We start from the raw sequence: 288,358 nt of genomic DNA on the forward strand, positions 1-288,358 counted from the left end.
AATCCTCAAAAATGACAAACTAGTCAATATCAAAAGATTAGATAATAAAAACTCTTCATATTTCATATTCTATCTACATAGTAGTAAAATTATTGTTTATAGTGGTTGTTAATTCATCAATGTGATCATGCATTAATTTTGGTATAAGGAAAATTCACCACCTACAAAAACTGGTGAATTTGAAGGAAAAAGGTTTTTCTTGGATCTTTCTAAGGTCTACAACTTTTCTTGAAGACTCAAAAAATGTCCCATTCATTTCCTAATCATTCTCAACCATAATTATTGCCTCTATTTTCTACATACCCCACCAATAAGTAACAAAATATATCTCCTAGCTCCTTGTAAACACTATTACAAACACAAAATTGTTAGGAAATAATGCAAATGTAGAGTAAAAAACTGTGTACCACTTTGCAAGTTCACTTACAATTTTGTTTCCACTTTAGTGTCCATTCTCCTAGCATCTGAGTAGGCTCATTTCATCCCTTGCATTAGCCTTTACCATCTCAAGATGCTCAAGGCACCTTTTCAACAGCTATCCTTCAGCTTCTATTTTGTATTAGCAGGTGTGTTTCTCTTGCCACTCGTCATTTTTTAGCGTGATTCATATGGACATCCACACACCACACATTCGTCCTATGACATCTTAATATTCAAATGTTGGTTCTGAGCATTTTGGCACTTGTCACCTACCCAAGTCAGAGAGAAACATCATGCTTTTCAGATGTGTATCACGATCAGTTGGTTCGGGATTTGATGACTTGAATGCTATCATTTGTTCTAGTAAGCCTTTTGGTCACTAGTAAGGGTTTTGCCGGCAAAGATTTGTTGAAGATCTTTTGATGCACATAATAAGTGGTGTTGGTGCAGCTTCTAGATGGATTTCGGGATGTTGTTGGTTATCTTGTTCATGTTCTTGTTGATCGGTGGTGTTGGATTTTTTTATGGCAATCTATTTTGGGTTCGGTATTATCTAGGTTATGGACCGGTTTATGTAACGTGCTGGAGGATGTTCCTGATGCGTTACTGGCGGGATTTAATGATTGGTTTATATTATTTTCGGCCTAAGCTGACTTGTTTGATCATTGGATTGTGGGTTTATGTTATGAATTCATTGTATTATCTTTTAGGTTGCCGACCTAATTGTTTAGGTCCCGGGTTGGTATAAATATGATGTAAGATCTCTTTGTAGATCATGGTTATGGACATATGGGTTTATGGGATATATGACTATTTGTGTGTGAATAATGATGTAATCATATGCAAAATGTTTGGTCGATCATAGGTGATCGAATTGGTTTGGTAAGAGAGGTTTAAGACCTCCAGTACTGAGCTTAACCGGAAATGTTCTCAAGCATAGGAGATGCTATCTTTGCAGTTCACTCTTCTTTTCGGATTGTAGTCTGGATTTATCTTATAGTCAGTGAGGCTCCTTTTGTGATGAGCAGTGTGCTCTAGGTTGTTGCCCTTCCTACATGTGCATGCCCCTCATATTGTAATCACATACTTATTTCATAAGTATTATCTGACTATGGGTAGGCTTCCCATCGTGATTTTTCCCTTTACTGGGTTTTCCACGTACAAATCTTGGTGTCATGTGTTTTGGATGGATGGTAACTATTTTGTGATTTATTTTTATGTTTAATTGCTATATCACTAATTTCAATATTTGGTTTATGCATTCCGGTATTGGGTTTATGTGTTCCGGTAATAAGGTTTTGAATGCTTAAAGTTCTGTAATCTGGTGACAACTGATTCAACCCCCCCGCTCTCAGTTTTTCTCTGGTTATTTGAGTTGTCTAACACATGCTTCCTCAGATAGAGAGTTAGCGGAGGGTATTAGGAAGCCTCTATGATGTGTTTAGTGTTATCTACAGGGTACTTGACAACCTTAGGCTTTGTACTCATCTAGAGTGGAGAGGTAGATTAGTAAGTCCCTGAGAAGTTGGTATTTGCATATCAATGTGGTTTATTCTCCCCCCTCTACACATAATACCTAGCATGCATAATCCATTTCCTACATATACCCATGAGATAAAAGTATGCATACAAGCTTACAAAATTATCATAAGACAAAGATCAAATAGGAAATCCACAATATAACCCAATATATATCTTGGTAAAACCCTCAAGAGGGAAAAAACCAACCTCCAAAAGAATCCATACTTCATTTATTATTCAACAATAAAACATTATAATGCACTTACAAAGTTACCATGAATGCCTTTGAAACATCAAGCCTCTCTAATGAATCCTTCATATGTCTAAGAATGAATCCACACATCCCATGCCTTTCTTCACATATTTACTCCTCAGTAGAAGATAAAAATATGCGCTTGCTTATGTAGACTCAAGCTCACAAATAAAACTAAGTGGTAAGATAAAAACATGTGCCTCAAAACCATTGACCCCTCATTTATATTTTGATTCATATTATTAAATACTTTTCCCCAAATAATAATTAATTATTTTGTCTCATACACTTAAAATAACTAACCCAATATTACATACAACTTTAAAAGTTGCCCCAAATAAAAATTTAGCATAGCTAAACGCATCTCCTAGATGCACCATGACTAAATATTTGATTAATTTGTACAATTAAATTATTTAATAATATGCAAGGTGTACAACACCCATTCCTAACATTCTCCCACTTGTTGTATACATTGCATAAGGTTCAATCAATGAAATACATTATCATAGCCATGAATGAAACCATGTGAATCTCCAACATATTCTAATGCTCCATCAATATAATTGCAATAAAACCAAGATGTCAACCATATTAAGCAAGAACTCCTTCCATCCTACAACATGCCACATATGAAAGAAAAGGAACAAGATGAGATGAATAACACCAATCCAAAGAACACAAGCATCAAATCTAAGTGATTAAAAATGCTCCAAGATATTGTCAAAAGTAAAAATATACATGAATGGACATAACACCCACAACATATGTTAATACATTCAACCATCCATACTTCATTGGTATCAACAACATCAATAAACTTGTACCAATAATACATGCAACCTATAAACCACAATGACAAGCTCCTTGTATAAAACCAATCAATGAAGAACATACATATCCAGGAACTCTCATTGTATGGGTAATATCAAATCTAAAAAATGGATCAAATAATATCAATTCTACCAATAAACACTCAAACCAAGGTGTGGAAAATAGTCAAAACCATGTAGCACCAAGAAAAATCACAATGATCCACACATGTAACACAAATAGTTGCATACTCCCTCACAACATGCCATCATAACTCTCCCAGATTATATGAACATGAACCTCCAAGAAGTATCCATATAAAAAGAGAAAAAATATAAACCATATCATGTCCTCCTTCCAACACTTCAAATTTCTATACAATATCAAGTATAATGTTCTTACAACCTCAAGTGAAAAGCCTTAATAACACCCAATTGTTTAATCTCATAGATCAAACAAAATATATGTACCATATAATATTAACATGGATGTAAGCCTCTCTAACCAAGTTCAGATAAAACTCAAAATAATAATTTCCAAGTCAATAAATTAGTTGAATAAATATCTCCTATGATCCTCATAAATGACATCATAAAATAACTCATATGCACAAGGATATAATCATGCAAAAGTCCTTCAAAATTAATCCTCCAAACCTAACTATCCATAGCTCAAGATCCATATCCATGAGAACAAAAAACATAGAACATAATGGATCTAAAAATAAGAATGGGAAAATATGTTTTCGATGGTAAACCACTGAGTAGACCAAGAGTGGGGAATGAGAATTCTCCTCCAAGATAATTAAATCATCATGACTCTCTCCAAGAACAATATCCTCTAAAGTACAACATGAAATCATGTGCACATCCAAGTGTAAACTCCTTCATCTTCCAACTAAAACCTCCAAAGAGTAACCATCTCAATAAATGCTTCTAATCCCAAGAAAAATCTAGCCTCACCCAAGTCTCCAAGTATCCATGAGCTCCATTAATTTATCAATCCATGCTAATATCCAAATGCAACACAACACCATCACGAATCTCCCAATAAAATTACCAATGGAATCAATAGCAAGGAAACCAATGAGACCACTATCAATATTCCAATCATAGAATCAAGAGCCCAATCATACATCATGATCTAATATCTCCTCCTAGGATATCACATGCACCAATGCATACATCCTATTCTCAAGAAAAAATGTATCATGTCAGACTCTGAAAGAACATCAAGAGTAAACCAAGATACAATACCAAATATTCTCTAAACCAAGGATCAACATCTCTAATCACATGAAGATAATATCCTTATCCTAATGATAAACTTGAAAATATGAAAGAAACCTTATTGTAGCCACAAGATCCAAGAGCTCCTCCCAGACATCAAAAAATTTGAACATGATCATCCATCACAAAACAAAAAAATCTACATCATTGCTAAAACTCTCACTAAAGGATGATATCAAGCTACTCATGACATCATGACAACCATATCCTAAATGAAGATCACTCATAGTCCACACACACTCAACTAGGACCCCAATAGGTCCAAAGACAAATTAGAACCAATATATCCAAGCAAAGAAGATACAACTATCATCAAACCATCAACAGTCAATCCTACACTAACAAACCATCACTATCAAAAGATCACATTGAAATGTGTAACAAAGATATTGTGATGTCATTATTGGCATTAGATTTTCATTGATGTGAACAAGAGAATAGTTGTAGATAGGTGAAGCACATAACGTGGAGGTTATTGCATGTGTTGTGGAGTTGCAGAAGAAATGTGTCGCAGGTTGCAGAGGAACTGGTAGGCACAAATAAGTGATTTCATGTGTTGCAGTAATGTACACAATGTAGTTTCTTGTTCTACAGGTATACCATAGTGTGTTTAATCCATCGCCATTGATGTGTGCAAGTTACAAAATTCAAAAATATCAAAAAACCCTTGGTTCTATAGTTTTCGGCGAGACCATGCTTTTCAGAAAGACTCACTTTATGCTCAAGTGGCTTGTTGAAGTCTTGCCAATGCTGTTTATTTTAGGCATGACTTGGTGTTTTGGTGAAATATTTCTCACCTCTTATCAACCTCTTTGTGTTATACGGATATGGTGGGACCCCTCGGTCAAAAGCTTCTTATTGGCCTATCGCATCCAAATGGAAAATCAGAAGTTGTCTTGTTTTCATGCCGAGTTCCGACCAGCCTTTGACCCCCGACAACGGGCCTACCTTGTCCGAGCTTCAAATGATATCCACTTGGCAGTTGTTGATTGGTCCACCCAGGTCATGATGTGTGGACTATTGATTCACATGTGAATGCAGTAAGAAGAATATTCAAGTATTTGCAGGGAACACTTAATTATAGCCTATGGTATCCAAAGAATGGTGAGTTCTACAAGCCTATATTGATGTTAATTGGGCAAGATGCATTGATGACAAAAAGAACACCAGTGGTGGAGCTTTCTTTCATGGAAATAAGTTGGTTTCATGGCATATCAAGAAATAAGAGTCAATCTCATTATCAATTGTTGAAGTTGAATACATTGCAGCTACCACATGTTGCTCACAAGTATTATGGATGAAGAAGACACTGAAGGACATTCAGGTATAATTTTTAGACCCCATTACCATAATGTGTGACAACTCAAGTGTAATCAACATATCAAAGAATCCATTCACACACTCAAGGAAAAAACACATAGCAATCAAATATCATTTTCTAAGAGAGAAGGTAGTTTATAAGGAGGTCAAGTTGGAATATGTTCCTACAGGTGAACAAGTGGAAGACATTTTCACCAAGCCCCTACCTAAGGATACATATGAATATCTTAGGATAAAATTTGGGGTTGTTCCTCCTTCATGTAGAAGTTAAGAAGTTAATGAGAGTCATTGGTTTAGGGGGAGTCTACTATTCCATCATTTTCATCCTTGAACCACATGCCCATTCTCAGAGGGAGATTTGATTTTCTTTTTAAGCAGCACTAGAACTACTTTTTATATTGTAATAATGGTTCATCTATCTTTTAGGTGGTAATGACAGTCCAATGCATATTTCCAGCAGGATATTAATCTTTTTGTTTCTCAACAAGGGATAAGAATTTTGTCTCAGTCAGGCCCTTTGTCATTGTTGGCAAAGGGGGAGAAGATTGGCATTGTGGTTGCCATCAATGCTAAAGGGGGAGATTGTTGCCATTAGATTGTCATTGATGTCAACAAGAAAACAATTGCAAACAGGTGAAGCACATAACACACAGGTTATCGCATGTGCTGTGGAGTTGCAGAAGAGATGTGTTGTTGGTTGTAGAGGAATTGGTAGGCACAAAGAAGTGATTTCATGTGTTGCAATGGTGTACATGAGGTGGTTTCTTATTCTACAGGTATCCCACAGTATTTTTGATCCATCGTCATTGATGTGTGCAATTTGCAGAATTCAAAAATGTCAAAAATTCCTTGATTATGTAGTTTTTAGTGAGACTATGCTTTTTGGAAAGACTCACTTTATGCTCGGGTGGCCTGTTGAAGTCTTGCTGATGTTGTTTGTTTTTGGCAAGACTTGGTCTTTTGGTGAAATATTTTTCACTTCTTATTAGCCTCTTTGTATTATATCGATATGGTGGGACCCCGCAGTGAAAAGCCTCTTATCGGCCTATCGCATCTAAATAGGAAAGCATAAGGTGTTTTGTTTTCATGCCGAGTTCCAACCGACCTCCGATCCTCGACAGAAGTCCCACCTTGTCCGAGCTTCAGATGATATCCACTTGGTAGTTGCTGATTGGTCCACCTAGGTCATGATGTGTTCATGTGGGGGCTAGCCAAGTCACTTATCAACATATCACATCTAACTAGAAAAGTGGAAGTTGTTCTTGGTGTTGATTCTTGGCCAACCTCCAATCTTCGATAGTCGGGCCCATGATTGTCTGAGCATCTATAGATGTCCTGTTGGCTATTTCTAATTGGTTCACTTGACAGTGATGTGTTGTGTGGGACCTATGGCTATGTGGTTGCTACGGATTTGTTCTCTCAAGTTGACTATCGTGCTATCGGGTCAAATAAGAAGTGGTGCCCATTCTAATTATGTTTTTCTTGCTCTCCTGTTTCCTCTGATAGCTCGATCCTTCGATATGATGTTGTGTTGTATGGTTGGATGGTTCGTATGGTGCCCATATCATCCTTTTGTCTCTTGAAATCTTTTTGTGGCAGTTGAATGGTCCACGTTGGTGGTGTCATATTCTTGGGGGACCCAAGTGCCAAGTAGGAAGGCGGGGTAGCAGATTTTTCCTTAACTAGCTCCTTGTTTTAATCATGCAATCACACGCCTATGCAAGTTGTTGATCTGATTAAAGATGTGGCCCATTTATGTGGGGGCCCATGGTGGTTGACCAAGTTTGACTAGATGATCTGGGCAGAATTCTACAAACAACAAAAATTAACAAATCGATATGTCTTCTTCATCACCAATGGGTGTCAATTGTTGAATGGTCCATGTGGGTTGTTGACCAAGGTTGACCTGATGACATCGAAGGATGTTGAGGACATGGAACACACATGAAAAATGAATTCCACTTGGAAGAAACAGAAATAGAGCTCAAATGCATAAAGGAAGGATACCGGGTCTCTTCGGTCAGTTGGAGATTGTCAAAATTAGAAATTTGTATGCAAAGAATAAATCAGGTGTCAAAGGGAAAAATATAGTGCATACCAATAATGCTAAGATTTTCAGAGAAAAGATGGAAAGAGATATTCAATATGGACGACTACAGATTTGTAACAATGACACAAGATTTATAATTGTTGGAACTAACTGTTTTTGAATTTTCTCTTTTGGAGGGAAAACTCATGGATTCAAAGAATTAAAAAATAAAAAAAGTTTGAAGTGAAGGCAAGTTGTAGGTGATAATAATAATTGTTGTTGGCGAATAATAGAAGCAGTTCTGAAAAATAGAGAGAAGTGAATAGAGGAAAGTGTAGAGGGGTAGAAAAGTTTTTTATGTAGGTGTGCATAACACGACGTCCAAACAGTCAATATTATTGCAGAAAAGATTGTAGGTAGAGTAATCTGAGGGTGGAGAGAGAAAACAAATTTGAGGAAGAAGGTTAGAATTATATATTGTCTAAGTGTTACAAAACACATTTGTAACAAGGTTTTACATTGCATTATAAAAATTGATATCATTATATTTCTCTGAGTGGGTGCTCAGAGCAGGGGTTGGTGCTCAAAATCATTAGGGGTTGGTTCTCCTTGGGTTGGTGCCCTAAACATATTGTAATAAGAGATTTGATTGTGAGGCTAGATTGGAGCAGTAGACTCCAATAACTATACTCATTGAGGTTTTTCCCACATCAGGTTTTCCTCATATATATTGTGTCTTGTGGTTTGCATTTGCATGATTTTTGGTTTAATTTTTTTTTGAATATCATTGATTCACCCCGCTCTTAGTGATCACTTGTGTTCTTCAGTCATGAGAAACAACATGCTATGTCTTGATAACCATGTTTTCAAGCACTCTAATCATCCATACTCTCATCTCAATGTAACATACCAATGCACAAATGACCATAGATAAGGCCAACTAACAAAGGCTACATCAATAGAGTATCAATCTTGTAGATATAGCTATTCTACATTCAAGTCATCACATTGAAAATAATGAGTTGTGTGTACCAAAATATTACAAAACTCATAGATCCCAAACAATGAAACATGAAAAATCATCATCACATTAGTAACTGTTGTCACAAAAGTTTACACCCTTGATGACCGAAGAAACCTTGGTCATCAACCTTGTGAAATATAGAATCAACTTCCCAAGTGTGGGACCTTACAAAATGTGAGGTTGAATCTCCGGAGAAGACTAATTTCCTTTCAATCTGATGCAAAGTGTTGGACCAACCCAACACATAAAAATCTAATCTATGATCTGACAGGGAAAAGGGAGAGAGAGAAAGGTTGCATGAAAGAAGGGAAAAAAGGATTTGTACCAAGACTAAAATGATGATCTCCCCTACCTAGGATCACACAAAACATCAATGAAAACTACCCAAGGATGCACAAAATTATATTCTTCTTAGTCTTCTAAGTGTGAGTGAAGGTTGGGAATCAACATGGTTACTTACACTACAGAAAATCAAAAGAGAATGCATTTAAACAAAGAAGTAAACACTTACACAAATTGCAAGAATTGAATAGAGGCAAGAAAGATAATTTTATTGATAAAAGGGAAAGGCAAATTTATAGATGCAGAGAGACATAAGCCTTCTGCAAAATCATAGAATAGAAGATGATTGAGAAAATTACAAAAAAATGCCTTTATAGTTCAGGCATAACTCTAGATGGTTGCAATTGAGAAACCCTAACCCTACCCAAGTTAGGTTACACAATGTTTAAGAGGGGAGAAGATCAGATCAAAAAATCTAATAACGTATTGAAACAAGCCTCTGAAGGCATCCTCTGCCTCTGGAAAAGCAAATATCCCCACAAATTAGGGAAAACCCTGCATCTAGATGCGTCTCTGTGTACTAGATGGCATTTGCAGGCACAAAAAGTCTTCAAATTGTGTTGAAGAGGCATGGGTTGTATCTGGAATCGGCAGTAGGCATCATGTATGGAGTAATTGTTGGTATTATGGATGACATCATCATGTGTTGCATTGGTTTTGTCATTGATGTCAACACTTATCCTTCTGGAGGTCCACTTTGTGGTCCTGACATGGTTAGTGGCTTGTGCACAGTCACCCCTATATGTTCACCGATAGGTTATATGGTTCACCAACAGTGATTATGACTTGCTATCATCTAGAGATCATCTGGTTATGTCGAAGACATAGATTGGATGTTTGGATTTGGTGTTTTTCTTATTGGTCTAACCGAGTTCACATGGTTGCCTTTACCGACAGATAGGTCTAGGTTATGGACCAGTACTTGATATCTATTCCAGATCAACACAACACGTTTTGGAAATGGTTTATTGATTGGATAATGTGTAAATGTATTGAGCTGACATATTGTATCGCATCAAGACTTATTTGTAATTGATTTAAATGTAATATCTTTAGTGAGCCAACCTTAACATTTGGTCTTAGGTTTTGCATAAATGATTGTAAGATCTTATTGAAGATCAGATATCATGAGTGCGTGCGAATATTGAAGAGCGAAAATAAGCAGATCCTTGTACGAATCACACAGACATTATCTGAAGGTTGAAGAAAGGTTATGAAGGTGTTTGGAACTCATGGTCAAAAGTTAAATCGATACTGAATCCATCATTGCAGATGCTATATTGAAGCAGTACATTGTTATTGGATTTAACCATCCAATTGTAGTCAGTTTGACTCCTATTTTTTGATTGAGCAGTGAGCTCTAGGCGGTTGGCCTTTCTGCATGTGCAAACCCCATTTGTATACACTTACTATTTGTAGTAGTATCATCTAATTGTGGGTAAGGTTTCCCATCGTGGTTTTTCCCCTTACAAGGTTTCCATGTCAAAATCTTTGTGTCATGTGTTGTGGATGTTGTTTGTCTTTCTGTTCTTCCTTTCCACAACTCCATTTTGCTAGGGTGTTCGAGGTGTTGATAGTTGTCTTTTGATTCCATTCTCCTCACAGAATGAATAAGAATTGAATTCCCTAGATGTAAATTCTCCTCCTTGATCAGATCTTAAACATTTGATTTTCTTGCCGGTTTCATTCTCTACCATTGTCTTGTATATCTTGAATCTTCCAAAAGCTTCTGATTTCTCCCTGAGAAAAGTAACCCAACACATTCTAGAATAATCATCAATTATTAGCATAAAGTATCTATCACCCTGAAGACTTCTTGTTCTTGTTGGACCACATAAACCAGTATATCATATACCATAGTTAGTTCCATCAAGTTTCATACTTGACCCGATAACATTCCAGTTTTGCAATTTTGACAATGGTATCTCCTTCATTCAATGTTTCCAGTTTATCCCAAATAGATTTAGTAGTAGATCTATCTAATAATCCTAGGATTTGTTGATTTGATAATGCACTCAGAAGTGCTTCTCTTGCATTGCAGTCATTCTCCAAGTCTTTAGCCAATGTCAGTGGATGAGGTTGATTAGGAGTAAGACCAACAAAGTTATTCTTAGTAACATCCCATATATCTCTTCCAATGCAGTTCAAATGTGTTTCCATTATGATCTTCCATATACCATAGTTAGTTCCATTAGGTTTCAGACTGTCCTTCCTGAAAATATTTGCTGCCATAGGATCTCATCAAGCTATTAGGCTTCTGCAAAAAGAGGACTTGGCTCTGATACCAATTGTTAGGAAATGAGAAGGAAAACTAAGAGGGGGGTGAATCAGTTGTCATAAATTATAACTCAAAACAAATTATTCCAACTTAAAACTTAGTGTCGGTAAAACAAACTTGAATGTGAGTAAAATAGATTAACAGTTATTGTAGTGCCGGTATAACTTAATGCATGGAACATAAAGAGAAAAAACATCCACAACACATGACACCAAGATTTTGATGTGGAAACCCTATAAGGGGAAAAACCATGGTGGGAAACCTTACCCACAATTAGATGATACTACTACAAATAGTAAGTGTATACAAATAGGGTCTGCACATACAAAAAGGTCAACCGCCTAGAGCTCACTGCTTAATCACAAAATAGGAGTCACACTGACTACAATTGGATGGTTAAATCCAATAACAATGTACTATTTCAATATAGCATCTGCAATGCTGCATTTAGTACCGGTTTAAGCTTTGACCATGAGTGCCAAACACCTTCATAACCTTTCTTCAACCTTTAGATAATGATTGCGTGATTCGCACAAGGATCTGTTTATTTTCGCTCTTCGATATTCTCACACACACTCATAATTTCTAATCTTCAATAAGATCTTACAATCATTTATACAAAACCTAAGACCAAATGTTAAGGTCGGCTCACTAAATATATTACATTTAAATCAATTACAAATAAGTCTTGATGCGATACAATGTGTCAGCTCAATACATTTACACATTAGCCAATCAATAAACCATTTCGAAAACATGTCGTGCTGATCTGGAATAGATATCAAGTACAGGTCCATAACCTAGACCTATCTGTCAGCAATGACAAATATGTGAACTTGATTAGACCAATAAGCCAAAAACCAAATCCAAACATCCAATCCATGTCTTCGACATAACCAAATGATCTCCAGATGATAACAAGTCATCATCACTACCGATGAACCATATAACCTGCTGGTGAACATATATTGGTGATTGTGCATAAGACACTAACCATGGCGAGACCACAATGTGGACCTCCAGAAGGATAAGTGTTGACATCAATGACAAAACCAATGTAACACATGACGAAGTCATCCATAATACCAACAATCTTTCCCTTTGGCATTGATGGCAACACTAGATGGAAAAACATCTAAGTGCCAAAAATAGAATACCAAAAACCAACAAACCAACAATCTCCCAAAATAGATCAATACCAGAAATCAAAACCAAAATACATCTCTCCCCAAAGTACAAAGTTTTTCCATAGACATCTCTCCCCATTTGACATCAAATGCCAAAGTAGTTAAGAATCAAAACATAACATACAACTAACTACTCCCCCTAAGCAGTATCTCTCCTTCATCAAAGCCGGGAAAAGATTTTTCTATTAGTCCCTACCGGTTTGATCCCAATATTTATCATTCGAGTCTTTGCCGATGGGGAAATTACCCCAAGTTGCTCTGTGAGATATTCAAATGTTTCCTTTGGCAAAGGCTTTGTAAAAATATCTGCAATTTTCTCTTTAGTATTCACATAAACCAATCTCACTTCATTTGCTTCAACATTCTCTTTCAGAAAATTGTACTTAATAGAAACATTCTTTGTCTTAGAGTGAAATATCGGATTCTTTGATATATCAATTGCTACTGAATTATCACAATAAATAATTATCGGTTCTTTGCATTTTACCTTTATATCCTTCAACATTTGCTTGATCCATAATACCTTAGTGCAATTAGTTGTTGCTGCAACATATTTTGATTCTATTGTAGATAATGATGTACAAGTCTGCTTCTTGCTTATCCATGAAATTAATCTTCTGCCAAGAAAGAATGCACCACCAGTGGTACTCTTTATGTCATCTACATCTCCTGCCCAATTTGCATCTGTATATGCACATAACTCAAAATTTTCATCCTTAGGATACCATAAACCAAGATTTGTTGTGCCTTGTAGGTACCGAAAAATCCTTTTAATTGTTGATTTGTGATTTTCTTTAGGATTGCTTTGAAATCTAGAAACAATACATACTGCATTCACTATATCAGGTCTAGTTTGCGTCAAATACAATAATCCTCCAATCATAGATTTGTACCATGTCGGATTAATAGGAGTTGAATAATCTTTTAATGTCAATTTATCTATTGTAGTCATAGGAGTACTTACTGGTTTGGAGTTTTCCATACCAAATTTCTTCAAAAGTTCCTTCAAGTATTTTGTTTGACATATGAATATACCTTTATCTGTTTGTGAAATATGCAAACCTAGAAATTTTTTTATCTCTCCAATCATAGACATTTCAAATTCTTCCTGCATCGTGTTAGCAAAGTCTTTACATAATCCTTCTTCACCTCCAAAAATGATATCATCCACAAATACTTCAATAAACAAAATATCATCATAGGTGACTTTGTAATACAAATTGTTGTTAGCATTACATTTGTGTATCCAAGCTTTAAAAGATATTTATCCAATCTAGCATACCAAGCTCTGGGAGCTTGCTTCAATCCATATAAATATTTCCTTAACCTGCAAACCATATCCTTTTGGAGGTCCATATTGTGGTCCCCACATGGTTAGTGGCTTATGCACAATCACCAGTATATGTTCACCGACAGGTTATATGGCTCACCGGTAGTGATGATGACTTGTTATCATTTGGAAATCATTTGGTTATGTTGAAGACACGGATTGGATGTTTGGATTTGGTGTTTTGCTTATTGGTCTAATCGAGTTCACATATTTGCCTTTACCGACAGATAGGTCTAGGTTATGGATTGGTACTTGATATCTATTCCATATCAGCATGACACGATTTGGAAATGGTTTATTGATTGGATAATGTGGAAATGTATTGAGCCGACATATTGTCTCGCATCAAGACTTATTTGTAATTGATTTAAATGTAATATCTTTAGTGAGCCAACCTTAACATTTGGTCTTAGGTTTTGTATAAATGATTGTAAGATCTTATTGAAGATCATATATTATAAGTGTGTGCGAATATTGAAGAGCGAAAATAAGCAGATCCTTGTGCGAATCACACAGACATTATCTGAAGGTTGAAGAAAGGTTATGAAGGTGTTTGACACTCATGGTCAAAGCTTAAACTGGTACTGAATCCAGCATTGCAGATTCTATATTGAAGCAATACATTGCTATTGGATTTAACCATCCAATTGTAGTCAGTGTGACTCCTATTTTGTGATTGAGTAGTGAGCTCTAGGCGGTTGGCCTTTCTGCATGTGCAAACCCCATTTGTATACACTTACTATATGCAGTAGTATCATCTAATTGTGGGTAAGGTTTCCCACCATTTTTTCCCCCCTTACAGGGTTTCCACCTTAAAATATTTGTGTCATGTGTTGTGGATGTTGTTTCTCTTTCTATTCCATGCATTAAGTTCTACCGACACTGCTATAGCTATTAATTTGTTTTACAAACATTAAAGTTTGTTTTACCAGCACTAAGTTTTAAGTTGGAATAATTTGTTTTGAGTTATAATTTATTGACAACTGGTTCACAACTGATTCACCCCCTCCCTCTCATTTTTCCTTCCCGATTCCTAACAATTGGTATCAGAGCCAAGTCCTCTTTTTGCAGAAGCCTAACAACTTGAGGAGATCCTATGGCAGCAAATATTTTCAGGAAGGACAGTCCGAAACTTGATGGAACTAACTATGGTATATGGAAGATCATAATGGAAACACATCTGAACTACATTGGAAGAGATATATGGGATGTTACTAAGAATGACTATGTTGGTCTTACTTTGAATCAACCTCATCCCCCGACATTGGCTAAAGACTTGGAGAATGATAACAAAGCAAGAGAAGCACTTCTGAGTGCATTATCAGATCAACAAATCATGGGATTATCAGACAAATCTACTGCTAAATCTATTTGGGATAAAATGGAAACATTGAATGAAGGAGATACCATTGTCAAAATTGCAAAATTGGAATGTTATCGGGTCAGGTATGAAAATTTAAAAATGGAAGAAGATGAAAGAATTTCTGCATTTATGGAAAGAGTTAATGAAATTGTTTTAGGAATACAATGTTGTGGAGGATCTTCAAGTGAAGATGAAATTGTTTCTAAAGTGTTAAGAGCTTTTCCACCAGCTTATAAAATGAAAGTGACTACTATTAATGAGTTGAGAATAATGCCTAATATATCAGTTTCTAGAGATACTTTGGTTGGAAAACTTTTTGCATTTGAGCTTGAAGAGTTTGGTCTTGTTGCTATAGTCAAAACGGATATAGCTTTCAAGGCATCATCATCAGCATCATCAACATCATCATCTGACAAAACTGATTGGAAAGCACTTTATGCAAAAGAACTTGAAGATATGAGAAGAGAAAACGAAGAACTTGAAGAACTTGAAGCACTATTTGCAAGGAAGATGCCTAAAGGTCCAGCAGGAAGTAAGTATGAAGGTTAAGCATGTTTCAAATGTTTTAATTGCAATAAAGTTGGTCAGATGGATTCTAGGTGTCCTGATAGACATGCAAGACTAAGGGAGGAAGCAACAAGAACATATAAGCCTAATCCTGAATATCAGAGATATAGATTTAAGAAAAACATAGATAAGTCACTATGCAGATGAAGGTGTTACAGATGACTTAGATGAAGATCCAACAGATAGTCGATGGGCTTTTGTTGCAATAAAAGAAGATCAACCGACACCTATTGTAAAACTGGTAGAGCAGGCACTGGCAGCAAAACATTGAAGAAAATGAGGAATGGATCATAGATAGTGGATGCTCGCATAATATGATTGTTGATAAAGTAAAATTCTTATCTTTACAGGAAATTCATGGAGGTCTAATAAGATTTGGAGATGACAAAGCTTGTTTAATCAAAGGAAAAAGCACTATATCTTTGGATGGTAAGCATAATACTGACAATGTTTATTATGTAGAAGGTTTGAAGCATAATCTTTTGAGTGTTGGTCAGTTAGTGGAAAAAGGATTTCAATTACAATTCAAGAATGGAAAATGCAAAATCATGAACATAACTAGATTGGAGATTACAACTGGTAATCAAACTAAAAGTAATATCTTTCACTTGAGTACTAGTGATAAGACATGTTTGATTGCACACATTGATGAAATTTGGTTATGACATAAAAGACTTTGTCATGCATCAGTTCAACTAAGGCAGTAAGGGATTTACCTAAGATTGTGAAACCTCATAATCCGGTATGTAAGGAATGTCAAATGGGAAAGCAAGTTAGAACAACATTTAAGAGCATTTATGAGAAATCCAATAATATTCTTGATTTAATTCATACTGATTTATGTGGTCCAGCAAGAACAAGAAGTCTTTAGGGTGATAGATACTTTATGCTAATAATTGATGATTATTCTAGAATGTGTTGGGTTACTTTTCTAAGGGAGAAATCATAAGTTTTTGGAAGATTCAAGATATACAAGGCAATGGTAGAGAATGAAACCGGCAAGAAAATCAAATGTTTAAGATCTGATCAAGGAGGATAATTTACATCTAGGGAATTCAATTCATTCTGTGAGAAGAATGGAATCAAAAGACAACTATCAACACCCCAGACACCCCAGCATAATGGAGTTGTGGAAAGGAAGAACAAAACTATTCTGGATGCAGCAAGAACCTTGATGATGGAAGCAAATCTACCTCATGTGTACTGAAGAGAAGCAGTGAATACAACAGTTTATACTTTCAACAGAGTTCACATCAAAAGTGAAATCGGTAAGACCCCTTATGAACTATGGTTTGGTCATACTCCTACTCTTAAATATTTCAGAATATTTGGAAGCAAATGTTATATTAGAAGAGATGAGTATGTTGGCAAATTTGATCCTAGAAATGATGAAGGAATATTTCTTAGTTATTCAACTAGAAGCAAGGCATATAGATGTTATAATAAAAGATTGTAGAAAATCATTGAGAGTACTAATGTGAAGATAGATGAACATTTTAGAGGAGATTCAAGATCTGTAGAACCGACAGTTGAAATGATTATAAATGAACTGACATAGATTGCACCGAAATAGAGTGAAGAACGAGTCACATCGGCATCATTAGAGAACTCAACTGTGACTGAAGAACAACATCATGTAACTGGAAATCAGAATAAACCCAGGTATGTAAGATTGAATCATTCAGAGAATTAGATAATTGGAAATAAAAAACAAGGTGTTATGACAAGAGGAAGATTGGAAAATGAAGAGGTATGTTTAATTTCTCAAGTTGAACCAACATCTATTATTGAAGCATGTCAAGATGGACATTGGATAAAAGCAATGGAAGATGAATTAGAATAGATTGAAAAGAATAATACTTGGACATTAGCTCCCCGACCTAAAGACAAAAATGTAATTGGAACTAAATGGGTATATAGAAATAAACTTAATGAGGATGGTGAAGTAATCAGAAACAAAGAAAGATTAGTTTGTAAAGGTTATTCACAAAAAGAAGGAATTGATTATAATGAAACCTTTGCACCGGTAGCCGGAATTGAGGCAGTTAGACTATTTCTTGCATTTGCGGCTCATAAGAACTATAAAGTTTATCAGATGGATGTAAAATGTGCATTTTTGAATGGAGATCTTGAAGAGGAAGTTTACATTGAACAACCTGATGGATTTTCATTAACAGATGATAAGGATATGGTTTGCAGGTTAAGGAAAGCTTTATATGGATTAAAGCAAGCTCCCAAAGCTTGGTATGCTAGATTGGATAAATATCTTTTAAAGCTTGGATACACAAAAGGTAATGTTGACAACAATTTGTATTACAAAGTCACCTATGATGATATTTTGGTTATTGAAGTATTTGGTAGGATTAATGATAGTCCCAAAGATACTGAGAGGGGGGGGTGAATCAATATCTAAGTGGTTAGCAGAATATTTAACCTTATGAAGAACTTTGCATTCCAAACAGTGTACAGGTAAATAAGAATTGTAGACGTATAAAAATGACCACATTCCTAAATGAATATTTTATGTTCATTTCTCTATTTAATTAAATCCAATTTAATTAAATTATCCACATTCCTCTATTTTATTAAGTAAATTTCTCGATTTATTTAAATAAAATTCACTATACCCATTTAATGAATAAATCATTTTATTCAATTAAATCCCCCCTATCCACTTTTAATTAAATTCAAATTTAATTAAATAGTTATCCCAAATTGCAACCAAATTAAATTAAATTATTTCAATTAAATCCTATTATCCCTCCATCCACTTGCAAAATCCCAAACCCCTTTCTAATCCCTCCTAGAATCTTCTAATCACTTCTAATTAACCTAACCCCTCCTCTAAACTTTGTCACATCCCTAAGCAAAGGGAAGTCACTTCTCAAAAACCTTAAAGTCTTTGATAACCATTAAAGGTTTTCAACCTTCAACCACTAAATGGCTCAAAGTCTTTGAAAACCATTGAAGGCTTCCAACCTTCAACCACTTAATCCCCAAAGTCTCCAATAACCATTAATGGTTAACTCAAACCCTCCTACATGGTTAAAACATTTGTTTTGACTCAACCTCTATCCAACCCAAGGGTCTCATCAGGCCATTAATGCTTTGACCATGATTATCTCTTAATCATTTGCACAAAGGTTTATCCTTGGATTAACTCTTAATCCAGTGGGTAAGCCTAACTTAGACTTGACCCTTAGCCTTTAGATAACCATGAGGTCTTCTTAGGCCTTTAATGCCTCCAACCTCTTCTCTCAACCCAACCATATGTTGACACTTGTCACCATTTCATTGGTGCCAATTGTGCACATGGATCCCCAACTTTCAAACTCAACCCTTGATTAAACCATTCAATCTTGACCATCCATTGCCCTGTTTATGCTATAAATAGAGCTCTCATCCCTCCATTTTAAACAATCATCTTTCAAATTTGAAGCATTATACTTATGCTCAAATTCTTTCAAGCTTTCATATCATCTTTATGCTCATCATTTAGCCTCTTTTAGATCAGGAATTAGACTAATATGCATGTTTAGAATAATTTCTTTATCATTTTAGCTCAATCATAGATTAAATATAGTATGCTAGGATAGTATTCATACTAATCTTGTCATCTTATCATTTAGTTTATTGCATTTCTAAGATCATACATAGCTTAACACATCTCATTCTAAAAACTATCAGTGCATCTCTCGTTCTCGCATTTGCCATCCCTAAACCATTTTGCTTAGTAATCTGAGAGCAAAAAACATTGGTTTGAGGGACATTGTGAGATAGAGAACCATGGGACCCTCCTTGGGAAGCTGAGTAACACTACGTTACTCCATAGCTTGCATCAAGAAGTCCTGTGTGTGTGTGTGGACTAGTATTTAACTAAATTTTCACATATTAAGTTTTATTCGCCCACTTTTCCCGCATACAAGAATTAATGCAGTAAACAGGAACAATAAAGACAACATAGAAAACACACCATAAAACAAGATGTTTAATGAGGAAACCCGGTGTGGGAAAAACCTTGATGGAATTTGTGACCCGCAATATTCACTCACTAGCCAATAAATAAATATTACTTACAATGAGGGGCCTGCACATGCAGGAAGGCCAACTGCCTAGAGCTCAGTACTCAATAAGAGTCACATTGACTACAAAAGTGGATTATAAAATCGAATACAATGTACTGCTTCAAATCAGCATCAACTATGCCAGGTTCAGTACCGGTTTAAGCTTATTCTATAACCAAAACCTTCATTGTCAACTATATCTCCTTATACAAAATATCATCCATATATTCTCTCCATGCATACTACCTTAATACAAAATGACCTATAAGATCTCATACATATATATGAGTCTTTTACAATATGCCATGTCAGCTTTACAAAAGATAATTACAATTAAATACAATAAACAAAAGTTTATTCCCCGTCGGCTGGGGTGTCGGTATGCATTGTTGCCGCTGCCGGTGAAGTGTCCGTTGGTGTATGTAGATGTCCATGCCAGTGTCAGTGGCTTACCAGATGAATGCCAAAAGGTTGCCAATTGGTTGCCATCAATGACAACCCAACTATTCTCATAAGAGTGTAGAATTCCAACAATCTCCCCCTTTGGCATTGATGGCAACACTCATGAGAAAAATCCAAAACTGTTTCCAAAAAGTGAAGTCCAAAAAGTTACCAAAAATATGTGCTCCCTCTGAGAAGATGATCTCCTATGATTAATCATTTTTCTCTGTCCACTACTCCCCCTTTGACATCAATGACAAAGGTTGTCAAAAATTGTCAAACGAGTGCAAAAATTTCACCTCAAGGTTTGTAACCGGTTGGTTACAATATGAAATATGTCTGCCAAAACCAAATTTAAACTCTGCATGAATCTGTTGTTGTCGTTCAGGGTTGCTTCAGTCTGTTGGATCGTGCTAGTGAGAGATGATGCATGTGCTCTTCTGATGATCTTTCTCCTTGAAGTAATGCCTTAGAGATTTCATTTCTCAGAGAGATTAGATTGTCCAACTTGGGACCAAGTTTATACTTAAGTTCTCTGGTATTAGCCTTAATCCTTGCCTTCTCTTTCTCAAATTTCTCCAATTTCTCCTCAAAACCTATTATTTCCTTCTCAATAATTGATATAGGTTCGGATGAACCAATTATGTTATCAGCTATGTCATCTATTTCTTTCTGTACTCTGCTTATTTTCGTTTCTATGTCCTGTGTTAAAAGATGTGGTTTGCATGTTTCTCTGTACAACTCTTTATATTCCAAAATTGTAGTGTTTAGTGCCAGTAAAAGTGTATCCATGTGTTATGTGCACTTATTTATTGTATCCTCAAATAATTTATCCTTTTCCTTTTCAACTTTCTCTTTGAAGGTATCCTCATTCACCTTATCAACTGTTATTACATTGTCAGTAATGAATTTGGACTGTGTCCAATTTACCTAAAGAATCCTTTACATGATCTATAATACATTTCGGTGCAATCAATTTAAGAATTGGTATGGTGTCATCAATTGCCTTGTAAGCCAATGCATTACAATTAGTTATCTTCTTGATAGAGTCCAGGAGTACCTCTATTACATTAGTAGGTCTGAATTCACTTGATGCAGTACCGAATGTCTGACCAACAACCTTAATTACCTCTGTGCTTCCAATATTTGTAACCATTTTGCTTGTGTTAACCTTCGGTGGATCAGTCTGAGTTTGCATTTCAACTAGTAAAGGTTTGTCTGATTGTTTAGATATCTCAGTGATTACCGGTTTCACTACCTCAATATGTGCCTTTGCCTCTGTAGGTTTCTCTGTGTGCTCAACTGTCGGTATCTCAGTCTCAGTAGGTTTCTCTGTGCTAGCATCTATACTTTCAGTATTCATTCCAGTATCCAATGGTTGCTTTGTTTGTAATGTTTGTTGAGTTTGTAATGTTTTCTCAGTTTGTAATGTTTTCTCTATTGGGATCTCAACCTCAACAGTCTCTATTAGTTTATCAGCAATGTTGCCACTGCTAACATTATCATCCTTAACCTCTGTACCATCCTTATCCACAACAATATTCACTTCCTGAGTATCCACATTCATGGTGAATAGTATTTCAGATTCAGGATTAGTGTTATCATGTGTGACACCTTCACTTTCAGTAATCGGTGTATTATCAGAATGTACCAGTGCAATATCCAAGGGTGGTGGCCAGTTGTCAGTTATTTTGATGTTTGGTATTCCACCAACTTTACCTTTCCCTTTGTCTTTATCCTTCTGATACACTTTGAATGTTTTCTTTGGTCGGTTCAATTCCTCTTATTTTTCCTTTTCTACAAAAAAGAGATCCCATTTATTAGCAGTCTCCTTTGTAATCTCATTTACTCTACCTGCCATCAAACTTACTTGTCGGTGACCACTAGCAAAAATGGATTTGTTAGCCTCACAAATTAGGTCATCAATCTCCTCTTTTGAGTTAACCAGATGTACAGCTAGAATTTTTTCAACTTTTAGTTTCTTGTCCAATTCCATCACTGCAATCCTCTTTGCATCTAATCTTCTATATAGTTCATTAGGCAGGTCATCCACAACTTCAATTAAAACTTTCTTGTATATATCCAAATGTAAAATTATACTATTTTCAATGCTTTCCTTGCCTGAATCATTGAATGTGTTATACAATTTACTCACATTAGCCAAATTTCCATCATCAGTTATTTCATTCAACAAATTATCCAATGGAGGTATAACCGGTTTCTGTTTCTTCTTGGGAGTTAGTTTATTAGTCGATTGCCTTACTGCCTGTTGTTTCTTCCTTAAGGTCCTTGTTCTTTTGGGTGGAGGAGAGGGTACTGGTGAAGGTTTTCTCTTCCTTTCAACTCTTTTGAATTCAGTTGGAATCTCACTGTCAGAAGATGTGCCAACCGGTGAAATGTGTGCCTCTGGTTGCAGTCCTTCCAGCTCACTAGCCGTTATACCAGTAATGTTCATAACATTTTATTTGATTTCCTTTACTTGCTTTGATGCATCTCTTATATATTTCTCTCTTTTCTTCCTTTGCTTCATTGTTTTCACATCACTTTCAATTGTTTCTGCACTACCAAAAACTTCTTTTGTTGGTTCTCTTGGTGCATCTAACAAAGCTTTTGCACATGTCTCAATAATGTTGAGATCTACCTCATAGCCCATTTCAGTTACCCATACAGTTCTAGGAAGTACAACTTCCATCCATGTCTCATCCTTCTTGATGACAAAAAATATTTCTTTGTCATATTTATCCACTACACTCTGTGGTAGTCTTTCTCTAGTTTTCATTTTAGCTTGAAAAACTTTAACATATTCAGTTATGTTGTTTTCCTTTGCAGTTCCCATGCCATTAAAAGCATCCTGTAATTGTTGTCCTACCGGTATGTCATATCCAAAGTCTTTATGTCCTATACTGGGGATTTCCTTTGTGAAATACAACATTAAGCATACTTAAAGATTACCAAAACGAAATGTCCCTTTCTTGTCTCTTTTAATCTTTTTCAAATTATCTATGAGTTCATCTTTCAACCATTCACACACATCTATTTTTGCATTGTTGTTGACCATTTAATAAGCACTATTAATGCAAAGACTAGAGACTAAATTAAGTCTGTTTGCATGTGTAGTCTTGTAACCAAGTATCATACTTATGAATCTCACATTGATGTCCTTGATGTCATTCACTCTTAGTGATCTACTGTCTAATGTTTCTCCAATTAGGGTCATTACTTTGTTGTTAGTAAATTTCTTTGCTTTGTCTAGTCTTCTTCCGGTTGAGGGTAAACCTGTTACTGCCCTAATTGCTTGCCGGGTGAATTTGTAGATAGAGTCCAACCATAGAAATTCTCCATGTGCCCTACTCAGGACAATTCTCACCACTTCTTCCAGAAATTTAGGGATATTCAATATTTCAACAAAACTTAAAGTCTCCACAATCTTATGTTCAGGTTTGACAGTGCCAATTTCATCATAAATTATGGTCCTAAACATTTTTAACAATTCCTCAGAACCTAATTCTTCAATGTTGCAATGAATATATATCCTAGGGTCTTCAACATAAGCTACACCTTTAGGAATCTTCGAAAATGCTCCTATGGAATCATCTTGCTTAGCTACTTCGGGAATAATTTTAAACATGGGCCTAGGGCATTTTACGTTTTCCACAATAGTAGGGTTCACAATAAATTCGGGAGCAAAATATGAAGCCATTTGAAAAATACCTTTAGCTGCCTGTTAATGTCTGAATGCTTGAAAGAAATCACTTCACGCCTTCACCTTGAATGCCTTTGCTTAGATTTCACGCTCTCTGCTAATTTGAATGCTCGGTGAATCAAAAATAAGGGAAAACCGATGATTTATAATGACTTTTCTCTCAACAACTGCATTAAATGCTCATCGGTTAAGTGAAAACTTAACATATCTGCCGGTAAAGAAGAAATCTATCTTCCCACCATCAATTGAGGGTAATCTGCATGATATTCAGTTTGTTGCAATACCCCTAAAGGGTTACTTCTCAATTGGATGAAGAATCTCCTGCCGGTGGAGTAATACTTTGTTCTACCAGTGAAGAAATAGTCTCATCAACATTCTGATTTGTCTTCCTAATCCATTGTTTTGAAAATTCTTGCTTTACCTCATCTACCTTTTATTTTCCTTTCAAACTAGATCCTTTATTATTTGTCCGTGAAGTCTTGCTTCTACAAAATTTTGCAATATGTCCAATTTTGTTACAAGCATAACAAGTTACATTATTCTTCTGAATAGCTTTTCCATATCCTATGCTAGTTTGTGTTCTGCATTGACTAGATAAATGCCCAAATCTTCCACAAACATAACATTTCACATTCATTATGTAGTTTTCTGAATTACGATCAATTTTGTTGCATTTGGAACATTGTCCGGTTGGTGCATTAATGTTCTGATTGTTTCTAGATCTACACTAATTTTCTCTATGACCATACTTATTACAGTTAAAGCATTTCCCATTAAATTTGTAAGCATTAGGTTGTCTTACTGGTTTACTGTGATCATGATTGTTTGCAGTACCAAAACTTTCTCCAACTTCAAATCCAAGTCCATTTGTATCCCCATTAGGTTTCTGAATTTTCAGCATATCATCAAGTTCCTCTTAACTTTTCTTGAATTTCTCTTTGTGTTGATTTGTAGTAGCCAACTCATTTTCCAGAATTCTCTTTTTTCTCATAATCTCAGTTTTATCATGTTGCATGTGAATCAGATCCGTCTTCAACATATCATTTTCATGACTGAGTCTTAGATTTTCATTTCCAACATTATTGAGTCTCCTAGTCAATTCATCTTGAATCTTCTTCTTGTCTTCAATGTCTTTACAAAACCTCATAGTCATATCTTGCATTTCATTCTTCATATTATTGTTTTCTTGTCTCAACTTGTTCACAAGTTCATTAAGAGTTTCCTTTTCATCATTATCATTCTGCATCTTCTCATGAAGTTCTTTTATTTTATTTCGAGCTATAGTAAGATTCTCCTGAAGTCCTTGAATGAATTTCTGTGCAGTCCTCAGATCATCTTCAAGTTTGATATTCTTCAACTTCTCTGCATCATAGTCTACAAGAGATCCTTCCAATTTTTTTCTTAAGTTCTCCATCTGTACCGGTGTCAGAATCTTCCTCAAGTTGTTAGGATTTTGAAAATAGAGGACTAGGCTCTGATACCAATTGTTAGGATTAATGATAGTCCCAAAGATACTGAGAGAGGGGGGGGGGTGAATCAGTATCTAACCGGTTAGCAGAATATTTAACCTTATTAAGAAATTTGCATTCCAAAACAGTGTACATGTAAATAAGAATTAATGTAGTAAATATGAACAATAAAGACAACATAGAAAACACACCATAACACAAGATGTTTAACAAGGAAACCCGGTGTGGGAAAAACCTCTGTGGGATTTGTGACCCACAATATTCACTCACTGGCCAATGAATAAATATTACTTACAATGAGGGGCCTACACATGCAGGAAGGCCAACTGCCTAGAGCTCACTACTCAATAAGAGTCACATTGACTACAAAAGTGGATTATGAAATCCAATACAATGTCCTGCTTCAAATCAACATCAACTATGCCAAGTTCAGTACCAGTTTAAGCTCATTCTATAACCAAAACCTTCGCTATCAACTATATCTCCTGATACAAAATATCATCCATATATTCTCTCCATACATAGTACCTTAATACAAAATGACCTATAAGATCTCATACATATATATGAGTCTTTTAAAATATGCCATGTTAGCATTACAAAAGATAATTACAATTAAATACAATAAACAAAATTTTATTCCTTGTCGGCTGGGGTGTTGGTATACATTGTTGCCGCTGCCGGTGTATCTATGCCAGTGCCAGTTCCTACTGGTGGCTTACCAGATGAATGCTAGAAGGTTGCCAGATGGTTGCCATCAATGACAACACCAACTATTCTCATAAGAGTGTAGAATGCCAACAGTATTTGTGGATGATATCATTTTTGGAGGTGAAGAAGGATTATGTAAAGACTTTGCTAACAAGATGCAGGAAGAATTTGAAATATCTATGATTGGAGAGATAAAAAAATTTCTAGGTTTGCAGATTTCACAAGCAGATAAAGGTATATTCACATGTCAAACAAAATACTTGAAGGAACTTTTGAAGAAATTTGGTATGAAAAACTCCAAACTGGTAAGTACTCCTATGACTACAACATATAAATTGACATTAAAAGATGATTCAGCTGCCATTAATCTGACAAGGTACAAATCTATGATTGGAGGATTACTGTATTTGACACAAACTAGAACTGATATAATGAATGCAGTATGTATTGTTTCTAGATTTCAAAGAAATCCTAAAGAAAATCATGAAACAACAGTTAAAAGGATTTTTTCCGTACCTACAAGGCACAACAAATCTTGGTTTATGGTATCCTCAGGATGAAAATTTTGAGTTATGTAAATATACAGATGCAAATTGGGTAGGAGATGTAGATGACAAAAAGAGTACCACTAGCGGTGCATTATTTCTTGGTAGAAGATTAATTTCATGGATAATCAAGAAGCAAAATTGTACATCATTATCTACAATAGAATTAGAATATGTTGCAACAACAACTAATTGCACTCGGGTATTATGGATCAAGCAAATGTTGAAGGATATAAAGGTAAAATGCAAAGAACTGATAATTATTTATTGTGATAATTCAACAACAATTGATATATCAAAGAATCTGGTATTTCACTCTAAGACAAAACATGTTTCTATTAAGTACAATTTTCTGAAAGAGAATGTTGAAGCAAATGAAGTGAGATTGGTTTATGTGAATACTAAAGAGCAAATTGTAGATATTTTTACAAAGCCTTTTCCTAAGGAAACATTTGAATATCTCAGAGAGCAACTTGGGGTAATTTCTCCACTAGTAGAGACTTGAATGATGAAGATTGGCATCAAACCGACAGGGACTAACAGAAAAATCTTTTTCTGGCTTTGATGAAGGAGAGCTACTGCTCAAGTGTTGTAGTTAGTTGTATGTTATGTTTTGATTCTTAACTACTTTGGAATTTGATGTCAAAGGGGGAGAGATATCTATGGAAAAACTTTATACTTTGGGGAGAGATGAACATTCTACTTGGAGAGATGTATTTTGGTTTTGATTTCTGGTATTGATCTATTTTGGGAGATTGTTGATTTGTTGGTTTTTGGCATTCTATTTTTGGCAATTAGATGTTTTTCCATCTAGTGCTGCCATCAATGCCAAAGTGGGAGATTGATGTTATTATGGATGACTTCATCATGTGTTGCATTGGTTTTGTCATTGATGTCAACACTTATCCTTCTGGAGGTCCACATTGTGGTCCCAACATGGTTAGTGGCTTATGCACAGTCACCGGTATATGTTCACCGAGAGGTTATATGGTTCACCGGTAGTGATGATGACTTGTTATCATCTAGAGATCATTTGGTTATGTCAAAGACATGGATTGGATGTTTGGATTTGGTGTTTTTCTTATTGGTCTAATCAAGTTCACATATTTGCCTTTACCGATAGATAGGTCTAGGTTATGGACCGGTACTTGATATCTATTTCAGATCAGCATGACACGTTTTGGAAATGGTTTATTGATTGGATAATGTGTAAATGTATTGAGGCGACATATTGTATCACATCAAGACTTATTTGTAATTGATTTAAATGTAATATCTTTAGTGAGTCGACCTTAACATTTGGTCTTAGGTTTTGTATAAATGGTTGTAAGATCTTATTGAAGATCAGATATTATGAGTGTGTGTGAATATTGAAGAGCAAAAATAAGCAGATCCTTGTGCAAATCATGCAGACATTATCTAAAGGTTGAAGAAAGGTTATGAAGGTGTTTGGAACTCATGGTCCGAACTTAAACCGGTACTGAATCCAGCATTGCATATGCTATATTGAAGTAGTACATTGTTATTGGATTTAACCATCCAATTGTAGTCAGTGTGACTCCTATTTTTTGATTGAGCAGTGAGCTCTAGGTTGTTGGCCTTTCTGCATGTGTAGACCCCATTTGTATACACTTACTATCTACAATAGTATCATCTGATTGTGGGTAAGGTTTCCCACCATGATTTTTCTCCTTATAGGGTTTCCACATCAAAAAATTTGTGTCATGTGTTGTGGATGTTGTTTATCTTTTTGTTCCATGCATTAAGTTATACCAACATTGCTATAACTGTTAATTTATTTTACCGACATTAAAGTTTGTTTTACCAGCACTAAGTTTTAAGTTGGAATAATTTATTTTGAGTTATAATTTATGAAAACTGATTCACCCCCCTCTAAGTTGTCCTTCCCGATTCCTAACCGTAATGGTGGAAAGATCCGATGGCTGGCATGAGATCAGGACCAAAATCGGTCGTCGACTGAGTAAAGAATGACCTCAACCATCAGGTCGACAACCACCCTATACAAAGCATTCAAAAATTAACGCTTGCCACAAATTCAAATATCCATCATTGATCTGAGATATTCATGAGAAGATGGACGCGTGGGATCTCTACCTGTGTGCACCCACCAGGGCCAATAAGAGATTAAAACATGGTTGTCAGATTGGGCCCTTATGAAGATCCAATAGCCACAATCGGCTGACGTGGCACCCTGGGTCCACGCTTTCTTCACTGTGTTTGATCGCTAAACAACCATGTATACCACGTAGGATAAGGGGGAACAACTATCCCCTTTCCATTTCCTTTGTCTTCTTATCCCGCGGGTCCCTTTGTTGTCTCTATTTACCTCACGGGATAAGCCTTTTCTTTGTTTTCTCATGTTTTCTTATCCCACGACATCTTCCTTCATGTGACTTCACCTCGTGGGATAAGCGTTCTCTTTGTTTCTTCTTTTTTTCTTATCTTGTAGGTCATGCGGGATAAGGAAGTCATCTATTCCCTTGTATCCTTTGTCCTCTTATCCCACGACCTCATCTATATGTTGTTCCAACCTTGTGGGATAAGGAGAAAGCCCCATTCACCTTTGAGTTTCCTTATCCCATGGCCCTCTTTGAGTCTTTGATTTACCTTGCGGGATAAGAGCATTTTGTCTTTGCTTGTTTCTCTTACCCCACACAACCTTATCCCACAAGACCTTTTGTCTCCATGTTTTTCTTTGATGCCGATTGGGGCTCGCCTCGGTGCCAAATAACACGTTGCAAACTGAGGCGTTCAATAACATGACCCAGTCAATAACACATGTTATTGACATGATCTGTTGATATAACATATGAGGCACGAAGGTCATGTGACTCTACAAAACTAAGAAGAAGAAGCTAACTCTGCTGAGATCGATAACACGTAATGTTACTAGTATTGAATAACAAGAAATGTTAGCCACACTAAAATCCTGAATCTGAACTCTGCTAAGGTTGGCACAAAAATTTCCTTCATTTCTGGTGACTCAAAGGGGGTGACAAGCCTACTTGGCATATTTATTAGTAGCCATATGAAGTCCATTGGACACAGAGTCAAGGCCTGAAACAAAATTACATACTTTTACCCTACAACAGATTATAAAATATCTGCCATACTGAAAAAATAGAGTGTGCATGTGCACTTCTTGGAAAGCTAAAAAAAATAGGAAGAACCTAAACTAAATATGTACACTACCTCAAAATGAGAGGGATAAACAAAGCCATTTACTGGCTTGTCAAACTAGCTACCTTTCCTGACCAATGTCTGATACTCTTCATGCTTGTGAAAAAACAGCCAGGAAAAGAAAATTGAAAAGAATCCAACAGACTATTGGAATGCCTCCCAAAACCTGAGAGCAAAGAAACTCACCCATGTCTAAATTTTATCCTTCTGAGGTGGATGTGTGAAAAGAACTTGCTCCTCGTCATGGTTCTCAACTTCATGCTCATGAGTAAGCATGACAAGGGGTGAAGTGCAGGTCTCAGCCAAATGTCTGATAGGGCATCCCCTTGATGGAGATAGACTCAAGACATCACTGCTGACCTGTCCTTTTCTCTACTAATTTGGCATCAAAAATGACATCTCTAAGATATGGCTCTTCTCTTCAAAATTTATTGCCTTTGCTGGCAATGTAAGATCTTCCTCTTGCTCCTCTTGATTCAACTAACTAGAAGTTGTTAGCTCGGTGTCAAAACTTGAGCAAAAGCCCTCTAGATCATCCAAAAAAGAGTCATCCTCTGACTCCTCAACCCCTAGCTCGGTCTCATGATACTATTCAGATCTAGGCACATCCTTCTCCTCAAAGAAGGAAGGGATCTCATCTTGAAATGAGAAAACAAACTCCTCCTCACTGCTATCCTTTGCCTGCTGCTTGTTTGTAAAAACAAAATCTCTATGCCACTAAGGCTCGAGATGCATCCTCATTTCTGCAAGTGACCAGATTAACATGATTGGACTACACATGAACAAATACTCCTAAGGTGATTGCAATTGCAGGATTTAGGCTATCCAAAGGCCTAGGACCTATACAATGGTCTTGCCCTCCAAAACTGGATCTCTGTTGCGGATAGACTTCACTTTGTTGTTGATAAGGCCTGTTGCCTTGGGATTTTTGAATCTCTGTAGATGAGGGAGGAGCAGTAGGTGTGAGCAATTGGCCTATAGATATCACTGGTATAGGTGCCAAATTAGGTTTTTGAGCAGGAACCTCTAGAAACAAGGGTATTGAAAGCCTTGGGGCTACCTTTCCAGACTGTATTAAGCACCTTTCTACCTTGATGGCAATGTCATAGGCTTCTAGAAGGTTATCCCCTCCCAATAACTATATCATCGCATCTATGTCGCAATTTAAAGCCCTAAGGAAGTATAAGAAGGCACAATTGGCAGATGGCTTGACCAAAGCAGGGATCCTATCCCAAGTCTTTAGGAACCTATAGTTGAAGTATGCCATAAATTCATAAGGGGCTCTCTTGATGGTTGTTAGATGTTCAATCAATGACATTGGATCACTCTTTTCCTCAAAACTCTTGCATAATCTTTCCCCTAATTCATCCCGGCTATGGATTGAACTAGAGGGCAAACCCCTAAACTATTGTAGGGCTTAACCCTTGAAAGAAGAGGCAAGAAGCCTCACTTCTAGATTATCCTTTGTGATGTCAAAGACAGAGAAGATACCTGCTACATCTTGAATGTGCTCAGATAGGGTGACAAAGGTCTCCCCATTAAAAAATGGTACAACCTTAAAGGTTGCAACTGGGATGTTGCTCTTTTGGGTTATAGCTAAGGGGCTACCACCATTAAAGGTGACAAAAGTATGCATTTTAGGGATAGCCATAATTTTTTGCTACTCCCTCTACTTCTAGAATCTGAAAGTTCATACTATTAAAGAAGAATACCTCTAGAAGGTGCTCATGTTTGGCTACCTGATGTGAAATGGTTGTTGGTCCTAAGCAAGAGCCTAGATTTGATCCCAGGTACTAAATGTGACCGCCTCTAAAGGAGAGATACTAAAGAGCACACCAAGTCTTCGTTTGATTAGAGCACTAGATTTCTCTACCAGTAGATGTGCTTCTTGTAGAGTCACCAAATGCTTTGATTGATTGCCTCTAAAGGCTGGATTGCTAAGGAAAGAACTGAAATCTTATTGTAGACACCTAAAATTGTCATGTCTAATTAAATAAATATTTTATTTATTTAATTACTTTAGCTTAATTCTTCTATTAATTAAATAAATCTTTATTTATTTAATTAATTCATTTATCCTCTTCTAGCCTTATTTCTCATTTAAATAAATATATTTATTTATTTAAATTATCCTTTTCCTAAATTAAATAAATATCTTATTTATTTAATTATCCCACTTCTTCTATTAATTAAATAAATCTTTATTTATTTAATTAATTCATTAGCCTTTTCTACCCATGACACATGTCATTCATCTCTTAATTCATACACTACCTACCCCTTTCATTATTTTATTATTTCTTTTACCTACCCTCTAATCATAGCCGACCTCCTTTTACACCTCTCAATCTTATCCTTCCATTTCATATAGTGTCTTCTATATAAGAGGATGCTTCCTTCATTATCAACCCTAATCAATTATCCTAATCAATCATTCTAATCAATCATCCTAATCAATCATTCTAACTACTTGATCAATTGACTACTTGGCATATGCGATCCTACTTGCAACCACATTTCCGTTCTTTGTTGAGCTCTTGTGCACATAAAATCTGAGAGCAAATATATCAAGCAAGATCAATGGAGATAGGAAGAATGGAGATCCAAACCCTATTGGACATGTGATGGTATAATCTTTGTGATTTCATTTGATTTGCATTGTCTTAGGTAATCTTCATATGTTATGGTGGATCTTTGTTGTTGTTAGGCTAGGGTTTTGTGGTTTAATCTATTTAGCCTTTCAATATCGTTATTATTGTTATTCAGTAAAAATTTCAGATTTTTTGGATCATTTTGTCAATTTATATGAATTTTTTATGATTTTTCATAAAAAATTAATTTTGAGAGCAAATTAGCGAATTTTTTGGATTTTCTTACATTTTTGGAAATCTCTCAGAATTATACATAGGATCTGTTCTTTGTGATTTTAAATTTGATGCAAAATCATTCCTCAAAAATCAGATCTTTGAAAATTAGGGTTTTGCATTATTTTACTCATATCTCACAAACTACTTGGATTTGTTGCAAAAATTTTTTTGTGCAGGTTTGGATGACCACCAGGACTCTCCAGTTAAAATTTCAGATTTTTTGGATCGATTTTGCATTTTATATGAATTTTTTATGATTTTTCATAAAAAATTAATTTTTGGAGACAATTAGCAAATTTTTTGGATTTTCTTACATTTATGGAAATCTCTTGAAATTTTATAGGTGGTCTTTTTTTATGATGAATCAGATCTTTGAATTGGTCAACAAAACACATTGTTGAAGGCCCCTATTTCACAAAGTCTTTTGGATCTAAAATTTACCTAACTTGTGTGCTTGCAGGAAGGGGTGATCATTTGAAACAATCCAAACTACTAGTAAATCTTTGTTGCAGGTCCTTGGCAAGGGTTTTTGGATTTTTATTGTGTGCCTTGTTTTCATAGACTAGCAAACACTTCAATTGGTGCACTAAAATTAAATCATTGTCTTTTGTGTCTTGAGCAATAGGCTCTTTTTTGTTTAATCTTTAGAGGGCCTGTCTTCCTGTGTGGTCATTAGGACTAATAGTGAGAAGAGAACAACCCAAGTGGTAGCGAGGAAAACCCACCTCTTCCGAACCACTATAAACAACTGTATTCATGGTGAAAACTATGGATAACGTGTGCTGATTAGTTCATACCGACACTATGTCTCCCCATAAACCCGTTTGATCAATTTTATTTGATCATTTGTAGGGTGTAACCCCTACCGGCTGGGAGCCTTCTATATTTACAGAGCTGAAAGTGCCGAATGTATGGCCACACAAGTGGATGCCCTTACTAGCACCTTTTTGTTTTAGAAGCCAAAATCCTTCTAGTTGTTGAGGCAGGAGGTCGGACCTCTGGTAGCGGCCCACACACATACGGTTCTTAGTAGAGATACAAAGTTCGCCACGGGGAGTTTTCGTGGGGACTGATGCTTGGCTGACCCGAGAAGTGAGTAACAAGGGTGGAGCCAGTGAGGTCAAGCATCTAAGTATCCACTCTGAATAGCGTAGCCTCGAGGGTAAAACCTCATGTGGGATCAACAACTATTGTCTTGGCCAGCCATAAGAATTGTGCTTGACTTATTTTAAACATTCAAAACATTCAAGACCAAACAACAAAACATTGTGTCTTTTGTGTCTTCAAGTGTATGCAAAACATTTTTACATCAAACAACACACTTTTTTTAGAGTCATTTTGAGTCTAAACACTTGCAAACATTGAGTCCTCATCAACATTGTGTCCTCTTGTCACGAAAAACAGTCAAACATTCAAATTTGGTCACCACCAACAACTTCACAAATTGGAAAAATTTTACAGTCCAACAAACAAGAGCAATCAGTTTCAGAATTCTTGAGCTTCCTAGGTTGTTTCTCCAGGTTTTCATTTAGCATTCAACCTGTCTTTGGGTCACACAAAGTCCATCATTGCTTCACATCTCACATTACATTCACATTTGTCTATACTTGAGTCAAAAGGTCACTTGCTTGTCCTCGTCATACTTTGTCAACACACTACATACAACAACACTTTGCTAAGTGGTCCCTCATCAAGGTTTCTTACCTTTGGGTCTCATTTGGTCTTACTTAGAGTCAAGGTCAACTTACCTCAGCAAGAGAAACTATCCTCTCTTTGGAAGTCACACCTACTCTACTACATACATACTTGGTCTTACACTTTGGACATTGCAAATACACCCCAGATTCATTTACATTCCATCCAACTCTTAGTCTTCCATACTCTTTCCATTTTCATCTAGTCTCACACATCTCGATCAATACCTAGTTCATGGTTGACACCCGTCTTCAAAAATCTAGGAGAGAAACTAAAGAGGCTCAAGAGTCCGCAAACATGAGTTCTTAAGAGTATGAGAATGATATCTTTTTCAATTCTGATCATACCACATTACCTGACATGGATGCCTATTGAAACATTCCAAGTGTTGAGAACATGGACACTACAAACAACAATGCTACGCACAATGACAATATGGACAACTTTTCCGTACATTTAGCAGATGTGGAAGAATCCATAATGGATCCTCGCTTCAATCGATTGATTGAGGAAATAATGAGGAGGGATAGACAATACTTCTTACAAATGATGGCACAAAGTGGAGCCAAGATACCTCATGATTTTGACATGTCTCAAATAATGGAAAATAGACCTTTGCAACAAACTCACTCCAACATGGATTAAAGGAGACCTAATAGTGGAGGCAATAGAAGACCACATCTTGTGCCTGAATCACCATCATCTTTGTTTCAAAAACCAGAGGTCCCACATACACATGGTCAAACATATGATACTCACCTTCACAGACCATTATGGAAGTGTTATTCAGAAAGATATGCTCAATCACATACCAATGCTAAGGATCAACCACCAAAGCAATTGGATATTCAAAGGCATGCTCAAAATTTGGACACAAGGAAACCCCGTGTCAAATTCGGGGGCAACACATTAGAACATGACATGCCTGGAGAGTATGGTATACATGCACAAAATAGATATTTTGTTCCTCAACATGAATCTATACCAGGTGGTCCATATATGCAGCATCACTATAGACCTCCTCCATATGAACATGTGTATGATCAATATCATCCATATATGCAACATGCTCCTCCTCCAATTGGTGCCTCAAGCATGGGGTATGGTCCAAGAAGTCGGTCTCCACCTAAGAACAATTTGGAGCAACAAATCAGGGACTTACAAAAGAAAATGGAGGACATAAATACACCGAAGCCAACATACACAATGAGAGACATATGTCCTTATCCATTTGACAAGAGCATTCCAATGCCTCCTTTTCCTACACACTTTGTGACGCCTAAATTTGATAAGTAAAGACGAAAAGGGGATCCTAAGGCACACATAAGACAATTTTTCACAGCTTGCATTGAGGTAGCAACAGAAGAGACATATTTGATGAGATTATTCCCACAAAGCCTAAGTGATCAAGCTATGGAATGGTTCTCCCAACTTCCACTTGGTATTAAGTCATGGGGTGACTTAGCAGAGGCATTTATTCAACATTTCTCCTACAACATAGAGACAGACATATCAATCACTACTTTGTGCAACACCAAGCAAAAAGAGGGAGAGTCTTTTGCATCATTTTTACAAAGATGGAGGAATCTAGCTAGCAGATGCTCTTGTGAAATTCCACAAAAACAAATGGTAGAAATGTTCACCCAGAATGTTAACAAAGACATTGGCTATGACCTAAGGAAAGCTTGTTTGTCCACCTTCAAGGACGTCATTGAAAAAGGCTTAGCAATAGAGAAGGTCCTAATCAAACAAGGAGTCATCAAGATATTCAAGGAAAACAAAGATGACTTTAAAGGAAAAGACAAGCCAAGATTTTGGAATAAAAACAAGAACATAGTCAATGATGGTGTTGTTGATGCCAACACAGTGCGACCCAAATTCATCTTTTCAGGATCAAGTTCTACAAAAAATCAAGTGAATACTCAAACAACTTCCAGATCACGAAGGAAGTTCACCCCATTGGGAGAACCACTTGAGTTAGTCTTCAAGAAGATAGTGGCAAACAAGGTAATTACAGTTCCAGATTTTCCTCCATATGAAGCAAATTGGTGGAACGATGATGAGTATTGTGAATTTCATAAGAGCAAGGGTCATAAGACAGGAAATTATCATCGACTGAAGAACATCATACAAGATCTCATTGATAGAGGTGACATTGAGATTGAGGGACATTCCTCCAATCAAGAACATGAGATGTTTAAGGAACCATTCCCAAAGCATGACAAGGGGAAAGCTAAAGCCACAGAGGATCAAACCAACTATACCAGAGCATCTTACAACTATGATTCAACTATCAATCACATCTCGATGGACAATTATGTCTCTACCATTATCATCAAGGACAAAAACCCTGAGAATTCTATCCAGAGACCCAAGATTGTCTTAAAAGGTGTTGGATCTTCTTCTGAACCTACCTCTGAATGTCATGTTACAACCCATCGAGGTAAAATCACTTTGCAAGGTGCTCCAGCCAAGAACACCGCTTCCTCATCAACCAAATCTGAGTATGACCTTGTAGAACAATTAGGGAAGACACCCGCACTCATCTCCATTCTTGAGCTCCTACGCATATCCCCTGCACATAAATCCATTCTTGACAAAATCTTGAGAGAAACTGTCGTTCCTACTGATTTGAACGTGGACCAGTTTCAAGCCATGGTGGGATACCTTTCCGTTCCACATTCCCTTACATTCACAGAAGCTGACAACGCCTCCGTGAGCTAGCCACATAATGCACCTTTACACATTGAAGCCTTCATACACAAACATCGAATCAAATGAGTCCTCATAGATGGAGGAGCAGGTCTAAACATTTGTACATTGAGCACTATTAAACAATTGGGATATTCCGATAAAGTTGTGAATTCTACAAACAAAATTACCATCAAGGCATATGATGATGAAGAGCGTTAATCCAAAGGCAAAGTCACCTTACCTCTCAGAGTTGGGCCAGTTACAAAGGATGTGGTTTGTCAAGTACTTGATCTTGATCTCACATACAACATATTGCTAGGATGTCCTTGGATTCATGAAATGAGCACAGTCCCATCTACATATCATCGATGCATTACATTTCCTCACAATGGAGTTGAAGTGATCATCAAAGCTGACCCAAATCCATTCATATATTGCAACAATCTGTGACCTAGATCAGAAATAACAATTCCAGCTAATCGAGAAGCTGTTCCATCTTCAGCATATGTGGATCCAGAATCATTGAAAGTTTCTACATCAAAACAAGCAGAGATCAAAGAAAATTTCAAGTTTAAAGACATGGGATGTGGTGAGTATATCTTTCATGTTGATCAACTCCCACTATCTTCTAAGGTATTCAGTCGACAAGAACAACCTACAAAAAAATTGCAATGCCAAGGAATTGGGTGTGAACCACCTAGTGTTGTGGCTACTTAGTATAAATGCAAATATCCTCTAGTGGTGCAAGCATCTCTTGATATCAATAGTCCTACGAGTGGTTCCAGAGAAGAATCTATTGAGCGTATTGCCAGCCCTCTTGAGAAATCACATAGCTTTACCATTTCATCCACTCATTCCATTTCCACTCCACTTCTAGACTTGGATCAACAAGAATTACAAAAGCCCTTACTCATTGGGGATCAAAAATCAAGCTTTGAAAAGAAAAATCTACAAGTCAAAAATAAAGAAAAGTCCTTTATTCCAAATCAAAATCAAAAGCTATTGGACTCTGAAAAAATCAAAGTCAAGGATAAAACTCCTATAAAAGAAAAAGAACAAGAGTTGATCTCCCCTAATATCAAAATAACTGGGGGCAAAAGTTCTAAAATTTCAAGCCAAAAAGCACACTTGTTGATCCTAAGTCTCCATCATGCTATCCTACTTTCACTTCTTTTCACAATCATAAGCCTTCATAACTCATCTACTTGTTCCACACATCCATTCCCTTCTAGTGATACATCATGGACCTTTAATGGAGCTTCCTCGAAGGACTTTTCTATTAGTGATGCCCAAACTTCTTCAGGTGACACGCATATGGGCCTACGTAGTCCACACACTAGTAATTCTATCTCAGTTCCTTTATCAAGGAAGACAGACACTCAAGCTACACATCATTCAGTCAAGGAAAAATGTAGTTACAATCACAAAGTCAAGCCTCGCACATTTGAGGTAGGTGATTTGGTTCTCAGAGAAAACCCCAAAAATCAACAAGACAGAGAGAAGAAGGGCAAGTTTGAACCAAATTGGCTTGGTCCTTACATCATTACAATAGCATATGGATCTGGGGCATATTAGCTCTCAACTACAGAAGGTGAACCTTTGGAGGATCCTATCAACAACATGCACCTTCACAGGTTTTACACATAGCTCTTTAGAGTATCCTAATTCAAAAAATACAAAAAAATCAAAAATTTCAAAAATACAAAAAAAATTATAAAACAAAAAAAATCGTTACTTGGTGAAAACTTGGCAAACAGGCGCCTTGTGACACAAAAAACATTGAAAAATCAAAAAAAGTAAAGAGAAATAATTTCGTCCAATGGTGAAAACCACTTCGGTGGCGCCCTGGGCAAGTACCATGGTGAAAACTGGGTCACCAACGCCATGCGTAGAGACATTGCTCCTCCCTCCTTCAGGATTCACTTTCATCCTTTCACTTTGCACACACTCACAACCTATTCGTTCATAATAAACTTACCCATTCCCATCATGGCTTGTTATTGATCTACCCAAGATTGGTTAGCCATTCATAATAAATCTCCCTTTTCACCTCCCTTTCCATCCATAATAAATCAGATCCTATCTATGGCTAAGGCAAATCCTACGTCTAGTGATGGGTGTGGAACTGAGAACATCACATGTTTCAAGTAGTATAGTTTCTTCCAGCTTCCTTCAGTCTATCCACGCACAATCTGCAATAAAGCAACATCTGCATCACCAATCCGCAATAAAGTTTCATCTTCTCCATAATAAAGTATCAATTTCATGGATTCAATCAGTTTCAGATGAGACACAGCAGCAATAATGGGCTTCAACAAATCAAATCTTTCAATAGACTCAGACAACATTATGGTTCAGTGCTATCTATCCTTTCTGTGAAAGTAAACATTGTGACCACAATCAAATAAGACTTATACAATTGACAAGAGACACTAAACTTGAGGGCTACAGTGGATGTTGGTGTCGAGTCTTGGTTTTCTTTTGATTTTATCTTTTGGTGACATGTCTTTTAGCTTTTCCGGGATGTCTCTGACTAGAGATTCTATCTCTAGGATGTCTTTGACTAGAAAGGCGAGGATGGGGTATTGTCACCTATTTTCTTTTGCTATCTGTGGATTGTCTCTTAGTAATGCTATGACTTGTCCAAGGATATGAGGACACTATGAGTCTAGTGTGAACTGGGGCATTCCTTGTTTGTGACTGTCTTATCTCCATGCAAACAGGTACAATGACTTTCTAGGTCGAACATATGCCTTGATTGTCATAACCTACTTGCCATAATAAAGCTCAATGATGATAACGCACAAGAAGCTCTTTCACTTTCATATCTTCTATCTTCCATCCCCCTTTCTTGATTAACTTCCATAATCCTTCTTGAGTTCGCGTAGCCCGCTATCACATGACTGAGTATAATGACACACCAAAAACATTTGCATTTCATGTAGTTGCACCTGCATTACCACATATAAGCATTTTATACATACATATAGATATCACAATTGCATCACATCCTGCACACAACGCATGTTAGCACAATTTACATTTGCATTATCATATTCATCTGCATTACATACATTCACATTTGCATCATGCATACACATATAAAACATAAAAGAACAAAAATATTGCATTGCATCATATACATATTTGCATCCATATCATAAGCATACATCATGAAACTTCTCATCACATAGGTACACATGCATATAGCTGCCGCAAAGATGAATCATCTCATATATATATATAAAGTGTCATGATACAATGATGTCAAAATTATATGGCTACAATCACCCGAAGGTGTCTACATCATCATACAAAATGGTACAAAATTGATACATAGGGAGCCCTCTACGGCTACAATGAACTCCCTCCCTCGGAGCCAGCTGGCATCAACGGAGTCTGAGCCCTAGAAGGACCCACCCCAAGATCATCTCTCTTGGCCCCTGTGTCCTCTGCAGCCACCCCTCGTGTCGCCCTATCCGGACAAAGGAACCCACTGATAACTCCTGCCAACACTGTTGGTAGTGCTAATCCTGTCCATGTCATGGTATCCCATGCCACATGTCCCACCCTCATCTCCAGTCCCGGATCCTAGAACACTCGTCTAAGGGCATCCCTGTCTCTGTCTTGGTCGTACGAAATTAGCTTCCCATCGATCGGTATCCGCAGAATCCTATATACATCCTCCAGGGTGACTGTCATCTCCCCCATCGGCAAATGAAAAGTGCAAGTCTTAGAGTGCCACCTCTCCGCCAGTGCAGTCAGCAATCCCATGTTCACCCGAAACTTAGGCACATACAGAATATGTCTCAATCCCATAGCCTCAATCGTAGCTCGCTCCTCGGCTGCCAACTCAGGTCACAATCTCTGAGTCGATGGGAATCTCTCCCGTGACTCCAGCATAGGCAAATACTCCTGCAGTCACACAAATCAATCATCTCAGTCCTAGTGACACTCATTGTTCATCACAAAGTGTTGCTTCTATCCTAGTGGTACTCCCTGTTCATCACAAAGTACTACATGTTTGGCACTCCCTGTTCATCACAAAGTGTTGCTCACATTTGCACTCACTGTTCATCAAAAAGTGCTGCTCATATTTTAGTACTCCCTGTTCATCAAAAAGTACTATATCTTGGTACTCACTTTTCATCACAAAGTGCCTTGATTTATCCTAGTCTTCCCTAGAGGACCTACTTGAGTGTATCCTCTCAGCAGCTTATCCAATCGACATCGTGTGTTCATCACAGAATTGCCAATTTGACCTAGAAGACACAAATTCACATTTTTGGACACAAACATGTTTTCCTGACATAAACGTGCATTTATTACATTACCTAGCATGCATTAATGACAATAATAAATGCATCAAAGTACAAGGAGGTTTTGCGGTACTTACCGGCTCTCCTGCCTCTGCTGGCCTCTAGAATCGGCGAACGCGGTCGAATCTATGAACAAAGGTCATCGCTGTTGACTGCTGCTGCTCTTTTCTCTCTCTGCACTCTGCTCTCGTGGATGTGTAGATGACAATGAGGATGTATTTCCCCCATGGTCTATCTTATAGACTACCCTAGCCCTAGCCCTCATCTCCCGAGTCAGTCTTCTTTATCCTGTGACTTTGTCACTTTATCCGGTCAGTCCATTCTAGCCTTTCTTTCTTATCGAGAGATTGTCTGCAATCTTTTCAGACATTTTCATCCAATCTCTCGAGGGGGCATATCATTCCCATCTTGGGGCAACTTTGTATCAGTTCATCTTATCTTCTTTGAAACAACGCGACAAGCTGCATTTTCTCAAAGAGGGGCAAAATGTAGACACCTAAAATTGTCATGTCTAATTAAATAAATATTTTATTTATTTAATTACTTTAGCTTAATTCTTCTATTAATTAAATAAATCTTTATTTATTTAATTAATTCATTTATCCTCTTCTAGCCTTATTTCTCATTTAAATAAATATATTTATTTATTTAAATTATCCTTTTCCTAAATTAAATAAATATCTTATTTATTTAATTATCCCACTTCTTCTATTAATTAAATAAATCTTTATTTATTTAATTAATTCATTAGCCTTTTCTACCCATGACACATGTCATTCATCTCTTAATTCATACACTACCTACCCCTTTCATTATTTTATTATTTCTTGTACCTACCCTCTAATCATAGCCGACCTCCTTTTACACCTCTCAATCTTATCCTTCCATTTCATATAGTGTCTTCTATATAAGAGGATGCTTCCTTCATTATCAACCCTAATCAATCATCCTAATCAATCATTCTAATCAATCATCCTAATCAATCATTCTAACTACTTGATCAATTGACTACTTGGCATATGCGATCCTACTTGCAACCACATTTCCGTTCTTTGTTGAGCTCTTGTGCACATAAAATCTGAGAGCAAATATATCAAGCAAGATCAATGGAGATAGGAAGAATGGAGATCCAAACCCTATTGGACATGTGATGGTATAATCTTTGTGATTTCATTTGATTTGCATTGTCTTAGGTAATCTTCATATGTTATGGTGGATCTTTGTTGTTGTTAGGCTAGGGTTTTGTGGTTGAATCTATTTAGCCTTTCAATATTGTTATTATTGTTATCCATTTTCACCATATACACTTATAAAAAATGAATATGACCAGTGACTAAGAGTTTTTACCCTCGATGGCCATCTATGAACTAAAATTCCAACAGTCCCACCGAGCAATGCCAAAAAATTTTGTCACAAAATTTGCACCGTTGATGACCCAAGAAACCTTGGTCATCAACCTTGTGAAACATGGAATCAACTTCCCAAGTGTGGGACCTTACAAAATGTGAGGTTGAATCTCCAGAGAAGACTAATTTCCTTTCAATCTGATGCAAAGTGTTGGACCAACCCAACACATGAAAATCTAATCTATGATCTGACAAGGAAAAGGGAGAGAGAGAAAGGTTGCATGAAAAAAGGGACAAAAGGGTTTGTATAGAGACTAAAATGATGATCTCCCCTGTCTAGGATTGCACAAAACATCAATGAAAACTACCCAAGGATGCACAAAATTATATTCTTCTTAGTCTTCTAAGTGTGAGTGAAGGTTGGGAATCAACACAGTTACTTACACTGTAGAAAACCAAAAGAGAATGCATTCAAATAAAGAGGTAAACACTTACACAAATTGCAAGAATTGAATAGAGGCAAGAAAGATAATTTTATTGATGAAAGGACAAGGAAAATTTACAGATGTAGAGAGACATAAGCCTTCTGCAGAAGAAAAGAAGAGAAGATGATTGAGAAAATTATAAAAATTGCCTTAATAGTTTAGGTATAACATTGGATGGTTGCAATTGAGAAACCCTAACCCTACCCGGGTTAGGTTACAAAATGTTTGAGAGGGGAGAAGATTAGATTGACAGATCTGATAACATGTTGAAACTAGCCTCTGAAGGCATCCTCTGCCTCTGGAAGAGAAAATATCCCCGCAAATCAGGGAAAACCCTGCATTTGGATGCATCTCTATATACTGTATGGCATCTGCAAGCGCAAAAAGTCTTCAAATTGCATTGAAGAGGCATGGGTTGCATTTGGAATCGATAGTAGGTGTCATGGCTGGAGTAATGGTGGAAAGATCTGGTGGCCATGTGAGATCAGGGCCAAAATCGGGCTTCGATTGAGTAAAGAAGGACCTTGACCATCGGGTCGACAACCACCCTACACAGAGCATTCAAAACTCAACAGTCGTTGCAAATTCAAATGTCCATCATCGATATGAGAAATTCGCACGAAGATGGATGCACAAGATCTCTCCCTATGTGCACCCATTGGGCCCAATAAGATATTAAAACATGGTCATCAGATTGGGCCCTTATGAAGATCCGACAGCTGCAATCGGCTGACATTGCATCCCAGGTCCATGTTTTCTTCACTATATTTGACCGCTACACGGACATGTATACCATGCAGGATAAGAGGGAACAACTATCCCCTTTGCATTTCCTTTGTATTCTTATCCTGCGGGTCCCTTTGTTGTCTCTGTTTACCTCGCAAGATATGCCTTTTCTTTGTTTTCTCATATTTTCCTATCCCGAGACATCTTCCTTCATGCAACTTTGCCTTGTGGGATAAGCAATCTCTTTGTTTCTGCTTTGTTTCTTATCTCGTGGGTCGTGCGAGATAAGGAAGTCATATGTTCCCTTATATCCTTTGTCCTCTTATCCCGCGACCTCATCTATCTGTTGTTCCAACCCCGTGGAATAAGGGGAAAGCCCTATTCACCTTTGTCTTTCCTTATCCCGTGACCCTCTTTGATTCTTCACTTTACCTTGCGAGATAAGAGCTCTTTGTCTTTTCTTGTTTCTCTTACCCCGCATAGCCTTATCCTGTGAGATCTTTTGTCTCCTTGTTGTTCTTTGATGCCAACTAGGACCCGCCTCGGTGCCAAATAACACGCTGCAAACTGAGGTGGTCAATAACACAACCCAGTCAATAACACGACATGTTATTGACATGATCTGTTGATATAGCATATGATGCACAGGGGTCAATAACACTCATGTTATTGACACATCATATAACCCTCATGTTATATGACTACAAAACTAAGAAGAAGCAGCTAACTCTGTTGAGACCAATAACATGTGTTATCAGTATTGACTAACATGAAATGTTAGCAACACTGAAATCCTGGATCTGACCTCTGCTAAGGTTGGCACAAAAATTGCCAACAGTAACCTATAAACTAAGATATATAATAAGATAATCTTGTAGGCCTCAAGAATCAAATAATTAATCAACCATAGATATTATTTGCAAACCACATCGACAAATGAGTAACCATATTGAAGGAAACAAACAATCATCTAGGAGATAAGAATAACCTCCTAACATTGAACCACAACACCACCAACCAACCATATACATTATCATGGTATTCTAATGCTCAAATGTACCTTCATATCCATGAAACCATAATATCACCATTGCTATACTTGCACTATAATCTCACCAAAAAGAGACTCCAAGTCTCTGTTGGCAATTTTTTTTGCCAACCTTAGTAGAGCGTGGGATAAGGATTTTTAGTCGGCTAAGGGTTGCTCCCTTATCCCACAACACATTGGAAGCAGTAGCGAAGGGGTTCCTTTTTTCCCTTGCATCCTTTTCGGGCTCCAATTCTATTTTTGAGTTGACCAGGTCGGTCGGTCAACTCACTTAAGTTTTACCGGTCGTAGGGCTCCTAATCGTTAGTGGGTCGGTTTCCCCCTTTTCCTCTTACCGGGTGATGGTGGTTTTCTCTCATCTACGAAGGGCCCCGCTACCCCGCTAAGGAAAATAATAAGAAAAGTCCCGTGGGATAAGAAAAACAAGGAAGAGGGTCAACCTCTCTTATCCCGCGAAGTGAAACAAAGGTTCAAATGGTCTCACGAGATAAGGTCACACGGGATAAGCATGCAAGCGAAAACAGAGAAAGCTTATCCCACAGAGTAAAACAGATGATATAAGGACTGTACGGGATAAGTAATAATGATGAGCATTAAGCTTATCTTGTAGGGGTAGAAAGACATCAGCAACATCTCATGGGATACGAGTTTGTGTCGAGGAATGTGTTTCCTTGTTATCCTGCGAGGTAAAATGGAGACTCCAAAGGGGTCGTGGGATAAGAATTAACAAAGGTTGATGTGTGTTTCCTCTTATCTTGCAAGGTGAAAAGGTCAACAAGAAGATGTCACAGGAAAAGGAGGATATGAAGAATATTCTCATCCTGTGAGGATAGTTGATAGTACAAGAAGTAATGTGGGATAAGAGAACAAAGAGAAAATGAAGGACTTTCTTATCCCATGTGTTACCGCAGTATAAGAAGATAAAGGCATCAAAGGTCCTGCAGGATAAGAAGATAAGGGTAAATCAAAGAGATGCTTATCCTACAAGATAGAACAAAGACAAGAGAGATGTCATGGCATAAGCAAGAAAAGCAGGCCGAAACAAAGAATGCTTATCCTGCGAGGATAAAAGGGAATAAAGGCTTATCCCGCGAGGTCAAGCATGGTTGAAGAGTAGGTTGCGGGATAAAGAAAAAAAAAGGTGATAAAGGAAAGGCTTATCTCGTGAGGTGAAGCAGAGAGTGAAAAAGGCTCACGGGATAAGAAACAAAGCAGAAACAAATAAAAGCTTATCCTACGAGGCAAACAGGAAATGCAAAGCGACCCGCAGGATAAGAAACAAAGCAGAAACAAAGAAACCTTTATCCCGTGGAGGAAAACAGAGAGTGAAAAAGGGTCAGGGGATAAGGAACAAGGAAGCCAAGGTTCTTATCTCATGTGGTATGTAGGGCCATTTAGCAGTCAAACACAGTGAGTGAAATGTGGACCCAGGGTGCCAAGTCAGCCAATTACGGTCATCAGATCTTCATAAAGGCCCAATCCGACAACCATGTTTTAATCTTCTATTGGGCCTATTGGATGCCTACATGGAGAGATCTCGCACATCCATCTTCACACAAACCTCTTAGATCGACAGTGGACATTTGAATTCTCTATGAAGGGTGGTTGTCAACCCGATGGTCGAGGTCATTCTTTGCTCAGTCGACGCTCGATTTTGGACCCGATCTCATTCCAACCATCAAATTTGCTCACCTTTACTCCAGATTGGACCCTGCAAGATGATTTTAGACACCATCCATGCCTTCTTCAATGTAGTTCAGAGATTTTTTGGCTCTACAGGCACTCCCAGATACATTTAGATGCAGGGTTTTCTCTGATTTAAGGGATTTTCACTATTCCAAAGGCAGAGGACACCTTCAATGGCCAGATTCAACATGCCATCAAATCTGTCGATCTGATCTCTTTCTCCTCTAATATTTTGTAACCTAACCTAGGTGGGGTTAGGGTTTTCTCAAATGTAATCATCTGAGTTATGTCTGAACTATAAAGGTAATTCTATAACCAATTCTCAGGATCTTCTCTTCTTTTTCTTCTACAGAAGGCTTATGTCTCTCTGCACTTGTAAAATTTCTTGGCCTTCTCATTAATGAAATTTACTTATTTTGTTTGATTTCAATTCTTATAATGTGTGTATTTCTTTTACCTCATTATCTGAATACATTCTTCTTTGTTTTTCCTTCGTTGTAATTGTTTGTGTTGATCCCCTCTGTGAATGTTGACTGTGAACTAAGCATAGTTCCTCTCTTCATTTCATATATATCAATCTTTACTTATGTTGGCATTATGTTGTCTTTGATGTCAACCGGTATACGATGACAACTGGTATGAGAGATTGATGAGCAGTGTTATTATTGATGCATACCAAAAATGGTATCATTGATGTCAACCACCATAGCAGGTCACCGGTAAGGAAGAGAATGACATCTAGCATAATGATCATTGGAGTCACCGGTACACAAGTTAGTGTTGGCTCATGTTGAAGACATAAGGACTGGAGACCGATATTGGATAACAATCGGTAAGTGATATGTTGGCAGTGCATTGTTGCCAACCGGTAAGTGAGTAAGCATGGTGAGCTAATGCAGAAGTGCCAACCGGTGTATTGTTTGATGTTTGGATGTGAAACAACAGGACTCCCACTAGATAAAGATGCAGTCACCAAATGATGAGAAGACTCACAGTGAGTATGCCCAACCGGATCATATGTGCCTATTTGAAGATATGCCTGCTCAAATAGGTAAGCCATATTGGTGCAATGTTGGATGCAGATGACAAGGATCCACTCCTACTAGTAAGTAGAGCTTATCTCCTATTATGCATGAAATGCATTACATATCTCTAGGATAGGTTGCCAAGAGTTAAAGGAAGGTGATTGAAGGCTCACACTGGATGAACCAGTGACACACAAAGATGCCTCAGGTGCATAAAATCAGAGATATGCATCAGATCAACTAGAGTTGGCTTCTTGTGCCACCAAGACAGAGAAGGAAGTCTAAAGAAGGGATGGGTTTATCACTTTGACAAACTGACTAAGATGATGTTCAGGCTGATGAAGTTGAAGGTGAGGTTGAGTAGCTATAGACAAAGAGAGCAATTGGATTGTAGATGCAGATAGATGGAGACTGTTGAAGGCTGATGGCATGGGTGGTTACCAGTAAGCATGTCCATCGGTGAGCGAGCAAAAGTGGAGAAGTGAAAGGCTCCCATCTGATGAAGATGTGCATGAGGTGGCTTGACAAGTGTGATGACCAGTAAAGGTGTTCCACCAACAGAACAACAAAGTGTAAGTTTGAAGGTAGAATAGTTAGGGTATAACCGATAGGGTTAGAGAATCGGTAGATGAATTCAGTTGAGTGGTTGGTCAATGATCTTGTCTGGACCGATAAAAAAGACTTAGCAGAGGTGGATGCCGATAAAGATGATACATAAGAGACAAGTTCATGCATGTTGTGGTCGGTGAAGTGTTGTCGGTGAGGTAGGTGATGACTGGTCGATATTAATGTCGATTGCGTGAATCATGGGTCAAGAGAAGAAGGGTGTGGCTCGAGACTGATAAGATGATAGAGATCTAATTTGGTGGATTCTTGATCGAGGCAGAGTGTCAAAGGACTGATCTGGGTAGGTGAAGCTAACCACATGATTGCTTCATGGTGATTGACAAGTGCAGATTGACAAAGGTGTCGTGTTTTCCAAATATGACAAACAAGTTCTGGACGTAGTGAGATTGGCAGAGTTTGTTTGATCCATTGCAGGTGGTTGATCTCTAGAAAGAGATCTGATTGGATTTAGTTTTCCTTGAGGTAGATGAAGGAACCCTAGTGCGCTAGAAGTTTAAATGTCATTTTGGTAGGAAGGCTTGATATAAATATGCAGATCAAAGTCCATATTTGGTGTTGTTGCACGAGAGAGTGAAGCCAGTGAAGGGAGTGAAACCAGAAAGTTAATCAATCAAGTGCCCATCAAAAATCATAAAGGATACTGAGTGTGTGAGAGAGAACCGGTTAGAAGAGTTCAACCGGAAAGGGTAAGGTAACCGATAGACTGTCATTGAGTCTATTAGTGGTGTGAACCGGTGGTGGTTGAACCGACAGAGAAGAGGTAGAGAAGAGCAAAGAAGAGTGAGAATCGGTAGTGATCAGAGAGCAGAGAATTGGTAGAGTGAAGAGGACCAGTGGTGGTTAGTAGCAGTGTGCTAGAGCAAGCAGAGAAGAGGCAAAGAGTAGAGTATTGGCAGAGGAAATGTAGAGGGTGAACCGGTAAGGTTGTAGCAGAGAGAAGGTGAGTAGAGAACCGATAGAGATCTGTATAGAGGTGAATCGGTGGAGAGACATGTGTGAGAGTTACAAAGTTCATTTGTAACAAGGATATTACTTTTGTTTTAATATATGATATTGTAATCACTAAGTTGGAGCTCGGTACAGGGGTTGGTGCTCCTTGGGTTGGTGCCCTAAATGTTGTAACCGGTGTGTTTTTTGTGAGGCTAGATTGGAGCAGTAGTCTCCAACAATATTTCTCATCGAGGTTTTTCCTATGTCGGGTTTTCCCTGTACATCTGTTGTCATGTGATGTGCATTTGTGTGTGCTTGCATTGAGATATATTTCCTTATCTTATCGGTAGGTTAAATTGGCATTAGGATTGATAACCAATAATCACTCTTAGTATTAAGAGGTTAAGAAATTGGAAACCACTGATTCACTCCCCCCCTCTCAATGACATTTTGTGTTCAACAACTTATACTTAGGTGGCCAATTAGGGTAGAAATCTATGCATGTCTTGGGTGGTTTCATTTGTGTTTTGTGCAGTTATAGGTAGGGAGATCATCATTTCAGTCTGAGTGCAAACCCCTTTCCCCTCTTTCAGTATCCCTTTCTTCTTTCTCCCTTTTCCTTGTTAGATCAGTAGTTTAGACTTTCATGTGTTGGGTTAGTCCAACACTTTGCATCAAATTGAAAGGAAGTCGGCCTTCTCTAGAGATTCAACTTCACATTTAGCAAGGTCCCACACTTGAGAGGTTGATTTGATGTTTCACATGGTTGATGACCAAGGATTCTTGGGTCATCAAGGGTGCAAACTTTTGTGACAACAATTTTTGGCACACCCGGTGGGACTGTTGAACTTTTAGTTCATAGATGACCATCTAGGGTACAAACTCTTAGTCAGTGGTCATATCTTTGTTGATAGTTGGTGTGTCTATCAGCAACTCAGCCTTTGGAGGCAGCAAATCATATACTTGGCGACTCTCTACAACAAATCTACCGGTTAAGAAGTCTAGTGCTCAAAATAGCTGAAGATTCGGTGTGCTCTTCAATATCCATCCTTTGTAGGTAGTCATATTTACAACTTGGCGACTCTAAGGATCAAATCTAGGCTCTTGTTCAAGACCAGCTGTCATTTGGTATCAAGTTTCAACATGAGCACCTTCTAAAGGATATGTTTTCTTTGATATTATGAGCTTTCAGATTCTAGAAGAAGAGGGAGTAGCAAAAAATTATGGCTATCCCTAGAATGCATGCTTTTGTCACCTTTAATGGTGGTAGCCCCTTAGCTCTAGCCCAAAAGAGCATCATCCCAGTTGCAACCTTTAAGGTTGTACCCTTTTTTACTAGGGAAACCTCTGTCACCCCAACTGAGCACATTCAAGATGTAGTAGGCATCTGCTCTATTTTTTACATCACACGAGATAACGTAGTAGTGAGGCTTTTTTCCTCTTCATTCAAGGGAAAAGCCCTACAGTGGTTTAGGGGTCTACCCTCTGGTTCAATTCATAACTGGAATGAATTAGGGGAAATATTGTGCAAGAGTTTTGAGGATAGGAGTGACCTCTTGTCACTGATTGAACAACTAATAACCATCAAGAGAGCTCCATATGAGTTTATGACATATTTCAACTACAAGTTCCTAAAGACTTGGGATATGATCCCTACTTTGGTCAAACCATCTACCAATTGTGCCTTCTTATACTTCCTTAGGGATCTAGATAGTGGCATAGCTACGATGATACAATCATTTGGAAGGGATAAAATTCCTGAAGCTTATGACATTGCCATCAAGGAAGAAAGGTACTTAATACCGGCTGGAAAGTTAGCTTCAAGACTTTCAATGCCCTTGTTCCTAGAGGTTCTTGCACAACAACCTACTTTGGCGCCTATACCACTGATATCTATAGGCCAATTACTCACACCTTCTTCTCCTCCATCATCCACAAAGATTCAGAAATCTCAGGGCAATAGGCCTTATAAACAACAAAGTCAAGGCTATCAAAAACAAAGATCCAATTTTACAAGGCAAAACCAATGGATAGGCCCTAAGCATTTGGATAGCCTAAATCCTGCAATTACAAAAACATCAGGAGCATTTGTTCATGTGCGGTCCAATCATGTTGATCTGGTCACTTGGAAAAATGAGGATGCCTCTCAAGCCTTATTGGCGTAGAGAGATTTTGTTTTTTCAAACTGGCAGGAGGTAGATTTTCAAGGTGTTGGCCAATCAGACAGCGTCCCTGTGGCTAACAATAAGGATAACAGTGATGAGGAGTCTTTTTTCTCATTTTAGGATGAACTCCCTTCCTTCCTTGAGGAGAAGGATGTGCCTACACCTGAAAAACAACATGAGACCGAGCTAGGGGTTGAGGAGTCAGAGGATGATTCTTTTTGGGATGACCTAGAGGGATTTTGCTCAGGTTTTGACACCAAGATGATAGATTCTAGTTAGTTGAATTAGGAGCAGCAAGAGGAAGATCTTACATTGCCAACAAAGGAAATAAATTTTGAAGAGTAGAAGCATATCTCAGAGGTGCCTGCTTTGTCACCAAACCAACAAAGTAGAGGGTAGGTCAGTAGTGATGGCCTAAGTCTATCTCCTTCAAGGGGATGCCCTATCAAAAATTTGGGTCAGACTTGCAATTCACCCCTTATCATGCTTACTTCTAAGCATGAAGTTGAGCATCATGAAGAGGAGCAAGTTATTTTCACCCATCCACCCCAGAAGGATAAAATTCAAACATGGGTGAGTTTCTTTGCTCTCAGGTTTTGTGAGGCATTCTAGCAGTCCATTGGATGCTTTTCAATTTTCTTTTCCTAGTTGGTTTTCCACGGGAATGAAGAGTCTCAGACATTGGTAAGGAAAGGTAGCTACTTTGACAAGCCAGTCAATGGATTTGTTTAGCCTTTTCATTGTGAGGCAGTGTACATATTAGTTTAGGTTCTTTTTAGTTTTTTCAGCTTTCCAAGAAGTACGCGTGCACAGGCTATTCTCTAGAATGGAAAGGTTTTGACATTTTGCAGGGGAAGAGATTATCTTTTTGCTTCAGGTTTTGACTCTATGCCAAATGGACTTCATAAGGCTACTGATCAATGTGCCAAGAAGGCTTTCCATCCTCGTCGAGTTGCAAGAAATGTTGGCAGTATTTGTGCCAACCTTAGCAGAGCTCGAGATAAGCATTTTCAATCAGCTAAGGGTTGCTCCCTTATCTCGCATCTCATTGGAAGCATCAACAAAGGGGCTTTTTTTTTCCCTTGCATACTTTTTGGGCTCCAATTCTATTTCTGAGTTGATCGGGTCGGCCAGTCAACTCACTTAATTTTTACCAGCTGGAGGGTTCTTGGTCATTAGTAGGCCGATTTCCCCCTTTTCCTCTTACCAGCTGATGGTGGTTTTCTCTCAGCTATGAAGGGCCCCACTACCCCGCTAAGGAAAAAAACAAGAAAAGTCCCATGGGATAAGAAAAAAAATGAAGAGGGTCATCCTCTCTTATCCCGTGGAGTGAAACAAAGGTTCAAATGGTCTTGCGGAATAAGCAAGCAAGCGAAAACAGAGAAAGCTTATCCCACAGAGTAAAATAGATGCAATAAGAACCACACATGATAAGAAATAAAGATAATAATTAAGCTTATCCTGCGGGGGTAGAAAGACATTGATAGACTTATAAAGCACTGAGGGGGGGGGTGAATCAGTGATAGCAAAAACAATAACACTTTAAACCCAGACCGGTAAAAACAATCAACTAGTTTACTTAAGACTTTGTATGCAATCCAAAGTGTTATAAAAGCATTCACAACAAGTAAAAAATTCACCATAACACAAATAGTTATACATGGAAAACCCAACTGGAAAAAACCACGGTGAGATGGGACTCAGAAGTTAACTATCTATAGAAATAGGTAACTGACCGGTTAAGGTCTACAAAGTGCTCTGTTAGTAGTGAATCTTGTTAAAGATCCCAAAGCCTTGTTAGGAGCTATACCTAGTTAAAGGTAACCTAAGGGAAGGATTTAGATCGAAGTTAATGAATCACCTTGTTAGAGGATTTCTACAATGAATCTTGTTAGAGCTTACCCGGTTAGGGGATTTAACTACTGTAGTGATTAGAAAACAACATGTGGTATGATCTAGGAATAGCACATTCTGCTTGTATAGATCCTTTTCTTCTCACTCAATATTGCATCACTGACATACTCTGCAACTCCTTCAATAAATCATATCAACTCTAACTCATAACATCAGTTGTATCTTGCATATCAAAATAACTCATCATAATGTCTTTTTATAGACATTAGATTTCATGTCGGCTCAAGAACCTCAACACAATTTCCTAGGTTCAGTGAATCTAGGCGATCTTTTATAACACATCACAAATCACCGCCAAAAATATCGATTAGAGGTAACACATCACGACCGGTGATAACTCATCACACAATCTATGAAACCGGTCGGAACACTGATACTAGTTTAGTGTTAAATGCTTCCAACTCACATATCGATTGTTTCCATTCGCCTCCTTGCCTCTCTTTGTTGCATCTCGAAACTGGTAATAGTGGAATTGTCCAACACCAATTGTCTGTACTACATATACCAGTTGTCAACATATAGTAGTTTAGACACCTTCATACTGGTTAGACTTCTCTATACATATAATACCGGTTTAAAATATAAAGACTTAATAGTAGTACTGGTTTGACCTAACTAAGACAATAAAATCATATATGTGCCATCAATGACAACACATAAAGTCATCCAATACAAAATTCATCATCAAGCCAATAGACATTAGTGACATCTCGTAGGATAAGAGTTTATGACGAGGAATGTGTTTCCTCGTTATCCTGTAGGGTAAAATGGAGAGTCGAAAGGGGCCACAGGATAAGAATTAACAAAGGTGGATGTGTGTTTCCCCTTATCCCATAGGGTAAAAAGGTCAACAAGAAGATATCGTGGGATAAGGAGGATATGAAGAATATGCTTATCCCGCGAGGATAGCTGATAGTGTAAGAAGTAACACGGGATAAGAGATCAAAGAGGAAAAGAAGGACTTTCTTATCCCCCGTGTTCCTGCAGGATAAGAAGATAAAGGCATCAAAGGCCCCGCAGGATAAGAAGATAAGGTTAAATCAAAGAGACCCTTATCCTATGAGATAGAACAAAGACAAGAGAGATGTCATGGGATAAGAAAACAAAGTAGTTTGAAAGAAAGAACGCTTATCCCGCGAGGATAAAAGGGGATAAAGGCTTATCCCATGAGGTCAAGCATGGTTGAAGAGTATGTCACGTGATAAGGAAAGACAAAGACGATAAAGGAAAGGCTTATCCCACGAGGTGAATCAGAGAGAGAAAAAGGCCCATCGGATAAGAAACAAAGTAGAAACAAAGAAAAGCTTATCCTGCGAGGCAAACAGGAAGTGCAAAGCAATCCACGAGAGAAGAAACAAAGCATAAAAAAAGAAACTCTTATCCCATGGAGGACAACAAAGAGTGTGAAAGGCTCCTGGGATAAGGAACAATGAAGCTAGGTTTCTTATCCCGCGTGGTATGCAGGGTCTTTTAACAGTCAAACACAGTGAGTGAAATGTGGACCCGAGGTGCCACGTCAGCCAATTGTGATTGCCGGATCTTCATAAAGGCCCGATCCGATGACCATATTTTAATCTTCTATTGGGCCTATTGGATGCCTACTTGGAGAGATCTTGCACATCCATCTTCGCACTAATCTCTCAGATTGACGGTGGACATTAGGATTTGCGATTGTCGTTGAGTTTTGAATGCTCTGTGCAAGGTGGTTGTCAACCCAATGGTCAAGGTCGTTCTTTGTATAGTCAATGCTTGATTTTGGACCCGATCTCACTCCAACCACCGGATTTTCTCGCCTTTACTCTAGATTGGACCCTGTAGGTCGATTTCAGACGCCACCCATGCCTTCTTAAGTGCAATTCAGAGACTTTTTGGCTCTGTAGGTACTTCCAAACGCATTCAGATGTAGGGTTTTCCCTGATTTGTAGGGATTTTCACTCTTCCAGAGATAGAGGATGCCTTCAGCGACTAGATTTAGCACACCATCAAATTTTTCAATCTAATCCTTCTGTCCTCTGATATTTTGGAACCTAACCCAGGTGATGTTAGGGTTTTCTCAAATGTAATCATCTGAGTTATGCCTGAACTATGAAGGCAACTTTGTAACCTATTCTCATGATCTTCTCTTCTTTTTCTTCTGTAGAAGGCTTATGTCTCTCTGCACTTATAAAATTGCTTTTCCTTCTCATTAATGAAATTTACTTGTTTTGCTTGATTTCAATTCTTATAATGTGTGTATTTCTTTTACCTCATTGCCGGAATACATTAATGTTTGTTTTTCCTTCGCTGTAAGTGTTTATGTTGATCCCCTCTATGAATGTTGACTATGAACTAAGCCTAGTTCCTCTCTTCATTTCATGGATATCAACCTTCACTTGCGCTTAGGCACCCAATTAGGGTAGAAATATATGCATGTCTTGGGTGGTTTCATTTGTGTTTTGTGCAGTTATAGGCAGGGCGATCATCATTTCAGTCTGGGTGCAAACACCTTTCCCCTCTTTCAATATCCCTTTCCTCTTTCTCTATTTTCCTTGTCAGATCAGTAGTTTAGACTTTCATGTGTTGGGTTGGTCCAACACTTTGCATCAAATTGAAAGGAAGATGGCCTTCTTCGGAGATTCAACCTCGCATTTAGCAAGGTCCCACACTTGAGAGGTTGATTCAATGTTTCACAAGGTTGATGACCAAGGTTTCTTGGGTCATCAAGGATGCAAACTTTTGTGACAACAGTCTCCATGCATGTCAACTCATGCCCTTAAACCACAAAACAACCTATGTACCTGACCGATCTTCTCAATGGTTCAACAACTAGACTTTGAAGTCATACCTTATGGATTGGACATCCAACTAAGTAGTTATCTTTCATCATGAAGGTTCATTTAGTTATCAACCTGAGGCGTGTACTTGAAATGGATCTGCAAAGTATATGCAGTAGAAAGACTAAAACATTCACCTTTCCTATTGTTGGAAGTTAAATGTTACTGAAGGAAAATGCTAAAAGCAAGTAACTGAAATTATTGAAAAGGAAACTAACTAAATTCTAAGAAACAACTAGGAAAGATGAGACTTTATCCATGATCAACAAATGAGGTTCTACTCAGTTTGCAGTGGTTGTAGGAACAGTCACGAAAAATATTCCAGTGGTTGTAGGAACAGTCTGTGATCAAGATAATGCTAAGTACAGAATGAAAAGTAACTGACAAAAGAAATAAAGGGAATACTCACTAACTGGGGCCCCTTAGGAAGCATCCAAACAACTGAATCAAATTCCTAGAACTTAAAGTATCATCTTTATTAATCCAAAAGTACTTGATAACATAACAACATATTGTTGGAAGTTTGTCTCTTCAACTAAACAGAACTATATTACAAACTTTGAAACTATTCTTTTTCTCAACCACCGTACAAGAGAAGGTGGGAGATTATTTAAAGCATGAAATTCCTAACTAACTAGCATACCACTCCCAAATTTCAAGGAGTATGCTTTTATTGAACAAGGAGAAAAATTAAGGTAAATTTACAAGCACTGAGAATCAGTCAAAGTTTATTGGAATAGCAGAGAGAATCTAGCGTAACCCTTGACCTAAATTTACTCCTATAGAAAAGGAAATCATTTAAGTCTTCAGATAAGTCATAATGAACGACCTTCAACTACTAGTTGACTCTTTCAATGACAATCCTTGTTGTCTCTTTTACCAACCAACAACTCCATGATCTTTATTGCTGAAAATCTTGGACTGGTTCAACATTCTTCTTTAGTCTTGCATGAAATTGTTAATGTGCACAAATATAGGCCTAATTATCCCTATTAGAGTAACATTCAAAATCTAAATGCAACATTACCATGGATACTCTGCATAGCATAATTACCTATTATATTGCATAAAAAAGGAACATATATCAAACGAGTTCATGTCATATGACCACACTATCAAAACATATAAAGTCTTGTCACTTAGCAAAGGTTCTGAACTAAAAAGACATATCTAGAATCTTGTAATCAATTACTTGAGTGTGTCCTAAGCCCCCTGTAGCAAGGCTCCAATAAAATCCCTTATTCTTCTCAAGTCTGTCTCATCTAGAGTTTATTTTTTGTTTCATCAAACGAATTGACATATCTGTTGCAATCTGGTATTGGCCATAGAAGCATAGATGGCTGAAAGAGTAACGAAAGCCAATTATTCATTCTTGTTCGCTCCAACTGAAGGTACCACAAAGTTCTCTTCAAGGCTGCATAATAATTCTGCTAAGAGTGTGGTTCTGCCCTCGTTAATTCCTTTGTAAGACTATTCCACTTTCTTGCTACGTGACCCAGAGTTGAATGTGCCTTAGAGGGCCTCATTTCTTCAAATTTCTTGTATGCTTCTTCCTTCAAGGCCACTATTTTGGGTTTAAATTCAGGATGATACAATACTCTGCCAATCATAATAAAGTTTCCTGGAATTATTACTCTCTGCTCTTATTGGCAAAGGAATTCTGAGTTCTTCCTCTTGATAGGTCTTAGCTTCTTCACCTCTTGCATGTTCATTCTGAATCCAGGACATTAGTGCTCTTAGATGTATGTTACCAATATGATAGAGGATTCCATTCTCTATCATGAGTCATTGCATAGTTATCCAAATAAAAATCACAAAATAAGTTTCTAATTATAGCAGGAGAATTGTGATAAACCTAATAAAATTCTTGTGCAGTTTCTGAGGAGTGATCTCGACCTGAAAGAATCCTAGACATTTTGAATGTGAGAAAGCCTTCCTTTAAATACATTGCATAGACCCTAGGTGGTGATCTATAGTCAACGATGTTGGGCACCATGGTCACCATAGTGTCTATTTACCCCTTAAGAGTGAAAATATCTTCATCCCTCTTCTTGATTTCTTTCTGTAATTGACACTTCTTGTTTTCCCATTCTGCTTCCTTGTCTGATATCTCTCGATATATATTGAATGCAACTAACATCCAAGAAAAAGGAGTAGGCATATGCCTAACTACCTAAAGTTTCCCTTTTCCTTCCCTTTTTCTTTGTTCCTCAATTAACTGTCCTTGTTCTTCCACTTGTGCATTCACTGGTTCTTGTGCAGGAGTTTCTTTTGTCCAATTTCATCTCCCTGCTCTCCTGCAAAAGTTGCTTCTTGTTTTGTTCCAAGAGTCTATTGTATTTCTTGCCATTGTGATTCCTGTTTAGCGGCAAGAGCTTGTTGTTCTTCTACAGGAACTCTCTCTCATTCCATCATGGAAGCAGTTGTTGCAGGACCTGTACCCTATTCATGTTCAATTAGTTTCTCTACTGCTTTTGTCAAATGATCTAACCCACCGAGTCTTACTTCATCATAATATTGTCCTTCTTGAACTTCTTGTTGTTCTTCAGTTTTCTGCTCCTCCTCAGAAGTCTATTCCTAATCAGAGCTTCCACTTATCTCCTCCTCCTGCTCAACTTCCTCCTCTTTTCCCCCAGACTCAAGGGTTTTAGAAGCTGAGTTTGAGGAATCAATCTGGATAAGTCCTCCAGATTTCACATTTGAATTTTTCTTGGGGTTTCCTCTAAGCCTATGGCTTCTTCTTTGAGGGATAGTTGGAGCACTCCAATGGGTTTGGTAGGTTTATATTTCTTTGTAGTTTCTTTGAACCGAAAAGTTGTTGCAAGAGATTTTGTGATTACAGCCTCCTTTTTGTTTTTAGGAGATTTTGCAACTTCCTGGTTTCTTATTCCAAAGGTTGAAGCTTCTTTGTCTAATTCATCCTCAAGTTTCCTTTTTACACCCATAACACTTAAGGACCCCTTTTCTTTTTCTAAACTCTGCTTAAACTTATCCTTCTACTTTATTCTCTCAGGGCTTTTTATACTAGGGTTTTCCTCAACAGTCTTAGTTGACCTTTTCCTCTTTGCTTGTTTTGATAGTTCTGATACTTAATATAAGTACAGATCCAATAGCCAACAAGATCAGAGGGAGGGGGTGAATCATACAAACTTAATCATCCATAAAAAACATCAGATTCAACCTCGGTAACATATATATAAGTCATATAACCAAAACTGTCAAACATGCAAACTCAAAAGCATATGAACAATATAAACCTCATAACACCAGATTTAACGTGGAAACCCAAATAGGGAAAATCCTGTTAAAGATTACAAACACATTGCTAGATGTGACCCGGTTAAGGGATTTCCCTCAGATCTGTTAGGATCTTCACTTTGTTAGAAGTGACCTTGTCAAAGGATTTCAAACACTCAATCAGAATGTCACCTTGCTAGAGGATTTACATATAAGACTATTAAGTCCACTCGGTTAAGAGATTTTCTTTCACTTTCACAAAATAACAGTAATAAAAATTTATCTGCAACTTCACATCTAAAATGCTAAAGCAGATTCTTATTTGTTTAATACAATCTAGACACAGAACTAATCTTGTCTATTTGTTGGGCTTCTATACTCTGTTATTCTAACAGGTCTTCAAGCTTTTGTGCTCGGTAATCACTATGTAGCATCCATGTGCATACACTTGCCCGCATACATTGCTTATCAATAGTTTCCTATTTATAAACAATTAGGTAACCACTTTAAACTCCTTGATGATATTTCCCATGATCAATCATAGCCATCAGATCTTCAATCTTGTCCAGGTTCAATGCATCTTTCAATCTGAAAATGTTTTACCTCGCCTTGGAACTTGCATAATAGTCTTGGAACTTGTGCCAGGGTATTGCGGTTGAATCTGAGCTGTAGATCTTCATGCCGACTTTCCATTGCCTTATATTCATTAACAAACTTCTTCCATGGCTTACCAATCATTGATTCGCTCCAGCTCATCAGCTTCTTTCATTAAATACCGCATGCAAACATTTAATGCATTCTGTTATAGCTCGGTAACAACTTGGTAACAACTCAGTGAATACTAAACTTCACTCGATAGACATTCAGCCTTCATTAACCGATAGCGATAACCTTAGGGTTTACCGACTAGGTTCCTTGCCTGATAACATAGTATAGTATTAACCTTTACATTTTACAACATATGTATGATTTTAAAACAATCTAAAACATCATGATCTCATCACTATCTGACTTGGTAGTAGTTGCCCATTGAATACCTTATTCATTCCTTTATTCATCATATTCTTTCCTGTGTCTTTTACCAACTTCTTTATAATCTTCATATCATACTTCTCAAGATATGGCAACATCATACTGAATTAGAAAACCAATTTCTTGACATCAATGACAAAATAATAATATCATGATAGTAAAACATCTTTAATCAGTTATATCCATAATCATCAACAACCTTCTCAATATCCTTAAGAAATGCCAACATCTTTCATTGTTTGTTATAATGCAATATTGCCAACAATCTCCCCCTTTGGCATTGATGGCAAAACCAATTGATTTGACCTTAATAAATTCAGATTGTTGTGATTCTGAAATGCTGAAATGCTCTCCCCCATACATTAGTCTTCTCCTATTTTCTCAGTCTTCTTTCCAATCTGTAGTCTGCTCTTCTCCCCTTTCATTGGTATTCTCCCCCTTTGACAATAATGCCAAAAAGAAAAGAACTAAAACATAATTTGTTTCTGTAAGACGTGATTTCCTGTTGTTGTGTATCAACTGAGTCTCAGTTAGAGCATTTGTCTTCAATTCCTGTTCCCTGTAATATTCAATGTATTATTTCCAGTATTAATTCTAGTAGACTTTTAGAAAACATCCTAAAGTGTATAACTCTAGCATCAACTCCCAAAAGATATTCAATAGAGTCATCGGATTGATGCTTTCAACGAACTCAGTCAGTGAGTAGAAGATAGGGGTAGGACCCCTAACTTACTTCTGAGATATTCAAAAGTGTCCTTTGGTAGTGGCTTGGTGAAGATATCTGCTATTTGCTCCTTTGTGCTAACATATTCCAACACCACTTTCTTCTCTTGAGCTTCTTCTCTAAGATAATGATATTTGATAGATATGTGCTTTGTCTTAGAGTGCATAACAGAATTTTTTGAAATATTAATGGCACTAGTATTGTCACAGAATATAGTTACTGGCTCGGTAACTTTCTCATTTATACCTTCCAACAGTTGTTTGATCCATGCAATGTTGGTACAATTCAATGTTGCAGCAACGTATTCAACTTCTGTTGTTGACTGTGAAATGCATCCTTGTTTCTTGCTAAGCCAACTCACTAGTCTTTCTCCTAAAAAGAAAGCTCCACCACTTGTGCTTTTTCTGTCATCAATGTTGCCTGCCCAATCAGCATTAGTATAAAATTGTAAATCAAAATCATTTCCTTTCTGATATACTAAGCCATAATCCTCTGTGCCTTTCAAGTATCTAAAAATTATTTTGACTGCTGTCGTGTGTTTCCTTAGGATCTACAGAGAATCTTGCAACTATACCTACTACATGTGCTATGTCTAGTCTGCTGTGAACAACATATTGTAGTTTTCCAATCATGGATCGGCAGAGTGTCTCATCAACAGATGCAGATTCATCATTCTTTGATAATTTACAGTTGGTAGTCATAGGAGTACTTACTGGTTTTGAGTCATCCATTCCAAATTTCTTCAAGATTTCCTTTATGTATTTGGATTGAGTAATGAAAATCTCATTTTTCATTTGCAATATCTGTAAACCTATAAAATACTTTATCTCACCGATTAATGACATCTCAAATTCTATGCTCATTTCATCTCCAAAGTTCTTGCATAAAGAGTCATTTCCACAAAATATAATATCATCAACAAATATGGCTGAGATCAGTATTCCATTTTCATCATTCTTCATGTACATGTTGTTGTTCTCATTTGTCCTTAAAAAACCAATCTTAATCAAATAAGAGTGCAATCTTTCATACCATTCTCTTGGTGCTTGTTTCAAACCATATAAAGCTTTGTTCAACTTACATACCTGATCTTTATTATTGTCTTCAACAAATCCTTCAGGTTGTTCAATGAAAACTTCTTCTTCTAATATTCCATTCAGAAATGCAGATTTGACATCCATTTGATATACCTTGAAGTTCTTGAAAGCAACATAGGTCAACAATGTTCTTACTCCTTCAAGTCTAGCAACAGGTGCAAAAGTTTCACCATAATCAATTCCTTCTTTTTGTGCATAACCTTTGCAAACTAATCTTGCTTTGTTTCGAATGACCTCCCCTTTTTCATTTAGCTTGTTTCTAAAAATCCACTTTGTACCAATTACATTTTTGTCCAACTCCATAGGAAATCCAATCAGCCTTGGCCAATGAATAGGGATGGTCAAAGACCAAATCCCTCTGCACTTCAGGCTCCACTGAACCTAGGCGGGTACACCTTCCTCTCAAGCACAAAAGAGATTATTTATAGTGGAAGATAACTTAGCAAACTGGCAAGAGAATGTTATGCAAATTTGCATTATTGTGTGCTTTAGAATACTTGATTACTGAATATTTTTAAGAAAGAAAAGATTGTGATTTTAATTTTGAAAATAAACGTCTTCAGAACTTAAAAGTAATATGTACAAATTAGATCATATAAGACTCAGAAGAATGTTTCTCTGTGAGGACCTTATGCATACAAATCAAAATCTCAGAAATAAATGACAGACCAGTGCCTCTATCCAGGAATATACACGATACTTTGTGGACAAATAATTCGATTAAACTCTTGAGACAGTTTCCAGACAACTTGTAACACAAGACTATCAATACAGAGGTTCCATTAAGTGCTATAAGAACATGAAGAAGCAAATCCTATATTCAATTATAAAAACTTGTGGTGGCACACTATATTAAACCCTTTATCAGATTTATCAAGAGGACAAAATGAAATTGATCAACACAAGAGTATACACGAATTCTGGAATTGAAACAGTGAATCTTGTATATTAATTTCTAGAGAGTGAATGCTTACAATAGCTACACGTACAGATACTCCATTACACAGTGATTGCTCAAAATGAATGCTTCCTTTTCTTACAGACCTTTCTAGTACATATTGCCTTTAGCCCTAGCTGGTAGCATGACCCTTTGTGAATTGTTCTCTTTTTTTTTAATTGAAAAAGACTCCCTATAAATACCTGATCCAAAAGACATATGTACACACCCTTTCGCATACAAGAGGGAGTTACAGATAGTTGTTTTTCCAAAGGACACACCCTTTGGTTTACAAGATAATTACATTTGAATCCCTAAAATGTACACTAAATAAAGTTTTAATGATATTCTTTATAATCTTTCACTTTGATAAAACTCCACTTCCGCTCTTGCTTAAGCTCCTCATTTGCAAACTTTTATAAAAGTCCCTGCATATAAATTAAACCAATCAAGTTCCTTAGATAAAAAATAGATCATGACTTACCTTTGATTCCGCATAAAATCAACCCTAATATATACATGTATCATTTATTCACTTAGGGTGAAAATATTTACAAGCAAATAATAATAACGTAATGTTAAAATATATTAGGTAATTTTCCTTATGATAAAATATATCCCTTTATAATTTCTCAAAAAAGGATAATATCAAAAGACTATCATGTCAAATGTTATAAATAAGTCTTTATTTACCAAAGTGCTTTTGCAAATGATGAATTGCAATATTAAAATATTAAATTAAAAATTTAAGTAAAGGATGCTTCCTGTGTCCATGTAAGCTAAAGAATAAAATATCCTCAAGCTCATCCGGATAACTTGCACTATCGGGGAGGCATATTTTTAGTTACCCGATTATATTTTTATGTTACCCCGATGCCCGATGGGATTAGGGTTGGGACAGTTTGAGTATAACAACATTGGCTGTGTGTACTGAAGAAACAAAAGCCAACAACATACCTCTCACTGCATGGTCATTTTTCATAAATGCCTTCTCCCATCTAAGTTTGGTATCTACTAATAAACACCATGGATCCACTCTAATGGTATAATTTTTATCAAAAATATTAGCTATCCAAGTTTCCACCATTTAGTTTTTTGCCAATGCACATAAACTTCCAATGACCACTCAACCACTTCAAATATTTTCTGCTGGCCGTTTTTGAAAAGTTTTGGACGTTTTTGGGCTTGCCGGCATCTCAAAAACATGTAAATCTATAGCAAATTTATCTTTTAACCATGGGACAAGGTCTGGAAGCCTTTTTACCACCACAAACAATCATTTAGAGCCCCAAAACAGCTTCAAAACTCTGCTGTACAATTAAAAACGTGATTGTCTTTTGAACAGCAACAAAATTTACTTACTTCCCTTTCTAATTACTTCACCATCATTTCGGTTACACTTTGTTTATTTAAATTATCGCCATGAAATAAAACCGATATATCAAACTGTAAGAATAGAGGAGGGACAAAGTTGTTCGAAATCCAATGGTGGATAACACCAAACTAATGGTAACTGGTCAGCAAGAAAATCTTCCTTCGTTGGAACTTACCCATCCAAAAGCTTATGCCAATGTCTGATGTCTTTTACTCATTGGGCTCCAATGCATCTCAATCACTTTTTAAAAAAAAGATTTAATATTTCACCTTGTAAGATAAAAACTTTTTACCTCTCTTATAATACTTTAAATCTTTTGTTTAAAAGATTTGAATGTATACTCCAAAAGATGCTTTTATACTATATATTTAAATCATTTACTAAAATGATTCAAAAGTATATATTCTACCAATCAAATATTGGTACTTTAATCATTTGAAACAAACTCATTGATCCTTTTCAAAACTTTTTAAATCTTTTATTTCTTTTTGTAATAACCCTGCACATTATACAAGCTTAAAAATTGTGTTATTTTTAAAAGCATCATATAATTTCATGTAACACAAATAATTTAAATACTATAATATTAATTAGAGGAAAAATATAATATTCAAAATTAAAAACTTCCTAATTAACATTCAGCGTGATACTCCTGCAAAAGGAAATTTATTAGTATTCTACTATAATCATTTTGACAAAATTTTGAAATTGTATATTGCAAATTTGAAGAAATTGTATTTAGATTAGCCTTTTAAAACATATCAAACCATATAGTATGAATTTGAAATTTGAAACATAGGTCCTCATATATACATAAAATACAGAAGAATAATTAATATGAGAAGAAGTTATGGTTCAAAAAGGCGTACCTGGCTTGATTTTGTATTTGCAACCATATACATACCTGGAAAATTAAGTTGCAGGGAACTCGGAGTGGAATAGATACTTGATCTAAATAATTGCAAAGAGAGATTTGCTTCTTGGTATGAATCTGGAACCTTAAAAAATTTAATTTTTAAGGGTCCAACAGTATTAACCTTTACATTTTACAACATATGTATGATGTTAAAACAATCTAAAACATCATGATCTCGTCATTGTCTGACTCGGTAGTAGTTGCCCATTGAATACCTTATTCATCCCTTTATTCATCATATTCTTTCCTGTGTCTTTTACCAACTTTATAATCTCCATATCATACTTCTCAAGATATGGCAACATCATACTGAATTAGAAAATGAATTTCTTGACATCAATGACAAAATAATAATATCAAGATAGTAAAACATTTTTAATCAGTTATATCCATAATTATCAACAACCTTCTAAATATCCTTAAAAAATGCCAACATCTTTCATTGTCTGTTATAATGCAATATTGCCAACATGTTTAGGGTTCGAAGTTCCTTCTTCTTTCTCAACCTCAGTTGACTCAACCGCCTTACCATTTTCCCTACGAGTAGAAGCCCTAGTTTTTCAGGAAATTTCCATCAGAGCATTTCCATCGATGGTTGTAGGAGTCAGCTCAACATTACTAGGGGTTACCTCCACTGCAGGAAATTCTGTAGCAAGAACATCCTTAGAGCTTGAGGCTCCAGGAGTGATTATTCTCTTCTTTTTATAAACCCTAGTCTCTCTTTCAGAAGCCCTTTGGTGACCCCTATAATCTTCTGCCCTAAATTATTGAAGTGAAACAAATTCCTCCCAAGAAAACTGAGAAACATCCCTTAATGACCGTTCAACCAACAATTTAATTAAATAATGGCGAGAGACTGAATTTGACCTACCTTTTTGAGTTTCAACAACCATGATCATCAGAAGGTAATACAACCAATTCAGGACATTCATCCTAATTCCACGCATGAGATGGCTGACCAACTTAAAATGAATTGAGTGCAAACAATACTGCCTCCCTTCACAGGTCAAATATCTAATTATGTGAACAGCTGCCGCCATCCATTTTTCTAGTAAAGAGATTCTTTTGGCCCCTTGCTTGTCAACAATCAATGCACGATCTCTAGGTCTCGTAAATTCTGCTCTGGCACTCCTGGCATCCTTAGATTCTGGGTACTTCTCTCCTTCAATTGGAAAACTTGTCAATTCTGCAATCCTTTCTTTAGTGGCTATAACTCTCAGACCTCTAACATTTGCTTCACCATTAGAGAATGCCATGTAAAACTTGGTGGCTATATCTTCATTAAAATCATCCAGTTTCAAGAAATAATTCAACCATCCACTTTGAACAAATTCTTGACCACATACTTGGTCTTGCAAAACAGAGGTATGAACTGTAGGTTCATGTCTTATCAAAGAGCCCCTAATTATACTCTTTCATCTCAAGTTCTGCAATACTTTGTAACCCTCTATTTCAACTTCTTACCAACGTCTCTTGTAGCTCACAATCTCTATCTTTAAAAAAAAAAACTTTCTAGATGAAAATGACTAAAAAATGAATGGCAACTAAAAAGGTGACAAGATAGGGAAATTATGGCTCATAAAGGTAGAAGGACAACCTAGAAAGGCAACTCATGCAAAGCTTCAAAAATTAAAAAACATGTATGTTTCTTTATTTCTCATGAAATAAAAACTCACAATCACTTTATTCACTTAACCCAAATTTGATTTTTATTAAAAGCGACACAAGTTATTGATGACATGGGACGTGGGAAATTCAAATCATATGTGGGAATATCAAATCACAGTACACTCCCCCCAACCAAAAGTGTGCCAAGTGTCCTCACATGACAGAAGAGAAATTATAGGAAGGTTATGAGGAATATACATTGGAATGATGATGCAACTAATGAATGATTCTAACAAGAAATAATTTAAGCATTAATTTGTGATGTACCTAGAGTGATACGACATCATGCAAATCGTAGTCCTCTTGATCTCACCAGTAGTTAACTTAATGATAGAGTTGGAAAAGCAGATGCATTTGAAGTGAGGTGGAGTGAAACAGAAGATATAAAGGTGAAATGGAGTGGAGTACAAAAATTATTATGGAGAAATGACTTCAAAAAGTACGAAAGTGTTTATTATGAATTGTCATGGTTGACTAGTCAGAAAAAAGGGCTGAGAGCCCACCTGCATCGGCTTCAGGAAACCTGAAGGTTAAAGTTGCAGGAAAATCAGAGGTTGAAGCAAACTGATGCAGGAACTCTTCTTTGGATGAGGTCTTATGATACAACTTCAACCTATGACCGTTGAATAGCAATTTGAATCTTACAAGATCAATTGTTGTGAGCTGAACAACTCCATTCTCAAATACTTGTGATACCTCATATGGACCTAACCATTCTTGTATGAAGTTTTCCCAGATTATCTTTGTACCAGGAATCATATAGGAGAGCCCAATATCCTGATTGAAATTTCTTGTCCTTTGTTGGTAAACAGATTTGTCTCTTTCTTGAAATGCTTAGAATTATCTTCTTTAAACAAAATATGACTCTATTTTACCCGTTAGAAAGAAACAAATAAACCAACAGTTGGAAGAATTAATGAAAATTCAACCTCTGCATTAGAGGGCAGCTCCTCGTATGATTTACAATGAATTTATTATGTAATTGATAGGCGAACACTTTTAACCAGAAAGCATTGAAAGGCTTCAACATTTATCCATCAACACAAATAAATGCCTTCAAAACAAATTAGAAAACATAGGAAATGTTTGAAAAGAATATTCAAAGGAGAGTTCACATACTCCGATTCATAACATTCTTGTTGTATAAATTCAAAGCAAAATAAGGACTCAACAAAGACTAATGGCTCAATTGATACTCTCTCATGCCTCATAGGGCAAGGGGAATCAAGTTGACTAACATCGTGTGAGTCATCCAACATTCTATAATAAATATGAACCAAAAGGAAATGTAGAGATAACTGATTATCTGATTAAATTATGCCCACATAGCAACCTAAGAAGAATTATCAATCTCAGAATGCACAGATTCAAAGACGTATCAACATTCCATTAATAATCAGTCATTACTTCATTTCACACAATATGTATAAAAAACTCTTCTATTTGTTTCCAAAAATCATCATTTTTAGAACCCTTCCAAAAGCAAGCTCTTAAGCTTAAATAGCCACTAGGCCATAGTTTTTACATAATTAACAAATAAAATTTACTTTCACTTCAGTGAAAGAAACCGTTCAGATAATGCAAAAGAAAGCTAAACTAATAGCCGCTGAAATGCCCACATTTCATTGTTACATAACTAAGCATCCACCGCAACTAAGGAAGTTACGGGTTTGTCTTGTTTTGTCGGAGATCCTCGCCATTCTAGGTGTGCGGTCAAAAAATTTAGGATAACTTGGAAATAGGGCAGGCCAATGTGTATGATCCTCTGCTTCCATACTTCCTTACCCATATTCACCTGCATGACCTTCACTTTATGAACCTCCAAGTGATCCGAACAAACAACGAGCATTGGTTCAATCCTTGCTACCTTCGAAAATTCATCGGTAGTCAAATATTTTATGGTCTGAATGGAATGAACTCTATCTTGAAAGACTTTAATCATGTTTGCAACTTCCTCAATCACCTTAGCTCCCTCCTTCATGAGTTGGATGTCAATACATTTAAGATCCTTCTGTATAGTGTCAATAAAATCGGTCAGTCCCCTAAGTAGCTTAGTGGATTCTTCATGGCCTTGCCCAATGATTGAGTTGCGTCATTCCACGTTTTTCTTTGACACATATAGCACATTATCATCTAGGTTCTCTACTGGTTTCTCAGCTAAGAACTTCATCAATCCATACTTCTGAACATCATTCATTTGTGCGAGAACCGCTACCCACTTAACCCTTTCCTTTTCCCAGGCGACTGTTTCCAACTCAAGCTCTTTACTCACAGTTTCTGCATCTTTGTAAACCTTGACTAGATTAGTAATATATTCTGGTCCTTGTTGAATTATTAGATCCAGCCATTTGTTGAACATCTCCGTCACAACCCTATTCCTTTGAACTTGATCAAGCATCTTCTGGTTTGCTGGAGACTTAGGATCAAATGACACTGGTATCTGTGACAATGGTTGAGGATTTGGATTATGAATAGCATTGATGTACTCTACCATATGTGTGACCATTTATTTCATCTCTCTCTTGTCTTTCTCATCTTTCCAAGTCCTGGAGATTATCCTCTTTGTAGAAGACTCAAAATGTTTTACATCCATGGCCCTTGATGCGATGCCCAAATCTATTTTCTCCACAGTAAAATCTTCTTCCGTGGCCTTATCTGCATCTCTCCCAGGAATAGGCTTGGCCACTTCTGCTATCCAATGTCCTGTTGTGTCATCAACATCAAGCATTGCTTGTGTTTTGAGCTTTTTTGGCTTTGATGCTTTTCCTAGGCATTTACTAACCATGTCCTCTAATGGAATGGTGACTGACACCACACTCCTTTTCTTACCAATGGTGGCTTCCAGCCATCTTGGAGCATTGGTAGATCCTTTAGGTGGTGCAGTGACCTGTGTTTCTGGAGAGGTAACAATTACCAGAGCATTCATGGGATCCTATTGAGTTCCTACCCCTTCATTTGTATCCTCTTCTTGTATCTCAGGTTCACTTTGATCCTGTGCGTCCATTATTTATTTAGGCTCTTCATTGGGGTCTAAATCCACCATGACCCGTTGCAGAACAGGCTTGCTCCTCTTCTTGTTGCTTCTTGACCGGGTTACTCAGGTGGCTGTAGGACTGGATGATGACCTTCCTGACCTTCTTGGCGGTAATTTCTCTACGACGGGATTTGAGACACTTGCAATATCAGTAATTTTATTAGTGGCAAAAACAAGAGATTGAACCAAGATGTGTGAATCACTTCTTGATTTATGTGGGGACATGAAAGGACACTCCTTGAATTTCAGTTTCCTCAACCATCTCTTTGTTCTCCTGACAACATTGAAGGTCCTTGTTTAAATGCTATCATCTCCTTTCATGTTCCAGTCAATTTCTGGAACTGGTTTCCCTTCAATCTCAGTACCGAACTTAGGGTCCAGGACATCTTCCTCAATATCTTCCAATACACCTGATGTATTAATTGGGAGCCTCGAGACAGATATATGCCACAAAGTGAATCTTGACCACAACCTCTTTCTCACTTCATGCTCATCCTTGCAATTTTCCCAATAATCATCCATCTGGGGTTCATGGTGGAAAGGACTGTCTATGTTAAGGTTCTCCCTTGCATAACCTTTGCTATCAAATCTTTGCCTAGCTACATATGGCTGCAGATTCATTCTTTTGAACTTCAGTTCCATATTCAAAGCAGATGACACTGAGTACAAAGAGAACAAATGACCCGATGGAAACAAAAGATAAAAAAAGATGACCCTCAAATTGGAATATTTTATAAAATAAAAACTTACTGGTGGACTAACATCGGCTCTGACTGGGGACTAGAACTGAGAAGGAACTAGAAATGAACTTCAGAATCTCTGGTTTTGCACGCTAAACTTTATTCAAAGATACAAACTAACTAAACCTAAAGAAACACACAAATACAAAAATAACCAAACTCTATGTACAAAACTATGAGGGACTCTTGTTTACAGTTGATACAATTTCAAATCTTGACCATTGTAGGTCAAAGGAAGAACAGTACCATCCAAATATGCAAGTTTAAAAGAAATCAGTCCTTTTACCTCACGAATCAAGAATGGTCCCTTCCAAAGCGACTCGAACTTAGCATGTGCTCCCTTAGGTTCTCTTCTTCTATCCCAAAGCAGTACCTGATCACCTTGCATGAACTTTCAAGGCCTTGCTCGCTTATCAAATATTCTTTTTACTCTCATTTGATGTTCTGTTATCCGGTCCACTAGTCTATCCCTCTCTTCATCAATCTTTGTCAGGTACATGATTCACTTTTCCAAAGAGCTCTGGAAGTAAGTGTCTTCAATCACTGTTTGTAGCTTGGTGGCTGCCAGATCTAGAGGAAGTGCTACCTGAGCGCCAACACCATAGACCAGTTTGAAGGGAGACATCCCAATCGCCCTCTTTGGTGATGTATGGTCAGCCCAGAGAGCTTCATATAGTTTCTTATGCCAATCCTTAAAATTCTCACTCGCTAATTTTTTCATAATATTAATGAGGTTTTTGTTACTAGATTTAGCCTGGCCATTTCCCTGGGGATAATAATTAGATGAGTGAGCAAGAGAGATTCCATGATAATAGCAAAACAAAGAGATTTCGGCGGAGGAGAAATTGGTAGCGTTATCTGCCACAATTTTTATGGGAACTCCAAAACGAACTAGAATGTTCTCCTTCAAAAAGTTACAAACAATCTCTGAGGTTGTCTTTCGTACCAGAATGGCCTCGAACCATTTAGTAAAATAATCTGTGGCTGTCAAAATATGGGTATGACCGGCACTTGAGGTTGGTGTCAAGGGACCAATAAAATCCAGACCCCGCTGCTTGAAAGGTTCATCCACAATCATGGGTCTGAGTGGTAATGCTGCAAGTTGAGGCTTACCAGCGAACAACTTACATTTTTCACACCTGGGCACCCATGTATACGCGTCCCTGAACATTCCTGGCCAATAGTAACAGTTCCTCAGGATCTTATAAGCAGTTATTGTTGAATAAAAGTGACCTCCACAGGCTTCATCATGGAATGTTCTCAAAAGAGACTCCTGGAGTGATTTATCAACACATCTTAGAAAGGTCCCATCTAGTCCCCTTTTATATAGTACATCGTTAAATATGACGTACTTAGCAGCTTTCAGTCTCAGGTTCCTTTTTTCCTTCGCAGAAAGGTGTTTCAGACAATCTCCATATGTCAAGAAATACGCTACATCTCCAAACCAAGAATCTTGTAGAGAAACAAATAAAACTAAAGGCAATTCCTTTGTCACCTCTTGCTTACTTTCAATGATCAATTTGCACAAAGCTTTCCCCCTCACCAACTTTGTGGGTCGAATGTCTAAATCGAACTCCTGAATTTTTTATACTCAAGAAGCTCTTTCATTCATTCCTAAGTCCTGCTGCATTAGAATGCTCTTGACAGTTGAATGAGGGACAAACACCACGACGTGAGAATGAAGAATATAATACCTAAACTGTTTCATTTCCTTTATGACCGCATATGCTTGTTTTTCAAATATTGAGTATTTAAGTTCATGATTTTTCAAAGGTACGCTCATGAATTCTATAGGGACCTCATCATTATTATCATTCTTTTGTAGCAAAACCGTGGACATAGTGTGCTTTGATGTGTAGCAGTAGATGATAAGATCTTTTTTGAAGTCGGGATTAACCAAGATAGGTGCCTGACCAATTGCATCTTTTATCGAGGAAAATGCCTTTTTCCCCTCCTCGCTCCATTTGAAAGATTGTTTCTCACTCATCAAGTTCACAATATATCTGGTAGTCTCAGCAAAGTCCGGAATAAACCTCTGAAGAAAATTCACCTGCCCGAAAAAGGATCTGACAACATTCCTGTTTGATGGCAAAGTTAATTGTTGAATTGCTCTTACCCTTTCAGGATCTATTTTCACCCCTTCTTTAGAGACAATATGATCGAGCAACTTACCCTATGTGACTCCAAACATTGATTTCTTGGGGTTCAAGGATACCCCATATGCTCGCGACATCTTTGCAACACTCGTGTCAAGTCTCGAATGTGATGTTTCCTTCTTTTCGAGAACACTGTCAAATCATCTAGATATACAACAATGATCTTATCCTTTAAGTGGCCGAATGACAAATCCATAGCTCGCTAAAACATTGCTCTTGCGTTGATTAATCCAAAATGCATCCGGTTATATGCAAATGTACCCCAAGGAGTAATAAAGGCAGTTTTGTGTTGATCATTTTCCTGAACACTGATCTGATTATATCCGGAAAACCCATCTAACATGGACATCATCTCTGACCCTAAGACAGTTTGCAAAATTTGATCCATGGTCGGCAAGGGATAATTGTCTTTTAGGCTGGCTTGGTTTAGATTTCTAAAGTCGACACAAATCCTTATTTCCCTGTTTTTCTTTCTAAATGGTACAATATTTGCTATCCACGTCGAATGATGGATGGGATATATTATTTTGGATTTTAGCATCTTATCTACTTCTTAGAATATAGCTTGTGCCACTTTTGGATTAAAGCTTCGAAGCTTTTGCCTGAATGGACTTGCTCCAAGCTTCAAAGGAATCTGATGCTGAAATTTTCCCTCTTTGAAGTTCTTAAGGTCATCATAACACCAAGCAAACACATCCTTAAACTCTACCAGGAGATTAATGAACCTCTCTTTTTCTATTGGTGTGCAACACTTTCCCAGATTGATACATTTAGGTTCATTCTCAGTACCGATGTTGACCTTCTCATAGCCTCCACTATCCTAAGCCTCTCGAGACTTGTCACCCTTATTATTTGTGTAGGCATCATTACGGTCAAATAAATATTCCAAAGAAACCAGTCCTCTAGGAATCTTATTTCCTTTCAATTGCATGATCCCATCAGGTAATTCCTTGGCTCGTTCAAGTGAAAATTCTTTGCATTCTGCATCAGAGCCTTCAAAATACATGACAGAAAACATATCCAAACCTTGCATAAAATTATTGATTTGTTTATCATTCTCAAATACCTGCCACGAGTCAGAATTATCTAGAACACTGGGCCGATATATCAACTCTATTCTGTAAGTTTCTTCAGCAAATTCAGGGTGTGGGACAAGCAATGAAGTTGAGACTGTCAATGAATATGCTTTTGAGTTCAATTCCCTGGGTATTGCCTCAATGGAAAATGCATCAAAACCTTCAATTTCGTCCCAAACTCTATTTCGATAGTGCTTCAACCTTTCATTCTTAACGCTAAACAATCCCCTAACCTGCTTAACAATGAGTTCAGCATCTCCTTTAACCCGCAAGATCTTAACCCCCAACCTTTTAGCTTCAACTAAGCCTAACAATAAGGCCTCATACTCTGATATATTGTTGGTGTTTTTGAACTCTAGTTTAAAAGAAAAAGGAATAGGATTGCCGAAAGGTGGTATCAACACAACTCCTGCGCCAGATCCTGATGCTGCACAACTGCCATCGAACTCCGTTAGCCACAGGCCTTCTTTTTCTCCATTTTGGGATGAATACCCGTCCACTTCACTATCAGACAGAATCAAGTAGTTCCCAAATTGGCAATCATGGTACAAAATCTGGGCCTTAGGGTCATCGGATGGGAAAATAGTGAATTTGGACTTTGGTTCAGGTTGTAGGATGACTCATTGTTTTTCGATAGGGATTGTGGCTTGGGACAAATCCATTTTGATTTCTCCACCTAAGTCTCTACATAAAGTACGACTTAAAAGCATGTCGTAGCTGGCTGGGATATCAGCTATTAGAATTGTCAACTTGATCCTTTTATCCGGGTGAGAAGCAAGAACTACTTGAGAATCTTTAATTTGTCCTAGTAGAGGAATTTGTTTTGAGTCCATGGAGTAGCATCTACCAAAGGTTTTGGTCAAGAATAACCCCAATGCTTTGGCTACAGTAGAGGGCATTATGTTATTAGATGCACCTGAGTCTATTATACAATTATTCAACCTATGACCATTAATGAATAATGATATATAAAAGGGCTCTGGTTTCACCTCGAGAAGGGGAACATAATCATCTGTTTGAAGAGCAGTAATTTCAGGCATTTTTTCACAAACCGGGGAATGAACTGACTCATTGCTATGTGAGGGCAAAAAGGCATTTATTCACTGTTGCATATCATTAATTTGTTGTGTATTATTTCCTTTCATGAATTGTACCAGTCTATCTAATTCTTTAGGATTTAATTTTAGATACTTAGCAGGTGTGATTTGAATTTGTGAGGACTTGCAAAATTCTACTATATCAAAGGAACTTTCTTTTTTAATAGTATTTAAAAATAAAGGTTTCTTGATCATTTTGATGCAACTTTTAATCCATTCTTTTGCCTTTGAAGTCCATAGCAGATGAAGAAGAAGACATCTGGGGTTTCACATTTTGCTGATTTCTTGTGAACACCGCACATGAAGGATCTTCCAAAGTAACCAAAATGCCACTGCCTCTTTCTGAATAAAACTCGTACTCAAGAAAAATAATTTTAGAGTCACCAGGTTGCTTTGGAGATCCCTCTTCACCCCATTCATTTGAAGTATCTTTAAAATTCATCAATTGTGCATACCATGCCATCTCAGGGCAGGAACTGCCATCATGTTCATCAGTTAGGTGAAAAACACACATATTTCCTTTAGTAGGAGGTGCTTCAATTGCTAGTCTTTATTGAGCGGGAGGTAACTGCATTGTCTTATTCCCATAGCCTGGAAACTGGTTCACATTCCTTCTCGGTATATCTTGGTAAGGAGATGAGTATGAGGTACTAGCTTTGGGCATTTTTCTTTTAAGGGTGATCACATCATTCATTAACCTCTGGATAACAAGATCAGAAGAGGAAGAAGAAGAAGTTGAAGAATGAGCATTGGGTGTCTGTACTTCCCTTTTCCATTTATCTGTTGTGATTAGATCATCTTCCAATTCAACTAAAAGGGTTTTGGCAGCATTTAGATCTGCAACTCTTTGCCTATAGATCAAGAAACCTATTTCAGAAGGCATAGAATTAATATAAAAAACACTTGAGATTATCATTTGAGGGTTTTTGGTTAACTGGAATCTTGTGCAAGATCTTGTCAAACTTTGCCACAAAATCCCTCATTGATTCAGGAATTTCCTTCTTTAGCTGGGCTAATTGGGCTAAGAGGGAATGTTCATCCTCTGCTACCTTAAACCTTGCTTCAAATTGCGTTTTTAGATCCTGCCAGGTCGTTATCACACTATTTGGTAAGTGATAAAACTAGTCTAATGTTGCCCTAGTTAGTGTCTGAATGAACAATCTCACTGCAACATCCTCATGTTCAACTGCTATTACTCCATAGGCTACATTAAAGGCATTCAGATCTTCATCAACAGTAATCTTTCCATCACCATTAAATTTTGGCAAATGATCCCTAGCGCCCTTTGGTAAGGGATTGAGATTCAGACCCAGGTTCAACGGGCCTACAACCGCCCCCCAAGGATTATTCTCTGCCATTGGAAATATGATATTGAGGGGAGTAGGGTTTATTATATTAGGTAGAATTACACCGTGCAACGTGAGAGCTTGACAAACTAAGGACACAGGTGGTGATGACGATGAGGAAGGAGGCCTACTTCTTGCCCTTCTCTAAGGTGAAAAGGTAGGTTGAGAATCTAGGTTTTGTAACTCCTGAAAGACAGAATCAAAAACCCTTCCCTTCTTTGGGACGTAGTATATCTCCTTGACTCCAGACTTGCAACTAGGCAATTGATTTGATAATTCGATATCCCCAGCAGAGTCGCCAAAAATCTGTTGGTAAACAGATTTGTCTCTTTCTTGAAATGCTTACAATTATCTTCTTTAAACAAAATATGACTCTGTTTTACCCATTAGAAAGAAACAAATAAACCAACAGTTGGAAGAATTAATGAAAATTCAACCTCTGCATTAGAGGGTAGCTCCTCAAATGATTTACAATGAATTTATTTAATAATTGATAGGCTAACACTTTTAACTAGACAGCATTGAAAGGCTTCAACATTTATCCATCAACACAAATAAATGCCTTCAAAACAAATTAGAAAACATAGGAAATGTCTGAAAAGAATATTCAAAGGAGAGTTCACAGACTCTATTTCATAACATTCTTGTTGTATAAATTCAAAGCAAAATAAGGACTCATCAAAGACTAATGGCTCGATCGATACTCTCTCGTGCCTCACAGGGCAAGGGGAATCAAGTTGACTAACATCATGCAAGTCATCCAACATTCTATAATAAATATGAACCAAAAGGAAATGTAGAGATAACTGATTATCTAATTAAATTATGCCCACATTACAACCTAAGAAGAATTATCAATCTCAGAATGCACAGATTCAAAGACGTATCAACATTCCATTAATAATCAGTCATTACTTCATTTCACACAATATGTATCAAAAACTCTTCTATTTGTTTCCAAAGATCACTGTTTTTAGAACCCTTCCAAAAGCAAGCTCTTCGGCTTAAATAGCCACCAGGCCATAGTTTTTACATAATTAACAAATAACATTTACTTTCACTTCAGGGAAAGAAACCGTTCAGATAACGCAAAAGAAAGTTGAACTAATAGCTTCTGAAATGCTGACATTTCATTGTTACATAACTAAGCATCCACCACAACTGAGGAAGTTACGGGTTTGTCTTGTTTTGTCGGAGATCCTCACCATTCTAGGTGTGCGATCGAAAAAATTTAGGATAACTTGGAAATAGGGCAGGCCAATGTGTATGATCCTCTGCTTCCACACTTCCTTATCCATATTCACCTGCGTGACCTTCGCTTTATGAACCTCCAAGTGATCCGAACAGACAATGAGCATTGATTCAATCCTTGCTACCTTTGAAAATTCATCGGTAGTCAAATATTTTATGGTCTGAATGGAATGAACTCTATCTTGAAAGACTTTAATCATGTTTGCAACTTCCTCAATCACCTTAGCTCCCTCCTTCATTAGTTGGATGTCAATACATTTAAGATCCTTCTGTATAGTGTCAATCAAATCGGTCAGTCCCCTAAGTAGCTTAGTGGATTCTTCATGGCCTTGCCCAATGATTGAGTTGTGCCATTGCATGTTTTTCTTTGACACATATAGTACATTATCATCAAGGTTCTCTACTGGTTTCTTAGCTAAGAACTTCATCAATCCATACTTCTGAACATCATTCCTTTGTGCGAGAACCGCTACCCACTTAACTCTTTCCTTTTCCCAAGCGACTGTTTCCAACTCAAGCTCTTTATTCACAGTTTTTGCATCTTTGTAAACCTTGACCAAATTAGTAATATATTTCGATCCTTGTTGAATTGTTAGATCCAGCCATTTGTTGAACATCTCCGTCACTACCCTGTTCCTTTGAACTTGATCAAGCATCTTCTGGTTTGCTGGAGACTTAGGATCAAATGACACTGGTATCTGTGACAATGGTTGAGGATTTGGATTATGAATAGCATTGATGTACTCTGCCATCTGTGCGACCATTTGTTTCATCTCTCTCTTGTCTTTCTCATCTTTCCAAGTCCTGGATATCCTCTTTGTAGAAGACTCCAAATGTTTTACATCCACGACCCTTGATGGGACTCCCAAATCTATTTTCTCCATAGTAAAATCTTCTTTCGTGGCCTTATTTGCATCTCTCCCAGGATTAGGCTTGGCCACTTCTGTTGTCCAGTGTCCTGTTGTGTCATCCACATCAAGCATTGCTTATGTTTTGAGCTTTTTTTGGCTTTGATGCTTTTCCTAGGCATTTACTAACCTTGTCCTCTAATGGAATGGTGACCGGAACCACACTCCTTTTCTTACCAATGGCGGCTTCCAGCCATCTTGGAGCATTGGTAGATCCTTTAGGTGGCAGAGTGACCTATGTGTCTGGAGAGGTAACAATTACCAGAGTATTCATGGGATCCTGTTGAGTTCCTACCCCTTTATTTGTATCCTCTTCTTGTATCTCAGGTTCACTTTGATCCTGTGGGTCCATTATTTGTTTAGGCTCTTCACTGGGGTCTAAATCCACCACGACCCATTGCAGAACATGCTTTCTACTCTTCTTCTTGCTTCTTGACCGGGTTACTCAGGTGGCTGTAGGACTAGATGATGACCTTCCTGACCTTCTTGGCATTATTTTCTCTACGACGGGCTTTGAGACACCTACAATATCAGTATTTTTATTAGTGGCAAAAACAGGAGATTGAACCAAGATGTGTGAATCACTTCTTGATTCGTGTGGGGACATGAAAGGACACTCCTTGAATTTTAGTTTCCTCAACCATCTCTCTGTTCTCCTCACAACATTGAAGGTCCTTGGTTGAATGCTATTATCTCCTTTTATGTTCCCATCAATTTCTGGAATTGGTTTCCCTTCAATCTTAGTACTGAACTCAGGGTCTAGGACATCTTCCTCAGTATCTTCCAATACACTTGATGTATTAATTGGGAGCCTCAAGATAGATATCTGCCACAAAGTGAATCTTGACCACAACCTCTTTCTCACTTCATGCTCATCCTTGGAATTTTCCCAATAATCCTCCATTTGGGGTTCATGGTAGAAATGACTGTCTATGTTAAGGTTCTCCCTTGCATAACCTTTGCTATCAAATCTTTGCCTAGCTACATATGGCTACAGATTCATTCTTTTGAACTCCAGTTCTAGATTCAAAGCATCTGACACCGATTTGCCGCTGTAATACCCAAGCTCAACAAGAAAAACCACCCTGGATTCTCCCTTTGCCCCTAGTCTTTTATCTATATGGGCTAGCTGCCTGCTCACCTCTGTAAGTACGAAGCTATCAAAGGTGTATCTGGGCAATTTGAATGGTTGGCCTTCAAAACCACCTACCCGTATGTAAGTAAACCATGGAAATTGGATAAAGAAGCTTCCATAAATACTCACTAACTCCATAGCCTCTGCGGACATCCTTTTTTTGGCATCCCCCTAGAGTTCAAAGGCTAGTCTTCCCAATAGAAGGAATGTGAATTCCCTTTTACTCTGTTTAAAAGCACAACAATTTCCTGCACCTCAGTGATGAGGTGTTCGCTGGTTAAGGGTTTGGGTAGTCGTGATCCTCCTTTTTGAGCCCTCAAGAACCAATTTCTAGCAATTACACTTTTGTACTCCCTCTTCTTCTCTGAGAAATAGGCATATGAATTTCCAATGGTCCAATCCTCATACTCCTCCTTATGTGGTATTCCCATTGTCGCCATCATCGTTTCCCTATTAATATGGACTAACACTCCACCATCACTAGTTTTGATACATCTGTTCTCGGAATCATATCTGTTCATACAAGCCAACACTAAATCTAGACACGGCGCGGCTAACGAAAATGCAGCAACTTCCACAAGACCACTCTTAACTATCTTCTCCATTAGCGACCCAGCCTGAGGATTCTTAGCCCTTTCAAGGAAATTCCTCAAATCCGTATGAACTAAGGAGGTGTCTTCCATTTCCGGCAGGATACTCACTAAACATGAGGTTCGGTCAAGCTTTGGCAGCACGGACCTCATTTTTAACTATTTATTCCCTTAACCAAGAAATTCTAACAACAGTACAATATGCTACCCCAACAATTTCAGATCTTCCCCTTTTCTATACTGGTAAAACTTCAGTGCACAAAGAAACACAATCATAGGAGAAGACAACTGAACTTACCCAATAACACAATGAAAACTAGGAATTCTTTCGGAGAACAGAACTGGATTTACCTTCGGTGCCTCCGATTAATTGAAGTCAGGCAACTATGATCTTCCTAAATATGGAAATAAACTCATACATCTTCCTTTAACCAGATGGACAAATATCAATAGGGTTGCACACGCTTCATCATGATTTACTCAAACATGCGAAGTAACAGTGAAATGACAAACCTGACACCTTCTTAATTATCCATCACTTCCGCATAGGAAATTTGACATTTTCATGATTACTTTCCACATTTAGAATTTCAAAAATCCGAATAAGGGAATATTCCTTCTTGTCACACCGCTTTTATTTCCACCACAAAGCTTTTCCGGATTAGTTTTAAAAGAACTTATGAACCTTGAACCACTTGAACATGAGGTTCAATGGTTCAAGTTCATTTAGGTAGTAAAACAATAACGGTCGGCACATAAACAACACCGGGAATGAGCAAGAAAGAAAAAGGAATAATTAAAAACAAATGAACCTTGAACCTTTTGAACCGCTTGAAATTTTGGTTCAAGGTTCAAGACTGCATACCAACTTAACATAAAAGAAAGACTCGCACTCGTCATAAAACAATACATTGCCGCGACCCACTAAAAAGGCATTTTTGAACCTTGAACCCTTGAACCACTTGAACACGAGGTTCAGTGGGTTCAAACCTTCAATGACTGAAGACCAAGTGAACGCGTTTCAAAATTGGAGATCAGAACGACTGATTTTTTTAATTTTTTTTTTCTCTTTTAGAATATACTTTGAACCTTGAACTTTTGAAACCTTTTTTTAAAATAAGTTCAATGGTTCAAGTACAAAGAGAACAAATGACCCAATGGAAACAAAAGACAAAAAAAGATAACCCACAAATTGGAATATTTTATAAAAGAAAAACTTACGGGTGGACTAACATCCTTAATGTACATTTATCATGCCATCTAGTTCGTTGGTTTTGCAGAATTTTTGTGTTTTGTAGGGTTGTCTTGATTCATCTAACTCATTCAACTACATGATCCTTGCTTGTTGTGCAACAGTGATATTCATACCCAATTCAACTGTTGTTCTGATATTTTTATGCTCAAATTCAATGGGCATCATTTCTTTCTTCCCATATAGCATCTCAAAAGGAGTGAACCCTTTTGTTGTCTTCCAAGATATTCTATATGCCCAGACTGCTTCCAGAAATCTAGTTGCCCAATATTTCCTATGCAAATCTACAGTTTTGGTCAGGATGATTTCAATTTCCCTATTGGTTATCTCTGGTTGACCATTAGCTTGAGGATGGTATGGTGTAGATTTATGATGCCTGATATTGTATTCATTGACCAATACTGTAACAAGTGTACATGTGAACTGTGCTCCTTGGTCTATGATAATTTCTCTAGGGACTCCATATCTTATGAAGATTTCTTCATACAGAAACTTGGCAACCTTTTTATCTCTTGCATGTGTCATTGCCTTAGCTTCTACCCATTTAGTGAAAGAAAATAAATTGTTTGAGGGCTGATAATGGTGATGAATTTTTCTCTAATGATTTTGATAAATTTTGTAAAGATAGTGGCAATGATAGGTAGAAGAAAACATTGTAATATCCACAATAGAATGGAGTTATAGAAAGAATGAATAAGACACTAATGGAAAAGTCTAGGAGTATGTTGATTGGTCATTGGAGCCTAAATTTTCAAGAGTTTAAAGTTGAGAGGTGCATGCTAGATCAAGCACATACTTGATCCTTTAGATCATTTCGGGCCAAATCTGAGTGTTCCATAATATTTATAAGGGCCAAGAATATATACATAAATTTCTAAATCATGAAATCTGAATAATTTTACTTGAAGTCATTAATAAAATAATTGTCTTCATTGATCATATGAGTCATATTATTAAAAAAAAAATTGTTTTCTCAAGATTGCACCTACATATCACCCATAGGGTAATGTAATTACTACAGTGACCATTCAACCACCTCCACTAATATTTTGTGCTACAATACCCATCCCAACATTGGTGGCTCCACCCCCATGGGTGCAAAATTCCTCTTCCCTCAAAAGCAGTTTCCCATCATTCATAAGATAGTTTAATTTAAAAAATATATTTTCTACTATTAAAAGTGGTTTTATAAAAGTTAAATCATGGTTTTGGATGCCCATTTAGATTCTAAGTATATTTTAGGATAAAACATATATTCCTTTGTTGAAATTAGCATGAGGTTAGACATTTTTTCCACAATCCTACCCCTACTCCAATTGTATTTCGGTCTTGACACTTGATCTTTGCAATCTCCATTCTAAATTGTAACAACTCTATTTTTTTTTATTTTTTTTATTTTATATTCTTTGAGAGCTTTGTACTGGTATAGATGTTTTTTAATTGTATTTTCTATATATTCTATAAATTATGTAATCCCATAGGTGATTACGAGTAGTTTTCATTTTGGGATATTCCAAGGTTTCATTTGTTCTTATGCAACAATCTTTGGGTAAATTTTTTTGAAAGTGCATAATATTTTTTTCTTATACTGTGATTAGTATCATTCACTCATAAAATTATAATTTTTAATCTATAACCCAATTTGGGTCCTATTCACATGTTAAGTTTTCTTAGGTCCTAGGAATCTTTCTAGAAAGTATTAGTTGTCAATTAGACCTTATCCTTTTGGCATTTAATTATTTTCCTAGGTCATTTAATAATTATCTTGTTAATTATCTTATTGTACATAATTAAGACACATGTCACAATATTGTCCAATCCTATCTCTCAACCTTGCATATATAAGGCATCATATGTACACATTGTGATGTACTATATCCAATATCAATCTAATCCATTGTTCCCATAATCAGGAATTATTTTGCTCTTGCAAGTATCTTTTGTGGAAGGTATCCTTTTGGTTTTGTAGGTAATCATTCCATTTTCTTATCTCTTCTACTTGTTGAGTTTCACTTAAGGGGGGTTATTGGCACGAATAGAATGTTTTACCTGACTAGATCACTAGTATGTCCTATTCAAATATTAAGCTTACTTAAACCCTAGGAATATGTCTAGAAGGTCTTAGTTGTCATTACATCTTATCTTATCTTTTGGCATTTACTTCTCGAGTGCTGGGTCATTTAATAACTATCAATTTAGTTATCTCAAGACATAGGGTTAAGACATATGTTATGATATTGTCTAATCTTATATGTCAACTTTTCTTATATAAGCAAGGCATCGTACATACACTTTGTGATGTAGTATATCCAATATCAATATTTTCCATTGTGCCCATAATCAAGAAAGATTTTTATCTTGTTGCTCTCTTGTGGAAGACATCTTTTTGGTTTTAATGGTGATCATAGAGGATTGACTACATTTGTGACACTAACACATCCCACCTCATAGAGAAGACTAGGTAGGGAGGAAATACCTCATAAGGTTCCTCACTCAAGGTATTGCAAGTGACAATGCTACACCCTATCTAGGTACTCTTCGTCTTTGCAAGGTATATGAAATGGGTTATGTATTATCCACCTTTATTTATTTTCTTCCCCTTTTCATATTGTGGCATGTTTTACTATCACATCATATTTATGATTCCATAGAGTGTACATAATACACTACCTCAAGTATACTGGCGAAAAGTGGCCATGACATTTGGTGTCAAAGATAGATTTACAACTCTAAGGGTGATGGAAATTGTTTTTGTTTCTTTGCACATATTTATCTTTTGTTTGTTGTATTGTAACACTCTTGTTTATTGTTTGTAAACAAGTAATTGATTCATTATGTAATTACTTATCAAAATTATATTTTTATTATATTACATAACCACCATAAGTAGATTTAATGAGTGGAATTATTTTCATAAATGTTAAATTTATTTTTTAATGTATCAATATATGGTTGCTAGTTTGCTTGTCTTGCTTCATTTTAATAAACCTAGAAGAATGGTAGGATGAAAATTGTTATAATAAAGGAAATATGACCAATACATGTTTTATGCAATTTAATTGAATTTGTATGTGTAAACATTTTTATAATCAATAAATTGTTTTTCTTGACATAAATTAAATGTTGAGTTCGTAGGGATGTAAATTCCAAAGAAGAATGTATATATGATTGTGTTTAAATATAAAATTAAAATTATTGGGACTTTTTAGCATTTACAAGCATGCAATTGATATATATACATGGCTTTATTGTGAAGAACTAAATTTTATTGAATATGATTGACCAATCATTTATGTGTTTAAACTTTGTACACCATCTTGAGAATGTGATCTCCATTATATTTTTTCTTGTGACCTTCCAAAGGTATGTTCCACTTACTTGACCCTATTAGTGTTGTAACTGAATTTTCTTGGATAGTGAACTTGTACTAATTCTTAATTTATTTTAAAAAAGAATCATATGAGACCTAAATTAAATGAATTGGACATTATTTTGATTATGCAAATATATAATCAATTAAACTTGTAATGAATGAGTAGATGTCATGATTATAGATTATGAAAGATCATAATAAATCTAGAAAAAAAACTTGAATTATGAATTATGTTTAGATCACACATGATTACACAAATCATTTAAACAAATCCATGCTCAAACTTAACTCAAATATAATTACTTACACATACACAACTATTACAAGAAAGTGCACAAACATGGATTGCATGCAACATCCATAATACCTTTCCTAAGATGGATACTTTGTATCAAATATATTTGGGTTTAGTTTGAGTATGGATTTGTTTTGATTTGTGTAATTATGTCCTTAAATTATTTAGTGTTTTCTCTAGTATCAACCCTCTCACTTAATTAAGAGTACACTAGTATAACTAAGGGTGGAGAGAGATTGGACCTCTATTAGAAGGTTATACTTCTCCATGGATGTTATGTTCCCTAATTGAATCTCCCATTATTAGAATCTTATAAGTCTTTTTTGGAGTGCATTTACTTAATCCTTTTTATAACCTTATCCTTTTTTATAACATAATCCTTTTTATGATTAAAGGGTCAACAAAAAGTAGCCTTATTACACTTGTTGAAATATTATTGGATTATGGAGTTCCAAGCATGCGTGTGTTAGAGATATCATCAAATAGAAAAACAATATCCTCTAGGAAGTGATGGTAATAGTTAGTGTGGGATTCAATAAAACAATGACTAATGTAACATGTATAGGAATTCTAGAGAGATAAAGAAGTTCTAATAACATACACGTGGGAGCTCTCATAAAATTAAAAATTAATGTCCTCTAAGTAATTTGTACAATAATTTGTATGCTATTTGGTAAAGAGACAAGAAATGCTACAAACATATTATTACCAAAGATGTGGCTCTTGTTGACTAGATTTCCCTCAATAGTAGACTACAACCTTCTAGCCAAACATTAAAGCCACATGCATTGGTTTGTGAACACAAACAACCCCAAAGAGTTGTTTCACCCAAAGCACACTTGGATTTAAAGACATAATACTTGATTAATACTATAGACATTTGTTATACAAACATCCAAACTTATGGATTAAAGCATGTGCACAAATAACATACATGTGGGAGTTCTTATAAAATAAGTTCCAATAACATAAACACGGGAGTTCTCATAAAATAAAATAAAATAAAATAAATGTCCTCTAACTAAGTTGCACAATCATTAGTATGTCATTTGATAAAGAGACGAGAAATGTTAGAAAAATATTATTATCAAAGGGTGTATCTTGTTGACTAGATTTTCCTCAATAGTGGACTACAACCTTCTATCCAAACATTGAAGCTACATGCATTGGTTTGTGAACACAAACAACCCCAAAGATTTGTTTTACCCAAAGTGTACTTGGATTTAAAGACATAATACTTGATTAATACTATGGATATTTACTATACAAACATCCAAACTTATAGATTAAAGAATATGCACAAATAACAAGTAAAAATCATGATTGACACAATACTAAATATTTCGTTAACATAAAAAATAGCCGTTTACGTGTACGTGGGACAATCAAAACTCACTCATTTCCTTCCCTTTGTTCACCTAAACCTCTATAGAATATGGACATAACTCTCTTTGAATAATAATATCTTATGCATAAAAGGCTTTTTTTCAGACACAAGTATCCCTATTATTATAATAGTAGCTAATCTATAATTAAAAAAAAATACATTGCTTCATGTGTATGTTTCTATTAAACATACTTTATTATATTACATGACCTCTTGCACATACATATGATAAATATAAGATTTGACAATAATACAATTAAATAATATCTGTCTAATAATATATGTGTCTAGTGGAATGGTCTATGTTTGGTGGCAACATCTTCCTAACATGACAAAGTACTTAATTTTTTAGAATACTAGAAGAATAACCCATGAATATTATTATGTGATGTATACCAACATTCTCATACTCTACTACCTCCATTACATGATCTTCATAAAACAAGTGCACCTCGCATTCTTATGTTCACTATGTTCTCTCATGCTAGTGCATCCTTTATTCAAATGTAAATAAAAAAAATATTGTAGATTGGAATATCATCAAAGAAAGTTAAAACTAATATATAATTGTGAAAATCATCATGTGCCTTAAGATTTCTACATGAACCAAGGGAAAACAAATGTGAGGGCTTATGGTTAATTACAAATCAAATAGACATAAAACATTCAATCATACATGAAAGAAAACCATTTATAATTTCACAATGATCTTCTCTTGCTCCTCAGCTTGAGCTTGATGAAGTAGAGGCACCCTTGTTGCTCCACTTGCTTTTCTCTTTGGATGAGGGATTGGTGTGGATTTCTCTCCACTACATAACAAGAGATTGGATTGAGTGATTGAGTAAGATGAAATGGATTGGATAAGTGAAGCAAGATTTGGGCATTATGATGGTGCTATGGATGATCTGGAGACTAAAATGGATAGCATGACAATGCACGAGAAGTGGATGATTTGTGAGAAGAGGAGACTCCAATTTATAGATTGGAGGAAGCCAAAATGGAGGGTCGAGATTGATCTCAAAATGAAGGGTTGAGATTTATTTAAAATGGAGGAGAGGAATGAGAGGACAAGGTGTGGGATTCAAGAGATATGCCATAAAGGCATTTCTTGTCTCCACACCTCTCAAGGTACATAGGGAAGAACTCCTCAAGTACATTGGGAAGAGAAAAAGGAATTAAAGATTCCTTGGAGAAAGGGGAGAGGAATTAAAAATTCTAAAATAAGATGATGTGTGGGAAGACTTAATGGATAAAGGAATTAAAAATTCCTTGGGAAGAGGCGGCATGGGGAGATTCAAAGAATTTGAATTTCCTTGAAAGGATCAAGGTGATTAGGGATGTGAAAATGATTTAGGAAACTGATTAGGTTGATTAATGAGTGATTAGAGTACAAGTGGGACAGTTAGGAGGATGTGACATGAGGAGAGAGAATGAGTGGAGGAATTTAAAATTGAGGAATAATGATAATCATGCTTCTAGAAGAATCAATTAGGCTAAGTGAGGATTAGAAAGGGTAATTTGTAGAAATCACATGATTAGCTTAGTTAATTGAAATTAATTAACTAAAAGAGATATAGAAGAAATAATGATTGAGGTGACTTTAGAAGAATAGGGAAATAATTAATTTTGATAAATTAATTATGAAAGGTTATAGTGATTGAATACACCTAAAATGGTCTGAAGATAATTAATTAAATAAGCAATTTTTTAATTAATCCCCCTTCCTAATTTAATTGAATTCATTAACAATTTGATTAAATCTCTTTCATCTACTTATTAATAAATCTAAGGATTTATTTAATAGGTTCATTTCAATAGTCCCCTTTGATTAATTAATCCTCTCCCCATTTAAGTCATTCCTTCTAATCCCCTAATTAATTAAAACAAATCAATTTATGAGTTGTTGAAAATTAATTAGCCTTTTCCTATTATTTGAATTTTCAAATTCAAATTACCCACATGCCACCTAACCTAACCAATTCCACCTAACCCTAGGTTTAACTAACCCTATCCTATCTTTCACATCCTAACCTCCTTATCCTAACCTCCTATGGTGTGGATATTCTCCCCTTGAGACACATGGCACTTAGGCCACATGTCTCCTCCCTTGGACACTTGCCCTCTTATGAGCAAGACTCCTTAACACTTGTCACCACAGAGATGACAAGTGCACCTCCCTCCAACCTCTTCTCCAACCTCCTCCAATTTCACCCTTGATATCTTCAGACTCAATCTTGACCGTTGATTCCTGTCACCTCACCCCTAGCCTTGGAAATCCTATAAATATCCCCCATTTTGGAGCACAAAGGATCCCATCTCATGTCATTTTAGGCATTGTTACTATAGGCATATCCCTTCTAGCATATCATTTAAGCATTGTTATTATAGGCAATTGCATCTTAGATCTAGTTTAATTTGATCATTTTCTAGCATAATTGTTGAATCATGTATCTTAATCAATCTCTTTTCTAGCTTAATTGCATCATCATCATAGCTTAATCATGCATATCATTAGCTTAATTAGACTCTTAGATCAATCTATCATAATCAATCTCATCTAGCTTGCATATCATATCATTTCAAATCCTTCATCTAGGTGTAGTCAAGTCATTGGGATTGCTAATCCAGATTTGAGAGAAAATCCATACTCGCATCTCTTAGGAGGCGATAGGTCGCTTTGTCATGGTTTATCTTTCATTTGATTTCAATTTTATAACCATGCTTGTAATGATCTATTGAGTGTTTGTCTTGTAGCTGCAGGTACCCTACTTCACACACACGACATTTTGGCACCCACAGTGGGGCAGGAAATCTAATTTCTTGGCCTCTCTCATCATCAAATCTTCAATCTCACTGGTTTCTAGTCGGGCCTGTTTCAGAATCTCGTACGAGTACCTTTACAGTTTCGTACAAGTTTCTTTGTGCACTCGTATGGGTATGTGAGAATACTTGCATGAGCAAGTGAGAATACTCGTACGCATTTCTACTTCTGGGTTTTCAAAACAAATTGCATTTTAGGGTTTTTATGCTTCAATTTGGCTATTACTAATGCTAACCCTAGTCTGTTTGTGAGTTTTCTAGCAGTCTAATTGGTTTTTGCAGGATGATTGTCGAATATTACGCTTGCCAAACCTTCATTTCATCAAAACAACATAGGAAAATCAACAAGACTTTGTGTATTCTTAAGTTTTATAGGCACACTTATTTTGCTAATGGTAAATGAACATGTTGTTTTCTATGCTTGAGAAGTTGTCTAAAAGGTAGGAGAGTATGCTCTTGTCCATTTGGACAATCAGAAATCCTGACCCTTGAAGCGCTTCTATGTTTGAGATTTGATTACCTTTAGTGGGCCTATCACAGTGGGAAAAAGTAATCACCCTGTGAGAATGACCCAAGTGAGTACAACTAGACCTAAGCTTTTCGACTCACTCTAAAAAATAGGCCTCTCGAGATTAAAGTCTCGGAGGATGGGATTATTTGAGTTTTCTCTTTTGAGATCTCTCATATCGTACATTTAGTAGGGCCTCGCGGTAATCACACTTGCATGACTACTTATTATTTCGGTACCTTGTTGGGCTATAGGCCTCAATCGTGCTTGCACGACTGCAAGGGGTAATTTCAAACGGAAACCCTTACTACAAACCCTAAGATAGAAGCTACCAGATTCACCTCCGAAAGGGGGATAATCTTTGTACAAGAGAGATAGTCACTCTCCCAAGACACTTTCCATATCATGCCCCCATTAGCATTTGGATTCGGATAATACGACGTTGAGAATCCATTGTGTGAGACTCGACGGCTTTATTCTGATTAGCTATTGGATGTGTACCTAAGTTTGCAAGAAAATGTTTTCTCTCTCAGCCAACTTCCTTAGGATTTAGCATGTTGTACTTGAGGTCACTTATCATATCGCGTGTTTGTTGTGTTTTCATCCGTGAAATAGAAAATCAGACATCTAAAACTGGAAAACAACATCAAAACATCAAACTTCATTGATAAAAAATCTATCTAAATAAAAAAAATCTCTATTCTGTCCTCAATCGTACGAGCTTTCTAGTTTGTCGTATGGGAAATCTAGTTTATCATCTGGTTCGGTGGGAATCATCGTACGATTCAGTTTAGCAGAAACTTTTTTTTAATCTTTTGTCATCTGATTCTGTGGTAAGTGTCGTATGATTTTAGGGCTTTGTCGTGCGAGATTTCTAGTTTATTGTATGGATTTGTCTAAATTGTCATCTGGGACTGTCTAAACTGTCGTACGAATTTTTGTCTTTGTGAGTTCAAAGTTGTCTTCTTACATGTCTTTTTCAGACCTGTCGTGTTTGCTTGGTTAATTTACAGTGAGCATAAACACCTGATATATTTTATTATGTGCTTAGATTGTTTTCTTGGTTCTCTTGCTCAAGTAATCTTCTATCAAATCAGATTCTATAACTAGACACCTCAAAGATTTTCAAGCATTCACCTTCAACAAGTTCAAGATCTAAACATCTCAAAGTGCATTATCACCCTCTTTGATAAACTGATCACTCAAAACATAGTTTCTCATCAGGATCTATCATCCTCTATCACGAAACTACAATGTTTGATTAGGATAACCTTGTCCCACATCGCAGGATATATCGTTCCTATTGGACTTGGTTTTATCAAAATCATCATCATTGCACTCCAAAAATTGAAGAAGATCAAAAAACTTGCAAACTTTCAAACACTTGAATTATATTTTGCATCATATCACTCTATCATATCTACGTTGACAGTTGGTCATTTATCGAAACACCTTCTAGACAATCGAACCCTTGCGCAATATTCAACACACGTGTATACCCATTTTAACTAGACCACAGAGATGAAAGATCGCAGAAACAGAAACAAAAGTATTTGAAATGATTGAAGATTGTAGGAACATGGAATACCAAAATGAAATACAAGAAGCAGAAGAAATAACAAAACAACATCTCAGAGAAATCAAACAAGATCCTAAATTCGATAAATTTATGGAGAAAATATTGGAGGGAGAAAAATAAAAATACTTCCTAATGTTAGCAAAATCTAGTGCTAGACTCCCCCAAGATTTTGATGTGAGCAAATTAGGACAAAAGTGAAGTGACCCTTTCCAGGATAACGAATGACATGAGGATATTTTCGATCACAAAAAGGACGATGCATCAATTCCTGATAACACAAGAACTAATGAGGAAACTTCCATTCCCAAAAGGGATGACATAGAAATTATCAACAAAGCTAAATCTAATGAGGACACAAGAAAGGGTCGAGATGATACAAGAAGAGATCAAGATCATACTAGAATGCAAACTCATGGTTATACAAGAATAAATCATGTTCATAATCCTATCACAGCTCTTACACAACAAATACTAACGTTGCAAACATTGATTCAAGATATGCAGAGAGGAACTGTTAGAGGATACTCGCTTCGAGAAATCTGTCCTTACCAATTCGACAAAAATCTAAACATGATACCATTTCCTATAGGTTATGAAACTCCTTGATATGATAGATATAATGGAAGCACTAATCCTCTAGATCATATACGAGAATTTTACACAATGAGTATGGAGTTTGCACATGAGGATACATACCTGATGAGATTATTTCCAAAGAGCTTAACTGGACTAGCTATGGAATGGTTCTCCAAACTTCCACCTGGAATTAGATCATTCGCAGAATTGGTGGATAAGTTTGTTTCATAATACTTTGACAACATTCAACATGAGGTCACAATGCTAGACCTATGTAATACTAAACAAAAGAGTGGAGAACCTTTCATGACATTTCTACAGAGATGGAGACGGTTAGCTTCACGATATCCTCGAACGGTGTCAGAATACAAGAAAATAGACATATTCATTGACAACCTAAATGGACAAATGAGCTATCATCTAAAAATGCAATGCCATCAAAATTTTGAAAATATGATTGATAATGGAATCAGAATGGAAGAAGCTATGGTAAAGAAGGGTGAGTTGAAGCTATACAATGAAGGAATTAATCCTCCTAAGAACAATGTTAGCAACAATAACAATGATAAGCCTAAATTTTGGAATAAAAATTGAAATGTCATCAATGATGGGATAGTGGATAACAACAATATTAAACCAAAGCAAACAGTTTTCAATTTATCCAATCACTCAGCAGCAGCTCAACAAAACAATAATCACCAAAAATCAACTTTCAACAATTTCTTTTGAAGGAAAATAACAAACATTGGTGAACCACTTGGGTCGGCACTAAAGACGCTTCTCACAAACAAATTGATTACTTTTCCAAAAGGAAGAAACTATGAACCTCAAGTGAAACCCTCTTGGTGGAATGATAACCATTATTGCGATTTCCATCAAAACAAGGGACACCACACAGATAATTGTTAGAGGTTGAAACATGTCATCCAAGATTTGATTGATAATGGAGTGATAATTATGGATGGACATACGACAAACGAATCTCATACAGCTTTCAAAACTCTGCTTCCAAACTATGAGAAGGGTGAATCATCGACAACACATAATGGTAAGGGTAAAGCAAAGGTGAATTATGCTCATACATTTGATAATATGGTAAATGTGATTGTAATAAAAGAAAAACAACATCAATAACTTGTTCATGCTATTACAAGAAGAAAATCTAAAGTTGTTTTGCCGGGTCCTACCACTAACATGTCATCCACTGCATAATAATACAATCTAGTGGGTCAATTATAGAAAACACCCGCACAAATATGCATCTTAGAACTTTTAAAGCTTTCACCTGCACACAAAGAAATTCTTGAAAGAGCATTAGTAGATACAATGGTGTCTAAATATCTTGATATAGATCAATTCCAAACCATGGTGGGACATCTCACAACCCCTCACTGCTTATCATTCACCAAAGAAGATGACATGTCCTTACAACATCCCCATAATGCTCCCTTGCATATAGAAGTCCTCATTCATAAGACGTGATTTAAATGTGTCCTAATAGATGGGGGATTTGGCTTAAACATTTTCTCATTGAGTCTTGTTCGTGCTCTAGGTTATTCTGAGAGGCAATTGATCCCCAGAAAAAGATCACCATCAAAGCATATGATGAAGAAGAGCGTTCGTCTATAGGGATTATGATATTTCCCATCAGGGTGGGACCTTTGCAGAAAGACACGGCATGCCAAGTTCTAGACTTGCACTTATAATAAAGCATACTCTTGGGAAGACCCTGGATACATGACATACAAGTTGTTCCATCAACATATCATCAGTGCCTAAAATTTCCTACAATGGGCAGGAAATCATGATCTCGGTAGATGCAAATCCATTCCAGTATTGTAGTAATCTAAAACCAACTCAAGAGGTCATTGTTCCTCATAATAGGGAGGCATCGTCTTCAAACACACAATCTAAAGAAAAATCATTTGCCTCAATTTTTTCAAGTATGGAAAAACAAATGCATCTCAGAGATCAAGGGAACGAAGAATTTTCGCTATCATAATAACCACTTTCTCCTAAATCCTATGGAAAACCATCAAACTCTAAACAACAACCAATTGTGAAATATCTTCCAATATTTGATGGAGCATTTGTTAGTGCTGGGACATTATCAGAGGAAACCAAAGACAAAGATGTGCTACAGTGGCTATACAAGGATGAAGAAGTCCAACAAAAGATCAACAATGTCAAAATACCCACTGAAAAATATGGAAAATGATTTAACATTCTTCAAAAAATGGGATACACTGGAACGAGTCCTATAGAAAAAAGAAATAAGGTATCTCGGAACCTATACAACCTCATACTCAGCAGGCTACAAACAAATCAGGCTTAGGGTATGGACAAGTTACTCTACCAGAAGACACATCTTCTAGCCAACAACAAGAGGAATATGAAAACAGACAAGAACAACTCGCAATTGAAAGGGAAGAAATAGCTTCCAAGCACCGAGAACAAACAAACATGAAATGGCAAAAGAAGTAAGCTTTTGATGAACAAGAAAAATGAGCTAAAGGCACCTCCCAAGCAACATTAACTCTCAATCAAAACAAGAAAGAACCTGGTACAAATCAAGGAGAGCTGATAGCAAGGTTGAAAAAACTCAATCTCAATCCAGAACAAGCTGAATATGAGAGAAGAAATGATATAGAAAGAAAAACAGAAGAAACAAATCAAATGTTATATGAACAAATCTGCAGATTGCAAGCTGCAAGTGAGATAGATTCTAATGAATGGGAATGGGATTCCTATCATTCTGAAGAATTAGCTGAAGAAAATTGCTCTGAAGAAAATGTAGGAGTCGATGTAGTTCATATGTATGCAGGGAAAACGTTAGGAACTAGCCCACTTGAATTAGAATCACATTCGACTGACTTGGGCTTAATCGAGGACAATTAGGAGCTACTTGCAAGAGGTCTTTCTAATGAGTATCATTCTAGACATTGAAGAACATATCAAAAACGTTGACATCTCTATCATGACCCTTGATACCCTCAAAACATCTCAACTTGAGGACCCCTTACCTCTAATCCACCCTGAACTTATTGATTGGGAAAATGAAAGACATACTGCCATTGATACCTTTCCTACTGACCATGCCATATCCTTGTATCTTAATGCAATCAAACCTCCAACAACTTTCACCAGGAATTTCAACAATGCATCTTCCAGTCAAGTAGGTGCCAAATCTCCCAGTCGCAAAAGGAAAATAAAGAAAACAATATTAGGTCTAATGCTAAAAAACCATTTATTGGCAACATTAGACCAGGAAAAAATGAAAAGAAAGGATGCATCTAATGGTGAAAACCTCCTCGAGATGCCGAAAGATGGGAGATTTGACACTTTACCTAAGCACTATCAAGAAAGGTCATCCATTTTGATCGAACCAACAGAGGCAGTTAACATTGGTATAACAAAGAAACCAAAGATTCTATATCCAGCAACTTCATTATCAAAGCAAGAAATGCAACAATATATGGAATTCTTCAAACGACGCCAAATCAATTTTGCCTGGTCATATGCAGACATGCCAGGGTTGGATCCAGAGCTTATTATGTATCACTTAAATGTTAGTCCAGGAGCTAAACCAGTTAAACAGAAATTAAGGAAAATACATCCTCATATTGCTCTTCTGGTCAAAGCAGAACTAAAGAAATTACTGGATGTAGGATTCATCAGACCTGTAGCATATCCTCAATGGATATCAAACATCGTTCATGTTTCCAAACCAGATAAAAGTATCAGAATATGCACAGACTTTAGAGATCTTAATAATGCATATCCAAAGGATGATTTTCCTTTGCCTAACATTGACATCATTGTGGATTTAACTTCTGTAAACTCCATGTTTTCTCTAATGGATGGTTTCTCCGGATACAATCAGATTAAAATAGCACCCGAAGATCAAGAAAAGACAACTTTCACATGTCCATGGGGTACTTTCTACTGGAATGTCATGCCTTTTGGATTAAAGAACGCAAGTGCTACATATCAGAGAGCTATGACAACGATATTCCATGACATGATGCATACATTCATGGAAGATTATATGGATGACATATTGGCCAAATCATACAAGAAAGAAGACCATATAGGAATACTGGAAAAGATCTTTAACCGGTTAGAATAGTATAAGCTATGACTCAATCCCAAGCAATGTGCCTTTGGTGTTACTTCCGACAAGCTATTGGGATACATTGTTTTAGCTAGGGGTATCGAAGTAGATCCCACCAAGGTCAAATAAATCATGGAAATGGCATCTCCCTAGAATATCAGTCAACTAAGATCACTCCAAAGAAGACTACAGTCAATCAGAAGATTTGTTGCTCAGCTAGAAGATAAATGCCAACCATTTACTCATCTATTGCACAAAAATGTTAATTTCAGGTGAGACCATCAATGTGAGGATGCATTCAACAAAATCAAGACCTACCTCATGCAACCACCCGTCCTAATGTCACCAATTCTAGGAAATTCGTTGTTACTTTATGTATCAACCACATAAGTATCATTAGGAATTCTGCTTGCACAACAAGATAATGAAGGAAAAGAACCTGCCATCTACTACATCAGCCAAACATTAGTGGGATACGAGATTAACTATTCACCAACACAAAAAACATGCTTGGCGGTAGTTTTGGCCTCTCAAAAATTAAGACACTATCTACTATCTCACTCCATTAAGTTGATTGCTAAAATCGATCCATTGAATTATTTGCTCAGCAAGTCGACATTAAAAGGAAGATTAGCAAAATGGATCATGATCCTGAGCGAGTTTGATATTGAGTATGTGGGCAAAAAATATATCAAGGGGCAAGTCATTGCCGACCAACTAGCAGAGGCACCTCTTCAAGATGATCTTCCTTTACACATTGAATTTTCAGATGTTGATATCCTAACAGTCACCAGAAAAACATGGCAATTATACTTTGATGGTTCATATACACAGCATGGATCAGGAGCAGGTATTCTATTCATCACGCCACAAGGTCATACATTCCAAAAGCATACAAATTAAGCTTTCCATGAACCAACAATACAACAGAATATGAAACTTTGGTTACAGGTATCAAAATGGCTATAAAATGGAACATTACACAACTTCAAGTCTTTGGAGACTCTCAGCTCATCATCAATCATATTAATCATGATTACCAAACAAAGGATGACAAACTCATGCCTTATAAAAAGATGGCAGATGATTTCAAGAGGCATTTTGTAGAAATAACTTTTGAGCAGATTCTGAGGAATGACAACAATAGTGGCAGATGCCATGGAAACACTTGCTTCTCTACTTTAGACATAGGAAAATCAAGAGCGTTATGAATTCCTAGTGGAAGAGTTGTTTTACCTTGCACATAATTGTCCTGATTCCCAAACTATCTGTCACATTGTTGGGCATGATTCCTCCCGCTATGACCAAACTTACACATACCTGAAAGATAATATCCTCCCTCCTGACTTGTCAGAGAACCAAAAGAGAAACTTTATTCGTCCATCATCCCATTATATTCTTTGTTGGCATTTTTGTTGTTTATGTTGTGATTGTCATTGATGGACACACACTTGTATTGAGATCCCCTTTATGTGTATGAGCTTGTACTCAACTGGTATTTGTTCCAACCGGTATGTTGTATTATAGTCTTTAGACTAGTGGTGATTTTGCAGAATGTGTTTCCCAGTCTGAAGCGGCATGTCGACCCCAAGCGGTTCATAGATCCCAAGCGACACGAGGGAGCAAAGCGGCACAACACATTCATGACCCGGTAATACTCTGTGATGAGTTACCAACCGGCATTTTGTGATGAGTTACCAATCCATCGATTGTTTGACGGTGCCGACACATTGACGGTGCTTTTTGTGTCGTGTTACTGAGTACGTCTAGATGCATTGAACCTAGGAAATTGTAATGTAATCCTATTGGACCGACATGAAATCAGATTCTTTTAAAAGGACATCATGTCTAGGGTTTTAAGTTGTTGCTGAAAGGGTTAATGTCGAGCTAGGGTTTAAGGTGGAAATTGAGAACGATCTTATCTGAGAAGATCAAGTTGTAACTGTGAGAGAGATAGAGAAGACTGAAGTAATGCTGGAATGCATTAACTGTGAGCAACACTGGATCTAACCAAGTAGTTTGTGCTATCTGATAGATCAAACACTTGTTGATTACTCACATCTTTGACAAGTCTGTAGCCCTTAACTGGGTAGGCCTCAAAGCCTTTGTAAAATCCTCTAACAAGGTGGTTCACACATGTGAATCTAAAATCCTCTAACAAGGTAGTCTTTAATCGGACTTATCTCCTAACAGAGATCGAGATTCCTAACAGGATCTGTTCTGGTGAAGAACATTGTAAGACCTTAACTGGTCTGGTTTCTATTCTGCAAATAGTGACTTGTGAGTTCCATCTCACCGTGGTTTTTCCTAGTTGGGTTTCCACATCAAATATCTTGTGTTATGGTTGTATTGGTTTTGTGGGTGAATGCTTTATTCGCATTTTGGTTTGCATGTGTGGTAATTGGTTTAACTGTTAGACTGCTTTACCAGTTTATCTTTAGACTATGTAAGTGTTTTAGTGCAGAGATTTTTGGCATACTAATTCACCCCCCCCCCCTCTTAGTATTCATCAATTGGTATCAGAGCCTACCTTTCTATAAGTTTAACCATTTGGAAAGAGATATGGGGGAATACACCATGAGTGAACTTACTCAATGACTCACTAAGTCTGAGCAAGCCTATGATGATCTTATGGTCAAATACAAGGCATCTCAAGAAAAAGGAGAGAACATGCAGAAAAGCTGATGGAACTATCTGAAAGTAGTTCTGAAGATGAAGCTAACATGGAAGCCATGATTGCTGAAGTAAATAAACTGAATGATTCAAACTCCAATCTGAGAAAGGAGTTGGAAGGACTGACTATTAGGTTTAGTCAAGAACTTGAGAATCGGAGAAAAGCTAAAGATCGGATAAAGGATAGAGATCATGAGATCTCCAAGTTGAAACAAGAGATTAGTGCACTGACTGCTCGCCTTCATGAGAGCAAAATGGAAAAAGAAGACATGCAAGGAGAACTGAACATTGCCATCTCTGAAAATGCAAGTCTAATGGAGACAAACACTGCTATTTCCAAAGAACTCTTTGAGTCCAAGGAAATACTTGCTAAGTTTGGCAAAAGTATTGTCAAGCTAGAGCAAAAGCTTGAGTCATCTAGACCGCCAAAGAATACCAATGGTCTTGGTTTCTCTGGACATGAGGAAGGAGAATCCTTAGGAACAAATGCTGAAGCATCAAAGAAGCAACTGACACTCAAAGGAAAAGGTAAGAAAAAATTCAAACCTGTTTGCTTTAACTGTCTTAAAGAAGGACACACTACCAATGTATGTAGGAGCAAAGCCTACAATAATTTTCCTTATTTTAGCAACAATGGACCTAGATCTAATAAGTTCAATGGTCATTGTTATGCATGCAACAAGTTTGGTCATAGAGCATTTGAATGCAGGTCTGTGATGGATAACACTAGAAGATATCCTCAGAGGACCCAAGGAACTAGTCCAGAACCTTTTGTGAACCGGAATCACAACCGGTTTAATATCTTCAATCATTAGTCAAGAAGCGGTGGTCATCAAGTGGAAACCGGATGGAGAAAAGGTTGTATGATCTGTCATGGTCATGGTCACACTGCTACAACATGCAGAAGGAAGAATGGAAACATGTACTATGGACCTTGGAGAGCACCTGGACTTGTTTGCTATCACTGCAACAAACCGGGTCACATTTCAAGATTCTGTAGAAGCAGAAAAAGTATATCTGATGATATACTGGTCACTCAGGAAGGAGAAATCGATGTTGAAAAAGTTCAAGGGGACATGAAGAAAACATGGAGGAAGAAACCAACAATGTTGGAAGAGGAACCGGTTTCTGCACCTAGTGTGGAAATATCGGAACCGGCAAACTAAGCCTTAAAGGCTTAGGGGGAGCAAACGCCGAAATGCTTTCGAACCCCCAGTTGACACCGACAAAAGACCTTAACCGGTATGCGATACCTGTCGCTTGGCAGAAGACCAAAAATGGTAAAAAGGCAAATTAGGGTTTATGCCCTAATAGAGGAGCATTAATGAGGGTAGGTGAGAGACATGTATAAATGCATTTTTCAAATCATTTCTCACTATCTGTTTTCGAGCGAAGAAAAGTTTTCAAGTGCAGAGCGAAGAAAAGGTGATTTGAGCTTAGATTTCAAGAAATTGAATAACCTTGAAAGAGATTCAAATCCAGTTTGCAAGCGGTAGTGGAGAACACAAAGCGGTGATTTGGCATCCGACGGAGAGTGGAGTGAAGCAGAATCAGGAAGCCCTAAATTTGCGTTTGAAAGGTATTTTTTGTGTTCTTGAAATACTCTACAATGGCTTCCACATCTCATACCAGTTCGAGTACATCAATTGAGTCAGAAAGTTTTATTCAGAGGAAGTCTAAATATAATGCTTTGTCACAAGTTCCGGCTGGAGTCATAGTTGAAGAAGGAATTTTTGATTATATTGATTGCAAAATAGAAGACCTAGGGTCTTTGGCCATTCACACTCAGTTAGGTCTATTTTGCGGCAAGGGCAAAAGGATCAAACCAGAATTTAGTATCTTAGAGAAGAAGAAATTCCATAACACAATATATTTTCTCGAAGATTTCACGGAGGATCACATCAGAATTATTTTGAGCAGAGCCCATGGTGACAAGATGTACATGGAGAGGACACATGACATTACGCCTCAGGCAATTCATGCAGTCGCCGGCTTTTATAACATAGGGGAAGTGTCAGCCCTGAGAAAAGTGAGCAAAACCGAAATAGCCAAGCTCGCCGGTTCAACCAGTGATTCACGGGATATGACAGTCAATCCTATCAAGGATGATCTAGTGAAATACACCTGCATGGTGATAGGATACAGAACATTTTCAGCCAGCAGGATTAATTCTATATCTGTTGCAGTGGTAAATGCCACTTACCGGATGATAAAAAAGGATGCATCTTTCGACTTATGCACCGGCATGCAGAGGCAACTCCTGTTGAATCTTAAGGCAATCAAACAGGATAATTCACTGAGGTTTAAGTTTGGACAACTACTGGTAGGGTTGTTCTTTTATTTCCAAGGCTACTTTCCTGGTGTAGGAGATGTCCAGTGGTCCCCTGACCAACCGGTAACCAAGCAGATAAAGGAAAGCGTACAAGCCATTGGAACCGGCTACCCTGAAGTACTGAACAAATATTTTGATGAGTTCAGAAGAAAGATGAGTCAGAGGGTAAGAATCTCAGGTGACATAGTGAAGAAATACGAAGATGACATCTGTTTCACTATTCAGGTGGACAAATGTTTAATGGAGGCTGTTGAGCCTAGAATGGAGGAAGTAGAACCAATGGGCTATGAAGTTATGTTTGACATGTTGGAAGGGTATGCCTCAACCCTTATTGCCTCACCTCTTGATCCAAAGGCTAAGAGGACCAGAACCTACTTGGAGAGGATTGCACCGGTTGAAGAACCATCGGTGAAGAAAGGAAAAGAGTCAGCAGCTAAGAAGGCCAAGGCAATGCCTGCAGCATCGGCACTGGCTACCACTGCAGCTCCAAGAGTGACTAAGCGGTCACCGGCAAAGAAGAAACCGAAGGTAACACCGGCAAAAGTCTTCGAAAGAAAAAGGAAGATGAAGACAAATGAGCCTAACTCTGAAGAGACCAAGTCGGATAAAAAGCCAAAGAAGGCCAGGTAGACAAAGAAGATGAAGAAGAATGAACTGGCAACGTCTGCACCGGTAAATATTGATATCTCCTCATACAAACCTTTGACACATTGTCAAAGAACAATAAAAAATATTAGGAGAAAATTACTTCATGATTTAGTAGATTATTATGATGATTTTAATAGTGAGGAGAAAGATGAAGTACTACAGGAAATCATTCTTTATTTGTGTAAAAATGACCGGTCACCATCAGAGATTAAATCTCAGACACCGGATTCATTATTTAATGCATTAGATAATAAATGGCGCATTGCCATTGAAAAGGAACAGGAGATTAGGGAGAAAGTCTTTGCACAATACTTCCCCGAACTCTCAAATTCAGAATTATTTGATGCCTTGGATCAAAATAAAGGTCTCTTCTTCACAAGGAGAAGAAGACTCTGGTTGTTGGAGGGGAGAATTGATGATGTTGAAAAAGATACTCATCAGCATATGGCTCATGCTATCAGCTCTCACAAAGCACGAATGGCCAACCTCCAAGCGGAAAAGGAACCGATTATTTCCAAACCGGATGAGGTCTTTGATGAGGAAGGAAACCTGGTGGAAGAACCAATCGACACTATCGATGTCGATGCCCTGGATGTAGAAGATGTCACTCAGGACATACCTTCTGAGGGAACTGAACAGGGGCAACAAGCCGATCAGGGTGGTGAACAAGCTGAGGACACATAGCAAGCGGCAAAGGAATAGGAAGAGAAGAAGAAGAGGGATGAAGATGAGAAAAGAAGAAAGAGGAAGAGAAGAGAAAAGAGGAAGAGGAGAAATGAAAAGATGAAGAAAAGAAGAAGCAAGAAGATGATAGGAAATAGAAAGAAGAAGAGGATAAGGAAGAAAAGATAAAGAAGGAAGAAGAAGAAAAGAAGAAGAAGGAAGAAGAAGAGAAGAAGAAGAAGGAAGCGAAAGAGAAGAAGAAGAAGAAGGAAGAGGAAGAACAAAAGAAGAAGGAAGAGGAAGCACATAAGAAGAAGGAAGAGGAAGCAAAGAAGAAGGCAGAAGCAGAGCAGAATCAGAAAGAAGAGGAAGACAAGAAAAAGATGGAAGAGGAAGAAAAGAAAAAGAGAGAAGAGAAAGAGAAAGAAGAGGAGAGGAAAAAGAAGGAAGAAGCAGACAAGACAATTGAAGCAATGAAAAGCACACAGATGGAGACTCCTAAGGCAACCGAAAGCCAAGCCAAACCAGCTGTTGTCTCGAGTCCTATTGATCTCCAATCTGCAAGTGAGTCTGAGCTTATGCAAAGCATCAAGGTTGCCCAAGAGTGCCTTGAAGTCATTCGCAGGAAAAAGGAACAGGATATTATTCAGGCGGTTGTAGACACACTTATCGGTTTAATCCCCGGTACTAATCTTCCTGACACTGAATCATCACTAGCACAGCTCAAACTTCTATGTACTGTAGTGGATGATCAAGTGCAGAGTCTGGAAGAAGCAGCAGAGGCCAATGTAAAGAAAGAGCACCAAAAGGCTCTTAATGTTGCTCTAGTGAAAAAGATGAATGAGCTTAGGACTGAACTGCTGAAAGATCAAAAGGACATAAGGAATGCCTTGGATGAGGGAAACTTGCTACTCAGCAAAATCTGTCAACCTCATCTGTTCTGTGATGATGTGCTAGCCAAGAAGCAAAAGCTTCAAATGGACTTACAGTCCTAATTGGGCACATTTAAGACACCTTATGATTCCTTTGCAGCATATGGGCAAACCGTTCACCGGTTCCAGATCCAGTCAGCCAAGATGGAGCAAGAGATCAGCACACAGTCTAGGGATTTGCAGGAGCTTCAACTGGTATTACTTCCATGACTACAAATTCTTCAGAAGTGTTATCTGAACCTGGATGCCCTGACAGTCACACAGGAACTGAGCACAATGGATGCCATGGAGGAACAGGTATCCCAGATGCAAACAGAGAAGGAAGTGGCAACCTCCAAACTTGAGTCCTAGTCTCTATCCATAAAACAATTTTTGCAGGACTATAAATCGGTTTTTGACAAGTATTATTCATTATTGTCATAAACTTTATCTATATATGGAAACAGGGTTTTTTAGCGGTACTTTGTCATTGTTGGCAAAGGGGGAGAAGTATATCTGGTTTTTGGTTTTAAAATTTTGATCTTCTGACACAGGGGGAGAAGTATCTGGTTTTGAAATTTTGATATATGTTGTGATATATGCTATATGTTCTGATGATTATGCTCTGTATGCAAAATTGCTATACACTATGTTGATTACAGGATAGTGTATATGCTTAGGGGGAGCAATTTTGTTAATGGCAAGTTTTTGTTGTAAAACACTTAGATGTCAAAATTATTATTTTCCTAAGTGTTGCCATCAATGCCAAAGGGGGATATTGTTGGCATTTTTGTTGTTTATGTTGTGATTGTCATTGATGGACACACACTTGTATTGAGATCCCCTTTATGTGTATGAGCTTGTGCTCAACCGGTATTTGTTCCAACTGGTATGTTGTATTCTACTCTTTAAACTTGTGGTGATTATGCAGAATGTGTTTCCCGGTCTGAAGCGGCATGTCGACCCCAAGCGGTTCGTAGATCCCAAGTGGCATGAGGGAGCAAAGCGGCACAACACATTCATGAACCGGTAATACTCTATGATGAGTTACCAATCGGCATTTTGTGATGAGTTACCAATCCACCGATTGTTTGACAATGTCGACACATTGATGGTCCTTTTTGTGTCGTGTTACTAAGTATGTCTAGATGCATTGAACCTAGGAAATTGTAATGTAATCATATTGGACTGACATGAAATCAGATTCCTTTAAAAGGACATCATGTCTAGGGTTTTAAGTTGTTGCTGAAAGGGTTAATGTCAAGATAGGGTTTAAGGTGGAAATTGAGAACGATCTTATCTGAGAAGATCAAGTTGTAACTGTGAGAGAGATAGAGAAGACTGAAGTAATGCTGGAATGCATTAACTGTGAGCAATACTGGATCTAACCAAGCAGTTTGTGCTATCCGATAGATCAAACACTTGTTGATTACTCACATCTTTGACAAGTCTGTAGCCCTTAACCGGGTAGGCCTCAAAGCCTTTGTAAAATCCTCTAACAAGGTGGTTCACACATCTGAATCTAAAATCCTCTAACAAGGTAGTCTTTAATCGGACTTATCTCCTAACAGAGATCGAGATTCCAAACAGGATCTGTTCTAGTGAAGAACATTGTAAGACCTTAACCAGTCTGGTTTCTATTCTGCAAATAGTGACTTGTGAGTTCCATCTCACCATGGTTTTTCCCAGTTGGGTTTCCACGTCAAATATCTTGTGTTATGGTTGTATTGGTTTTGTGGGTGAATGCTTTATTCGCATTTTGGTTTGCATGTGTGGTAACCGGTTTGACTGTTAGACTGCTTTACCGGTTTATCTTTAGACTGTGTAAGTGTTTTAGTGCAGAGATTTTTGGCATACTAATTCACCCCCCCCCCCTCTTAGTATTCATCATTCTTGTCACGGATACCCTTTACAAATGAGGTTTGGACGGTACTCTCTTAAGATTTCTCGAGCAAGAAGAATTTGAGAAGGTCTTAAATGAAGTCCATAACAACATTTGTGAAACTCATTCAAGTGGTCTTACCCTTTCGAAAAAACTCAATATGCTTGGGCTATTATTGGCCAACTATGGAATGAGATTCTTTTCAGATAGCTAAAACATGCAAACAATGTCAGATCCATGAAAATTTAATTCATGCACTAGCACAAGAACTTCATGCTTTAGCAACATCTTGGCCTTTCTGCCAATGGAGTCTTGATTTAGTAGGAAAGATAAATCTTTCTTCATCCAATGGTCACAAATTCATCCTTGTAGCTACAAAATATTTCACAAAATGGATTGAGGAAGTACCTCTCATCAATATCATAGGAAAAAAAATTGTTGCATTTATCTTGAACTACATCATATGTCGCTATGGCATACCCATGACCATTATCACTGATAATGGGCGATCGTTCAAGAACCAAGATGTACAAGAGCTATGTGAGAAATTCAAGATCCAACACAGATTCTCCACACCCTACTATCCACAGGGAAATGGACAAGCCGAAGCATCAAACAAAACTATTCTGAAAATCCTCAAAAAGATAGTGAATGATGCTGGTAGAGATTGGCATATTCAATTGAACCTTTCTCTATGGGCCTACCGTACCGATATCTGCACACCAACAGGTGCCACACCTTTCTCTCTTGTCTATGGATCAGAAGCAATACTGCCAATAGAAGTAGATATAGCTTCTCTACGAGTATCATTAAAAGGTCTTATCTCGGATGAAGACTAATGAGTATTAGCAAAGAATATGTCTCAGTTACAATCACAAGGTCAAACCGAGAGCATTTCAAGTTAGAGAACTAGTACTAAAGGAAAATCCACGCAACCAGGTAGATCGAGAAAAGAAAGGGAAGTTTGAACCAAACTGGTTAGGTCTGTTTGTGGTCACATCAGTATTTGGGTCAGGAGCATATCAACTATCAACACATGACGAGGATTAGCTCAAAGAACCCATCAATAGCATGCATCTGAAGAAGTTTTATGTTTGAAAAAGCGGAGAAATCAAAAACAGTGAAAAAGCAGAAAAATCCAAAAATAGTGAAAAGGCAAAAAATACAAAAATAGTGACAAAAAAAAAACATATATGAGAAAAAGTGCAATAAAAACAGATGGTGAAAACCTGGCAAACAGAGCTAGCTCTTCCATCTATTAGTTCATGCATCCTTCTGCTTGCATTCATCTTCCATCAGTGTTGTTCATATCCATAATAAGTCTTTGTACATACGCAGACATCGCAGTTGATTTCTCGCCATGGTTTGGATCATTGGGTATATCATAATGACTTTGTTTCTAGGCTTGGGGCAAAATCCTGCACCTAGCAAGGGCCAAAATTTTTGATCATTTTGAGCTTAATCAAACAGGTAGAACAATAGTTAGGCAGCTTTTGTCAAACAAAAACTGAGACACATCCAATGTTGAACATGAGATCAAATTGTCATCCATCAACCTATCACATGTCAGTCTGATCACGACACACACTTTTCAATGGATGATATCTTTTGCCTAATGATGTTCGCACTTTAATCAATGATTGTTCAACTTTTATCTTGATTTTCACTATCATGATTTCTGAGTGACTCCAGGATGTCTCTGACTAGAGGAACAAGGAAGGAACATGATATTTTTCTTGTCTGTTATCTGTAAATTAATCATTAATATGTAAAAATTTGTCTCAAGACATGATCCTCAGAGCATCATCGAAGACATTTCTGATTTGCATATAGAAATGGCTAATACTGCATGTTTTACGCAAGCAACACTTAGGTCATCTTGTTTCAATTATACCTCGATGCATGTGCTAATTACTTGCAATATCAAAATCCAAGAAAGTAGTGCTCAGGTCACCATGGTTTAATTATACCATCGATGTTTGCACTCACTTCCCACATTTTAAAAATCTTGATGATGATAAAACACAATAATCCAATGACTGGTTTGATCATAGCTTTGCATTTGCATTTAGCTTGCATTTCATTTTTGCATAGGATCCCACAAGCTCATCTTATCCAAGGCCAAATCTATCACAGGAATCATCAATATATCATCATAAGTGTATACACAATCAAAACGATGACTCATCTCTCTCCAGATATTGTCAACCCAATGCGACTCTTATGCTACTCCCTCAAATATGCAAACATCAGCATATTTGAATCTTCCTGCAACTTGATATCAACAAAATGTCAGTTCTTTATCCAATCAACCTTATCAATTCTATCAATAGATCACATTTGATCTATTTTATCATCTTATACAGGAAGTATCTTTCCTCGAACCAGATGTTTTGATCAAGTCTTATATAGGATGTATCTTTCCTTGAACCAAACGTTCTGATCAAGTCTTATACAGGATATATTCCTGAAACCAGATGCTTTGATCATCTTTGTCTTATACCAGAGGTGTCAATCCTGAAACTAGACTAGATCTCGATCTTCTCAGTTTAATCAATCATATCCAATCAATCAAGCTCTATCAATCATCACACCAAGAGCCACACCATCGTGATCAAATAACTCACACTTTCATCAATCAACGTTGCGGAAATCAAATCAATTCTAATCGGGAAATCAATTTCGCAATGATCTAAACCCTCCAAAGGTCAATTATCTCAATTGATCTCCCGAGGGGGCATCCTCGTACCGCAATTTATCAATCAATGTCTGGTGCATCCTATCGAACCAATATCATCATCAAAATGAGATTATTCTTTGAATCAACGCGTCATCACATCTCACTTCAAAGAGGGGCAAAATGTATACACCTAAAAATGGTCTGAAGATAATTAATTAAATAAGAAATTATTTAATTAATCCCCCTTTCTAATTTAATTGAATTTATTAGCAATTTGATTAAATCCCTTTCATCTACTTATAAATAAATCTAAGGATTTATTTAATAGGTTCATTTCAATAGTCCCCTTTGATTAATTAATCGAAATTAATTAATCCTCCCCCCATTTAACTCATTCCTTCTAATCCCCTAATTAATTAAAACAAATCAATTTAGGAGTTGTTGAAAGTTAATTAGCCTTTTCCTATTATTTGAATTTTTAAATTCAAATTACCCACATGCCACCTGACCTAACCACCACCTAACCTAACCCATTCCACCTAACCTTGGGTTTAACTAACCCTATCCTATCTTGCATATCCTAACCTCCTATGGTGTGATATTCTCCCCTTGAGACACATGGCACTTAGGCCACATGTCTCCTCCCTTGGACACTTGCCCTCTTATGAGCAAGGCTCCTTGACACATGTCACCACAGAGATGACAAGTTTCCCTCCCTCCAGCCTCTTCTCCAACCTCCTCCAATTTCACCCTTGATATCTTCATACTCAATCTTGATCATTGATTCTTGTCACCTCACCCTTGGCCTTGGAAATCCTATAAATATCCCCCATTTTGGAGCACAAAGGATCCCATCTCATATCATTTTAGGCATTGTTACTATAGGCATATCCCTTCTAGCATATCATTTAAGCATTGTTATTATAGGCAATTGCATCTTAGATCTAGTTTAATTTGATCATTTTCTAGCATAATTGTTGAATCATGTAGCTTAATCATTCTCTTTTCTAGCTTAATTGCATCATCATCATAGCTTAATCATGCATATCATTAGCTTAATTAGACTCTTGGATCAATCTATCATAATCAATCTCATCTAGCTTGCATATCATATCATTTCAAATCCTCCATCTAGGTATAGTCAAGTAACTGGGATTGCTTATCCAGATCTGAGAGCAAATCCATACTCGCATCTCTTAGGAGGCGATAGGTCGCGTTGTCATGGCTTATCTTTCGTTTGATTTCAATTTGCTAACCATGCTTGTAATGATCTATTGAGTGTTTGTGTTGCAGCTGCAGGTACCCTACTTCACACACACAACAGTGATAAAATTAATTAAATTTGATTTAATTAATTTTAAGAAGAAAGGCACTAACACAATTAAATTAATTAATTATGTGGAGAGGCTTAAATTAATTAAATATTAATTTAATTAATTTTAGGTGTCTACACTACAAACTAGAAAAACCCTATAAAGTTCACCATCTATAACTATCAATTTTATAAATCAATGAACCCAAAAATATTATCAAATAAGATATGATTGTCCATATAGTATCTACACCATTTTACAAACAAAAATTGGTAATTGAATGCTATAATTACCAAGTATATAGTCACAAATACAAAATATGTAGACAAACAATCCTTTATAGACTCAACTTCCAAAACTATGTTAGGTTTTCTATATTGCAACACCTATGTGTGAACCATTTCTTGCATATCCCATGTTTGCTAATCTACTCTTTTGTGTAGAGATATATATCAACGTGCATGCATATTTCTATCTACACAAACTCCTAATTATGTACTATGAAAGTAAGTCTAAACAAAGGGAAACAAGCCAACCTTCAATTTTTTTGAATCGCTCTCACCATCTAATAAATGTGTACATGTGCATGCATACTATATACTCTTGCACCCACATCCCTATCCTCTAATATGCACATAATTTTAAAATCAACTGCCATAATGTGTCTAAGAAGATAATCTTTTCATAATATACTCTTAGGTGCTTGCCTAAATAAAAATAATATTACAAATAATATACTTGTTGAAATGTGATGTGAGCAAGTGAGTGATCAAGTTGCTTAGAATACATCCACAAATATGTGAAAATTCTACCCATAATCAAATTTACACATATTCGTACTTAATTATGAAAACTCAACAAATGTTATTACACATCCACAATGTCATGAACACACACAAACAAACATAAAAAAAAAACTCGCAAATGTTGCATAAAAATGCTCACACCTATACTTATTTTGGAGTACTAAGACCATACATTTACAAAATATATATTAAAAAATAAGAGAAATCATTCAAAGTTCCAAATCTTTTAGTCCCTAATAGGCATTAGTGGGGTAAATAATCGATAGATTAAATTTTCTAATATTCTCAACAATCTTATATTATTTATTCACAACCCATTATACTTTGAGTTTTTGGTCAAGAATTGATATTTTGCCTAAATTTGACTATTAAACTTTTCATAAACACTAGATATACAATAAAATCATTCATATAACATAATTGATATACTGTCTATTTTCCATCTCTATTCCACCTTATAAAATATTTTAAATATTATTATCTATTTAATCTTAATCAATACTTCAATTCTTTATACCTTTAAAATTACTTATTTTATTATAATTTTTATTTTATAAAACAATTTGAGATGCATGACAAAACTTATACTAAAGAAATAGTAGAGATGAGCTCTAGTATCTCATATGCTTTTATCATAAAATCCATGCTATAATTATCCATAAGGATTCTATAAATATTTAAATAAAGTGCATTATATTATTAGTGAAACTCTTTGTATTATATTAATTATAGCCATGAAGCCTCCAATAAAGATGGGCGTTGATATATTAAAATGAGGGGCCCACACCACAAAGTGGCTACTAAAGGCTACCCTATTTTGAATTATAATATTCTGTAGATTCTATTTTATAACTCCTTTTGTAGAAAGAGTTTGCGTCATAAACACAATTACCTAGATTCTATTTTTAACTAAATAAATAACGATTACGTCCAATACACATTATCTTACTCGCCGCATTGTTGGAGAGTGTCCTCATTTGACCTCTTTATTATTATATCATTTTATCTTTAAAACGTGTGAATTTGTTTCATTGGCCCATTTTATTTAAAACTTATACTTCTTAATATTTCTCTAATATTGGAGTTGGGTGTGCAAGGAGTAAACAGCCATGTACGGGAGGATCTGTTGAATTCACCTAGGGGTCAAACTTGTCCCAAACGTGCCTTTGAGGGTTTGAACCTTGGTGGATGGTCTCTATATCCCGTACCATCATCCTCGCTAGTCGTACTCAACCAATTGAGCTACAACCCTTTGGCACTTTTGCTCAATATTTTGTACTTTGTTTCATCTTTTTATTAGAATCTAGGGACTAACACTATTAATAAATACTTTGTTATCTTGTAATATGATTAAGCCACGAGGGTGTTGCACCTTGATCAACCCCTTGAAGTTCAACAATATTAAAAACACCAAGTAAATGCCTAAGATGCATATTCTCTACCATTTTCATCACACAAAATCAAAGTGTCACTACTATTTACTCAAATGCTCTAGAATGATGTACTTTTGAATATGTCTAAAAGATTATTGCAATGAATGTATGGAATATCTTTTAATATTGCAACATAACATCAAATTGTACCAAAAATGTGTTTAGCTAGTTCAAAATAAAAGATAAAGAGAGCTAGTTGAACAAATTTGGATCTTCAAAATTTAAACTAGAAAGTAAACTTTTTTAGTTTTAATGTATTTTCATTTACCTTCCATGCTTCACAAATTTATCTTCCACTTGTGACATTATATATGTGTCTTTACAAAGGTAGATTCTTCTCTCCATTTGATCTAGTTGTGGGCATGAAACTAAAAAATATTCACTAGTTACCAACTTATGAACTTGAATTGTGGAGCAAGGATTGATTTCAATTAAGTAACAATGTAACAAGAATTGAAAACAAAATAGATAGAATACAACCTCATAAAGACTAACACAATTGATTACCTTGAAGAACTCCACTTCAAGTGAAAACCTCACCAAAGTGTGAGCATATCTCATTTAGAAATCACACCAATGACACTTACAACTAGGTCTAAGATTCTTGAAAAATATTAGTGGCATCCACAAACTAATATATATTATTTCATATACCCTAACAATATCCTAATATGTAAGTTCTTGTTCACTGATTGGAACAGTGTCATAGACCGCATTGGGGTGTGCAAGGCGACTCTATAGATGTTGTGTTTTCTCCGTTTTTTGTTGTTTTTATTTCAAAAGACTGGTTTTAGTTTGTTGATAATGTTGTTATAGTGTTGTCGTTGCATTGTGGTTCCTTTGATAGTTTTGCTATGTAAAGGGTCAGTGCCCTGGTTTTCATTGCTTTTTTAAATAAAAAACATCCTAATATATACTATCTCATATATCTTAACAACATCTTAAGAACCCTACAACCAATAGGAACTTAGACATCCCTAAAATGCTATTTTAAAATTCTTTATTTCTCTTCTTGATGCTTAATTCAAGCTTATATTACATATTTATAGAATTAGAAAGATTGGAGAAATCTTAAGAAATTGAAAAGATTGAGAAACATAAGAGAAAATAAAAAAGGTAGAACATCTTGAGATGTTTTACTTTAGCTTGCATGAAATGACCACTTTTAATAAAGAGGTGATATCAAAATCAGCCATGACTTTTATGTAAAAACTTGAAATAAGGTACCCTTTTTTGAAATTATATTACTTTCAAAAAGAATATAAATATGTCATGAAACTAAACCTACCATGCAAGTCCCCACTTTGCCATGTAAACTCTTGTTAACAGATTTTCCTCTCCCACTTTTTAAAAACCATGACTTTTATGTAAATTCTTGAAATAAGGCACCCTTTTTTTTTTAATTATAATACTTTTCAAAAAGGATATGAAAATGTAATGAAACTAAACGTACAATGCAAGTCCCCACTTTGCCATGTAAACTCTAGATAAAAATTCCAATTAGAACAAATTTTAAACCTTAGATAAAGTTCTTCAATAGCTTATATCATGACAAACCCAAGATGAGTTTTACTGACCATGTGAAATTCGGAATTGTCTATATCGAGATCAAATTTTACGTGACAAGACAATTATCTTACATTTATTCATAAAATTGAAAATCAAAATACAATTCTATTAATTAAATTGAAAATCAAAAAATACAATTATATCTTGATTTTCAATTTAATTAATAAATATAAGATAATTGTCTTATCAGATACAATTTGATCTCGCAGTAGATATTGCGTAAAATCTTTGTAACTGAATTCTCCCAATGGTCATATGTATTAAGTGGCCGTCAATTTCCAAGCCAAAACTCGCACGTTGTAGGGAATCCATGTACTTTATCTACTGGGTCTCTTCTAGAAACAAATATCGATGCATTTGTCGTAATGTAACAAAAAGTTGTAGTACTCCCAAAATAAAGTGCTTCCAAACGGGGGATAACTATTCTTCAAACTATTACAATTCGTGGATTTTTAATCATTATCTTTAGGAAGTGATTATCACCACACACTTAAAAGTTGCATGAACAATAACATTATTGTTGGAATCCTATGAGAGATACCTTAATACACAATATGAAAGCAAACCTAAATCCATTCAATACAAAAGTGGATCTAAAGGAGGGTGACGATAGCATGCCCCACATAATCTCTAATACGGTCATATGACCAACCATTTCCCAAAATGTCCAAATACGGTCATATGGACATCAAATTTAGGCCCTACTCTTGTCCAAACCCACACTAAAGTAGTCCAAGGTGGAAAGCTTAAAGGGTGTTAGTGAGTTGGCAAGAGCATTAAAAAATGTAGAAAATCACTATTAGTAAGATATAAATAGGGTTGGCGTGCCTTTATTTTGTCCCAAATGGATATATGATAAATAAGAAGCTCAATATTTGGTTGACAATTGAGGATTGATGAGTGTATTGGAATCAAAGCATGTAGGGCAAGGGAGAGGTACCTAGTAAGCATGGGGACCCTCTAAACCGACTTTTAGGGCTAAAAAGTTGATGATGCCATGTACTTCCAAAACTCCCATCACCTCACTGGATTGGAGCATGCATTTGGGGCTCATATCCTAATGAGATTATTGGTCAATAATGGTTTCTTTGGTACCTCTTTTGAATAGGATTGTATGACTCAAAAACAAATTTGCATAATTGGGTAGGCCGACTTTAGTGGATAGGACATTTTGTTTGGCAAGATTGTAAGGCCAAAATAGTTGTTTTGCATCATAACTCTTTTTAAAAACTTTAATTATGCATGATTATGTCATTTTTTAAAGGGAAACAAATGGAGGAGATTGAGATACTACCTTTTAATGGAGAATGAATTGCTCAAAATAGGTCAAATAATTGATGTATTAGAGGATGTATATTCATTTGAAACAAAGGGGAAGTTATGTACTTTGAGATATAAAGGTACCACTTTTTTTTTTAGTCAAAAAGAGTTTCATTTTTTGTATGGCCAAATTTTGATATATGGATTTTGTCTTTTGGACTTTAAAATTTTGTTTAAAAATAATATTTTTTTAATGATATATTAAGTTATTTTATTAAAATTTAATTGTATCGTTTATGAATTGTTTATAGATTGTGTTTCATGAGTGTGAATGGTCTATTTAGTACTCATTACATACACGTGATGTTTATAAAAGTGATCTATTAGAATTTTACAAGTAACCCACTCCAACACTATCTTAATTTAACGGTGCATAATCATAGAGCTCTACAAAAGATCAAGTCTATTTTGTTTGTTGCCCCATCTACAAAATCCAATTAAGCATCATATAAGAAACACATATGAATTTATTATATTATTTAGATTTATATCAAGAATATTTGTCACCCACTCCAATACTATTCTAATTTAAGTGTGCATAATCATACAATTCTACAAAAGATCAAGTCCATATTCTTGGCACCCCATCTACAAAATCCAATTAAACGTCATATAAGAAACACATATGAAATTATTAATATTATTTAGATTTATATAAAGAAATATGTGTCACCCACTCTAATACTATTTTAATTTAAGTGCACATAATCATAAAATTCTACAAAAGATCAAGTCCACCTTGTTTGTTGCCCCATCTACAAAACCCAATTAAACATGTCATAAAAGAAACAGATATGAATTTATTATTATTATTTAGATTTGTATAAAGACATATGTCACCCACTCCAATACTATTCTAATTGAAGTGTGCTTAATCATAGAGTTCTACAAAAGATCAACTCTATTTTGTTTGTTGCCCCATCTACAAAACCCAATTAAACATCATGTAAGAAACACATATGATTTTTTATTATTATTTAGATTTATGCAAAGAAATATGTGTCACTCACTCCAATACTATTCTAATTTAAGTGTGCATAACCATAAAATTCTTACAAAAGATCAAATCCATCTTCTTTGCTACCCCATCTACAAAACCCAATTAAATCATAGAAGAAACACATAAATTTATTATTATTATATAGATTTATTTAAATAAATATGCGTCACCCACTCCAATACTATTCTAATTTAAGTGCACATAATCATAAAATTCTACAAAAGATCAATGGTTTCGTTGAACTTTCATTCATCTTGATGATGGATCATGGAGTGTGATCTGAAACGTTGATGTTTAAAAGCTTGCTCTCAATCAAATCCAATAATTGTTTACTTCATTGTCATGGATCGTGGAAATCTATAGAATTGAAATATATTATTATTATTATTATTATTATTATTATTATTTAGATTTAAATAAAGAAATGTGTGTCACTCACTCCAAATACTATTCTAATTTAAATGCACATAATCATAGTTATACAAAAAATCAAGTCCACCTTGCTTGCTACCTTATCTAAAACCCAATTGAACATCATATAAGAAACACATCAATTTATTATTATTTATATTATATAAAAAATAAATATGTATTTATTATTATCATTTAAATTAAAGAACATTCAATTTTACTAAATTGACATAATATTATAACAAAATATTTATTTAAAAAATTATAATAACATTAACAGTTTAATAATGGTTTTTGAGTTTTGTTATAATTTACTTAGATCAAATTGTGTAGTTAATGAGTTAATTTTTATCGTTCTATATTTCATAAGTAGTAATTCACACAAACCCATCTCTCATATCCCACTTACCACTTACTGGATCTAGGTAAATCTTTGCAACTTCCTAGGTCACACATTCCATTACTACTCTATCACAAATGTGCTTAACCATAGATTTTTTCAAAGGTCAAGTCCACTTATCTTACTGCACCATTCACAAAACTCAATAAAACATCATAAGAAAAATAAACATAAATTTATTATTATTATTTAAAATCTAGAAGTAAAATTCATAATAACATTACTACACCATTGGGGAGTGCACTCCCTCTCCATCAAGCCTTGGACAACCTCTTTCAACCCTCTCACTGAACCACTTAATGTGCGTCCAATTTGGGTTCGGCTCATCAATCTCCCTCTTCATTTCTGGGAGCACTCTTGCTATGAGGCGATTGGTAACTCTATTGGTCGTTTCCTGAAGGTCGATGATGCTACATCCTTAATGGAACACACTACCTTTGCCTGCATTCTTGTTGATATCGACATCTTTGTTCCTCTCCCGGGTGATGTGGTTCTTATGGTGGAGGATAGGCCTTGGTCACAACTGCTGGATTTTGAAGGCCTTCCCTTTCGCTACAGAAGATGCTTCTCTACTAGCCATCTTGCTTCGGGTTGCTCTTCTCCACAACACAAAGGGGTTTCTACCTAGTGGAAGAATGTTATTGCTGACCACTTAATAGTTATTGCTACGGATTATGTGTCTGTTGGCTCCTCCCATGAGGATGATGTCGTGCCCCCCACGGCTCCTGTTGCTCCTACTGATGTTTTTGTGGCCTCGTCTTCGAAGGCCCCCACTTCCGCTTCTCCTGTTGTTGGATCTACTTCTGCTATTGCTATTCTGTCACAACCTATTGTTGTTGTTGTTATGTAGCCCCCTTTGGCCCTCTTCCAACCCTTTGTTGTCATTGGTGTTGTTGACCCTGTAGGGGCCCTTCCAGTGGATCTTAGCATTGCCTGGTCTATAGTTGCTTGCAGGTTTAAGGGGAAATTTTCTCCCCTGCCCCATACCCCCCCTCGTGGGGGTTTGGGTGACCTATCCCCCCCTTGAGTGGGGTTTGTTCCCTGGCTAGTTAGGTTCCTGTGTTTTTTCCTTTCCACCTTTGGGCTATGGTTCTCTTCCAACATCATCTCACTTGATGTTGCTTTTTGTTAAGGGTTAGCACCCTAATTAACGTTGTTTTTTTAATCAAAAACATTAATAAGTTGATAAGGGTTTTCTAATTTCATGATATTTTATTAGGATTCACTTGCATAGTTATTAATTCATTTTTTATTGATATATATTTTATTAGTAATTTACACAAACCCTGTTGAAATTTAGGTGTCATCAACCTTGCAAATCCATGTAATTAATTATTCATAATATTATTTGCAATTCACCCATAACAGATGAAGGGCTTCATCAATAGTGGTAAATAATATTTTATTGATATTGTAGTCACATAAATCTGTCCACTTAATTAAATGAATATTTAATATTTATTTGATTATTTAACAATCAATTAATAATTAATTAAATTAATATTTAATTAATTCATCTTAACCCTATTCTCCTATTAATTAAATAAATTATTCAATTTATTTGATTTAATTCACTTAACCAAATTCAGACCATTAATTAAATAAATAAATCATATTTATTTAATTAAATCTTCTCTCACATTTAAATAAATTAATATTTATTTAAATCCCCCAAAATCCCACCTCTCACATTTAAATAAATTAACATTTATTTAAAATCACCTTTATCCTCCACCCACTTGTATTTTCCTACAAAAGCAAGTTGCACAACTATTTTAAATAAATTATTTATTTAAAATCCTATTTATCCTCACCCACTTGAAACCTTTAATGGTTTCCCTTAAAGTATTCAAACTTGATGGCTTTAAAAAGTCTTCAAACTTGATGGCTTCCCTTAAAGTCTTCTTAAGACTTTAATGGTTTTCCTTAAAGTCTTCAAGCCTTTAATGGTTTCCCTCAAAGTCTTCAAGCATTTTAATGCTTTATCTTCTTTTTCTCATTTAAATAAATTAATATTTATTTAAATATTTATCCAAATGCAACTTACACCATTTAATTGAAATAAATGATTTTATTTTAATTGAAAATACCAAAATTTCTCCCACTTGCATTTTCCTACAAAATCCACTTGTATGCCTAAACCCCTTCTAGATTCTTCTAAACCCTTCCTAATTAGCCTAAATTCATCCCTTAAATATTGTCACATTCCTAAGCAAATTGGAGTCACTTCTCAAAGACTCCAAAGTCTTTGAAAAGCAATTAATGCTTTGTGTGTTCAACAAATTAACCCTCAAAGTCTTGGATAACCTTTGAAAGCTTTCAACCTTCAACCACTAAATGGCTCAAAGTCTTTGAAAACCATTGAAGGCTTCCAACCTTCAACCACTTAATCCCCAAAGTCTCCAATAACCATTAATGGTTAATTCAACCCTCCCACATGGTTAAAACATTTGTTTTGACTCAACCTCTACCCAACCCAAAGGTCTCATCAGGCCATTAATGCTTTGACCATGATTATCTCTTAAACATTTGCACAAAGGTTTATCCTTGGATTAACTCTTAATCCAATGGGTAATCTTAATTTAGACTTGACCCTTACCTTCTAGATAACCATGAGGTCTTTTCAGGCCTTTAATGCCTCCAACCTCTTCTCTCAACCCAATCCTATGTTGAAACTTGTCACCATTTTATTGGTGCCAATTGTGCACATGGATCCCCAACTTTCAATCCTAACCCTTGTTAAGATTGCTCAATCTTAACCCTTCATTTCCCTATTTCTTCTATAAATAGAACCCTTCTCCTCAAGCAAAGAGAAGCATTTTAGAGTATTGTTGTTATACTGGCATTAGCATAGAGCTTTTTCATAGCATCACTATCTACTCTTGCATAGTATTTGCTTATCATATTCAACCATCTTGAATCTCCATATGGCATCCATGGCTAGTGCTAAAAGCTGAGAGCTACACTCATTTGGGACTTGGAGAGGAGAGGAACAAGGGAGGAGCAACTATGAGCATCTTGATTAGCTATTTCATTCTATGTTTATATGCTTTCTATTTCATGCTTAATATCTCTCTTGATATGCCTGTTTAGGATAATCTTTTGTTGCTAACACTAACGTTTGTTTCTTGTGCTCTTGTGTGTGTTTCCATCAAACAGGTTTTCTAATCCTTTTTGCAGAGCATCAGATATAGTAAATATGTTTTGCATAGCCTTAGTAATTATCTATTTGTTGGCAAGGAGTTACTGAGTTACTTTCACTAGACAGACTTCATGGTAATGATAAAATGGTAAAGTTGACCTTTCTAGGTGTTCACCTTGAGAATCTACTAGTTTGGAATGTTATAACATTCGTCATGGGTTGTAAGAGAATCTATGATAGATATGACACATGTCACAAGATTCTATGATGAATATGACAACATATATGACTCTTTCCTATCTTAGTCCCTAGGCACCAATGCATGAAAGATGCCTTATGACAATTGTAAGAGCATATGTAAGAGGTCATTATGAGATGTAAATTGATGATTCCAAGGTGGTTGGCTTGGGGTTTTTATTTTTGGATGCCATTCTTTGTGGTTGTAATGTTTTCCTATAAAATAGGATGCTTGGAGTGAAGTTTCATTAAGTTTTGTTCAAGTTTTGGTTTACAAGGGTTACACTACTAGATTGAAGTTTGGAGAGGAGTTTAGAGTGTTATATTGTAATAACTTATTATTGATAATACAAGACATTCATCTCTTCTTGATAGTTGTTATGCAAAAAATTATAGAGCTTTGTTGTACAATTTTGCTCAATATTTTTTTTTATGGAAACATGTCAACATACATAAATGTTGGCATCTATGCCTTTATATAGCGGATTACAATGATTTGAGTAATAATATATCTAAACCACAATTCACATTCGACTAAGCAACCACATCTAGGGGGATCCAGTCTGTCATATTCACCCAAGGGTCGAACCTAGGCCGAACGTGCCTCTAAGGCCTTGGTGGATGGCCTCTATATCACATACCATCATCGTCACCAATTGTGCTCAACCAATTGAGCTAAAACCCTTTAGAATTTTTTCTCAATATTTTGTACTTTGCTTCATCTTTTTATTAGAATCTAGGGACTAACACTATTAATAATATACTTTGTTAGCTTATTGTATGATTAAGCCATGAGGTTGTTGCATCTTGATCAACCCCTCAAAGTTGAGCAATATTGAAAACAATAGGCAAATATCTAAGATGCATATAGAGTTGTCCTACATCATAGCTATTAAAAAAAAATTAATTAGGCATGATTATATCTTTTTTAAAGGGAAACAAATGGATGAGATTGAGATACTATCTTATAAAGCTTTAATGGAGTATGAATTGTTCAAAATATGTCTCATAGATTGAGATACTACCTTATAAAACTTTAGTGGAGAATGAATTGCTCAAAATAGGTTAAATAATTGACGTATTAGAGGGTTTATATTCATTTGAAACAAAGGGGAAGTTATGTACTTTGAGATATAAATGTATCACTTTTTTTAGTCAAAAAGAGTTTTGTTTTTTGTATGTTGAAATTTTGACATATAGATCTTATCTTTTGGACTTTAAAATCTTGTTGACAAAAAAAAACATATTTTAAACATAAATGTGGCTTTTTTAGTAATGTATTATGATGTTTTATTAGAATTTAATTGTATCATTTTTAGTCAAATTTTATTAATTTATCTGTAATGTTTATGAGTTGTTTCCAAGATTATGTCTCTCATGAGTATGAATGATCTATTCAGTACTCATTACATATACATGTCATTTATAAAGGTGAAACATTAGAATTTGTAGTTCACCTACTCCAATACTACCCTACTTTAAGTGCACATAATCATAGATTTCTACAAAGATCAAGTCCACCTTGTTTGTTGCCCCATGTACAAGACCCAATTAAACATCATATAACAAACAAATATGAATTTTTAATTATTATTATTTATATAAATAAATGTGTCACCCACTCCAATACTATTCTAATTTTAAGTGCGCATAATCATAGAGATCTACAAAATATCAAGTCTGCCTTGTTTGTTGCCCCATCTAAACCCAATTAAACATAATATAATAAGCAAATGTGAATTTATTATTATTATTTAAATTTATATAAGGAAATATGTGTCACCCACTCCAATACTATCCTAATTTAAGTGCACATAATCATAGAGTCTACAAATGATCAAGTCGATTTTGTTGTTTGCCCCATCTACAAAACCCAATTAAACATCATATAAGACACATGTGAATTTATTACATTATTTAGATCTATAAAGAAATATGTGTGACACACTCCAATACTATTCTAATTTTAATGCGCATAATCATAAAATTATACAAAAGATCAAGTACACCTTGTTTGCTACTCCATCTACTAAACCCAATTAAATATCATATAAGAAACACATATGATTTTTTTATTATTATTTAGATTTATATAAAGAAATATGTGTCACCCACTCCAATAGTATTATAATTTAAGTGTGCATAATCACCAAGTTGTACAAAAGATCAACTCCACCTTTCTTGCTACCCCATCTACAAAACTCAATTAAACATCATATACAAAACACATATAAATTATAATTATTGATATTTATATAAAGAAATAAATATGTATTTATTATTATCATTTAAATTAAAGAACCTTCGATCAATTAAATTCGCATAATATTATAACATTATATTTATTTAAAAAATTATATTAGCATTAACAATCTAATTAGGGTTTTTTAGTTTTATGATATATTTTTTTAAGATTAAATTTTGTAGTTAATGACTTAATTTTTATTGTTCTATATTTCATATGTAGTAATTCACACAAACCCATCTCTCATAGCCCACTTAGCACTTACTCGATCTAGGTGAAGCATTGTAACTTCCTAGGAGACAACACATTCCATTACCACTCTAACACAAATGTGATTAACCATAGAATTTTTCAAAAGTCAAGTCCACCTATCTTACTACACCATTTGCAAAACTCAATAAAACATTACAAGAAAAATAGATATGAATTTATTATTATTAAAATTTTATAAAGAAAAAAAAATGCATTTGTACTTGTTTAGATTGAAGAACCACAAATTTATTAAATTAACATAATATTATAAACATATTTATTTAATATTTAGAACAACATTAATAAATTAATTAGGGTTTTCTAATTTTATGATATTTCATTAGAATTCACTTGTATAGTTATTAATTCAATTTTTATTGATTTATATTTTCTTAGTAGTTCACACAAACGCTATTGGGTTTTAGGTGCCATCAACCTTGCAAACCCATGTAATTAATTATTCATAACGTTGTTTGTAATTCACACACAAGGGATGGATGGCTTCAATAGTGGTGATTAATATTCTACTCATACAGCAACTATGTTTTTACTAGCCTCAATAATTGTCTATTTACTAGCAGGGAATTATTCAGTTACTTTCACTAGACAGGCTTCATGGTAATGGTGAAATGGGTAAAGTTGAACTTTCTAGGTGTCCACCTTGGGAATCTACTAATTTGGGATGTTATTACATCTGTCAGAATTTGTAAGAGCATATATCATACCCATGAAACATTTCATAAGATTTTGTGATGAATAAGACAACATATATGACATAATATTTGCTATCTTGGTTCCTAAGCACCCATCCATGAAAGATGCCTTATGGAAGTTGTAAGAGCATCTATGAGAGGTCATTATGAGATGAAAATTGATGATTATGTGGTGGCATGGGGTTGTTATTTTTGGATGACATTATTTGTGGTTGCATTGTTTTCCTATAAAATAGGAGGCTTGGAGTAAAGTTTCATCAAGTTTTGTTCAAGTTTTTTCTTTGTGGGGGTTATGTAGCCAGATTGAAGACTGAAGAGGAGTTTAGAGTGTTGTATTGTAATTATTTATTGTTGATAATATAAGACATTCATCTCTTCCTAATAGTTGTTATGATAAAATTTGTAAAGTCGTGGCATTTCACATTTTATTTTGTGCTCATTTTGAGGAAATGTCTTGATCTAGATGTAAACAATAATATATAGTACAATATTGTACACAATTGGGTTTGTTTAGATAGCCTTTTATCCACTTTTATAGTCCTTAGACCTATCATTTCCTATATTGCATACCCTTATATAATCACCCCTTACCACACTTATATGATCACACATCCATGTAAATCCCTCCTATCTTGCTAATTAGCCTACTCCATATGTCCACTTATGACCAATTAATTGTTATGCACTTCAATATAGCCCTTATTTATCCTAATAAAAATCCACAATCACAAAGACATCCTTATGAGCGTGAGCTTGTCCTACCTTAACCAAATTTAAAATTCAAACTTTTTCCAATGTGGTCTCTTTTCCTTTCCTTCTCAAAATACATCAAACACAAGTTTGCATGATATGATATCATGTGAACTAGTCTTCAAATATATTCAAGTATAATCATTTTATACATCTCTTAACTACATTTATTCTCTCATCCTAAAGAACTACAAAAGCAATCACCCCTATGTACTACCCCGTATAACACTCCTATGATCACAAATCCATGTAAATCCATCCTATCTCACTAATTAGCACACTCCATGTGTGTACTTATGACAAATTAATAGTTATGCTCTTCAATCTAGCTCTTATCTATCGTAAGAAAAATCCATAATCACAAAGACATCCTTATGAGTGTGAACTTGTCCTACAATACACCAAATTTAAAATTCAAATTTTTGCCAGTGTGGTCTTGTTGACCACAGTGTTAGCACAACCAACAATAGGAGGTCTAGAGGTAGATATCCTCTCTTGAAAAGTGTTCTATTCACTCCAAGGTTCCTTTAGACTAGGTCTTAGCCATGCAAGTTAACTTAGTTGATTCATGTGGTTTGCTATTATGAAGGGGCATTTGCTAGTTATCTCCTAAAGTTTGGCTAAAAGTATAGTATCTAATTCCCAAAGATAGTGATTTGCAAAGGACAATGATGTGACTTTTAATATAGTAACATCAAGCCCCCAAATGGAACCATCAATGTAGATCCCAACATTCAAGTCAACGTTGCGCAAGCAATAATAATCTTACCTAAGAAAACTAAAGCAAAGGAACTATTTTGATTAGAGAAGTGGGTTAAAGGGAAGCCCTTAGACTAAATGGTTGATGGCAATAGCATGAAGACTCTAATCTCTTTAGAAACCATTGAGAGATTGATATGAGCAACCTATTGGCAGTTGTTGTTGTTGTCATTGATAATATGTCTAGAATGATGATTGTCGATATATAGGGAGATTGTTGTTAGATGGATGTTGGTTGCAGATGTCATGTTGTGGATGTCCACCTTCTTGGTGTTTGATGTCTACACTTAGTATGATGAGTTGATACTAATAATGTGTTGGTGTTGATAATGTACTTGACGCCAAAGATGGTATAATGATGATCGTATCATATTAAGATGAGGATTAGATGCCTTGAAACAAGGAATTTTAAGATGAGGATTAGATATGCATTAAGATGAATATTAAGATGAGGATTAGAAGTAGGGCAATAGAGTGGATGTGATTGAGATGATCTTTTGTATGCTATAGGATGATGGTTTACGATGTTTTTGGGACATTTTGGTCTTTGGAAGGTTGATGGAATAAGTAGTTGCAGGAATGTATCCTAAAGACAATTTGGAAGAATGCTCTGCATTCCTCTACATTCGATGATATGGTCTTGTGGATTTGAACACAATTTGTATGCTTTGTGGACATTGCACTCCTATATTTTCGGGTCTTTGGTGTTGCAGCTGAAGTGGTTGGTAATTGCAGTTTGTTGGCAAATTGGTTGTCTATCACGGTTGGTCTAGAAAATGCTATGCATTTCTCTACATTGATGTTTTTGTTGTTGCGATTTGGAGGACATGCTTGTAATATTTATGTTGTGCCTGATATCAAGTTTCACATGTTGAAATGTTCTGCAAGAGTTGATAATTATGTTCTGGTCATGGCTAAGATTTCTAGCCTTGCGAAATGAAGTGTTTTGTTTCAAGATGTGTTGCGCTAGCATGTTTTGATGTGAGAATGAGAAAGAAGTATTTGGGAATATTGTTGGATGTTCAAGGAACATCCTTATGTGCTTTGGATAATGTTATATGATCTATTTGGTGTTGCATTGTGTCTTATGTTAGTGTTTCAAGGTAATTGTTGTGGTTTGGCCTACAAAGCTAGTTCTCTTTTTTGTGGTGTTTCCTTGGGTGTCTCTGCTTGCATTGGAGGTTGTGTTATGTTGTATTTGGGTCCTACTTGGGTATGTGGGGATTTGCATTGGGTTAATTAATTTGAAAGATGTGTTTTTGGGTCAATTGGTTATGTGCTCCATGGTTTATCTACATGTTACCTTGTTGTCTACTTTGGAGGATGTGTTCTAGCATGTGTTATGTTTGGGGCCACTTAGAAAGATGTGATATGATGTTTTAGGTCCTTTCTATCTCCTGAATTAGATCTCCTTCACCACAATTGTGTTTGGTGGCTGAATTGATAGGACTTATGCTTGTCCTCTATTTTGGCTGACCTAATTGATGTTTTGTGATGAAGAGGGTAATATATATAGAAGATCAAATCAATGTGAATGTGTGGCATGAGTGTGTGGATGAATGCACTTAAAAGATCATATCAATTATAAAATATTTGATGTGAAGTTGAGGAAAAAAAAGTGTGGTGAATTTTTTTAGATTTGGTCGATTGAGATAGAGATTCAAGGGCAACTTCATACTTGGATATTGCTAGAGGCATTATGTTGAAGGCTTATTCATCTCGATTCATATATTTATGTACCTTTCTTGGAGATAGTGAGTCTCCCAAGCAAGTTCTTTGTATCTTGTCCTAAGGTAGTTAGTCTCAACTTGCAAATCCCTTGTATCTTGCCCTAGGGTAGTGCAGCTCAATCTACAAGTCCTTTCGGGAGCAGTGAGCTTCCTTGGCAATAAGCCTAAAACAATTATTATAATTTTGTTCATCTATTGTGAGTTAACTCTCACTGTGATTTTTCCCTCTTGGGTTTTCCACATAAATTTGGTGTTCTCTTGTGCATAGTGTTCATTGTTTTATCTTTCATTGCTATTGATAAGATTAAGGATAAGTTATATTGATTTGTGGTATAAAGTTTAAGTGATTGATTAAGATCGATTCACCTGTCCCTCACCCTCTCAATCTTGGGGCATGTTTAACACAACTACGCCACACTCTAGCCCTACAAGCTAGAGTGGCTCAAGTCCTATAACATCCAACATATAAAAGTCACTCTCCATTATTTTTTTTCACTTCTATTCATCATCTTCATGAATAAATATTCTTTGATGTAGTACCAGTTGAGGTTTGTAAAATACTCCTTAGGCATCCATACATGCATAGTCATGTGTATGTACAATACAAATCCTTGCAACATAGTTGTGATAATGGGTAGTAAGAGATACCAAATTCCTTAAGTGAATTACCGATCTAAGAGGACTCACCAAACAGGGTACCGATTGTAGACACCTAAAATTGTCCTAGCCTAATTAAACAATTATTTTATCCTAGGTCTTCTATTAATTAAATAGATTTTTATTTATTTAATTAATTCACTAAACCTTTTCTAGCCTTTCCCTATTTAAATAAATATTTTTATTTATTTAAATTATCCTTTCCCTAGATAAAATAATTTTTTATTTATTTAATTAGTCTCACATCTTCTATTAATTAGATAAATCTTTATTTATTTAATTAATTTTCATTAGTTTTTTCCCTCCATGACATTGTCATTCATCTCTTAATTCACCATTAATCACCTCTCTAATATTTTCCTATGTTCTATACCTACCCTCTAATCTAAGTCGACCATTTATCCCTTCACCTCTTAATCTTATCCCTCCAATTCTAAGGTTCTCTCTATAAAAGATGATCCTTTCATCCTTATCAACCCTAATCCTAATGCCAGTATGAATCCTAATGACAACGATCAATCACTCAAGCGACTACACAACCATAATCCATTCTTTATTGAGCTCTTGTGCACAATACAAAATCTAAGAGCAACCAACATATCAAAGAAAAATCAATGGAGATAGGAAACAATGAAGATCAAACACTAATGAGCATATAATAGTATAATCTTTCATATTTGTTTATTTGCATGTTTTTAGGTTCTTCATTGGTGTATGGTGGATTTCATTGTAGAACTAGGGTTTTATGTGGTTGGATCTTATTTAGTTTTACAACATTTAGAATTCTCATTTCCATCACACACCTCCAATAACACCCAAGCCATTCTCACGGCTTTCAACAACTATGGAGCTACTTATCAAGTCTTCGGTACACCAAAGAAAGGCCCAAGTGTTTGCAACAACACAAAAACCAATCCTCCATCTCCAATAAGAGACACATTCTCTCACAGTGGTGTAGAGCACTTGGCATAGTGATAAACATACATATATTAATCATACTTCATTCAAATATCATGCAGCTTCAACCATGGCTTCATCAAGGTCTAGTACACCTCTATATAAAATTTCAAATTTAAGTTCACAAAGATACTTACTACACATCATCTAGAGTTTCACTCTATGGTCTTTAGATAGAACATCTAACTCAGCAACCAAGGTGGCACCCATGATGCTTACAATATGCCAAATCATTTACTTGCTCATCAAAGACATGCCCAAAAATAGTTACATAGTTACACTCCACAATTGCTAGGAAATGAGAAGTCAATCAAAGAAACAATTCCATATTCCACTTCTATAGGAAATGGTTCAACTTCCCAACTACTAAGAATCTTTGTAATCTATATATACATCTCTCTAACATAGTTTAGGTAGAATTAATAGTCAATAGGATATTGAAGATAAAACAGCCATACACCTTTCTCGAGGATATGCCATGTATAGAATGAATAGCCAAATAAAATGCATTCACGGTTTTAGTCTTGTATCTCTCAGTCTTTGTTCTATATAATTGCTTATAAGCTTTTTCATACACTATAACTCGTCTAAATACTCATTTGACAAGGGAGAGTAGGAATTAAATTATGCAAAAAATTTAAAATAAAAATTAACTAACATTGCTATTTTTCTGAAGTTTGCTCTGCATATTGGATCAATTACATCAACATAGAAGATTCAACAAACAAACTGATTGTAAAGAATGGACAGCATTCATTCATTCACAGTGTATTGTTGGTTGATAATAGAATTCCAATTGGCCGTTAACAACGTTCAAGTATTGTTCCATATTACATTCTTCAGTGAATTCAATGTGTATATATTGCAGAATCAAACTATCTATGCATGATAATACAAGATGATATAACAGTTTGATGTTTCCAGTTTCTTTGACAACTTATTTAGTTCAGATGAAATTCTATTCAAACTGGAATCGTGAAATCACAAATATGTTGTGTGCTCAAACCCCAGTAGAGGTTACCTGATATTGTTATGTGGATGACGTAAACTCTGTTCCAGTCACACGATAAGAGTTGATACACACGATAGAGAAGCTCTCGATCTGAAAAACCTGTTGATATTCTACCATAGGCACTCCTTCCGCAGAGAATATTCAAAAGTCTCCCAATAATCTCCCACGCATCAGGACATGAAGCCCAACACCATAAATTAAGGAGCAATAATATGAACATCAATCAAATATTGATGAAGATGAGATAAAAATCCACTCTGATACTTCATGAAATGCATTGCTCGATCACGATAACATTGACTCCGTAGCAAAGTTGTTCGTAGTGAATTAAAGAATGACTAAAAGCCGTTAGTCTGCTACCTCATACACTTTCGCTACAATAGTATTTCCGTTGGAATTACTAATCCGTAAGGCTTGCTTTATCGGGACTCAGTAAATTAGCATTTACGATCCAACTTGGGCATTGAACGGAGAGCTATGTGTCTTATATATTGCTAGATATGAAAATGCCTTGTTCCCGTCACTTCTCACTATGCCAAAGTAGAGGAGAATATTACTCTTCTGTTATCGCACAATATATACAGGACAATATAATTAATCTTTAGGGTTTGTTATTCAGAAAGAACCACTCCAAGACTGGAGGTCTCACCCAACCATTGCCTCTACCCTATATTTCATTGCCTTTGTCAATGCGATTCAACATTTAACATTCCCAAACATATTGATGTCAACAACAAAGTATACGAATATTGCTGAAGACAACTTCAAAGTTCAAACATTAGCAACCAATAAATATATCTCTGTTTGATAAAATTTATGTTTCAACAGTTCTATCTCTGTTTGATAAAATTTATGTTTCAACAGTTCTATCTCTATTTGATAAAATTTATGTTTCAGCAGTTCTATGAGAATCTCTTTAGAGAGGATGATCATTGGCAAGATGCTCAATCTATATTGGAAGACATCTTCAAGGATCACATTCCCATGAAGAATGATTCTGAATATAGCCGATTCTTAGACCAAATGCTTTCTATGGAAGATCTTGAACATGTTGTGTTCTCCATGGCTCTATATAGAAGTCCTAGATTTGATTGAGAGATGGTCTCCCAACCGAGAGTTTTATCAAACCATGTGGGCTCATATCAAGGACAATTTTCACTTGCTCTATTTGGAGTTTGTGGAACAAGGATCTCTCTTGGACCTGCTATTAATAAAGGTCTGATTAAACTGCTTCTTGAAGAGAAAAATGAAGAATTTATCTATGGATGGAGACCTGTAACTCTTCTAAATACTGCATATAAAATTATTGCTAAACCTCTTGCTACAAGGATTAAACCAATTTGTTAAGGAGATTTTTAGACCAGAACAAACAGACTTTATTAGTGGCAAATTTACCCTTGATAATTTAATGTTAGCTTGGGAAACCAGTGAATGGGCTCAACAAACAAGATAAGATGCATTGTTAGTAAAGCTTGATTTTGACAAAGTACACGATAGAATGCATTGGAGCTTCATTCTTAAGATGCTTCATTGGTTGGAATTCAGACCTAAGATTTGTTCACATGTTAAGATGTTTTTGAATGAGGCCAATGCTCAATTGGTTATTAATAATTCCTTATCAGGGTCATTTTCTTTGCAACATTCTATTAGCACCTTTCCTATAAGTTCTTACCACTGATGCACTTGGTTACCTTAAAGATAAATACAATCAAATGAACTTGATTAAAGGAATTTCCATTCCAAACAATGTTGTTGTGCTTAACTCCCACTTTGCAAATGACAGTTTGTTATTCTTGCAAAACTCGAAACAGGAAACTAATAATGTTCTGGAAGTTTTAAATTTATACTACTCAGTCTCAGGTTCAAAATTATCTCATCATAAGACTGATTTTTTTATGATTAAGTCCAATCCAGTGCCACAATAGATTCCCAAATATTGGATTCACATCAAACATGGACAAATTACTCGACACTTAGGAATCCCATTTGGTTTGGGAATTTCTCTTTCTAACATGTGGAACTGATTCATCTCTAAGTTGAAAAATAGATTGTGGACTTGGGGTAATGAATTCTTATCTCTTGCTAGTAAAATTCAAGTTGTAAATTAGATCTTCTTGGCCTCTCATGTCTACTATTCATCCTGCAGGATGCCTTCTAAAAAGGGGTATGAAGGCAAAGTTGGCTATAAATCTGCCTCCTGGTCGTACTATATTCAACCAAAAACTAAAGGTGGTTTGGGTCTCTTGGATCCCAAGACGCAAGGAATAGAACTATCTGCTAAATGGATTGTTAGAATCATGTCTAGTGATGAACCATGGAAAAAACTTATTCGTCACCACATTATCCTTGCTACTACCAATAAGAAATGGCAAAATGTTGGGTATATTGATAAAATTTTACTTGCTCCTTTCTTCTATATAAAGGCTTCATTTCCTCTTCAATCTATATGGAAGGCTTGGCAGCTTACTAGTAAGTTTTTATGCTGGAAAGATGCCTCCTGGTAACATGGGTTCAGTTTTGAAAACTCTTCTATATGGTGGAATTGGTTGGTACAATACCACGGTTTACCCCTTGCTATTGCCTTTCCTAGATATGCTTTGTATTGTTTAAAGAAAGGAGTACATCAGTTTGGTGACATTTGGGATTTTAATTCCTTTGAATGGACTTCTCGGCACAAGTTGAAACACAAATTTAATTTAAATACCTTGTCTGAGAGATTTCTATTTTTTGTGAAATCATTGGTACCAACTGAGCTTGCAATGAAACTATGTACCCCCTTCCCGTGTAATTTCATTAGAGACTGGCTATGGCTGTCTAAATATTCTTTTGCTTGCTATCCTCTTAAAAAAATCTACTTAAAACTACTTCTGGGCCATCACTCAATCCTAGATTGAACATAAATTGGAGGTGCAAGTTCAGTGAAAGAAAGTGGAAGACTTTGAGTGGGCAAATCTGGAAGTCTAAAGCAGAAGCTAATGCTCAAATTTTATCTTGGAAAGTTCTTCATTACAAATTACCAGTTGGGGATAAATTGAAATTTGTGATCCAATCAGTTAAATGTTCCTTTTGTCAGCATAATGAGAACTTAAAACACATATTTTGGGACTGCCCCATAGCAAGTGCAAAATGGAATATTATTTTCAAGCATTTTCCTGTCATTTTTAATCTCTCATTGAGTTGGGAAAAGGCATTGTTGGGTGTTGGTCTTTGTAATAATGTGGTAGCTGACAGTTTGTTCTTCTTGATATATGGAAATGCAGGTGTATGTCAATGTTTTCAAAGCAGCCAGTTCACCAAGGAACCCAGATTTTAATGTTTTACTCTAATATATTGTTTCAAATTGCCTCTCTTTGTTGTCAACTACAGGGGATCTCCAAGAACAACAGCACACTTGGTTACTTCTTGGACTACATCAAGCTCCAAATTCTTTAGCATCAAAAAGGAGATCTCACTTGCTCCAGGCAACTTCAAAGTTTTTTTAAATTTAATGTATAGCTGCAAATTTATGTTACTGAATGGCTTGTAGTTCTGTTGGCCTAAGTATGGCTATCTTTTGTTTGTACAGCAGTGGTATGGTTGGAAACATTGACAGTTCTATGTTACACAACAGTTATTTCAGTTCTTGTATGGTTGAAAACTTTGTTCTATGTATGGCTGTTATAGTTGATCTTCTTCTTTTAACTTGGCAGTCTTTGTACTACTCATCTTCTTTGTAATCTTTCTTTTCTGCATTAATTCAATAAATAAAAAAATCTCCACATTGTATCAAATGTGGGGCCGATATTCTATACCTCTATAATATTTTGCCAAATTAATAGTATTCATGATCCAACATTAATAAATCAGGTCTTCTCAATAATTTTTCACCAAGTCAAAATATAAGCCACACATAGTTTACCAATATTACCATTTTCCCGTTTCGTGTACTATTCCCTATAGAAAATATTAAAACCTCAAAAGTCTGAACCAAATCGATCTTTGGGAATAGAAGGGCTAGTTTTATCACAAATTCCTCCGATAAATAATATATTAAATATCAACCTTTGAATATTTCATTTGTACAGTTGTACGATAAAATAATATTCCTAAACAATACTAAATTCTCTGCAAACCAATAAAACAGCCAAATGAAATCTGATTCTGAAATATAACAAATACCTCTGAAAAGTGTCTTCACAAATCTTTCCTTCGTTTATGCCCAACTGAGAAATCTGGTAGAAATCTTTCATTGCCGAAAATGGTGATTCCCAGGTTGGACATTGACAAAATTCTCAAAAAAGGAAGAGAAATTATTAATCCAATCATATCGAGTCTCCATCCTCAAAGCCATTAAATAATATTATATCCAGTTTCTTTTCACAGTTGCTGGTTAGTGACTTTAATTAAAGCCACTTTATCATTATTATTATTTTTAATTGAGCTTTGAGTCTCAAATTAAATAATTTAATTCCCCTTTTCAAACATTTTAGCTTATAAAAATTTTAAAAAAAATTTAATTTTCCAAACCTGTCAAGATGGGAACATTACAATACAAGCCTATTTTCAGTACTTTTTGTCAGAAAAACTGAGTTCACAATGTTTGATAGATCATAAAAATGTGTTACAATCAAGCCCTCTCATGATACAATGTTGTTTGTCTTTACTAGGCATCTGCTTTGCCTATTTAACCAACAAGAAAGAAAATGGGACACATGTTCTCGGAATAAATGAAGATGTTTTCTTTAAGTTGCTTGGTCAAAACCTCAAACTTGAGCACTTGGGAAACTGATTTCTGTTGGTTCCTTGAAAATCTCCAACTGGGCATTGAAGGAATACTTGAATTCTTCAACTTCTTCACCTTTGCATGCTGCTAGAAAGAACCCAAGATGCTAACTCCACTCTCCTAAATGTTTGCAAAGTGTTGACACTATTTCTATAGGTGTCTTTGACTGATATCTACCCCATAACTACTCTTTAGTCTTTATTGCCTTGAAACTACCACTTGCATACACCTAAGACATGTTTTGAATGAGCTTGAAAAGCATTAGGACTCTTTGAGGCGCTAGATAAGGCCTTTGAAGGCTTTCTTTAATGCTATCTCTGCCTCGAAGATTTATCAAACAGTCTTTAGTTCGCCGTTATACTATCACTCCTTGTCTCTTGTCTCTGAGTATGGGTTGAAAACTCTCTTGAGTCTCAAACTCGAACTCTCAAGTCCTAAGCTTGGACTCTTGACTTGCAGAAAAACACACCTACACAAAGTTTTAAGTCAACAAACATCATCTATTTTTTCATTTTTTGATAGTTTGATAGTTTGAGGATCATATGATATGTAATATTTAAATTATGACAAATTCATTGTCAAATTAGGCTTTTATGTTGTCTAAATGCATTAATTTGATTTTTCTTGGTGTACTTATGAGGTTTTCTTTTTCAAGTCTGTGCCAAGTTTTTTGCCAAGTCCATGTCAATTCCCAAGTCCAGTCAAAATTTTGGGCTGCCAAGTCAAGTCCGAGTCCAAGTCCTGTCAAAATTTTGGGTGACTTCAAAAGTTTCAAAACTTACTTTATATAGCTTGTATTTTACCCATGAAACATTTACCAGATTTCAAAGCTATACAACAACAGTAACACACATTCACATATAGATTCCCAAATATAAATATTCTTAGGGCGGGTCACAACTTCACCAAAAACAGTTACAGCTTGAACTGCTTTCAACTACACTACAACTCTAAATAAAATTTAAGAGTCTAATTAAAAAACTTGTCTTTCTACCATAATTGCCTTACGTACTTGAAAGCCTGGATTCTCCTAATTGGCATTAATAATTGGTTGTCTTTTCAGCCTCTGCTCCTTGGGTTCTAAATCTTGTTGGGTTTCCTAAACAACCTCAATAATAACTTCTGATAATACTCATATCCTCCTCTTTTGGCTGATACAATAAGTATTGTACAGCTTCACTGGCTTTCTGTTCAACTTATACCTTCTCCTTCTTGAACATCACAATAACAACCAAATTCAGATTATCAAAGTCTTTCCGAGAAAATCATTTATCGTTAGAACCCTTCATTTAAGAGAACAATAGATCTGCAAATAAGCTAGTTAGCTTGGTCACATATCCTTGCAGTGTCTTCAACCATCTCCTTCAAGAGTGATTCAAATACTTCAATTTCAATTTTAATGTCCCTTGTTACCTATCTGATTTCTTCTACTTCAATATCTGGGGATGGGAGTGCATTCAAATTCATAGATATCATTCAATTTATTGATCAAATTTCCCATGTTATTGAACTGAATTGAATCTTAGAGGGATAACTGATCAGTATGGATCATGAAAATTATAATTAAAATATATATATACTAAGGAATATTTTTATGAACAATAAATAAAATGAATTCATCAGACCACCATGAAACAGGTCAAGAAAAACTGAACATCTAGGACACTACCACAGTAGTGACTCTTGATGTACAACCAACAAAATTTGGAATGTGAACCAAATAGGTTTCATTTACCTTCTTGTGCATATGAGGAGACTTCTAGAGTCCAAGAGATCCTTCCTCTTCACATGTATCTATACAAGGAGATGGTAACTTTTCTAATCTCACATTGACTAACTTATCCAATGTAATCACTTAAGTCCTACAATTAACGCTCTTGAGGGTCGTGGTTTTACTGGCCCCTTGTCTTATTCACCTATGTGTGCTCATGTTAATTGTTTGTTTTCTCAAAGCTTCATGGTCACAGGCATTTTATTAACTTGTGTAGCACTCTTACTGGTAAAACATGTTATCTATCTCCACACTGGCATCCAATGTAAGGGTAAAACCAAGAATTTGGTGCCCAATGAGACATTTTCATAGCCATAATTGTGTACGCATCCTTTCAAGTACTACAACAGCTGCCAAGTCTTCCATTATGGCTTGATTTGAATTGCGCCATTTCAAGTCTATACTTCTCAACCGGATGAGGAGATCTAAGAAATTATTTCAAACTTGCTCTTTATTGCTTTGTTGAACTATGGCACCTGCAGCCATCAATGCAGTTGGTTAATTTGAATTGCAGGAGCTGTTGCAGATTTATATGGGCTTTTTGAGTGGCCATTTTCCCATTTTCTATATGTAGAGGTTCCTATCTCATTTAGGGTGTTGGTCATTGTCATTTCCAATGGATTTCTATGAGTGTTAGGCATTATTTTAGGGTTCCAACTATTGAATGTCAAGTTTTCAAAAATATAGTGGATTTTGAGGCATCTGAAGGTCAACGAATGTTGTGGGATGTCTAGGATAGAATGTCTCCAAAGTTGTATGTATGTCTTTAGAGGAATATGTAATAATTTATATAGTTTCTCTCTTTTCACATTTTCCAACATAAATGTAAAGAATATTTGACAAATGTCACAACATTTTTTAAACACTGTAATCCTTGTAGTGATAATTGTTGTGTATGGATTTGTAATAATAACTCTGGAAGATTAAGTATTTTCTATATCTAATGGCTTGTCTACTCTCTGATGCATTTATGTTTAGATCATCCTTTTATGTTTCCATTCAATGTTTCTCCGCTCTTGTAAAATATGACTTTGTTACCCATTTGAATAGATGCCAATCCTAGGAAACAAATGATTCAATCATGCTTCCAAATAAACAAAATTATTACCTCATAGTTTGAAGTTAATTTTCATATCTCTGCAATTTATGAGTCAAATATTAAAAAACAAGATATCATCTAATGAGCATTACTAGCAAAAGTACTTTGTGAATCATGTTCTTGCATCATTTTTCATATCCTGCAATGATGTTATTATCAACTCTATAAGAGGTATATGTGTTGTTGGCTAGTCTTTAACCCATTGATAGCTTTTAGGGTTGAACTTGCCTTGGATACAACTATAGAGCTATTTTATTGATTTACCTTTTAAACACCTTCAATCCCATTTAAGATCATCTCTACGAATACCCCCCTAGGTTTAAGTTGAGCCTAAAGTGCAAGAGAGCTTATCCACTCTCGTTCATTAGCCTTAACCCTCCATAATTTATGGATGAACCTTGATTTTATTTTCATGATGACAAATATTCTATGATTTTGGAGCAATTGTTTTAGGACCCAACACACCCTTCAATAGGTAAACTTTAAAGACATAATAAACTTATCAATTGTTACTTTGATCACATACACAAGTATAAATCAATCAAATGAGTACAAAAGCATATTTGAGTTGAAGAAAACATAATTTTTAAATATATAAATATTTTCAAGTGTTTTAGGTGTACAAAACTCATTGCTTATGATGGAAGCTTTGGCTCTAGAAATATCCAACCAAGATCAAAAAGCTTCAACAAAAGCACAAAGAGACCTAAAATGAGAGAATAATTTTGTCCTATCAAAGGGCACAAATATATAATGATTCTATATTAGATTGTTCATATGTGAGCTACAAGTGAGATACACCAAGATATGTGAATGTACAATCAATGTGGGATAACAGGAAATTTAGTAACATGATGCAAATGCAGCCTATCTAAGTTGATACCTACCTAGGCAAGATTATTCTATCCTAGGTGCACAATATGTAATGAAGTAATTAACCAAATACAAAAAAAAATGACGCACCAAAATATAATATCCATAGCACCGAAAACAAAAAGTACCATATGGAGTCATGAGCTTTGGTAGAGAGGAGCTTGTATTCACTCAGCCCAACATCACTAGCTCTATGTGGAGTCCTACACTTGTATATCACACATCTACAAATGCAGCTACAACCATAGCAGCATTAATTAGAATAGCAACTGACCCAATATACCAAAAGTATAAATATAATTCAATTATCTGGAATTTGATTTTGAAAAGGTCAAAAGAATAAAAAACATTGCTTTTCCATCTACATTGGCCCAAAATGATTTTATATTTTTCTTTCTAAAAATTAAGTGAGAATCTGGGGCAGTAGCCCCCAATAGGGTCGATGGGTAGCCCTTTTCACAATTTTATCACTTTAACCGAGCTCCAAGCGTCCTCAAAAACCTTCCAAAAGTGTGAGTGTAGAAGCAATAGAGTAATAATTAGGCCCTAACTATATTTTCTACCATAGAGTATTAGGTTTCAATGTTTTCAATTTTTTATTCTTATTTTATTTTCACACTTCACTTGTCCTAAGTCTCGGTGACAAGACTTGCCAGGTTCAATGAGTTTGATGGGCTTGGCAAGTGTGACCAAACTCACAAAGTGTTTGAGCCCTAAGTCTCTAGGCTTCAATTCACTCCACTTGCTTTGGGACTCCCCATGTCTAGGTGAGTCCTAGCAAATCTTGAACTTTGATGCACATCTGACACATTGAAACATTTAAGTGACATGATATAGCATCATATATGTTTTACACTTGGCATCATCCCATTCACATGTGCCACAACTTCAAACACATTGGACATTTATCAGTTGTAATGTCCCCTTCTTGAGCTTGATCAGTAGGGGTGACTGTTAGCCTATTCCCGGGTTCTCGTAGGCTAATTGGTAATGGTAAGGGGACTCCATGGCTCTTGGAGTGCACCAAATCAGTCTTTCTTGGTTTTTGTTTATGGATTCAAACCTAGTTGGTGTTATGGATTATAGTTACGCTTTTTGAAGCTTTTCGAACTTCTGAGGTCTTTCCAAACGTCTCGTAGGTCACGCCTATTTTTAGTAAGTCTCCAAGTTGGCACTAGTCTTGCATCTCACTACCTCAGTTTCATCTTGGCATGCTCAAATTGGATTTTCAATGCCTTGGTAGTGCTTTCTACAACTTGGATTGGAGTATTTAAATTATACACTAAAGTTCTAATGTTAATATTATATTATTTTATTTTAGTTTTATAATTTTATAAAGTTATGTTAGGTCCCCCTAAAGTGGATGCCTTGGGGAAGGGTGACTAACGCATGAGACATTTTAATATTTCAAAAAGTGTTTTTAGTGGGAAATGTGTTATTTAAAATTCAAATTGGATTATTTTCCCTCTAAAACTATAAAAGGAGGTCTTGGGCTCTCATTTCCATTTGTTGAAGAGTACACATAACGAGATGTTGTTGGATTGAGCATACGAGTTTTTCCAAAGATCAATTGAGGATGAAAACCCTCATTTGATTACTAGTTTTGGATCAAGAAGACAATCCCTGGTTGGTTGGAGTGGTTCTACTTAGGAATCACCATTGTTATTCACAAATTTCCAAATTCGAGGTTTCAGAAAAAAAAAAAAGAATTTTCAAGGATTTTTGAGTTGCATATTTTGGGGTACTTGTTATCACAAAAGCTTGCACCCTTGCTGAGCTATCAACTCAGCAACCTTGTGAAACATGGAAACAACCCCGAAGTGTGGGACCTTGGGCAAGGGGGTTGAATCTCTGGAGAAGGCTGTTGACGTGTTTTTTACGCACATGCGAACACAGAATAAAATACCTAAAGGTACCTTATCCTCTCTTGAGTAAAGTTTCCGAATGCTGAAGATATCGCGAAAAGGATCAATCGGAGAAACTTCAAGGTTCTTGTATGTAGGGTCTCTACGTGTGGATAAGCTCTTTGTGGTATAATGTGATTTGCTGGAATCACAAGGGGACTTACACTTGATGACTGAACGTCTGATTTGCTTTGAATATTGCTGGAACACAAGATTTTACTAACTAACTGGAAGACAAACAAATGGCAAAAGATGCAAGGTTCAGGAAATCTACTCTACTACCTGGAATGCGAGAAGATGGATGAATGACTAGGTGGATTCCTACTGGGCTGGGTCTCACCTTCAGGCTTGAACAATTCGACACCAACTCAATGCGATCTTCTAAGGGGTGCTTCCAATATGTTTAAGTCGTACACCATCTGACAATGATCACCATTCAAGAAAATGCATGAAACAATAGACGTGTAATGACTTATGATTAAGCTCATTTGTTCCAGTTGACCACGCAAGGCGCACTTACCATCAGCAAGAGGCTAGTGGTATGGATTAAATGGATTCCACACAGGTGCATTCAACAATTTCCTTCATTCGATCTAATCATCTACCATCTAGAATTGAAGATTCAACAAGAAACCATGCATATTGCAAGAAACGACACACTTCACCATTACTTCAATGAAAATGGAGTTTATTTACAATCAATAGCAACAATTTCTTGCCTTGTCCTCCTATTCTACTCTAATTGCTATTCTATCAACTGACTATTCACCTTCTAACTACTCTATTCACTAACTCCCCTCTAACTGCTTCCAACTGCCCTTACAAAATGAAGAGTCGGGGCTTATATAGTGCCCACAATACAATTCGATGGCTCAGATGAATTTGAGATCAATGGCCAAGATTCAACAATGAAAACCCTAATTAGGGTTTGTTACAACCATTACATAACATTTAATGCTTGACCAATGATAAAATTACATTTTAAGGACACATGTCTTCTCTAGAAAATTCGACCAATGGATAGCTAGGGTAGGTACATCGAAGTTTGTGCCACCTCCCATGAGTTAGGTACATTGAATCTGGACACGCTGAGGTGGACCAATCTAATTGGAGGAGTGATGACTAGGATGCCACCTCATTTGACATTCGTTGATGCCAGTAGATATCCAATTTGGTGATGATGAGAAGCTAGCTTTAATTAACTCTTTTGGAACTATCTGCTTCTTCAACGAACCCTTGCTCTGACTTCTCTTGTCTTTGATGTGCAGGATGATTGATGTACCTCGCCTTGGAATGCTGGATTGGAAGAAGTCATTCCTGATGATGTTAGTCCGAAGAAGGCCGTCTTTGTCAATGCTAGACTGGAGGAGGTCGCTCTTATCCTTGCTTGATCGTCCTTGATGAGAACCTACCGACTTGTAGATCCTCCGGGCTTTGGAATCGCCATCTTGATACCTACACAACATTTCACAATTAGTCATATATCTTGAAGTGTAGAAATTAAACTTAAAAGGAAGATTTAAGATTTTAATTAGGAAACTTCATGATAAATCTTGAGTTATCATTTCCTAATTAACCATGCAATACTTAGATTTTCCAAAACAAATGTCCAAAAATCAAACCTTAAACAAGGGTGTCAAGATGATTTTGCCATAGCTCCTCTTGAGTATTAAGCTCTAAGAAATGATGCAAAAAATGGATTTTGCTAGGCAAAATTTAAATCAAAATTCTCCCTTGGATGAATTGCGCCTCCTCTAACTTCAAAAGAATAGACTCCACCCTCTTTGATCTTCAACACTAGAGTAGAAATTCACTCCACTCTAGCTAGATTTCACTCCTCGAATTCGCACTTCAACTTTGCACTTGAAAAAGGATGAATGAATGATTTGAAATATGAAACAAACCCCTCCAATATATAGAGCGCTCACCTCTCTTCTCTCCAAGGCCGACTTGCCAAAAGGGAAATGAAAATGAAATAAAATCCCCCTCAAAAGAAGGCCGACTTGCTTGTAAAAGCAAATAAATGTATTTGAGCGCTCACCTTCATTTAAAATTTGAAAATTAATTTTAATGCCTCCAAAGTGGATTTTTGATTATTTCAAGGCCTAAAAACTAATTTATTAAATTAAAATGCCTTTAATTTAATGCGAATTTGATTTAATCTTTCCAAAGGCTTCGAAGTGAGCAATTTTGAGGATTTTAAGGAATATCAACGCTCAATAATGTAAAAATGAAGGATATCACCAATTTCGCCCTGGACCTTCGGTGAAGGTCAGGAGCGATTTTTCAATCTTGCTCTTAATCCTTCATCTTTTGGATTCCAAATTGCTTCCAAGACATAAAATATCATCTCTTCTTCCTATCCACACAAGATTTGGTCTCAATTCCTCAAACGAAGGAGAGGATCCTGAAAAATCACTCTGGGCCCTCTTTGAGGGTCCGGAGCGATTTTTTGATTTTAGGCTTGATTCTTCATCATTTTTCATTGAAACTTCATTCATCATTAAGCAACATCCTTCCTTTATCCATCTCATCCAAACTCGCTTTGTTGTTGCAAGGTAAAATGAGGATTTTCAATAATTTCGCTTTGGACCCTCTCTGAGGGTCAGGAGCGATTTTTCGCTGTGGGCCCTCTCTAAGGGTCAGGAGCGATTTTTCATTTTCTGACCAAAATCATCAAGTTTCAAAGGCAAAACAATATTCATCATGTTTTTGGAGGTCTCTTCTCCTTATCCTAACCTTGCCTTAGCACCATTTTGAAGAAAACATGCATTTTTTGAAAATCTCGCTGTGGGCCTTCAGTGAGGGTCCGGAGCGATTTTTTGGTTCTAGGCAAATTCCTTTATCTTTTAATCTTCAAATCACCTCCAAGGCATAACACATCACGTTCTCCTCTTGTCCAAGCAAGATTTTGTCTCAATTCTTCAAACAAAGGAGAGAAAACTGGAAAATTGCTATGGGCCCTCTCGGAGGGTCCGTAGCGATTTTTGTAATTGCCTTCAAAATTTTGATTCTTAACGATTTCATTTCACTTCAAGGCTTTTCAAACATCGTTTCAAACCCATGCCTAACCTTAGCCTTCCTCAAACTTGGATGAAAAATTCCCATTTTAGGTTTCTCGCTGTGGGCCCTCTTTGAGGGTCTAAAGCGATTTTTCGCTGTGGGCCTTCAGTGAGGGTCAGGAGCGATTTTTCTATTTTCAACAAGGTCCTTCATCATTTCAAGCCAAAACTTCTTCAGGTGGGTGGAGAAAGTCATTCATTTCCCTTTCATGCTCAAAACTTAGTCCTTTTCCATTGCAAAATGAAGTAAATCAAAATCTCGCCCTAGGCCCTCTCTGAGGGTCAGGAGCGATTTTTCGCTGTGGGCCTTCTCTGAGGGTCAGGAGCGAAATTTGACCTTTTGAACTCTCTGTCAGGATAATTTTATGGAATATAAAATTTAAGTATAAGTGACTTATACTTTAAGTTATATTCCATATATACTTTCAGGATGTTTGAGAGTGGTTTCAGGCCTCCAGGAGTTATATTGCAAAATCTAGTTTTTGGAGGATTTTCAATTTCTAGACTTAATCAAATTTCAAGATCAGGACTTTTAGACTTAAGCCAAATTTCAGGATCAGGACTTTCAGACTTAGCCAAATTTCAGGACATTCCAAACTTAGCCAAATTTCAGGATCAGGACATTCCAGACTTAGCCAAATTTCAGGATCAGGACATTCCAGACTTAGCCAAATTTCAGGACATTCCAGACTTCATCACTCAAGCAGGACCTGCTATCCAGGTGATCCCCTTGGCGACACTCAAAATGCAAAGGCTAACTGACAAAACCCTAAAAAAACTAAAAAACAAACCCTAGAAAGCAAAAAAGCAGGGGTCCCCATTTGCAATGGGGCGATGTGTGAAATGGTCACAACAAAAGCCAACTTCCTTCTCTATCTAGGTGCAAGTGTTGAACCAACTCAACACTTCAAAGCTAATTCCTAAGCCTACCCTAACAACTTGCAGAGGAAAAGAGAGGAGAGAAATTGCTTGAAACAAGGGAGGTGATGCACCAAGAAGAGATAGTTCCTCTCCCTACCTAAATGACACAAGTAATTAACTGAAACACCCTGAAGATGCACAACTTTCTGTTATATGAGTAACCCCAATGCATAGATGAAGGTTAGAATCCACTGAATGCCAAGAGGGGAGAAGGATTCCCACAAGTCACACTCAGAAAACCAGTTAACACAGCATATATGAAGAGAAAGAGCCACAACATGCACTTATGATGAAGGTAAGAAAGCATACACAACATACATAGGTTGAAAGAAGGCAAGAATAATGTTCTTCAATTAATCATAAGGCCAAACGCCAATCTTACAGTTGCAGAAATGCAAAGATTACAAGTCTTCAAGAGAAGAGGAGAGCATAAGAAAACTCTAGGCAACAGGGAGAGAACCCTTTACAATGAGGCTTAACAGCCTTATATAGAAAAATGGGTTACAATGGTGATCATGACTCCTGCATGTCAGTCTGGAAGTGCAGGGAAGTGCATGCACTTGACCTATACATGCAAGCAACCTAGCCATACCTCCAAAGGCAATTCTGAGGAAGATAGATTGATTGACCTTCTAAATTCAGACATGACACAAGTCACCCAGCATGGCCTCGTACCTCCCTTGATGGAAATCCTGCCAAAAACATTAAATGCACCCCTGTGGCTCCACAAAAAAAGTGCATAAGTTACCAAAATTGTCGGAGCATTTAAAGCCTTGAGTGTCGATCACGCCATCCAGAAGCGTTGCAAGTCGAAAGTAGGCTTGGAAGACTTCGGAGACCAGACTCTCGAAGTGAGGAAGACAAGGGAAGGAGCAAGGAACTTCGCAACCTCGGGGTTCTGGGATAGAGAGGGAAACGGTCAAAGAGAGAAGGGGAACTTCGGGGACCGGGGTCACCGTAGTTGGGGAACTTCGGGGATCGGAGTCACCGTAGTTGGGGAACTTCGGGGACAGGGGTCACCGTAGTTGGGGAACTTTGGGGATCGGAGTCACCGTAGTTGGGGAACTTCAGGGACAGGGGTCACCATAGTTGGGGAACTTCGGGGACCAAAGTCACCATAGTTGGGAAACTTCGGGGACTGGGGTCACCGTAGTTGGACTAGGAACTTCGGAACCTAGGGGTTTCGGAGTTTCAGGGTTGAGGACAAGGAACTTCGGAACCTGGGGGTTCCGGAGTTCTGGGGTAGAGGACTAGGGAACTTCGGAACCTGGGGGTTCCGGAGTTCCGGGGTTGAAGACTAGGGAACTTCAGAACCTGGGGGTTCCGGAGTTCCGAGGTAGAGGACAAGGAACTTCGGAACCTGGGGGTTCCAAAGTTCTGGGGGAGAGGACTAGGGAACTTTGGAACCTGGGGGTTCCGGAGTTCTGAGGTTGAAGGACTAGGGAACTTGGGAACCTGGGGGTTCTGGAGTTCCGAGGGAGGAGAACAGAAGAAAAGGTAAAGGAAGGAAGGGAACTTCGGAAACTTGGAGTTCCGGAGCAGGAAAGAAAGACGCTAAGGCAAAGAAACTCGAAACCTCGGGGTTCCGGAGTTCCGGAGAAGAGAAAGAGAGGGCCAAGGAACTTCCAACAAGGCAACACTTCAAACCATGATTTCACTACTTTTCTTCTTGATCAACTGGGCAGCGCTGGTCCATGGAACATATCTCTGATCGGTTCTCACTGATGGACCAAGGGTGTCATAAAATGACAACATTTTTGGCGATTTTTGCGGGATGCTTGCCTCCTAAGCATGAAGTCCAGAAGCCTTAAGCATCCATTGGGCACTGAGTCATGGAAGACCCAAACATGTGTGTGCCATCACTTGGAGGAAAACTGAAAACTAGAGCCCATGCTCTCTTGAGGAGAATGCGGCATGTGCACAAGCACTTATGAAAGCAAAACAACTTCTAGTCTAATATTTACATAGCTTTATATGAAAAGGAAAATCAAACAAAGTCATTGACAGGCTTATCAAAATAGCTGCCTTTCCTAACCAGCTTCTGATGCTCTTCATGTTTGTGGACAACCAGCCAGAAAAAGAAAAAAGATAGGCACCCATCAAGCTGTTGGAATGCCTCCCAAAGCTTGAGAGCAATGAAGTTTAGCCATGTTTGAATGTTGTCCTCCTCAGGTGGATGGGTGAAAAGAACTTGCTCTCCTTGATGCTCAACTTCATGTTTAGAGGTAAGCATGACATGGGACGACCTACAGAACTCAATTCGTGCGAGATGCCTGATTGGACACCCTCTTGATAATTCTAGGATCGAGCAAAAAACATTGATCTCGCTATCTCGCTCAACTGCCTTGATATCTTGCTGGCTGGCAAGGGAGGGTATTGATGACTCAGCTAATGAAGCGTGAATCCCCTGCTGTTGTTCACAACACTCCTCCAGTTGAGGAGATGATGATTGGATGTAGATGGATGAGCAAAAAATTTCCAACTCATCCCAAAATTGATCTTCATCAATCTCCTCCATGCTTCGCTCCGTGCTAGGAAGTGCCCCCATATCACAACAATCATGATGACTATTGGGAGAAGTATGAAACTCCTCCCTTTGGAACCTAGGTTCTATTGTGATGTTATGCATAGGTTGAGAGACACCCCTAGGCATGTCAACCGCCTCATCCTCGAGGGAAAAAATGTGTTCATGTTTTGCCACTTCCAGTTCAGTCTCATGCTCATGTTGCAGCTTCCCCTCATCCTTGACTTCCATCTGCTAATGATTTGAGACCTTATCAACCGTGGGCATGTCCTCCTCCTCATTCTTAAGGAGGAAAGGAAGCTCATCAAATAAGAGGAATGAATCCTCTTCCTTTTTGTCATTGTTTGCTTGGATAGAGGTTTCCTGAGAGTGATTACCTTCAATCACCTCGTGCAACAAGCCTGACAATGCACCCTCATGAGCGTGTGAAAGCTCACAAATGGTAGGTTGCAACTCTCCCTTCCCTTGCTCACTAGCACAATCAGTTCTCCATATGACAGGTCCGCCCTTGAAGAGTTAAATAGTATGAGGACAAGAGGGCTAAGTGGGTGAAAAATTTTGCAAGAGAAGCTGAGGCATTTGAATTTCTCCCATAGGAGAAGACCCCTGAGGCGGGTGCCTCTATGAGATAGTGGATTGGGATCCTCCAAATTTTGGGATGTTGAATCTTGGAGGTTCAATCAAAGGCTTGGAGGGTGCCCCTTGTCTGAAACTTGGAATTTCAAATTTGGGCACCTTAGGAGCAGACCCCTCCTTCATGAGCCGCATCTCTATGGCTGCTAGTTGCTTAATTTCCTCCTTCCTAGCAAAGGCAAGTTGCCTTGGAAGGAACTCCTCATGTTGTCTTTGGGCTCTCAATTGTTGTTGCTGAAGCTAAGCCTGATAAGCAAGCTGATCTTGTTGCAAATCCCACTCCTGTTGCCTCTTCAACTCCTCCAGCTACTTGGTGAAATCAAGCAACACACTTTTGATTTTTGTAATTTGCATTTTTTCATCATCTTGGGGCTGGTTGGGCTGCCAAGAAGTCTGAGCAGGGATGGGTGGGTGGCAAGCATTAGGAAAGTACCCACCTGTTGTTGAAGTGAAGTTGATTGAGTTGAAACTAGGAGCAGTCCTAGTTCGGTCCTGCTAGTAAGGAGGGGAAAAATGGTTGGGATTCTCATAATATGGGGGTGAATAGAAGTTACACCCATGATATGAACTCATTTTAAAGCATTTGAAGGAGATGGAGCTTGTTTAACAAAATGCTTAAAATAGCATACGGACCCTCTCAACCAGAGATTGATAACATACCACAGATCCACCCAATGTTTGCAGAGTCGCCAGGTGCTTGAAAGATGTTGCCTCCAAAGGCTTGATGAACTGAAGAACACACCGAACCTTCAGTTGGCTTTGGCTTAGGACTGCATGACTTCGGAACCTGGGGGTTACGGACCTCCGAAGTAGTGGACCTAGGAACTGCAGAACCTGGGGGTTCCAAGGTAAGCAGAGTTACGATGACTTGGGAACCTGAGGGTTCCGGGGTCCCAGAGTTATGAACCTTGCATGAGCACGAACTGGTCCTTGAGCAGATTCGCAAGGTGCATGAGAGATGACTGCCTAAAAAAGCCAAGACACTAAGAATAGCACTAAATCCTTAGCATGTGAATTGAATAAATCCCACCGAGCGTGCCAAAAACTGTTATCACAAAAGCTTGCACCCTTGCTGAGCTATCAACTCAGCAACCTTGTGAAACATGGAAACAAACCCGAAGTGTGGGACCTTGGGCAAGGGGGTTGAATCTTCGGAGAAGGTCGGCTTCCTTCTCTATCTAGGTGCAGGTGTTGAACCAACTCAACACTTCAAAGCTAATTCCTAAGCCTACCCTAACAACTTGCAGAGCAAAAGAGAAAAGAGAAATCGCTTGAAACAAGGGAGGTGATGCACCAAGAAGAGATAGTTCCTCTCCCTACCTAAATGACACAAGTAATTAATTGAAACACCCTGAAGATGCACAACTTTCAGTTATATGAGTAACCCCAATGCATAGATGAAGGTTAGAATCCACTGAATGCCAAGAGGGGAGAAGGATTCCCACAAGTCACACTCAGAAAACCAGTTAACACAGCATATATGAAGAGAAAGGGCCACAACATGCACCTATGATGAAGGTAAGAAAGCATACACAACGTACATAGGTTGAAAGAAGGCAAGAATAATGTTCTTCAATTAATCATAAGGCCAAACGCCAATCTTACAGTTGCAGAAATGCAAAGATTACAAGTCTTCAAGAGAAGAGGAGAGCATAAGAAAACTCCAGGCAGCAGGGAGAGAACCCTTTACAATGAGGCTTAACAGCCTTATATAGAAAAATGGGTTACAATGGTGATCATGACCCCTGCATGTCAGTCTGGAAGTGCAAGGAAGTGCATGCACTTGACCTGTACATGTAAGCAACCTAGCCATACCTCCAAAAGCAATTCTGAGGAAGATAGATTGATGACCTTCCAAAGTCAGACATGACACAAGTCACCCAGCATGGCCCCGTACCTCCCTTGATGGAAATCCTGCCACAAACATTAAATGCACCCCTGTGGCTCCACAAAAAAAGTTAATAAGTCACCAAAACTGTCGGAGCATTTAAAGCCTTGAGTGTCGATCACGCCATCCAGAAGCATTGCAAGTCGGAAGTAGGCTTGGAAGACTTCGGAGACCGAACTCTCGAAGTGAGGAAGACAAGGGAAGAAGCAAGGAACTTCGGAACCTCGGAACCTCGAGGTTCCGAAGTTTCGGGATAGGAGAAAGGAGGGCTAGGAGAAGGAACTTCGGAACCTCGGGGTTCCGGCGTTCCGGAGGAACTAGGGGGAGAAGGCAAAAGGAGAAGGAACTTCGGAACCTCGGGGTTGTTGGTGTCTGTTTTATCATCTACCAAACATTAGGATAGGATACCCGAAGGTATTCTATCCTCTCCTGAAAAATCACTACTGATTCCAAGGTCTATATGTGCGAACAAGCGACTTTAGTGGAATAGCTTCTTGGGTACTGTATGCTGAAATTTTCAAGGGGGTCTTACGTTTGACAAGTATTTTGAACTGCTGGACTTAGATGGATTTAGCAATTTAGGCTCTTCTTTTTGGAGGGGATTTTCTGAGATTTAGACCTTCAAAAGAAAGGAAAAAGAGATAGGGTTCAGGAAGGCTAATCTAATCCTACGAATTCGGGAGACAGTATCAACTGGGTGCTCTCGAAGAACCAAACCTTGCTTCGCCACACTAGGGACAACTACACAAGGCCGGTGCAATCTTCAATGGGTTGTGCTTATGATCGAGATGTTGGGATGCACAGGGGGTGGGCTCAGACTAACTTTGCACGATGAGACGGAAATAATCCATACACCAAAAGTATGAGCGGAGATACACCATCAATTGACACTTATCAAATCCTTCATTCAAATTAACAAAAATGAAAGCAAATCTAAGTTAATTCTAACTAAATGTTGAGGAAATTGAAACCATGCAAATCATTCAAATAATAGAGATTACAAAGCAGCGCACATGCAATATATTATCTGGAAATGACCTTAAGCAACAATACATCAAAAACCTCACGCTTTTCAAATGAGAGGAGGCAACCTTATATAGTTTCTCAAAAATAAATGAATGGCCGAGATCAAACAGCGATCAAGGGCCAAGATTGAAAGTCCTAAACCCTAATTAGGGTTTCCCGAAATACTATTAGTTCAAGCAAATGAAAGAGTGACAAGTGGCGCAGCTGCTAATTCTACTGAGGTGAGTGGCCACTTTCCTCTTTCAGAGATTCAACGTATCTGGACACCACGAGCTTGACCTCCTCCATGGTGACACTTGGCAAACCGCCAATTTGGAAGTCGATGAGATCCACATCGTCGGCGCATGTGGCAAGGATGCCTTCCCACTCCACTGGTTGGGTGAGGAAGTTGTCATTGATGGAGAGGAAGTTTGCAATCTTCGAAAGATCGCCTTTGTTAATCATCCCTGAATCTCGAAAGAAGCTTGCCTGAATCTTGGCTCTCAGGTTCTCTACTTGTAAATGCTTCTCCCTTAGGCTTTCCTTCTTCCAGATCTCTGACGCCACATGGAATACCTTGCCCAGGATCTCTCTAACCCTTGCCTCTGTCTCAAAAGACTTGGTCTCGGATTTCTTCAGAACCTCAATCCGAGTGACCAAAGCATAGTACCACGTGCCGAAGTTGTACCTGTCTCCTGTCTGTATGATGCTTGCATCCACTAAGCTCTGCTTTGACATGCCTCGGATAACCTTCAAGTGAGGGAGTATTTCACTCTGAATTTCATCCACTTCTTCCCAATTGGATGCTAGATCATGGATACGATCAATCAACAAAGAAGTTGCCTCATGTGCTGATACTAAGTTTTCTACCAGGGTGTCAGCACGTATCACAACGCCTGAAATCCACTCCTTTTCTTGAGTGTATGATCCCTTCATATCATCATAGTCCTTCATTGATCCCTGCTGAAGAGGCTGTGGTGGAGTAGCCAGGACTTCATGATTGAGCGGGCTGGTAAGATGGAGAACATACTTCTTCCACTGCTGGTTCTCTTCTTCCACTTTCTTCCTCTTTTCTTTTTCATGAGCCAGCCTCGTCTTTAGACCGTTGCAGGAGTCATCAAAATATTGGACCTCTTGGTCCTAGGTAGGCTTACCCATCTCTAAGGTGGTAATCTTGTAATCATCTGCGGTGACATTGTCCCTAGTCTTCCCTTCTTTGGGCACTGCTATCTGGACTGTCCTGAATCCGGCACTGTCTCTTTGAATCAGGGAAAACTTCCTGGCTGGTTTGGGCGGTTTAGCTATAGCGGGTTCATTCACCTTCTCCAGGAATGCTGCGGTAACCTCCTTGGTTGAGTGGGCATCCTTGGGAACCTTGGCCTTTATCCGTGCTCTCAGCCAATCAGGAATGGTTGATTGTTCTACAGTGTTCCGATCAAACTCATCATCTGCTTCTCCTGGGTTCGCTAGTATGCCATCCAAGAAGATTGTAGGGGCTTCATTATGCCCCCTGTCTGGAGTTCGGAAGACCTTCTCCACCACTTCCTCAACTAGCTGGGAAAGCACTCTTACTTCATCATGAATCACATAGATGTTCATCTCTTGCTCCCCAATTGTACTCTGATCAGGCGCAATGGAAGCAGCACTTAGGATGGAGCGACTTTCGCTGGATTCTCTTCTCTCACCTACAACCCTCTTCCCTGTGACTTTTGTGGAGCTTCCACCCAACTCCTTTCTCTTTCGAGATCCAACACTTTCTGGATTCCGAGCATCACCGGTGGAGGTACAAGGATGGACGGACAAAGTATCATCTACTCCCATTAATTCATAAGTTAAAACCACACCTTTGGCCTTCAACTGTTTTGTCTTTTCAGACGCCCACCACCTTGAGTACTCAACCACCGACCTCATGAGGTCTACTAGATCTGATTTTTCTCCCTCTGTCCAATCTATCAAGACTAAGGGTTCATTCTTCATCTTCTCAAAACCGAGCTGCTGAAGTTCTAGGATTTCTTCTACCTGATCGGCAACTTTGAATACTTTCGTTGCTCTCACCATACTCAAAGGAATTCTTGACCAGAACCTCTTCCGAATCTCGAAACTATCAACTGCATTAGCCCAGTAGTCTTCTAGATCCAGTCTGTGCTCAAACGTTGTCCCTTCGATCTTCTTTATCCTATGGAATGGATCGAAATCTTTTCTTTCCTTGTAATGGTAGAAGGGATACCAGGCCAGTTCTTTCTCAGCGGTAGCTGCAGCCTGTGATGATGGGCATGTTTACAGCCCATTACCAATTGTAAGTGAGGATGTCCCTGCCTTCTTCTGCTTGTCCCTTTGAATCACTATATACTCTCCAATTGTCTCACAACCTCAAGCAACACCACTCGGTTGGTAGGGTAAGCTGGAAGCTTGTATGGGGGCCCAGAGAATCCTTGAATTTGGAGGTAAGTGAACTTTGGATACTGGATGTACCAACACCCGAACCGACCGATGAAGTCCATAGACTCTTGAGAGAGCCTCTGGTGCAGCCCACCTTGAAGGGTCCGGGTAATGTGCATCAGGAAGGTATCATTCAGCCTTTTGAAATGGAACTTCTCCTCCATATGGAGCTGGGGATAGCAATCATATACCGGAAATTGGTTCTCCTTGTTCCCAACTTCTCCTCTACAAGTGAGACCTCTGTACCTGTAGGTCCTAGCTAAAGAATAGAACAAGTAAGAACTCATGAAGAAAGTCCTATTCGCCTCCAGATTCCTTAGCTGGCTGTCTAGGTTGTCGCTGATCATATGGGCCCAGTCTATCATTTTTACTCCATTGATTATTTCATTAATGAAATAATACATCTAGGGTTCGAATGGAGCTCCCTGAGGATTTCCTATTATTCTATTCCTATTATTCTATTGAGTAAGACAATCATGTCCCCAATGTCCTCCTTGAAGTATGCTCGCACTAGGCTTTTTCTCTGGAGTTTAGAGGCGCCCTTCCTCGGCTTGTCTAGCCAGGAATGATTAACTATGGCATCATATTCTTCTAGGTGATCATGGTACATACTATCAGCTTCATCCTTGGTCATATATACTGTGTTGTGGTACTGTTGTGACGTTTTCACACATCGCCCCATTTAAAATGGGGACCCCCTCTTTTCGCTTTTGTTTTGCCTGTTCTTCTCTCTGCTTTTAGGGTTTTGAATGAGTGAGTTGTCTGTCTGGGCTAAGGCTAAACCTTAAGGATTTCTTTTAGATATTTTTCAAGCTGAGTCCAGTCAAATTTTGAAAGTTATTAAGCGTCCTTCCGAGGGTTGATTATTGAAGTAAGATAACTCTGTCAGGAAGTCAGATATGTCTCGGGTTAGGTCTAGTCAGGTTTTTTTGGGGGTAAAATTCAAATTTTGTCTAAGTGTTAGCATTTTGAAGATGAAATTGTATATTCTTGCCTAGGTAAATTTTGATCAAATTTCGGAGGCAAGATGATGCTTGAAACAACAAAAGTGCTCCTGTCCCTCTCCAAGGGACCAGGGCGAATTTCATTCTAAGTGCAATTTCTTATTTTGCGAGGGCTTGCTAACTGATTCCTGACCTTGATGATGACCTAACTCTGCCTTGTGAAATGATTGGAGACCTAAATTTTGAATATTTTAGCCAGAAAGGACAAAAGTGCTCCCGTCCCTCTCCAAGGGACTAGAGCACAAATGTTATTTTATGCATATTTGTCAATGACTTTTCTATTTTGTTTTGTGCAGGGTCTTCTAGAATGATAATTGGACGTGACTCGATACTTTTGAAGATTTTGAAGGCATGAAAATGGTGAATTTTGAAGGTTGTAGGAAAAAGTGGTCTCGTCCCTCTCCAAGGGACCAAGGCAAAGTGTTCCCGTCCCTCAATGAAGGACAAAGGCGAAATGACTTATTGGAGCCATTCCTGACCTTGTTTGGTCAAGTTGAAACATCAAAGGCATGGTGAAGGACGAAATGAACATGATAAAGCATCCAGACTTGATTGAAAACAATGAAATGATGAAGTTTTTGCCTAGAAGGTAAAAAGTGCTCCCGTCCCTCACTGAAGGACCAGAGCACCTTTCTTTATATGCACAATTTTAGACCTCTTTTGGACATTAACTTCTATTCATAGCATGAAGTAAGATGAAATCTTTCCTAACAAAAGAATTTCGAGATGAAAAGTGAGACAATTTGGCTTAGAGAGCAAAAAGTGCTCCCGTCCCTCACTGAAGGACCGGAGCACTGAATTTCAAATTCGGACTATCTTTGCAAGGTTAATGTGATTGTATGATTTGAAGAGGTTAAGGGAGGCATGTTTTGTCCATTGAATATAATTTAAGCGGTTCACAAAGGAGTAAATCAACCCAAATGACAAAAAGTGCTCCTGTCCCTCACTGAAGGACCATGCCACTTTTTCAAGTTTCTCCTCTTTGTTTGATATTTTATGGCAAGACTTGACTTGGATGGGAAGGACGAATGATGTTTTATGTCTTAGACACAATTGAGAGGTTTAAAGAACAAAGAAGTACGCCAAAATGTAAAAAGTGCTCCCGTCCCTCTCCAAGGGACTAGAGCGATTTTCCAAAAAGTGTGAATTTCCTGCAAGGCCAAGGCAAGTTTGTGATTGAAATGAATGAAAGAGGACATGATTAGCCCATTGAAGATAATTTGGGAAGCTAGCAAAGGACGAATAAGCTTGAAGTTGAAAAAGTGCTCCTGTCCCTCACTGAAGGACCAGAGCACTTAACATGTTATCTAGCCTTTTTCACCAATTTTGGACAAATTGAGGCCAAGGCACAAGTTTGAAAAAGTGTTTAAAATGCCTTGAAGTGGAATTGAGATGCGAGAGTTGCAAATTTTGATGACAACTGGCAAAAGTGCTCCCGTCCCTCACCAAGGGACCAGGGCGCAATTTCCAAATATGACCATTTACCTTGCATTTTGAAAGGATATTTTTATTATCAAGGTTCAAGATGGAGCGAAATGTGATATTCTACGCCTTGAGGGTAATTTGAAGTTGATATGATCAAGAATTCATGCAATGGACTCAAAAGTGCTCCCGTCCCTCACTGAAGGACCACAACGCTTTTTATGAAAACAACAAAATCCCTCCGTGATTATGCTAAGACAAAGTTGTGTGAAATAGGAAGGAACTTCTAAAGCATGATGAACAAAGGTTAAACTTCAAAAAATTGAGAATCCTAGCCCAAAAGTGAAAAAGTGCTCCTGTCCCTCACCCAGGGTCCAGGGCGAAAATGTCCTAAAGGCACCGTCCTCCTAAAAATCAAGTGAATTAAACTCAAGACTCCAATTAAAATGCCATTTTAAAATGCCTAGATGAAGTTTTGAATGTGAAAATGAGGAATGCAAGGCCTAGATTGAGAAAAGTGCTCCTATCCCTCTCCAAGGGACCAGAGCGAAGTCATTGGCATTCATTATTTTTTTGCCATATCCCAACATTACTATCCTCCAAATCGCATGAAATGCCAAAATCACCAACTTCGAAATATTTGAAAAAATTAATTAAATTGGCATTTAATAAATTAATTTTGAGCCTCAAAAAATCGAATTTCTATTATAAAGGCATTTAAAATTAATTTTTGTGAAATTAAAATTAAAAGTTGAGCGCACAAGGCATTATTTTGCCTTTATTTGACAAGTCGGCCTACTCCTTTTGAGGTTTTATTTATTATTTCACCTTTTATTTGCAAGGTTGGCCTCATGGGTAAGTGGAAGGTGAGCACTCTATATATTGGAGGTGTTGTTTCACAATTCAAATCATTCAATCATCCTTTCAAGTGCAAAATTGGAGAGCAATTTGAGGAGCAAAATCCAGAGGAGTGGAGCGAATTTCTACTAAGTGTGGAGGAGCAAATTGGAGAGGTGAATTTCTTGCTAGATTGGAGGTGAATTTCCAGATTTTGGAGAAGCTAGAGGTGATGGAGTTGATGCTTGTGAAAACTAAAGGAGGCGCATTTTGCTAAAGGGAGAGCTTTGATCTACATTTTGCCTAGCAAATTCTCCTATTTTTGCATCATTTCTTAGAGTTAATTCTCAAGAGGAGGTATGGCGAAATCATCTTGACACCCTTATTCAAGGTTTGATTTTTTAGACATTTTTTGGAAAAATCTAAGTATTACATGGTTAATTAGGATATGATAACTCAAGATTTATCATGAAGTTTCCTAATTAAAATCTTAAATCTTCCTTTTGAATCCTAATTTCTACACTTCAAGATATATTATTAATTGTGAAATGTTGTGTAGGTATCAAGATGGCGACTCCCAAGCTCGAAAGATCTACAAGTCGGAAGACTCTCCTCCAAGAAGATGAAGCAAGGACAAGGGCGACCTCCTCCAGCCTAGCATTGACAAGGACGACCTTCTTCAATCCAGCATCATCAGGATAAGGGCGACCTCTTCCAATCCAGCATTCCAAGGCGAGGTACATCAATCATCCTGCCAATCAAAGACAAAAGGAGTCAGAGCAAAGGGTTCGTTGAAGAAGCAAATAGTTTCAGAAGAATTAATTAAAGATAGCTTCTCAACAACATCAAGTTGAATATCTACCAAGTTACAAGTGTCAGACAAGGTGGCATCCTAGTCATCACTTCTCCAGTCAGTGTGGTCCACCTCAACAATGTCCAGATTCAATGTACCCAACTCATGGGAGGTGGCACAAACTTCTATGTACCTACCCCGGCTATCCATTGGTCGATTTTTCCAGAGATGACATGTGTCCAAGCAATACAATTATTTCATTGGTCGAGCATTAAATGTTATGTAATGGTTGTAACAAACCCTAATTAGGGTTTTTATTGTAAAATCTTGGCCATTGATCTCGAATTGATCTTAGCCATCGAATTGTATTCAGGGCACTATATAAGCCCTGGCATTTCATTTGTAAAGGCATATAGAAGCAGTTAATAGAAGATAGATAGAGAGTAGTTGGAAGGTGATTAGCTAGTTGATAGAATAGCAATTAGAGTAGAGTAGAGAGAGAAGGCAAAGATCGTTGCCAAGATGTTGTTGTAAGAGACTTGTAACTTCATTGAAGAAATGGTGAAATTTATGGGTCGATTCGACAATTTGCATGGTCTTTATACTTCTTATATTTGATTTCATGTTATTAGATGAATGGAAGAAATGTGCTTGATTGATGGTGGAATTCGTATATCCATACTACTAGCAGTTTGTTGATTGCAGACTTGCCTTGTGTAGTCAACTGGAATCATTCAGCTTAAGCTTAACTTCAGTTGTCGCTTCTTCATTGATATGCATCAACTTGATGGTGTCTATGCCTGCAGTGATGATTTGAACATCATAAAGCTTTCCTTCGAAGATCGCACTAACCTTGTGGAGATGGTCTAGCGATGTCAAAACAAGACTTAGTTAGAATTTCATCAAAGATCATTCATTGCTCTTACATTCTTAGTGTTAGGATTAGATCCTTTCCTCGCCCTCATCTTTTTTCCTTTTTTTTTTTTCCAAATCAAAGCTAGTAAGAGCCTGTGTTCCAGCAATATTCAAAGCAAATCAGAAGTTCAGTCATCAAGTGTAAGTCCCCTTGTGATTCTAGCAAAATCACATCATACCACAAAGAGCTTATCCACACGTAGAGACCCTACATACAAGAACCTTGAAGTCATCCCGATTGATCCTTTTCGCGACATCTTCAACATTCAGAGGCTTTATTCAAGAGAGGATAAGGTACCTTTAGGTATTTTATTCTGTGTTTGATAGTGTACAAAATACACGTCAACAGGTACTCAGGGATCCTGAAGGCCTCTCTGATGGCCTCATCGCTGACATTCGCCAACACTCTTCCATCAGGTGCAACAATATCCTTACTGATGGGGTTGTAGTGTTTGGCACATTCAACTACTAGTTCATTGCACTACATGGTAGGGAGGAAGCCGGCAGCGTGCACGATACCACTCTTCATCATTTTCCGTGCAATGGTGGTAGGTATGAGGTTGTCCAGACCAAACATTTGCTTCTTAAGCTCCCTTAGATTGATGTGTCCGAGGTTGGTGTCGCTGATGTTCTTCCACTTGGAAGTCATCCTTGACTCTGGAGGAGCATCTTTATCTACCTGGAATTTCATGGTGCTCAAGACCTACAGATGAATGATAAAAACTTTAAGTTAGAAAAAATTCTATAGAATTTCAAAAAAAATAACGGGGCCGCGAAATGGCTAAGTGTTGGAAAATTTTCCATTTTTTCACTCTCATTACTTAGCCACAAAAGTTGAATTTTCACCTCCAGACCCTCAGCCTTGAAGCTGGTTTAAGTCACCATCAAGGGTTAAAACTTTCGAAAATTTTCAAACTTAGCCAAAAAAATTGAATTTTCACCTCCAAACCCTCTGCCTTGAAGCTGGTTGAAGTCACCATCAAGTGTTTTAAAACTTTCGAAATTTTTCATACTTAGCCAAAAAAAAATGAATTTTCACCTCCAGACCCTTAGCCTTGAAGCTGGTTGAAGTCACCATCAAGTGTGTTTAAAACTTTCGAAAATTTTCATACTTAGCCAAAAAAAATTGAATTTTCTTTCTCCAAAATCATTTATTAAATTTTGGAAAATATTTAGAAAATTCACAATTTTAATTTTACCTCTGACTTGGATAGGAATAAGGCTAGACTTTTCTCCAAAATATTGAGAAAATTTAGAAAAGATGCCTTTCTCCATAAATCTATAAGCCTTTTGCCAAAATATTATCCCACTTCCAGCAATATCTAGAATTTCCTCCAGATGATCTTCAAACTGACATACTTTACTAAGCTCTCCTTAGTAATTTTGAACTTCTTGGTGTGATAATGAATTTGATAATGAAGTATTTGTAGACAAGTTTTAAGAAAAACCCCTAAAATCATCCAACTCATACTTCTAATTCTAAAAAAAACTTTCCATTTTGATTTAAGTTTGAAGATATTCATTAATCCTCCAATATTCCCTTTCAAAAAAAACTTTCCATTTTGAATTAATATTTCAATAAATTTTTAATATTCCCTCAATATTCTCAAAAAAAACATTCCATTTTGGATTTATTTTGAGGATTTTTTTTTTATTTAGATATTTCTTCATTTTGGATTTAATTTTGAAATCTCTGTGGATTTTGTGACATCATGTTGACTTTGTTTGACCTTCCATGTGTAGGTTGATTTTTCGAATTTTAACTCCATCTTTTTCAAATTTTGGCGAATTTTGCCAACCTCTCCAAGGTATGGCGGACTTTGCCTAGAACTCCTTCGTGGCCTCTATTAATGTGAGAAATTGACTAAGGCATTGGGGCGGACTTTGATGTTGACTCCTCCATGGCCTCCTTTACCTTGGCGGACTTTGGTGGTCTCTTCATGGCCCCTTCAACCTTTGGCGGACTTTACCTTGGCCTCTTCATGGCCCCTTCAACCTTTGGCGGACTTTACCTTGGCCTCTTCATGGCCCCTTCAACCTTGGGCGGACTTTACCTTAGCCCCCACATAGCCTCTTCAGCCTTGGGCGGACTTTACCTTAGCCCCCACATAGCCTCCATCAAGGTGGGGCGGACTTTGTTGTTAGAGCCTTCATGGTCTCCATCAAGGTGGGGCGGACTTTGTTGTTAGCGCCCTCATGGTCTCCATCAAGGTGGGGTGGACTTTGTTGTTAGCTCCTTCATAGCCCCTCTTCTTGCTTGGGCGGACTTCTAGTGCTTCTCCTCCTTGGGCGGACTTTGATCACTGCTCCTCCTTAGGCGGACTTTGATCACTCCTCCTCCTTAGCCTCCCAACCTTGGGCGGACTTTGGAGAGTGCTCCTTCGTGGCCCCTTCAACCTTGGGCGGACTTTACCTTAGCCCCCACATAGCCTCTTCAACCTTAGGCGGACTTCAACCTTAGCCCCCACATAGCCTCTTCAGCCTTGGGCGGACTTTTAGCTTGGCCTCTTCATGGCTGGGCGGACTTTGGAGTTGCCTCCTTCATGGCCCCTCTTATGCCTTGGGCGGACTTCAAGCCTTGCACCCACATGATCTCCTAAGGTGGGGCGGACTTTGACCCTTGCTCCTCCATGGTCTCTTTAGGTGGGGCGGACTTTGGAGTGGGCACCCATGTGACCTCCAAACTCATGGCGGACTTTAGGCAAGGCGCCCACATGACCTCCATTAGCATGGCGGACTTTAACCTCAGCACCCACATGACCTCTTCATCTTTCGTGATGGGGTTTGAACCTACAGAAACACTTCAAAACCCTTGTTAGCTAGACTTAGAAGAATTTTCAAAGAAATTTCAAAATTTCACAGTTTAATCTAATTTAACCGGATTAACTTGAAATTTGAAATCCGTGCTTAGGTGGATCATCTGAAAAAGCAAAAAGCCTAAAATCTAGGGATTTTAGCTTTTTAGGTCAAAACTTGGAATTTTCGAGATCTGGTCGGAGCTGGTCGATGGTGCAAGTGTAAACCCTAGGTTTGCATCCCAAAAAAAGCAAAAAGCCTAAAATCTAGGGATTCAACCTTTTTAGGTCAAAACTTGGAATTTTCGAATTCCGGTCGAAGCTGGTCAATGGTGCAAGTGTAAACCCTAGGTTTGCATCCCGAAAAAGCAAAAAGCCTAAAATCTAGGGATTCAACTTTTTTAGGACAAAACTTGGAATTTTCGAATTCCGGTTGAAGCTGGTCAGTGGTGCAAGTGTAAACCCTAGGTTTGCATCCTGAAAAAGCAAAAAGCAAACATCCCTAAAAAATAGGAAAAACTTTCTAAAAATAGCCATACCGGGGATCGGGCTAAAAATGCCAAAAACGAAAGTTCCTAAAAAATAGGAAAAAGCAAAAAAGCAAACTTTCTAAAAATAGAAAGTTGTCCAAATTTGTCCAAATCAATTGCAATCTTTGTCCATTGGCCTCTCTAAGCACTCTGGTGGCGTTCACACTTCGGAATCACATAACTTGCAAAAAATTAACTTTCAATCATTAGGGCCTAAAATGCTCTGAACTGGACAAGGCTTGGTGAAACTGCAGCAAAAGGTCACAGGATACTAACAAAATCCTAGAAAGCAGGAAAAGAGAGGGTCCCCATTTGCAATGGGGCGATGTGTGAAAAAGGTCACAACACCTTCCTCGGCTTGTCTAGCCAAGAATGATTAACTATGGCATCATATTCTTCTAGGGGGTCGTGGTACAGACTGTCAGCTTCGTCCTTGGTCATATATACTGCGTTGTGGTACTCAGGGATCCTGAAGGCCTCTCTGATGGCCTCATTGCTGACATTCGCCAACACTCTTCCATCAGGTGCAACAATATCCTTACTGATGGGGTTGTAGTGTTTGGCACATTCAACTACTAGTTCATTGCACTGCATGGTGGGGAGGAAGCCGTCAGCGTGCACGATACCACTCTTCATCATTTTTCGCGCAATGGTGGTAGGCACAAGGTTGTCCAGACCAAACATTTGCTTCTTAAACTCCCTCATATTGATGTGTCCGAGGTTGGTGTCGCTGATGTTCTTCCACTTGGAAGTCATCCTCGACTCTGGAGGATCATCTTTGTCTACCTGGAATTTCATAATGTCTAGGGCCTGCAGGCAAACGATGGAAATTTTAAAGTTAGAAAATGATTTGCAAAGTTTTGAAAATAACGGGGCTGCGAAATGGTTAAGTGTTGGAAAATTTTCCCCTTTTTTATTCTCATACTTAGCCATAAAAATCGAATTTTCACCTTAAAACCTTTAGTCTTAAGGTTGGTTGTGGTTACCACCAAGTGTCAAAACTTTCAAAAAATTCATACTTAGCCAAAAAAAAAAAAAAATGATTTTCTTCCTCCAAAATTTGTTTTGTTTTTTTTTTTGAAAAAAAATCATTTATTAAATTCTGGAAAATATTCAAAAAATTCACAATTTTAATTTCACCTCTGACTTGGATAGAAGTAAGGCTAGAATTTTCTCCGAAATATTCAGAAAATTCAGAAAAGTTTGGATGATTCTTCCTCGTACTAGTTGCCTTTCTCCAGAAATCTGTAAACCTTTTGCCAAAAAATATTATCTAACTTCCAGCAATATCTAGAATTCTCTCTAGATGATCTTCAAACTGACATACTTTACTAAGCTCTCCTTAGTAAATTTGAACTTCGTGGTGTAATAATGAAGTTGATAATGAAGTATTTGTAGACAAGGTTAAATCTTCAAGTAGAAACCCTTAAAATCATCCAACTCATACTTCTAATTCTAAAAAAAACTTTCCATTTTGATTTAAGTTTGAAGATATTCATCAATCCTCCCATATTCCCTTTCAAAAAAAACTTTCCATTTTGAATTAATATCTCAATAATTTTTCAATATTCTCAAAAAAAACTTTCCATTTTGGATTTATTTTGAGGATTTTTAGATATTTCTTAGATATTTTCTTCATTTTGGATTTAATTTTGAAATCTCTGTGGATTTTGTGACATCATGTTGACTTTTCAATGCGTTGGTGGATTTTTTCGAATTTTATCTCCATCTTCTTCAAATTTTGGCAGACTTTGGATACCTCTCCAAGGTATGGCGGACTTCAGACTTGGCTCTTCTATGGCTTTCTTACTCTAGGCGGACTTTGGTGGCCTCTCCCCTTGTGACGATCTTGGGCGGACTTTGAACACATCTCCAGTATGGCCTAGGGCGGAGTTTAGACATTCATCCCACATGACTTCTCTAGCCCATGGTGGACTTTAGACTTCTCTCCCACCTTGGGCGGACTTTGGTGACCTCTCCTCAGAACCCTCCTAGCCTATGGCGGACTTTGGAGGTTGCTCCCAACACTTGGCAAGCTTGGGTGGACTTTGTTGTTAGCTCCCACATGACTATGGCGGACTTTGGTATCTTCTCCATCTTGGGCGGACTTCTAGCGCTTCTCCTCATTGGGCAGACTTTGGAGAGTGCTCCCACATGCTTGGGCGGACTTTGGTCACTCCTCCTCCTTAGCCTCCAACCTTGGCGGACTTTAAACTTGGCACCTCCTACCTTGCTCTCTTACTTTGGCGGACTTGGGAGAGGGCTCCATCATGACCTCCATTGTTGATGTTATTTGGCTAAGGCATGGGGCGGACTTTGAAGGTCCCTCTTCATGACTCTCCTAAGGCATGGCGGACTTTGGCCTTAGCTCCCACATGACCATGGCGGACTTTAGGCATCCCTCCTCTTGCTTGGGCGGACTTTGGTGGTGCTGGCCATCATGGCCTCTTCAACACATGGCGGACTTCTGGCTTGGCACCCATGTGACCCCCAAAGGCATGGCGGACTTTGAGGTGAGCACCCATGTGACCTCCCAAAACATGGCGGACTTCAAGGTGAGCACCCACACAGCCTTCTAAGGCATGGCGGACTTCAGGCAAGGCTCCTTCATGTCCTCTCTTGCATCGTGGTGGGGTTTGAACCTGCAAAAATACTTCAAAACCCTTGTTAGCCAGACTTAGAATAATTTTCAGAGAAATTTCAAAATTTCACAATTTAGTCTAATTTAATTGGATTAATTTGAAATTTGAAATCCATGCCTAGGTGGATCATCTGAAGCAGCAAAAAAAGCCTAAAATCTAGGGATTTAGCTTTTTAGGTCGAAACTTGGATTTTTCGAGTTCCGGTCGAAGCTGGTCAGTGGTACAAGTGTAAACCCTAGGTTTACATCCCGAAAAAGCAAAAAGCCTAAAATCTAGGGATTCAGCTTTTTTAGGTCAAAACTTGGAATTTTCAAGCTCCGATCGAAGCTGGTCAGTGGTACAAGTGTAAACCCTAGGTTTGCATCCCGAAAAAGCAAAAAGCCTAAAATCTAGGGATTCAGCTTTTTAGGTCAAAACTTGGAATTTTCGAGTTCCGGTCGAAGCTGGTCAGTGGTACATGTGTAAACCCTAGGTTTGCATCCAAAAAAAGCGAAAAGCCTAAAATCTAGGGATTTAGCTTTTTTAGGTCAAAACTGGGAATTTTCGAGTTCCGGTCAAAGCAGGTCAGTGGTACAAGTGTAAACCCTAGGTTTGCATCCCGAAAAAGCAAAAAGCCTAAAATCTAGGGATTCAGCTTTTTTGGTCAAAACTTGGAATTTTCGAGTTCCGGTCGAAGCTGGTTAGTGGTACAAGTGTAAACCCTAGGTTTGCATCCCGAAAAAGCGAAAAGCCTAAAATCTAGGGATTTAGCTTTTTTAGGTCAAAACTTGGAATTTTCGAGTTCTAATCGAAGCAGGTTAGTGGCACAAGTGTAAACCCTAGGTTTGCATCCCGAACAAGCAAAAAGCAGACATCCCTAACAAATAGGAAAAACTTTCTAAAAATAGCCATACCGGGGATCAGGCTAAAAATGTCGAAAACAAAACTTCCTAAAAAATAGGAAAAAAGCAAAAAAGCAAACTTTCTAAAAATAGAAAGTTGTCCAAATTCGTCCAACTCAATTGCGATCTTCGTCCTTTGGCCTCTCTAAGCACTCTGGTGGTGTTCACACTTCGGAATCACATAACTTGCAAAAACTAACTTTCAATAGTCAGGCCTGAAATGCTCTGAACTGGATAAGACTTGGTGAAACTGCAGCAAAAGGTCACAGGACGCTAACAAAACCCTAGAAACCAGGAAAATCAGAGGGTCCCCAGTAGCAATGGGGCGATGTGTGAAAAAGGTCACAACATCTGGGGACTCCACAAGAGGAATGTTCCTGAATATTCCTAGGATAAAATCCAGTCTGAACATTTAGAATCAAAAATTAATTATAACTAACTTACCTACCGGCTTGGAAGGGCATTCAAAAAGGAAAGAGGAATCCTTAGTTGCATCAAGATCTTTCATCCTTCAATTATAAGTGTGTGCAAAATGCATTCATTCCCGTCTCTTAAGATCATTATGACTCTTTGGTTCCATCATGGCAAGTTGCATAATTTCAAGTGCTTTACCTTACTCCAAAAGCATCCCTGGATAGAGCCTCGCTGCCAGGGAGCGTCCATAGCCCCGGCGAGGTTATCTCCATAATCTCACGGAGATTGCTCTACTTTCGGCAATTTATACTTTGATTTGAAGGATACACCTATAGAGATTTCCGCACACCCCAAACACCAAGTGTTTTGACTTTCTTTTCTTTTCTTTTATTCTTTCTTGATATTCTTTTTTTTTTTTTCCTTTTCACATATTTCCACACTTTGGCGTGTAAGCAATGAAGCGTACCATGGGCTTGAGTATTATAGTGGCGCTGAAGTAAGACTTTTGACGAATTTCCTTATGTTTTCTTGCCATAACTTCACTGTGGGAGGTCAAAATGACTCGGAGGATTCTTAAAGTGTACAAGATATAATGATTAAAAGACTCGGTGTCGAGATACAACTGATGATTCCTTTTCTAGTCAAATGCTCGTCCTAGCTTCGAGATACTTTAGAGACAATTAATCTAAAATTTTAAAAGCTCTTCATAAATATTCATCAAAGGAATACACCAAACATAGCTTAGCGGGGTCAAACCAATGTGTGCATGTTTAAGCAACATCACCTTCTCACCAAAGGGAATCCTCCTTTATTACTAAACTAAAGCACGCGGAAGCAAGCGAAAGCAACTAAGCTGACAAAGCAAACTAAACTAAGGAAATAAAAACAACTAAACTAGACACACAACCAAAGCAAAACTACCCTAGCTATGTACAAACGAATTCCACCACGGAACTCAAGGCATGAAATAATGTTTTAGGAATTACCCATTAACGGGCAAAGGAATGTCATCACCTGTCAAAGTCTTTAACCTAAAAGCATTCTCTCCCGGTATCTTGGCAATTTGGTATGGTCCCTTCCATAAGCAATCGAACTTGTCATGATCCCCTTTTCATTCATGGGGTTTATCCCAATACAGGACCAGATCCGAGATCCTGAATGCTTTCGTAGTGGCTCATCTGTCAAACCATCTTTTGACTGTCCCTTGGTACTTGGCAAACTTCTCCAGGGCTTGATCTCTTTGTTCTTCTAGAAAAAGCAGTTGGGAGAGACAAATTTGGACTCGCTCTTCTGGATCCAAAAATTCTTGCATGAACTTTAGAGTCTGGATCCTTAGCTGAATAGGGAAAATCGGGTCCTGTCCGTAGACCAGGTGGTATGGGGAAGTGCCTAGAGATTTCTTAGCTCTCGTTCTGTCTGCCCATAGAGAAAACCTTAATTGTGTATGCCAATCTCTCGAGTTCTTATCAAGCAACTTCTTGATCACATTGAGCAAATTTTTGTTGGTTGACTCTGCCAGTCCATTACCTTGGGGGTAATAATTCGATGAGAATTTCAAAGTGATGCCATAATCGAATGCCTAGTTGGAAAACTTTAGAGAAGCGAAGGTGGAGCCATTATCGCACACTAGAGCATGAGGGCATCCAAATCTGGTGATAATGTTCTCTTCAAGGAACTTGATTACTGTGTCCGTCGTACAGTTCTTCAATGCCTGGGCTTCAGACCACCGGGTGCAGTAATCGGTTGCTGTCAGGATGTACTTGTGTTGCGCGGATGACGGCGGGTTTATTGCTCCAATAAAATCTAACCCCCATATAGCGAATGGTCTTACCTCTGTGATTGGTTGCAATGGCATTGCGGGGTTCTTTTCTCTAATAGCGGCAACCTGACAAATGTGGCATGTCTTTACGTGTTCATAGGCATCCTTAAAAATAGTAGGCCAATAATATCCTGCCCTTAAGATTTGAAAGGCAGTGGCTTGACTCCCTCTGTGGTCCGTTCCAAACTTGGAATGGAAATGTTCTATTATTCTCTTGGCTTCGTCGTACCCAACACATCGAAAGTATATACCCTCATGATTCTTTCTGTAGAGCACTGATCCCTGGAGCATATATCGGTGGCACTTGAGTCTGAAGGCTCGTTTCTGTGCAGAATTCATGGGAGCGAGGTATTTGTGGTCTGTTAAATATGACACGATATCATAGTACCATTCTTTCTGAGAGACATCAGTCAAGACATATGTCTGTTGTATTAGTCCAGGTCCTTCGACTGCCATAGTCTGCGTTAGAGCCTACCCTCGAACTAATTTCATTGGTTGTAACTCTACATCATATTCTTGGATGGTGGTGACCCACTTTCCTCGCCTTTCCCCTAGTTCGTTCTGCATCAGGAGTGTTTTAACTGTAGCATCAGGTACAATGGCGAAGATCACGAAGATCTTACTCCTTAATATATAATGCCTAAATTTCTTGACAGCCTTCACCAAGGCATAAGCCTGCTTTTCAACACTCGGGTATCTCAACTCTGCATCCTTGAGAGGCGAGCTCATAAAGGCTATAGGCTGCTCTTCCTTTTCCTCTGTTCGCTGCGTGAGTATTGCGGCGCACGAATGTTCAGATGCAAAGGAGTACAAGTAGAAGGGCTTAGTGTAGTCTGGACTGACCAAAACTGGTGCGTTGGCTATAGCCAATTTGATTTCTTCAAATGCTTTCTTTGATGATAGTGTCCATTCCATCTTTGCACCCTTTTTCAACATCTCATTTAAAGGTTTTACTATCTCAGCGAAACCGGTGATAAATTTTCTAACAAAATTAATCTTTCCAAAGAAAGACCTCAGCTCCTTTTGGCTGGATGGCAAATTGATCCTTGAAATAGCATCAATACGCTCAGGGTCAATCAATATGCCTTTCTCTGTGATCAGGTGTCCTAACAGTTTGCCTTTGGTGACCCCAAACATGCATTTCTTTGGGTTTAAGGAAATCCCATACCTTCAACATCTTTGGAATATCCTCCTTAGGTCTTTAACGTGACTCTCTCTTTCCTTTGAGAATACAGTAAGATCGTCCATGTAGATGATTATACTCCTCCCAATTAGCTCTCTGAAGGCGATATCCATAGCTCTCTGGAACATAGCTCCAGCGTTGATCAGCCCAAAGGGCATTCTTTTGTAAGCAAATGTTCCCCATTTTGTAGTGAACGCGGTTTTCAACCTATCTTCATATTCCACAAGTACTTGATTATAACCTGAGTATCTGTCTAGAAAGGACATCATCTGTGAACCATTCACAATTTGCAATACTTCGTTGAGGGACGGCAGGGGGTAATTGTCTTTTTCAAAGGCTTTGTTCAAATTTCGGAAATCGACGCACAATCTAATTTCTCCACTCTTCTTCCTGACTAGGACCAAGTTGGCGACCCACGTCGAATGGCATACTGGAAATATGATCCCTGCTGTTAGCAACTTTTTGACTTCTTGGCGTATAAGAGGTTCCAGTAATGGGTTGACTGGTCTCTGGCATTGCCGGAAAGGTTTACTGTCTCGTTTGAGAGGAATCGTGTGGGTAATGATAGAAGTATCATAGGTCCTTAGGTCCTTGTAACTCCATGCTATGATATCGGAGTATTCTTTTAAGGCTTGAATTATTCCAACCCTTTCTTCTAGTGTACAAATTTTGCCTACGTACACATTTTTGGCATTGTCCTCAATCCCCATTGGTCACCATTAGTCTTCTGACCTTTCATCTCATTAATTTGGTCTTGATCATACATTCTTTCCAACTATATCATTCCTTTAGAGATGAAATTTGTTTTCAAGTTCAAAACTCCGTCATCATCCAATGTTGCTTCTTCTTCTGTTTCCTCATCATCAATCATTTGGGCTGCAAATATGTCTGAGCTTGTTAAAAATTCTTGGATTTGACCATCATCTTCGAATACTTGAAAATTCGTGATGTTATCTGGGATTGAGGGATTTAGTGACAACTCTATGGACAGATGATCTATGTTTCCTATGGTAAGAGGTTCCAGTGAACTGGCTGCTTGAGCTAACGTGTTCGCAATTTGGTTTCTGCTCGTCCGACTGACCAGATGTTGAAGGCGTCAAAGCTTTCCAGAAGATCCCAGACTTTGTTACGGTAATGGGACAATCTCTTATCATGGCAAACATATTGCTTTCTCACTTGCTTGACCACTATCTCTGAATCATCGTAAGCTTGTACCATTTTAGCTCCCTTGCTTATGGCGAACAATAATCCATGAACTAGCGACTCATACTCAGCTACATTGTTAGTGCAGGGGAATTGGAGTCAACGAGCTATGAGAAACATCTCCCTGTCAGGATTGGTTAACTTAAAACCAATTCCTGCCCCCTTTTTGGAATAGGATCCATCAAACCTCAGGATCCACGCTGCCTCTTCATATTGAGACCATACTGAAGCTGGTTCTTCCATTTCCTCCTGTGGGGGTGGTGGAGTTTGGGTTTCCATGGTATTTTTGTTGAATTTTTCTAATATCTGACTGATCTCACCTTCAACCTCTTGTTCGACTGTACGATAGGATGGTGGAGCTTGTATTTCAAAGGTGCGTCTCCGACGATCTTGTAGTTGATCTTCTTCCATATTTATCTCTATATTTTGCTGAGGCTCGGAGAATCCCCGATGGACTTGTCTACTCTCGGTGTCACTTCCGGGATCTGCAAATTGTTGTAGCATCCGACGAACCTCCGTGATTGCTTTGTGACATTCTTTACAAGTGAATTCTGAATGAGATGCGTTGTGAACCCAACACCAATTGGTCAGCAATAGCTCATGAATCTTACTCCTCATCTCAGCTCTCCAACACACGTTCGTCCATATGAATTCTTTGAAACTCTCGAACAATCTTTTCTCTTTATCTGGATCGTCCATCACTGTGAAGTCGGAAAGGTTTACATTGGTTTCCCCTATGGAGGAGGTTTGTAGTGTCAGAATTTCATTCGCCCTAGGTGTATAGGACCCTAGGTCTGTTTCAAGGAACAATATCTCGTTATTTTCTCCATATTCTGTAATCATTAGTCTGAGTCTTGAGGTACTATCAATTTTGATTTGATTGGGACCCCCTTTCCATGGCAACCACATGTGAGAGAAGTCAGTGGAAATGTATCCATTCAGTCTTCTAGACCAATCCCTACTTAACAACATGCCATATCCATCTGGGATGTCTACGACAGAGATATCGATGCAACTTTGCACTCTCGGGTCTGCTGCCAATTGCATGTGAATATTGTTGAGCTCTCCCATCACCGATACCTCAATCTTATCTAGTTGTGTCACTTTCTTATTAGTCCTTGTCGGAGCAAGTCCTAATTTTTAACAAACGGCCAGTGGCATTACATTGCTGGAGGCCCCGGAGTCTACCAGGCAATTATGCAACATTTTACCAAGTTCATCTTTCCCTTGGTAGAAAACTACTTGGTTCTTTCCTGGTTCCTCTTCTTGCTCTTTGAAGGGAGAATCCCCACTGTGTGAGCTTTGTGATAATTCTTTTGCTAGAATTTCTTCCTGGAATATGTTTGTGTCCATGAGGACTTCTTTTGGTGTGATGCTTTCCTGGTTTTCAACTGAAGTCTGCATCATGCCTACAAAATTTGGAGATTGTTGTGGGGCATCGGATGACACAATATTGGTATTAGCGGGAACATTGACCGTTCCTCTGTGTACGGCATTTGGTTGAGGGATTCTTGGTGCCCCAGCTTCAGTAATACTACCAAAGATTGTTTCTCTTATTTCGTGGATTTTCATCAATTCAATCAAAGGCAGACTGACTTTTATCCCTTTGAATTCTTCTAACACAAATGAATTTAGCCTCTTTAATTCCTCCTTGGGGCTATCTTTGGTCTGGGTGTGAACGGGCCCTAGCTGGGGATCTGTTAGTCGCCTTTGGTCAACTTGATGGGAACTGACAGGTTTTGAACTACTGGTTGGACATTCTGCTGGTGATATTCAGGAGAATCCCTAGGAGGTGTTGGTGCATTAGTAGCATTGGGATTTGGTGGGGTTTGAAAGTTGTTGGGAGGAATAGATGTGGTTAAAGGCTCATTGTATCGAGCATTCCTTTGGTATACACGAGGTTGATTTCCGGACGTTTGTTGGAATGCTTGTACTTCCCTAGTGCCTTCAACTAGAACACTATCATATAATGGGGGGAAGATATTGCCATTGATGGTGGTTGGCTGGTCCGATACTAATTGGACTTCAGGCTTAACTTGACCTTGTGGCGGTTCCACGGGGCTATTAGCAGACGCAGGTGGGAATCTTTGGCTAGGCTGGCATGATAAACCATTCTGGAATGGGGACCTGACATTTTCTATGACCAAAGCTTGATCATATCTAGTTATAGGAACAATCTCATACCCAGTCAGCGGAGCTTCTTCTGCTCCTGAATTCCTTCTCTCGCTTTGGAAAATGTCTACTGCTACCTGGAATTCATGGCATTGTAACTCGGAATGCTGATCAGTACTGTGCAACCTACACCATCCTGATAGTGCAGCTTCTGCTAGGAATACTTTGCCTGCGGGACGACTATCTGCAGCAGGTTGGCTATCCAAAGGGGATGGTACAGTACCGTTGTTGGGCCCAATATTCCATGTTCTCTTCTGGGGAACCTGATTATTGTTTCGGAAATTTTGATTATTCCCTTGGTAGTTCTGATTGTCTCTTTGGAAATTTTGACCGTCTCTTGTATATCCGGAAGAACCTTGTCCTAGATGATTTCCTTGATAATTTCTCTGCATTTGGTTGTTCTGTCCTTTCAAATAGGTTACCTCCGCCGACAATTTCTTTACTTGATTGATTAATTCCCTCATTTCTTCTTTCTCCTCTGAGGTCCTACTAGAAGTTGTCGCGTTTTGGAGGTATACTGGCTACGGCGGTGGTACTTGTGAGACAGGATTTCCAGGGTGAAGAACCAACTGATTACTGGCTATAGGAATTGGGTTCATCACCGGAGTATTCTGAGACAATGCTCTATTGATATTTTGGACTTGTCCTTGTGCAGCGAGATTTCCTAGATAGTTCAAGGGTCATGTAGCGGCACCTACTTCCAGATCATTGCTGACTGAAATAGCTGAAGCATAAGCTTCTTTCAAATTGGTTGGGGGGGTCCCTTTTGTTTTTACAAACATGGAAGTGAGGCGGTCCAATGCTGCATAGTAAACAGGCAGTGCAGCAGCATTATTCAGGTTGTAGGGATCTCTTAGTCTTGTATATGCTTTGTGAAACCTATTATTGAAAGTGCTAATAGGTTCATGTTCTTGTCTTCTTATTTCCACAAACTGTCGATATAATTCAGATGGAGAGATTGGCGATCTGAATTTTTCTAAGAAGATATCTTTCATCTCTTGCCAATTATGAATGGAGTCAGCTGGCAAGTGGATATACCAGTGAGAGGCTTCTTCATCAAAGGTGTAAGGAAACAACCTACAAGCCACGTCTTCATGCTGGATATCTCTATTATGCAAGAGATCTTCAAAAATCTTGATATGTTCATCAGCTGAGCGACTTAGGTCACAACTATGAAACCTAGAACAGAAGTGTTCAGGGCTCTTTGGCATTGCATTATAGGTTGTGAAGACCATAGGGGATGCATTGGCCGGACGCCACGCCATTGGGATGTTTGCTGGGGAAATCACTGGCTGAACTTGTTGGGCAATTGGTGTAAAGGAGACTAAAGGCTAAGTGCTTGGGACTTGAGGGGAGGGGGTTTGGAATAAATTGGAAATGTCTTCCACCTCTGGTCTATCTTCTTCTGCTTGATTCTCTCCTTTCTCTGGCGTAACTTCTCTTTTTTGTCTAGATCTGGTGGGTCGTTCCAATTCTACGAACTCTTTGGATGAACCTTGTGCTGATCTGAGGATCCTCTGAAATTTATCTAGGGAGAAAGAACTTATGCGATCTAGCGTAGCATTTATTCTTGCTGAGGCAGTGTAGGAGCAGGTTCAGGGGCTGGATTAACTTCCTCTTGTTCTCTCTGATTTTGTGCGTTGATGCGGTTAGCAATCTCTTCTTCTTCTTCTAGGATGAAGCACATTCGACACCAGTCAAGATAATTTCTTTTCACAGACCAGGCTAAGCTATATAACTCAATGATGATGTCTTCTTGTTCGTCGTTGAAGCTCAAATCTGGTTGTATTACTGGTTCGGGGTCTCTTCCTAGTTCAGGAGGATTGATGGGTAGACCCATCTCTTACCATGTTACTGGACTGGGAAGAAAATTGTAGGATTTCTTTCAGAACTTGTTTGTGAAGGGTAGAAATCCTTTGTCTCTCTAGATTTTCTTTGATCACAGTCTCTACTTGTCTTCCTTTTTCTTATTCCGTGGCAATAAAGTGACTTACTTGTCTGAACTGAGAGTAATTCACTTTTGATTTCCAAGCAAGGGCTCGCAATTGATCTGTAATGTAGGAATCATTTAGTCCTTGTTCAGGTTGTTCAAGAGGCAGATTGAATGGGAACTCATACGGCAATACCATGCTGCCTCATATCTACTATCCAGAATAGGTTACTTTAGCTGGTCAAAACTTGACGATGATCAAGCCCTCCTTCTAGCGCCATTTTATGTTGGTGTCTGTTTTATCATCTACCAAACATTAGGATAGGATACCCATCCTATCCTCTCCTGAAAAATCACTACTGATTCCAAGGTCTATATGTGCGAACAAGCGACTTTAGTGGAATAGCTTCTTGGGTAATGTATGCTGAAATTTTCAAGGGGGACTTACGTTTGACAAGTATTTTGAACTGCTGGACTTAGATGGATTTAGCAATTTAGGCTCTCCTTTTTTGAGGGGATTTTCTGGGATTTAGACCTTCAAAAGAAAGGAAAAACAAATAGTGTTTAGGAAGGCTAATATAATCCTACGAATTCGGGAGACAGTATCAACTGGGTGCTCTCGAGAAACCAAACCTTGCTTCACCACACTAGGGATAACTACACAAGGCCGGTGCAATCTTCAATGGGTTGTGCTTATGATCGAGATGTTGGGATGCACAGGGGGTGGGCTCAGACTAACATTGCACGGTGAGACGGAAATCATCCATACACCAAAAGTATGAGCAGAGATACACCATCAATTGACACTTATCAAATCCTTCATTCAAATTAACAACAATGAAAGAAAATCTAAGTTAATTCTAACTCATTGTTGAGGCAATTGAAACCATGCAAATCATTCAAATAATAGAGATTACAAAGCAGCGCACATGCAATATATTATCTAGAAATGACCTTAAGCAACAATACATCAAAAACCTCACACTTTTCAAATGAGAGGAGGCAACCTTAAATAGTTTCTCAAAAATAAATGAATGGCCAAGATCAAACAGCGATCAAGGGCCAAGATTGAAAGTCCTAAACCCTAATTAGGGTTTCCCGAAATACTATCAGTTCAAGCAAATGAAAGAGTGACAAGTGGCGCAGCTGCTAATTCTACTGAGGTGAGTGGCCACTTTCCTCTTTCAGAGATTCAACGTATCTGGACACCACGAGCTTGACCTCCTCCATGGGGACACTTGGCAAACCGCCAATCTGGAAGTCAATGAGATCCACATCGTCGATGCATGTGGCAAGGATGCCTTCCCACTCCACTGCTTGGGTGAGGAAGTTGTCATCGATGGAGAGGAAGTTTGCAATCTTCGAAAGATCGCCTTTGTTAATCATCCCTGAATCTCGGAAGAAGCTTGCCTAAATCCTGGCTCTCAGGTTCTCTACTTCTAAATGCTTCTCCCTTAGGCTTTCCTTCTTCCTGATCTCTGACACCACACAGAATACCTTGCCCAGGATCTCTCTAACCCTTGCCTCTGTCTCAAAACACTTGGTCTCGGATTTCTTCAGAACCTCAATCCGAGTGACTAGAGCATAGTACCACGTGCCGAAGTCATACCTGTCTCCTGTCTGTATGATGCCTGCATCCACTAAGCTCTGCTTTGACATGCCTCGGATAACCTTCAAGTGAGGAAGTATTTCACTCTGAATTTCATCCACTTCTTCCCAATTGGATGCTAGATCCTGGATACGATCAATCAACAAAGAAGTTAAATCATGTGCTGATACTAAGTTTTCTACCAGGGTGTCAGCACGTATCACAATGCCTGAAATCCACTCCTTTTCTTGAGTGGTTTGGGCGGTTTAGCTATAGCGGGTTCATTCACCTTCTCCAGGAATGCTGCGGTAACCTCCTTGGTTGAGTGGGCATCCTTGGGAACCTTGGCCTTTATCCGTGCTCTCAGCCAATCAGGAATGGTTGATTGTTCTACAGTGTTCCGATCAAACTCATCATCTGCTTCTCCTGGGTTCGCTAGTATGCCATCCAAGAAGATTGTAGGGGCTTCATTATGCCCCCTGTCTGGAGTTCGGAAGACCTTCTCCACCACTTCCTCAACTAGCTGGGAAAGCACTCTTACTTCATCATGAATCACATAGATGTTCATCTCTTGCTCCCCAATTGTACTTTGATCAGGCGCAATGGAAGCAGCACTTAGGATGAAGTGACTTTCGCTGGATTCTCTTCTCTCACCTACAACCCTCTTCCCTGTGACTTTTGTGGAGCTTCCACCCAACTCCTTTCTCTTTCGAGATCCAACACTTTCTGGATTCCGAGCATCACCGGTGGAGGTACAAGGATGGACGGACAGAGTATCATCTACTCCCATTAATTCATAAGTTAAAACCACACCTTTGGCCTTCAACTGTTTTGTCTTTTCAGATGCCCACCACCTTGAGTACTCAACCACCGACCTCATGAGGTCTACTAGATCTGATTTTTCTCCCTCTGTCCAATCTATCAAGACTAAGGGTTCATTCTTCATCTTCTCAAAACTGAGCTGCTGAAGTTCTAGGATTTCTTCTACCTGATCGGCAACTTTGAATACTTTCGTTGCTCTCACCATACTCAAAGGAATTCTTGACCAGAACCTCTTCCGAATCTCGAAACTATCAGCTGCATTAGCCCAGTAGTCTTCTAGATCCAGTCTGTGCTCAAACGTTGTCCCTTCGATCTTCTTTATCCTATGGAATGGATCGAAATCTTTTCTTGCCTTGTAATGGTAGAAGGGATACCAGGCCAGTTCTTTCTCAGCGGTAGCTGCAGCCTGTGATGATGGGCATGTTTACAGCCCATTACCAATTGTAAGTGAGGATGTCCCTGCCTTCTTCTGCTTGTCCCTTTGAATCACTATATACTCCTCCAATTGTCTCACAACCTCAAGCAACACCACTCGGTTGGTAGGGTAAGCTGGAAGCTTGTATGGGGGCCCAGAGAATCCTTGAATTTGGAGGTAAGTGAACTTTGGATACTGGATGTACCAACACCCGAACCGACCGATGAAGTCCATAGACTCTTGAGAGAGCCTCTGGTGCAGCCCACCTTGAAGGGTCCGGGTAATGTGCATCAGGAAGGTATCATTCAGCCTTTTGAAATGGAACTTCTCCTCCATATGGAGCTGGGGATAGCAATCATATACCGGAAATTGGTTCTCCTTGTTCCCAACTTCTCCTCTACAAGTGAGACCTCTGTACCTGTAGGTCCTGGCTAAAGAATAGAACAAGTAAGAACTCATGAAGAAAGTCCTATTCGCCTCCAAATTCCTTAGCTGGCTGTCTAGGTTGTCGCTGATCATACGGGGCCAGTCTATCATTTTTACTCAATTGATTATTTCATTAATGAAATAATACATCCTGGGTTCGGATGGAGCTCCCTGAGGATTTCCTATTATTCTATTCAGCAAGACAATCATGTCCCCAATGTCCTCCTTGAAGTATGCTCGCACTAGGCTTTTTCTCTGGAGTTTGGAGGCGCCCTTCCTCAGCTTGTCTAGCCAGGAATGATTAACTATGGCATCATATTCTTCCAGGTGGTCCTGGTACAGACTGTCAACTTCATCCTTGGTCATATATATTGCGTTGTGGTACTCAGGGATCCTGAAGGCCTCTCTGATGGCCTCATCGCTGACATTCGCCAACACTCTTCCATCAGGTGCAACAACATCCTTACTGATGGGGTTGTAGTGTTTGGCACATTCAACTACTAGTTCATTGCACTGCATGGTGGGGAGGAAGCCGGCAGCGTGCACGATACCACTCTTCATCATTTTTCGCGCAATGGTGGTAGGCACAAGGTTGTCCAGACCAAACATTTGCTTCTTAAACTCCCTCATATTGATGTGTCCGAGGTTGGTGTCGCTGATGTTCTTCCACTTGGAATTCATCCTCGACTCTGGAGGAGCATCTTTGTCTACCTAGAATTTCATAATGTCTAGGGCTTGTAGGCAAACGATGGAAATTTTAAAGTTAGAAAATGATTTGCAAAGTTTTGAAAATAACGGGGCTGCGAAATGGTTAAGTGTTGGAAAATTTTCCCCTTTTTTATTCTCATACTTAGCCATAAAAATCAAATTTTCACCTTAAAACCTTTAGTCTTAAGGTTGGTTGTGGTTACCACCAAGTGTCAAAACTTTCAAAAAATTCATACTTAGCCAAAAAAAAAAAAAAAAAATGATTTTATTCCTCCAAAATTTGTTTTGTTTTTTTTTTGAAAAAAAATCATTTATTAAATTCTGGAAAATATTCAAAAAATTCACAATTTTAATTTCACCTCTGAACTTGGATAGAAGTAAGGCTAGAATTTTCTCTGAAATATTCAGAAAATTCAGAAAAGTTTGGATGATTCTTCCTCGTACTAGTTGCCTTTCTCCAGAAATCTGTAAACCTTTTGCCAAAAAATATTATCTAACTTCCAGCAATATCTAGAATTCGCTCCAGATGATCTTCAAACTGACATACTTTACTAAGCTCTCCTTAGTAACTTTGAACTTCGGGGTGTAATAATGAAGTTGATAATGAAGTATTTGTAGACAAGGTTAAATCTTCAAGTAGAAACCCTTTAAATCATCCAACTCATACTTCTAATTCTGAAAAAAACTTTCCATTTTGATTTAAGTTTGAAGATATTCACCAATCCTCCAATATTCCCTTTCAAAAAAAACTTTCCATTTTGAATTAATATCTCAATAATTTTTCAATATTCTCTCAATATTCTCAAAAAAAACTTTCCATTTTGGATTTATTTTGAGGATTTTTAGATATTTCTTAGATATTTTCTTCATTTTGGATTTAATTTTGAAATCTCTGTGGATTTTGTGACATCATGTTGACTTTTCAATGCGTAGGTGGATTTTTTCGAATTTTATCTCCATCTTCTTCAAATTTTGGCGGACTTTGGATACCTCTCCAAGGTATGGCGGACTTCAGACTTGGCTCTTCTATGGCTTTCTTACTCTAGGCGGACTTTGGTGTCCTCTCCCCTTGTGAAGATCTTGGGCGGACTTTGAACACATCTCCAGTATGGCCTAGGGCGGAGTTTAGACATTCATCCCACATGACTTCTCTAGCCCATGGCGGACTTTAGACTTTTCTCCCACCTTGGGCGGACTTTGGTGACCTCTATCCCACCTTGGGCGGACTTTGTTGTTAGCTCCCACATGACTATGGCGGACTTTGGTATCTTCTCCATCTTGGGCGGACTTCTAGCGCTTCTCCTCATTGGGCGGACTTTGGAGAGTGCTCCCACATGCTTGGGCGGACTTTGGTCACTCCTCCTCCTTAGCCTCCAACCTTGGCGGACTTTAAACTTGGCACCTCCTACCTTGCTCTCTTACTTTGGCGGACTTGGGAGAGGGCTCCATCATGACCTCCATTGTTGATGTTATTTGGCTAAGGCATGGGGCGGACTTTGAAGGTCCCTCTTCATGACTCTCCTAAGGCATGGGGGACTTTGGCCTTAGCTCCCACATGACCATGGCGGACTTTAGGCATCCCTCCTCTTGCTTGGGCGGACTTTGGTGGTGCTGGCCATCATGGCCTCTTCAACACATGGCGGGCTTCTGGCTTGGCACCCATGTGACCCCCAAAGGCATGGCGGACTTTGAGGTGAGCACCCATGTGACCTCCCAAAACATGGCAGACTTCAAGGTGAGCACCCCCACAGCCTTCTAAGGCATGGCGGACTTCAGGCAAGGCTCCTTCATGTCCTCTCTTGCATCGTGGTGGGGTTTGAACCTGCAAAAATACTTCAAAACCCTTGTTAGCCAGACTTAGAATAATTTTCAGAGAAATTTCAAAATTTCACAATTTAGTCTAATTTAATTGGATTAATTTGAAATTTGAAATCCATGCCTAGGTGGATCATCTGAAGCAGCAAAAAAAGCCTAAAATCTAGGGATTTAGCTTTTTAGGTCGAAACTTGGATTTTTCGAGTTCCGGTCGAAGCTGGTCAGTGGTACAAGTGTAAACCCTAGGTTTGCATCCCGAAAAAGCGAAAAGCCTAAAATCTAGGGATTTAGCTTTTTGAGGTCAAAACTTGGAATTTTCGTGTTCCGGTCGAAGCAGGTCAGTGGCACAAGTGTAAACCCTAGGTTTGCATCCTGAAAAAGCAAAAAGCAGACATCCCTAACAAATAGGAAAAAATTTCTAAAAATAGCCATACCGGGGATCGGGCTAAGAATGCCAAAAACGAAACTATCTAAAAAATAGGAAAAAAGCAAAAAAGCAAACTTTTTAAAAATAGAAAGTTGTCCAAATTCGTCCAACTCAATTGCGATCTTCGTCCTTTGGCCTCTCTAAGCACTCTGGTGGTGTTCACACTTCGGAATCACATAACTTGCAAAAACTAACTTTCAATAGTCAGGCCTGAAATGCTCTGAACTGGATAAGACTTGGTGAAACTGCAGCAAAAGGTCACAGGACGCTAACAAAACCCTAGAAAGCAAGAAAATCAGAGGGTCCCCAGTAGCAATGGGGCGATGTGTGAAAAAGGTCACAACAGGGGTTCCGGAGTTCCGAGATAGAGAGGGAAAGGGTCAAATAGAGAAGGGGAACTTCGGGGACCGGGGTCACCGTAGTTAGGGAACTTCGGGGACCGGAGTCACCGTAGTTGGACTAGGAACTTCGAAACCTGGGGGTTCTGGAGTTCCGGGGTTGAGGACAAGGAACTTCGGAACCTTGGGGTTTCGGAGTTTCATGGTAGAGGACTAGGGAACTTTGGAACCTGAGGGTTCCGGAGTTCCGAGGTTGAAGACTAGGGAACTTCGGAACCTGGGGGTTCCGGAGTTTCGGGGTTGAGGACAAGGAACTTCGGAACCTGGGGGTTCCGGAGTTCCGAGGGAGAGGACTAGGGAACTTCGGAACCTGGGGGTTCTGGAGTTCTGGGGTTGAAGGACTAGGGAACTTGGGAACCTGGGGGTTCTGGAGTTCCAGGGGAGGAGAACAGAAGAAAAGCTAAAGGAAGGAAGGGAACTTCGGAAACTTGGAGTTCCGGAGTTCCGGAGCAAGAAAGAAAGACGCTAAGGCAAAGAAACTCGAAACCTCGGGGTTTTGGAGTCCCGGAGAAGAGAAAGAGAGGGCCAAGGAACTTTCGACAAGGCAACACTTCAAACCATGATTTCACTGCTTTTCTCCTTGATCAACTGGGCAGCGCTGGTCCATGGAACATATCTCTAATCGGTTCTCACTGATGGACCAAGGGTGTCATAAAATGACAACAGTACTTATTGCTAATATTCTCAAAGGTTCATGGTGTTGTTTTAAGTTTTTTTAGAGGAGTTTTTGCTTCGCCATACAGCCTACCAGGAGCAAGCTTTACTATCTATCATTGCTGGTTAAAATTGTGCTGGGATTCGAACTCATCATGGGCTATGTTTAGTGCTCTCCTCACACCTAGGCTACTTTGTTGAGATTAATTTTGAAGGATATTGCAGACTGATTTAATTTTTTGGAAGGGTTGTACCATTGTCTTAGCTGGGCATGTGAACTAACTATCCTAAGCGATGCTCATTTATGACCTTTCATTTGCTTAACGGTGATGCCTTGTCCATTGCAAACAAGTGGCACTTGCTAGTTGGAACTTTTGGAGATTGGAGGTCAAATAAGAGGTCGTACAGCTACAAAAACCTGCTATAACAGAATTTCTAGACCTAGTGTGTGGAATAGGGAAGACGATGCTTTCCTTTGGTGTCTCATACATGCTAGGAGGTTGGCATTTAGATGTATGATTGCCGGTTTGACACTTTGGGAGGCAGGTACCTTCATATAGAGTGTTCATTGGGCAGTTACCAGGTTAGCTGATGTATTTCCAGCGTTGCAAAACCCACCAGACCTGATCAAAAAATTAATTACTAGCAAAACAATAACTTTCAAGCCCATTCCAATGCTTGGATCTTCACTCTAGCGGGGTATTTAGCAGTACTTCAGTGTTTGGTGTATTTTCATGCTTGTAGGGCTGATTTTGATATTGTATGAATCTCTGTTATTATCAAGATGTTATGTCAGTAATGTGACATGTATGGTATGGAAAGAAAATCTTGGGTAGGAGCACTGGTTTGGCTATGTGTGTGTGTGTGTGTGTGTTCAAAATTATAAATTATAAAATTTTAAAAAAGTGATACTCATAATTGCAATAATTAGAATATTTAAATACCTCATATTCATAATTTGCAAAACTGAAAATACTCTTAAATTTATAATTCAATCGTTTCTCAAATCAAAATGTCATTACACAATGAAAATTCAAAATTACAATCAATATTTAATAGTCTTCATATTGTTTTCCATCAAAAGCATCAAAGTCAACATTTGGTTCAACTTCATTTGAACCACAATCAATTGGAGTGCCACTCCCACTAGCTATGTCACATGCAGAAGATGCATCATGTATAGAGACTTCTGCAAATTATGCAACTGTAGCATCTTAGCACACTCGGGACTTAGATCTTAATTCTTTGTCACACTCTCATTATATTTAGGTGTATTATGTGACAAAAGACGAAGGTTAGAATGTACAAGACCAAATCCTCTACTTTTTTTGCACTCAAATGATCGTGCCTAACCAAGTGGATGAAAGATTATGTACTCAAATTCCACTCAGCTGAAGAAGAGCTCACAATGTAATGTCCCCTATTTGTGAATGCTCTAATTTTGCCCTAAATCACAATTACCAAGTGAAACACAAATAGGGTTAGATATGTCACTCACCTAATTGAGACCTTGAAAATAGGTTAGAAGCCATATATAACAATAACCCATAAATACATCTTCTTAATTAGGAGTCATTGAAAACATATATTAGAAATATAAATTTAATCATAAGATATCTTTACTCTATTTGGGAAACTCAACCATAGGGAAGCTAGGATAAGGTGACTTGATAGGGTTCCCTAGAGATCCTCTACCCTAGGCCCAAGAGTGGATATACTATCCCTCTTGGCCTCATGTGGCATGTGCCATCCATTTGAGGTGGTGTACCTAGTGAGCTGTCCTATAACTATTCCCCTTCATCATGCCATCCATCTCCCACTTTCTATAATTTGGCTCCTTAGTTTATTGATCCACCATGATAAAGGGTCAAGGATTATTCACAAATAGGGTGCCCTGGAAGTCCATTCCTTCTAAGCCCAAATCTAGTACCCCTTGTACGCCCTTGGCCTCATGGGACTTCCCGGTCCACTACCATGAGGTGGTGTACCTAGAAGAGGACCCCAATGCCATTTTTATTGATGTGTTTTTAGACACAATCTAACACAGAATAAAATACCCAAAAGTATATTATCCTCTCTTGAACAAAGTTACTCAAATGTTGAAGATTAGCTTAAGGATCACTTGAGAGAACTTCGAGGTTCATAAATGTCGGATCACGATGTGTGGATAAGCACAGTTGGTCGTTGTGATTGTTGTTCCTTCAAGGGGCCTTACATAACTTCTTAGAATATGAATGCTCAATCTTCAAGGAATGGTTTCTTCGAATGATATTCAATGAAGCTCTTTCCTACTACTACTAGATGTTTATCAAAAAATTGCAAAAGATGAGAGTTGAGAGATGCTAAGCTATTCCTAAGAATGGATGGATGAAAGACTATTCAAGTGAAACTCTACTAGTCTTAGTGTTGCCATGCAAGAACAACTCCAAAACTAGTGCAATCTTCCAAGGACATTCAAAGATTTTCAAATCGCTACTAAGCATAGACACCATCAATTGAATGCATATCCATGATTAAGCAACAATTGAACTTAAGCACTTTCAATAATTTCAGTTGACCACGCAAGGCGCACTTACAATCAGCAAGAGGCTAGTGGTATGGATTATGAGTTCCACAATAAATCATATGCAACATTCCATCATTCAATCTAAACACTTAAATTAATATCAAAGATTGATTTGAGATGATGTAAAACCATGCAAGAAGCTTCAAGGATTGAATAGAAACACCATAACTTCAATGTTTTATTAACCCAACAGCAAAGTAGCAACAATTCTTCAACTCCTCCTCTTATCTCTCTTGAACTCTAATATCTATCTCTTGTAGCTAAAATCTATTATTATTATTCTTTTCAAATGAAATGAGTGGGAGTTTATATAGCACTACCAAATACAATGAAGGGCCGAGATCAAATGAAGATCAAGGGCCAAGATTTTGCCACCTAAACACTAATTAGGGTTTGATACAAATAAAACCCTATCAAGATAAACATTATCATGATATCAACCAATGAGAAAGTGACATGAGTTGGCAAAAAAATAGAGGAAGCCTCCTCCATTAGGAAAATGAGCTGCCACATAGGATCATAACAAACTATCATCTAGAACTTTGTTCCCTCTCTCCTCTTTCCTGGCATATTCAATGAATCTGGTCGTCATGCCTTCTATCTCAGTTATTGGAATTTCTGGTAGATTCTTCAATTGTTCTTCCAAGTGAATGACTTCCTCAAAGGATGTGACAATGGAAGCTTCCCATTCAGGCTCAAGATCTTTTATCTTGCTAGCAAGTACCATGAATTTATGCATATCCTCTAATTGCTTTTCAGTGATCATTCCATCAGTCCCATGGAAGACGACTTTTATTCTTTCCTCTAACTCCTTGGCGTCTATAATCGTGCCAGGATCAATCTTCCTCTCCAAGACGATTTGTGCTACTTCCACTATTTTATCATGAATGAGGTGCATAGCATCTTGAACTTGACTGCATCCATTGCTAATGTCTTCAAATACAACCTTCTTCGTACGAAGTAGGCTACTCCAATGTATAAAGCTCGGTGTAGGTCCATCTTTCATTATCTTCTCTTTCACCAAAACTTCTCTAGATGTCTTCCTCATTTCTTGTAGGACGAGGATAGTGATGTCTCTAGTGTAGACAAATGCATCAAAGGCCTCTATGAGAGCATGAGTTCCTTCAAGAACTTTTATAACTCTGCCAAGAGTCTTCATCATATCTCTTACAAACTTATTCACCTTTGTGAAAGATTTTTCTATCCAGGTATCCATCAACTGTGTGGAATTCCTTATCTTTTCCATATGATCCATTGATTTGGCGGGAAGCAAAGGCGATGGTGTAACTCCTGGATCGTGTTGCCTCAACGGTTCCTTGAACAGTTGGAAGTAGTTTCTCCATGCACTTATCTCTTTTTCTAACTTCTTATTCTTCTCCGCTTCCATTCTAAGCATATCATTGAGTGTCTTCACTGAATCATTCACATCACCTATGGCTTGCTCCAGATTAATTGGACCTAGATCAATAGTCTCCATATCATACTCTTCCGCAGTGATTTCATCTTCATATTTGTCAACCATCAGAGTAGCTATTTGTATCTTCTGGGAGCCTAAATCATCTCTTATCACCTTAGACATCTTCATGGCTTTCTTCTTTTCGATAATTTCTTTAGTGCGACTTAGAAGGCTATCCAAGTCACATATTGATTCTTCATCAATTGCTATCACCTCTCTAGCAAGCCGCTCCTTAAGCCATGTAGGGATAGATGATCTTCCTTCTCCCACTTGTGTCTTTTCGTTCAGCAGTTCATCTCTAGGAGGGGAAGTTGCCTCATCATCCCTTTCTCCTTCATCTTCATCATTCACTTGAATGTGAGGAGCGAGATCCCTTTGATCTTGTGATATCTTTTCCTTGCCTTTGTCATTCTGAACTGTAGACTCTATTGATTCGTCCACTGCATGACTCAATTCCTTATTGATTCTTTTCTCTTCATGTCTTTCATTATGATTTATATCTTCTTCACGCCTAGAGGAAGTGCTGGAAGGATGACCGGAATTTGACTTTGGTTTCTTTCTTGATGCTTCTTTCTCTTTATGATCATCCTTTCTCTTTGAACCCTTGGAATGAGTTGATTGAGAAGCACTTCCACTTGCACTTGCATCTTCTTCATCATCTACTCTTGTCTCTAGGTTGAATGTCATAGTCATATTTTGCTCTTTCAACTTTTGGTGTTGGATGTCTATCGATCTGCAAGTGTAATCCAATACTTGTTTCATCAACTCCTTCAAATCTACGACTTCCATTTCAACCCAATTAATCTTGATCTTTGTTGTTGTCTGTTTTATCATCTACCAAACATTAGAATAGGATACCCGAAGGTATTCTATCCTCTCCTGAAAAATCACTACTGATTCCAAGGTCTATATGTGCGAACAAGCGACTTCAGTGGAATAGCTTCTTGGGTAGTGTATGCTGAAATTTCAAGGGGGACTTACGTTTAACAAGTATCTTGAACTGCTGGACTTAGATGGATTTAGCAATTTTAGGCTCTTCTTTTTTGGGTGGGAATTTTCTGGGATTTAGAATTTCAAAAGAAAGGGAAAAAGGGATAGGGTTTGAGAAGACTAATCTAATCCTACGAATTCTGGAGACGGTATCAATTGGGTGCTCTCGAGAAACCAAACCTTGCTTCGCCACACTAGGGACAACTACACAAGGCCGGTGCAATCTCCAATGGGTTGTGCTTATGATCAAGATGTTGGGATGCACAGAGGATGGGCTCAGACTAACTTTGCACGGTAGAGTGGAAATCATCCATTTACCAAAAGTATGAGCGGAGATACACCATCAATTGACACTTATAAAATCCTTCATTCAAATTAACAACAATGAAAGCAAATCTAAATTAATTCTAACTAAGTGTTGAGGAAATTGAAACCATGCAAATCATTCAAACAATAGCGATTACAAAGCAGCGCACATGCAATATATTATCTGGAAATGACCTTAAGCAACAATACATCAAAAACCTCACACCCTCCAAATGAGAGGAGGTAGCCTTATATAGTTTCTCAAAAATAAATGAACGATCGAGATCAAACAGTGATGAAGGGCCCATATTGAAAGCTACAAACCCTAATTAGGGTTTCCCAAAACTAACTACCCTCGACCAATGAGAAAATTACATTTGGGACACTTGTCCTTCTTGCTAAAAATGAACCATCAATGAAAATAGAAGGTTGTTGCATTGTGAAGTGTGCCCTTCTAGAAGCTTTTGGATAAGCAGGTTCATCGAACCTGGACATGCTGACTTGGAGCGATCTAATTGGTTGGAAGATGACGAGGCGCCACCTCAACATGTTGAATGTCTTCCTTGAATTTTCCAATTTGTGTCAAGAAATTGTCTGAGTATGGAAATTTGATTCCTTCTTGTCACCATTTGATTCTGCTTGGGAGCTTGTCTTTTTTTAATTTCTTCAGGAGATGAAATCCTTCAAGAAGTTGGAAATTTATTTAACTTTTCCATATTTTCACTACGTCTGAGAACTTTTCTTTCTTAATACCTTGAGATTCTTTCAAGTGCCTCGAATTTGGAGAAGCAATCTCTTCGCGAAGTATTTCTCATACTTAGCCAAATTTTGGCCCTCTCTATGCTCGGACGAACCTTGCTCGTGCTCTCGTCTTCAATTCTGAATTTGGCTTGAAACTCCATTTGTGTTTTCTGTGACGATCTTGCCTTCAACTGCCAATTTATGTTGCGTGGGAGGAGGGTAAAAAGCTCTAGATAACCTCTTGCAAATATAAAATGATGGGATCAATTTGTTCAGACATTCCCTGTGATCATGCCCTCCTTCTTGATACCCTGAAGTTTGGAGAAGAATTTCTCCATGCCTTCATCATAACTGGGGAAACTGGAATTTTCTTTGTGAAACATTTCCCATACTTAGCCAAATTTTGGCTATCTTCACGCTCGGATGAACCTTGCCCGTGAACTTGTCCTCAATCTTTCGTTTGGCTTGAAACTCCAGTTGCGATCTCTATGATGACCCCGCTTCTATTTCCTCCTACGACTTGTAAAACCAAAGGAAAATAAGTTAGAAATCTATCTTGGATTAAGGAAAATCGAGGCTACAAATGGCTAAGTGTCAGAAAATTTCATCTTATACTTAGCCATAAAAAACTTGAAATTTCTTTTGAAAAACCTTTCAATCTCAAGGATGGTCGTGATCATAAATCAACACTGAGTGTCATAGCTTTGAAAAACTTTCTTACTTAGCCAAAAAAAATGATTTTCTTTCTCCAAAATTTTCGAAAAATCATTTATTAAATTCTGGAAAATATTCAGAAAAAATCCATAAATTTGTATCATGAATTTAGTTTGACCTTCGAATGGATAGAAGTAGGGCTAGAATTTTCTCAAGAACACTTAGAAAATTCAGAAAAGGTTCAATAATTCTTCTTCGTACTAGTTGTCTTTCTCCAAAAATCTGTGGAACTTTTATCAAAAAAGTTATTCAACTTCCAGCAATATCCGAAACTTTCTCCAGATGATCTTCAAACTGAAATACTTTACTAAGCTCTCCTTAGTAACTTCGAACTTGTTGGTGTAGAAATGAAGTTTGCAATGAAGTATTTGTAAATAAAATTAAATCCTCGATTAGATGGTTAAGTCAAGGTGAAGTTTGAGGGCATCTTCCCAAGACATGGCGGACTTTTGCTGGTCTTCAACATAGCGGACTTCTAGAAGCTCTCTATCATCTCCTTTTGGATAGGGCATAGTTTTGATGCTACCTCCACCAAGGCGGACTTTGGTGTTACCTTTTCAACATTTGAAGGCCTAGGGCGGAGTTTTCACAAGGCTCTTCATCATCATACTTAGTATCTTGGGCGGACTTTGAAGACTTCTCCAACATGGGCGGACTTTTGGAGACTCTCCCTTGGGCTGACTTTGGTGACTCTTCATCAAGAGCGGACTTCTAACTTAACCTCTATATGGCGGACTTTATGGACGTCACCATCATCTTGCTAGGATAGGGCGGACTTTTGAGTGTTGGCCAAGGCGACTTGCACACCATCATGGGCGGACTTTTCACTACCTCCTCAAGGCGGACTTTAGGCATCTCTCAACATAGGGCGGAGTTTAGAGCTCTCTCTTCAAGGCGGACTTTTTGAAGGCTCTCAAGAGGGAGGACTCTATATGAAATATAACATTTAAGTATATGTCTTTTCTCTTTCTTATACTTTAAGTTATATTTCATATATATTGTCAGGGTGTTTGAGAGTGGTTTCAGATCTCTAGGACTAATAATGCAAAATCTAGTTTTTGGAGGATTCTCCAATTTTCCAGACTTAGTCAAATTTCAGGATCAGGATGACATTCTAGACTTAGCCAAATTTCAAGACATTTGAGGATCAGTTTGATTTTTCGAGCTGATTATCCTTTGAATGTGCCATGACCCCCTAAATTATAGGAACTTAGCTTTTTGGGTCAAAACTTGAAAATTTTCGATCACGATCGGAGCAGGTCAGTGGTATCAGTGCAAACCCTAGGTTCCCATCCCGAAAAAGCAAAAAGCCTAAAATCTAGGGATTTAGCTTTTTAGGTCAAAACTTGGAATTTTTGAGTCCCGATCGAAGCTGGTCAGTGGTGTAAGTGTAAACCCTAGGTTCGCATCCCGAAAAAGCAAAAAGCAGGGATCCCTAAAATCTAGGGATTTAGCTTTTTAGGTCAAAACTTGGAATTTTTGAGTTTCGGTTGAAGCTGGTCAGTGGTGTAAGTGCAAACCCCAGATTCGCATCCTAAAAATGCAAAAAGCAGTATGATCCCTAAAATCTAGAGATTTGGTTTTTTAGGTCAAAACTTGGAATTTTTGAGTTCCAATCGAAGCTGATCAGTGGTGCAAGTGTGAACCCTAGGTTCACATCCCAAAAAAGCAAAAAACAGGCATCCCTAAAAAATAGGAAAAACTTTCTAAAAATAGCCATACCGGGGATCGGGCTGAAAATGCCAAAAACAAAACTTCCTAAAAATAGGAAAAAGCAAAAAAAGCAAACTTTCTAAAAATAGAAAGTTGTCCAAATTCGTCCAAATCAATTGCAATCTTCGTCCTTTGGCCTTTCTAGGCACTTTGACGGCATCCGGACTCTGGTATCACTTGGCTTGCAAAAACTAGCTTTCAATCTCTAGGACTTGAACCGTTCAAAACTGAGCAAGGCTTGGCAAAATTGAAGCGGAAGGCCACGAGACACTAACAAAAACCCTAGAAAGCAGGAAAAGAGAGGGTCCCCATTTGCAATGGGGCGATGTGTGAAAAAGGTCACAACAATCTCCTTGCTTTCTTTCCCATAGGCAGGTTGGAGATATTTGCTGCTATCATGTGCTTGATCGGCAACACTAAATATCTTGCACTTCTAGATGAAATCAAGAGGTAGCTTGGAATGCATCTTTTTCTTCACTTCTAAGTCATCTTGAACATTCATCCAATAGTCTTCTAACTGTCATTTGTGCTTATACTTCTTCTCTGCTATTCCCCTCACATTGTCATAGGGATGGAAGTTATCTCTAGGGGTGAATGGGGCGAGTGAGTAGAGAGATAACTCCTCTTCGGCGTTTTCGGCTGCTTGTAGGGAAGGACAAACTTCAATTGAATCACCAAGTGAAATAGGATAAGAAATATTGGATCCATGTTTGTGCCAATATGCCTTAACATATGTTGCTAACTGTCTCACCACCTCAAGTAGCACTATCATGTCTGTCGAATAGCATGGGAACATGTATGGAAGAGAAGGACATCCTTGAATCCTGATGTATGTGAACTTCGGAAATTAAACGAACCATGCACCATATTGTTGAATCAATGCTTGCGCTACTGGAGATAGCCTTTGATGGGTTCCATCTTGAAGGGTCCTCGCGATATGAATAGGGAAGGCATCATTGACCCTCCTATAGTGATGCTTTGTTGGATGGTGTAGCTGTGGATATGCTTCACATGCTCTTATCTCTCCGGGTCCTCTTCCAACTACACCCCTATACATCAGTCCAGCATATTCATAATTCCTCGCAAGAAAGTATATGACATAGGAGCTCATGTTGAATGTCGTAGTGCGGTTTAGTCTTTTCAGTTGAACATCCAAGTTTTGTTGATGAGTCTCGCCCAATTGATTGTATCTTTACCATTGGTGACTGTTTCTATGAAGAACATCCAATTCTCAAAGTAGAATGCTTGTGGTGCACCTACAAGTCGATTGAGTAGAGTTATGAAATCTCTGAATTCCTCCTTGAAATCAACTCTATGTGGCCTACTAGGCATCTTGCTTTTGTCGAGTCTAGTCTTCAATAGCCAATATTTGTTGATAATCTTCAAACATGCTTCAGGATCATCATCATAGACTGATTTAGCTCCTTCTATGCTCTTGTAGATCATGTCTCTCGGCTCAGGCAAGTGGAAGGTTTCACTAATGGCAGTTTCTGAAAGGTATGCAAGCACTCTTCCATCTTTCACTATTGTCCTCGTGTGAGAATCGTAATGTCTAGCACATTCAACCATCAACTCGTAGCATTGAATTGCGGGAGGGGAGCCAGTTGCTTTCACTATTCCACTATCTATCATCTTCCTTGTTGTCAAAGTAGGTTTGCTTGTGTACAACGAGCTCCTGTACTTCTTGAGATCAAATTTCCCAAGGTTTGTGTCTCCTACATTGCTCCAATGAGATGTGATCTTGGTCTCCAATGCATCGCTCTTCGAATCTTCCTTGATGAGTGCTTGATGAGTTCCAGCTCCACTAGGCTTAGGTGCCGCCATTCTTCACCTATAAGAGTTGTGTATTATGGTGAAGAGTGTGCAAAATGTTAATTTTAAGCCTATTAGACCTTAGGAATGATAGTGAATAGCTTATGATATTGATTCAAATCTATCTTAAGCTCAACCAAATTTAAAAGTGCACATTTGATATGATTGATTCCCTTATTTCAGTATATCTATCTGCACATTAGCCTTCAAAATTCATGATGCTGACAGGTCTAATTTCAACAAAAAAGATCAAGAATTAGTATAAATCAGACCTGCACCTATTGCACATACCTCTGAATTTTTTGATGATTTCACCTTATATTGATGCACTTGATCAAAGGATGTGACAGAGAATACTCAGCAAGCCTACTGATGTCGAAGGTGAGTAGATGAATTCGCTTCACACCTAATCAAGTTCACTCTCCTTTTGATAAATTTCACTGTTGTATGATGAAGTTCGCTTCTCTTGCAGTCAATATTCACTTCTTTTGTTGAGCAAATATGAATGAATTGTATGCTCTTCGGTCAGATTTGCTGTTGATGCTGATTGAATTTGCTGTCAAATTTGCTGATGATACTGATTGGAATCGCCGATCTGCTCTTGAAACTTGCAGTTGGAGAAGGAATTTGTTTTGAATTGGTGATTAAATGATTGTTTTGATCCTCCTTATATAGGCGCTTCAAGAGGGAGATGTGTCTTTTGGGTGAAGGCCGACTTAGTTTTAAGTAAATAAAATTTAAATTGTCTCCCTTTAAATAGCCGACTCACCACTTTTAAAAATTTTCCCTTTTTGAATTTTAAATTATAGTTTTGACACCAAAAATATGTTTGAATAGTGCTTGTGACAGCCAAAAGAGGAAATTCACTCCCAAAGGTGGAGCAAAGGTACATGATTTCGCTCCAACTCCAATGCAAAGGAAATTCGCTCTAAATCACCAGCAATAGAAGGCAATTTCGCTTCAAAATTTAGGCAATGGAAGTTCATTGATTTCAATCATCAAGCTGAATTCTCACCTTTCATGCCTCAAAATCATCATCTTTCTTACGTGGTGTGCTTCAAATAATCATCAAAATGCTTTGAAAAGGTTTTCGCTCTCATTGTGAGGCAAAGTAATTTTCACTCCACCTAAGGAGCAATGGAAATTATGCCATACTTAGCCAAAATTTTGCTCCAAGGAGAAGGCAATGGAAATAACTTGAAATTCGCTCCTCATCACTTCATATTTTGAGTAATTTGCTATCTACGCACGTGGAGAAGTCAATTCAACCTTGGAGAAGGCTTGATAAGCAATTTCGCTCCTAGACTCAGGCAAAGGAAGACAATTTCGCTCCTAATAAGGAGCAAAGGAAGTGTTTTTCGCTCCAATCAAGGAACAAAGGAAGTAAATTTCACTCCTGTTAGGGAGCAAAGGAAATTCTCTCACTTAATCAAATTTTGCTCTTCATCACTTCAAGTGCATCAAACCAGCCTTAAGAAAGGGTTTGAGATCAATTTCTCTCCTAACCTTGGGCAAAGGAACACAAATTTGCTCCAAACAAGGGGCAATGGAAGGGATTTTCACTCCTATCAAGGGGCAAAGGAAGTAGACCTCAAACTCACCTCATCAGCTGGGTTTTATCAGTTCTTTGCTTTTGCATCATCTTAGACTTTGTGATTTTACCTTCCTAGTGTGTAAATGTGTCAAATTAGCCTTAAGGAAGGTCTTGGAGAGAATTTTGCTCCTAGAGAGGAGCAAAGGAAGTAAAATTCGCTCCTACTAAGGAGCAAAGGAAATAGCTTTCAAGTTGAAGTTTAACTCACTTTTCTTCACTTACCTTCATTCTCTCAACTTAAATACATCAAACCATGTTCATATGGGGCTGTAGAGGCAAATTCGCTTTCAACCAAGGGCAAAGGAAGTGAATTTCACTCCCAAAGGGGAGCAAAGGAAGTGATTTTCGCCCTCAATCTTGAGCAATGGAAATAGCTCTCAAACTCACCTCTAGGTTGGTCTTTCTAACTTGCACCCTATGACTTAGCTTTCACGCATCAAAAGACCCCATCACTTGTCATGAATGTGATTTCGCTCTCAAATAATGGCAATGGAAGGATTTTTCGCTCTCAAAGGAGAGCAATGGCAATGTTTTTCACTCCTAGAGAGGAGCAAAGGAAGTGACCTCAATCTACCTTCTTCCTTCCATTACTTAACCAAAATGATGATGCTCTTGGCTCTTTTGTGATCAATATGATGCTATAGGCTTCAAAACTCACTTATCTCCATCATATTTGCTCAAGAAGTGCTCATTGCTCCCAAGTAAGGGGAATGGAAGAAGATTTCGCTCCAATTAGGGAGCAAAGGAAGTTGCATCTTCAACTATCTCCATTCGATATCACTGATCATTCATTGCATTTCTTGCCCAAATAGAGACATCTCATGATGATTAGAGGTGATTCTAGTGACTTTAAAGGCTTGAAGAGGGATTTCTCTCTTGGAAGAGAGCAAAGGAAGTAAAATTCGCTCCATCTAGGGAGCAAAGGAAATTTTTAGGTACTTGGTCAAAATTTCACTCCCTTATCCCACTTTTCACTAGAATACACTTAAGTTGCATAAAGGAGACAGCTGTATTGTTGATTAAGCTTGATTAAGGGTTTCTCCATCAACCTATTTCTCCTTTTGCTAAATTTGACCTCTCCTCTTCTTCATGTTGCCACTGCAGACCTTGAGCAATCGAGCTGACAACCTTCCTTACCCACTCACTCAAACATACACGGGAGACACTAAACTAAGAGAGACTAGGACTTGAAGAAAAGAGGGGGTCCCCATTTTGATGGGGTGATGTTGTGAAATGGTCACAACAGTTTCCCCTCCCTGTAATCCCTCATTGCTCCTATCATGGCTGATTATAATAATTAAGCAAAACATATAAAGGATCCTGTCATAACCCCTCTTTGGACATTGGATTAAATAAATACGATAATTAAAACATTTATTAAATTAACATTTAATAATATTGAAAAATCGTCTCATTTATGAGACTTCACGATTTTCCTCTAATATATAATTATTAATGTTTATTATTATTTGTTATGATTATTATTTATTATTATTGTTATATATGATTATTATTTATTATTATTTAAATAGCAACTATCAAACAAGTATAATGCAATAAGCGTTGGAATAGATTGAGAATCAGCAAAATCGAAAATATCTCTTGAAGACGACCTTTAATGTTTACCATGATGAGAACCGGTAAACACGGGAATCATTATACATACCAATAAATCAATTATCGGAAGTGTTTGACTATTAATTCATATTGTATAACCCATATGCATCGGACCTAATAGAACTCTTTTTCCTTCGTACCCGTGGAAGAATGGAGAGTCACGAATGCGGAAGATCTGTACTTAGACCGTTAAAGAGTCTCCTATATTGGAGATCATGACTCATATTCCTTGCGGGCATTCACTCGATTGCGGGCCATGAGATGATGGCGGTGATGAAACAAAGACTATCTTATTGCATCACATTTGGTTATGAACGGTTTTACATAACCAATTCCATCTATTAGTGTATTGGTTAATATCGTTTATGGTTGTTTGTTATTAATTATACATAACCGATTATATCTGTATCGGTTTGGTTATTATTCCGATTACATTTATGAATCGGTTCGTCTTCAAAAGCCATCGATCTCTTGGTAAGTCTTATGACTCGGAAATAATGCGGGCAATATGTATCGAACTACGACCAGTAAGAGTGGGAAGCTCAATAAATAATACTATCACTTGATTATTGAAAGGCTCGACAATCATACGAATGTGGAGATTTACAATACCAATATAGAAGGCAAGACTATCGAAGGAGAATAGGCAATTAGAAAAAATGCCAACGGTGGTTAAGAGAAGGCACGATAACAATGAGTTATTAGCATAGTAAAACACCGATTAGTTTGTTTAAAACATAAGCCACTAACAATGATACATCAATGAGAGAAGAGTCGACAACAACTCCTCATCACCGCCCTTTTCATCAATAATTCTATGGACAAACAGATCTATATAAGTCTCTCAATATTCTGTGCGGTAATTCCTGGTGAGGCAACATTCCATGGTCTGCGATAATATAGAGGTCAACATCCATAGTATAAGGAACATCACTAATGATCGATATTGACAATGATGAGATTACGATCTTTGTCAAGGAGTGAAGATCGTATCAACTAAGATATGGACCAATATGAGAAAGGGATATCGTCGTATATTAAGGTATGAAAGATCGGATACAATCATAAGGATATTGATTAAAGACATGAATTAATTTAAGAGATCGATGCAGGACAACAGCGACATATGCAAGTATTGACCAATATAATCTCAGCATCATTAAGCTTATTTAATCGATGAATGAGATTAATCGATAACCATAAATGCCATGAAATGGTGCGACCAAGGATAGGCATGAGTCAAGTCTTTTGCAATGTGACTTATCATTCCAAACACAAGATATAAGGAGGCATTCAAAATCATTCAACAGGGAGGAGGACATCAACAAGTCAATAATATACTGTATACGTGAATATATACATATAGATCGTGGGAAGTTTGTCTCTTATTAGTGATCCATTTTGGATCGCTCCTTGTGAGCAATTACCTTGGGCATACTATCAATTGCATAAGGAACAAAGTCAGCAGTCCGGGAGAACACCATATCTTATTATAAAGGAAGAAATACCACGTGGGAGGCCTCTGATCTGACAGAGAAATCAGAATTTAAGGAAAAAGACTTCAACAGAAATTTAAGTTAATTAATATTAGAGGGAGCTTGCCAAAGTGCTTTGTGGGCCCACCCAATAATTATTCAGAATATTATAATAAAAGAATCTTCCAATAGTATTTGTAGAAAAGGTTGAGGATTTCACAACTTTTGTTGTGTGTTTTAGCAGCAGCTCCACTATAGGGAATGGGGCCCACTTGTAATATTTGGAGATATTGTTTGTGTTTTCAATTTCAACACCACTTAAGCTTTTACAAGGAATCTGGGAATTTTGGTTTGTGATTTGAGCCAAAGGGTTAACAAATGTTTAAGAGGAGTCAACAACATGCTGAAGAATTTTGCTTGGGAGAGTGCCAAGATAAGTACTACTCTTTTAAATTCAATATTTTAATGAAATGTGTTTTTTTTAATAATTTTATGTTTATTAATATATTATCCTTCTCACTTTAATTTGAAATTGATGTCTCAGTATTAAATTACGGTAAGTCTTAAATGGGGACATTACAGATCCTATATTATGGCATGTATTCTATACATATATATATTAAACAATCATAAACAACCACATATTAATAATCAGCAATGAGCAAGGAACTCATACCAAAACCACAATATATGTTTGAACTGTTGTATACTTAATTGATTATTAATATCCAATCTGATCTGATCTGATCTGATCGATTGAATGGATTACTTTGATTGTATGACTTGGAAGTATTGGTGAGTGATGATTAAGTGATGGTTAATTAGGTGATTGAAGAGTGATGATGCAATGAATGCTGGTTTCATATATTGGCAGAAATAATGATTGAAATACTGACTTGATAGTGTCAGTTGCTGATTGATTGTTTGCTTGATTTGATGATTGATAATTGCTTTTGTGGATCCATGAGTGATGAGTGAGTCTATGATCCTTGAAAGATTGGAATGATCTATCCTTTATACTTTATTGGTGGAAGAGTCACCACCTTTCAAAGGAATTGAGGCACCACCTTTCATAACAATTGAGTCACCGCTTTTCATTGCTGCCTTTGAGAATAATATATTATTCTCCAAATTCATCTCCCTTCCATCTCTTCCTCAAATGAACCTTCTTCCCTTTATATCTTCCCATGTGAGGGAGAGGTCACATCTCTCCATCATGCCTGCCCTTTGGCAAGAGACACAACCTTTCACAATTTCCACCCTTTGAAATAGTACAACCCTTCATTATTTTTGCCCTTTGGAAGAGTCACTTCCTTATCTACTTTCCATCCCTTTCTTATTTGATTAATCCATCCTTGATCTGCATGCTTCCTTCCTTTCTTCCCCCCTCCTTCCTTTTCAAATGATCTCTTCTCCCTCTTATATCTCATGTTTGAGGGCGTCACAACTTTCCATTTCATGCCCTTTGACCATTTATTAAACTTAACTAAATTTTAATTATTTTATATTTTATTTTTAATTTTATTTTTATTCTTTTATATTTTAATTTTATTATTAGTATTTATTATTAAATCCTATTTCAAAATGGGGACATTACTGCACAACCTATTGAATCTGCATACAACATTTAGTATTTAATTTTATAAATATAGAACATAAATTATTAAATTATATTATTATAACTATAATATATAGCATAAGGAAAACAAGAAAAATAAAAAATAAAAAGATACATACTTCGAGATATTTTTTATCGCAAAAGGCTGCAAGTAAATAGGGCCTTGCCCATGTATGTACCACAAAACATGAACATCTTTCCTATATTTGTCTCAAAGAGCAGCAACATCATGATTCCTTGAAGATATGAAGTGGCCAAACTCACTCAAGACAACACTTTGGATATCTTCATCTAGAAATATCCTTCTAAATGTAGCATTGTAGCTAGTAGCAAACTCCCCATTCCTATATGGTGGCACCCTCCTTGGCAAGGAAGATATATCTTTTGCTATAATACTTTGGTGACAAAACAAATGCTAAGAGATGTAAGGGGGTGATCATCTTGTTCCAACAGTCGGCAATGATCAATTGCACACTTTTGAAAATGTTTATACTGGGTCATGTTTCATGGCTTCTATTATATTTCTTATTTTCTCAACCATGGAGTCCATTCCATCATAAATTTTACCCAAACATGGGCGATTTGTATCAGCACACCTAATCATGCTAATGATAGGCTTTGCGAAACTCAAAACATATTCCACACATGCTCACCACTCATCATTTGGGATCAATGCTTTTACTTTTTGGGATCTTTTTGTGCTTGACTACCTCCATACACTCCATAGGCTATTAATGACCATAGAACTCGATGCCTTTCGCACCTTCATAAATCATCTTAAGATGATTGTGTGAGATGCAAATTTAGTTTCAACAACCTAACATGGTGTAAAAAAATGTCACATAGTAACAATTAAAAATAAAATTAAAATTAAAATATATTAAAAGTTAAAAGTTAAATTAGTAAAAATACATTCAACAAATCCAACTTGGAGACGGCCTTGAAGATGCCTTATGACATAGGATCTCCTCACCCTTTGTGTAGATTTGTTTGACCCACTCAATTTGTGTGTTGATCTTTTGCAATATCAAATTGAGTGACTAAACTACACATGGTGTCCAAAAAATATGACCATATGTACCCTCTGCTATTGACACAACTGCCCTACAAATTTTAGTGTTGTCCATGTATTAACCCTTTTCTTTTTTCTCAATAAATTCTTCTTGCAAATTCTTATCTTAATTCATTTACATTTTGTCAAACTCTTTGTAATCAAATTCTCAAGAGTAAATTTCCATTTGATAGTAGTCACTTGGAGTAACACAAATATATAATAAACTCAAACTGGAAATCATAGAGCTGATTATGGAAATTTTGTTAAACATATGGCAAATATCCAGCTAGAAACAATATAATATGAATATTGCAGATTGCTAATTCTATAGCAAAATAAGGAGTTAAGAATGTATTGTTTTTCGGTTTCCTATCTTCCAAAATAACTCGTGATTAATAAATTGATTCATTAGACAAATCGTCTCAATAACCAGCAAGGAAAATCCCCTAGTTTGGAGAGCTTAAGGTCCTCAACCTGCCCACGTCCTCCTCTAGCTCCACTTGTAGTCTTCCAAACTGCTGCGCCAAAGTGCCAAGTAGCTTTGAGGGGCCCCACGTCCCACATAAAACCTGTAACTATCTCCTGATACTCCCACACAACCTCAAGGAATGCTGGCAGCAAGTTTCATGATTTCCTTGTTGGACATTGTATTGTTATTGATGTCAAAGGTGTGTGGCAAAGGAACTGTTAGTGTTGCCATTGATGTCGAAGTATCTGGGAGTTTGGTGAAGTTTTAATTACTTCTGTCATGACATGCAAAGTATTTGAAGGACAGATTCAATTATGTTTGATAGCTCTCTTAATGTTATCGTTATATTCTGATATCAGTTGTTCCTCAATATCTAGCATATTTGTGGAGGTCTAAAAGTGTCTACGGCAGGTACTGAGGTTCATTGCTCAGAGATAGTATGTGCACCTAGTTGCACTCGCATGATGTTTGGTACTGCATTCTATCGCAGAGATGTATTATGTCTTGTGGTTTGGAACCAACACAGAGTGGCACATGAATTTGTTATTCTAGAGTTTTAGAGGTGGAGCTCAAGAAGGAAAGTTATAGTTGACAAAGTGGTCATAGTACTAGTTCACTAACTGTGGTGATGTTCCTGAGGGATGCACCAGAGGATGGTAACCTGCGCCAACTAGAGGAAGCATGTGAAGGTTGGTCATGACCAGTTGAACTTGTGTTGGGTAACGCACAGTGTGATCCTGCTCTCGGTGTAATGTGTTAGCTTTAGGACTGAGCCGACTACACGTTTGGTATAAGGAGTATTCTTATGGCCAACTTGAGGATGTAATTAATATTGGAATGCATATATAATGCCAATCAGATTCATTTCTCTGTGTGGGTGTTGTGCCTAGCAGAAGGAAGGCAAAATTTGGGCAAGCTATCTACTCAATTTGTGTTAAAGTGTGCAAACTGAAATGTAGATATCATACACACTGTGAGAGTGTTCTAAAGCAAATTAGATCAGAGAAATGTTGAAGGCTAAGCTTTCAAGGTCCACATGACACATCTTTTATATATCTTGTTTTAATTGAGATTGGTGTCTCATAATCTGAGTTGGTGCCCAATCCTTTGGATTAGGGGATTGGTGTCTCCTGTAGGATGGTGCCTACAAATCTAATTGGGGAATGGTGTCTCAGTCTAAGGTTGTAATTCCTATGGGTTGGTGCCTACAAAATATTGCAAGTTATTTATTATCTTTGTGAGGATGGATTTGAGTAGTAGATCCAAGTAGCTATTCTCACTGTGGTTTTTCCCTTCTAAGTTTCCATGTATATCTAGTGTTCTCATGTGTTGATGTGTGTTTGTGTTTATCATTTGCATAGCTTCTTTAATGTTTATGTAAGATCTGGTAATAATCTTAATTTTACACTGGATTTGAAGTTAAAATTGGTAAATACTAATTCACCCCCCTCTCAATATATGTGTTCTTAACATTCACATGGGGAGAATTTACTCCACAACTCCCTTTTTTTTGGTTGGATGTCACCATTCAATATCCCACCAATCCTCCTTCAAGGGCAGTGAAGACTCCTATAATCCTCCCAATTTGATACATATTGAAAGGCAATAGCTGACGACCCCTCTTTCAAACTAATATTAACTAGTCAGAATTATCACATTACCACAGTGACTCCCATGATTTGTATTTCTACACCAGATATCAAGACCTACAACTTTGTCTTATTTGTTGAATACTTTAAGATCCACCCAACATATTAAAATATGATACAAAAATCTAATTCAACCTAGAAAAGGAGTCTTCCAATGGCCTTGAATCAATTCGACCCCCACCAAGTGGGCACAATCCAAGGTAATTGCTTTTGGTTCTAGAATATTTAATTCTTTCCCGAATAAAAGTTAAAAATTGCCATTTTTACAATAGACGCCAATGATCTCTAGGCACTAGAATAGGGAATATCAACCTCACCAAATCTTTGATCCAACTCCTTAATGCTATGCCTAGACTTCTCATGAGTAATATTAATTTTCTCATGAAATCTTTAATTGCCTTGCAAATCCCAAAGATCTCCTTCTTCTTGGAGCTGCAACAGAGATATCGCTGAGAAAATATATTTTAATGCACTCACAAACTTCACTTGTTTGTGAATTTTGTACAAATCCACCTCTACAATCAATCGTCTCGGGAAGATAGATCTTTCAATTTTGAGACCAATCTTCACTATAGGGTTTTCGTCCTAAGGCTATTGTTGAACAATTCTACTCAACCTCCACAATGCGGTTTCAAAAAAAATCAAAATCCAAGAATATGATGTCCAAATGAATCTCTTCAACCTCTTTTATGAACCCCTGTAGAACTTTCTAGAAAATATATTTTAAAATCAGTTTTTTAAATAATTCTTTTTACTCCATAGAAGTGACTTTATAATGTTTTATTTTATTTTTGGCCCCAAGCAAAGTCACTTTATTAAAATAAAAGATTCAACTTATAAACACAATTAATTAAATACAAGTTGCTTGGAAAACATTAATTTAGACAACTTAATTAATTAAATTATTTCTTCTCCATGACCTTGGGCTGAAAATGGGGATGCTACAGCTGTTATGACCTAGACAACATTTTCAGGGCCCAATATTTCAATGGATTCTATGAGGATATTGGCAATGAAAAGTTGCATCTTTCACTAACCCCTCACAATCCACTACCTTTGAAAACATCACCTCTTTAGGGAACTCTACTATAACATTGATCAATGATCTACTTTTGCAATTTTTCCATCCATTAGAAATGATGGACACACCTGTTTCAAGCCATGTATCCTTGATTTCTCTCAATTATGCCTCTACTAAACCTTTCTCCTTTGCCAATAAGGTGATTCACACCCTTTCGTACCCAAGACTAACATAATCAGAAGGTGCATTAGAAAGGGCCATCAACGTATCTTACCAATATGGTGATCTAACGAGGTTGAAAGGAAACCCATTGCAATAAATACAACAAGCAATGCTATGAGATCTATAATCTCTCTTGCTTCATTCTTGAAGGCCTTCTCAAATGGGCCTCTTTTACATGATGCCAAAATATTCTCATCTCCAAAAGATAGTTGCATTGGCATGAAAGGATATGGGCCAATCCGTTGTGATAAGCCACTAGGAGATTTTTGCAATCTTTTCTTACAAGAGGATTTGCAATAGTCTTTGATTTATTACTTGCTATATCGGGATCCTCTTATTCTTTAATTTAAGCCAATATTCCTCTTGCAAGAGTCTTTGATTTATTACTTGCTATATCGGGATCCTCTTGTTCTTTAATATAAGCCAATATTTGACGCCTTGACAACCATTTTTTGTTTGGCCCAAGACAAACTCTTATTCCTTGTAAAGGAAGTGAGATTTCAATTGAGAGAACAAGCTATTATACTCTTTTGTACAATGGCTACAATAAAGATAACCCACACCACCAAGGAGTTGTTCAATCTTTGTCATATCTTGCTAAAGAGGTAATAACAAATCAAATTTAAATGAATGCTGCATTTGAAGCAACTGAACTAAAACAACCAAACATTTTGTATGAACCTAAAACAAAGAGACATTACAAATTAACAACCCTACAAAAAAAATTAAAAATCGGCATTATAACCCCTTCTCATACATAAAAAGTTCAAAAAATATTAAAAACTTACCAAAAAGAAATTTAAAAAAACTTGAAAAATATTCAAAACTTGGAAAAAGTGAAAGATTCCTTACCTTTGATGGTCAAATCTTCTTTGGGCGACTATTTCTCCCCTCTCGGTGTAGGTTTAACTCTCCTAAAACCCTCACCTTCAGAAAAGAAGAACCAACCTTCAAAACTAAACAATGGCAGCTTAGAGGAAACAAATGCAATTTTAGCCTTTTATGTTTCTCAAATGAGGTGAAAAGTTTGTTATGCCTTCACTTTAGGGCAGCTAATGGCTTTTGGGAGTTTTTTTAATGTTTTTTTAAGTTTTTTAGACCTCGAGTGCCACAAGTATGCCTAGGTTCACTTGGGTACGTCCCAAGTGTGCCTAGGGTTCCACCCGGGCGCCCAAGTGAAGGGCCCACAAGGAACTCAAGGTGCCCAAGTGGTACCCTGGGCGTTCCTAGGCCTAACCAAGGCCCATTTTAGACCCATACAGGGATGACAAGGTAAATACAAGGACCCAATAACATAGCATGAAACCATTAGTCTTTTTTATAACTATACAAGCGGGAGATCTCCCACTAGGATATTCTCCTTTACATGCAAACTTTACCATTTCATTTATATAAATAAGTACAATGGATATTGAATTTCAACACATTAACATTCCAAAATTCTAATCAATATTAATACTCATAGATATAGACGATTCTTGTCATACAAATAGAATCCCTCCTTAATTCTAGCTCTTCAAGATATATAGAATGTTAATCCATTAGTAGCTTCTGCAAGATAAGACTCTCCTAACTCATTAATCTCCTCTATTATGTTATTAGTTTACTCATTCATGCTTTATGTTTATCAGACTATAACATTGGTCATAATTATGATATTGATATTGGATAATGATGGATTAGATTGACGACCTGCTTAACTATGTTAAGCGTCAATCTAAATGCTATCGGGTATTAACCCGATAGCATATAATGCTAACAGCTATTGTTATTGTTTACGTTATATTGATCCATTATCATATGCTTTGATACCGATTCATTATCGGGTATGTTTTAGATCTGTTACAATTAACAAATGATACCAATTCATTATTGGGTATGTTTATAAGCACTGTTACCATTAAACAATGATACTGATTCATTATCAGGTATGTTTATAGGCACTGTTACCATTAACAATGATACCGATTCATTATTGGGTATGTTTATAGCATCAGTTAGTTATGAATCGGTTGATGATTGTAAGAGTCACGACCAAGTGACATCTTGGTCGGACATGTCTAAAAAGACATGTCCGATCAAGGTGCCACTTGATCGTGGCCATCTTACTACTTATACTTCATTCAAATTAAAGGAGATGACATTGAAATAGATACATGTTCATCCTCCTTACCTGCAGTAAAAGACAGATAACAATATTAGTGTCATAGTCATAATATAAAATAAAAAGACACCATCCTGCATATAACTTGTCCATTAAATTGGAAATTACAATACTTTTACATGGTATCAGAGCCAAGTTGATCGAACTTGAGGCTATTTAATTTCGTGAAACAAATTTAAGAACAAGTTTATAATACATCACATTTCTTCAAATGGCCAGTGCTATCAGATTCGAAGACAGACTCGGAGGTGGCGATGATTTTTCAGCCTGGAAATTCAGAATTCAAATGATCCTAAAGGAGAACAAAGTGGATTCGTTCATTCAAACTAAAAATGATCAACCCGTAAATGAACCTGACAAAATAGCATGGACTGAGGGAAATGAAAAGGCAATAAAATAATAGTTGATGGGGTGAGAAACAACATAATGCCCATCATAAGAAAACATCAGACAGCCTATAAAATGTTCAAAGCACTTGAAAGCACATTTGAGATATCAAATGCAAGTCGAACTCTAGCATTAAAACGAGAAATAAATCATATCACCATGAACAATGGGGAGACAATCAACACCTACTTTATGCGGATATCAGATCTAAAAGATGAACTTGCAACTCTGGACTACGAGATCCAAAGCAAAGAGTTAACACTCATTGCTTTAGATGGGTTGCCTAGTGGATGGAGCACATTCGTCCAAGGCATCAGTGCAAGGTCCAAATATTCCAAGTTTGAAAGATTAAGGGATGATTGTCTCCAAGAAGAATCAAGATTGAACAAGATGGGAATGAAACACAAGAATATAGATGAAGACCTACAAGTTCTAAACACCAATTCCACCAAGCAAAACAAGAAAAGGTAGTTTAGAAAGAGAAAAGGTCGTCAAGGCAAGAATACTTCAAAGAAGGACTTATCTCACATTCAATGTTACAAGTGTGATCAGTTCGGACACTTTGTTGCAAAATGCTCGGAAAGAACCAAGAAACATACCACATTTGTCAAAGCGGGAAAGACTAAAGGGGAAGATGACTCCGAGAAATACATATTCTACTCAGCACTCACAAGTCAAGCTTCTAACAAAATCAACTCATGGGTGATTGATAGTGGTTCATCCAGGCACATCACTGGGTTTAGAGAAGTACTGGATTCCATGACAGAGGAGAGTGAAAGGACGTAACCATCGGAGATGACTCCACACATCCAGTCAGAGGAGTAGGAACCTGCACCATCAAATTGAAGACAGGCATAACCTTGCGGCTTGAAGGAGTACTATATGTCCCCGGCATCAAAAGAAATCTAGTCTCTATATCGGCACTGGAAGATAACGGATACAGAGTAACATTCATGGACAACAAAGTATTGGCTTGGCCAAGGAACTCCTCCATCAAGAAGGCAAAGACCATTGGACAGAGACGGGGCTATCTGTATGAGCTGTGCACGGAACCCAATCTAGCCCTAATCCATGAAGCCACTAATGCAAATGAAGTTTGGCATAGAAGATTAGGCCATCTGAATTTTAGGGCTTTATCTTCAATGGGAAACCTTGTCACAGGTTTACCCAAGTTAAAGCAAGATCATTCAGGAGCATGCAAAGGATGTGCCCTAGGTAAAAATACCAAAGGTGCATTCCAAAATAGTACTAGGAAAACTAGTAAAATTCTAGAATTAGTTCATTCTGATGTATGCGGACCTATGTTCGTATCCTCACTAGGGGGATTCTTGTATTATGTAATATTTGTTGATGACTACTCTAGGAAGACTTGGATCTACTTTCTGAAAAGTAAAGAATCAGAAGAGATCCTTTCTAGGTTTAAAGAATTTAAATCACTAACTGAAAACCACTCAGGAAACAAAGTTAAAACCCTAAGAACCGACAATGGGGGAGAATACACATCAGATTCATTTAAAGAATTTTGTAGAGATAATGGGATTAAGAGGGAGCTCACTATACCTTATAACCCCCAACAAAATGGGGTAGCAAAAAGGAAAAATAGGACTATAGTTGAAGCTGCCAAGGCCATGATCCTAGATCAAAACCTTAACACAAATCTCTGGGCTGAAGCATCCAGCACCGCTGTATATATACAGAACAGATGCTCTCACTCCCATCTTGAGGACAAAACTCCTGAGGAAGTATTCGCTAAGACTAAGCCTGATATTAGCCACCTTAGGATATTTGAATGTCCTATCTATATCCATATACCTAAAGAAAAGAGATTAAAACTAGAACCTTCTGGAAAAAGAGGATTGCTTGTAGGATATAGTGAAACCTCCAAAGCCTACAGAATCTATGTACCTGGTCAAAGAAATATTGAACTAAGTAGGGATATAATCTTTGAAGAGGACCTGGCTTTCAAAAGAGCTCAGAACTTCATAGAACCTGAAATCTATGCACCTACCTTTAGCTTAGATGAAAATCCTGCCCTTGACTTTTAGATGGAGAATCTAGATGAAACTGAAAATGAAAATTGTGATGTCCCCTTCTAGCTAGTGACATCATGCTAGCCAATGATTAGCCTATAATTGGACCCTCGTAGGCTAATGTGGATGGTTAGAGGGTTTTCTGAGGATTGATTCTTCTCCAACATTCAGGGAATTGGCCTTTGTTCGATATCATTTGGACTCCATTTGCCATACTTACTATGTATAGTAAGTCAGGGGTAATAGAGATGGACCCTTTCTATTTTTAGAAAGTGTGTTTGGTCACATGGGGAATTATGAGGAGAGATTCCTATTTCAGACGGCATAGCAATCTGACAAGTATTTCAAGAGATATTAAAGTTTAAGTGACTTAAGTGATTTATTTAAATATTTTAATGTTATTATAAAGTTATAAAGTAACTTATAATAATAAAGTCACTTTAATATTATAAGGTGCAAATATAAGAAAATCTTTTATCCCACATTGGGAAGAAAAGTAAGTGAGCTCCTACAAGGAAAGAATAAATTAACATGAGAGGTTCTTTCTTATCATCGGATTATTGTCAATTGCATTTGATATGAAATTGGGAGAAGAAGCCAAGGGTTTCTGATTTCAGTTAGCCATTGGAGAACGTCAATTCTTCAGTGTTGCAACCATTTGAGGTGGTGAAATATCCACTAAATTTGGCATTTCAGGAGAGCTTCACTCTGGAGTTCTATTTGTGCTTAAAGTAAAGGAATAACAGAAAGGGTTTGAAGAATATTGAGGACTATCGAGTGCAGACCTGAAGATTCATTGGCAGCCATTAGTAATCATTCTTTTTAAAGTTTGTTCTTGCTGCTACAGTATGCATGAACAGTACCCGTGAACAGTGCGCATGAACAGTGCATGTGAACAGTGCTGCGCTACAGTATTTGTGCTTGATTCCGATTGCAACTTTCATCTCCATCATTGAGCATCACTATTATCAGGTTCCTCTTGCAACTATTAGTAGTTAGTATTGAAATCTTAGGCATATAATTTTGCTGTTGCAAGTGATAACTTAGAATCAGATTTGGCATTGCTGTAGTCTTTTTGTAAGCCAATTAGTCTTGGCAAATCCATAGCAGCATTGTACTTAGGAATGAATTCAATAAAGAAGATATATGTTGCATACCATTTGTTTGACGAAATGTCCTTTTAATAGCATATATGATCAGCATAATAGTTGCATGCCAGTTGTTTGTTGAAATGTCAGTTGGCTGTAGGTATGCATTCCATATCTAGTTTTCATGTATATGCATTGAAAATACCAAAAAGAACTGCACTCGCATACTAGTTCATTGTAAGAGGTATTGTCAACATCATTTGTGAACTTCCTAAATTTCTTGGCAACTTTCAAAGTGTATCAAACAATCTGAAATACAAAAATCAGAATAGAGAAAGACAGCATACAAAGTGTTTGACAATATTCCTTGAGCCAAAATCAGTCAGTTTGGGCAAGGGATACTATAGTGGTATCAGAGCTAATTTCCTGTCATCTTGAGGGTTAGGAAATTTACATGCAGCAGAAAGAAGTTGGTTCTCACAGGTATTACACACGCAAAAGGGCACTATTGGAAGGAGAACGGGTAGACAGGCTACCAGACGCCATGGGTGAGAGGCAATCAAATAGCCCACCCAGAGGCCATAGGAATAATGATGATCAAGAGACTAGAGAATTTTTCAGAGTTATGACTACTGGGCAGCAGCAAATGGCTCAGACGTTACAGGCACTCACAGCCATGATGGAGCACATGGCTCCACCAGCGAGGCAGAATAGAGAACAAGAGGATAATCAGAGTGAGAACGGTCCCCCACAGGCTCGGAGGACACGATCCAGGACGGCAGACAGACCTACACGCCCTACTTTTGTCAAAGATGAATCGATAGAGGAACAGGTAGAAGAGGCGGGTGAAGAGATGTTTGCAGATAACCTTATGGCAGCAAATGATGAATGGGAACTCTTGACGCCACAGGTTCGAGAGCGGATTCCTTTTGACAGGTTTGTCAATCAGAGGAGAGAGCATTACCCCTCCATGAGACAGGACAGGATACCCCACCAGTATAGTGAGTTGAAGCATGCTGCAGGCAAGCTTACACTACCCACTTTTGACGGCAGCAGGAGATCGACAGCACAAGCTTGGATTCACAAGCTGGACACTTTCTTAGCCTTGAGACCTATGACAGAAATGGAGGCAATTAAATATGCCACATTACATCTGGAGTGGGTAGCACATGATTGGTGGTACCATGGATTGATCACGCTTCAGCACAATCAGGTGACTTCATACCAGGAGTTTGTTGACAGGTTGGTAGAGAGGTTTGACAGAAAGGACCCTGAGCTTTACTTCAAAGAGCTAGCTCAGCTGAAACAAACAGGAAGTTTGGACCAATTTATTAATGAATTTCAGTGCTTGGCAGTGTTGGTACCAGATATCTCTGAAAAGAGACTGATAGTTCTATTTTGTGAGGGATTAACCGAACCACTGAGGGGTTGGGTTAAAGCGTTCAATTCTCTCACACTGCAGGAGGCTATGGGTAAGGCCAGAGACATGGAACCTGCAGCATCCGCAAACAAGTTTCATGCAAAAGGGGCATCTTCCAGCAAAGACAACAAACTGTTCTTCAAAAGACCTGAACAGGCAGGGTCCAAAACTGACAATAAGGATAAGTCTTTTGCACCCCTTGATAGAGACACTCTTAATGATTTGCAGAAGAGGAAATTATGTTTCTATTGCAAAGGACCGTACGACAGGGATCATGATTGTCCTTTGCGTCCTAAAGGGAAAGCAAACAAGGTTATGTGGGCCTATTACGAGGACTCAGATTCTGAAAATTCAGACCAGCAAGCAGATAAAGAAGAATCTAATGAAGAACAAGGAGGCACAGAAGATGAGCACTTGAACAAAATGACCAACGGTGAGGATAAGTCTAAAGGAAGACTTAAGGAGGCGCGTCTCACTAGTGTACAGCAGGAGGGCTCATTTAGAATGAGAGGAGTGTTGGCTGGATAGTGGGTTATCACTTTGCTTGATACAAGTGCCACACATAATTTCATTGATGCCAGATTAGTTGAGAGGCGTGGGATACAGACTGAGCAGTTTGAGGGCTTAAGAGTGAGGGTGGCCGATGGCTATGTCCTCAAGTGTGATAGGAAGATCACAGACTTACCCTTGAAGATAAATAATTTTGACTTCAAGGCTGATTCCTATGTGGTGAATATGGGCGACACAGATTTGGTACTTGGGATGACTTGGCTACATGACATAGGAGTATTCACTCTTGATCTGAAACAGATGGAGATGAAGTTTCAGGCGGATGGAAAAACACACATACTGAAGGCCATCTGAGACACTGAATTCAGGATGATGTCTTGCAGGCGTATGCAAAGCTTACTTAAGCATGATCGGGCTGAATGGGCAGTACGTTGCACTTTCATGCCAGCACAGGGGCAGCACAAATCAGAATATCATCCGGACATAGAGGAGCTGAGGATTAAGCATTATAAGGTCTTCAGTGAGATTCCCCCAAGTAGACCTCCTGACAGAGGTATTGAGCATGTCATTGAGTTGGAAGAGGGAGCAAAGCCCATCAAGATCACACCATACAGGCATCCGAAGAGACTGAAGGATGAGATAGAAAAGACCATCAAGGAATTACTCGCCATGGGTCACATCAAACCAAGTAAATCTCCTTTTGCTTCTTCAGTGGTGTTAGTGAAGAAGAAAGATGGTACACTCCGGATGTGTATTGATTATAGGGTCCTGAATAAAAAGACAATTAAAAACAGGTACCCCATCCCACGGATTGATGAGTTGTTAGATGAGCTGCATGGAGCATGTTTCTTCTCCAAGATAGATTTAAGATCAGGCTATCATCAAATCCGAGTTCGAGAGCAGGATATAGAAAAGACAGCATTCAGGTGTCACTGTGGACATTTTGAGTTCGTAGTTATGCCATTTGGGCTAACTAATGCTCCGGCTACTTTCCAGTCCACGATGAATAGGGTTTTTCAGCATCAGTTGAGAAAATTTGTATTAGTCTTCTTTGATGACATCCTGGTTTACAGTAAATCATGGGATGAGCACTTGCAGCATTTGGATACAGTGTTGAGCATATTGAGCAGAGAGTCCTTGTATGCCAAGGAATCAAAATGTGATATGGGCCTATCAGAGTTGTTATATCTAGGTCACATTATCAGTGCACAGGGCGTACGCATGGATCCTGAGAAGATTCGTGCTATTGTTAAGTGGCCTAGCCCAGTCAAACTTACACAGTTGAGAGGATTTTTGGGGTTGTGTGGATTCTACAGGAGGTTTGTCAGTGGTTACTCCAGGCATGCAGCACCCTTGACCGATTTGATGAAGAAGGGGGCTTTCCTATGGACTCCTGAGGCATAGGAGTGTTTTGATAAGTTCAAGGAGCTGATGACTTCATGTCCAGTTCTAGCATTACCAAACTTCAGCAAGCCTTTTGAGCTACATTGTGATGCATCTGGTGAGGGTGTGGGAGTAGTGCTTATGCAGGACAAGCACCCGATTGTAGATGAGAGTAGGAAGCTCAAGGGACCTGAGCGGAGCTTCAGCATTTATGACAAGGAAATGTTGGCCATAATGCATGCTTTTGCCAAATTCAGGCAGTACTTGGTGGGCAGCAAATTCTGCATAAAAACGGACCACAACAGTCTGAAACATTTCTTGGGGCAGCGAGAGCTTAATGACAGGCAACAGAAATGGGTGAGTAAATTGCAGGCATATGATTTTGATATCACCTATTTCAAGGGGACACAGAATGTAGTAGCAGACGCCTTGTCACGCAGACCCCATTTGAGCTTGATGACAGATATATCAGAGGATTGGAGGCATTTGATCCTTGCAGAGTATGCCAAGGATACGTGGGCATTAGGATTCATAGATGGATCGGTTCAGGATAGTGATTTCACCCTTGTGAATGAGCTCATCATTTACAAAGGGCGTATCTATTTGGTGCCAGGCTCAGAGGTGAGGAGGATGGTGTTGAGAGTTTATCATGACTCACCCATGGCAGGACATCCAGGTTTTTATAAAACCTACTGGCAGATTCGTGAGCGCTTTTCTTGGAAAGGGCTCAAAGTTGAGGTGTTGCAGTATGTTAGAGAGTGTCCTACTTGTCAGCAGAATAAACAGGAACACTTTTACCCAGCCGGATTATTACAGCCACTTCCGATTCCTGATAGGAAGTGGGAGTGTTTGTCGATGGATTTCATCACAGGACTGCCGAGAGCTCAAGGTAGAGACTGTATATATGTTGTTGTGGACCGGCTTACAAAGTTTGCCCACTTCTTTCCGATCACGACTACATACACTGCTACGCAGGTGGCAGAGTTATTCTTCCGTGAGGTGTTCAGATCACATGGCCTACCTCGGAGCATAGTCAGTGACAGGGACAGCAAGTTTATGAGTCACTTCTGGTAGGAGCTGTTCAGGTTATGCGGGACAGAGCTCACTCTGAGTACTAGCTACAACCCTCAGACAGATGGACAGACTGAGATAGTCAACAAATGGGTGGAGGGATACCTCAGGAACTACATAGCAGGGCAGCAGAAGGCTTGGGTTAAGTGGATTTATCTATGCGAGTATTGCTACAATTCCACTTATCACATGTCTATACAGATGTCACCTTTCATGGCATTATATGGGTATGAGGCGCCCAACTTCATGGACCTTTTGCTGAGTGACAGTAGAGTGCCTAGTGCTGGGGATTTGTTGCAGGTGAGCCAAGACATTGTGAAGGCTCTTAAGGAGAATATTGCTAAGGCACAAAATCAGCAGAAACAGTATGCGGATCTGTTGTGACCATTTCACACATCGCCCCATTAAAATGGGGACCCCCTCTTTTTGCTCGGTTTTGCCTGTTTCTCTCTCTACTTTTAGGGTTTTGAGTAGGTGAGTCAGTCGTCTGGACCTGGGTTAAGCCTTAGGGTTTCCATTTTGATGTTTTTAAGCCAGAGTCCAGTCCAATTTTGAGAGATTGTTGAGCTTCCTCCCGTAGGATGCAATTTTGAAGTAAGGTGAATTTGTCAGGGGGTCAAAAGAGTTTGTCTAGGTTCAGTCAGTTTTTTGGATGCAAGTCCAAATTTTGCCCAAGTGTTGATGATGGAATTGTGAATTTTGTCCGAGTGATTTTGACCAAATTTTGGAAATTTTGATAATTGATCCCAGGCATTGGAAATGGCCTAATTTTGCCTTGTGAAGTGACTGAAGTCTTAAAATCTTGGTATTTTGGCCTATGGAAGCAAGTTCACTCCTGTCCCTCAGCCAGGAACCAGGGCGAAAGTGATATTTTATACATCTTGGTTATTAATTTATTTCATTTGTCTTGTGCAGGGTCGCCAGGGGATGCAGTTGAACACGAATTGGAGGTTTTGAAAGATTTTTGAGACTCAAAATGGCAAATTTTTAAAGTTTGAGGCCAAATCGCTCCTGTCCTTCAGTCAAGGACCAGGGCGAAATGACTCACTTAGACCATTTTGACCTCATTTTGATCAAATTGAAGCGTCAAGGACGTAATGGAAGGTGAAATCAACATGATAGAGCGCCAGGATTGAGTCGTTTGCAATAAGAAGTTGAACTTTTGCCCTCAAGGACAAAAATCGCTCCTGTCCCTCACTGAAGGACCGAAGCTTGTTTCTCAAAATTTCACTGTCCTTGCAGGACCAAGACGATTTTTGGATTGGAAGAGATAAAGGAGGACGTCTTTTGTCCATTGAATATAATTTGAAGAAATTTGCAAATAAGGAAACATGCTATGAAGACAAATCGCTCCTGTCCCTCACTGAAGGACCGGAGCTTGAAATCCAAAATTGCCTTGTCCTTGAAAGATTTGAATGATTTCGCGATTTGAGAAGAACAAAGGAAGTACATCTTATCAGTTGAATATAACTTGAAAGTACCATAATGAGGAAAATTGGCCCTAGAAGCAAAATCGCTCCTGTCCCTCTGCCAGGAACCAGGGCGAATTTTAGTGATAGCTCCCGTCCCTCTCCCAGGGACTAGAGCGATTTTCCTTATAAAACAAGTTTTGGGCAAAGATCAAGTGAGTGTTAAGTTTGAGGCAAGCAAAGGAGGCGTAACGAACCCATTGAAGATAATTTGAAGATTGTAAAACGCCAAGTGAAGCCCATATTGTCCTAGGCGCTCCTGTCCCTCTCCAAGGGACCAGAGCGATTTCTTCCTTAGACAAATTTCTTGCCAAGTTGAAACGAATGCCATGTCAAAGGTGAACGAAGGGGAGCATAGCGGATCCGTTGAAGATAGTTTTAAACGTTGGCAAAGCACGAATGAGCTTACAAGTGAAAGTTCGCTCCTGTCCTTCAATCAAGGACCAGGGCGAAATCAAGGCTATTTAATATTCTCCTCCAAGTTTAAACCACTCCAAGCCAAGGTACAAGGTGGCAATAATGTTTGGAACGCCTCGAAGAAGAACAAAGTTGCAAGGACCATGGAAATTGATGAAATTACCCAAGTTCGCTCCTGTCCCTCACTAAGGGACCAGAGCGAAATAATCAAATGTGCTTAAATGTTGAATGTCACTCCCATTTCATACGTTCAAGAAGGAATAAAGGACATCATTTTACGCCTTGAAGACAATTTGATATCAATATGATGGAGGATTTGCACCATAGACTAAAGTTCGCTCCTGTCCTTCAGTCAAGGACCAGGGCGATATTCACTAGACTGGTCATTTCTTTCAAAAAACCATGTCAAGGCGAGGTCGCACAAGGTCGAAAATGTTTTTGAGAAGATGATAAGCAAGGAACCAAACATCAAAAAGGTGACCAACTTGAGCAAAGAGGCAAGTTCACTCCTGTCCTTCAGTCAAGGACCAGGGCGATATTCATAAAATCAATCATTTTCTTCCAAAGATCACATCAAAGCAAAGTTACACAAGGTTGAAAATGTCATTTGAAAGGTGATGAACAAGGAGTTAAGGTTAAAAGATGACAAATTTGAGCTAGAATGTCAAGTTCGCTCCTGTCCCTCACCAAGGGACCAAGGCGATATTCACTCAAATATCAAATTTGCTTTGTAAAGGACGAGTAAGTATGCGTGGAATGAAAGAATAAAGTTGTTACTTGCCTTGTGATATAAATTAGTGATTAAGGAGGCAAAGACCAAGGAGTAAATGCAAGATCGCTTCTGTCCCTCAGTTAGGGACCAGGGCGATAATGATCTTAAGAGGCATTCATCTACAAAATTGAATAGATCAAGCTCGAGATTCCCAATGTAGATGCCAGTTTCAACATGGAGGAAGTGATTTTGAACGTAAAAGGCGAGAAATTCAAGAGCAAAATGCTAGATCGCTCCTGTCCCTCTCCCAGGGACCAGAGCGATGTGGTTTGTACCCCTTACATCTCCCATGTTTTGGCGCTAACATCATTTTCAAATTATTTCAAATGCTAAATTTCGATAAAATGGGCATTTAATAAGTGCGCACAAGACATTTAATTAATTAATTTTGTCTTTTAAATCGAAACTATTAAATACGAAGGCATTAAATTAATTAATTATTATTTTAAATAAATAAATTGGGGCGCTTGGGTTTTATTTTCCATATTTTAAAAAGGTTGGCCTTGATTTTTATTTAAAATTTGTTTTTATTTTGCCTTATTTCCAAAAGTCGGCCTAGAGGTAATTAAGGAGGTAAGCGCTTATATAAAGGGGGTGTGATATGGCATTTTAAAACATCATTCAATCATCCTTTGCATGCGATTTGGAGAAGACAATTACAAGGTGCGAATTTCATCAAGGAGAGGTGCGAAATTTCCATTCAAAGGGGAGTGCGAACTTGGTTTGTGTTCAAGTGGAGCGAATTTGCCATCAAGACGTTGAAGACCCCACAAGTCGGCGAAGTTAACAAGGAAGGCGCCTTTGCTAGAGGAGGATCGCATTGATACTTCAAATTTCGATTTTTTTTGCCTAGGCGATTTCCTTATTTTGCATTTTTGGAGTTAGCTCTCAAGTGAGGTATGGCGAAGTCTTCCCTTGTCTTGAATTTTGAATATTGATCTAAATTTTGAATTTTGAAATTTTGAATTTCCAGTAGCTCAATCGTATTTAGGAAATGATAACTCAAGGACTTATCATGAAGTTTCCTAAATTCAATCTTTAATCTAATTTATGTTTATACATTGCAAAATCTATTTCTTATTATGAAATGTTGTGTAGGTGTTACAATGGCGACCCCAAAGGCGGGAGCATCCACCAGTCGTCCAGCTCCAGATCAAGGAAGTTCTCTTCGAAGACATCAGTACTAGATGCAATCATGTTGAGGAGGTTATCCACCCGATCCAGGACAGAGTGTTTGAGGTACTACGTACTATTCTTGGCAGGAGGATCGAAGTTGAGACAGATGTGGATTTGCAGGAATTGGAAGATAGAGTCAAGGTCATCTTTTGCAAAGATGAGAATGTTATTACAAATGAGCAACGGGATCAGATGTTTGCCACCATGCTCCTGATTGAGAAGATCAAAGAACTTGAACCTGGATGGGACACTGCTCTTCTCAAGGCTTTCGATCAAGTCATCCACTTGGAGGAACAAATGAAGAATCTTCTCGAGATTCCAATTGCTGAGATCGAAGGAATCGTGTCTAGATTCATTGCAAATGCTAAAAAGGAGCATTGGAAAGGGAATAAGATTCTAGATGAGAGGTTGTTATAGATGATGTGGCACCTTAATTATCATTGGTCTATGTCTCCTAGATTTTCGTGCCAAATTTAATATTTGGCTATGCATTTAATATTGTTCAGTAAAAAGGGGGCTATTTGTAATAAACCCTAATTAGGGTTTAGGTGTTATAATCTTGGCCATTGATCTTCTTTTTGATCTGGACCATTCATTGTAATTGAGGATGCTATATATACCCTCATTTCTTTTCCTTTTGAAACTAACTAGAAACTAGAGATTAGATATCAGCATTAGTGATTAGGGATTAGCAATTTGATAGAAGCAAGTATTTTGTAGCAAGATTGAGCTTTGAAGAAGGAATTTCAAACAATTGTTGTTCATGATGGCTTTGAGATCAATAAAATATTGAAGTTATGGTGTTTTATTGCAATTCTTGTGGTTATCTTCATGGTTGTTCGTTTTCTTGAATCATTCTCAATCAAAATAGTGTTTTAATTTGAAGGACAAAGTGTTGGACTTGATCGCCGGTGAGGTTCACTTTCCAAACCACTAGCTTCTTGCTGATTGTAGGAACGCCTTGCGTGGTCAACTGGATCAACTTGAATCACTTAAACTTTCAATCATTGTTGTATCTTGGACATGTGCCTTTGTGGTAGTGTTTATGATCTTTGATGAATTGAAAAATCATTTGTTACCTTAGAAGATCGCATCAATTTCAATTGAGTTGTTACTTTATGGCAATATTGAAGTTGGTAGAATCTTGCCAAGTCTCGTCCACATTGAGTCATTCTTAGGATTAGATTAGACTTTATCTCTTGCAAGCCCTACTCTTTTGATCTTTTTTTTTGAGAGCTTGTTAGTATTAGGAAACCCTGTTCCTGCAGTTCGGATTTGGCGTAAGACCCCTTGATGAAACAGCAATCACAACGACCACTGGTGCTTATCCACAAGTAGAGACCCTACTTAAAAGAACATTGAAGTCACCCTAACTGATCCTTCTTGCGATATCTTCAGCAGTTAGAGATTTTATTCAAGAGAGGATAAGGTACCCTTGGGTATTTTATTCTGTGTATGATTGTGTACAAAATACACATCAACAGGATCAAAAGAGGACTGAGCGGACATTTGAGGTAGGAGATATGGTATACCTGATGCTACAACCTTACCACCAGTCCACTCTAAAAAGGAGTGGTGCCGAGAAATTGAAGCCACGGTATTTTGGGCCTTTCAAGGTGATCAGAAGAGTAGGAGAGGTGGCCTATGAGTTGGACTTGCCAGCTGAGAGCAAAGTCCATAATGTCTTCCACGTGTCACGCCTCAAGAAGGCATTAGGACACCACATTGTTCCTTCTACAATCCTCCCACCCTTAGATGATGAGGGTAAATTGGTTCTAGTGCCAGAGGCTATTTTGGAATTCAGGGAAAGGAATTTAAGGAGGTGCACTCTCCGGGAGTACTTGGTGAAATGGAAGGATATGCCAGTTGAGGATGCTACTTGGGAGAGCGAGGAGATTTTATAGCATCCAGAGTTGAGATTGCTTGAGGACAAGCAATTTCATGAAGGGCGGACTGTGATGTCCCCTTCTAGCTAGTGACATCATGCTAGCCAATGATTAGCCTATAATTGGACCCTCGTAGGCTAATGTGGATGGTTAGAGGGTCTTCTGAGGATTGATTCTTCTCCAACATTCAGGGAATTGGCCTTTGTTCGATATCATTTGGACTCCATTTGCCATACTTACTATGTATAGTAAGTCAGGGGTAATAGAGATGGACCCTTTCTATTTTTAGAAAGTGTGTTTGGTCACATGGGGAATTATGAGGAGAGATTCCTATTTCAGACGGCATAGCAATCTGACAAGTATTTCAAGAGATATTAAAGTTTAAGTGACTTAAGTGATTTATTTAAATATTTTGATGTTATTAAAAAGTTATAAAGTAACTTATAATAATAAAGTCACTTTAATATTATAAGGTGCAAATATAAGAAAATCTTTTATCCCACATTGGGAAGAAAAGTAAGTGAGCTCCTACAAGGAAAGAATAAATTAACATGAGAGGTTCTTTCTTATCATCGGATTATTGTCAATTGCATTTGATATGAAATTGGGAGAAGAAGCCAAGGGTTTCTGATTTTAGTTAGCCATTGGAGAACATCAATTCTTCAGTGTTGCAACCATTTGAGGTGGTGAAATATCCACTGAATTTGGCATTTCAAGAGAGCTTCACTCTGGAGTTCTATTTGTGCTTAAAGTAAAGGAATAACAGAAAGGGTTTGAAGAATATTGAGGACTATCGAGTGCAGACCTGAAGATTCATTGGCAGCCATTAGTAGTCGTTCTTTTTAAAGTTTGTTCTTGCTGCTACAGTATGCATGAACAGTACCCGTGAACAGTGCGCATGAACAGTGCCGCGCTACAGTATTTGTGCTTGATTCTGATTGCAACTTTCATCTCCATCATCGAGCATCACTATTATCAGGTTCCTCTTGCAACTATTAGTAGTTAGTATTGAAATCTTAGGCATATAATTTTGCTGTTGTAAGTGATAACTTAGAATCAGATTTGGCATTGCTGTAGTCTTTTTGTAAGCCAATTAGTCTTGGCAAATCCATAGCAGCATTGTACTTAGGAATGAATTCAATAAAGAAGATATATGTTGCATACCATTTGTTTGACGAAATGTCCTTTTAATAGCATATATGATCAGCATAATAGTTGCATGTCAGTTGTTTGTTGAAATGTCAGTTGGCTATAGGTATGCATTCCATATCTAGTTTTCATGTATATGCATTGAAAATACCAAAAAGAACTGCACTCACATACTAGTTCATTGTAAGAGGTATTGTCAACATCATTTGTGAACTTCCTAAATTTCTTGGCAACTTTCAAAGTGTATCAAACAATCTGAAATACAAAAATCAGAATAGAGAAAGACAGCATACAAAGTGTTTGACAATATTCCTTGAGCCAAAATCAGTCAGTTTGGGCAAGGGATACTACAAAAATGAACATAGAAATCTCAAGAAAAGACCACTATGGGCCACCAAAACAGTAGAAGAAGCTCAGAGGTTTGCTGCTCCTTCTGGAACCTTCAGAGAAAGGAAAAGACCTAATAAATTTACTAGCTATGTTGCTCTTATGAATGATCTATCTAAAAACGAACCTGACGATGTAACAAATGCCCTTAAACATCAAGTATGGAAGGATGCTATGTCTGAAGAATATCAATCCATAATGAAAAATGATGTATGGGAAATCGTTCCTAGGCCAGCTAAGAAATATGTTGTTTCTTCTAAATGGCTTTTCAAGATCAAACATGCAGCAGATGGCAGCATTGAAAAGTATAAGGCAAGATTTGTGGCCAGAGGATTTTCTCAAAAGGAAGGAATAGACTATGAAGAAACATTTGCTCCTGTAGCCAGATATACCTCAGTAAGGACTGTACTAGCCATTGCAGCAGCAAAGGGATGGAAGGTACATCAAATGGATGTAAAGACAGCTTTTCTTAATGGAGAGATATCTGAAGAACACCTAGAGCAACCTAAAGGGTTTGAGATCCATCATGCAGAATCTCTTGTGTGCAAACTTAAGAAAGCTCTATATGGGCTCAAACAGGCTTCCAGGGCCTGGTATGAAAGAATTGACACATATCTATCAAAACTAGGCTTCTCTAAAAATGATGCAGATCCTAATCTCTACTACAAACAAAATAAAGGTGATATGCTAATAATGATTTTATATGTTGATGACTTATTAATCACAGGAGAAGATCACCTTATAGATCAATGCAAGAAAGAGCTATCCAAAGAATTTGATATGAAGGACTTGGGATTCCTTCATTATTTCCTAGGGTTGGAAGTATGGCAGAATTTTGATAACATTGTTCTAAACCAAGGCAAGTATACATTAGACATCCTAAAGAGATTTGGAATGCTAAACTGCGGACCTATGACCGCTCCAATGGAAACCAATCTTCATAAACTTAAAGAAGCAGCAGCTGAATCACCTTCTACTGACCCCACTCTATACAGGCAAATGATTGGGTCTCTTACGTATCTGGTAAATACAAGACCAGATATCTGCTATGCAGTAAATGCCTTGAGTCAGTTTATGTGTGAGCCAAAGGAGATACACCTGGTAGCAGTAAAACACATTATGAGATATTTACAAGGCACCTTAAATCTTGGTCTCAAGTATGAGAAAATTGATCTTAATCTACACAGATTCACAGATTCAGATTGGGCTGGAAGTGTGACTGACCGAAAAAGAACCTCTGGGTGTTGCTTCAGTTTAGGATCAGCCATGATATCCTGGATCAGCAGAAAGCAGTCTTCTGTAGCGCAAAGTTCCACCGAGGCCGAATACATTGCAGCCTCCATGGCTGCCCGAGAAGCAGTATGGCTTAGAAAGTTGCTTGTGGGATTGTTTGGTAATGCGATGAAACCTACTATCATCCATTGTGACAATCAAAGTTGCATAAAGCTTTCAGTGAATCCAGTGTTCCATGATAGATCCAAACATATTGAGATCCCATACCATTATGTACGAGACATGGTAGACAAAAATGTGATCAAATTAGAATATGTTAGTACGAGAGATCACACTGCAGATATTCTGACCAAACCACTTTCCAGAGTGAAGGTTGATCACTTCAAAAAGGGTTTAGGTATGATAGAAAGGTAATCTGCTTTGTAAATAAGATGTTGAAAATGTAAACTTCTTTTGTCATGTTGAGACATTCTGGGTTTTTACCCCCTGTGTTCATATCTAAAAAGTGACGATCTCTCAAATTATGAACTCTTGTATGCAGACATCATAAGGTGACGATCTTATGATTCTCAAACCAATTATCATGTTGGATCTCTAGTATGTCATGGATGTGCCATGATGGTGTTGTGATAAAACATTTGAATAAAATGTTTGTGCACATATCACAACCTGGATAAGATGAGAATTTAACCATCCTCATATGTTTATCCTCAGTATTGCGTGTTTAGGCAATACTGATATCACGTGTTTAGGTGATATCTTGTCATAATAAAATGATGAATCTTTTATATCACATGGTTGGGTGATACTCTATGTCACATACTTAGAGTAATGTTTTATATTTGTATCCTATGTTCTGATGGTACTTCATATCATATGTATAGATAATATATATTCTTGGAGACTGACATTTTTGGAAAAGAAATGTGATGCAGGTTACTTTATCTTCCAAAAGCTAAGAGGGAGTGTTAATGAATTAGTAGCTTCTGGAAGATAAGACTCTCCTAACTCATTAATCTCCTCTATTCTGTTATTAGTTTACTCATTCATGCTTTATGCTTATCAGACTATAACATTGGTCATAATTATCATATTGATATTGGATAATGATGGATTAGATTGACGACTTGCTTAACTATGTTAAGCGTCAATCTAAATGCTATCGGGTATTAACCCGATAGCATATAATGCTAACAGCTATTGCTATTGTTTACGTTATATTGATCCATTATCATATGCTTTGATACCGATTCATTATCGGGTATGTTTTAGATCTGTTACAATTAACAAATGATACCGATTCATTATCGGGTATGTTTATAAGCACTGTTACCATTAAACAATGATACCGATTCATTATCGGGTATGTTTATAAGCACTGTTACCATTAACAATGATACCGATTCATTATCGGGTATGTTTATAGCATCAGTTAGTTATGAATCGGTCGATGATTGTAAGAGTCACGACCAAGTGACATCTTGGTCGGACATGTCTAAAAAGACATGTCCGATCAAGGTGCCACTTGATCGTGGCCATCTTACTACTTATACTTCATTCAAATTAAAGGAGATGACATTGAAATCGATACATGTTCATCCTCCTTACCTGTAGTAAAAGACAGATACTAATATTAGTGTCATAGTCATAATATAAAATAAAAAGACACCATCCTGCATATAACTTGTCCATTAAATTGGAAATTACAATACTTTTACATAAAAAGTGTCTACTGTAGGGCACACTATATAAGTCCTCAACCTTGCATAAATATCATGCTACCAAGCTTTCTTCCAATAATACATGACAACCAAAAGGGCAAAATGTAGCATGCCCTCGTAAAACAAGATTTGTTAATTCAAAGACAAAAACTTGCAACAAAATGCCTAAAAATATTCAATAAAAGGTTAAGTGACTGTCAGAAGAATTGCATTAAGCTGCCTGTCCTCAATAGCAATATTCTTCCACCACCTGGATTTAAAGCATTACAATTAATTCCTTAGGCTAGTTGGCTAGTATTAGAGCCAATGAATATTTTGCTTCCACTAGCATTAAGACAAAAATTCTAAAAGTAACACATATGAGCTTTCACTAAACTTCCTTTGCTGGAATACACTAGGCCTTCCTAGGATACTTGTTAATCATGATCCTATATAAGCATATCTAGATGTATGTAACAAATCCCATTGTTCATATCACTAGATCCTAATATCACTTCTTATACTACAACATGAGAGTCGTGGCTTAGCAATATAGTGCTATAAATGCTACACCAGTAAGTAACAGTGTAAAAGTAACATAAAACTGCATTTACAAGCAACTATTCACTATGCACGGTATTTCTTTTATTGATTCCTTAATATTCCCTTCAAAGCTGACTCAGTTTTCCCAATGATCAAGCCTTTCTAGCAGACCAGCTCTTAAACTGTGAAATATCATTCTACTGTAGTAATTCACAGTTTCTGGAAGTGACCTTAATCCAAACTCAACCTAGAGCCTACACACATTGACAAGTCCTCAACCGAACCCTGGGTAGATATATACATTCTACTGCAGCCTGATCTAGCTTTATAGCTTAAGAAAACAAAATGCCATATAACATAGGATGTTTCCGTTTCATAGCTTACTACAATGGTTGATAACTTACAGTTGTGCTTTACTTATTATCCAGAATCTTTAATAACAAGATTGGTTCCCAAATAGAGGAGTATGCATATCAGCTATCGTTTTCTCTCAGGTTGAGTTTTATTAACAATGCTCATAATTGGACTTACTCAACACATACAACCACCTGCTGAACTGACTCCCTTAGACCTATTCCTCGAGCACCACTCAATGCAGCCTGCCTATGTATCCCAGCTTCAGTGAATCAGAAGAAGTCACAATTCACTTGCATTTAACAACTACCTCCTCTCTACTGAAAAGTAAGTAATAATTTCTTATAGGAACAATAATAATTTCTATATTTGAGTAGCAAAGCAAGCTATTGCTACTCAAATATGACATTTCCAGGGATCAAGTCTTGCTGAGTGCAAGGCCCCACCGGCATAAGGGATGAGACTGGGATCATGCCCCGGGTGACTTTGGCAGAATGAATACCCCTCCGTCCTTGGCTCTCAGCTGAAGAGGTTTCAGCCTAAGGCATGTGCTCCCATATCAGGTAGCTATGTGATTCTGCAGGATTAATATAAAACCCTCCAACAACAAAATAATATGAAATTTCCCTGTCATAAAAATTCAAATTCAAGGTACTGGAATATCAGAATATCTAGATGTATAGGACTCTTGAGTATTACTCAGTACATGTCTCGAATAATATCTTTTGTACTTTTAAGTAGATCTCAAGTGAGAAATTACTGGTTATCAAAGTCAGGATTTGAAAGACTGCTACGCATTAGTACAATTTAAGTGTCTTTATTACCTAACTTGGTCCCCAATGGAATCAACAGAATTACCATTGGTTTGAACTGTTCTAATACAGCTAAAGATTCAGGGTGATCTTAATGATAAGGAATAAGGCAACTTCTTGGTTCTTGCTGAAAGCCTTTTAAAACTTCATGAATAGTTCTCAAATTTATGAGTTGTAGTCAACTGAATGCTCGTGAAGAGGAGTCTTATGTAATCAATATCTTAACTCAGAAAATTTCATCACATTCCATACTTATGACAGAGATCACGTTGTACATGATAGGGCTGATCTTCACACTCTAGTATCATATCTACCATGATTGTCAGCATATGCAATCACAGTCATTATTAAAATGCTCGCATGACTTGTCACACATGCATTCACAATCACAGTTACAAAGTTATCTCACTCAAGAAGCAATCTTTAGTGCAGCAGTGAGTGGTTACAAAAGGGCATTTAAAACATCACCACAACAGTAAATAGGTAATTACTTTTACCAATGGTTACCTGAATTAAGGAGGACGGTTAATTTATGCAAACCAATTCCCTCCACTCACCATGTATGGCTGGCGACAGCATCTTTTGAATACTATCCTTTTTCAAGGAATAGTAGACATTCGCTGCACATTGGCTGCAGTTTACAGGGAGATCCCCCACTTGGTATTTTGAGTTGGGATGTATAAAACTATGCTGTCATATTATAAATCATATCTTCTGTAACTGTTTTGTTTTCCAATGAATATTTATTAAGAGTTGTATATTCTTTCTGCCTTAGTTCTTTTAAGTCTGCTGCATTTGTTTTTATCTGAAATTAGTTTAACAAGCTGAAGTTTAGAGATAAGAATCTGCATCAATCATTCTATGTTCTCTCTGTGGTACACTTACTTCAGTTATTATTTCAATTGTTGTTCTCTGGTAGTGTAGAGTTTATAGCAGGCACTTCACTACTTTATGGGGATTACGATCCCTGAATCTTTACATAGCATCTCCCTGACTCAGCCTCGCTATTCTTTGATTCTCCTCCATAAATTTGGGATGCAAGATTGCAATCTGGTCCTCTCCCCTCTTTCAACAAGGACTCAACTTCAAGAAAATTCATATCCTGAAGCTTTACTGGTCGATTCCATACTTTGCAGATCTCTTGTTGGGGTCTCCTCTATGTCACTGATATATTACAAAACATCTCCTTTACAAGGAATCTGGTTACTGGATTCGTGCAAAAACCTTGTCCCACTCTTAGGCAGTCAAGAACATTCTTTGCTACATCAAGGGGACTATATAGTTGGGTATACATTATACAACAGGGGCTGCACTAGTGTTGACAGTTTACCGTGATGCAGATTTAGTTGGTGATAGGGGCAGCCAAAAAAGCACATCTGGCTCTACATTCTTACTTGGTTCAGGGCCCATTCTATAATCCAATAAGTACATTAGAATAGACCAAAAAGAAGAACTGATCAATCTAAAGAGTTTTGACTGCTTAAAAAGGCCAAAGTTGATGAAACAAGTCAAAGAATACAAAATAGCCCCTTACACTAACAACTTAGCTTTCAGCAGTACATACTCTTCTACCTACTCCTTATATCATGCTTTGCCTGTATGTAGAAGTTAAAATACAAGTAATAATTAAACAATCAATACGAGACTTGAGGCATACCTTCTGAAGGTTGGCGAAAGCTCATAATGGTTTGTTTATAGTGAAAAAGGTCTCCAAAGTCACAAGATTCCATAATAAACATGCCTATCATCTAAACAACAACCAATATACCAATCGCTGTTCAAAATCTGGTACATGAGATTTTAATGCAATTTTCTCTTCTCGAGCAATTGGAAATTAGCCACTCACAACCGATGTGCCAAACATCATTAATACAAAAGTTTCTCATAGGTACTTTAATGAGTTTAAATAACTTCACTAACAGATTCATTGACCTGTGCCATGGCTCTTGTGACTCTAATCACAAATCTCTAATCTCATTGGCCTTATATAGAGTATACGATAAATAAACACTTTAACTACTGTTGTATGTGAAATTTGCCACTGGCTAAACTTTCCTGAGTGAGAATTTAGCTGCAAGAGTTCATAATCTCAAATCTAACCATAATACATTGGAAGCATGCTTGAGTTGGAGTAGTAATAGGATGTGTGACCTCCTGGGAAGACCCAATGCTTCACCTCTGTGAGCATCACCTAGATGCAATGACTACTAAGTGTTCCATTCATTCTCATGAGAGATGGGTTCTTGTGAACCACTACTCATGAATCGTGGGTCAATGAGTTTGACTCAAAAACTACACAGTTGAATCCTGATAGCAATATCACAATTTCACTTGATGTGGAAAATATCTCCTATTTATCAATTGATGAGCTAAAGGAGCTCTATAATGAATGGTTCATAAGGCACGATACTTGCTGAAGGTTTTACAAATGGGGTTGCAAGCAAAGTGGGATTAACCTTGGAGGAAACTCCATGGTTAAGCGCACTTGAGCTGGAGTAGTACTAGGTTGGGTGACCTCCTGGGAAGGCCCAATGCTTCACCTTTGTGAGCATCACCTAGATGCAATGACTGCTAAGTGTTCCATTCATTCTCATGAGAAATGGGTTCATGTGAACAACTATTCATGAATCATGGGTCAATGAGTTTGACTCAAAAACTACACAGTTGAATCCTGATAGCAATATCACAATTTCACTTGCTGTATAAAATATCTCCTACTTATCACTTGATGAGCTAGAGGGACTCTATAATGAATGGTTCATAAGGCACAATACATGCTTAAGGTTTTGCAAATAGGGTTGCAAGGGAAGTGGGATTAACCTTGGAGGAAACTCCATGGTTAAGCGCACTTGAATTGGAGTAGTACTGGGATGGGTGACCTCCCGAGAAGGCCCAATGCTTCACCTAGATGCAATGACTGCTAAGTGTTCCATTCATTCTCATGAGAGATGGGTTCTTGTGAACCACTACTCATGAATCATGGTTCAATGAGTTTGACTCAAAAACTACACAGTTGAATCCTGATAGCAATATCACAATTTCACTTGTTGTGGAAAATATCTCCTACTTATCAATTGATGAGCTAGAGGAGCTCTATAATGAATGGTTCATAAGGCACAATACTTGTTGAAGGTTTTGCAAATTAGGTTGCAAGGGAAGTGGATTAACCTTGGAGGAAACTCCATGGTTAAGTGCACTTGGATTGGAGTAGTACAAGGATGGGTGACCTCCCAGGAAGGCCCAATGCTTCACCTCTGTGAGCATCACCTAGATGCAATGAGTGCTAAGTGTTCCATTCATTCTCATGAGAGATGCGTTCTTGTGAATCACTACTCATGAATCATGGGTCAATGAGTCTGACTCAAAAACTACATAGTTGAATCCTGATAGCAATGTCACAATTTCACTTGCTGTGGAAAATATCTCCTACTTATCAATAATATGGTTTCTAAATAATTTCAGATTGATATTTTTGAGAAGGTTCATTTATTCTGTTCAAAAAGTAAATTCTGAACTGTAAAAGAAACTCGTTTATGTGCATATAGATGAACAAATCGAGCTGGCATTCACCTGCTGCTGGAAGTGGTCCTTATAAAGTTTAATAGAGTTGAATTAAACCATGTACATGCCATTAAATTATCAATGATTTATGTCAAAGGGATCTTTTGAATTACATAAATAAGAAAAATAAAAGAGGACAAACAGAATACCTTTCTTGCAGGAGTAAGCGTGCCTTCAACATCAAACAAAGCAATCATACCTTGCTTTCTTTGTGCCATTTTACTCAAGCAGTAAAATGTAACTGCAAAGGTCATAATGTAAGCCATTAACTTGAAGTGCAAAGGTTAAAAACCATTAACCAGGATTCATCATTAAAAGCCAGGTGACTTTCTTGTAAAGTTTATACACAATTTTCGGAAAACTTATGCGTCAAATACAAATTGCGGATTCAGAAAAAAAATTCTGCTAAACTGCTATAAGATATCTGGTTTGATCTGAATGTCACAGACTGAAATTTAATCCAGAGATTGCAACTTCAAATAGACGGTACATGGAGCCCATTAGAAGTTTTTTCTGTGACCGTAGAGAGGGAACAAGGGTTTTGAAAACCTTTGAAGTATGGCTTACAATATAAGCTGTAGAAGATTAAAAAGCTGGACTAGGTATGCAGAAGGGGATACCGATTTAGCAATTTCTCATTTTCTCAGATATGCTTGAAACTCTACGTCATGCACAAATTTGACATATATGTAAATCCTCTCTATCTCTTTCTCAGGACCTATTGTATGCCAATGAAATCCTTTATAAGTTTACAATCTTGAATCTTCCCAAAACAATTCAACCATGACAATTTTCAGAAGTCTTAAATTTATCCCCAAAAACTAATTTTACGTTCATAATAAAGCAAAAACTACTTTAACAGTTAGAATTGCCATTATCTAGTTAAAATTCCAGAAGTCATTCCGATAGAACTGGACTGCACACAGACCATATATTTCTTCCAGATGGTATTATCATGTTACCTAGTTAGCTGGGTCGGCCAGCAACTAAAAAATAGAGTGTTTTTTTAAACACCCTTAAATTTAAACAAACTAAAAACTAAAGTAGAATTTTTTTTAAAATGTAAATATAAAATATAAAATAAATTTAAAATTAAATTAAATTCATTTTTGAATTTGGGCGTCACTTTTGGGTTTTAATGTAATATCTGTTTTCCGTGAGTGGAAAGGAGACAACTTAATTAATTAAATAGAGTTCTTTTAAATTGATATTTTTTATTTAAGGATAACTAGCAATCGTACTTTGGTGTGCAATGGATACTTTGGAAGATCAATTATGAAAAAAATTGGTTTATTTTTGCATACAATTGTGTAGTACATGAGGTCAATTGATAGGCAAATTAGCAAATGATATTGTATGTGCAACAAAGGTCTAGAACCAAGATCCAAACATGACAAAAACAATACCATTGAATTAAGAAGATGACCAAGCTCCATAAGCAACATGATCACGTTATGTCTACAATAAAAAGAGAGGGAGAGAGAGGGATAGATAGAGAAGGAGGAGAGGGATATGAAGAGTAGAAAGTGAGAGATAAAGAGAGATGAGAGAGAGGAATAGATAAAGATGGAAGAGATAAATATATAAAGAGAGGGGGATAAAAGGATAAAGATAGAGAGGTAAAGAAGGAGATATATAGTGATAGAGAAAGATGGAGAGGTAATGAGATAAAAATAGAGGGAGAGATGGGAGAAGTATATAGAGATAAAGATAGAGAAGGGGGGAGAGGGCAATTATAGAGGGAGAAATATAAATAGGGAGATGTAGAGATATATGGGAAGAGAAAGAGAGAAAGGTGGAGATAAGGAGATAGAGGAGGGAGAAGAAGGGGGAGAGAGGGAGAAATAGTTCAATACATATAGGTTGAGGGGGAGAGGGGGAGATGTAGATCTAGATGGTGATATAGAGAGATAGAGAGGGATAGGGAAAGAGATAGAGAAAAGGAGAGAGCTAGAGAAAGATGCATATAGAAAGAGGTATTGAGAGGAGTGAGAGGGAGGGAAAAAGAGAAAAATAGAGAGATAGAGATAGAGTAGAGAGATGGAGGGAGAGATGGAATAATAGAGAGAGATCTAGAGAGAGGGATTTAGAGATAATGAGATTAGATAGAGAGGGAGAGGAAATGTAACACAGATAAGTTACAGAGAGAGGGAGACAGGTAAAGAGATAGAGATAGATATGGGGAGGGAGAGGAATGTGTGTGTATATGAGTGAGAGAGAGATGGAGAGGGATATAGAGAGAGAGATGGAAGAAAGAGAAATAGAGAGAGCAGAGAGAAGTGGAGAAATATAGAAAGGATTGTTAGAGAAAAAGGGAGAGAGGGAGAGATAGAGATGGAAAGGAGAGATAGATATAACTTTGGAAAGATAAAGAAGGTGAAAAATAGATAGGAGAGAGGAAGGAGCTCAGGAGAAATATAGATAGAAAGAAAATGAAAATGAGAGAGGGGGAGATGAAGAGATAGAAAGATAAAGATGCGGTAAGTGATATATAGAGAGTATAGAGAGGGTTAAATAGATAGAGTAGGAGAGATAGAGAGAGTGGGGAGAGGTAGAGTCGGAGATAGGGAGGGAGAAACATGGTGTGCGTGTGTGTGTGAGTGTGTGTGAGAGAGAGAGAGAGAGAGATAAAGATAGAGATAGGGCGAGAGAAATAGGGAGCGTGTATGTGTGTATAGATAGAGAGGGGATAATTAGAGAGATGTAGAAAGATGCAGTGATAGGGGAGAGAAGCGGGATGAGGTAAGGAGATAGAGAGAGGGGAGCGATGGAGAGGAATGTAGAGATAGATATAGATGGAGAGGGAGAGATAAATAGAGAGAGGAGAAAAAGATAGAGATATTTATTTGATTAACTCATGTTTCTCATATCATATGACTCCTTAGAAGGAGCAACTATCTTCCTACCATTCTTATGATGGAGGAGAAATGTATCTAGGTGACAATAGTTTGCATCAAATTATTGGTTGTATGAAGATGAAATTGTATTTTAATCTTGGTGGGTGAGAATTTCTCATGGAGCATGATTATTAATCACACTAACACATTGAACAATGACAGCTAAATGAACATTGTAGATAAAGATGGTTAAGATAGCTTCAATTGTCTTGCATGACTAAAAATGCCTATCAATTGTAGATCTAGAATTCCTTAGATATAACTAATAAATTAAAAATAATCATATAAATTTATTTATAAACATATATCCATTAAACTAATAATGCAAAAAAATAAAATTAATTGCATGATTGATCCTTCTTTCCTACAAACTATTAGGTTAAATTCAAGGTTAAAATATGATAACATTTGTTCTTCTCAATATGTCTTTGTTTGTTCTTTAAAATGTAGGTACAATAATATATCGATAATAAATGTTTAAATTTATATTAAAAACCATACACAAAGGCTAAAGTCTTGGAAACCAAAATCACCTATACTTGCTAAAGACTTTATTTTTATTTGACCATTTCACACCCCTATTTGCGATAAATAGAACATTCTCAAACTATTGAAGTTTTGATTAATTATTCTAAAAAAAGCTTTGGAAGGTATAATTTATTAAGCTTTCTCTTTCTCAAATGGTATAATTTAAATCATGTTTGACCAACATTTGAGAGCCACTATTGTGCTTCAACATGTGTTGAGTATGTATGGTCATGCCACGTGCAAAAAGTATGCTACAAGATATCAAACTCATAGCCCGTGATTATTGCATTTGGGGAAGGTGATATTATATACTGTATATTGGATGTGTATTGTACCAATTGTTAGACATGATTTACTATGAAACCTCATTTACTTTGTTTGGTGTGCTTCTTGACACGACCTTCTCATGTCTTTCATTGATTTTGTGTTCTACATGGTGTATTTGTGGATTGTGGTAGAATTTGTATTCCTATTCGATCATTGAAGACCTTCCAACTATTAGGAATAACTCTTTATTAAATATACATGCATGATTTGAATTGATTAGAAATTATTGATATCAAAGAAAATCTTAAGAAAGAAATGCTCATTAAAGTAGATCTAACTTGTTCTTTTGAAGAGGTTTCATGGTTGTCCATTTAGTGTGGGAGAAGAATTCATCAATGTTCAAATCATATATTCATTATATAGAATATAGTTATGTGTGTTTTTTCTTAATAAAATTAAATTATCTTAGTAATGTTAGGGATTGTAATATCAAAAACTACACCTTGTACAATTCATCGCGATAAATGGTGCCTTCCACCAAATATACTAGCAACAAGATTTTGTAACCAAAGATGGAGCGCGGACAGTTCCAGAATTCAAATTTGGATCGGCGTCGGGATAGCATGAGGCAGATGACTCAAAGATTCCTGCAGATGGAGGGGGTTCAGATACTAAGGATCTCGATGATCCCTTGGATTTGGGGGACCCAAGGGGAGGACCAACACCACATGAAGAGCGGCTAGTAGATGAGAGCAGGAAAGGGCAGGTTCAAACTTCAAAAATAGAAGACGGCAACTCGGAAGGAGTCCAAGGATAGCAAGGGACTAGTGGTTCAGAGAACACAATGGAAGGAAAAGATCATTCGAAAAAGGCTCTTTCGTCAATGGATCTTAAGGGGGGACCCAATTTGAATGGACAGACACGTAAGTGGACCTCTCTATTCGGGGTTAAACCTAAAGGTAAGTCCTCATCGCTTCCTGTTAAAAACACCTCGAATGTGTCTCAGGGCAAGTTTGCTATCGTTGTTCCAGATCAAATCATAGACCAAAACATTGCTAGAATGGAAAATACATTGATCGGTAATTTTTTTGGGTCTAGACCTAATATAGAAATAGTTTGTGGATTTGTCAAAAGAAAGTGGCACTTGAAAGGTCAGGTTGAGGTGGTAGCAATGAACAAAGGTTGTCTATCCTTTTCTTTTTCTTACGATGAGGATAGAAGAAACATTCTACGTAGTGGGTCTTGGGCAATAGGCAAATACATCATCTAAATCCAGAAGTGGCACCCTAATGTGGAAAAAGGGAATAATTTTTTGGTCCAAGTCCCGGTGTGAGTCAAGCTCCCTGGGCTTCCAATGGAATTCTGGGAGGAAGATGTTTTTGCAGGAATAGCCAATACCTTCAGGGAGCTTGTCGCTATTGACCAGATCACAACATCCAGAAGAAGGTTGATTTATGCTAGGATTTGTGTTGGAGTTGGACCTAACATGAATATGCCAGAAGAAATAGAGATAGAATCTAAACTAGGGAAGTGGAAGCAGAATATTATTTTTGAAACTATCCCCTTTGCTTGTTTTCATGGTAAAAAAGTTGGACATTGGGCCAAAAAATGTCCAAGTATCGAGGGTAAACCCTACCTCCAAACTAAGGTTTGGAAAAAAGTGGATAAGCCTCTAAAAGCCTTGGAATCCAATGACCCAGATCAGGAGAAACAATCTTAGATTGGATGGGTGGAGGAAGAACTCACCAGTGAAGTGGGGAATGAACTAAAGATTCAGATGTTGGAACCAAGTGATAAGGACTCAGAGCATAAAGAAAGAGACAACATTCAGCAAGAGGATCTGGAAGAGGATAAGACATAGTTAGTCTTAGATAAAAGTGAGAGTAAAGTAGATCAAAATCCCTCGGATAACAAAGAGGAAGGAGATAATTTTAACCCTATTACAAAATCTCATGATCCAAATAAAGAATTAGACTGGCTCCAGGAGGCTCAACCTTATAACATCTTGGGCCAAGGGCTATCAGAAATCTCATTAGCTACCCCAGCAAAAGTAAAGTTGGCCTTTTCGGAGGAACAAGATCCAAAATGGGGAGATGAGGAAGACATCAAAAAGGCACTGGGGAAGAATGAAACAAAGCAGGAGGATGAAGAAGCAGCAGAGGACAAAAGAAAGAATAAGCAAAAAAAAAAAAAGAATAACAATAACCTAATCAATAGTATGCTGACTAGAAACACCAGGAGCAGGCTTGGGGATGTGGGAGCACAACACACTTCTCCAGGAAGACATTCAAATGCCAAGAAAAGATCAATGGAAACAAGCAGGAATATAGCAGATGGTACCCAAAGAACCATATTTGAGGTAGGTATTTCCAAAAACCCATGAAAATCATCTCCTGGAATATTCGAGGACTGAACAGCTCTCACAAATATGATTTAGTTAAAAGTATGATTAGAGATAAAAATCCTGATATTTTTTTGATTCAAGAAACTAAGATGGCAAAAGATAAAGTTGAAAGTCTGAATATGCTCAAAATGGAGGAGTCAGCGGAGGTAGTTCATAAGGTGCATCGGGAGGAATTGTTACCTTTTGGAACAAAAACAATGTAGAAGGTGAGGTGTTGATTCAGGACAACAACCTGGCTTGCATAAGATTTAAGCACCTCAAGAATTGCACTACTTGGGTCCTAACTAATTTATATGTGCCTAACACTAAGACTGGTAGAAGTGAGATGTGGAGAAATCTTACTTGGTTGAGAAGTAGGTTTGTTGAGGATAGCTAGTTAATCATAGGATATTTCAATACACCCTTGAAGGAAAACGAGAAAAAGGGAGGGAGTCAAGCTAATCTGGACAGTAGATTAGACTTGATGGATTTCATAAACAATAATGCCATTCATGATCTGGAGCTGCAAGGAGTCAAATACACTTGGACTAATAGAAGAAGTGGTGAGAATTTGATTCAAGTTAGACTTGATAGAGCTCTACTTTCCTTAGATTGGTTTAACCTTCATGACTGCTCTTTATCTTCTCATATAAGGATGGGATCAGATCATTACCCTATAACCTTCACGGCTGAAGTAAAGAATAGAAGGAGACATTTCCCTTATAGATTTGAAAAAATGTGGACTAGACACCTGGATCTAGAAAGTAAGATTAAGGACTGGTGGCAGGTCAGTATTGAAGGAAATGCCATGTACAAAGTGGTCAAAAAGTTGAAGATTGTTAAAGATAATGTTAAGAAGTGGAATAAGGAATGCTTTGGGAATATCTTCACCTCAAAAGATACAATCCTCTTAGAGCTCAAGGAAATCTAGGATGAGATACAAAACAATGGTTATACTAATACGTCTAGAGACACTGAAGATGCTATTCTTATGAGATATCATGATATTATAGCTAAAGAGGAAACCTACTGGAAACAAAGATCAAGAAGTGTCTGGTTGAAGGAGGGGGATAGGAATACTAAATACTTCCATATGTCCACCTTGAGACATAAGGCCATTAATAGAATTGATCAGATTAAAGTGAATGGCAAATGTGTAGTAGATGATGATTCCATGAGCAAGGCTGCTATGGATTTTTTCTCCAATTTACTTGCTAAGGAGTAGAATTTGGATATACAAGCCCAAAGGGACCTCCTGGACAGTATACCTACCATTTTAGGGGATGATCAGAATGCTCACCTGATTGCCATCCCTTCCCATGATGAAATTCAGACCGCTGTAAACTCCTTTGAGGGTAACAAGGCCCCAAGTCCGGATGGCTTTCCCATGTTCTTCTTCCAAATGTACTGGCATATTATTGGAGATGATGTTACCAGAGCTGTGAAAGTATTTTTTGGTGCTAGAAAAATGTTGAAAGAAGTTAATGGTACTTTTATTGCTCTTATACCCAAAAAGATGGGGGCTGACTCAATGGATCTTTTTAGACCTATTAGTCTATGCAACTCTCTCTATAAGATTATCTCCAAGGTTTTAACCTCTAGAATTCTTAAGTTGCTCCCCTCCATGATTTCGCCTCAGCAAAGCGGCTTTGTCCCGGGTAGACAAATTTTGGATTCAATCATCGTTGTCCATGAAAATATCCACTCTTTGTCTTTCTCTAAAAAGAAGGTTTTTCTCTGAAGCTTGATCTCTCTAAAGCTTATGATAGAGTGGATTGGGATTTTATGATGGATGTTCTCTCTACTTTTGGCTTTAGCTCCAGAAGTGTTAGCCTTATCAGGCAACTTGTCTCTTCGGCTTCTTTCTCTGTTTTAATGAATGGATCTCCCTCTCCTTTCTTTAAAGCTTCTAGAGGTCTCAGACAGGGGGACCCTCTATCCCCAGTTATCTTTATCATTATGGAAGAATGTCAGGGGAGATGTATTGGAAAGCTAGTTGAGAAAAGGGAGTTTTGTGGTTTGAATCCTTCTTCGACGGATCAAATATGTTCCCATCGGTAGTTTGTTGATGATTCTATAATAATGGGGAAAGCTACAATGAAGGATTCTAGAAGATTAAAAAAGGCTTTGGATAACTATGGAAATGCCACTGGTCAACTTATAAACTAGTCTAAAAGCTTTGTTTATTTTATCAATACCTCGGAGATAAGGAGGATTAAAATTAGAAATATTCTAGGTGGTCAAATTGGTAGCCTGCCTACTTCTTACTTGGGGATCCCCTTTTGCCATGATCCTCCGGATACCTTTTGGGGAGCCTTGGTGGATAAATTCCACAAAAAGTTGTCTGGCTAGAAGGGTGCTCTTCTTAGTCAAGCAGGTAAGGTTCAATTGCTGAGATCCACTCTTCAAAGTATTCCTCTATATGGTATTAGTCTATTTAGGATTCCTGCTAAGTATGTTGAGGCCATTGAAAAGATTCAGAGATCCTTTTTATGGACAAGGGTTGAGGAGAAGAAGAGAATGAACTTGATTGCATGGGAGAAGGTCTGCAAGCCTATAAAGAAAGGAGGTCTGGGCCTTAGAAGAATAAGAGACATAAATAATTACCTTATGGCCAAGCAGATTTGGAGAGGTTATAGAAATCAAGGAGAGTGGAAAATGATATGGGATAACAAATATAAAAGTCAATGTCTGAACCTTCAAAGCTTCCTCAAAGCGGAGATTATCCCAATTGGATCCAATATATGGAAAAATGTATCTAGGACAAGAGACTTAATTGCCAAAGGTGCAAAATGGAAATTGGGAAAAGGGAATCTTATCCAATTCTAGGAAGACCCTTGGCTTCTGGAGACCCCTTTGAATGAAAATTCTGAGTGGAACAGATTTTAGAATCAATGCAAGGAAAGATTTGGAACCAAGGTGGAGGATTACTGGAAAGATGGACAGTGGAAGGACTTATCTCAGGTGGACCAGTCTTTGGGTAGTTTGAATAAAGTCATGAACTCTATGGTGAGGATTGAAGAAGAAGACCATTTAATTTGGAAACTCACAGCTAGTGGTACTTTTACAGCTACCTCTTTGTATCATCAATAGTTCTACAACATGGAAATTCCATGCTGGGCTAAAGCATGGGTGAAAGGCCTCACCCCTAAGATAAACATTTTCTTCTAGATAGCCCTTCAAGATAAAATTCTTACTACTGAGAATATCAGAAAAAGAGGTATTAGCATGCCTAGTTTCTGTATTCTTTGTAAGCAGAATGAGGAGACTATAAACCATATGCTCTTTCATTGCCCTTTCTCTACTGATGTTTGGGGAAGTTATCTCGATCACTTCAAAGTCAGTTGGGGCTTCCCCAACTCAATTTAGGAGATTTTCAATTCATGGCATCATCCTTCAAAAAATAAAACCACTACCTTATTATGGAAAATTGCTTTACCTCACATGTGCTGGGGCATATGGAAAGAGAGAAATAATAGAGTTTTCAAAGAAAAGACTACTAAGGCTAAAATTGTGTTTGAAAAAATAAGAAGAAGTATAGTGGAAAATATGAATATCATAGGTGGTATGGATAATCCTCACGATAAGGATGATCAATTTATCAACAAGAAGTGGAGATTAAAGGTTCAAGAGTGCTTTTAGAGCAACCCTAGAGAGGGAGTGATATGGATCAGCCTGCCCAGGGGATGGATGAAAATCAATTTTGATGGGGCCTCAAAGGGTGACCTGGGTGTTGTAGGATGTGGCATGGTCCTAAGGGATGAATGGGGAATATGCAAAATCATAAAATGTATTCCCATAGGAAATCAGACTAATCATGTTGCCGAAGCTGTGGCGGCTTACCATGGGATGATCCTTGCCAAGGAAGCCAAATGCACTAAATTTTGGTGTGAAGGAGACTCCTTAAACATAATCAATTGTTTAAATATGAAATTACCGCCTTCTTGGTCAATTAGTAATGCTATTAAAGCAACTAGGAAAATCAACGAAGAATTTGAAATGTGTGTTTTTACACATGTGTATAGGGAGGCCAACTCCTGCGCTAACTGGGCAGCCATCCTGGCTTGCCAATCGAGAGACATCATTACTAGTTATGGTGAAATGGAGATTGCAAGTGAAATAAAATCCTTGATCAACCAGGATCGGAGCCAGACAAGGCAATGTGGTACTTTTAATCATTATTTCTAATGACCTTTTCGCCTTTTTCGATGCCGGGTTTTCTTGAAGATAATGAGCATTTATATAGGTGTCTTATCATTATTATTTGGCATGGATTTTGGGCGTTATTATAGAATAACCACAGAAACCAGAGGAGAGGCTATCAAATTGAGAGAAGGAATTGCAAGGAAGGTGTCAGAAAAATGGGAGGTAACAAGAAAAGATTTGAACCTACTTCTTGCTCTGACTAGAGAAAGAACAAAGAAGTCTGGGATATCCTTCAGCAGGGGGTCAGAATGTTTTCATGGAACGGCTAAGTGGGAAAGATCCCACAATCACTAGCTATTTCATCAAGAACTGGAAAAATGGCAAAATTCTTATCGAATCCCAGATGATGACTGTTGACGAAGAGGTCATCACCGAGGCCACGGGGATGACGACCGAGGGAATAAAATTTTACAGGGACAGAGGCATGTCAGATAAAGCAGCAGACAAGTTTCCTATTATGGATGAAGAGAGGAGAAAGATGATTAAAATCGACAACTCCTACCATGCCCCGAAGAGAATTTGTAGGCCATGGAGGTTTGTCTTATTAGCTTCTATTGAATACATTACCTTAGATGGTAGGTTTACTAGAGCCTACGGGTATCACTTCATTTTACTCAACCATTTATGTCACGGGGAAAAGGTTAGCTTTCCCTATTACCTTGCATGCTCAATGGATCATACTATAAAGGACATCCAGAAGGACCCTAAGGGTGATCATGCCCTCCATAGGGGCTCATGGTCCTGGTTTATAAAATGCTCAAGGGGAAGTGCATTGAAAAGCCTATGAAGGGCAAAAATGCAAAAGATGTGACAACGGAGAGTGAAGCTAGTGGTTTTAACTTTGAATCGGAGACTGAGGAAGAATCGGAAGAAACTAGCAAAAAAGGGAGGAATAGGGCCAAGAAGAGAAGGATTATTGTGGAATCAGGTATGTCGGATTCTAAAACCAACTCCTTTGAGAAAAAAATTGTTAAAAAAAAGAAAGGGAAAGCTATTGGAAAACAGGCTCAGAGAAAGAATACTAAAAGGGGTAATAATTCTGATATCAACCATATTCTGGTTGATTCTGAGGAAGAGGCTGAAGAAAACAAGAAGGTTGAGAGTCAGTATAAAGAAGGGGAGGGCAACCCGGTTATGGACAATATTGAGGCAATGAATACCACAAGTCTGCATAAGGAGGATAAAGGGGATAAAAGTGGCAGTGGTGACAATGATACTGTTAAGGCCTTCTGTGAGACCATCGTGACCATGGTGAAGGATATCGATAGTTTGAAAATAGATACGCAGGCTATTGCTAGAGTTACGGTTGGTGATAAGCCCTTCGTTGAACATGTTAAAGAATTGGTTGTTGTTCTGCATAATGCGGAAGCTATTGAATGTATGGTTGGAAAAATCATAGCTACGGAAAAAAAAAAAAGGTCAATGAGATGGGAGATGGAAAGGAAATGGAAATCAAAATGAATGATTTCGGCAGCAGAATTGATAGGTTGGAACACAACGTCAAGAAGATTGCTGACCAAAATTTCCAAATCCTCAAATAGTCGGTGGACAACATGAACATCCTTATCAACAGGTTCGAGAACAATGCCGAGAAGGATGGTGATAAAGAGCAGCTGGACAAGAAGGGTCATGAAAGGAGGACTAGAGCCAACACAAAGATTAAGGGTGACATCAAAGGTCGTGAGCTGGAGGAACTGAAGACCTCAACGAACAACATGAAACAAATGGTTGTTCACACTGAGGAAATTATGAATAGTATTTATATTTCAGTTGGTGTCCTAGGTTCTGTCTTTTTGCTATCTACGTGCTTTCCTTTCATTGTATGTTCCGGGTTTTTAATGCTATGTTATGTTAGCTGATCCCAGTTGATGGGTTCATTTTGTCTTTTTGAAGTGATCGAGCACTTTTTATAGCTGATTTGTTTTCCTAGTTTGTACAAGGTTTGGGTACCTTTCAAATACCTGCTTTTACTTAATCAAAACAAATGGTGCCTTCCTCCACGTCATCGGAGGTCATGTATCGCTACTCTTGTATTTTTGTCCACCTAGATCACTTCATTAGCTCTAGGCCGAAATCCTACCAACTCTATCGACCTGTCATCCTTGGGAAATTAGCGCGACACGCTAGCGTCCTGCGAATATGATAGTCTGCAGGTGGTCATTTGAGTGTTAGACCTGTGCCCGGAAGGAATTGTAACACTTCTACATTCGCCCACCAATGCCGGTTTCTCTTCTAGAGCCTATATGTCTCCCATTCAAAGGCATTTTGAGGATATTTTGGCATTCTTGAACATTTTATTGCAAGTTGGAGCTTTTGGTAATCTTCTTGAGCAATATTCATAGGTTTTCTAGCATCTTGAGGACCACCATTGTTGCACACTGTTGAACCAACTCATAGTGCCATCTTCACAAGTATTAGAAGATCATAATTGTGGGGAAAATAGTTACCTTGTGGGAGGCTTCAGTTATGGACCGGGTATGAGCTTCTCTCATCTCTTTTCTCTTATTTCATCTTAGTATTTTATATTTCATGATTAATAGCTTAGTTTTATTGTTTTTTGCATTCACTTTATAGTCTAGTCTTTTCGTGACTTTTTCATACCGTCTTTGAACCTTGTCTATATAGGATGACAATGCATTGTGTTGGTGTCCCAGAACTGCGCTCTCATCCTTGGGATAGAGGCTTAGCAGAGTCATCTGAAAGTCTCAGTTTGCACTATGTTAGCTTAATTTGTCATTTTCATCCCCTGGCTCACCCTTAGTGCCAATTTAAGTGAGGTGCTAGAGGGCCAATTTGTTCTCTAGGATTCATCATCCTTGAGATAGCAAACTTCATCCATTACATTTTGGTGAACTTGACATGAAACAATTGCATTATCATTTTTCTTTAGTACTTATTTCTTAGCTGCATTCAAAATCTAAAATTTATTTATTTATTTTTAAAAAGGGAACATAGTGTGCATCTTTGTTTTAGCATTTGCATTAACCTCTTCATCTTTCTGATTAGCAAGCTTTAGTAGAAGACAAAACCCTTTATGTCCCTGTAGTGTGGTCTTAGCATCACAAGGCTTTTCTATAAGCTTTATGACCCAAATTTTCATAGGAGTTGTACTCAAGAGGACATCTAGATGGAGTTTCCCTCCCGATCATTACAATCCTCCTATATCTGATGCGATGATCAAAAACCCTCTACCTAACTCCAATGAGCCTTTCCCCTCTTATACTCTCTAGATACCTTTCAAGGGAGGCTTGTCAGTTGCTACTTCTCAGAACAACTCCCTAATGAACTCTTTATCGCCTTCTCCTCTTATTGTTGATCACTATTTCGTTATCATTATTGACTTTGATCAAATTCAATCTCTAGAGGAGAACCTGAGAGATTTTGAAAGGATCCTTAATCGGGATAATGTCCTCCCTCAAGCTGGGAATGTAGTTAATACCTTGAGAGACATGCTCATCTCGGACAAGAAAGGTTTAGAGATGTTGAGGGCATTATCTATGATTGTTAAAAACTATGTACCCTTGGCAAATGCACCCCCTCAGGATGGTCAGTCTGACACTTGTGGTTCTCAATAGGGTGTTGACATACCTAGCTTGATAGTACACATGGTTGATCTCGAGCCTACCATTCATAGCATCAATGCCTCGTCTACCCTCTTGGGTTGTATGGGTATGTCCAGTAGATTGACCTTTGTCTTTGCTATAACTCATATCTCTACGATCAACAATAGTACTACCTCTGTTGATGGCATTGGTTCTCTTTGAGGTGTCGGTGGAGGTGGTGGCATTGGTTCTCTTGGAGGTGTTGGTGGAGGTGGTGGTGCATCTAGCCCACCTCCACCTCCTTTGCCTGCTAATCCTGTCTTGAACACCATCTTATAGAACATGGGGTAGTTGCAATTACAGCTCACAAACCTAGCCTTCGCTTTTGGTCAATTGTCTATGCCTGCATATTATAGGAAGAGTCCCCTTGATATCACTATCCTAAACACCATCCTCCCTCGTGCGACTAAATCATTGAAGTTAGATACATTCAATGGTGATGGGGACCCTAATGTGCACATTGATTCTTTCATGACCATGTGTAGCGATTACCATAGCTTGAACTTTGTGTTGCTTAAACTATTCTCACGGTCCCTTAAGGGAACCATGTTAGAGTGGTATAGCTCCTTACCAGATTATTCTATTTGTACCTTTGATCAGCTCATGGATCCATTTCTTAGACAAAAATGATAACTCAATGATGAACGGATAGTACCAAACCGGTACTGAGAGGACGGGGGTGAATTAGTACAGACAAAAACACATTCCTAAAACCGGTTTGTCAGCAGACACTATGCTTTGACAGACAAACAGTAACACTGGTCTTAAATAGAGTACAACCGGTAAAACCTAGAATAACTGAGACAAGCATAAACCGGTTGACACTTATCTTTTCATACAATCTAATACTTCATTTCCATTTCACCCTAGTGCATGAACAGGTAATCTATCATCAAAATATATAAACAGCTAGATCAACATGATTTACCTTCAAACACAAATCACTTAAACCATCACATGAATAACACCACACATGACACACAGATTTTTCACGTGGAAACCCAACTGAGAAAAACCATGATGGGGATGAATACCCACAAGCTATTTTTAAACTCTTTAGAAGTCCGCTCTGTTAGGAGCCTTGTCCGGTTAAAGACTGATACAATAGGTTCTGTTAGGAACCGATCCTGTTAGGGATCACCCGATTAAGGGATGGCTAGAATACCCGGTTAAGGGTTAAACCCTGTTAAAGGTTACCTTGTTAGAGGATTTCAAGAACTCAATGGTTTTGAGTCACCCTCTCAAAGGATTTATAGTAAGCAAGTTCAAGCTACCCTATTAAGGGATTTCCCAACTGTTGAAGTGGTTAGAGATCAACAGGTATTACAATGATCTGGTAACAACACTCAATGCCAATGTAGATCTGCTTTAGCTCCTCTTCACCTTCTACACTTACACTCTGCAGGTATCACTTCTCTCAAATGGTCTGGCAAGAATCACATATCTCTTCACTTAGATATACACACACAACTTTTGCCAACAAACTCAGAAATAAACACAACATCAACCTTATAGGAAACAAATAGGTCGGTAGCATAAACCCTAAACCCTAAACCTGTTAGGTTAAGCAATTCAAACGGTTCAATCCTGACCATTGAGCACATTGCATTAAATGCAACAGTCTTGAACTAATCTCAAGATGTTCTCCATCATTCATTTTCTACTGCTTTCATGGTGGCTGATAACCCATCACGCGTTTTTACCGTTTACAGACTTCACATATTCCCGAGGTAGATAGGAACAATCTCCTTCATGCAAGATCCTTCACGTGCACAAGGTTGACATCACAACACAATCTTTTCTTCGTTACAATGCTAACTCATCACACAAAGTCACTGGTTGAGTCACACAGGCTTGAAGGACTTCAACCGGAAACCCTAAAGTTGAGACTGCCAACTGGTAGTCATACAAAGCTTCCATGTACCAGTTCCCATATCAACATGTCGGTTCACCTTGAACAAACACACCGCTTCACTTTGGCACATATACCGGTTCACAATGTTATACCGGTTCTCTATTCTTCAGCATATTGACATCAATGACAACATATAATGTCATCATGTCCTCATACTGGTTCACATAATGCCAACAATCTCCCCCTTTGGCATTGATGGCAATATACAAAGATATCTCTCTGCTTCACATCTTCTCCCCCAATTTCTGTAGATATCTTCTCTGCTTCACTTCTTCTCCCCCTTTGACAATAATGCCAAAGTGGAGGCAAAAGCTTCCCTGTTCCATTATGTTGCTCCCCCTGAGGAGTAGCATTCTTCAACACATCAATCCTGAAATTTTTTTTAACTATGCAATACCTGACTGATGTGGAGCATATACCTTTAGTTCACCTCCTGAAGGGGCAACACCCCTAATTCACCTCTTAAGTACATAAATGTAGCCTTTGGGAGAGGCTTGGTGAATATGTCTGCTAACTGCTCCTTACTAAAAACATGTTCCAGTGCAATCTCTTTGTTCTGAACCTTTTCCCTCAAGAAATGATACTTGAGCTCAAAGTGCTTGGTTCTAGCATGCAAAACCAGATTCTTGGAAATGTTGATTGCACTTGTATTGTCACAAAATATACTTACCAGTTCAAATACAGGAACTTTGAAGCCATTTAATACACGCTTCATCCAAATTGTCTGAGTGCAGTTTATGAAAGCTGCAACATACTCTACTTCTGCTGTAGACTGAGGGATACAACTCTGCTTCTTACTCATCCATGAGACCATTCTACCACCGAGAAAGAATGCACCATCGGTTGTGCTCTTCTGGTCATCCACATTACCTACCCAATCAGCATCTGTGAATACTTTCAAGTTGAAATCCTTGCTATATGGATACCACAATCCATAATCAATAGTTCCCTTCAGATACCTAAGAATCCACTTGACTGCAACCAAGTGGGATTCTCTTGGACTTTTCTGTAACCTTGCAGTAATGCCAACTACATGTGCAATATCTGGTTTGATATGCACTACATAATGCAACTTACCAATCATTGATCGGTATTCCTTCTCATTAACCAATGCTGAGTCATCCTCTTTGGATAGTTTACAACCGGTCACCATCGGTGTACCAACCGGTTTGCTATCTTCCATGCCAAAGGTCTTCAACACCTCTTTAACATACTTGGACTGAGTGATAAAGATTCCATATTTCATCTGTTGAATCTGCAGTCCAATGAAGAACTTAATCTCCCCTATGAGTGACATCTCAAACTCTTTCTTCATCTCATCTACAAACTCATGGCTCATCTTGTCATCTCCACCAAAGATAATGTCATCAACAAATACCTCACAGATCAGGATCTGATCTCCTTTAGATTTCAAGTAGATATTGCTATCTTCACTTGTTCTCTCAAATCCAATCTTCACAAGATGGGAGTGCAGGCGTTCATACCATGCTCTAGGTGCCTGCTTTAGACCATATAAGGCTTTATGTAGCCTACACACCATGTCACTGTCTTCAGATAGGACAAGCCCATCTGGTTGATCTATATACACCTCCTCTTCAAGTAAACCATTTAGGAATGCAGATTTTACATCCATTTGATATACTTTGAATCCTTTAAAAGTTGCATATGCAAGAAGCATACAAACTCCTTCCAATCGGGCTATAGGGGCAAAGGTTTCTCCATAGTCTTCCCCTTCTTCTTGGGCATATCCTTTACACACCAGTCTGGCTTTGTTTCTAATCACTGTGCCATCCTCATTCAACTTATTTCTGAAAACCCATTTGGTACCGATGACATTTTTATGCTCTAGTCTAGGTACCAAAGACCATGTACCATTTCTTTTTATTTGGTCAAGTTCCTCTTCCATTGCCTTGATCTAGTCTTCATCTTTATGTGCCTCTTTGAATGATTTAGGCTCAAATTCAGAGATCATACATGAGTTTTCTATGACCTTTCTTCTTGTAAGGATTCCTGCATCCTTATCTCCTATGATCTGCTTAGGATCACGATTCAGCTTGACATACTGAGGAATGGTCTTAATAGATTCCTCTTGTTTTTCTTCTTCATTCTCATCTCCATCAATATCAGCATCTACATCTACCGGTGTAGAAACACTGTTACTGGTACTTGGTTGACTAGCAATCGGTTCCCAGAAGGTTACAACTGGTTCATTTACCACTTGCTCACTGTCGGTTTCCTCAGTTTTCTCAAAGGTTTCATCAACTCTCACATTGATGCTTTCCATAATTCTCCGAGTCCTATTATTGAAACACTTGAGAGCTTTTCTCTTGGTGGAATACCCTAGGAATATTCCCTCATCACATTTTGCATCAAATTTGCTCTGGTGTTTGCTCCTCTTGATGTAGCATTTGCTACCAAACACTCTAAAGTAGCTAGCCACAGGTGTCTTACCGGTCCAATACTCATAAGGAGTTTTATCTTTACCTTTCTTGATGAGTACCCGGTTCATTGTGTAGACTGCAGTGCTCACTGCTTCTCTCCAAAAAGTGTGAGCAACCTTTCCTTGAATCAACATTATTCTTGCTGCTTCAACCACAGTCTGGTTATTCCTCTCTGGTAGGCCATTCTGTTGTGGAGTCCGGGGGGTAGATAGTTGCCTCTTGATGCCATGTTCTTCATAGTACTTGTTGAATTCACCGGAAGTGAATTCCCCTCCTTGATCAGTTCTAAGGCACTTGATCCTTTTACTGCTTTCCTTCTCCACTAATGCTCTGAAAGATTTGAACTTTCCAAAAGCTTCAGACTTATTTTTCAAGAATGTGACCCACATCATTCTTGAGCAGTCATTAGTGAGAATCATGAGTACCTATCACCCTGCACACTCCTAATTTTTATAGGACCACACAAATCAGTATGCACAAGATCAAGTAAATTGTCAGTAGTGAAAGGTTTACCTTTAAAGGTTGAGGAAGACATTTTCCCCAGTTGACACTCTTTGTACAAGGTATTTTCCAGTTTGCTCAGCACCGGCAACCCTCTAACTGCCTTGATCTTACTAGCCTTCACAATGTTATCAAAGTTTACATGGCAGAGTCTCCAATGCCATATCCAACTATCATTGAACTTGGCCATAAGACATGTACTAATATTTGCATTCAGCTGAAATAGGTTACCTTTGGTCTGCATGCCGGTGGCCACCAATTCACCATTCTTTCCTTTGATTTTGCACACTCCATTCTTGAATTCCAGAGTAAGACCACTATCATTCAGCTGGGCAACACTCAGAAGGTTGTGTCTGAGACCATCAACCCAATACACATTGTCAGCACTACTCTTTCCATTCAAAGAGATGGACCCTCTGCCTTTGACCATACATGGTGCATCATTACCAAAGCGAACCACACCACCATCATACTCTTCCAAGGATAGAAACCTGCTTCGGTCACCAATCATATGGTGAGAACAACCACTATCAATAATCCACTCATTGGAATTATCAAAGAGGGAGACAAGAGCCTTCTTGTCTGACACATCTTCCTTGATAGCAACAAACACAATATCTTCATTTTCTTCATCTTCTGATTCTTCATTTGTGACACCTTCATCAACTACCACAAAATAGTTTCTCTGGTTTCCTCGTTTGAATTTCTTGAACCTTTTCGGTTTGTCCTTGTTGTCACCATTAGGACAGTTTACAACAATATGTCCTATCCGGTTACAAGAAAAGCATTTCAAAGGGAGCTTTCCTCTGTATTTACTGGTTCCTTTAGGAAGTTTCCTGGCAAGAAGAGCTTCAAATTCCATCAGAATCTCCTCATCATCCATTTCTCTGCTCTGTCTTGGTTCACCACTGGTGCTTGCTTCTTTTCCTTTTCTGGATGGTACAACAGAAGCTTTAAAAGTTGATTCAGTCTTTTGAACACTGCCATCAAAACTATCTAGCTCATAGGCTGTCAACTTTGCAATGATGGAGTCTAGGGATACCTTAGTCTTGTCTATTGATCTCAACTCCTTAATAGTAGCAACCCTTATTGCATAGACCGGTAATAAGGATCTCAAAACTTTGCTTACCATAGTGGAATATTCCATTTTACCACCTGCACTCTTGATATCTCTGACAACAGTTTTGATTCTTATTCCATACTATTGAATGGTCTCACCTTCAACCATCTGCATGTCTTCAAACTTCCCTCTAAGGCTTTCTTCCTAAGCTTGTTTTACATGCTCATCACTGCCATAGATATTTTCAAGAGTATCCCATACTTCTTTGGGATTTACTTTATCTTGGACATCAATAAACTCAATGCCAGATAAACTACTAATTAGGGCTTCCATGACTTGCCCATTCTCCTGCATCTCTCTTTTGGTCATCGGTGAGAGTACCGGTAGGGGCAACATAAGAATTCTCAACATAGCTCTAGTGTTGAGCACCCATGCTTCTGATGTATAACTTCATTCTATCTTTCCATATATTGAAATTATCTCTATTGAACTTTGGACCTTCCCTTTTCATCATTAGACTGGGATCTTTTCCTCAAGCGGTTAAGCTTATAACATAGAGGACCTGGAGGACACTCCGATACCAATTGATAACTCAATGATGAATGGATAGTACCAAACTAGTACTGAGAGGGGGGGGTGAATCAGTACAGAAAAAACACATTCCTAAAACCGGTTTGTCAGTAGACATTGTGCTTTGGCAGACAAACAGTAACACTGATCTTAAACAGAGTACAACCGGTAAAACCTACAATAACTGAGACAAGCATAAACCAGTTGACACTTATCTTTTCATACAATCTAATACGTCATTTCCATTTCACCTTAGTGCATGAACAGGTAATCTATCATCAAAATATATAAACAACTAGATCAACATGATTTACCTTTAGACACATATCACTTAAACCATCACATGAATAACACCACACATGACACACATATTTTTCACGTGGAAACCCAACTGGGAAAAACCAAGATGGGGATGAATACCCACAAGCTGTTTTTAAACTCTTTAGAAGTCCGCTTTGTTAGGAGCCTTGTCCAATTAAAGACTGATACAATAGGTTCTGTTAGGAACTGATCCTGTTAGGGATCACCCGGTTAAGGGTTAAACCCTGTTAAAGGTTACCTTGTTAGAGGATTTCAAGAACTCAATGGTTTTGAGTCACCCTGTCAAAGGATTTATAGTAAGCCGGTTAAAGCTACCCTATTAAGGGATTTCCCAACTATTGAAGTGGTTAGAGATCAACAGGTTTTACAGTGATTTGGTAACAGCACTCAATGCTAATGCAGATCCGCTTTAGCTCCTCTTCACCTTCTGCACTTACACTCTACAGGTATCACTTCTCTCCTATGGTCTGGCAAGAATCACATATCTCTTCACTTGGATACACACACACAAATTTTGCCAACAAACTTAGAAAGAAACACAACATCAACCTTATAGGAAACAAATAGGTTGGTAGCATAAACCCTAAACCCTAAACCCTAAACTTGTTAGGTTAAGCAATTCAAATGGTTCAATCTTGACCGTTGAGCACATTGCATTAAATGCAACAGTCTTGAACCGATCTCAAGACATTCTCCATCATTCGTTTTACACCACTTTCATGGCGGCTGATAACCCATCACGCGTTTTCACCGTTTACAGACTTCACATATTCCTGAGGTAGATAGGAACAATCTCCTTCATGCAAGATCCTTCATGTGCACAAGGCTGACATGGCAACATGATCTGTTCTTCATTACAATGCTAACTCATCACACAAAGTCACCGGTTGAGTCACATAGGCTTGAAGCACTTCAACTGGAAACCCTGAAGTTGAGACTGCCAACTGGTAGTCATACAAAGCTTCCATGTACCGGTTCCCATATCAACATGCCGGTTCACCTTGAACAAACACACTGCTTCACTTTGGCACATATACCGATTCACAATGTTATACCGGTTCTCTCTTCTTCAGCATATTGACATCAATGACAACATACAATGTCATCATGTCCTCATACCGGTTCACATAATGCCAACAAAAAATTTCAGGCTAACATTGGCAGCAAGGTCACTTTTGTTGACCTTGTTCACTATAAGCAAAAACCCAATGAAAAGGTCATGAATTTTATCTTGAGATATTAGTCAATCTCTACTAGTATCCCCTTAGCCCTGTTAGATAGCAACCTACAGAGGATGTTCATTGGTAATCTGTAACCGACATTGAGGGAGAAGTTATACCTTAATTGGTACCAAAACTTTGCTAATACGTGCCCTACACTCACAGACTACCAAGATACTATGACACAGTTTGAATATTCTACTTTGAACTCTCATGGTGGGTCTTTCGTATGCACATCTACATAAGGGTCTAGAAAGAACAAGGTTGTGGCTAGTGTTGTGGTTGTCCTGTAGGGATCACAACATAATAGAGACTTCACTAAATTGAATGATTCTTATCTAAGCATAATGCAGTGATTACTAAAAGATAATCTGATTACCCTTCTCGAGGTTGAACCACTACCTGATAACAGACACTATCTGTGCTAGTATGATGGGTCAAAAAAAATTAATTACCATCATGTGCCTAGTCATGACATTGAGAGATGTTATCATCTTCAAAATATTATCCAAGACCACATTGATAGTGACGTGATTAAAGTTGATGCACATAAACATAAATTGAACAAATATGTTGATAAAACTAACAAGGATTTAGAGATTTACATTGATCCATTTCCCCCACATTCGAGAAATTTCATTTCTGCATTGGATCCTTCCTCGAATGGTGGTCTATTTGTGAACATGGTCACCATCACTCCTATTTGTTTGCCTCCTAGCTAGAAGAAGAAGGTATCTGACGTGTCGTTATCATTTATGCCCCTCTAGATGCCTTTATACATCCCTGCTAAATTGAACGGTCAAACTGTCACAAGTGTGATGGTTGACCCATCATGCAGAGTTTATGTCATTACAAAGGAGACTCTATTTGTGAACAGTTTGCATATGCCTGCATATGATGAATGTCAAGAAACCCTAAGGATGCATGATGGTTTCTTTATCCCTCCTTTAGGTATCATCATCTTGACGGTCCTCGTAGGACCCAAGGCTGTGTCCTCTATATTTGTGATCATTCTTGAATCTGACCTATTTCGGGTTAAAAGGGTAAAGTGTTGAAAAGAAAGAAATTGGATTCATCAAAGGCCTCACCGACTCCTCTAGTAAAGCACCCTAACACCAGAGCATCTGCAGCTTCACCGAGTAAGAAAACAAGAAGTGTTACTGTTCCCAAGGTAACAAAAACATACAAGAAATCTACTCGGAGACTCATTTTGGCAAAAGAGTCTAGTGATACCGAATCTAAGGATGCAAGCAAATTTCAGATTGTCAAGAGCAAGAAGGTAAATGTACATAGTGTTGAAAAATTCTATGCTAATCTGAAAGAATATGGTGGATTTGGATCATTTAGATATGTTAAGTATGAAACCAGAAATAATGATGAAAAGAGACAAATTGAAGAAGCTATCATCTGCACACTTCTAAAATTCCGGTTAGCTCCACTGGAACCATCTAAGTCACTTCCAAATGAACTATATTTACATATTGATAATAGGTGGAAGTATGCAATGGACTCGAAGAAACAGATCAGAGAAAGAAGTCTGGTACATCTCTTTCCTGACATGTCAGTAGCTGAAATAAAAGAACATCTGACAACCTACAACTCAAAGGTTCTCATCAAACAAAGAGCCTTAAAACTTATGAATGGGTTGTATATTGAAGTGGAAAATGAGACAAAAGAAAAGTGGTAGGAAGTCTTTAAAATCAAGGATGTCGGTGAGCAAGCTACAGTTGAAATTGTTGATGTCACCGAGCAAGATCCTAATGTTACCGAGCAAGACCCTGCTGACACCATTCAAATAGATGAAGATATCATGGATACAGAGGCACAGGAACAAGAAATGATTACAGAGGCACAGGAACAAGAAATGATAGAAGGCAATGCATATGCAAAACTTGTATCCAGTGAATCAGTCTTGGAACAAATTTAGCCTTATCCACCAGTTAATCAACCTGTCTCAACCGACACCCCTCAGGATACGGATCAAGGCACCGAAGGTCACAAGTCTACAGTAGGAGAAGGTACTACTCAAGAATAGACGTCTCAAGCACCTTCTAGCACTAAAAATGTTGCAACTAAGACACCGAGTACCGAGACACCAAAGGACACTACAGAGGCTAAAGAAACTGACCAAAGTGTTGCCTCTACCGAGCAACCTACCAAGGGTCATCAAGCCTCACAAGTGATTGTCTTAGTTCCATCGGTGAAAGGTAAAGAAAATAAGATGAAAAAGCATAGTTTTAAAGTTGATTTGTCACAACCAATAGTGTTGCCCAATGTAGATATATCAAAATTAAAGGGGCAAGCACTCATTGATTTTGGTGAACTATGCAAAGCTAAGGCCGAACAAGAGAAGCAAACGGCGATTCAAAAGAAAAATAAAGTACTTTAGAAGGTGAAAGCACTCTTAATAGATATGCTACCTGAAGCTACAATGTCAACAAATGCGGCCATCCACATTCAACTAGATGAACTCCTAACAAAGATAGAGACATCTGGCGTAGATGCATCGGAATATTTGAGCAAGATAAAAGACAAGGAGCTCACTGAAAAAATGATAGAAGAAGTACAGAAAGCTATAGCTATTGGCAAAGTTAAACTTGTCAAATTTATTGCTGAGTTGACTCCTCAACTCAAGCACATTCTTTATTTATTTCAGAAACTCTGCACATTTTCTTTATTCATTAAAGACATCAAAAATAAAACAGTAGCAATTGAGAAAGAGATCACCGATCTCTCACATAAGTTGACCACAGAGCCAAATTCAGTTCAGAATTTTTATACAAAGCTACAACAACTCATGGCTCAACAATTGGACCTAAGAAATGAAGAACACAAGATCAGGATGGACATAATGACACTTTAGATGTTATTCCTTCCTCATCTTTCATCCGTCCAAGAACAGATCAACCGAGCCACCTCCTTATCTACTATACAAGAGGGAAGCACTCTAGATGGCTTAATCTCATTATTGGCTGATATTCAAGCACATAATTCTTTAATGGATAGTGTAAAGGATGCCCTCTCTATCACTCTCACCGAAGCACGAACCACGTACAAATCCATTTTTGACCAGTTGCCTCCACCAAATGGTAACTAAGTCTTGATGTTTGTCAAAAAAGGGGGAGTGATACAGTATTGATACAGTATTAAGGGAGTGATATAGTATTCCAAGTATCAAACAAAAGGAGTGTACTATACAGGGGGAGTATACCGAGCAAAGTAAGCAGAGTATCCAAGTGCAGTGAATAGAGCAGTAAACAGTAATGAGCACAACACATTGAACATTGATCATCGAGCATGCAAAATCAGAGTTTTGTACAGTATATTGATAAGGGGAGTATATCTAGATTTATTGTTTTATTGACTATTGTATATACTATCAGTATAGTCAAATTTTGCAAGTATATAGATTATTGAGTTATAACTTTGAGAGTAGTTTTTGTCAAACATCTCAACTAATGTCAAAAGGGGATATTGTTACTACTTATCAAGTTGCCATTAGTTTTGTGTTCAAAGTTATTCTATATACTCTAGTCGGTTATCTCTACTGAGATATTTAGTTGGTATGAACAATCCAGTCGGTTATAGAAGAAAGTAGTCTTAGAGCGTAGTATACACTAAGCTATCTACCGAGTATCATTCCATGTCTATCGAGCAGCAAAGATGACACACCGAGTTGTTATACACCGAGTGAAACGTGTTACCAGATTCATTGAACCTGGACATACATATGAAAACGTGTTACAAGATTGAGGTACATAGAACCGTTATCACATTGGAAATTGCACCTAAAGATTGTGGATGATTTTGAGGTGATCTAACAAATGAAATATTTTGCATGGTTATTCATTCAAGAAATCATGTTTGTAAGATTGAAGCAATGAATGGATCACCGACATAAGAGATCTATTTATACAACATGGATTAAGATTAGAAATAGACAGGTAGCATGACAGAAAGGAAGATATAGAAATATATGAAGCAAGACATGTGAAAGCACTAAGTGTTATGACTGTTACAGAGACACAAAGGTCATCGAGAAGGATTTCAGAGAACAGTCAAAGAACAGAGTAAACAGAATGGTTTACCGAGTTACTATATGGGTTACCAAGGTATGCTATAAGCAAGGTAATCTTATTCTGAGCACATAGAATCTGCTATAACATTCCAGATGTAAAGTTGCAGATATATGTAATGATTTTATTGTAATATTTTGAAGTTGTAAGAGAAACCTTTAATAGGGTAAAAGACTCTAATCAAGTCTATAAATTGTAAAGCCTCTAACCAGGTGCAACATTTAGTTTAAGCATTGTAAAATCCTTTAGCAAGGTAGATCTAACAAATCTTGTTACTCCTAACAGGTAAGCTATTAGAAATAGCTAAACATGTAGCTCTAACCGAGCAACCTTTATTATTGCAGTAGTGAAGTTGTGGGTGCCATCCCCACCGTAGTTTTTCTCTCTAACCAAGAGTTTTTGTGTAACCAAAATATATGTGTTATGGAGTGAATCATGTATGATTGTTATCTATTTGTTTTATCTTTATATTATGTTACTGCACTATTCGGTTTATGCATAACAGTAAAGTTGTTGTTGAAGAAAAGTTTTGAAGTACAGATTCACCCCTCCCCTCTTAGTACATTAGCTTTCCATACTGGGCCTAACACCTATCTCAAATGCACCTCTTGTTCCATTGGTTGGGCCTTCTCCTATCCTTGACATAGTTTTGAAGGCCTCTCCTATGGAGCATGATGCTCTTGAGTCTTCTTGGGCTTCAATTAGTGGCTCTCATCTCCAAATCAGTGTGTGCATGAGTGTAAGCTCTATCAATGGGCCATGGCTTGAGAGCGTGATGTTGCTTTGCAATCTGTTGGTGAATCTTTAGCACCTAGCTTTGTCGCATTTGATCCTATTTCATTTGCTACTCCTGCTTCTGCATCATCTTCAATTTTTCTTCCAGCTGCTTCAAGGCCTATTGTTTTCATTGCTCCTTCTTTGGAACCACCCCTCATTACCTTCTTGTCAGACATGCCTCCATTGTCTCATCCCATTGATATGTTGCATACGCAGGTGGTGTCCAACGTAACTTTATCTGTTCCCCCTGTTTCACATTCATTCTAGCATTAGAGTTTTCTTGGGGTCCTTCAGCCTGCTACGGTTGATAAGAGGCATGTTGCTCCTATCCTGCCCAAATGCAAGTTTGAGCAAGGCCCCATCCCATAGTTTTGACAGCGAAAATCCTTGCAGATGTATTCCTCATCATTTTCTATACCTATTTCCACCCTATTTAGTGCATGTTGCTTTTCCTATTTCTGCATGTGTGATTGAGAAGGATCTTCCTTCTCCTAATTTGTCACTGCCCCTGTCTTGGAGGTCACTAGTCCTGTTGTTATTTCATCTTCTCTGAGTGAGTCACCTACTTCCTCTACAGAGGCTTGCTTGTTCAACTCCTTAGAGGACATCCTGACCTTGTCTACGATCTTGACACGATCGTTGACCCTTACCTCCTTCGAGCCTATGGACACAGACATTGATGTTGCTTTGGCCCTTGCCCTCGATGCTAGTGAGGTGTTTGGTGTCACTCTTATTGTTGTCCCACTTCGATCTTGTCCTCCTTCCATATATGATATAGACTGGAAGGATGATGACCTGTTCATTGAAGGCCTCTAGGCCCTAGCTTTCTTTATCTTGTAGCATGGTATGTGTGAGCTTGATTGTGTTCCCCTGTACTTGCTTTATGTGTATGTTCCCTCCTGAAGGACCCAAGCTACTTCATAGGTTCTTGGATACAAGAGGTTGACTATCTTTATATGTTGTGCTCTCATGGAGGACCCAAGTTATTCTATAGGTACTCAGATACATGAGATTTTTCATTTTACACCTTCTTCTATTTGTCTCTCTACTTATTATTTTTTTCGTATCTCGCCTTTCAATCTTCAGGGATGATGCAAAGCATTTGGGGACATCTTTAGCTTGCTTCCATGTTGACTCAAAATTTTATTTTATCTTTATCTTCATGTGCTCTTCTTTAGATCCGAGAACTTTGGCACTATGATGATATACCCATCTTGTAGTTATATTACATATCTTTTCTCACTGCTATAGGTTCTGATGCCAAACTATTGAATCCCCCTATCCTCTTGCATTCATCATTGATATTTTGGACTTCTTTGTGTCACTAGATAATGGTGGCATTCCACAAAAAACATCATGCTATGTTGACATGCCACAACCGCTCTTCTCCTTACAATGACATGCCTTTCATGCCAATCATTTTTAGGGGGGGACATCATATCAACATTTTTACATGATTTGCATTTGTTATCTTGTCCCTTGCATGATTCTTGTTAATCCATTTTTTCATGGTTGCCTAGGTGGGGGCCAAATCACTTGATCTTGTTCTTTTTCATGGTTGCCTAGGTGGGGGCCAAACCACTTGATCTTGTTATTTTTCATGGTTGCCTAGGTGGGGGCCAAACCACTTGATCTTGTTCTTTTTCATGTTTTCCTAAGTGGAGGCCAAACCACTTGATCTTTTTGCCTAGATGGGGGCCAAACTATTTGATTTTTTTTTATGTTTGCCTTTGTAGTGGCCAATCTACTACTTATCAAATATATCTTGGATCACCCAATTGCATGGATATCTAGCGTATTGCTACCCATTTTGGAAAAATCTTGCCCTATTGTATGGTTATCCATGCTGGCATAAATCATCACCTTATCTCATGGATATCTAGCGTATCGCTACCCATGCTCGCACAATCTCACCCTATTGTATGGCTATCTATCATAACTTACTTTGCTATCCATACTAACATATCTCATATCACGACGACTGCTTATCTTTTATCTTTTTGTAATAAGGGGATTTCTTCCAAGTGAGGTTCGTTTCTATTATGATATCTTATCTATCATCCATATTAATATATCCTTTTACCTTATCATTCAACATGTTAGTCTGCATCTAGCATGTTTGCGATGTATCATTTCACAATATCTATATCAAACTTCTCGCTGGGGGCAACCTCATTTGATCTATGAAATTATGCCTCCTTGTCATGACTCTTTTCTTTATCTTCCTCTACTTTACCTTTGCATCTCTTAGCAAATACATGCTCGCTAAAGTGGGCGAAAACTATAATATCAAAAATTATACCTTGTACAACTCATCGCAACAAATGGTTCCTTCCTCCACATCATTGGAGGTCGTGTACCGCTACTCTTATCTTTTTATCCACCTATATCTCTTCATTAGCTCTAGGCCGAAATCATACCAACTCTGTCGACCTGTCATCCTTCGAACATTAGCACGACGCAGAGACATTTGCGCAATGCGCTAGTGTCCCGCAAATCTGACAATTTGGAGGTGGTCATTTGAATATTACACCTATGCCTGTAAGGAATTGTAACGCTTCTGCATGCACCCATTAACGTCCGTTTCTCTTCCAGAGCCTATATCTCTCCCATTTGAAGGCATTTTGAGGATCTTTTGGCATTCTTAAACATTTTTCTTGCAAGTTGGAGCTTTTGGCGATCTTCTTGAGCAATATTCACAGGTTTTCTAGCATCTTGAGGACCACCATTGTTGCACACTTTTGAACCAGCTCATAATGCCATCTTCACAAGTCTTAGAAGATCATAATCATGGTGAAAATAGTTACCTTGTAGGAGGCTTCAGTCATGGACCGACTGTGAGTTTCTCTCATCCCTTTTCTCTAATCCTGTCTTAGTATTTTGTATTTTGTGATTACTACCTTAGTTTTATCATTTTCTGCATTCACTTTATAGTCTAGTCATTTCTGTGACTTTTCGTATGGTTTCTATACCTCATTCATATAGGACAACATCGTGTTTTACTTGTGTCTCAGAAAGCTGCGCACTCATCCTCGAGACAAAATCTTAGCAGAGTTGTCTGAAAGTCTCAGTTTGTAGTCTATTAGCTTAATTTATCATTTTCATCCCCTAGCTCACCCTTAACACTAGTTTGGGTGAGGTACTGGAGGGCCAATTTATTCTCTAAGATTCGTCATCCTTGAGGTAGAAAATTTCCTCCATTACAGGGATGCACAACTTGAGTGGAAAAAACTTGTATAATTTTAATATTAGGTTCAAATGATTAAATGTAAATTTGAAAATATATTAGTTGAATTAGTCTAATTTTCTTGGCTTTGATTTAGAGCAATTGATTTAACTTGATGACTTGCAATAAGAATTTACTCTTCATTGCCTTTGTTTTCTTATTTTTGGTATGTTGCAATAATAATACTATTGGCTATTTGGAGGAATTGATTATGTGTTGCATTGATGTTTGTCATTGGTGTCAACACTAGTTGTTTTGTTGTCTATCGGGTTCCGGTAGTGTGGTTGGATTGTGATGAACATACTGAGGATATATTCTGGCTATTGGAATTGGTATGGACTGATTATTCATGTGTTCCTAATGCATATCATATTCAGTTGGTTCGGGATTTGATGATCCAGATGCTATCATTTGTTCTAGTAAGCCTTTTGGTTACCGGTAAGGGTTTTACTGATAGAGCTTTGTTGAATATTTCTTGGTGAATCTGATAAGTGGTGTCAGTGCGGCGTCTAGAAGGTTATCAGGATGTTGATGCTTATCATGTTTGTGTTCTAGTTGATCAGTGGTTCTAGTTGATTGGTGGTGTTTCATTTGGCTTATGGCGACCTATTTTGGGTCCGGTGTTATTCTGCTAGGTTATGGACTGGTTTATGTAACGTGTTGGTTGATGCTCCCGATGTGTCACTGGTTGGATTTATTGTTTGGCTTATGTTGTTTCGGTCTTAGGCCGAGTTGGTTTATCATTTGTTTGCAAGATTATGTAATGGATTTATTGTATTATCTTTTAGGTGGTCGACCTAACTGTTTAGGTCCCGAGTTGGTATAAATCTTATGTAAGATCTCTTTGTAGATCATGGTATGGGTTATGCGATTATCTGTGTGTGAATAAAGTTGTAATCATATGCAGAGATTTTTGTTGATCATAGGTGATTGAATTGGGTTTGTGTAAGAGCTTTAAGACCTCAGTTAGTGAGCTTAACCATAACTGTACTCAAGAATAGGAGATGATATTCTTGCAGTTCATTCATCTTTCCAAATTGTAGTCTGGATTTCTTTTGTAGTCAGTGAGGCTCATTTGTGATGAGCAGTATGCTCTAGGCTGTTGGCCTTCTTGCATGTGCAAGCCCCTCTTATTGTAATCACATACTTATTGTAGAAGTATTATCTGACTACGGGTAGGCTTCCCACCGTGGTTTTTCCCTTTACCGAGGTTTCCATGTACAAATCCTGGTGTTATGTGTAATGGATGGTTGGTAATTATTCTATGATTTATGTTTGTGCTTAATTGTTATATCCGCTATTCCAGAATTTGGTTTATTTATTCTAGTAAAAGGTTTTGTATGCTTAAAGTTTTATAATATGTTGACAATTGATTCACCCCCTCCTCTTAGTTGTCCACCGGTTATCCTAACAAATACTCCATGAAACATCATCTCATTCTTCTCTCGTTCATATGATCACACGACTACATATGTCCACCAAAGTTTTACTCTTGACATACATGTAAACATGGTTAATTTCAACGAACTACTATTATTTTTATGTTTATGATTTTAATTTGTTCACTTTGTTGTGATGGGAGATAACCTAATTGAAAGGATAAAAGTCTTTACCATGACAATATTTATATTTAGTTTTACATATAAATATGTGCATTTTATTTAATATATATTAATACATATTTAATATTTCTATATATTTAATATTTAATATTTATATGTCCAAGGGGTTGAGCTTAACTGGTTAAAACACTGGGTTCTCACCGTGGAGACCCAAGTTCAATTCCCAATAGGGACATCTGAAGTGGAATTCTAAGCTGTGAAGGTCTTGGGGTCAATCTAATCAAACATAATAATAATTATAATTCAAAGATACGTAATGGGGATATTATAATTATAATTCAAAGAGTTCATCAGGCTTCGGCCAATTACTGATAAAAAAAAATAAATTAATATTTATATATTCACTAATAATAATAATAATAATAATAATAATAATAATTCAAAATATTGCGGCTACGGTCTATTACCTATCAAAAAAAATAAATATTAAAGTTAAGTAAATATTATGTATATATCTTATATTTATTTGAATATTTGTTCCTTAATTTAATATTGAATTTAAATTGTATATTAATATATTAGATATTTATATTATTTTAACTAATATTAATTATATTAAAATAAAGATATTTTTATTTAAAAAATGATTCACAAATCTATGTAATATTTCACAACAACAAATTAAATATAGTGAAAAATAAGTTAGAAAATTAAAGGGTGAATTCTCTCTATGGGATGAAATATTTGCAAGTTTTGATGTAAATATATATAAAAAAATTGAAATAAGATAATTAAATTTTATTATTGTTTAATTTTATTTATATAATATTATATTATAATTATACCATATATAAATAGTTAATTATATAAACAAGTGAATGTAGTTTCTGGATTTAATTGTGTACAAGTTTTTGCATCAACATTTCGGATCACACTCCATGATCCATCATTTTTTTGGTTGTCTTCATCCTGATAATGGATCATGGAGTGTGATTCGAAAAGTTGATGCAAAAACTTGTACACAATTAAATCCAGAAAGTACATTCTCTTGTTTATATGATGGATTGTGGAAATCTCTTAGAACTTAGTTAATTATATACTGAGAAAATTTATAAAGATTATTTTTACTTTCAAAACTTGAATAAATTTTATATTATCGGTATAATAAATATAACATATAATAAGAAATTATATATTTAAATTTTTTAATTTTTAATTTATTTTAATATCTATTATATTATTATTATTATTATTATTATTATTATTTTTGATCGATAAAAGGCCGAGGCCAAAGAATTTTATTAATTTTAAAAAATAGATAGAGTTACATTTACACCTCCATTCGGTGTGGGCACCGGTAGGAAAGAATGGAGGGAAGAAAACCTCCGGTCTAGCCCAGATCCCTCAATGATCAGAAAAAATTAAGAATGTGATACAAAATGGAGATACAAGATCACAAAGGGAACTTGTCCAAAATAATGAAGATTGTCTATAGAAATCCTCTGTGTAAAGTTGAGCATCAGATTGCCCATTTCTTGGGGTGATGTTGCCATTTGTGGGCGATAGTTCTTGCTATTCCTGAAACACAGGGTTAAGCATGCTCTGCTCCATATGCTGCACAAAATCTTGAGAAAATATCTCACCAGAATGTTAGGAAAAGGAAAATCGAACAGGTCAACTTATACAATATATCATACTTGCGTGGATGGTCACCCTGTTAGGATACACAACTCAAAATATTAGTCTCAAAAAATCTCCAGAAACATAATGCAAGAGTGATTACCCATCAGAGAGCATAAACTCAATAAATATTAACGAGGCAAATTCCATAAGTATTCCTGCAAAGAGATCGCAGGGAGCTACCATCTTAAAGAATATACACAGCTTAACAAGATTACGAAGCTAAGTTAAAGCAACCTAGAGACATTAAAGCCTGGAAGCTTCTTAAGAACAAAACAAGAGATAAAACATCAAGAATATAGGGGACCAAAAAGGTAAAATAGAGATGATGATAGCTAGGTAAGTGTTAGTCCTAAAAGAAGGCAATAGCTACATAAATAATAATACCTATATATCTGTGATCACATATATCCGGGAGCGAGATATGCCAACACGTTTATATACCTATGCTCATTAATGTAAGGTATTGCCTCCTTCTAGTCTTAAAGCTTATCCTAGCAGAGCGGCAATGAACTTCAGAAAAGACTCATCGAAGACAGTAATTCCATCGACAAAAGATAACGAGGAGAGCAAAGATGGTTTTCATCAACGGGAAAAGGTATTCGAGGAGATAATACCATCGGTGTAACATAAAAAGGGCTCACCGAAAGGAAAGTTCTCATCGAAAGAATAATGTCGATCAGACAAAAGGAAGCTACATCGATAAAGATATCGATAAGGAAATAGGTATCGAGGACGCTAAAAGGCATGCCTTCGATACGCATGGTTTCACCGATGCACCTTTATCGGTGGAAGATGATAAGGGAGGATAAAGAAAGGCTTCAGTGAGACAATAGATCCATTCATCGATAGGGCATGACGATTTCGATGGAAGAAGTGTTTCGGTGGAAAAAAGGTCACTGAAGCCCAAGGTTTCTTCGACATAAAAACCCAATGGATATTAGATAGGTATCGGCGAGGAAACAACCATAGTGACCGAATACAGTATTCTGATGAAAGAAGGATTATTTGTGAAGTTAAATTATAAAAGCCCCCTATTGTTAAAAGAAATTGTCATTTTCATTAATACAATGGTAGCCCACAAGTCATCAAGCGGGTGTAATAGCATCCTATTTAAGATATCCGGGTTCAAATAATATCGATGAGACCCAATGATGTCTCATCGATATAGAAGGGCCATTGAAGAAAGGAAGTGCCGATGAACTTCAAAAAAGACTCATCGAAGACAGTAATTCCATCGATAAAAGATATCGAGGAAAGTAGAGATGGTTTTTATTGACGGGAAAAGGTCTTCGAGGAGATAGTACCATCGGTGTAACATAATCACCAAAAGGAATGCTCTCATCGAAAGAATAAAGTCGATCAAACAAAAGGAAGCTACATCGATAAAATATATCAATGAGGAAATAGGTTTTGAGGAAGCAAAAAGACATGCCTCCGATACGCATGGTTTCACCGATGTGACTTTATCGGTGAAGGATGATAATACCGATGAGACTCAACAATGTCTTCATCGATATAGAAGGGCCATCGAAGAAAGGAAGCGTCGATGAACTTCAGAAAAGACTCATCAAAGACAGAAATTCCATCGAAAAAAGATATCAAGGAAAGTGGAGATGGTTTTCATCGACAGGAAAAGGTCTACGAGGAGATAATACCATCGATGTAACTTCTCATTGAAAGAATAAAGTTGATCAGACAAAAGGAGGCTACCTCGATAAAAGATATCGATGAGGAAATAGGTTTCGAGGAGGCTAAAAGGCATGCCTCCGATACGCATTGTTTCACCGATGCGACTTTATCAGTGGAAGATGATAAGGGAGGATAAAGAAAGGCTTCGGTGAGACAATAGATCCATTCACCGACAGGGCATGATGATTTCGATGGAAGAAGTGTTTTGGTGGAGAAAATAAAGGAGGTCACCGAAGCCCACAGTTTCTTCGACATAAAAACCCACTGGATATCAGATAGGTATCGGTGAGGAAACAAACATAGTGACCGAATATAGTATTTCAATGAAAGAAGGATTATCTATGGAGTTAAATTATAAAATCCCCCTATTGTTAAAAGAATTATCATTTTCATTAATACCATGGTAGCCCACAAGTCATCAAGCGGGTGTAATAGCATCCTATTTAAGATATCTGGGTTCAAATAATATCGATGAGACCCAAAGATGTCTCATAGATATAGAAGGGACATCGAAGAAAGGAAGCGCCGATGAACTTCAGAAAAGACTTATTGAGGACAAAAATTTCATCGACAAAAGATATCGAGGAAAGCGGAGATGGTTTTCATCAACGGGAAGGTCTACGAGGAGATAGTACCATCAATGTAACTTCTCACGGAAAGGAATGTTCTCATCGAAAGAAAAATGTCGATCAGACAAAAGAAGGCTACATCGATAAAAGATATCGATGAGGAAATAGGTTTCGAGGAGGCAAAAAGGCATGCCTCCGATATGCATGGTTTCACCGATGCGACTTTATTGGTGGAAGATGATAAGGGAAGAAAAAGAAACGCTTTGGTGAGACAATAGAGCCATTCACCGACAGGGCATGATGATTTCGATGGAAGAAGTGTTTCAGTGGAGAAAATAAAGGAGGTCACCGAAGGCCGCGGTTTCTTCGACATAAAAACCTGATGGATATCATATAGGTATCGGTGAGGAAACAACCATAGTGACCGAATATAGTATTTCAATGAAAGAAGGATTATCTATGAAGTTAAATTATAAAAGCCTCCTATTGTTAAAAGAAATAATATCGATGAGACCCAACGATGTCTCATCGATATAGAAGGGCCATCGAAGAAAGGAAGCACCGATGAACTTCAGAAAAGACTCATCGAAGACAGTAATTCCATCGACAAAAGATATCAAGGAAAGCGGAGATGGTTTTTATTGACAGGAAAAGGTCTTCAAGGAGATAGTACCCTCGGTGTAACATAAAAAGGACACACCAAAAGAAATGTTCTCATCGAAAGAATAAAGTCGATCAGACAAAAGGAAGCTACATCAATAAAAGATATCGATGAGGAAATAGGTTTCGAGGAAGCGAAAAGGCATGCCTCTAATACACATGGTTTCACCGATGTGACTTTGTTGGTGGAGGATGATAAGGGAGGATAAAGAAAGGCTTCGGTGAGATAATAAATCCATTCACTGACAGGGCATGATGATTTCGATGGAAGAAGTGTTTCGGTGGAAAAAATAAAGGAGGTCACCGAAGCCCGAGGTTTCTTCGACATAAAACCCAATGGATAACAGATAGGTATCAGTGAGGAAACATCCATAGTGACTGAATACAGTATTTTGATGCGAGAAGGATACATGCGTCGAGAGTGCTTATCTATCCTAGATAATTCATGAAAGGGTCCTGGGCTGCAAGAATGTGAGATAAAACCTTCATATGTGTATATATAAGGATATATATATATGTGTGTGTGTGTGTGTGTGTGTGTGTGTGTGTGTGTGTGTGTGTGTGTGTGTGTGTGTCGATGAGAGGCTGAATATGAGGATGGATGACTGAATCAAGGTGAGGGTCTGAAAATGAAAGTTCCCAGATAAGTATATACAAAAATATTAGATGAGGGGCCTCTCCTTGGGCTAAAGGATGGAAGACTAAATGGGTATGAAGGAGAGGAATAAAATCTATGATTGAGATTTGTTTTTTAATGATTATATCTGACCATGGATTGAGCCTAACTACCTGAGTTAGAGTTTGGGAGAACATATATATGGGCATATTTAAACTGAATGTTTGTCTGAGTATCTATATGTAAATACCGGGGGCAAGAAGAGGAATAAATAAGGGGGTTAAAATAGAGTCTGGGCAAGAGAAACATAAGGGGATGAAAGGAGAAACATGCTAATGACCACTTAGGACACAAAAACAAAAGAGGGGGTTGCCTTAAGTTGGCACAGATAGGAGATTGATGCCATCGGCTCCCAAGTTGGCCAACTCATCTGCTCTTTTATTGCCCTCCCTATAAATATGATTGACTGTGAACCTATCAAAATCTCTGCATAAGTCAAGAGCTTTTGATAGCAAAGTATTTAGTCTCCAATTAGGCATACTACCTTTCCTCAGAGCATTGACAATTATAGCCGAATCTCCTTCAATTTCCAAGCTCTTGACTCCTAGTTTCCTACATAAATGCAGACCCTCCACCAGGGCCATAAGTTCCACCCAATTGTTGGTGTTGATTCCAAATAGAGAGGCAAGGGTTGCTAGTTCATTGCCTTCCCAATTATGAACAACACATCCTATCCCTGCTTGCCCTGGGTTGCCACGGGATGCCCCATCAAAGTTTAGCTTCACCCAACCTTCACTTGGGGGCTACCATCTGCATGCATCCCTTGATCGAAGACTTACAATAGGACCATCTCCTACAAAGGGAGGAAAGGATAAGACTTCCCATCATTTTTTCATCTTTTCATCCCAATAAGTGATAGAGGCATTCTTCAATGTGCCTAATGACAGTCGGTTGTTCATGAGCTTAGTGATAGCTGACTCTATCCTATTAATGATTCTGGGAACCTCTAGTTTTTCATTTTTAAAGAGACGTCTATTTCTCTCCTTCCATAGTTCCCACATAATGGAAGAAGGAAGAGCTTTCCATAAACCTTCAAAGAGACAGCCACGCTTGAGAAGAGGCCATGCCTTGAGCATTCCAAAGATGGTGTGGGGGAAGGCCGCAGACCATTCAAGTTTGTTGGTGAACCAGATCCAACATTTGTGAGGAAAGGAGTAGTTAAGGAGGATATGATTGGTGTCTTCCTTGTCTGCCTCACAAAGAGGACATCTACTAGGGCCCTCATACCCCATTCTTCTAAATTTGTCCGCAGTTAGGAGCTTGTTCTGAACCACAAGCCAGAAGAAGATACCTGCCTTAGGTAGACAATATTTATCCCAACAAAGTTTCAAGGGAAGCTCAATCATAGGTCTTATAAATGATTTGGAGATGAGAGAGTACCCATCCTTGGAGTTGTATTCTCCTCTTAGGGAGCCATCCCAGATGAGCTTGTTCTCATTCTGACCTAAGGCAATGTTCCTTGATTTAAGAATTGCCATAAGTTTTTGTTTATCCTTTACCGGGATATCCTATCTTCCTTCTCGATCCACTGCCAACCAACCCCATCCTTTGAAGGGGAGATATAGTTGTTTAACAGGGGTCCTCTATGAGATTCAAGAAGGATACGAGTAGCACCAAAGTCATGGATATTATCAATAGTCTTATATCCACCCCATGAATCCGACCAGAAAAGAGCTTTATCCCCGGACCCCAGGTTCCAAGTAAGTCCGTCTGAGATAATCCTCCTGCAGTCTAATATAAAATTCCATAGGCAGGACCCTCTAGGAGGGTTTGTTTCTCTGAAGATTTGGATAGGATTCCCTCCATTAAGGTATTTGTGGTGCAACAAGCAAGCCCATTTGAGGTGGGGGGTTTTGAACATCCTCTAGACCAACTTGGCACCCAAGGCTTTGCCCTGATCAGGAAGGTTTTTAATGCCAATTCCTCCTTCTTCTTTAGGTTTGCATATCTTGTCCCAGGATATGAGTGATATTTTATGATTGTCATTAGTACCTTGCCAAAAGAAAGTCCTGAGATGCTTGTTGAGCTCTGCAAGTTTAGAAGAAGATAAATGTTGACAGGAGAGCTAGTAAATAGGCATAGCTGACAAGACCGATCTAACCAAGGTTGCTCTACCTGTAGATGAGAGCCATTTTCCTTTCTAAGTGTTAATCCTAGACTTGATTTTATCCACCAAGTTGTCCCATAATTTTGAGGGTCTTTGACCCTTGTCAAGGGGAATGCCTAGGTATTTGCAAGGAAGAGTTCCTTCACTAATCTCCAAGATATTGCTGATCACTTTCCCTAAGGAGGGGTCTATGTTGAACATAAAAACTGCAAACTTGGCTAGATTCACCTCTTGACATGAGGCTAGCATATAGGAATTAAGGATGCCTTTGAAGGAACTCACTTCCCTTACACTTCCTTGCCCAAAAAGCATCATGTCATTGACAAATTTCTGGTGGGTAAAGGGAGGGAGGCCGCTGGTAATGGGGATTCCTTGGATCCCTCCTTCCTCTTTGGCCTTAGAGATGGATCTACCTAGGGCTTCAGCCATGATGATGAAGAGGAAGGGGGACATAAGATCTCCTTGCTTGAGCCCTCTTGAGCTGCTGAAGAAACCTTCTGGGGAACCATTAACCAAGACCGAGAATTTGGGGGTGGATATACATTCAAAGATTAGGTTGATCCAGTATTTGGAAAATCCAAAGGCCTCCAAGCATTTGCATAGGAAGCGCCAATCAACTTTGTCGTAAGCTTTGCTTATGTCTAATTTGACTAGCATACTTGGGGCCCTTTTGAGCTGGACCGAATGAATGACCTCTTGGGCTATAATAACCCCATCATAGATTGATCTATCTGCTATGAAGCCAATTTGTTCTTCACTAATGATAATGGGGAGAAGATTCTGGAGTCTAGCTACTAGGGTTTTGGTTAAGAGTTTGTATAGAGTGTTGCAAAGGGCTATTGGTCTGAAGTCATTAAAGCTTTCAGGATTCTCTTTTTTGGGGATGAGAGCTAAGAAGGTATTGTTGATTTCTTTGAGAATCTTACTAGAGTTCCTAATGCCTTCTAAGGCGTCTGTGATCTCTGTCCCCATAAAACCCCAACATTTTTGGAAAAAGCTAGTGGGAAAGCCATCCGAGCCCAGGGCCTTGTTGGGATTCATCTTCATAAGGACAGATTTAACCTCCTCCTTAGAGAATTTCTTTGATAGGATTTTGTTGTGGTCATCGTTAATGATTTTTGGAAGATTCTTGATAATATTGAGTTGGCCTTTGAGGTTGGAGCCTTCAATATTGTTTAAGATTTTATAAAAAAACCTTGCTACCTCGGAGGCAACATCATCCGGTTCAGACAAGATGGAACCCTGGCAATTCTTAATTTTAGAAATATGATTGACCCATCGCCTTTGCTTAGTACTATTGTTGAAAAACTTAGTATTTTGGTCCCCATCACTCAACCAAGTCTCCCTCGATTTTTGTTTCCAAAAGATCTCTTCATTTGAGAGTGTCTTTTCATACTTAGAGAGTAGAGCCTTTTCTTTCAGGAAGAGATGTTCATCCATCCCCTTCTCAAGAACCTTAATGTTAACATTCTTAAGATCATTTTCTATTAGGAGTTTTTATCAAAAATATTTCCAAAATTAGTCCTGTTCCATTCTAAGAGCTTCCTTTTGATAAGATTTAACTTGCTTGTGATAATAAACATCTTCGAACCAAAGAAAATAGAGCTTCTCCACCAGTTCTCAATTAAGTTTAAAAAGTTATCATCTCTGAACCACATGCTCTCAAATTTGAAGGGACATTTTTTAGGGGAGTGGTCAGATAATAAGATTAGTTGGAGTGGGAAATGGTTAGATCCTGCTAAAGGGAGGGGTTTTGCATTCAGGGCGAAGTTAAGCTTCGAGAGCTCTCCATGGATAAAGAACCTATCCAGTTTCTCAGCAATGTTACAGAAACTAAGCCTTCTATTGTTCCAGGTGATGGCATTATCTGTCGTCTGGATTTCCAACAGGGAGTCTGTATTGATCCAATGATTGAAATCTACAGCCGCTAGAGGAAGTTTGTTGCTACCTCCTCTTTTGTCTGCTACCTCAGTGATAGCATTGAAATCTCCCCCAATGATGCATACATCATTTGGGAAACTTCTGAGGAAAGACTCCAGTTCCACCCACACCCTAGCCTTATCCCTATTTTGGATAGGACCATAAACGTTAATCAATTTGAATCTTAGGTTATTTTTATAACTTACTACTTCTCTTCCCATCCAATTTTGCTTAATCTCTAAAGGTGTAAACGAGATGAATCTAGAGTCCCAAATGATGGCTAAGCCCCCTGAGGCCCCTGTTGCAGGGGAGTGCTTTAGCTGTCTAACACCTAGTTTTTTCTCAAAAAGGGCTATATCAGAGGAGTTTATTTTGGTTTCTTGGATTAACATTATATCTAGTTTAGAATCAGAGATGTAACACTTTAAGATGCATTGTTTTTTAGGGGCATTCAAACCCCTAACATTCCAAGTTGTGATTTTCATGGCTCTATGGGGAGGAACTTCCCCTCCCTTGCATTAAAAAGAGTAGATATTTTAGACTGACCCTTGGCTTCTCCATGCTTTGATCTTAGTTTAGCAAGGGATCTCCTACCTCTTCTCTTACTGTGTTTAGCACATTCAGGAGAGTCTTTGCTTCTATTAGAGCTAAGAATGCCTAGAATATTTGGGTTATCATTTTATAAGTTATCTAATGCTACAAAGAGTTCATCTGTTTCTAAGTCGACTCTAGTAACATCCACTAGATTTTTGACAAGGAGACCCCTTTGTCTTTCCAACTCCTCATCATCATAGATTTCGTCAACCAATAGGTCCATGAGGTCGTTTACTACTTCTTCCCCTACAAAATTGGCAATGATTTTAACTTCCTTAGCCACTCGATCATTCTCAGATTCTACAATTGGATCAAAATCAGCCTTTAGAGATGGGGGGCAAACCACTGCCTCCTCAAAGCCATCCATACTTGAGACTAGAGAAATTGGTTGACCCTGTAAGGATGCCAATCCTGGATTTGGGGAAAGCCTATCGAGCTCTACTGGTTACTCAAAGGCAATTAGCTCCATTAAAGGGGGAGACCCCAAGGGACTCAGCCTCTCTAGTGGAATGAGAGAGCTAGATGATGACAAATTTTTCAGGCCGAGCTGCTCTTTCTGGGGATAGCCTCATTGATTTCACCATCTTCTAGATCTCGATCCCCCAGAAGAGAGTCAGCTATAGGTGAATTTATAGTTAGTAGTGAAGGAAGAGGGGAGTGAGAGGGCTTAACAGGGGAGCTATGAGGATATAGGTTAGAGGTAAGATGATTAGGGTTAATATAAATCTTATAGCCCTCTAGGGTAAAACCCCCTCCTTCCACAAATCTGAATGGAGCACAATTAGACTTGAGCAACGATACAAGGAAAGGTTTCTCGAAGGGGATCTTCCTTGGCACAAAATATTTGAAAGGACCATTATAAAAGGGTAATTCTAGGGTTAAACAGGATTTATCACATTTCAGAGTTATAGGCTCTAAAGATTTAATGTTAATATTCATTTTAACGATTAAGAGCTGGTTAAAGAAGCTTAGGGCTGATTTTTTGACTTCTACAAATTTACCTATTTTGTTGCCTATTATTCTTAAAAAGTCATTATTGTGCAATTCTATAGGGAATTTATCAAGTGAAATTTCTCTATTAACCATGCAGGAATTGAATTGAGATGGGAGAAAGAGAGGTTGCCATTCCCAGCAATCAAACCCTAGACCTTTAAATTTTAATATATCCTCATTAAGAAATGAATTTCTAAGATTCTGATTACCACATTCAATAGCTAAGAAATTATCAGGAAGGATGTCAATTTTTACCTGGTTATTGAAGGAGGATGACACCCAGTTAGCAATTTGTTCCGACGGGATCCCCCAGTCTTTCCATTGAGCAAAGATCATTCTATTGCTACAATGCATTTGATACCTAGCCTAAGTATAATTATCAATTTCAATGACCAACCTGTTAGGAGTAGTTGGGGAATTTGAAGGTAGATCCAACATAGGGTGCTTAATTTCCTTAGAATTGTGATGGCCAGAGGTTTCCATATCCTCTAATAATTTGCCTAGGGATTTTCGTGGAGGAATGTAGTGAGCAGAGGAACTCTTTGGCTGGTTAGATTTTACAAAACCTTCCTCCTGACAATGATTGGACATCCTTTTGAGGCCGTTTGGTTGCCCTAATTCCCTTATGCAGCTAACCAAATGCCAATCCTGATCCCAACCTTTGTAAAGAGGAGGGGGAGCCCTAGCCGCATTAACCAAAGAATATTTTGTTTTTGCAAAGAAGGCCTCCTGATCATGGGTCCGTGAAATGACCCTACCAAGATCCTCAGTAGAGCACTCGAAAGAAGATGTTGATGCATTGCATCTCTTTTTCGCACGCAAAGACATATTTTTTTAATAACTTTTTAATGGTCAAATTATTTTGATAAAAATTGATTAGTAATGGGCCAAAGCCGATAAGGTGTACATACCCTACCCCCTTGTGGGATTTGAACTTGTGACCTCTCTTTCAAGAGCACAAGTTCTTCACCACTAGGCCAACTCAAGTTGTACTTATTATTATTATTTGATAAAAGTGGCAAATCCACTGAATAATTTTATTAATATTTATATAAAAGAATATCTATTATATTATTATCTATTATATATAACATATAAACAAGAGGTCGTCTTCTCTCAGGACAATCGACTACTCACTTCTTCAAAGTCATCCTTCACACAGAGGCTTCTGCAATTATCTTGGGGGCGTTCTTGAAGCAGCAAGTGGGCTCTGCTATCTTTAGCGACGTTTTCAGAGGATTTTACAATTATCTGGGGTGTGTTGTTGAAGAGGAAATATTATTACTGTTTCATCTGGCATCTCGGTCTCCCTGTGCAAAACCAACAATCTAAAAGATACACTACACAGAGATCGGAATAACAATGGGATCGACAAGTATGCAGAATGTGGAGGCGTGGACAGGGCATGTGAACTGTTTAACCAAATGCGTCGAAGGAGGATTTGATCTCATGGAATGTTGCGACTAACATCAGGATAATGTTGTTCTAGGGACAGAAGGTAACCTTCACTCAGGCCAATCGACTACTCACTTCTTCAGAGTCGTCCTTCGCACAGAGGCTTCTGCAATTATCTTGGGGTCATTCTTGAAGCAGCAAGTGGGCTCTGCTATCTTTAGCAACATTTTCAGAGGATTTTACAATTATCTGGGGTGTGTTGTTGAAGAGGAAATATTATTACTATTTCATCTAGCATCTTGATCTCCCTGTGCAGAACCAACGATCTAAAGGAGACACTGCATAGAGATCAGAATAACGGCAGGATCGACAAGTATGCAAAATGTGGAGGCATAGACAAGGCATGTGAACTGTTTGACCAAATGTGTTGAAGGAGGATTTGATGTCATGGAATGTTGTGATTGCAGGATATGCCTGTAATGAGTTTGTTGAGAAGGATTTAGAAATGTTTGGCCAACTATGATAGACGGGTGTAAAACTGTAATCCACAGCCTTTGCCAACATCTCCCAACCTATGCCAAAGTGGAAGCATTAGAATTGGGTTATGAAAAATGTGGAAGAATAGACAAGACACATGAATTCTTTGACAAAATGCCTCAAATAGAATTGTTCTCTTGATTTGAGGATTTTAACAAAATGGATTTATTGAAAAGGCTTTAGAATGGCCATGGATTGTTTAAGCAACGGAAACTAGGCAGCCAATACAGATCACAAGGACACAGAGAGTATGGCAGATGGTGATGGCATCCAGGGATATTCAAAGAAACCCGTAGGAATGGCGAACAGGCAGATGTGATGGGTAGATGTTCCATTTGACGACCATGATTTGGCTCAATTACAAACTTTTGATCATTCTCCTCAATGAATTGTCAAGGATGGTCGCTGGCGTAACTTGGCTTATGACAAATTCCTGTTGGCTTCATCATATTTTCACAAATTTACAGGTAATTCTGTTCCAAAACCTTCGCGTTCTTATTATAAATCTTTTGTTCCCTAGGCATTAATATTTTAGGGCATTCTGGGTCCTCATCCCGTTGATCACCCAGAGACTCCTTTTAAGCATTTTCATTCCTTTTTTGGTTCTAAAAAACCTAGGAAGCATAGATATGTTTCGCCTCAACCGCCATTCGACATTTGTGATGGCTCCCCACGTTCTGATGGTTTTTCCCCATTAGCTTCTTCTGGATCTCCCTCCCAGGATTGTAATCCTTCCCTCCCATCTTATGTCACTTGGCCAAATAACACTTTGGTTTCGAACCCTCACTTCCTTTCTTCCCCAAATGACATTCATGTTGCTAAACAAGCTCCCTTCCATCCAAATCCACTTCCCCATAACTCTCCCTCTACATTTTCCAATTCGATAAGGGGTAATCCGCATTCTTCTGTGCAGTATAAGGTTATATTCCCTGATTACATGATTCGGGACTTTGTGAAGTTATTGCATTCTACTGCCCTCATTGGTAAGCTTCTTTCTCCAGTTTCTTTTGGTAAATTGTTAACATGGGCAAAGTCTAATTGAGATGGTATGAAGGATTTATTTCTGTTTGATAAAGATTCTCTATATTTCACTGTGATTTTCAATTCTGAAAAGTATAGGGATTGTGTGCATAGATTTAAAGGATGGTTTTGTTTTGGGATAAGAATTTTTACCTATGCTTGGTCTCCTCATTTTGATATTCAATCGGTGGAGCCACAATTTATGCCCTTCTGGGTAGCTTTCCTTGGTCTTCCTTTGGAGTATCGTGATATGTATATGGTTGAAATCCTGGCAAACAAATTGGGCATCTTTATTAAGCATGATTTAGTTCCTTTTGAACGACCTCATCTTCCGGTTAGGGTTTGTTTGTTATGAAATCTGTCTAAACCCATTCCCTCTGAGATTATTATTTGCTCCAAATATGGTGCGTGGATTCAGCCTATGGTGATTCAAGATCCGATCGCTATTCATTCTTGTGCTCTGTTACTTGGCCATTTCACCTCTCAATGTTGTGCTGATTCTGATGCACCTTTACAAGTTTGTTCAGATTTTTCATCTAATTTTCACCAATGTTCCCTTTTTAAAAGTAAGGATCGTCAGTCTTTAAAGGATCATAATGTTAAGGATTCTGCTCCTTTACCTCTTTCTGTTACATCTCTCGTTCCTTTTTCTGGATATACAGTATGTGATGTGCCTATGATGGATTTTACTTTTCTCTGCTCTCTAGACGTGTTCTTCTTTATTATGTCTACCATTCGTCAGTTTTGTTCTGTTTCTTCAAACTTGATTAAGTTTCTTCCTAGTCCTTTCAAGGATTATTGGTCTTCTTAATTTTGTTTTGAACCTTTTCTATTCTCCTCTGCGAGTTTTTTTCAAATTTCTTGTCCTTCAGTTCCGTTTCCAAAATTGTTGTTACCTTCGAATGGTTGCACAAATCATTGCTTTGTTAATTCTTCTCCTCGTTCTTCTTTTGTGGGTCTGGCGGATGATACCAAAATTGTTCATAGTTTGATTTTTTATAGTGATTCTTTTTTGCCCATTCCAAGGTCTCCTTCTTCTCTTTCCATTTCTGAAGAGAAGATTCAGCTTATTGCTTCAGATATTTCATTTTCAGTTTCTTCTGATCTATTTGATGAGATTGTTGCAAAGGAATTTCCTGAATTTTCTTTTTCTTCTGCATCTACCTCTTCGGGGCCTGTCCATGATGGTTGTCATGTTTCCTCTTCTCAGCCAAATTCAGTTGAAGGTGTGGATGCAAATCTTATTGATAGTCCTTCTTCAACTGTTTCTAATGTGTATGGATTTGATTTCTCTCAGAAGTTAGCCTTGGAGCAATCTCCTTATGTTTCCCCCCTATTGTTAAAACTCCTAAGAAGAGGGGTCAAAAACCAAAATTGGCTAAAAAACAGGAGGAGATTGTGGCTGGTATTCAATCCACTATTGTGGAGAAATTTTCTTCCCAAGTCAAAACAAGGAGGGCATGTTGCTCTCCTTGTGATAAATGAGGATTTTATCTTGGAATGTCAGGGGCTTAAATGCCCATGACAAAAGGGGAAGGATCAAGAAATTTCTTGATTCTTCAAAAGTGGATATCATCTTATTGCAAGAGTCTAAACTTTCTCGGGATTCTTTTGATAACATAATTTCCAAATGGTCCCTTTGGAAAGCTGTTCATATTCCTTCTTTGGGTGCTTTTGATGGTCTTATAACTTTATGGAATCCTAAATCAGTCAAAGTTGAGATGTTATCTTTTGCTTCTCATTGGCAGTTGTTAAAGGTTGACTGGTTTGAAGTCTCTTTTGTTTTGTTTAATATTTATGGTTTGACTTCTCCTTCAAATAAAACCGACTTATGGGATTCCTTATCTGAATTGTTTTTACGATATGATGATTTTTTTATTGTTCTTGGGGGTGATTTTAATGCTCTCCTTTCCTCAAATGAAAAAAGAGGGGGTAATCCTATAGCTCAGAAGGTTATTGATGACTTTTCTTCCTTTGTACAAAATAGTGCGTTATTCGATATTTTCCCTTCTAATGGTTCTTTCACTTGGACTAATAGAAGATCTAAATTCCAAATTGCCTCTCGCCTTGACAGATTTCTTATTTCCCTAAACCTACATTTGAGCAACTTTTCCTTTTCTTCTGAGATTCTTACCTCCTCAAATTCTGACCATTTCCCAACTTTGCTCAATTTTGATAAATTGGATCATGTTCCCTCTGTTAGACCTTCTTTTAAGTTTGAGAAAATGTGGTTCACTCATCCTCATTTTCTTTCTTTATTAAAGCAATGGTGGGTAAGTGCTCCGTTTTGCACAAGTACTAAGATGTTTCAATTTTATTCCAAACTGAAATTTGTGAAATCTCAAATTATGGCTTGGAATAAATTGGTCTTTAAGAATATGTTTCATGAAAAAGAGGTAGTTGCCAGTGATTTGAAGGTTGTTAATGAGGAGATTATTAGACATGGCACTAATTCCTCCACTAATGACGCTCAAAAGAAATTGCAAGCTTACTGGGAGATCCTTTGCTCTCGGGTTGAAATTTATTGGCAGCAAAAGTCTCGCGAGGTTTGGCTTAAAGAAGGTGACAGGAATACTGCCTTCTTTCAAGCTGCAGCCAAGCTTAAAAGAGTTGCTTCTACAATTTTTAGTATTAAGGATTCTAAGTCTAGTTATGTCCTTAATTCATATCAGTAGATTAGAGAGGAGGGCGTGTCTTTTTTTTATGGAATTTTTATCTCCTTCTTTTTCTTCTTCCTCTATGGATCATCATGTGGAATTGCTTTTAGATTCTATCCCCTCCCTTGTTTCTCATGAGGATAATGACTTTCTTATGAGGCCTTTTTCTTTAGATGAGCTTCATTCTGTTGTTTTTTCCATGGCCCCTGACAAAGCTCCGGGTCCTAATGGGTTTACTATCTTGTTCTTTCAGAAATGTTGGGATTTTATTGGTTTTGACTTATTAATGGATTTGGAAGAGTCTAGGAGGGGTGGGTATATCCTTAAAAATTTTAACATCACTTATATTGCCCTTATCCTAAAATCTAAGAATCCCCAAACTTTTGCTTAATTTAGACCCATTTCTTTGTGCAACTCTATTTACAAAATCTTCACCAAGGCTATTTATTTAAGACTTAAAATTCTCCTCCCTCATATCATCTCTCCTCAACAAGGAGGTTTTGTTCCAGGTCGGGAAACTCATGAGGGAGCAATTGTTGCTCATGAAACTTTACATTCCATAAATTCATCCAATATCCCAGCTTTTGTGGTCAAACTTGATATGATGAAGGCTTATGATAAAGTTTGCTGGGCTTTTTTGCTCAAAGTTTTGAGAAAATTTGGTTTCTCTGAAAGCTGGTGTAAATGGATCAAGAGTTGTATTTCTACCACTTCATTTTCTGTCATCATTAATGGAGCTCCCTCTGGATACTTTTCTTCAACCCTGGGTGTTAGAGAAGGAGATCCTTTATTTCCTTTCTTACTTATCATTATGGCATAAGCTTTTAGTCGATTGGTTATTAAGCAAAGGGATCTAGGCTTTTGGCAAGGGGTATTAATTCCTAACTCTGATATTTCAGTCACTCATAACCTTTTTGTCGATGATACACTTTTATTTGGGTCTTCTTCTATTCAAGAGGCTACTCATATTAAATTTATTCTAGATACTTATACTGCTGGATCTGGCCAACATATTAGCCCTCATAAATCCAAGATCTTCATTTTTAATACTCCTCAGTTGGTGGCTGATAGACTTGTGAATATCTTAGGTTTCCCAGTAGACTCTCTTCCTTCTATCTATTTGGGGATTCCTTTCTTTATGGGATCTTCTAAGTCTTCTTTTTGGAATTCGGTTATTGAGAGACTTAAATCTCGTATTTGTGCTTGGAAGGCTAGGTGGTTGTCTCTTTCAGGTAGGACACTTCTCATTAAAACGGTCCTATCTACCATTCCCAATTACTATATCTTAGTTCTTAAAGCTCCCAGATTAGTCATCTCCCAAATTGAAAAGATTATTCGATCTTTTCTTTGGAAAAATAACATGACAGAAGATAAAAAGATTCCACTAATTTCTTTGACCAAGATGTCTCTTTCCAAGCAAGTTGGTGGTGCTGGGATTCATGACTTATCTAAAAGAAATAGAGCTTTTGGGGGGCAAACTAGTTTGGTCTATGTATACTAAGCCCCAATCTTTGTGATGCCAAATTATGTAGGCTAAGTATTTGGATTCCCAGAATCCTGCTAGGATCTTCACAATTTCTAATCCTCCACAGGGGTATGCTATTTGGAACTTTATGATCTCATGTAGGGAAGTGGTCTCTAATTTTCTCTCCTTGCAGGTCCATTTGGGGGAGGATATTCTTTTTTGGAAAACTCCTGGAATGGCTTTCCCCCTCTTTCGTAGCATGATTCTCTTTTTTCTGTTTCAGTTGTTCTTTCTCAATTATGGGGAGTTAGATTGGTTGATTATATAGATAGTGTTGATCTATTTTCTCACAAGGTCTCATGGAAGGATCCCTCTACTGTGCCATCGTCCTTGCAGGAAATTCAAAATTTTAAATCTGTTTTGCAAGACCGAGTGGCTTTCCTTTCTAACATCAAAGATCAACTTTTTTGGTGCCCTTCTAAATCAGGAAACTACTCTGTTTAAGAAGGATATTTTGTTGTTCAACAAATGGCCAATCAAAATGCTCCTCATCGAGCCTTTTTGTTCTATTGGAATAATTCAGTATTACCTAAAGTTGGTGTTTTTTCCTGGCTCATGCTGCAAAATAGAATTTTGACTAGTGATCATTTAGTCAAATTTAATATTACAGCCTTCTTTTCTTGTGTCTTATGTGGTAAATCTCTTGAATATGTCAATCATCTTTTTCTTCATTGTGAGTTTGCGAGTAGTTTTTGGCATTTTGTCCTCCAAAAGTTATCTCTTTCATTCCCTTTACCTTTATGTTTATGGGACATGTTTCAGTCTTGGCCAGTTTTGTATTCATCTTCTCTATTTGCTTATTTGTGATTTATAATTCCCTCTTCAGTCATATGGGCCATTTGGTGGGAAAGAAACAAGCACATTTTTAGATGTGACTCATCGGATTTATCGGTTGTTCTTGGGATTTTGGAAAGAAGTATTATTGAGCAAGTTAATGCTCATGTCCAGAAATATTTTAATATGAATTCAGAGTTCTCTTCTTGGGATAATTTTATGATCTCTTCTTGGAAAAGTATCATTATTCCTGTATCACCTGCCTTTCCAAGGATTTAGAAAACACATGTAGACAAAAATTCCATAAAATGGCATCCTCCTAATGCCCCTTTTTGTAAATTGAATTTTGATGGATCCTCCCATGGAATCCTGGTGATTCAAGAATAGGGATAGTTTTTCGTGGTCATTTGGGTTCTTTATTAGCATTAAAAGTTATGCCAATTTCTCCTGGCACAAATAATATGACCGAGGCTTGTGCTCTTTTAGAAGGTCTTGTTATGGCTAGGGATTTGAACTTCAAATACCTTCATATTGAAGGTGATTCAGCTATTGTCATTAATGCTTGCAAGGCAAGAAAAGCTGATAATTGGTATTTCCGGTATATTCTTGAACAAATATGGGCTCTTCTTGATACGTTTGAGCACCTCATCACCTCACATGTTTATCATGAAGGTAATGCATTGGCCGATTGCCTCGCTAATATGGGTTGTGACAAAATTGTTATTGATTCCTCTCAATTGGGGGTGATTTGTTGAGCTTCCCAAACCTATTAAGTATAGCCTATAGAGAGTTGAGGATTTAATCTTTCTTATTATATGATTTCTCGTTTATACGAGTTGATATTCTCTTCTCTTGGTGAGGTATTTCTTTTCATAATTCCATTTGGTTTTGATTTGAGGTACTTTGCTTTACTTGATCATCACTTGGCATTCATTAATGATGAGTTGGTTGTTATTGATGTTGTTCGTGTGTTTGGTACTCTCTTCTGGTGTGAAATCTAGAGATAATTATTTTCACATTGGGAATTCGTCCTTCATATGTCATTTAAAGTTTGGCGTAGCGTTGTTTTCATGATTATCTCTGTACGCCACTTCTTTTGGTTTGTCAGATTTTTTATGATATATCTCCTCTTTCTTTTCATTTACGACATAAAAATTTTGGGCTTCATTTCTCTCTAGCATTTCCGCATTCACCTCTTCTCCTTTGGCATTTGTCTATAATGGTGAACCGCAGATCTCATGTTGTTGGTGTCAGTCATGTTTTGAAACCTTGCGTTTCTTGTAAATTCTTTGCGTTCTATAGTATATATATATTTTGGTTGCATTTTTTTTTGGTGCAGGGGCATGTCAATTTTGGTTGCAGGAGTTCTTTGTTGCAGGGCCTTCAAGATATCCCATGAACGTATTTTGTAAATAAGCTTGCATGCTCCTATTCTATAAAATGAGCTTGCATGCTCCTATTTGTAAATGAGCCTGCATGCTCCTTTGCTGATCTCTATTTTGTAACTAGCTCCAGCTAGAGGATTGTTCACTACTTCTCTTCTATAGTCATGTTGGTGAGAAATGACTAGAGTTTTTCTTGCTGGTTCTTTTCTCTGGGAGCTCAGTTTGAACCAGTTTTTCAATATATTGTAAAAATTATATATTATTAATAAAATATATCAAGTGGTATTGCCATCTTGCCAAAAAAAAAAACATATAAATAAATTAAATATTTTTTTTATATTAGAAATCAAGAGACTGATAAAAGAGTTTATACAAAAGAGTTCAGGGGAGGTAGGGCCTCAACCATCAAACAGTGAAACCAAAAAGACTAACCGAGTAGCATATACAATGACCTACAAAACTCATAAAAAAGAGAGACTGAGGAGTAAATATAGTTATGTTACTGTCATAAGGCACTAATGCAGGATTTCATCCTGATCCTCCAGCCATGTGGTCCAGCCTTGTGGTCCTTCCATCCAGACCACCTTCTGCCACTCCATGATCTGGGTGCACATCTCTATCTTATTGAAGGGGGGAACTCTGGTATCTTGAAGTTTCCTGATCAGTTTCTTCACTACATCCTCAAAGGCGGTTTGGTTCTCTGCAATCCTGGCCCATTCATACCCATCTTGCATTTCATAGATAAACATGGTAGCTCGCCCGTCTTTGAGGAACCGCAGTAGTTTGTTCCTCTCAGCATTCATCAGAAAGCATACATGCACAACAATTTTATAATGTGTGAGTTTTTTTAAAAAACCAGTAAGCTCCCTATCATTACTTTGAAACTTCTCCTCATTTCTGAGTTTCCAAATAGACCAAAGTATGAAAGAAGATAGAATTTTCCAGACTAAGTTAGCATCCTTCTTAAGCCCATGGACGAAACCAGTAACTATATCAAAAGTAAACACATGTTCAGTGATAGAGATTCCAAACATTAACCAAATATCTCTAGCAAAGGGGCAGTCAAGGAAAATGTGTCGAGCAGTCTCAGGCTTTTTGCAAATAGAGCAAAGGTTGTATGCAACCAAATTATTCCTAATAGGTAGTCTACCCAGTAAGAGTTGCCACCTGAAGCATTTAATCTTAGGAGGGATGGGATATTTCCAAAGCTTCTCAAAGGTTATCTACCATGCGATGGGGTTATGGTCAACATACCACAAGGTATTAACATGATCGATCACCGAGGTGTCTTGGTGAAGCAAGTTATAAATAGCCTTGGCTTTAATTTTGGGGAGGGGGAACCATCCTTCCATAGGAATGAGAGGTATATGTGAGCGTCTACGTGAATGTTTCTAGGAAGGTTGACGGTATCACATGCATTTCTAATCATATTGTAGGTCCTCTTATGTGAAGTGGGGAGATCATACTTCCTACTAAGATTCTCCCAGTTGATGAGGTTATCATTCTCCAGAATATCCATAAGATAATTGACTCCCTTATTATGCCAGTACCTAGTAGAGCATCCTTGGGTTAAGGCTAGAGGTTTAGAGTTATGGTATAGATTCTACCATATCGATCTTTCACCATGGAGAGTGTTATCACAATCAATGCTAGAGTTGTCAATAAGTCTACGCACATGCTCCCAGGCTTTCCAGATGGACTTAAATACCAAAGTGCCTTGGAAAAACACAGAGAAACTACCAGCAACCAAATCACTAAACGGGAGGGCTTTCCAAGATTTGGCAGCCTTGGGGACACCATTTTGTATGTTGTTTCTGACAAGAATCTTCCAAGGTTCTTGCCCTTCCAGCGCATGGAATATCCACTTGGTAGTGAGGGAGATTCCTTGCATTTTGAGATCCTTAAGGCCCAACCCACCAAGTTTTTTTGTCTAAGTGGCACCAAGCCCATTTTACCGCATGAGCCTTTCTTTTGCCCTTGCCATCAGACCATAGGAAGCATCTGATAGCCTTTTGGATTTCAAAAACTTGGTAGTTATTGAACATCTAAATCAAGAAGTAGTAAATACTGTACAAGGAGAGGATTTTCTGGCAGACTTGAATCTTACTGGCTAGGGAGAGGATCCTATTGTTCCACTTGTTAAGCTTTCTATCTATTTTTTCTTTGACCCAAATCCACATGTCTCCAAGAGAGGGAGATACAGAGAAGGGGATACCGAGGTACCTGACTATCGTATTAGGTCCTCCCCATGAATATCCGAACTGCTAAAGCCAGTCCGGTGGTTTATCTTTCCACCCAAGTAAGATAGATATGGAGCTGGAGATCTGGGCTCCAGAGGCTTTACCAAAGGTGTCAAGTTTTTGATTGAGGGAGTCAATATTATGCCTAGAGAGCTCTAGGAAGAGCAAGGTATCATCGACAAACTAGATATTGAGCAATTCAGAGTCATCCGACATCTTAATTCCATGATCTCTAGGAGATAGGGTGTCATCTCTAAGGAGACAAAATAGGGCATCTAAAGCAATAACAAATAGAGCAGAGGCAAGAGGGCAGCCCTGCCTAATAGATCTAGAGAGAGGAATAGGTTGGGACAAAGTTCCATTGACTTCAATCAGGGTGGAAGCATCTTTGAGGAGGATTCAGACATACTCACAGAATTCAGCAGGGAAGCCAAAAGATTTGAGCATCTTAAGGATGAAGTCCCATTCCACCCCATCATAGGCTTTTTCAAAGTCAACAAGGAACATGGCTGAGTCTTGGTTAGAGGTTTTGGCCCATTCCATAGATTCCCAGCTAGTGACAAGGTTTTCCAAGATATACCTGCCTTTAATGAATCCAGTTTGGGTAGAGAAGATGAACTTGGGAAGAATCTTTTCAAGTCAGGAAGCTAAGGCTTTGGCTAGAACTTTATATGAAACGTTAAGGAGGGTGATTGGTCTCCAATTTTTTATGAGTGCTTTGTCCCCTTCTTTTGGGATGAGTTTAACAATACCCTTATTTATGAATTTCCCCAGGGTGCCAGTGTCAAGAGCTTCATTATATATGTCATAGAGGTCATTAGTGACCCATTCAATATTGGCTTTGTAGAATTCAACAGGAAGTCCATTGGGGCATGTGGCCTTATTATCCTTGAGAGCCATAATGGCATGAGCAATTTCTTGTATAGAGATCCTGGCTTTGATGAGGAGAGCTTCATCCTCAGAGATTATTTTATGGATAATGGTACTACATTTATGTCAAGCATCTTTCAAGGCTTCATTATCCTCCGAGGTAAAAAGAGTCCTATAAAACATTTCGAAGGCCTCTTTGATATCATTGAAATTCAGGAGCTCCTTGTTTTCTACCATTATTCTATTGGTTTTTTCTTTGTTTTGCTTCTGTTTAAGAAGATTAAAGAAAATTTTGGAGCCTTTATCTCCAAATTGGAGCCAATGGTTACGGGTTCTAATGAAGGTGCCCCTGATTTTGACCTGCTGATGTTTTCTGAGGATTTCTCTGGGCTGTGAGACTTGTTTAGCCAAGGTAGGGGATGAGGGTTGAGTTTGGATTTCTTGTTCTAAGGAATGGAGGCGATGGGTGAGAGTTTTTTCTAGGGCTCTAAAATCCTTGGCTTTCTTCTGGCCAATAGTTTGGAAAACTTTCTGCCAGGAGGAGACGTTCCTTTTCCACCTGAGAGTGTGGGATTGGTGATGTTGAGGCTGCATGTTGAAGAGCCTAACCATCTTAATGGCACCTAGGATATCCCTATCTTTCAGCAGGGAGGTGTTGAGTATAAACTTCTTATTACAGGAGTCACTATTAGGGATGGAGTTTCTAGTGTTAATGATAGCTAGAATAGGAAAATGGTCAGATAGAGTTACAGGTAGGACAGCCACCACATTCCCCAAGTGGTTAGGGGAGAAGGAGAAGAAGTCATTATTAACATAGAACCTGTCTAGTCTGGAGTAGGTTCGATTGGGGCCTTGCTGAAAGTTGCACCAAGTGTACCACAGGTTAGAGGCAACAACTTTGGTGCCCTCAAGGGGGTCAAACAACTGTAGTTTTTGTTTAAACTTGTCCTAGTGAGGTTTTTCTAGATTCTTCTATTCAAAAGGAAGTCCCCCAGCCTTGTCATCTTGATGTTCAGTAATATTTTAATATCTATTATATTATTATATATAACATATAAATAAATTAAATTAAAAAAAATTAAAACTTAAATATTTTAAAAAATATATTAAAATTAATAAAATTAAAATTTTAACTTTAATATTTAAAATTATAAATAAAATCAAACTTAAAAAACTAAAATTAAAATAAAATTTATTTAAAAATAAAAAATAAATTCAAAATGAAAACTGTGGTTTCTTGGCACGTGCTAGGGGAAACCCTAGCCATGATCCTCCCTGTTCTATGATTCATGTTGGTGAGTGTGTGGTTTACAACTGGTTGGGGGTGTTTTTTGGGGTTGGTGCCTACGTTTGTGGGGTGGTGAAAAGGGTGTGGGGACGGTGGGGGTCCAATGTTTGTCACTGCCCTTCCCCCTCTTTATTTTCTTTGTTTGTGGCGACATCCAGTGCTTTAAGCTAACTCTTTCACTTTTTCTAGATCTAGTTGTTGCGAGCTGTGATTTGGAGCTTAGGTGGGTTAGAGTTTGAAGACCCCAGGTTTTTAGTTTTATCTCTCATTCGGGATTTTTTTTGTTTGGGGAATTATTTTTGTTCCAGATCTCTGAACTAGATGACGACAGACACCATGGGTGTTTGGAATCCTTCTTCAATGATGCATGCAAGGGTTGTGGAGTTAGGGGAAAATAACCTATTAGGTGATTGAGTTGAACCCTCACGAGGTCTATTTGGTTTAAATAAAGTTAATGCTTGTTTATAGAGGAGCCAAGATCATTTGATTCTGATTATCTAGCCTAATTCAATATTACAAGATGTAGAATATTGGAGAAATCATGCCCTCATTTGTAAGTTTATGGGGTTGATACTTTCTCTGCCAGTTCTGGAATCTTGGGCCCAACAAACTTGGAATCTCGAGGGAGAAATGGAGATTTTATGTGTTGCAAATAATTATTTTGTCGTGGTTTTATCTTGCATGACACATAGAAATAGGGCCTTTGAAGGAGGCCCTTACTTCTTTAATCAAGTTGGTCTTTTCATTAAGCCTTGACATGTGGGATTCAATTATGTGGAGGAGCTTCCATCTAGGGTACTTGTTTGGGTTCACCTTCCAAGGCATCCGTTGGAGTTCTAGAAGCATGATATTCTTCAGTCAATTGGGCTCTTGCCTAGCAAGCTAGTCAGATCTTCTTCTCAAACTCAAGAAAGAAAGGTAATCTCTTTTTCTCGTATTTGTGTAGAAATTGATTTGAGCAAACCTCCGCCAGATTCTATTGAGTTGTGCTTAGATTCCTCTTCATAGATTCAACAAGTGGACTATGAAACCATCCCGTTCAGATGTAGAATCTGTCATGAGTATGGGCATTTGTAGAGGGAATGGCCATGTTCTAATTAGTCCTCAACAACATCTAATGCTCCTTCTAGACCTGATGCTAGGGTTGATAAGGGCAAAACCTGGATGATTGATAATATAGATAAGGAGGGCTTCATCCCGGTTAAGCCTCGAAATAAGGGAAGAGGGCAAAAGATAACTTGGATAGATAAAGTGACTTGAGCTTTAATAGGTTTGAGATCCTGGATGATATCAATCAAGAAGAGTGAATCCCTATGGAGCTATCCTCGGGGGTGATGGTTTTAGGTGGGGTTGTCCCAAAGGTTGAGGGGAATAATAATCAAAATTTGGTACTATAGGATCAACAAGAGAGATTAATGGATATAGACTTGAACCCTCAGATTCCTGAAGTGCCTTCATACAGATGGGTGGATGGTATTTGTTGTTGGGGCTGATTTATATTCCTAGGTGGCTTCTTTGGAAAAAGGGGCTATGGACTTTGGGAAAAGTAGTAAGGATTCTCAGGCCTTGGGGTTGCAATAGAAAGTTCTAAAAAAAGGGTCTCAGGAGAAACCCATGAGGATTGGTCGTAAGACAGATCAAGAGAAGGTAAATTTAATTGGGGATACTTTGGTGGAATATGGGTTAGTGAAAATCATTGACTCTCATTTTTCCTAGTCACAGAAATGATAGTTCTCTCCTAAAATGTGAGGGGTATGAACAACATCCCTAGACAAAAGGTTGTTTGAGCTTTAATTGATTCTCATTGTTTGGATGTGGTTTTTATTCAAGAAACAAAGTTGTTTGTAGATGGCATGTTGGAGAGAGCTCCTCACATTTGGTCTCGTGGACTCTATTAGTGCGTTGGAGCATTTGGTAATTCAGGTGGCTTAGCCTATTTCTGGTATTCATAGAAGATTACTCCCTTAGGCTCAATGTATTGTCATTCTTGTATTTCATTCACAACTTCCAGTTTGGTCTTTAGTGAAGTTTTCCCTCTAACTAGTGTTTATGCTCCTACATACTTATGGGTAAATATCGTATTTGGGAACATGTCAGATATGTTCGCTCCTTATTGCGCTGTTTGTCATGGATTATGACTGGTGATTTTAATGTTGTTTGTAACCTAGAGGAAAAAAGAGGAGGTGTTGCTAGGCTTGACCCCTCTACCCACTTCCTCAATTCAAATATTGAACTCTTTAACCTTATTGATGTGAAGCCAAATAATGGTACTTTAACCTAGAATAATAGAAGATATGGGGAGGATGTGATCTTAGAGAGACTTGACAGATTTCTTGTATCGTGTTTCTAGATTAGCAACAAATGGACTACTAGCTCAAAAATCCTAGATTGGAGAGGTTTAGATCACTGACCAATTAAGCTCTCAATGGAGGATTTTGTGGCCCCAAGGAGTCCTTCCTTTAAGTTTCAACTAATGTGGTTGAGGGACTTGTCTCTCCATGACCTTATATCAGTTTGTTTATATCAAAGAAAACTAGTTCATGGCTCCTTTTTCAAAAGACTTCAATTTGTGAAATATAAACTTAAGAGTTGGAATAAGTAGAAATTTGGCAACCTTCACTTGAGGGAAATGACAGCTCAAGCTTAGCTCGATAGTATTACTCACTTGATTTGAGACCATAGCTTGACTGAGGAGCTGAGAAGGGAGGAATCATTAGTTGTTAAGGATTTAGAGGAATGGGGGATGTGGGAAGAGATTTTCTGGAAGTAAAAATCCTATATTGATTGGCTTTAGGAAGGGGATAGGAATACTGCCTTCTTCCATAACTATGTGAAGGATTGAAGAAATGACAATGTTATTACATCTTTAGTGTCTTCTGTGAGCACTCTCCTTACCTCAAAAGTTGACATATCTCAGGAGGCTTCTCGACATTTTTCTACTTTGTTTACGAAGGATTCTCCCCTAGCATGTGAGGAGGAAGCTACAATTTTAGATTGTATTCCACTATTAGTTTCTCAAGAGATGAATTAAACTCTTCTTTGACCTATTACTATCCAAGAGTTGGAAGTGTTAGGATAACCGGTTAACAATTGAGAGGGGTGGGTTAATCAGTTCTTAACATATTATAACATTTAATCCACTTAATAACCTTTAACTAGATTAAGTACCGGTAAAGCAGAAATAGATACTGGTAAACAATACAACTTAACAATTAAACAGATAATCAATGCAAAGCAACCATACCACATAACACCATGATTTGTACATGCAAAACCCGGAAAGGAAAAAACCACAGTGGGAAGCCTACCCACAGTCAAATGACACTTCTACAGAAAGTATGTGTTATAATGAGGGGCCTGCACATGCAGGAAGGCGCACTACCTAGAGCGTACTACTCATTACAAAAGAGTCTCACTGACTACAGAGAGGCTACAACCATCTCAAGATAAATGGACAGTAATCTAGAATAATGAAATGCTAAAGATAACATCTACCATGCCTGATTATAGTCTTGGTTAAGCTCAATACCGAAGGCCTTTGACCTCTTCCTTAATCCCAATTTGATCCTCAATGATCGACCCAATCCTCTATTTGAATGATATTACAATATTCACACATTACATTCCATTCCCATTATCTACAATGAGATCTTACATCATTTTATATCAACCCTAAGGCCTAAACCAATTAGGTTGGCCACTTAAAAGATATTACAATAAGATCATTACATAAATCCATATTATAATGATATGCCATGTCGGCTTAAGACCAAAACAACAATAACCAATCCATAAAACATCCCAAAACATCTCGGTAACGTGTAGAGTACACGCTAGCATGATACTGGTCCATAACCTAGATACGTACCAGACCTATTCTAGATCCACCACACAAAAGCAATGTCTTCAAGTAGTTGAAGCATGATCAAAGAACATCTTCAGCATCCTGAAAGCTATGTAGAAGCTGCACCAACACCAATTATGCATCTTGTCAAGATTCCTCAGTGAGAGCTCTGTCGGTAAAACCTTAAACCAGTGTCGGTAAGGGTTTACAAGAGTGTATGATAGCATTCAATTACCAAGTCAATACCATCTAACCAAGACATGCTCCATAATCACGTACAACATGTAATCAATCACATTCCATAGATCCAAACATGCTAGAAGTGTCCAACAAATAGTCTCTTCTGTCAGTAACACTAGATCTTCTACCGGTAACCAAAACTTGTCTACCGGTAACCAATCATAATAGCTAGTGTTGAAATCAATGACAAAACATCAATGCAACACATAATCAATTCATCCAATAATGCCAATAATCTCCCCCTTTGGCATTGATGGCAACACTAGATGTGAAAAACATCTAAGTACCAAGAAATGCCAAACAAGTCTCCCCCTATGGAAGACAACCAACAATCTCCTGAATATAAATAACTCTCCCCCTAATCTATACAACTCCTTTTCTTATTTTTCACATCAATATTTCTCCTGCTTTGACATCAATGCCAAAAATCTGACAAAAATATCAAAGCAATAATGTAAACCTCTGAATCTCAAAGCTGACTACTCCCCCTGAGTAGTAGCACCACTCATTAGTGCTGGAATGAATAATGTCTCTAATAATGCATGTCGGACTGATGAGAAACTACATCAATCAAGTCTTTGTCAGAGGGGTAGACCCTAACCTATCTCTCAAATACTCAAATTATTCCTTAGACAACGGTTTAGTGAATATATCTGCAATCTGTTCTTTAGTGTTCACATAAACTAATTTGACTTCCTTTCCTTCTACCTTGTCCTTTAGAAAGTTATACTTTATTGATATATGCTTAGTCTTAGAGTGAAATATAAGATTTTTAGACATTTCAATAGCTACAGAGTTATCACAGTAGATAACTATCGGTTCACTACAATTTACCCTGATATCCTTCAACATTTGCTTCATCCACAAGACTCGAGTGCAATTAGTTGTTGATGCAACATACTCAACTTCTGCAGTAGATAAAGAAATGCATGATTGTTTTTTTCTGATCCATGAAACCAATTTCTTTCCAAGAAAGAAAGCTCCACCAGAAGTGCTCTTCCTATCATCAGTATCTCCTGCCCAGTCTGAGTCAGTATATGCACATAAAGTGAAATCATCATTTTTAGAATACCATAAACCATATTTTGTTGTTCCTTTCAAATACCGAAATATCCTCTTTACTGCACTTTCATGATTTTCTTTAGGATTACTTTGATATCTTGAAACAATACTTATTGCATTCATAATATCTAGTCTAGTCCGAGTTAGATATAACAGACCACCAATCATAGACTTATACCTTGTCAGGTTTACTGATGTAGAAGTATCCTTGATAGATAATTTCTCACTTGTCACCATAGGAGTACTTACTAGTTTGAAATTATCCATACCAAACTTCTTCAACAATTCCCTCAGATACTTAGTTTGACAAATAAAAATGCCTTTGTAAGTTTGAGTAATTTGCAAACTTAAGAAAAATTTCATCTCATCAATCATGGACATTTCAAATTCATTCTTCATATTATTAGCAAATTCCATGCATAATTTATCTTCTCCTCCAAAAATGATATCATCAACAAATACTTCAATAATCAGAATATCATTATCAGTGATCTTATAATATAAATTACTACTAGCACCGCCTTTAGTAAAACCAAGCTTCAAAATATATTTATCCAACCTTGCATACCAAGCTCTAGGAGCTTGTTTCAAACTATATAAAGGTTTCTTCAATCTGCAAACCATATCTTTATCATCTGTCTGCTTAGATCCATCAATTTTCTCAATGTATACTTCTTCCTCAAGTTCACCATTCAAAAATGAACATTTAACATCCATTTGATAAACCTTATAGTTCTTATAAGCCGCATAAGCAAGAAATAGTCTAACAACTTCAATTCTAGCTACAGGTGCAAATGTCTCACCATAATCAATTCCTTCCATTTGAGAATATCCTTTACAAACGAATCTAGCCTTGTTTCTTACAACTTGACCATCCTCATTCAGTTTATTCCTAAAAACCCATTTAGTTCCAATAACATTCTTATTTTTAGGCTGGGGAACTAAAG

The 288,358-nt window shown here is 37.7% G+C and overlaps 1 long non-coding RNA gene across 1 annotated transcript; it reads right to left on the reverse strand.

Moving 5' to 3' along the window:
* Positions 1-128,695: 128,695 nt before the first annotated feature.
* Positions 128,696-227,097, reverse strand: LOC131037823 (uncharacterized). Its single transcript, XR_009104307.2, has 3 exons — positions 226,699-227,097; positions 226,281-226,372; positions 128,696-133,198 (listed from the first exon to the last, which is right to left on the reverse strand). It is a non-coding gene; the product is annotated as an uncharacterized LOC131037823 (long non-coding RNA).
* Positions 227,098-288,358: the final 61,261 nt, after the last annotated feature.

This window comes from Cryptomeria japonica, chromosome 3 (genome assembly GCF_030272615.1).
Source record: "Cryptomeria japonica chromosome 3, Sugi_1.0, whole genome shotgun sequence".
Taxonomy (NCBI): Eukaryota; Viridiplantae; Streptophyta; class Pinopsida; order Cupressales; family Cupressaceae; genus Cryptomeria; species Cryptomeria japonica.